At 37.0% G+C, this 288,358-nt stretch overlaps 1 protein-coding gene, 1 long non-coding RNA gene and 1 other non-coding gene across 8 annotated transcripts; 1 reads left to right on the plus strand and 2 right to left on the minus strand.

Annotated features, from left to right (window-relative positions):
• Positions 1 to 883: 883 nt before the first annotated feature.
• Positions 884 to 215,561, minus strand: COP1 (COP1 E3 ubiquitin ligase). 6 transcript variants are annotated; one of them, XM_036918080.2, is made up of 20 exons: positions 214,903 to 215,558; positions 193,688 to 193,747; positions 188,229 to 188,326; positions 181,824 to 181,900; positions 181,028 to 181,147; positions 170,466 to 170,534; positions 160,004 to 160,063; positions 158,524 to 158,600; positions 138,111 to 138,168; positions 124,433 to 124,547; positions 120,699 to 120,834; positions 105,303 to 105,446; positions 102,893 to 103,001; positions 102,430 to 102,511; positions 90,034 to 90,150; positions 54,818 to 54,935; positions 52,088 to 52,212; positions 48,740 to 48,900; positions 3,355 to 3,399; positions 884 to 1,231 (listed from the first exon to the last, which is right to left on the minus strand). In XM_036918080.2, the coding sequence occupies exons 1-20, from the start codon at positions 215,307 to 215,309 to the stop codon at positions 1,214 to 1,216; spliced, it is 2,196 nt and encodes a 731-aa protein (XP_036773975.1). In that variant the 5' UTR covers positions 215,310 to 215,558; the 3' UTR covers positions 884 to 1,213. The 6 variants fall into 6 exon arrangements, with proteins under 6 accessions (XP_036773975.1, XP_036773977.1, XP_036773979.1 ...); XM_036918082.2 differs by lacking the exon at positions 884 to 1,231 and having other exon boundaries at positions 3,362 to 3,497; positions 214,903 to 215,559; XM_036918081.2 differs by lacking the exons at positions 884 to 1,231; positions 3,355 to 3,399 and adding an exon at positions 23,092 to 24,464 and having other exon boundaries at positions 181,836 to 181,900; positions 214,903 to 215,560.
• On the minus strand, positions 29,562 to 29,702 carry LOC118928659 (small Cajal body-specific RNA 3). Its single transcript, XR_005031312.1, has one exon. It is a non-coding gene; the product is annotated as a small Cajal body-specific RNA 3 (non-coding RNA).
• On the plus strand, positions 161,679 to 163,587 carry LOC130684948 (uncharacterized). The gene is made up of 2 exons (XR_008999361.1): positions 161,679 to 162,343; positions 162,512 to 163,587. It is a non-coding gene; the product is annotated as an uncharacterized LOC130684948 (long non-coding RNA).
• Positions 215,562 to 288,358: the final 72,797 nt, after the last annotated feature.

Here is a 288,358-nt window from a genome sequence, read left to right on the forward strand (position 1 = left end):
GTATATTTCTTTTTAATATGTGAGGAGTATAATTCTGTTTATATCTTTTTCTAAAAGATGCTCAAAGTTTTTAAAATAGCTTCAATTTACTTTTACCTGACCCACTACTCTAGTACTAACTTCTTTCTTTTTACAAATTGAAAATGACATATATTAACTAGACAGCTTAAGAGGCTTGGAAATTTGGGTAAATAGGGCCTCAAATTCTTTTCCTCTAAATCAGGGTTTGTCAAGCTCTGGTCTGTGGACAAAATCCAACCCTCCTGTTTCACCCACTTTTTTTCCTGCTACAATGGTAGAGTTGTACAGTTGTAGCAGCGACTGTAAAGACCTGCAAGCCTAAAATATTTACTACCTGGTCCTTTAAAAAAAAGTTTGCTGACCTCCTACTCTAAGTCATTATGTAGCCCAGGGTGATACTAACAGCTATGACTACCTGATAGCTATGATTTTATATACTAAGTTGGTTTGTCTGCATTTAGAAATTACGCTATGTATACTGGCATTTCAAAGGCAAAGACAGATACCTATCATAGACTGACGTTCCCTTTATACTTCAGTGTGAACTCAACAGGTCAAAATTTTAGATGCTCGGCCAGATCCAGAGGGACTGAGGAGTATGGTACTTGCTGACGACACAGATCTGGTCAGAGAATGACGAAAGGAATTCATAAGGTAAAGTTATTAATCTTCCTATCTATGGCAAACATTAACTTCACTGGAAGGAATCCATATAATTTATGTCAATTTGTGTAATTCTAAAGAGGTCGGGAAATACGAACCTTAGACATTACTCGCTGGTATGTAATTCTACAGTTCATGTGTGCTACTTCACAAAAGGAGTGTCTTTTGCCACATCTGACAAAAACTTTCCCGGTTCAACTGTGGCTCAATAAAATTTTATTACTTTTTGTTATTTATTTTTATTCAAAAGAATTTATTTCCCTATCACAAAAATTAGATAGATAACCACACCACCAACAGCAGCAAAGTCCATATAGTTACATTGATGGTGGAGCGTTCACTGGGTATTCCCAATGTCCCAAAGGTCATAAAGGAGAGAAAAAAAAGGAAAAGAAAAAATACTCAAAACAAATCTAAAACCCATGGTGACTCTGGGGAGAGACATCACATGACAGTTTCTGTCTTCTCTCATTGTCAGCTGCAGATGTATTTCAACATGATCAAGTACAATTCAACTTGAGTAAACCCTTCACACCAACTCCAGCACCTAAATGGATAAAAAAAAAAAAAATGAGTTTCATAAAAGTTTTAAAATACAAAAAGAATTTAATGATTTTTTACTATATTGTAAACAGGGGACCCAAATCAAAACTTTTCCCAGCTGCTAAAATGCAAAAGAATTTGAAGGGATTAGACATGAGTCCTTTCTTACTTTTTAGTTCAACAGCTGCATGAAACCTTTTCAGATCAGTTAACTAGGGAGCCTCCAAGGCTACACAAACATGAATAAATGAACTGCCTGATGCATAGCATGGATATAACATTTTGGAGTATATGTTGGTGTCTTTCCACATTCTTAAGAAAAATTTAAGCACTGCTGATCAGGATTTTAATCTATTTACTTCTTCCACTGGTCAACAGTTTAGAGTGATCAAGGTATATAGAACCTAAAATCTTGCCTTTTGCTTCATTCAGTTTCTAGTCTATCATCTGGTGTCAAGACATTTTGTTAGTTGTTAGAGTTCAAACAGTATTGTGTCACACAAGAAAGTTGTAATATTGCTACAACAAAAAATAAGCAGCAACAATGATGAGTTGTAAAAAGAGTAGAAGAAATGGCTAAGAAAGGATATAGAATATAAGAACAATTATGAGACATTGTTAAAAAGGATTATGTTACACGGAGACTGTGATTCTAGGTGGCAAAGAATTAAAGGAGCAACGTCCCTCCTCTTGTTAGGCTAAGGCAAAGACAGATACAGGCTAAGGTGTGACTCATACCTGTGCTTCCATGATGCCTTTTTGTTCTAATATTTGGCCAGTGGGGTACTTAACATAAAAGGTCAGTGTTGTTGACTAAACCTTTAGATTTGTCACTGAGATTTCATAAGTGAGCTTTCTGCAGATACATTAGCAATCCCAACTGCCTCAAAATCCAAACTGGTTGAAGAACAAGTTGTAGCTTTTTCAATACATAAATAAGATAAAGACAGGAGAAACTATAGAGAGCCACTTAAAACAGAGATTCCAAGACCTTCTACCATCTTGCTTGAGGCTTCCGGAACACAACACTAATTAGTTCAAAAGCCTAGCTTTCACTTATTTTGTCCATCTTGAATGAGGCGTTGCAAATAGAGAAATTAGCTGCTTGAAAAGGAGGATACCATATAATTAGTTTGACCATCTAACAGTGCAGTTCTGCTTTGAGTCTGCTCATTTTATCTCTGTAGGACGGTGTGTCAGGCTTGGACTCGTTCCCTTGGTTGCTGGGTCATTCTCCATTCCAGGCAAGTGGAAGGAAGCCATGGCAGAATTAATGCTGAGTGTCATATAGATGCATATTACGCAAAAAAATATTTCCTGATACTTCTGTATCAGAAGAGAGTATGTGGAAAGAATATATACCACAGAATAAGTGCTTAACAAGCCATGTACTAAAAACTTCCTCCAAAATGGTGTTTTAAGAAGTTCACTGTTTAGCTCAGAATTTATTTATCGAACATATTATGCTCAAGTGCTAAATATCCAATGGTATAATTAGATAAAAAATTTTACTTCCTTGAACTTCTAATTACAAAAAAAACTGTGGAAAACTATGCATGAATTTGTGACTGATACTGTGTGCCAAGAGACATTTAAGTTCACAGATTATACTAAAGGCATGGTCACATGATCAGTTTTCAACTGAACACTAAAATACCTTTTATTCCCTTGGCAACTAAGGAAAAATGTTTGTCAGGAAAGAGAAGGAAGAGAAACATGCGGAAGAAGAGAATAGCTAAACAAACGTAAGATATTTTTTAATTGGGTGAATGTCTATTATCTCCTGCTGTGCCCACTGAATACCCCACTGTAGGGGAGGTGCACTGGCAAAATAGAAGCTAAATGGTACACGGTGAATGCTTAATGATCTTTATCTGTTTTTCATTCTGACCACCTATCAATCCACTTGGAATCCATATAACCTCTAACAAGTATTTATTATCTTCTCTCTTTGCAAGCTACCTATTCTTTTCTCTTTAAATTAAAGTCATTTTCCAACAGAAGAGACCCATGATTTGGAATGATCTCTAAGGCTTAGTACAACTCTGTACTTCATGTTACACTTATAGTCTGTTATAGCCTAAAGATGGATCTGAGTTTAAGATGAAGATGTATAAAATAGCTTACCTTAATTGTACCCTGACTGTTAGCAGCAATCAGCACATTGGACTCCTAGAAAAGAACAAGAACTTTTAAAGTATAGAGAAGGACTTCCTGGAGAGCAGTCCAAGACAGTAATTTCCTCTTCATCCTCCTTTCTTCCCTTCACCCTAAGACACCAACAGAATCTAGAGTAAAGAACAGACTTTAACATGTTTTTCACTATGAATTTTAAACGTTCATATTTTGAGGGTTAAATTTTAATAGAAAGAAAGAAAGTTGGAAGCAGACTGGTAAACTTCCAAATGTAAAGAAAATAAAAGATAACTAGATTGCCACTAGAATAAAAAGCCAAGAGAAACAAAGACTGATATAAAAGTTAAGAATAACGAGAAAAAAACAAAGTGCATAATTCACACTTTGTTTCCACAGAAAACTCCCCCTTCACTCCTTTTCTCCCATAAAACACTAGTAATTTATGTAAATGTTGCCAACATCTTCAGCATAAATCTTTATGGATAACTATTTAATATTAGAAAAACAAAAAAATTGTGAATATTCATTTGGGAGAAGGAAGGCTTTCTTTTTAATTATTCTATCACTCAGTATATGCATTTTTAATAATCTTGGTGATTGCTTGAAATAGAATGTATATGGTAACATATCATTTATACTGTAAGCCTCAGAAAAAAACCATTTCTCTGGAAAGTAGGAAGGGTGGGAAAAGGAAGAGAGGAGACTATGTTTATGAGACAGAATCTTATTAAATAGAAGGAGTTAAGGTAAAGCCCCTGTTGGAAAAAGAGTCTAAGAGGGCTCTGGAGCTTGGAAGTGTATACAAGTCTTTTTGCTTTTCAGAATAGGCACCTAAAGGAGGTAAACAGACCCAAACTTCCAAAGGACAGGATATGCCTGGATATCCTATAGGCTTTATGACAAAGTAATGAAGAGAAGAAAGAAAACTCCTGATCTGTATGCTGGGAAAGTAACTTCAGCTGTTCTGAGTTAAAATTTTGGTTTTTTTGATGTAAGGAATCTGTGTTCTACAAACTTATACATTTCTATGTTTAACTTTCCTTTTGATTCCCTAGCAAAGCTACTTTTGAAAAATGCTCATCTTATTGCTACTTGGATTAAGAGGAAGTAATTTCTTCCACCACTCCAAACAGTCCTTGGGTGGAGTTGGTGGTGATAGCATCAATGGTCACACTTTCATCAAGAAGGATTAGACACACGTTTTTCCTGGGGGTGGGCATGGAATTGCTGGTGATGGGGTTAAGGATACACAACTCCCAAATATGGCACCTTGGGCACACTGCATATTTTAAGTGAAAGGAGGGTCACACTGACCTCTTACCCGCCTTGCCCTTTTCCCAGAGGAACAGGTCAGATAACCCTCACGTGAGAGATGTCCTCTCTGGGTATAGTGAAAGGGCATCCTTACCTCCAAAGACAAGTAGAATCTGAACAAACAGACCTTGCTAAGTTTCCCTCAGTTTACAACCGTTACTCTTTACCTATTGCATTTCTACATGACTACCAACCCTTGATCAAACCTAAAAAGCACAAAATACACAGGACTGTTTCTTTGGGTCTTCATTTCCTTATGAAGGTTCCTGTGTCACGTAAAATTTACATTAAATAAATCTGTATGCTTTTCTTCTGTTAATGTCTCTGTCAGTTTAATTTTCAGACCCAGAGAGGGACCCTAAGAAGGTTAAGGAAAACTTTTTCCTTTCCTACACTGATATTTTCCTAGCTGAGGTTTCCCCTAAAATCAGCATATATATTGTTGAAAATAGTAACACATGCAACACAATATTCACTATTAGAATTGGTTTCAGTATCCACTTTGGGGGATTATGGGCTACTTCTGGGACTGAGTATGCATTAAATGAATGCTTCCAAACTAGGGAAGGGGCAGGTTGGGATGAAGGGGCAGGAAGATAAATTTAGGGTTTATCTATTTTTTTTTTTATTGACCTGAGTTGTTCAGTAAGTGGTGAGCTTTGGATGTACATAGGCAATATATACACTCTGAGCTGGTTAGGAGGCACAATTTCTATGCCTGCCTCACAAGACAACAAAAAGAGGCATTGTGTGGTATAATGTGAGTTTCTTTCTAGCAAGAGCTTTCAACAAGCTGTGTGATCTCACCAGTGCCATCAGAGGGCCCAGCAATGATTCTTCCGTGAACACCATAAAGAAATGAAGCTAAAAATAGCACCTATCAATCTAGTTTCTACTTAAGTTACAATTCTAGTCTTCAAGAAAGCAACTGCCACCATTATTAGATGCTGCCACCAAGAATCGCACCCGCTGCTATGGGACACATGATGGCAGGATGGTGAAAAATTTATCATGCCAAGGTCTCTCTCTTTTTGCATTTTGATGCTTTTAAAGTCACCTTTTAATACAAAGAAGGAAGGCTGAGAAACCTGGTGGAGATGAGAATTCACCCTGGGAGTAGGTATAATCTATTTTCACCAGTTACAGAAAGATTATAATAAATTACATAATCCAAACTATTGGTTCTTGGCAGAAGGAAAGCTCCGAAAACTGTGGTATATTACCATACAGTATGAAAGATTAAGCTCAGTATAAAGAAGGAATCTAGTTAAATCACCATGTAAGAGGGGTCTGAAGTCTGTAAAATTACTACACTAAACCCAAGAATGAATACATCTGATAATTATCCAACATAAATAAACAATGTATTTTTGTAACCTCAGGGCTATTGTGGCATTAACAGATGGTATCACATTAGACAGTACCAGAGAGTTAACTCTAAACACCTTTTCCTGTGTAGGTAGATAAGTATCTCACAAATTAGCCAAGACAGAAAGTGATTGCCCAGTTGGAACTGTCCTCTGGGACTAATATATAGGTGACAGGGTATCCTAAGAATTCTTAGAAGCACTCAAAAACTATTCAAATTAACAAACAATGAAAGAAAAATAGTAGCTTCACATATTAGTATGTTCTTCCCTCTAAAGACCATGAACCTAAAAATAAGAGATTTAGGATTAAACTGTCTTTCAGATAACCAGATATTAGTTTAATTAATTCTTACATGCAACAGAACAATAAAACCAGGTATTTTACTTCAGCATTTAGGTATGGAAGTGATAAGTACAAGGTTATTACTGTATGTTTTGAGTGACTCTTGTTTTCATTTTGAATGACTCTTAATTCTTAGCTGTAGCTGTGAGTCTGCCAGAGTCCTAATGTAATTAAGTTCTGGCTCAGTGGATTGTTTTTGCTTGTTAAATAAAATAAAAATGCCAGCTAATAATTCTCATTATTTTCCTCCTTTCTTGGAAACTGGCAGTTCTACTGCAAAACTCTCCTCTAGGTTCAGCTAATAATGCATCAATTATTTTCTTCTTAATATTAAGGAGATTAAGAAGAGACAAAGGAAAAATTGGCACCAAGTCTTTTGTAAAAATAGAAGACACAAACACAAACATACACCAACTTGCTTATAAAGCCAGTGATACTATACTAACTTATACTGAAACAAAACTAGCATTCACTGGGACAGTTTTCTTCTTGCTAGCTTGCCTATAAAGTGCCATTACAGCAAATACATTAAAATTTTTGAGCAAGTTGAGAAAAACAATCCATTCGGTTTGCATTTGGAGAATTTATTTTTAGAGACAGACATAATTGATCTTTAATGTGAATTAATTCTCCTATAGAGATAAATATGTACAAAAAAAACCAACTCCAATTTCTGGCTGTACAGAGTAAATGAAATGGATATGCTCTTGTACTATAAATACTAGGAAACTGAACAAAATATGTAAGACAACACTGGACAATAGGCAGTGAAAGATGTCTATGAGAAGGGAAACAAATGAGGTGAGTCCTATAATAGCCCTGGCTTTCTACTTGGAGGCAGTTTTAGGACCACACAGCAAGGAAGAGGAATCCAAACAGAGCAGAGAGGAATGTGAGTAGGTCACAGTGCTTCACGAAGTGGACGAGTCAGAGATGTTAGGTTCAGAGTATCTGTACAGCTGCTGGAGTCTATAGGGCAAAGTACCACAGGGAAGAAAGCTACTTAAAAGTAGAGCTCTAGGAATCTGCATAGGGGCCCCCTTGACTGTATGTCAGAATAATAAACTGTGCATGCATAAGGTGGAACTACACAAGGCTGGGAAAATAATGAATAACGAAAGTCTAACCACTGAGAATCTGTAACATTATCAAATGCCAGAGCTCACACAAGGTTAGATGTTTTGAGTTTTGACCAGAGTAGAGACCTCACTAAACATTCCAGAGTCCCCAGAAGGTTCATGTCTTAATAGTAGGGCTACATTAGCCTTACAAATGCTAGACAAGAGATCAGCAAATTATAGCCTATGGACTAAATTCAGCCCGCTGTCTGTATTTTGTATTTCAGCTAACTGGAACCCCACCACCATCATTTGTTTATATATTATCTATGGCTGCCTCTGCCCTACAGCACAGAAATGACAAACCCTATGGCCTGTAGGGCCATACTGCAACGTAGTTCTTCAAGAAAAAGTTTGCTGACTGCCACTTTAGAGTCATCCTAATAAAGTTTAAAAACCAGTGTCAAAAGAATAGGTTTATCTCCAAAAACCTAACTTTCTGTCAAAGCAAACTTCAGTACTCTTAAAAGAATTTCAACAAAATTCAGACATTCAAAAATGGTACATTCATGATATACAGTATTCAAGAGGCAAAAACGATAATCAGAAATGACAAAGACAATGGAAGTAGGAAATAAATACTTTTAAAGCAGGTATACTTAATTATGTTCAAGTATTTAAAGTAAACAATGAACTTAATAGGAAAAGAAATGGGAGACATAATTACAAAAATCAAATGGAACTCCTCCCCTGAAAAGTACAGTATCTGAAGTGAAAAATTAATAGGATAGGCATAGTAATAGATGAGACAGTGGAGAATAAAACACCAATAAACTTGACAAGACAGGAAAAAAATAAATCCAAATTGAAGCAGAGGGGGAAAAGGCTGGGGAGAAAAAGATCAACTTAGTAACCAATAGGACAATGTACAATCTAATAAATGTCCAATTGGTATCCCAAACAGAGAGAGGGCAGAAAGAGTATATGAAGATATAAGGCTAAACATCTCCCAAATTTGAAAACTATAAATCCACAAATATAAGAAGCTTAATATCTAATCAGAAAAAAAGTACATCACGTTAAGATGTATCATAAGCTGCTAAAAATGAGTAAGAGAAAAATCTTTAAAATCGCCAGATAAAAAGACACATTACAGAGAAACAAGACCATCAATTTGTCATCAGCAGCAATGCAAGCCACATTATCTTTAAGATGATGAAAGCAAAAAACCAACAACCTAGAAATATTATTCAAAAATAAAGGTATTTTAGACAAACTGAGACAGCAGCAGATCTGCACTGTAAGAAATTAAAGGAAGTTCTTATACCACATAAAAACTCAGATCTAAAAAAAAAGGATGAAACTACTAGAAATGATCAACATGTAGGTAAATATAAAAGATACTTGCTTTCTTGTTTTTAATTTTCTTAACAGATAATTGCCTACTTAAGAGCAAAAATAACTACAATGCATATGGTTATTTTAACACAAACAGAAGTAACATATATGGCAGCAAAAGACACAGGTTAAAGGGGCAAGATGCAAGTATATTGTTATAAGGTTACTCTATAATATAAAAAGTGATATAATCTGAAGACAGACTGATAAGTTAAATATGATTATTATAAACCTTAGAGAAATGACTAGAAAAGTAAAAGAAGTAATATAATGAATATGCTAGTTAAGGAGATAAGGTAAATTATGAAAAAGCAAATAAGGAACATGGGGACATAGAACAGGTAGGAAAAATAGAAAACAAGCAGCGAGATGGTAGACACATACCTAGCCATATCAATAAGTTACTATAAATGGCCTAAATATTGCAATCAAAAGGCAGAGATAATAAGACTGATAAAAGAGCAACAATTCTAAGCTGTCCATAAGAAAAAGACCTTAAATAAAACCATAAAATATAAAGTAAAAGGAGGAAAGAAGATATGCCATGCAAACATTCTCCACTAATATCAGAAAAAGTAGACATCAGGATAAGAAATACAACCAAGGATAAAGGGATATTCAATTTTATCATTAAATAGGGGTCAATTAATTTTTTTAAAAATCCTAAACGTCTAGGCATCTAAAACAGACTTTCAAAATATACAAAGCAAAAACTGAAAACTGAATGGAACACAGAAGTTCATACTTGTGTTTGGAGACTTTACTACTCTTCTGTTAGTAATTCAAAGAATTAGTAGACAAAAAAAATCAATGAAGATATAAAAGACTGAGTAATGCTATCAAAAACAAACTGAGCAAATTAGTATTTACATAACATCTTACTTAAATGGCAAAAATATGTATTCTTTTCAAGTTTATGTGAACTATTCACCAAGATAGTGCATGTGCCATTAAACAAACCTCAATTAACTTAAGAACCCAGAAAAAAAACAAACTATACATAATGTAAGTATAAACATGGTAGTAATAAAGAGCAGAAATCAATAAAATATTAAGACAAAAGTAGAAAAAATTATTAAAACTGAAAGTTCTTGAAATAAAATTGACAAATCTCTACAAAAAAGAGGAAAAAATGTAAGTTAACAATAGCAGGAATGAATGTGTGGATTATCATTAGATATCCTATAGCTACTAAAAAGATAGAGAATATAAACAACTTTAGGCCAAAATTTGCAGCTAATGAAATGAATAAATTTTATGAAACATGCAAATTCCCAAAGATGACAGAAGAAGGAAAGTAGAGGAGGATTACTTCCCAACACAGTTTATGAGTCAATGGCAGAGAAAGACATTACAAAAATCACAGACCAATTGCCTTTATAAACAGATTCAGAAACCCTTAACAAAATACCAGGACACAGAATTCAGCCATATATAAAAAGAATAATACATCATGCCAAAGAGGGGATTACCTAGATATTCCAGTTGGTTTAACATTTAAAAAAGGTCAAAATCATACAATCACAATTGACACAGAATGCGCATTTGACAGGATTCAATACCTATTCATAATAAAAACTCTCAGCAAACTAAGAATATAAAGTAATTTCCTCAAGGTGATAAGGAATACCTATGAAAAACCTCCAGGTAACATCATACTTAATGGTGAAATGCTGTACTTGTTCTCTCTCAGATTGGGAGCAAGGGGAGGAGGCCTGCTTTCACCACTGTGTTAAGAGTTCCTACCCAGTGCAGCAGCCAAGATAAAGAAGGGAAAAAAAGCATACAAATTTGAAATGAGAAGTAAAATAATCTTTATTTCAAAATACAAGATTGCTCATGTAGAAAATCTTAACAAATCTTCAAGAATCTGCTAAAATGAATACATTGACCTTGCAGGGTAGGCAGATAAAAAACCATCAAAATATCAAAATTAGTTTCTATAAACTAGTAATGAATAATTAGCAAATGGAGTTTTTAAAATACCATTTGTAATAGCAACAAAAACATAAACTCCTTAGAGACAAACTTCAAATATACAAAATACCTACATGCTGAAATTATAAAAAACTGAGAGATATTAAATAAAGAACACCTATAATAAGTGGACAGATACATCAGGCTCATAGAAGAGAGAGTCCCCATAAAGTAAGGATGGTTTTATCTGTAAGCTTTGGTACTCATGATGATAAACATTTAAACATTAAAAATATTTTTTTATTTTTAATTATAGTTTACATGTAAACATTTTTTGACCAGAAAAAATAGATATCAATTAAACAAAATCAGAATATACCCCTTCCCTAAGTTTCTTTTTTCAAATGTTAAGCATTATGCTGAACTAACTTCCCATCTTCAGAATGAGAATACAGAACAGTTTTATGGAAAAAAAATGGAAATAAAAGATTTTATCTTAATAAATTTGAGTACTTAAACCAAGTGGATAAATTTCTACAAAAAACTTAAAGTAGATCAAGAACATATAGAAAACATGAATCATCCTACGGGCATTAAAAAATGAATTATCTGTCAAAAATTTTTTCTACCTCAGGCTTATATGACTTTTATTTCCAAGTTCAATGAGATATTCAAGCAAGAAGTAATTCCAACGGTACACAAATTTTCCCACAGAAAAGGAAGGCTCACTCCTTGTCTTATGAAGCTAATATAAGCATGAAATCAAAATGTGACAAGGTTAATGCAAGAAAGGAAAATCACAAACCAAAGTTATTCAGGAAAATAGCTGAAAAAAATCTTAAGCAAAATAGTAGCAAGTCAATTTTAATGACATGTAAGGATGACAATATATCCTAAACAAGTTGGACTTATTCCAATGATGCAAGATTCATTTATTTAGCATTAGAAAAAAAAATTATCACATCACTATTTAAAAAAGAAATACTACATTATCTTCAGTAGGTATGAAAGATAGCAGTAATATACTTCAGCATTAATTTGTAAGAACTCTTAGCAAGCTGAAAAATGAAAGAAATTTCCTTGTGAGTGCATATACAAAAATCCTACAGCAGACATCATACATAATGGTGACATATTCAAAATTTTTCCCTTTGGTGAGTGACCAGATAAAGATGCCAAAAATAATCACTTCTCTTCAACATTATACTAGAGGTCCTGGCCATCAGAATAAGGCAAAATGAATAAAAGATATAAAGTTATAAAAATCAGAAGGCAGAGATTAAACTTTATCTGTGGATATTACAGTGTACCTAAAAAATCTGAAGAATGTAGAAATGGATAAAATTTGTAAGAATTTAGCAAGATTGCTGGATTAAAAAAAGGGACAATAATGCACCATTCTAAAGGAATTGTGACATCTTTCTCTCTCTTTTTAAAAGAAACTTGCTGGTTTACTTGAATAGGTAATATACACTTTGGTAAAAATTTAGAGTGCAACAGAAAAGTATCTCTCACCATCCTGTTCTGAGTCCCTGAAGGAACTACTATGATCAGATGTGAAGTCTTGCCCAATAAACATCATTGCTGCAAACTTTATATAGCAGACCAAGTATACCTTCAGGGCTTTCTCAAGTTGTAAAGAATTGTGAGTTTTCTTTCTGGTATTTCTATTTCCTCCTTATCTCGTTTGCATTTTAGGTAACAAATAACCTTATTTCCAACTTGGGATCTCATCCTCGTTAAAGTGACAAGCTATATTTTATATTCAATTCTAAGCCCCTGATCATCTAAGTGTCTAGGTATCTCTTACAGAAAAAGCAACTCCACAGAATTCACTTCTATATTCCTGGACATGTTAGGAACTGGCCTTCACAGGTGAAATGGGCCTGACCATATAAGATAATCTGTACCCATAAAATCAACAAAATGTGGACAAATCTGCCATATAGCTAGAGTAGCAGAGTGGAACAAACATGTCAATGGAGTCACATACACTTGAGTTCAAAGCTACAACACTTCCAAACTATGTCATCACTGACAAGTTCTTAACCTCTCTGGATCTGTTTCCTCAAGTGTAAAATAAAACTGAGCTAATTGAGCTAATGAAGGGAAGGGAAAGGAATAAAACTTAGCTAGATCAAAATACAAGACATATGTAAGTATACGGCATATAGTGTACATCTTTATAGGTGTTATTAAGTGAGGGAACTACTTCTAGCCAAGGCTAGAATAAGAATTTGAGAGAAGGCAGCTAAAACTGTCAAAATCATGAAAAGATTGCTTAGTCATAATGAGTTATTGGATTTGGGCATTAGAAGGTATTGGTGACCTCAAAAGCCAACTCTGCCCAGTGGTCGGTCAAACCTGCAGCATAAACAGCATCTGCATAAGTCCTTGGAGCTCACTCAGCTTTGACAGGATCTTTTGGACAATGTTTTTCCTTATCTCCAACGTGATAGGTAACTCTCTAAATTGCTTCCACAGAGAGAATAGATGTCCATTACCACAGCACTTTCATGATACAATGGTGACTTCAGCATTAAGTTGACTAATAATTTCATGCCATTTTATTTATCTATTGTCACCCTCCGTGTAACATCATTAGGGTGGATATTACACGACAGCCACTGTGCAGGGAACTAGAGTTCTGAGATGAGTAAGACAAGATGTCTGATCTTGAGTTTACAGACCAGCAGGGTAAACAGACTTTTAAACAGAAAACTACTATATTATTATAAGAAATATAGAGCTCAAAAGGGCCACTGAAGAAGCAAGCAGGCAAGTGATCCTCTGAGAGAAATAAGAACGTCCACAAATGGAATGTGGAAACTTAACAGTTGAAATTTCTTAAGAGAAAATATGGAGAAGTATTTCAGGCTGTGGAGACAAGGTCATGCAAATGCACTGATTTGAGTGGAAAAAATGGTGTTTGGGGATGATGTGAAATTGTGAATTAGCTTGTGTATTAGTTGATGATATATGAGAACAAGAGGTTGGGCAAACATACAAACTAACATTCTCATACCAGAGTTAGGATTTTATTTATGGATAACAAGGAGTCAGTGGCAACAAAAAGATAGGATTAGTTTTCCTAGTCCCTCAGTGATGTTTCACTCCCTCACTTCCACCCCCAAAGCACCTAAAGTCATCTTCTTTAATCTTATCTCTTAGCAAAACTCTTCAATTCACTTGTATTAAGTTAAACAGGTAAAATTCTTGGAAAAAGAAAAAAACAAGTTGCATGTTAGTAGGTGGGAGATAATAGCTATATATCCTTGAACATAGTTTAAACAAATTTTTTTAACTGAGTATATTTAAACATCTTTAAATAAGCATGTTTGTAATGCATGAGGCGAACTTCAACATTTTAAAAAGGAAACAATACAGACATAAATGCTGATTAAATTAATGACCTGTCTAACTGGACTCTCTACTTTCAATCTCCTCTCATTGCACTCTACATGCTACTATGAGAATATCCTCATGTGATAATTTTATCTCCCTGTACAGTGGGCTTTAGGGGCTTACTAGTGCCCAGAAAAACCCACATTTCTTTTATCAGCATGGCATTCAAGCTACCTCTCCAGTCTTATTTCCCAAGAGTTTCTACCCCACCTTCTTACTTAGACCATTCTACTAAAAGTTTCCCTCATCTACACCTGTCCACACTGTTCTCCAGTCTGAAGGCAGTGTAGCAGAAAGTGTGGGTTTTGGAGCCAACCAGACCTGAATTCAAATTCCAATGCTTCTACTCCTTATTTAGTTGTACTATCTTGGGCAAATCAGTTAACCTTTCTGAGCCTCAATTTCACTTGTAAACGGAGGCAAAAGAATATACCTTAAAAGATTTATGGTGATGATTGTGAATTAAGATAGCACTTGTATATAATGCCTGGTTGGTACTAAAAGATGCTAGTTTATGGTCTTCTGTCCAGGCAGAACCTTTTCCTCTATTTTAAGCCTTCTGAAACCCTGTACATTTTTATGAAGCCCAGCACAAAAGCCAGTACCTTCCATAATTCTCCCAAACAAAAGTAATTTTTTCCTTCTTAGGTCAATATTTTCAGGGGTAATTCTCTTAAAAAGATTTTTCTTGGTGGGGCGGAAGATGGCGGCGTGAGTAGAGCAGCGGAAATCTCCTCCCAAAACAACATATATCTATGAAAATATAACAAAGACAACCCTTCCTAGAATAAAGACCAGAGGACACAGGACAATATCCAGACCACATCCACACCTGAGAGAACCCAGCGCCTCGCGAAGGGGGTAAGATACAAGCCCCGGCCCCGCGGGAGCCGAGCGCCCCTCCCCCCAGCTCCCAGCGGGAGAAGAGCAGGCAGAGCGGGAGGGAGACGAAGCCCAGGGCTGCCGAACACCCAGCCCCAGCCATCCGGGCCAGATTGCAGGGCCCTCGATACTGGGAAAACAGGGCAGCAAGAACAGTGAGCAGGCACTGGAGGCTGGGCGACAGAGGACATAAGAAAAGCGCGCGACCATTTTTTTTTTTGCTTTTTTGCTGCTTTGTTTTGGCGAGCGCTTTTTGGAAGTCTTAAAGGGACAGGGACCCCAATATTAGGGAAACAGGGCAGAAAGACCGGTGAGCAGAGGCCTGAGGCTGGCACCGGAGAATAAAGAAAAACGAACGACCACCTTTTTTTTTTTTTAATTAAAAATTTTTTTTTTTTTTTTTAATTAAAAAAATTTTTTTTCTTGTTTTTTTTTTGTGGTCGTTGTTTTGTTTTGGCGGGTGCTTTTTGGAAGTCTTAAAGGGGCATGGCGGGTCACTTAATCCAGAGGCAGGGAATCCGGGATCTCTGGGCACCCTAACCCCTGGGCTGCAGGGAGCAGGGAGGCCCCTTACGGAGATAAATAGCCTCCCAGCAGCTCCTGCTCCAACGCGACTCCACCATTTTGGAGTAGCTGCCCGAGCCAGGCCACGCCCACAGCAACAGCGGAGATTAACTCCATAGCAGCCAGGCAGGAAGTAGAAACCCTGTCTGCGCGCAGCTGCGCAGCACAAGCCACTAGAGGCCGCTGTTCTCCCAGGAGAGGAGGGCCACAAACCAACAAGAAAGGAAGTCCTTCCAGCCGTCACTCGTCCCAGTTCTGCAGACTATTCCTATCACCATGAAAAGGCAAAGCTACAGGCAGACAAAGATCACAGAGACAACACCAGAGAAGGAGACAGACCTAACCAGTCTTCCTGACAAAGAATTCAAAATAAGAATCATAAACATGCTGACAGAGATGCAGAGAAATACGCAAGAAAAATGGGATGAAGTCCGGAAAGAGATCACAGATGCCAGAAAGGAGATCGCAGAAATGAAACAAACTCTGGAAGGGTTTATAAGCAGAATGGATAGAATGCAAGAGGCCATTGATGGAATTGAAATCAGAGAACAGGAACGCATAGAAGCTGACATAGAGAGAGACAAAAGGATCTCCAGGAATGAAACAATATTAAGAGAACTGTGTGACCAATCTAAAAGGAGCAATATCCGTATTATAGGGGTCCCAGAAGAAGAAGAGAGAGGCAAAGAGATGGAAAGTATCTTAGAAGAAATAATTGCTGAAAACTTCCCCACACTGGGGGAGGAAGTAATCAAACAGACCACGGAAATACACAGAACCCCCAACAGAAAGGATCCAAGAAGGGCAACACCAAGACACATAATAATTAAAATGGCAAAGATCAAGGACAAGGAAAGAGTGTTAAAGGCAGCTAGAGAGAAAAAGGTCACCTATAAAGGGAAACCCATCAGGCTAACGTCAGATTTCTCAACAGAAACCCTACAGGCCAGAAGAGAATGGCATGATATATTTAATACAATGAAACAGAAGGGCCTTGAACCAAGGATACTGTATCCAGCACGACTATCATTCAAATATGACGGTGGGATTAAACAATTCCCAGACAAACAAAAGCTGAGGGAATTTGCTTTCCACAAACCACCTCTACAGAACATCTTACAGGGACTGCTCTAGATGGGAGCACTCCTAGAAAGAGCACAGCACAAAACACCCAACATATGAAGAATCGAGGAGGAGGAACAAGAAGGGAGAGAAGAAAAGAATCTCCAGACAGTGTATATAACAGCTCAATAAGTGAGCTAAGTTAGGCAGTAAGATACTAAAGAGGCTAACCTTGAACCTTTGGTAACCACGAATTTAAAGCCTGCAATGGCAATAAGTACATATCTTTCAATAGTCACCCTAAATGTTAATGGACTGAATGCACCAATCAAAAGACACAGAGTAACAGAATGGATAAAAAAGCAAGACCCATCTATATGCTGCTTACAAGAAACTCACCTCAAACCCAAAGACATGTACAGACTAAAAGTCAACGGATGGAAAAACATATTTCAAGCAAACAACAGTGAGAAGAAAGCAGGGGTTGCAGTACTAATATCAGACAAAATAGACTTCAAAACAAAGAAAGTAACAAGAGATAAAGAAGGACACTACATAATGATAAAGGGCTCAGTCCAACAAGAGGATATAACCATTCTAAATATATATGCACCCAACACAGGAGCACCAGCATATGTGAAACAAATACTAACAGAACTAAAGGGGGATATAGACTGCAATGCATTCATTCTAGGAGACTTCAACACACCACTCACCCCAAAGGATAGATCCACTGGGCAGAAAATAAGTAAGGACACGGAAGCACTGAACAACACAGTAGAGCAGATGGACCTAATAGACATCTATAGAACTCTACATCCAAAAGCAGCGGGATATACATTCTTCTCAAGTGCACATGGAACATTCTCCAGAATAGACCACATACTAGGCCACAAAAAGAGCCTCAGAAAATTCCAAAAGATTGAAATCCTACCAACCAACTTTTCAGACCACAAAGGCATAAAACTAGAAATAAACTGTACAAAGAAAGCAAAGAGGCTCACAAACACATGGAGGCTTAACAACACGCTCCTAAATAATCAATGGATCAATGACCAAATCAAAATGGAGATCCAGCAATATATGGAAACAAATGACAACAACAACACTAAGCCCCAACTTCTGTGGGACACAGCAAAAGCAGTCTTAAGAGGAAAGTATATAGTAATCCAAGCATATTTAAAAAAGGAAGAGCAATCCCAAATGAAGGGTCTAATGTCACAATTATCGAAATTGGAAAAAGAAGAACAGATGAGGCCTAAGGTCAGCAGAAGGAGGGACATAATAAAGATCAGAGAAGAAATAAATAAAATTGAGAAGAATAAAACAATAGCAAAAATCAATGAAACCAAGAGCTGGTTCTTCGAGAAAATAAACAAAATAGATAAGCCTCTAGCCAGACTTATTAAGAAGAAAAGAGAGTCAACACAAATCAACAGTATCAGAAACGAGAAAGGAAAAATCACGACGGACCCCACGGAAATGCAAAGAATTATTGGAGAATACTATGAAAACCTATATGCTAACAAGCTGGGAAACCTAGGAGAAATGGACAACTTCCTAGAAAAATATAACCTTCCAAGACTGACCCAGGAAGAAACAGAAAATCTAAACAGACCAATTACCAGCAACGAAATTGAAGAGGTAATCAAAAAACTACCAAAGAACAAAACCCCCGGGCCAGATGGATTTACCTCGGAATTTTATCAGACATACAGGGAAGACATAATACCCATTCTCCTTAAAGTTTTCCAAAAAATAGAGGAGGAGGGGATACTCCCAAACTCATTCTATGAAGCTAACATCACCCTAATACCAAAACCAGGCAAAGACCCCACCAAAAAAGAAAACTACAGACCAATATCCCTGATGAACGTAGATGCAAAAATACTCAACAAAATATTAGCAAACCGAATTCAAAAATACATCAAAAGGATCATACACCATGACCAAGTGGGATTCATCCCAGGGATGCAAGGATGGTACAACATTCTAAAGTCCATCAACATCATCCACCACATCAACAAAAAGAAAGACAAAAACCACATGATCATCTCCATAGATGCTGAAAAAGCATTTGACAAAGTTCAACATCCATTCATGTTAAAAACTCTCAGCAAAATGGGAATAGAGGGCAAGTACCTCAACATAATAAAGGCCATCTATGAAAAACCCACAGCCAACATTATATTGAACAGCGAGAAGCTGAAAGCATTTCCTCTGAGATCGGGAACTAGACAGGGATGCCCACTCTCTCCACTGTTATTTAACATAGTACTGGAGGTCCTAGCCACGGCAATCAGACAAAATAAAGAAATACAAGGAATCCAGATTGGTAAAGAAGAAGTTAAACTGTCACTATTTGCAGATGACATGATACTGTACATAAAAAAACCCTAAAGACTCCACCCCAAAACTACTAGAACTGATATCGGAATACAGCAAAGTTGCAGGATACAAAATCAACACACAGAAATCTGTGGCTTTCCTATATACTAACAATGAACCAACAGAGAGAGAAATCAGGAAAACAACTCCATTCACAATTGCATCAAAAAAAATAAAATACCTAGGAATAAACCTAACCAAAGAAGTGAAAGACTTATACTCTGAAAACTACAAGTCACTCTAAAGAGAAATTAAAGGGGACACTAACAGATGGAAACTCATCCCATGCTCGTGGCTAGGAAGAATTAATATCGTTAAAATGGCCATCCTGCCCAAAGCAATATACAGATTTGATGCAATCCCTATGAAACTACCAGCAACATTCTTCAATGAACTGGAACAAATAATTCAAAAATTCATATGGAAACACCAAAGACCCCGAATAGCCAAAGCAATCCTGAGAAAGAAGAATAAAGTAGGGGGGATCTCACTCCCCAACTTCAAGCTCTACTATAAAGCCATAGTAATCAAGACAATTTGGTACTGGCACAAGAGCAGAGCCACAGACCAATGGAACAGACTAGAGAATCCAGACATTAACCCAGACATATATGGTCAATTAATATTTGATAAAGGAGCCATGGACATACAATGGCGAAATGACAGTCTCTTCAACAGGTGGTGCTGGCAAAACTGGACAGCTACATGTAGGAGAATGAAACTGGACCATTGTCTAACCCCATATACAAAAGTAAACTCAAAATGGATCAAAGACCTGAATGTAAGCCATGAAACCATTAAACTCTTGGAAGAAAACATAGGCGAAAACCTCTTAGACATAAACATGAGTGACCTCTTCTTGAACATATCTCCCGGGCAAGGAAAACAACAGCAAAAATGAGTAAGTGGGACTATATTAAGCTGAAAAGCTTCTGTACAGCAAAAGACACCATCAATAGAACAAGAAGGATCCCTACAGTATGGGAGAATATATTTGAAAATGACACATCCGATAAAGGCTTGACGTCCAGAATATATATAAGGAGCTCTCACGCCTCAACAAACAAAAAACAAATAACCCAATTAAAAAATGGGCAGAGGAACTGAACAGACAGTTCTCCAAAAAAGAAATACAGATGGCCAACAGACACATGAAAAGATGCTCCACATCGCTAATTATCAGAGAAATGCAAATTAAAACTACAATGAGGTATCACCTCACACCAGTAAGGATGGCTGCCATCCAAAAGACAAACAACAACAAATGTTGGCGAGGCTGTGGAGAAAGGGGAACCCTCCTACACTGCTGGTGGGAATGTAAGTTAGTTCAACCATTGTGGAAAGCAGTATGGAGGTACATCAAAATGCTCAAAACAGACTTACCATTTGACCCAGGAATTCCACTCCTAGGAATTTACCCTAAGAACGCAGCAATCAAGTTTGAGAAAGACAGATGCACCCCTATGTTTATCGCAGCACTATTTACAATAGCCAAGAATTGGAAGCAACCTAAATGTCCATCAATAGATGAATGGATAAAGAAGATGTGGTACATATACACAATGGAATACTACTCAGCCATAAGAAAAGGGCAAATCCAATCATTTGCAGCAACATGGATGGAGCTGGAGGGTATTATGCTCAGTGAAACAAGCCAAGCAGAGAAAGAGAAATACCAAATGATTTCACTTATCTGTGGAATATAAGAACAAAGGAAAAACTGAAGGAACAAAACAGCACCAGAATCACAGAACTCAAGAATGGACTAACAGGTACCAAAGGGAAAGGGACTGGGGAGGATGGGTGGGTAGGGAGGGATAAGGGGGGGAGAAGTAGGGGGGTATTAAGATTAACATGCATGGGGGGGTAGGAGAAAAGGGAGGGCTGTACAACACAGAGAAGGCAAGTAGTGATTCTACAACATTTTGCTATGCTGATGGACAGTGACTGTAAAGGGGTTTATAGGGGAGACCTGGTATAGGGGAGAGCCTAGTAAACATAATATTCGTCATGTAAGTGTAGATTAGTGATAGCAAAAAAAAAAAAAAAGGGCAGTTCCTGTGTGGTAACCTCCAACGAGTTCTACACAAGGGTATAAAGGGCATATAAAAGTGTAGGCAAAGGGTCTGTTTGTGTTTATACAGAGGATCAAAGCCTAATTGGGCTACCCCGAAAATGAACTAAGATACGATATGAAAAAGAACTTCCAACATCTGCACTCTCTGGAAGACTCATGCCAGAAGATGATCATCAAAAAACCCCAACAAAGATCCACGCACTGCTACAGCTGTAGATGCACTCATCCCACCAGTTCCTGGACTTGCCATGGGAATGAGGAAGGAGATATCTAAGCTGGCCTGTACATACAGTAAAACAACAAAATTGGACTGGATCTATACTGTTGGAACTCAACCAAGAATTTGGAGAAGTGCAAATTGTAGCGCTCCAAAGTCTTACAACTACAAACTATTTATTGTTAAAAGAACATATGGCATGTGAACAGTCCCCAGGAATGGGTTGTTTTAATTTGTCTGATTTCTCTCAGACTGTTCAAGTTCATTTGGACAATATCCACCATATCATAGATAAGTTTCCACAAATGCCTAAGGTGCCTAACTGGTTTTCTTGGTTTCACTGCAGATGGCTGGTAATTACAGATATGCTTTGGTTATGTAACTATACTCCTATTATGTTAATGTGTGTGTGCAATTTAAGTAGTAGCTTAAAACCTATACATGCTGAAGTTACTCTACAAGAAGATATATCAAAGAAATAATCAATCTTCCCATGTTTTCTTCCGCCTGCTACTTCTATAGCTTTTCTTCTTCCTTCCTTCCTAATTACAACCCTTAAATAGAATTCGTGCCTCATATCAAATTTACCGAGTATCATAATTCTCCCAAGTGGTAAAGATACCTCAAGACAAATGCTGGGCATAGAAGCCACAGGGCATAAATATGCAAAGAAGTAAAAAGCTAACTTTTTCAAACAATAAGGCTTCTCTCTCACTTACCAACTTCACATTTCCCTGTATGGCCCCAGAAGATGACTGGTTAGCCAGAGACGGGTAAGATTCCTCAAGGGAGGAACAACCTAAGACAGGCACAGTCGCAAGGGGGCCATCAGGTGACAAATTGGGGATCAACAGAGGTGAGGCTTAGAACCTCACCCCCCCGTTCTGAGAGAAATCTTCTGCATACGTGGATGTTTTATTGCCCTGGTCTAGCTTGGATTAACACATAGTCTACAGGCACACACCTGATCATCTACATTTGCTCTCTTACAACACTAAACTATGTTTTCTACCTTTATCTTGTATCTACCTACCACTTCAGCATTTTATTAAAAATAATAATAATAAAGAGAGAAATGTGGTATCCACATATAAATCAAGTATAAAAACCAAATGAGTATTCATATTTGAACTGTTTATAGTTCATAATGCATGAGCAAAACCGAAAGTTTCTGTGATGACTGCCCTTGTACTGTTCACTATGTAACTTATTCATTATGTAAGAATTTGTTCTACATGTAAAAACTTGTTTGTTTTGCCTCAGAAGATTGGAGACTGACAAAAATTAGGCTTGGGGTGGAATAATGATTGTGCATTGAGCATTGACTCCCCTATACAGAATTTTATTGTCGTTAACAACCATTTGATCAATAAATATGAGAGATGCCCTCACAAAAAAAAAAAAAAAAAAAAAAAAAAAAAGGACAGACTTCCAATGGTAAAATAAATTAGTAACCGGGATGTAAGGTATAGCATAAGGAATATAGTCAAGATATTGTAACAGCCTGGTAGGGTGATAGCTGGAACCTAGAATTATGTATATAAATGTTCTACCACTGTGTTGTACACTTGAAACTCATGTAATGTAATACTGTGTGTCAACTACCCTTCAATAAAAAATAATAATTAAAAAAAAAAAAAAAAAAAGAATGTTAGTCTGTGTCTTCTAAATAGAGACCTTTTTTAAAAAAAAAAAAAAAAATTTTTCTTTCAGGTTTATACCCAGCTATTTATTTATAAATATTTATGTTTATTAGGTTGTAAATTATCTAAATGCATATTTTGTGTTTGCAATATTAATATTTGATGAATTAAAAATAAGTGCAGCTGTCCAGCTATGTGAATTAGTGTAGTAAATGCTGAAGACGACAGCAACATTAATCATTTATTATCATTTACCTTGAATTTCCCACCTATCTTAATACTTTTATATTTTCTAATTTTATTCCACAATATTATGCAGAAGATGCTATTATTCTGATTTCATAGAAGATAAAACTGAAACACACAGAAAGTTAGTAACTTACTGAACACCTCAGAGCCAATATGTAGTGTCTACAGGAAGCAAAGCTGGCAACCTGATTGCTGTGCTCTTAATCAGAACATTAACTGAAGACAGAAGTTACAAATGACACATGCCTCCCCCACCCCACTTAGACATTTAAAAAATACAACAATCTCAAAAAACTCAGAAACATTTTCTTCCCCAAAACAACTTTATGGTTGTAAAACTAAGGCAGGCAAATTCCTTGAAGATTTTGTTGGAGGGAAAAGAGTCTAGACAAGTGATCTTTAAGACTGAGTCTCCCTTTTGAGTGATACAACACTATTAGGCACATGGCAAATATAAGTTCATGGAAATACTGTTCACATTTGTTTATAAAAGCAAGAATAACAGCTGAGATAGCTAGTAAAAATTAAAGTGGTCAGTATTCAACAGTTTGTCCTACAAGCACTGAATTATCTTCTTAAAGTGTCTGCTAAGTTCTGTGCACCTATTTAAGCCCTTCAGACAAACACATGATATGATGAAAATTGTACTATGTACAATATACAGTATCTGCAAATTCAACTCCCTGGAGAACATAGAACAGTGAGGAAGATGGCTGAATTTAGTATTATTCCTTAAACAATACAAAAAATTGAGGTAGGTAGTCTTCAAACAAGAACAACTCACAGTCTACATTACATCTGTTAATTCTTTAATATTCTCTCCATAGAGCTTCTTGTCTTGACATTCTTTTTTATAAATATAGATACATTGTTTTCTCATTGCCAGAAAAAAGTAATTTGGAGTGATGACTACAGTGTCACTACAAATAAGAAAACATACATATTTTAGGCTCTTTTTATACCATGATTATAAACAAAAGTAGGGGCTTTTGCTTCTTTTCTCTCTCTCTGGGGTGACACAGAAGGGTAATAACATTGCATTCAAACTGCATCCTAAAAATTAGAATGGCTTTTCTTTTATGAAGTTGTTCATGGAGTCTGTGTACAGTTGAATTTGATTTTCACTCAGGATCCTGCAGTCACAGAACTTTCAAATGAACTTGCCCTTTCAGTTTTTCTGCTTCTGCATGAACATCCTCATCTTCTTCCTCTCCCTTAGGATGAGATGCAAATATAATACCCAGAGATTCTTAACAGCTTTCTTCCATCAATGCTCTGTTAGGTGATACTATTCAATTGTCTAGTTTCTCCATTCCTTTTTATTTCCTTCAAACCATCTCAAACCCTTTACAGACGTCCCCATAGTACCCTTTGATTTAAACATAAAAGAAAATACTCAAAGTGCTAACATTTTGTTGCTTCATCTTACTGGAGCCATAGTAGCTTTCCTGTCATGCAGATTATTCTTTTATTAAAACCACTTTATAGTACATCTTCTTTTTTATCATGTTTTTATTGTTTTTAGATCTCAGAATTACATACATTTCACTTTTGTCTGGATTTATCATGAAAGTTCCCCCATTTGGCTACAGTGTTCATTTACCTTAATATAGACATAAATTTATGCTGTACATGGGCAGCATTATGAGAGGCCACACAAAGATATTCAAACACTGGTTCCAAGAATATCTTCAGAAATTTTTGAATAAATGCCATCTGTGAGCCCAACAGTTTCTTCCAACATGTGGCTTTCAAAATTGACTTGGTAAAAATATATGTAAATATGTCTAAGAAAGAAGGAACACAAAACCACAGCCTATCAATAAAAGATCCTGCTCTTAAAACTGAAATATTACAGTCAGCCCTCCCAGCATTTAGGAAGGATCTTAGGCTGAGTGAATTAGTTGTTTAAATTGTGTTTGCAAGACAGAGAGTAAATGAACTCTGTGATCTTGGAAGATAAGATTATTTACTATTGCCTCATTTTATTTTCTTACAGAGATAGTTAAAAATGAAAAATAAAAAAATTCTGTCATAATAATATAACCATTTCTTGAGTACTATAGGCCAGTTATAGTGCTAAAGATTTTATATGAATTATTTCATTTAATCTGTATAGCAATCTATTAAGATACTATGTTGATCTTCAATTTACAAAAAAAAAACTTAGTCTTAAAGAGATTTAAGAACTTGTCCAAAGTTGCACACACAGTTATGGAATAGCAAAGCCACAAATCAAATTGTGAAGATTGATACAATATACAAATTGTTGGTTTGTAGCATATTGATTCAGTAAGCTTATCACATGCCTGGCCTTGATCTGAATTTACAAAATCAGAACATAAGGACAAAGGAATCTAAGTGAGTATTTGATATGTATGAGAAAGTCACAGCACTCATATATTATGTATGGATAATGTATCAAATCTCATATACCTAGATTCCTAAAGCCTTATTAAATGCAGAACTTGGTATTTTATTTATCTCCCTATAAATACAATTTCAAGTGATGTCACTGGAGGAAAGGGCTTGGCCACAGAACTAAGTTGGAAGGGAGCATTCTACAGTCAGCATATGAGGTACACCAGGCCACTACCCACCCCCTGCATCTTAATTTAAGACCTGGGAGACGGATTTCTACAAAAGACCACACTTTCAAGATCATCCAGTTCAACCCAAATCCTCCCTTTCCTCTCCACTGATATCCTTGCTTAGGATGATAGTAGGTCACTTTCTAATCTAAACTATAAAGATTATTATGAGTAGAATGATACAGTTATAATCTATGATTAATAGAATAGTGGGTGATTATTTTAATAAAATACTGTACTCTCTTTATCAGACTTCAGTTTTTTGATTAAGTCAAACAAATATCTGGTTTTATAACTAACTTACCTAATAAGAGGAAATGAACTACACTGCTAATCAAAAGGAGTTCTAGATGTGGGGTTTTTTGTAAACTGATGGTGCTCTAGATGTGAGATGTTCCTACACTTTATGGCTAGATTTAAGTGAGGTAGTAGTAATCACACAAAAGACATGAGTACGTATGAAATTGAAATTTTATCTAAAGGTAAAGGAGACTAATGTGACCTTAAATATAAATACAAAATATCAGCCCACTAAATTTTACCAATGGAATCTGTCTCTACCAAATAAATATGAAACTTAGCATTCATTAAAACTAATTTGGTATAAAGTGCTCTTGTCTCTGGGAAAGTGGCCTTATCTACATATAAAGAATGGACTAATGAATACAATTTCTTTTTAGAGCTTTTTCTAAGATGTTTTACCATTCTGAAAGGCTAGTAACAATACATCAACAACTTAAGAGTTCAAGGTAGTCAAAAGTCATGTCTAAGTGTCAGATTATAAAGATATGTGGATGTAGACAGAAACACACATGCAGACACAAAGGAAAGGTGAAGTTTCACCTCCACCAAGAATCTACCACCACCAAAATTCAGATTGACGTATTTTCTCCCTACACCCAAATTATTTCTACACCTAAATTATTTTTTTCTATTAAGACCTAATTTTTTATTTGCTACCCAAAGGAACTTGTGTTCACAATTAGAACACACATAACAAAAGTTCTTCTCAGGGGTGGTTATTAAAAATATGTAACAACAAATACCAATTTATCATAAAAAACTAGTAGAGTTATACCATTACATATCTGATTGTCTTTGACTTTAGCACAAAAAAGTAGTTTTAGTTCCACTCAATCTTTAAATAAAACAGCATAGACACAGTAAATATCCATCCAGTAATATAATGGGATTTAAAATTTGTATTGTGAGGATCAAAGCCTGAGCTTCTATAAAACCTCAAATGGCAGCAGAAAAGGATGTGGAACTGATGGTACTGGTGCAGTATACAAAATACTTGCTTTTATATTAAAATAAGTCCACCTTTAATTAACATCATCATCTTTGATATGTTATGTATAATGATCACTTGATTCCTATACTTACGTATTTGGTTTGAGCAGAAGCCAGCTGTCATCTATTAGATTTACTGGAAGCTTGTGCAGGAGAAGTTTTAAGGGGCATATATTAGCTGGCAGGAAAGGGTGAGGACACATATGTTGTTATATGGAAGAAGAAATGAAAGAATCCAGTAGCAAGCAGACTCAAAATGATAGGGGCACTCTAAAAGATTTAAGAACACAAAGTGAAATACTACATTTCTTGGCCTTGGTTGAGACATCCTAGAAAGTAATAAAGAATGGCAGGACATCTCTCAATACCATACATCCAGATACACTGAGTCAAAAGGAATTTTTTTTTTCCTATTGAATTTGACCTAAGTAATATTGGAGCTCATGATTGCTAGTCAGAGGTCATTTCAGTGAAGGGTCTTGAATCTAGATTTGAGTTTATCATGAAAGAAACAGAACAAAAATAATTCAAGTGAGTAGAAAATTTTTAAATGGGTCACTAAAACTAAGACCAGAGTGGATAAGGACTTCTACAGAACCTAGAAAAATAAGGTTACTTATTCAACAACTGTCTGATGCAATACCTGCTCAAAGTAAGAAACACGGGGCTTTCACAACTACAAACAAGGATCCTTGCACAACTGGGATAAAAAAGCCCAGCTGTGGTTCACTTAAAGCACACCCTTGTGCTGTAGATCTCATCTAAGTGTATTAAAAATACACTGCCACTGCAGTTCCCTCCTGAGTCATCCTCCCTCCACAACCCCTCAACTTACAGCAGAACACACACCATGAAAAAGTAAGATTTCATATTTAGTACTAAGAAGTTAATACTTAACAGCAGGCTTTTCCCCTGGAAATGGTAATTCCAAATGAAATTTGGTCACAGACTATGAAGATTACATAAACTGTATTTTGGAAAAATCACTTTCTCAATGACAAATCAATTCTAAGTGAGAAAAACTTCATGGAAGCTACCTTTAATTAACTTCTTCAAATCTAAAATACTGATTGATCTTTGACAACAACCCTGAATCAGTTAAGCCAATGTGGTCCCTCAGAAAAATAATATTTCTGGGAAATGGGACAAGGGGCATGCCACTGTAAAATCTACTTAGTCTGTGAAAAAGGCCAAGCTTATTCTTCAATTTAATCTGTATGCTGTTTTTCCTCTTCTTCCAGTCCCTTAATCAATTAAGTAACTTTGTAACCAAGAGGAGAAACAGATTTCCAGTGTAAATGAACCTTACATTGGTAAAAAATGCTGAAATTTGGACCAACACACCACCTTAACAACCCTATTCTTAAGACAAAATTTCAAAGGAATTATAGATCAGTTGTATCTTATGCTGACCCTACCCAGAAGGCCCTATAAAACCCCAAACCTAAAACCCTTAAAAGTACCCTTCTCTCTGAGGCTGTCTGCTTCCCCTTTCTCTGTGTGTGTACTTTGCCTTAAATTAAACCTTCTTGCTGCCCAATTTACTGCATTTTTGTCTCTCTGCTTTCTTCCAAGCCTTTTGGGAGATTGTAAGAGACCCCTTTCCCAGTGTTAAGTGTCTTTGTTATTTCACCACTTCATTCAATCTTCTAGACTTGAGCACCAGTCTTCACCCCCTGTTCTATTTCAGCTAAGTAGAGAAGGACTAAGATCTCTGATTTGGGCTTGCAGGTTCCCACACTGCCTAGTTGACCTGGGCAGGACTGCAGCTGTATGATTATTCTCTTTAGGCAGCATGCCCGAAAATCTCTTGCTTTGGAAGTTCTCAGAACATAACCTCACTTCATCCGGTGCTCTGCAGTTCCCCCAAATTCTGAGGTGGTAGGGACTTAGTTTTCACGCTGTGCAGATTCAAGTGGCTACTGGATGCCAGGTGATTCTTGCTTCAGGATTTGGCAAGGGATCTGCTCTATGCCCAGGAGTTCAATGAACTTCCTTTCCTTTCCTCTCTTCTTCTTTGCCCTCTACTGCCTGGATGGCTGCTGCCATGAACTACTACACTTGCTTTAATGAATTCCTTCCTCACCTACACTTGTTGGGTCCATTCGAGAATTCTTTCTCAAGCAGAGTCAAGAACCCTCTCCCATCTGGGTTGAGGTTTCATCTAGTGCACAGTGAAAGACCTCCCCAGACTCAGCTGCATGGCAACGTTTCTATATATCCATTTCATTTCCTGGCTGTAAGGTCATTAATCAAACAATAAATGATATCAATTTTCAAAAACCAAAAAGTGTATCTCAAAATCCAGTTAAGATAGATGTAGCAGTAACGTCACTTCATTGTTTATTAATAACCCAGGACACTCCATCAGCAGACATATTCAACAAGATGGCAAGGAAAGCAGTATTTGGAGTGCTGGTTTTAAAAGCTGTATGGAGGGGAACGATCAGACTTAGCCAGCTGTCCTAAGCCAGACAGAGACCTCCATGTTTATGTAGGATCACTGCAACTTGTAGACAAAAGCCGTTTTTTCATTTGTCTACATTGTGGGTTCCTGCAGGTTCCATTTTTGGTGTGCTTCATTATTAAGAAGTCTTCCATTATCAAGACTTTTCTATACCAACTTTCTGGCTGCATAACATTCTCACTTAAATAAATACACTTTAATGCCATTCAGATAAGCTATAGAAAAAATAAGATACAGATAATAGAAAGAGAACAATTCAAGGCACACTTAGCATACAAAGTCAGTTATCTCTACTCAGGGGGTTGTAAAGAACAAGTACAAGGGAAGAACTGAGATACATGAAAATATTACATATGTTCACCACCCTTCCTTTGTTACCAATGCTTTCCAAAGCCTTCTACCTTCTTGCCAACCAGCCCTAATTAACTTAATTTTCCTTGCCACACAATACTTACACACTATCTACAGACACCTACAACTTCCATCACGTCAATACTTTTAAGACCCAGAATGCTTTCCTGAATAAATGAGAACAATGTGCTTACAATGGTATCTCATAGGGAAAAAAAGACTCCATATTGCTGATTAATATTGAGGAGGGTCTCTGTGCATCAAACTGTACATTTCTAAGGGTGTTATTTGCAAAATTCCTCCAGAATACTCTGGCAGAGCTGTTTCAAGAGTTTAGTACTATCTTAGGGGTACTATGTAATGCAGTAGAACAATAAAGAATATAAGACAATGGAGACTAGGCCTGCACATTGGTTCTGCGACAGTGTTGCTTACCCCTCTTAGAGATTTCAATTTCTTCAACTATAAAGCAGATAATGTTAGGTACTTCATAGCATTTTAATGAAGACTCAAAGAAAACACAGTAAAATACCTAACAAAAAAGGAACTGGAATATTATAGGGACCAAACAAGTAAGTGGCCGTTATTAAGGTAATATTTATTATGGCAGCTGCTGGTATTGATATTTTTTTGCTCTCAAAGAAGCAGCAATGAATGTAAGTGAAGAGGGGCACACTGATGAAATACAATTGAAGAATATATTTGAATGGCAGCTGGTAGAGTACATTCTATAGGTGCATGAGTAGCTGTGAGAAACGAAACCAAAGAGATAAAATGATTAAGAGAAGCATAGAAAAATAGGGATTGTGTTGCAACAGCATGAGAGGACTTAGGTAAGAGGGGGAGAGAGGACAATACAATACAGACATATGAGAAACAACACAAATACCAGTTTAGAGGCAAGAATAAGAATAGTGTGGGACAATTAAGAAACTCTCTCAATAGATATTCTGTGCTATAAAATAGAAATAAGGTTGGACAAGTAGGATTATTCCAGATTCTTAAAAATCTTGAACAAAGGAATAGTTTAGATAATGATGTCTAAGATTAAACACATCAGGAAAGAGGAATAATTAAGGGAATAGAGTGACATTTAAATCACATCTATGATCGCTATACACTTATTCCTGAATAATTACTACTAAATTTGAAATCTGAGCTACCTTTGAATCAGTTCTTTTATTCTATTTCTATCATTAGAATGGGATCTTCTTAAAGATCATATTTAGTAGAGAGGGTAAACCATAATTTTTAAATTATTAGATAAAGTATGTGAAGTGATCTAGATAAAATAATTGACAAGTTCAGGTAATAAGTTATCAATTTTCCCCCTAATTTTTAATGATGGCCAAACATACAAGTTGGAGTTACATGCAAATATTGAGTTTGAAAAACATTTTCCGAATTAAATGTAATAGGCAATAACTGACCCTCTCTATATCTCTCTGTGTAATGATCAAGGACTTTCTGTAGCAGTGTCCAAAGGCAGACTAAAGGGAATAGGGTGGGGATGAGGCAAGGAACAAAAATGAGGAAATGAAAAGCAAAATGAAGCAAAAGAAAGAGACAAATGGAGGAGATATTTCAAAGAAAGTATTATTGCTGCCTGATGAATTGGAAGGAAAATAAAAAGATGCAACAATAATGATTTGGGAGTTTTAGGCTTAAATGACTTAGAAAAATGATAAACCCAAAAGGAAACAAGGATGTTAATATGTCAACAGTTGAAAGGAAAAATAAAAGAAATGGCATTTCATAGTTTCATAGTAAGTTTCTTTTCCTTGTAGAGAATAAATTCCCGAGGAGCTCACTACCTGATTTAAATTGACCCCACTACTTTTTGTGGTCATTTAGGGTCTTAGAAAATTTAGATAAAAATCTAATTTATTAACTCAACAAATATTTATAATGCAAATATGAAAGAGAAAAATGCTCAAAAACTAGTATTTGTAGCACTTGATTACATTTGAATATCCCATGGGCATGTTAAAAATGGAGGTTCTAAAGCTTCCAGGTTGGTGAACACATGTTGAAGTGACAGCATGATGGCTTGCCCAGACTGCATGGAGGCCCCAGGCCTCACCACCCACACCAACACCTTTTACTTTCCCTATGCTTTTTTCCCATTTGGCTATTCCTGAATTGTATCTTTTATAATAAATTGGTAAACATTTGGTCAAATTTGGCTGATTAAACATCAGGACATGATGCCTTTTGGAGACAGATCTTTGACTCCAGCTTTAAGATCCTGATGTGATACAGGCATTACAAGAATGTTCTAGCCTTTATTTTTGCCATTGAAAAGATCAACAAGAACCCCAGCCTATTAGTCAATGTTTCTCCTGGAATTTGTCTTTACATCTTCAAATGTGAACAACTTCAAAGACACTTCCAAAAATTGGAAAGCCTCCTTATGTGGCTGTTGAAAGGGTTTGAGATGTTACCTAGTTACTCCTGTGAAATGAAGAACAGGTCTGTGGTGTCCATTGCAGGAAACACTATTTTTTTCCCTTCCAGATAGAAATGCTATTGGATCTCTACAGATTTCCACAGGTTGGATCAAGACAGGATGCATCACCAGTGGGAAATTGCTTCTCCCATGTAATTCTAGGCTATTTAATAAAATGAAAGAAGAGAATGAAGCATCCTATGAAGAAAAAACAGTAACAACAAAATGGAGGTTCCTGGATCTTACCCCAAGAAACTAAGTATAGAGTTTAGAAATTTACATTTTAAATTCATATCCCAGGTAATTAGTAATTCTGAAGTAGATCATCAGTAGACCATACTTTGAAAAACATCAGCATAAATACTGGAAATTATCTATAAATGTTGAACTCAGAGGAAGAAGAAATATGTATTTTTCTGCTTTTGGTCAGGGAGCTAATGAGAGGGAAGTAGAAAGAAAAGATTTACCTGTTGATTTTTTTAAATTTCCCGGGTTTTTTTTTTTAACTTATTGAATAAAAAATTTATTTACCAGATCCCATTCAAGGCCAAGAGCTTTTAACCTAAGGAAGCTTTTGAGTTTAGTGAGAATGATTACACATGCAAAGTTTATTTGCAATATTTTTATAAATTTACATAAATTTGGTTTAAAAAGATACATTCAATACTGGAATGTTATGAAGCAAGTGACGCACAGAAATTTAGTAGAAAAGTTAACTCCTCAAACGGAAATTTGTGAGAATTTAAAATAAATGAAATGTTAAAGGAAACTGAGAACTGGGTACCTATACTGTATACTGGTTAATGTCTTTTACATAATGTAAGTTACATTACATATTCTCTTTTCTTTCATCCTCCCATTCCTATATTGTAAACTAGTCCATAACAAAGTAAAATACATGAAATCAGCACAACTTCATAGAATGCAGTTTTGATTCTATGCCTACATTTCCAAGTGACATTATATACCCTAACAACTCAAGTAAAACTGAAGAGTTGGTTAACACGATGAAAACTTAATTCAGAAAATGTTGACTTTTACTGAATGTGGAGGCACAAGTTCTTGAGATTATACATTTTTAAACAGTTATCCTTTATGAGGTGATGGGAAAAAGCAGTAAGAGCTCTTCTTATGGATCAACTTTGTAAGATTTAAAGATATGGAAAAACATAGTGGGCTTCCTTGTGAAGCAGAAGCTCCCTGTCACCAGAAGTATTCAAAGAGTTTGAAGGGTATCCCACTGAAAATATTAATCATTTCTACAATGGGCAAAAGACATGGCTAGATTAATCTAATGAATTCATCTACCCAATGAATACTACTTTTGTGGCTACTAAATTTAGCACACTGTACTTAAAGGGCTTCCAGTCTAATGGAATTACAATATGTAACAAACAGAAGTGCAGAAAAGGGTATCAGGGCACAGAACAGCAAGGTCAAAGGCACAAAGGTAAAGACAACCAAAAAACCCCGAAAAATCCACTATGGGGTGTTTGAGGATCTTTAGGCAGTTTGGTGTTGATGGAGTGAAATGTGCCTAAGCAAGTGGTATCTGACCATGCTGGAGAGGGAGGAGGGCTGATAAGTAGTATGTTAAACGCTACATAAAGAAGCTTAGATATTTATCTGTAACAGGACACTTCTGAAGGTTTTTTGAAAGCACAGATAAATGAGCCTAGGACTATAAAGAAGTAATGGCAGGGGATGATGAAGGCCTGAACTAGCGGCAAGTGGCAGAGTATCAGGGGTAGAAATAGATGATGGATTCGAGATATAGTAAAAGAAAAACGAGATCAGATTTGTGCTTAGATACATATCAAACTTGATTTTACATTTGTAGTAAGACTCCAGTCTTGAAAGGCCAAAACTTTGTATTTAAATTTGATTTTAGATTTATAGAATAACAAAGAATGAGTGTGCCCGATATATATATACTTTAAAAATCCAGTATTACAGTAAATCATAGCAACAGCCTTGATTGTTTGAATTTCTATAGCAATTCCTTTGGTTTATAAGTAGAATGTCGCACTGGCATAAATGTCTTCACACATGCCTGTTGCATGTAAGAAGTCTGACAAATTTTTATAGAAACATTTCCAATTTGAGACTAAATAATTAAAAAGTTAAGACAATGTCACATTACAGCTTCTGCATAGCCTAAATATTTCACCCACACTTCAAAAAATCTTGCTCTTGGCAAAATTTGTATTGAAACTTTCATTAGAAAACAAATTTCAAATAGATGACTTCATTGCTTTTACTAATTCAGGTACAGAATTGTCTTTTGTAACTGAAATTACTTTTTTACTAGATTGAACCACTACATATGGTATGAAGGAGGAGGGATGGCTACAGATGGATATGTGTTATAAACCATATTCTGAAAAAGGTAATCATCCCTAAAATATTATAAAAAATAAAATGTCTATTTAGTAAGGTTGTGAAATATACTGACAATACACAAATTTAAACATCAAGAAGTCAGTCTAAGATAATTAAAAGGGATTATTAAAAATCACTTGTATTTACATATTCAAAAGTGGTAGGCAGAAAAATAGACATGAGATACGTGGAGAAAAAATAAAGCCAGTAAAGCCCACTAAAAGGGACTCAGAGAGTTAACCAGATAATACCAGAGAGCCAGAAAGGACTCAAGTTCCAAAGGCCAGAAGCAACTTGGAATGTCCGGGTATTTCCCAGATAAAGAAAAGTATCTGAGTGCAGCCCATGTCTTCATTGTATCAACTAGATCATGCTATTGTAAAACTTACTTAGCTTGCAAAAAGGCTCAGCTTACATACCAGTGCAGGAGACAGACCTCCAAAATGTGGACAAAGAATGCTGAGATCCAAACAACTCAGTCACCTAAACATCCCTATTCTTAAGACAAAATGTCAAAGGAATTATGAATCACCTGTATACATCTTGCCTTATGCTGATCCTTACCCCAAAAGCCCTAATAAACCCCAGTCCCTAAATCCTTAAGCACGTCTCCTAAGGTTGCCTGCACTCCCCTTCCTTGGAATGTGTTTTTTAAAAGACTTCTTATTGCTCAACTTACTACATTTTGTCTCTGTGCTCTTCCAGTGGTGTCTTTGTTACTTTGCTATTTCATTCTATTCTCCAGACCCAAGTACAAGTCTTCACTCTGTCTCTGTCCTACTTCAGATAAGTAGGGAGGGGCTGCTGAGAGCTCTGATTTGTGTTTGCAAGTTCCTGTCACTGCAGCTATATGATCATGCTCTTTAGTAGCCTGCCTGAAAATCTCCTTTCTTCACCTTTTGGAAGTTCTCAGAACACAATCTCACTCCATCCAGTGTTCTGCGGCTCCCCCAAATCCTGGGGTAGTAGGGGCTTAGTTCCTATGCCATGCAAAATTCAAGTGGACACTGGACACCAGGAGACACTGGCTTTAGGAGTTGGTAAGGGATTATGCCCAATGCTGAGCAGGAGTTCAATAAGCTTCCCTTTTCTCCCTGTTTTTCTTTCCTCTCTGCTTTATTCAAGTAAACCTGCCTTTGTCTACCTTCACTCTGGCCTGCACCTCCCTTAGAGTGAATTCAAATAAAACCTTAACTCTGCTTCACTATTGTGTCTCTGCTCTTCAATTCTTTGCTTTGGTGGGGACAAGAACTGAGGAGAACAAACTCAACCCCTAACAGAAGTAATACAAGTGTTAAAAACTAGAAAGCTGAACTTAGAGATGGAAAAAGCCAGAAAAAGCAATGCTCCTATAGGCTTAAAAGAAAAAAGCCAGGTAATTGCAAACTGGTAACATTTCTTGAACCTATAGAGGACAGAGTCACAGGCAAAAAAACAATAGAAAATCAGGAGAAATTGACGCCTTCAGGAAGAGACAATACCAGATCCTTGCTTACCTGGCACAGAAATAGTTGAAAAAGCCAGTAGGAAGATTAAGTTAATGTTTAACAAAATGCTACAAGGTGGCTAGCATGAGAGTGTGAGGCCCCTGTGGCTGGACATATTGGGAGCGGGGAGCAGCACCTTCTTGCAAACTTCCTCCCCTAATCACACTAGGAAAGACTGGAGAGAATCTTGAGAAGGCTTCTCATGTGGTGTTGGCTGGAGGAAGGGAACAGCAGCCATTTAAAGCCACCAAGATGCACATCTACTATGTCGCCTACAGAATATAAGGATTGGTCTGTAGGGGAAAGGGCGGGGATTAAAAATTATAGCGAAGGGCGGTGGTAGAAACCTACAGCAGTTGGGGGAGGGGAAGAGGAAACAAAAAAGCTATATTCTTGGTAGAGAAGCAGAAACATATGCAAGGCCCAGCGTTACATTTGGAAGAGAAGAAGAAAAAACTGGGAAGTCCACATCCCCAAGACCTAGGTTTGAGATACCTGACTTTGCCTTGGGATTAATCAGAACATCAGAGAACATCCTTCTTCCCTTCACCACCCCCACCACATAAACAAGCACTGAGGTAAAAAAATCCTAAAGGAATATAGTAAAAATTCCTGCAAGAGATAGATTTGTTCTGGGAAAGAGTGTAAAGGTTGGACTGAAAATTCAGCAGAGAAAACACATTGTGAAAAGTCCTCTAGCAAGGTAGGTAACTCTAAACACAAAGTGTTATTAGAGAAAATTGAAGCCTGTGGTGTACTGAGGGTAGTCTTAGCAACAACAGGCTTCAAGATGACCCAAAGCACGACTAAGTTAACACAGTCCCCATGCTGGAAGTCCGGTGGAATGAAAAGCATGCTCATTCCCAAGCATTAAGCTATTTACCTCAGCATATGCTGTCCTATACAATATATCTGGCTTTCAACCAAAAATTTTAAGACATTTAGGGAAAAACACAATCTGAAGAGGCAAAAGCAATCATTAAAACCGACTCAGGTATGGCACAGATGCTGGAACTATCTGAAATAAAATAACTGTGATTATTAATGTGTTAATGAGTCCAATAAAAAAGGTAGAAAATGTGTAACATTAGATAGGTAATTTCAGAAAAGACATTTAAACTTTGAGAAGAAATCAAACAGAAATGTTAGAAATAAAAAACACCATAACAGAGTGAACAATGCCTTCCTTGATGGTATGATCAGCAGACCTCAAAGAGCTAAGGCAAGAACAGATGAACCCAAAGACAGGACAACAAAAATCAGCCAAACAAAAATGCAAAGAGAAATAAGAGTGAAAAAAAGAAAACAAAACAAGATAGATTATCCAAAGGCTGTGGGACAATATCAAATGGGATAACATACAAATAATAATCAGAATTTTAGATGTGAGGGAGAATGAGGCGGAAGAAATATTTGGAGAAATAATGACAAAGAAATGTCCAAAATTAATGACAGAGACCATGCCCAGATCCAAAAAGTCCAGAGAAAATCAACCTTTTATACATGCTGTTCCTTCTACAAGAAATACCTGGAATAGATTTGGTCAACTTATATAAAACACTAAGCAAGATATAATGGCAGGATAGCTGCTCAAATGTTAATTCGTCAATTTTTATATATTAACTCATTACTAGTAGTAGAAACCATTTATTGAAAATTTACTATATGCAAATGTTTTACATGCACAATCTCATTTATTTCTAAATGACATTTGAGACATTTAAATACTCATATTTAACCACCTTCAAAGATGAACTAGACTCAGAGATGATAAGAAATTTTCCTAAGTGATAGAACCAAGGTTGACACCTACAGATCAGAACTCAAAGGCTGAGCTACATGGAAACATAAATATATACACATAAGTTCTCTCTCTTTATCTTATCCCCTCATCTCCCTCTCCCTGACAACAACTGCTGGCATGGTTAAGAGAAAGGAAAGTTTAAAAATGGTCCTTGTTTAGGGACCAAAAAAATAATGGACATAAAAGGCTAAAAAATTTCTGAACCCTCTGATCCACTTTTTTCCCCACAACAGGATTTTGATTACAAATACAATATTGCAAAGTAAAAGAGGAAAAAACAGTAAGTTCCAAAACATACAAACTTGAAATTGAGAAAAATCAGAGCAGCCTAAATGTTTAATAATAACAAAGTTATTGAATATACATTTATAAATGCTTTCTAGTAATATTATGATGTAAGGTGAGAAAATGCTTATATATAGTTAGTGTAAAAAGATAGGTATAAAGTATGTCTGTACTGCAAACCTTTTTTAACAAGGTAGGCTGAAAACTGGAAGGACAAAGATCAAATCATTAACTTTGGTGCTGTTTGGGTGGTAGAATTACAGGTCAATTTTCCCTATTCTCTTTTCTAAAAGTTCATTATTAGTGGAGCAAAATATAATACTCTGAAGCACAGATAATGAAGGAATAAAAAAAACAGCCATTAGGTCTCCTGTATAAGATATAATTGGATGCAGAGGGTCCAAATGCTGAAGATAAGTTTCTGCTTGATCAGGCATTACTTTATAGACTATGAAAGGCTGAGAAGGAAGCTTACAGTTACATCACCTTGTCTTGATTCTTCTGATATATATATAACATGTATATTTTAGCAAGCATAATAAAAGGAAACTGCAGAATAATGCAAATGTTCATGTAAAAACAAAAACCTTATGCTTATCTAATAAGTAATTGACACTGACTACTCAGTAAGGAACATGGCACCTAAACTGGGTAGGAGAATTTATTTACACCTATGCAAAGTCAATAGTTTCACACTTAACAACTCAGGTTGATGAAAATCCTTATACCTAAAAAACACAGGACATACAAAAGCTTAAAAGTAACTTATGTTTTTGAGAAATCTCATCTAACAGAGAGATACACCTTCAAATACTTAACTAATATTACCAAAAAACAAAACAAACCTTTTATCCACATTAGTTATATCAAATGGGTGAGGTTCAAGTTAATATGATATTTAAACAAAGACTAACAACCAAAAGGCAAAAAAACCCATTAAAAAAACCCCCAAGTTATTACCCTGGAGAAGTGACCTTTTTTCTCCATATCCCTAAAATGATTATTTGGAAAGGACAGAATAAAAAGGAAAAATGAGAAATAAGTAAATCACACACTCAATGTATAGAGAACAATCACATAAAATGAAGTGATTTTCTTCATTCTACTTCTTTATTATAGAATGTTTTGAAAACATTCTATAATAAACCTGTTTTTTAAAAATGGTGAGTACTCTGGTGGATAATGTAAAATCTACAGGGTAACCAGGTTTTCCCTATCAATAATACCAGTGAGATCTGTATAAGGGGTCCTAGAATTTCTTTTTCTATCAGTAAAGGGAAACACAGTTGTTAGATCTTAAAAATCCAACGAAATGTAAAATGCTTAGAATTAAAAGGTCTTAACCCTTTACAAAACACAGAACTATTAGGAAAGGAAAATATTCCTTATAAACAGGGATTCCTACTAAACTTTTAAGTTGCAAGGCTAAAACATTAACTGAGAGATACATAAATCCTCTTTTACTTATTATTTCCAGAATACAAAATAAAACTTTTTCAATGTAGATACCTACATCAATTATCCACTCTTATTAATAATTTGGATTAATCTGAACCACTATAGTCTTCCATTAGTAAAAACATCAAGGATTACCACATGATTTGGTTGGTTAATGAAAAACAGTAAGAAAGAGCATCTGCCTATGACTTCTGAAACTTAAATTATTCTTAGTTGCTACAAATAAGGATTATATATATTCGGTTGTATATTTCAAACTAGACGAAGGTACTTAGATAGTTGGGCATGAAACAAAGTATTTCACTTATCACTTATAATACTACCTTGGGATCCATGACTGTTTTTGAGAGAAATCATAATTCTTTGCAATTTTTTAGAAGTAAAAATTCTGGGTCTCCTAAAATAAACCAACACTTGCAATGTTATGAGAAGAAATAAAAACACTAAAAGCAAAGCCAACTACTACCATTTTTCTATCCCAATTTCTGGGAAGCAACTTGAAAAGATAGGCTTGGTAAGTCACAAAGCCACAGCTCTAGATACTTAGGATTTAAAACAGTAAATTAACAAGAAGGAATTGGCTCTTGAAGTCAGATTTACTTTCTATACAATTTATCTGTAAAGCTTCCCACTTCGATCAGAGACTCAAGGTCTGGAAGACAAATATAAGCAACTGCCTATTTAATCTCAACAATCTATGAACACTTCGTCATTTAAACCAAATGATCTAGATTTATTTTCTGCTTTCAACTCCATTTTTTGGTTGCCTATCACAGTTCATATAAAAAAATCTATAGTTTCATCCAAGTTAATTTTCTTTATCTATAGTAAAAAAAAGACTAATAAACAGACACAAAATTAAATGGCTTCTTTATAGCAATCGTGATAGACTGATTTTTCTTTAATCTACATAATCAGATTTTCCCTAGATTCAGCAGTAAAAACTTTTTTACCATCCTGGGAATAGCCAATGCCAACTTCTGATGGCTATTATTTGGAAAAATGCTGCATAAAATGGGCTTTAAGAAATGATGGAGGAAGAGGTGTAAGAGGCACAAACCCTTGTAAGTAAGGGTCACATCAATATAGGACAGTGACATGAGAAGAAAAGGAGTTAATGTGTGACTGTGGAAGTAAAATACTAATATATATTTCTTTTCTCTAGAAAAGAGGCAAATCTGGATTAGCAGGAAACACTTTAAACAGTGTTGTCCTTGGTTAATTCTGCTTTAAAAGTGATTGTTAAATATATTTTTACTCAATGAGAAAACAATAGTCATGTTCTTCCATACATACAGTTCAGCATTTTAAACCAATTCAAGTAGTATTCCTTAAAAACTTTTAAGTCAAGGAAATGATACTCATTATTCACTCTTTCCTCCTACTACTATAGAAATTTGGTAGGAACTATCAAAAGATGAACATTTAGAAACCAAAGTTAAATCCCTTCCTGACTCAAAATATTTTTGACACATTTAAGCATCGTAGGGTAAAAATGAAGATTTATAGGTTAATGGCATAATTCTGAATATACTCTCAAACCAGTGTATTTCATTTTTTCCCTTAAAAAAGTCAAATCAAAAAGAAAAACAAAAACCACGTAGCTTCAAGATTTGTGTCAATTCCAGGCTTCAAAACTGGCATACTTCATAAACACTCCTTTTAAAAAAGTATTTGAGAAAAAATTAAAAGAACCAATCTAATATAGGTTAAATTCCATTATAGCATATATAGAAATGACAATGAAGTATTCAAATATTTAAAACATCAACTATAAGACCCACAAAATCATACGTCTTTGATTTCATTACAATATTTACCATAAAATATCTAATGCAACAGAGATAATGTTTTCACAGATGCTATCCATACAGTAGTAAACATTAAGGTTAAAGTGTATTTACACTTAGTGTAATTTACTCAGAGAAGAAATGAATAACAGGTTTGTTCCAGTTTTCCACAACCTTCTTGTCTCCTCCCTTTTCTACTTCCCCAACCCACTCTAGTCTGGACACTAAGGGAACAGTGGGCACTGAGGAGGAGATGGGAGCCACAGTCTTCCTGGAAGGCAGGGTCCATGCTCAGAATCTTCTTTCTTTCCACGCCCAAACAGACAAGAGTTCATTCAGATTGCCCTCTTCCAGTCAGGAAAATTTTCTAAAGTGTTATAAACCATCCAGCTAGAGGGAAGAAGAAAGGAAAGGAAAGATAAAAGGAAAAAGAGAAACAGAAAGAAGAAAGGAGAGAAGAAAGAAAAAGAAGCTCCTGTGTCATCTTCTCAGTTTTCCCTGAAGAATTTAGGATGAGAAACAGCTTCAAAGTGTGGCATGTCAATATATATTTAAGGTAGCTTTTCTATTAAAGAAAAGAAAAAAGTTCACATCTTATTTTGCCTGTGTTTCTTCCTGAGGGGTATAAAGGAGTAGCAAAATCTAACAGACATTAGGTACTCTTAATCACAAGTATTCCCTCCTTAGCAGATGCTGAGAACCATTTATGCCTCTTGGTTAATCTTTATAACAAACCTCTTTACAGTGGTAACATGAATCATCTGTTCCCATACTTGATTACTCATATAATTTTCCAAAGAGACCCCAGGAGCGTTTCAAATCTCTACTCTCTTCCCTTCCTCCCCCACAATACAGATTCATGGTCCTAATAACAGACCTGTTGTGATATTTATTTATTTTTGGAAATATTGCAAGGTGATTCTGATGATCAGTCAGGTTTGAGAATCACTGGAATAAATTTTATTATAGTGGCATCTGCACTTTAACAGAAGCAGACTTGCTTTTCACATACACTTCAGCTTCCCTAGTTTGGTGCAACCTGATGCTCTATACAGTGTTTACTAGATAGTGATGCCTATCTCTTAGATAAAAACAATATAAATTAGAAAAAAAGATGCATTAAGTCTTTTTGAGAGAAGACTTAACTGTGAAACAGTGCTAATGCAATGGAGAAAGGAGGAACAGGCTAAAAATCTAACAAAGATTAAGCTAACTATAAATACCAATTTCCCTCTAGCTTCAAGCACTTTCAAATTTTCATTGTTTTTTTGAAAGCAAGCAAAAACCTGGAGGTTATATCCCAAGGGGCAAAATAGTAATTATGAAATAATTATATAGGTACCCATGAATGTTCATGCAAAACTGATGTAGTCTTGGTATTACCACTGAGCTTCAAGTGAATCTACTATATATTAGAAGTATTTCCTACCTCTACTGCAGTATTCCACTGGTTTCGAAAATTACTATTTAATTAGTTATGCAACCAAGATAAAAGCCAAGACTGAAGGATTGTGTCATCCATTACAAAAATTATGTATTAATTACAAATTATGTGCAAATAATTTGCTTAGTGCTGGGGATAATTTTTAAATGATGCTAATATCAAACATTTACATAGCTCTTACTATAAGTCAAAAATTATTCTAAAACTTCAATGTACATTAACTTATTTTATCTTTATAATAACCCTAAGAGTTGGGTATCAGCACTTCACATACAGAAACTGAAACACAGTGCAGTTAAGGAACTTGAGCAAGGTCAGATCTAGCAAGCAGGAAATCTGATTTGAACCTAGGTGGCTTGGCTCCACAGTCTGTATTCTTACTCAATACACTTCTCAAGGAGTCTGTAGGTTAGGAGGGGATAGGAGACTTAAACACAAATAATAGTACAAGGCAGTATATTCATTCAGCAAATATTTTTAATGGATAGGAATCATGAGATATTTAGGTAAATAAAACATTTCCTTAAGAACACAAAATTTCAGTTAAACATGCTGTGAATAAGTGTTTCATTAAACATTTGTTAGAAAAAACAGAAAATATATTTAATTATATGACTGAAGAAGATACTCTTGCCTAGTAAGGTTGTAACTTTGTACAGTACAGGTGACTACACAGTTGGTGGATTCCCAAGCCAAGTTGCTGGACTTGGTTTAAGGGAGGGAAATCATTATCCTGACATCCTCCACTTTAGTATACAGAAGCTTAATACGACTCCTGGTGTTTCAAACCATAGCAGAAAATAAGCCATCCTTAATAACTGATGCTTTTCCTGAGAAGAGAGATTATTTTTGTCACTTTTGAAGAGCTAAAGGAGTCTTACATGTCCTTTACAACTATTACCTTTTACTATTGGATATCCATTTATTGGTGACCCCAAACTAGATAGCTAGGTACGATGTGGTTCAGAGCTGATATGATGATACATAAAGGGTACCTACAGCCTTAGCTGGACTCAGGATCAGCCTCTAACAAAAATATGGTGTCTCTTAACACAGCCATGATCACTTAAGAACAGAAATAGTCATCTGCATTCTTAAATCAATTTATATTTCATTCCAATAGTTTCAGATTAGAGTCATACCACAGAAGGATCTACAAACACAATATATATATATAATCTGCTTTACCTAACTCTGAATAAAGCAGTGATGATAAAAAAGATAGGACAGATATAAAGAGTAAAGAGTACTGTACCAAATTTACCTCAGCTTTGTAGCATTACTTTCAAGGTGGATGTGGGGTGTGGGAGATAGTGGAATATATTTGAATTACTAATACCAAATTGCCAAAGGACTGTAATTTGTAAAATTGCACCTTAGCTGCATGGTACTTTCCTTTCAAGCAAGAATTTCTTTAAAAAAAAAAAACAATTAAAGAAGACTGAAGTGCCCTCAAGTAAGGTACTCGTACTACCTCTAATTTCTGCATTCTCTTGGAGAAATCCTATCTAGCTTCTTGGTTTTAAATACCATATGCTGACAGCTTCCAAATTCTTATCTCTGGCTCTACAATCTGCTGTGAATTCCAGATTTAGCATGTCCACTTAGATGGCCAATAACATCTCAAATGTGGTCTAAAAGTCAACTCCTCGGCTTCTCCCCTAAGACAGTTCCTCTGGTAGTCTTTTCCACCTTAGTTAGAGGTACCCTCACTCTTATTATTATTAGGGGAAAAAAACCTCAGCTTTCACTCTCCACATGCAATCTATTGGCAATTCTATTAGTTCCACTTTCAAATGAACAGGGCCTGACTACTTCTCACTGGTTTACCACTATTTTATCTTACCTGGATTACTTCAACAGCCTTCCTGCTTCCACTCTTGATATCTTACAGTTTGTTCTCTATGAAACAGCCTGATTTTTTAAAAATTTAAGTCAGATTATATCATTGCTTTGCTCAAAATTACAAAGACTCCCAACTCCCAGTAAAAGCCACAGTCCTTACAATGGTAAACAGTGCTCTACTGAAAGAAATGGCTCTTCTTCACCACTCTGAAGAGAGTATTACTTTGTATTTAGCTCACTGTAGTGCAGCAAAACTGACCTTCTCTTTGTTCCTTGAACACTAATCATATTCTAAGCTCAAGGCCTCTGAACTGTTTACTCCACTTGGAGTACACTTCAACATTTAAACATAGATTACATCTTTATCTTCTTCTGGTCTTTACTCTAATGAAGCATTCTGTCACCACCAATTGAAAATGACAACTCCCTACTCGGCACTCACTATCCCACTTTCCTGCTTTTTTACCAAAGCACTCATCACCTTCTAATAACAACTTCTTTATTTTCTGTCTGTTCTGGCAAATAAAATTCTAAGTCTCCTAAAAGGGCCAGAACTCTTTTTTTTACCATAAACTGTTCACAGTTTATCTCCAGTTTCTAGAACCCTTTGAGCATACATAAAAATATTTGCTGAATAAATGAACAAGAGTCTCTCATGCCTTCTGGCTCATGTAAATTAAGAAAATATAGTTATTTTTATGACTAATCAAAATGACATATAAAAATTAGATTTAAACTCCAGAATCATTATAAAGTGAGTTACGGAACTTTCTTTAAATCTTTTCATTGTGAAATAATGAAAGTTCCAAGAGACACTGATGTTGCTTGCTGGTCTAGGCAGCACACTTTAAGAACCAACTTCAGAGGTTACTACGCATCCTTTTCAGTCCATATAATTAGTTCTTTTACCTCCTTCATTAGCAAGGCAAGGATTTGAGAACATTTTAATTACATTTATCATTCTGACTTATATTATTACTGTCAATTTTGTGTTTGTGTTTATTCTATGTGTTTATTAAATCCAAGGCATCATTGCTTTATATAGTCAATATGTACTTTAGATTTACTGAATATTTACCATTTCTATTGCTTTCCATTCCTTCTCGCATCTCTGAACTTCATCTTCACTTTCTGCATCTTTTCCTTCTTGACTTAAGATAAGGTTTTCTTTAGTGTAGGTCTGCTGGTAGCAAGCTCTTCATATTTGTTTATCTAAAATATCTTTATTTTACCATTTTCTTGAGAGATTTTCACTGGATATAGAATTTTAGACTGGCAGGTGTTTTTCTACACACTAAGGATCTGGTTCCATGATCTTCCAGTTTCCACTGCTTCACTGAGAAGTTGGCTGTCAGTCTAATCGCTGGTCTTCTGAAGATAGTACTTTTCTCTGCCTTCTTTTAAAAATCCCCTTTATATTTTATTTTCAGCACTTTTACTATGATAGGTCAAAGTGTGACTGTCCTACCACCAGCAGAGGTCACAGGATCAGACACAATTAGCTTTAATCTAGCACTAGGTTAGGCAGCTTTATAGAGGGACACAGGATGGGAAATTCAGCATAAATAGCATCTTCAAACTTATTAGGAAGCCAAACAACTATTTACATGAATAGCTTCTTGGATTTCTCCCCAGCCCACACAAAGAATATGCATACTTGCCACGAATAGTTAAGGTGCGTGTGGTTCACATAGATACAGAGATGTGCTTTGGTTTCCTTGTATCGTTCACTTTGCATAGACATAAGGCCAATATGCCATCTCACAGTTCTTTCAGTCCAGATGCAATACCACAGATGGAATTTCATAGTAGATTTAAGAGATAACTAGCTTCTAGCACATATCATTTCATATTTGTCTTAAGTCAGTATATTTCTACAAGGTGGTACTATGAGAAGGCAGAGCCAAGATTAGATTTTCAGGCAAGCCTAGGTCTGTCCAGAATCCATGTTTGCAATTAAATCTTTGTTCATATTGTAGATTTCAAGTCATTTATTCTGTAGGTTACAAAGGCTTACTTAATCTCTGCTTTGATATCTTTTATCAATTTTGTAAAGTTCTTAACAATAACCCTTGCTAATATTTCCTTCAGCTGCATTCTTTCTCTCCTTTCATGTTTCCTTATGAGTATGTTAAAACTTTCTTCTTTCTCTCATTTCTGTACACTTTTCATCATTTTTGTTTCATGTATATTTTCTTCTAACTTTACCTACAAATACATTAGTTCTCTTTTCAACTGTGTCTTACCTTCCTCAACCATTCACTGAGTTCTTAATTTTGGTAATTGTATTTTCCACTTACAGGATTTTCATTTTTAAGTTTTCAGTTCGTAGTTGAAATCTTTGATCTTCTCTTCCATCTTATCAGCACGGTTATTTCAAGCTATTTCTGATAACTCCAATATCCAGAGCTGCTTCTATTTTGCTTCTATTATCCACTGCTTAGGCTGGACTTATTCATGCTCTCTTGACTATTGTTCTATGTCTATTTTTTATTGTTCCCTAGTATTGTATTTGCAATTTTGAAAAAAATAAATGAAATCTTCAGATGGTCTTCTTTCTAAGATCTTCCTTCACAGAGGATTTAATTTTGTATCCTGTGGACACTAGAAATTTAGGATCATTTCATGTTAATTTCAGGATTGATATGATTTGAAGTTGAGCTGCAGTCACTGTGAGGGCTTATCATCTACTGGTTTACCCAGGACTACATTCCTTTGGGCACCTAAACCAAAGTGCTTTCACCCACACAGCACTGAACACTAGACTCCAATCCTGTGACCCTGTGAGGACACAGTAAGTACTCTTAGTCATTCCATCAAAATTATCAAATATTCCAAGGGGAAAAGTGGACTCAAAAGCCAGGCTCACATTCTAAGCTGGTAATTTTTTTCTATCTTGTTTACTTTCCAGTGCCTTCACACAGGTTTTTTTCTTTTTTTTAATAAATAAATACACTTGGTCCAACTCTTCTAGTTCTGCTTAGAGTGAGGGTTGGTTTAAGTCTGCCATTAGCAAAACTGGAACTTGAGTAACAGAACTTTAAAGAAGACAGCAACAGAATATACCTAATTAAAGTTAAACTGTACCTGAAATTCAGATACTATAAAGTACTCATCAAGTAAGAATTTTGTGTGTCAAAAATAAAAACCAAATGAGCACTTAAACAGCTTTTTTAAAGATGACATTAATGACTCATGTTTACAAAAATCAAGATAAAACTATTTCATTTATAAAACTTAAGAGAAAGTCTATACTTTAAAATGTATGAAAGTAAGTGACCGGTTTGAGGAAACATTTTTTGCAACCTAGAAGTGCAACTTTCTTGTTAGCCAATTAAATGTACTTAAACATTCTATGTAAATGTATTTTGTAGAGAGCAATTCTGCCCTGAAATAATATTTAACAAGATGTACATATAAGCCACTCTCCTCGACCTACATCAAAATTTTTCTTCCTAATACAATCCTAGGTTCAGTTGAATGTTTATTGAGCACATATTGCATGTGGTCATTAAGGAAAATGAGACAGTATGTACTCTGGAGAAACTTCAAGTCTCATAGGAGAGATATGCAGAGATGTGGTAATGCTGTAACAGAGGTATGTACGAGATGCTACAGGTACACAGGAGAGACAGTATGTCAGCATGACACTGTTTCATTCATTACATTTCAATTACTATCTACCATGCCAGCTTCTTTTGGTGATGTAATACTAAGCACAAGAAGAAAAATGCATATCACATATCAATATACATTTGAAACTTAAAAAAGCTCACCTGTGTAAACATAAACATAAGGCATTATATAAGACTTCAGAGTGAAAAAACCAACATGAAAACTTACCCCATCTGGAAGTGCCCTCCAGCACACAGCACTAACAAATTCATTTGTATCATCTTCTTTTCGGTCTTTGTCCAGAACACTTTTGACTGTATCAAACTTAAAAGTTAGTAAAGTCTTAGAAAGTCCTTTATAGTACAGGTAAAGAGAGTTGTTCTCGCTTCCTGAAAAAAATTTAGAATGGGAGAACTCAGAATTAGGACATCACATTCATAAGGTAATTATCACTCAATGTTTAAGCTCAAAGACTTTTATGGTTAAATTTGAAAGACCAGAACACAGGCTTTCTTGGGAATTACTTGCAAATCATGAGAGAAAAGGTTCATAGAGAAAAGATACTTTACTAATCTAAAGAAATAGTTATCGGGGGAGAAGTAGGGGGGTATTAAGATTAACATGCATGGGGGGGGTAGGAGAAAAGGGAGGGCTGTACAACACAGAGAAGGCAAGTAGTGATTCTACAACATTTTGCTAAGCTGATGGACAGTGACTGTAAAGGGGTTTATAGGGGAGACCTGGTATAGGGGAGAGCCTAGTAAACATAATATTCGTCATGTAAGTGTAGATTAGTGATACCAAAAACAAAACAAAACAAAACAAAACAAAAAAAAAGGGCAGTTCCTGTGTGGTAACCTCCAATGAGTTCTACACAAGGGAATAAAGGGCATATAAAGTGTAGGCAAAGGGTCTGTTTGCGTTTATACAGAAGATCAAAGCCTAATTGGGCTACCCCGAAAATGAACTAAGATACGATATGAAAGAGAACTTCCAACATTAGCACTCTCTGGAAGACTCATGCCAGAAGATGATCATCAAAAAACCCCAACAAAGATCCACGCACTGCTACAGCTGTAGATGCACTCATCCCACCAGCTCCTGGACTTGCCATGGGAATGAGGAAGGAGATATCTAAGCTGGCCTGTGCATACAGTAAAACAACAAATTTGACTGGATCTATACTGTTGGAACTCAACCAAGAATTTGGAGAAGTGCAAATTGTAGCGCTCCAAAATCTTACAACTACAGACTATTTACTGTTAAAAGAACATAAGGGATGTGAACATTCCCCAGGAATGGGTTGTTTTAATTTGTCTGATTTCTCTCAGACTGTTCAAGTTCAGTTGGACAATATCCACCATATCATAGATAAGTTTTCACAAATGCCTAAGGTGCCTAACTGGTTTTGTTGGTTTCACTGGAGATGGCTGGTAATTACAGATATGCTTTGGTTATGTAACTATACTCCTATTATGTTAATGTGTGTGCGCAATTTAAGTAGTAGCTTAAAACCTATACATGCTGAAGTTACTCTACAAGAAGATATATCAAAGAAATAATCAATCTTCCCATGTTTTCTTCCGCCTGCTACTTCTATAGCTTTTCTTCTTCCTTCCTTCCTAATTACAACCCTTAAATAGAATTCGTGTCTCATATCAAATTTACCGAGTATCATAATTCTTCCAAGTGGTAAAGATACCTCAAGACAAATGCTGGGCATAGAAGCTACAGGGCATAAATATGCAAAGAAATAAAAAGCTAACCATTTCAAACAATAAGGCTTCTCTCTCACATACCACCTTTACATTTCCCTGTATGGCCCTGGAAGATGACTGGTTAGCCAGAGACGGGTAAGATTCCTCAAGGGAGGAACAACCTAAGATAGGCACAGTCGCAGGGGGGTCATCAGGTGAGAAATTGGGGATCAACAGAGGTGAGGCTTAGAACCTCACCCCCCCGTTCTGAGAGAAATCTTCTGCATACGTGGATGTTTTATTGCCCTGGTCTAGCTTGGATTAACACATAGTCTACAGGCACACACCTGATCATCTACATGTGCTCTCTTACAACACTAAACTCTGTTTTCTACCTTTATCTTGTATCAACCTACCACTTCAGCATTTTATTAAAAATAATAATAATAAAGAGAGAAATGTGGTATCCACATATAAATCAAGTATAAAAACCAAATGAGTATTCATATTTGAACTGTTTATAGTTCATAATGCATGAGAAAAATCAAAAGTTTCTGTGATGACTGCCCTTGTACTGTTCACTATGTAACTTATTCACTATGTAAGAATTTGTTCTCCATGTAAGAACTTGTTCATTATGCTTCAGAAGATTGGAGACTGACGAAAATTAGGCTTGGGGTGGATTAAAGATTGTGCATTGAGCATTGACTCCCCTATACAGAATTTTATTGTCGTTAACCATTTGATCAATGAATATGAGAGATGCCCTCACAAAAAAAAAAAAAAAAAAAAAAAAGGACAGACTTCCAATGGTAAAATAAATAAGTAACCGGGATGTAATGTATAGCATAAGGAATATATTCAAGATATTGTAACAGCTTGGTAGGGTGATAGCTGGAACCTAGAATTATGTATATAAATGTTTTATCACTGTGTTGTACACTTGAAACTAATGTAATGTAATACTGTGCGTCAACTACCCTTCAATAAAAAATAATTATCTAAAAAAGAAATAGTTATCATTAAATGATACTGCCACATAAATATCATTTATAGCAGAGGTCTAGAGGAGAATCAGAAACTTGTTATTATAGCACGATGAATCTTAAATTACATTTAAGAAGAAGATTTCTATTTAGAAAGTAAAAAGAGATAATAACACTTAAAAGGCAAATTTTAATAACCTCAATGACATTTCCCATTCCACAACAAAGGCAGTACTCTTAGATGAGTAGTCCTGAAACCTGTATTTCTGAGCAGTCTATCAAAGTAGGATAATTATGTGAGAGACTTGCTTTGGCAGGGTTTAGGTTAATATATTTATAGGGAAAGTCTACTGAATAAAGTACAAGTCCTTTGAAAATACTAATGAAAGTTCACATATTCAGGCATTAGATATGAACCAAATGTACCAAATTTGACTTTTCTATTTCTGATTTAATTTTTTATAAATTATCAACAATAAAGGACCTAGAATAGTGGATCAAGACTACCCAAATGGGCTGCTTAATGAAGATAAGATTATATAGGGGAAAACGAATATCAAGCTAAAAAATAAAATAATGTCTTCAAAACTAGGATATTAGCAGAAATTAGTATTTTCTGTCTTCTGCATAATATCTACAGAAATTATGTTACAATGCAGAACAATTACAGAACATATTTAACAATCTTAACACTATTTCATGTAGTCAGACCTTGTGCTCAGTAAAGGAGGAGAAGACTAATGCATCTTCCAGTACAATTTGAAGACAATTTAGTATGTTTTCTTCTGGTGTACAGATCCTTTCTTGACATGGTATGTAGTTTATGTCCACTGAATGCAATTTCAGTGATAGATACCTGTTAAATAGTTCCAGGAAAAGATGGCTTCACTTACCACAAGCTATATAATCTCCATTGGAAGCGAGGCCTACAAAGTTTTTTTCATTGATATGACCCTTGAAGGAACGTAGACAGTACGGTTTCCCCACATTCCAAAGCTTTAGCTGACTGTCTGTTGAGCTGAGATAAACACAAAAAGTTAGAAATATTTAAGATTTCATGGAATGAAATTCATCAATACTAATTAGAGGCAATCCAGTTTGGTGGTTTAGAATGCACTCTCTGGAGTCTGTCTGAGTTAGAATTCTCAATATGACATTAATCCGTTTCTGACCATAGCAAATTTATATAACCTCCCTGGCCTCAGCTTCTTTATCAGTTAATTGTGAAATATAATGTTTCTCATCTTACAGATTTAGATGAATCTTATAAAGTAATGTGAAAATTAAATTAATCCATTTAAAACACTTTCAGTAGTCCCTGGAAAAACAGGAAGTCCTCAATAAACATTAGTCATCAATACCACCATTATCAAACAAGATAGCTTAATTGGGAGTTATGCTTAATTTAGAAATATAATTGTTCCACTTGATTTGATTTACTTTTCAACTATTGAACTGTACTGATAGGCTGAATATAAACTATTCTCACAAAGCTTAGCTGTATCTAAAGGGGTAGGATACTCTGAATGGTCTATATAAGTAGTTTATCTTACTGAAATGATATGCAAATCTAGTTATTTACAAAAAAAACAGGTGATTATGAAAATCACTGCAAATCCTTTCATACAGAGATATGACAGTCTTCGGACTTGAATGAAACACCATGTTTTTGTTTTTCTCTGACTTTTTGTTACAAAAATTGGATTATACCATGTATATTACTTTGTAAATTGCTTCTCCTTCATTCACATTTGCTTTACATTTTTTCTATAAAATAAATATTATTCTATATCTTTATTAATGACCCCACAATAAACCATCTTTTCTGTAATTGACCTTGACAGAATAGGGCACCATGCTAAATATTTTACATACAATATTTCACTTAAAGATTGACAACATAAGTACTATTAGCTTCATTTTAAGCATGAAGAAATTGCAATTTAGAAAGCTAAGGATACCTTCAAGCCACCACAGCTAGTAAATAGTACAGCCAAGATTGAAACTTCAAACTCTTATTTCAAAGGCCAAACTCCAAACTATTTAATATTTCTCTAATTGCTTCTCATTATTTCCTCAATGTAACACCTCTATTAGACACTTAAGTTGTTTTAAATTTGTTTGGTCAACAGTGTTGCACTGAATATCCCTTTATGTATGTGTATGTGTGTATGTATGTATGTGTGTGTGTGTGTATATATATATATTTTACTGGCCAAGAAATGTGAATATTTTAATATTACTTTTTAATAATTCTAAATGAATTTGTGATTGAATCAGCTATAAATACTGCTGAACTCTAAATATGTCCAAGAGAATCAAATCATGATTTACAAAAAAAAAACTGGTGAAAATACAAACAACATATCCACACCAATAAGGTCAACTAAGATTTCCAATGTATACAGTTAAATATACATATACTTCAACTAGTTGAAATCAAAACTGATTTAATAGTTTTAAATCTGAAATTGAAGGAAAATATTGTCACCACTTGATCTTTCATCCACATCTGAATCTGGATAACATTTAATTATATATTGCCCATTATTCTTCTTAAAAATGGGGTAATTTTCGACTAGTTAGCATTTAATATATTTGTGAACTCATTACCTATATTACCTCCTCCCCACCCTTAGAAAGCTCAGTTACCACTTTCTTTTTTTTCCCTTTTTGTAACTCAATTCAAATTACCTTGCTAAATCAATTTATTTTACCAAGTTCTTATCTAGAGCAACCAGTGTGGAGGTAGATGTGGTGGGAGATACCAAGAATAAGGCACTGGCATTAATAATCTCCTAAGAGAGATTAGAAACATAGTGAAAAGAAGAAAGCAATGTATCATTAAGCTTGAGAAGAAGTTAATAGACATGAAAAAGAAAGAAATTAAGAATGGGTATTTACTAGGGTAATACAAAATGAAAAGAACTATGAAATGGATAACAAAAAGAAGGGACTACTTCTGTTATAAGAGCTCTGTCAATAATATGTTGACAACTGAGATTTATTTACCTGGTTAACATCTTGTTACCTTCAAACAAAATAAAAGATAGCTAAAAGCTTGTATTGTGATTCTCTAGTTCAGAAGCCTTCTCAAAAGTATTTGTTGGGTATAAGCAGCCATTCTTAGAAAGTTCTTTTGAAAACATATTTAAAACACCATGAAATCTATAAGGAGATCAAGTAACATGGAATCATAAAAGTCAACCAATGTTACTTGAAACCAAAAATAATACTATTGTACTGCAATGTAGATACACATACAATAACATATTAGTTGACTTTAATAAATAAAGTGTTTCTCATTCTATTGCATCTCATTCTATTGCTTCTTTCTCTCTAAGGAGAAGCAGTGGCTAAAATTGAAGTTCAATTGTTTTAAGTTCAAATGTTTTAAGGGGTGACATTAAAAACGAGTACCATCAGGACTTTATTCACAAATAACATATAAAAGTGAGCAATACAGACCAGAACATAAGCGTATTTTAGACAACTTATAAAAATCTACTGTGTAAGAAAAAGAGCATAATCATAGTGTTACTCTTTACAAATACCTACAGTGACATTATAAATGATGGCAGAACTCTATGTTAACCTCAACCTCCAAAGAGAGCAATACTCACGCAGAGACAATTTCCTCACCACTCACAAACTTTGCGTAAGAGACTGCTTTTCGGTGTCCCTTGAATACCATGATTGGCTGTTTAGTGTTACGAAGATCATAGTAGTGGACACAGTGATCTAAAACAAAACAAAATGTAGCAAATGAAGAAATGAAAAGCAAAGCTAATTTTAACTGGCTTTGGTGTTTTTCACCAAATATTTCAGGGACAATGTCAAACCTATAATAGCCAGAAAATTATAATCTTCAAAGATAAGGCAGCTAAAGTGGGTTTTCTGTTCTGAATCTAGATATATATGATTACATAAAAAATGTACACACATTTACCACTGTCAGTCTTAAAGGAACTGATAATTCTGTAATCCTGTCTCTACAAACAGAGTATGAAGGGTTCAAAGTAACTGGGAATTTAAAAATATATCCCTAACTTGTGATGGATTTATAAAAAGGTAATATAAACATTTTTGGCTTCTGGCTAAAAATAAGGCTATATAATTTTACTTCCCACATTTTCTTTTTAAAAACACTCTCATGAGACACATTTTACATATAATAAAGTTCACACTAAGTATACAACTCAATGATTTTTATTGACTTTAACCCATGGTACAACCATTACCATAAATGAGTTTCAGAACATTTTCCTCATCCCAGTAAGATCCCTCACGACCTTTTACCACCCACTGCCCTAGGCAATCACTATATCTAACAACCTCTGTAAGTTTGCCTTTTCTGGACACTTTATAAAAATGAAATCATATAATATGTGGATTCTTACACTTTGAATCATGTCTCTGACGTTTCTATATTTTAACATGTATTCAAGTCTGTGTGAACATGTATTCAGGTCTTGGGCAGACACCTAAGAAGTGTAACTGCAGGGTCAATGTGATAATTTTGTGTTTAGCTCTTAAGAAAATGACAGACTGCTGACTACACCTTTTTAACAATCCTATTAGCAATGACATGATGGTTCCAGTTACTTTACATGAGTTCTTTGAAAATTTAAAATACATGTCCTTTATTGGATATATGTTTTGCAAGTATTTTCAACTGTTCTGTTGCTTGCCTTTTTATTTTCTTAATAGTGTATTTACAATCATGGAAGTTTTAAATTTTTATAAGGCCCAATGGCCCAATTTTTTTTTTTTAATACACCATACGTCTGGTGTTGTAAATAAGAAAACTTTGATTAACCCAAAGTCATAAAGATTTTTCTATTTCTTTCTAAAAGTCTTATTGTTTTAGTTCTTATGTTTAAGTATGTGATTCGTTTTTAGTTAATTTTTGTGCGTGATGTGAAGTAAAGGTCTAGGTTTATCCTTTTGGCATGTAGATAGATGGACATGCATCCAGTGGTGCCAGCATCATTTGAGAACAGAATATTTTTTCCCCAGTAAACTGCTTTGGTGCCCTTGTTGAAAATGAATTGGCTATAAATAAGGATTTTGTTTTGGATTCTTAATTTTAATCCATGAACATTACTTATGTCTGCTCTTCTGGCAATATAACGATGTCTTGATAACAGTAGCTTTATAATTTTGAAATTGAGAAGGAAAAGTCCTCCAACTTTGTTCTTTATCAAAATTGTTTTGGCAAGTCCTGATCTTTTGCATTGCCACAGAAATTTTAGGAATAGCTTATCATTTCCTTCAAAAAAAGCCTGCTGAAATTTTTACAGGGATTGAGTTCTATTTAGATATTCATTTCACTAGATTTACCATCTTAATGATATAGATCTATGAACACAGAATCTGTCTCTGCATTTATTTATCTCTTAATTTCCCTCAGTGAACTTTTGTGATGTTCAGTGTACAAGACTTATACTTAATTTTATTAAATTTATTCCTTAAGCATTTTATTCTTTTTGATTTATTCAGAACAAAATCTTATTTTTTGATTATTCATTGCCCATGTATAAAAGAATATTGGTTTTTTTATATTGATCTTTTATTCTGTGGCCCTAAACATTTTTCTTAGTTATAGTATCTTTGTTTTTAAAGAGTTCTTAAATTTCTTCATATGTATGTCATCTATGACAGTTTAATATTTACTTTCAAATATGGGTTCTTTCATTTCCTCTATTCCTTAGCTGCATTAGTTATACTCTCCAGTACTAAGTTAAAGAGGCAAAGGTGAATACCCTTGTCATGCTCCTAACTGTAAGGGAAAAGCATTGTCTTTCACTATTGTGTATGATGTTCACTGCTGGTTTTTCATAGAAACCCTCTGTTGGGTTGAGGAAGTTCCCTGCTATTTGTTAATTAAGAATTAATCACCAATGAGTGTGAAATTTTGTCAAATGCTTTTTTCTATATCTCTTGAGATGATTGCCTTTTCTATATCATGGAGAATGTTCCATGAAAATAATGTGTATTCTGTTGTTAAGTGGAGATATGAGTGTGGCTTTAGCTTTTTATTTTATTAGTTCTATTAATATGGTGTATATATTACATTGATTTTTGGAAGTTAAGCAAGCAAACCTGACATACCTGGGATAAATCTCACACTGTCATAGAGTATAATTTTTTAAATATGCCATTATTAGGTTTGCTAATATTTTGTTGAGGATAATTATATTCCAGAAGAATACCAGTTGTGTTTTTCTATTAATGGGATAATTTTAGCTTTTGGTTTGGAAATCTTCAGTTAAGAATTTGTCAAGTACTTGTGTTATTTCTTCTTAAACACTTGATAAAATTCACCAGTGAAGCTATCTGGACCTCAGCTATTTTTGTAGGAAGATTATTAGTTACTAACTCAATCTAATTACTGTTCATAGGTCTATTCAACTTTTCTGTTTCTTCTCCATCAGTTTCGGTAATTTAATTTTCCAGGAATTTTTTACTTCATCTAATGTTATTGAGTAAGTTGGCAAACAGTTGCTCATAGTATTTCCCTATAATCCTTTTAATATCTAAAATGTTAGTGGTATGTCCCTTTCATTGTTCATTTTAGTGGTTGTCTTCTTTTTTCTTAGTTGGACTACCTAAAGGTTTGTCAATTTTATTTTTTCAAAGAACCATCTTTTGGTTTTACTTATTTTGTCTATCATTTTTCTGTTTGCTATTTCATTAATTTCCACTATAATCTTTATTTCCTTTGGTTGTCTTATTATTAATAAGCTCTGTTAGGCTTATTATTCCTTTACTAAATTTTTTTATGTGAGGGCTTACATTACTGAGATCTTTCTTTTTTAATAAAGGAACTTAAAGCTATATATTTCTTCTAAGCACTGCTGCAGCTGCTAGCACAGGTTTTGGTACATTTTCATTTTTGCTCACTTCAAAATATTTCCCTTGTACTTTCTTCTTTGACCGATGGGTTATTTAGAAATATGTTGTGTTATTTACAATACATTCAGGGGTTTCCCAAATTAAATATTGTTATTTATTTCTAATTTAATTTCATTTTAGTCAGAAAGCATGATTTTTACGGTTTCAATCCTTTTAGATATGTGACCTAAATATAGGGTCTATGTTGGAGAATGTTCAATTTAAAGAATGTGTATTCTGTTGTGAAGTGCAGATATATATGTCTATTAGATCAAATTGATAATGTATTCAAGTCTTCTATATCCTTGCTGATTTTTTGTCCAGTTGTCCTACCAATTAATAAGAATACTTAAGTCTCCAACTACTTTTGTTAAATATTCTATTTCTCCTTCCAATTCTATAGTTTCATGTTTCAAAATAGTTTGTTTTTAAATGTATATATATTTATACTTGTTATATTTTGCTGATGAATTGACCCTTTTGTCATTATAAAATGGCTTTCTTTGTTTCTAGCACCAATTTTTACTTAAAGTCTATTTTGTTTGATTTACATATAGCCATTCCAGCCTTGTTTACTGTTTGCATGGTGTATCTTTTTACATTCTTTTACTTTTAACCTATTTGTGTCTCTGAATCTAAAGTGTATCTTTTATAGATAGCATTCAGTTGGCTATTAATGAATGGGTCCTGTTTCTTTATCCATTCTACCAATCTCTGCATTATGGAGTGTTTAAGCCATTTACATTTAACATAGTTTTTATGAGATAGGATTTATACCTGCAATTGTGCTATTTGTTTTAATTACATCTTTTTTACTTCTATATTCTTCCCTTACTGCCTTTTTGATGTTAAATAGATATTACCTAAAGTGACACTTTAGTTCCTTTGTTGCTGTTTTTTTACAAATTTTTTTAGAAGTTACTTTCATAGTGGTTTTGTTAGAGTAGCCAGATAGACAGACATGAGCAGGAGGAGAAGAGGAAGACAGCAGACCACCCAGTCTCCACCCTGTCTCACTCAGACCAACTCCTTTTTGGTCCCTTTTGCAGTTTAGCACAGACTGATAAGCAGTTTTGAAGCAAACACTTAAGGGAAACCTTGTCTACTAGTAATCCTGAGGCCATTATAGTATTATTATATCATTTACACTGAGGCTTTGCAGTGCCCCAATGGGTTTCACTTAGGTTCTCATGGGAAGATGACAGATAAAAACATACACAAAAAGGCTGGAGGGGAGGAACCAAGGTGGAGCCAAAGGGAGGTGTATAATGACAAAACAGGAGGGAGGAAACCAAATAAACCCCCATAAAACACAAGGCAAAATTCGAGGGGCTGCTACCCATCCTCAGAGTCAGCCTGCTCCTCTCTCCCTGGAGTGTACATGTTTCCTCCCACTTTGCTAATAAAAAGAAACCCTTTGTGCCTTTAACTCTGTAATAAGTCTCTTGACTGAATTCTTTCTTCCAGAAGACAAGAATGGAGGAATTACACAATCTATAGCCCAGTAACAGTTTTCCTAGGGATTTTAATTGAATTGATCTAAATCAGATTATCACTAAATTAACTTTAAAACTTTGTAGAAATGGTGCTACAATATAGCTCCTTTCCTCTCCACCCTACACTCAGTGCTAATTATGGTGATACATATTATATCTTTTTATATTATAAACCCACAAACACAATATTTTAATTCCTGTTCTATTGTTCTCTCTTAAATCATTAGAATTGTACAAAATAGTACATTTAAACTATCTTTTATTATACCAACATAATTATCTTAACCCAGTGTTCTTTCTTACTTTGTGTGGATTTGCTTTATTATCTAGTATCCTTCTTTTCAGTCTAAAGGACTGCTTTTAGTGTTTTTTGTAAAGCAGGTCTGCTGTAAAAGAACTTCCTCAGCTTATGTTTATTTGGGATGTCTTGGTGACTTCAAGCCTTCATGGTCTGATAAGAGGTAAGCTGCTGATCTTATTGAGGACCCCTTTTATCTGCTGAGTTGCTTTTCTCTTGCTGTTTTCCACGATTCTCTCCCTGTCTTTGGCTTTCCATAGTTTGAGTATGATGCTTAGTTGTCAGTCTCTCTGAATTTAACCTACTCTGAGGTTCACTGAGTTTCCTAGGTGTGTAAATTGATGTTTCTCATCCAATTTGGGAAGATTTTGGCAATTATATCTTCAAATATTTTTCTATCCCCATTCTTTGCCATTATCTTCTGAGAGTCTGTATATGTTAGTATGCCTAATGGTGCCTCACAAGTTTCTGAGACTTAATTCAGTTTTCCTCATTCTTTTTTCTATATCTTACACTGGATAGTCACTCCTGACCTATCTCCAAACTCACTGACTCTTCTGCCAGTTCAAACTTGCCCATGACCCTCTCTAGATAATTCAACTACAAAATTTCTACTCATTTTTTCAAATACTCTCTACCTAGTGAGATATATTTTCTTGTTTCTTTAATCCCATACTTGTGGTCTAATTCACTAAATTGATTTATAATACCTGACTTAAAGTTACTATCTAGTACGTCCAACATATACAATAGTTTCTATTGAATTTTTCCTTCTTTGCATATCTCAAAAAATTTTTGTTGTTGTTAAAAACTAGACATTTTAGATAACAGAGTGTCTCGTGGCATCTCCAGGATCTTCCTGCCCCTATCCCCTGGTTACAGCTAGGCTTTTTGTTGCTGCTGGTGGCATTGATGTTTGTTCAGTGACTTTTCCAGAACAAATTCTGTAGCATCTGTAATCCCTGCTGTATGGAACCACTTGAGTGAGTCTCTGATCAGTTTTTGTTCATTTTTATTTTTTAACCTGAGTAATGGTGTGTGTGTGTGTGTGTGTGTGTTTAAGGGCATGTTTTCAAAGCTCAGGCAACTTATAAAACACTTCTTGCTTGCACAGAGCCTCACCTCAGGGTTGGCCAGAGGTGAGCGACAGGGGCCCTCTCCAGTTTTTTCCTAGATAGGCGCACTGGCCTTGAAGTGCTTGAAATGTTCTATATCCTAGGAACATGTGAGAGATTTTTCAAAGCCTCTGTGGCTATTTTGTTGCCTAGATCATCTTTTTAAATTTTTTACTGGGGTCTTGTTTGCCTCTAGCCTTAGACAGCTGTGATACTTCATCTGACTGTTTTCAACAATATACCCAGGGTACTATTTCCACAGAGACCCTGAATTAGATCAAACAGAAACAACATTCTGTGAATGGGGTTTTTTCCAGTGAACAGTAAGTTATGTCAAACAGTGACAATGATCTGGGGAAATGGGGACTTTTTGAGACATTCCAAGACCAATTTTTTCCCCAGTGGTGGCAATAAGGCTGCTTTTTCTCAAGGCTTCTGTACCACTGAGTTAGTTTGTTTTTACAAATTTGCCAGTATTTTTGCTGCTTATATGGAGGAGTATTCCCACATTTTATCTTATGTTTATTGTAAATGCATTAAGTGATCACCTCAGAGAGCATTCAGCTTGTTGTGGAGGTACAAAATGTACAGCTGCAATTTGTTTGGCATATGTTAAAGTAAAAATGGGAAAAAAATTTATTCTAAGTACTGTGCTCATGTTAAATTTATCAGTTGTAAAGATTAAATTTCTCTTTTGCATTCATAACAAATTTGCAAAACATTTTTGTAAAATAAATCTTTAATTTTCAAGTGATTTTATAAGCTAAAAATAATTTGGTATTATAAAAATAGCATAATATAGTATAATATACTTACTACCCTATTCTTAGTCTAATAAAGACACAAAAGGGTATGAAATATGTAAAAGAGTTTGGAGCCTAAGTATAAAATGGCAGATGTTTCTGTAGACATGGCAACCTCAAAAACCACACTTCAGTCCTCCAAACCAGCTTATAAGGTGCAGTGGATTTATTTTCGGCAAAATATATATTAGTCCAACATATTATTATTATTATTATGTCATCGTGTCATTTTCTTTTTTTGGTGGTGGTGGGGTTCATATTTTACTGTATTTAGTTAGAATCTGATTTGACTTTACAGTTGCTTAAGAGCTAGGAACATACAAAGGTGGACAACATTTTTGTATTTGTATATATACTTTAGTAATATGATAATAATAGTTTACGTCAATGGTGTGTATGTGTCAGGGGAGGTGTCCTGAAACAATTTTCTTTCCCTTATAAAGGTAATGTCTTCCTGAAGTGTCACCACAATTTTTAAAATGTTTTTAATGTTGAGAATTTTATATATGAACCCATTTGTATTTCTTTTCTTGCCCTCCTCACTTTTTTTGAAAAATTTCAAATCTGCAGACAAGTTGAAAGAACAATAGAACAAATACCTTTGTACCTTTAAATCTAGTCTCACAAACTGTAAATATTTTACCATATTTGCTTTATCATCCCCTCTGCAAACACACCTACCTATTGTTTTTCTTTCCCCCTTGAACCATTTGTAAGTAGTTTCAAAAATCAGGATACTTTATCTGAAAAACATCAGCACTACATTCTAAAAACAAGACTCTCCCCAATACTACTATATCGTATTTGTGAAATTAATACTGACATAATTTAATATGTATTTTATATTCAAATATCCCAATCATTTTTAAAATACCCGTAAAGCTTTTTATTTACCTAGCTTTACTCAAGCATCACTCACTGTATTTAGCTTCCATGTTTTTTTGCTGCATTGTATATAATCATTTCAAAATACTGTTTTTTTTGAAGCATCCAGTATAGTTGTCTTACAGAACATCCCACATCTTAATTTGTCAGAATGTTTTCTTTGTAACATATTCATGTTAGATATTCTTGACAAGAATACTATAAAGGTGATGGTCCTTCCTACTGTAACACATCAGGAGTCATAGAATATTTGTTCAAATAGTTATGCTAAATTTGATTGCTTAGTTAAAGGCCCCTCATAGCCTTGTCAATGTAAAAATAAGCTGCTTCTTTTATTTTAACCCCTTAACCAAACCATGCTACGTATACAACCATTAAGAGGAATACCGATATAGAACAATTTCCAGTACAATGAATAATTTTCCTGTAGGGATACTAAAATACACTTTCATTATTAATAAATTAATCATTGTTGATATGCTAAAATGGTAAGGTGAAAATAATTTATTTGGAATAGATGTAGGAAATTTACTGAACTTGTGTTTAATGAAGAATTCCTTATCTTTACTAAAGAATAAAACAACTATAACTGATAAGTCAAAGTTTTTAAATACCTTTTGTAACCCAGGCATTCTAGCCTGTGTTCTAAAAAGCAGGAATACAAAAGAAGCAGACTTATTCCATACATATGGCCAATCACAGATCAAATTAATTTCAGGAATCTTGAATTCTATTTGTAGGCTTCCCAGCTGCTCAGGAGCTTATAAAAGTTCTCAATTTTGTCTTAGCTTTTGGTACCACCATGATGGAAGCGGGTGACAGAGAAAGTTGGAGAAGTCCTTAAAAAGTTTTCCTTATGCAGGAAAAAATTTCTGCGTATTTAAAAATACATAGGTATACTAGTTCCTGATATTTACCTCATACAGCTGTTATTATTGATTGTAAAAACAATAATTACATAACTTTTTACTTCCTTTAAGTCTTTGATGAATCCTCAGATACACCTCAGAGATCTGAAAGAAAGCTAATCTTTGGAAATAATATCAAGCAAGTATAAGTTAAATAATACAAATATATATGGAATACTTTGGAAGCATTTTATTTTAACACTTGCTCTGAATTCAGTTGTTAGATCTTTGTTCACCATTTCACAAGGATATCAGAAATTATTATTGCTCATCGTTTACTGTATACAATCAGCCCTGGATTCCAGACTAAATAAACCTTTAAAAGATATACTAACTTTAGCTCACTATTATATAGCCTTTACTTTATGAATCACCCCCTTAACCTATATCAATTCACAGAAGATACACAAGCAACTATGATATTCCCCTAGTGTCATACAAGTAGCAACTACCTATCATCATCTGTATGTTAGATCAAGTTACCGTCATGAAATCAGCAACAGTTAAAAACAAATGAAAATAACTTCCAGTTCCTCATATAAGGAGCTTGGAAGTCAACACTCCATAAATCCTAACAATTAAATTGTGAACAGACTGAAAAATCAACATATCTTCTAGGATCTGTAAAAGAGGTGAGGGCCCAGGTCAAACTGCTGTCCCAAAGGTTGGAGAGAAGCTGAATACAGGGAGTCACAGTTTATCAAAGCAGAGACTCACATGGAGAAATTGCCACGAGAACCTGTGCCTGGGTATAAAAATCTGAACTGTAACTGAAGAATTCCCAGAGGCTCAGTGTAGACCACTCTGAGAGTTAACTCTAGGGAGACCCAGTCAGGAGTTCGCCACAAACAAATTTTGTCAGATTTATTTCCAGGAGCTTGATCAGGTTCTCAGAGGAGTTTTACAGTCGTGAAAATACTCTATGATACTATAATGATGGATGAATGTCATTTATAAATTTGTACAAATCCACAGGATATACAATACCAAGAGTGAACCTTAAAGTAAATTATGGATTTTAGGTGGTTAGGTATGTTAATGTAGGTTCATCAATTGTAACAAATGTACCACTCTGGAGCGGTATGCTGGTAATGGGGGAGGCTGTGCATGTGTGTGGGCAAGAAGTATATGGAAAATCTGTGTCTTCCTCTCAATATTGCTGTGGACCTAAAATTGCTCTAAATAATTAAAGTCTGAAAAAAAAAAAGAAGTCTCAATTATGTATATTTACTCAAAATTAAAAAAAAAATTCTCCACTAGGAAAAAACAGCAGAAACATTTATAACGAAGTCCTCCTTCAACTAACTTACTTGCAACCCCAGAATATAAAATAGATTAAAGCAGAGCTGGTCTGGTTACAGTCCAGTTAGGCACAGGAGCTCTTTTTAACTAAGCCTCTTTTCTCCCTATCCAATAGGCCTTCCCTTCCACCTGACAACTCTTGAGTTTAGCTCTGTGAGCCAAGCTAAGACAAAGTTTCTGGAAATGTCCTCATGTAGATGATACGTAGTTAGGCAGACAATTACAATATCCTAGGTGGGTATTTCCCAGGTCCACACCACCTTTTCCTTTCCTGCTAACTCATCAATATCTAGGTCCCTGGATTACTGAGGCCAGAAACTTTCCATCACCATCATCTACCAGGCAACACAACTTCAGCTCACATGTATACTTCTCTGTTTTTTATATTCTGCTTTCTTTCTGACCCTTTATGACTTCAATACTTTATAAATTATGCATCTAAAAATATTTTATATTTTATCTAAAGTAATGTGTATCTAGAATAAATGTCAAGATTTTCAGTTTATCTAATCCATCATATTGTTAGAATCAGAACTCCCTATTTTGAGTAACATTACTTTTCTTGGTTATAACCATTTGAATAGTTTCAAAATAAACTGATTAACCCTCAACTCCTAACATGTAAGTAATTTTTTGGTGTATTTCACAACTGTCCTTCCATTTCCAGAGGTTCTTTGATCCAACCTAGGATACAGACCTGTATTTTAACCAGTGTTCCAGAAATAGTAAGTGTCTTTTATAATGGTAATACATTAAGCAGACTTCCACGTAAGAAAATGATTGAAAAACTGACCTGATTCAGAGAATTTAAGAAAAAAGATAATGTAGATTTGGAGCTCATTCTATTTAATGATCTCCTTTATACTATTTTTTAAAAAGCCATAATGAATCCTGTTATCTTAATAATAACAGTTACTAAGATTGATGTGTGCTTCAGATTTAAAAAACTATTCTACTGCTACTTTTCACAATGTATTATAATTTATTTGCTTATCTTTTCTAACTGTGACATCCTTCAGGGGAAGGGTTTTTAAAATTTTTGTATGCATAGTTACAAAGATAAAGTCATTAAAAATATTAGTGTTTATCAAGTTAATAAATGAAATAATTCTAATGGAAAGAATTCCAGGTACCCTTATTAAATATGACAGAGAAAAAAAAAATTTTCTTTTGTTTTTTAGAATGGCACATAGTCAAGCTCCTCTAAGTAATCACCATTTACTTTCTTTATAGGGACTATGAGAAATCTTTATATATATGTATTTCACATTGTATAAGCAGATTTACAGTTGAAGTGGAGAGTACAAAGTTCATTGAGTATATGTGCTTACTGACTGGTATCATAGCATTCTCTTTGTAGATCCACAGTGTACCTTAGTATTTAGTATCAATATTCTAGTTACACAAAATCAGGTGGCTCGGTTTGTTGTTTATTCTCTGTATTTAGATATGGAAAATATCCATCTTTCTGTATCTATTTATTCATCATCCACCCAACCATTATCCATCCATGCAAGTTGAGTAAGCATCTTAAACCCATCACAATTTCCAAGTTAGCTAAAATAGAGCTTTTGGACATTGGATTAAAGATGGCAGCGTGAGAGGAGAGACAGAGGCTTCCTCCAACATAGGCTAAAATCTCTTGGATGTGAACATTAGCGACTTCTTCATGAACATATCTCCCTGGGCAAGGAAAACAAAAGCAAAAATGAACAAGTGGGACTAATCAAGCTGAAAAGCTTCTGTACAGCAAAGGACACCATCAATAGAACAAAAAGGTACCCTACAGTATGGGAGAATATTTTTGTAAATGACAGATCCGATAAAGGATTGACATCCAAAATATATAAAGAGCTCACACGCCTCAACAAACAAAAAGCAAATAATCCAATTAAAAAATGGGCAGAGGAGCTGAACAGACACTTCTCCAAAGAAGAAATTCAGATGGCCAACAGACACATGAAAAGATGCTCCACATCGCTAGTTATCAGAGAAATGCAAATTAAAACCACAATGAGATATCACCTCACACCAGTAAGGATGGCCACCATCCAAAAGACAAACAACAACAAATGTTGGCGAGGTTGCGGAGAAAGGGGAACCCTCCTACACTGCTGGTGGGAATGTAAATTAGTTCAACCATTGTAGAAAGCAATATGGAGGTTCCTCAAAATGCTCAAAATAGACTTACCATTTGACCCAGGAATTCCACTTCAAGGAATTTACCCTAAGAATGCAGCAGCCCAGTTTGAAAAAGACAAATGCACCCCTATGTTTATCGCAGCACTATTTACAATAGCCAAGAAATGGAAGCAACCTAAGTGTCCATCAGTAGATGAATGGATAAAGAAGAGGTGGTACATATACACGATGGAATATTATTCAGCCATAAGAAGAAAACAAATCCTACCATTTGCAACAACATGGATGGAGCTAGAGGGTATTATGCTCAGTGAAATAAGCCAAGCAGAGAAAGACAAATACCAAATGATTTCACTCATCTGTGGAGTATAAGAACAAAAGAAAAACTGAAGGAACAAAACAGCAGCAGAATCACAGAACCCAAGAATGGACTAACAGTTACCGAAGGGAAAGAGACTGGGGAGAATGGGAGGGTAGGGAGGGATAAGGACAGGGAAGAAGAAAGGGGGTATTATGATTAGCATGTATAATGTGGGGGGTGGGGGAAAGGGGAGGGCTTTGCAACACAGAGAACACACGTAGTGATTCTACAACATCTTACTATGCTGATGGACAGTGACTGTAATGCGGTTTGTGGGGGGGACTTGGGGTAGGGGAGAGCCTAGTAAACAATGTTCTTCAAAAAAAAAAAATACACCTTTTGGTTTTTTGAAAAAAACTTTACTTTGTCTTCATTTGTAAAAGACCTCTTGACTATTTTTCAGCACTTCAATTATGTCAGTGGCTCCACTGATTTTTGACCTACAGTTTACGATGATAAATCTGTAAATCTTTTTAAATTAAGGTATCACTGATGTACAATCTTATGAAAGTTTCTTATGCACAACACTGTGGTTTCAACATTCACTCATATTATCAAGCCTCTCCCACCCCACTGCAATCACTGACCATCACTGTAGTAAGATGCTGTAGAGTCAATACTTGTCTTCTCCGTGCTATCCTACCTTCCCCGTGACCTACCTATATTGTGTGCTAATTATAATGTCTGTATAATTTTTATTGCACTGTACATAATATTTCTTTTACTCTGTTTTCAAGACTTAACTTGTTTTCAGTGTTTTAACTATGATATGGCTAGGTATTTTTGGTCTGTTTCTGTTTTTATTCTTCCTGTTTTTGAGATTCTGTGAGCTTCTGGTATCTGGTTTGTTTTATCTTGGAAAATTCTTGGTCTTTATCTCTTTAAACATTTCTTCTGTCCTTTTCTCTCCTACAATTCCAATTTAAAGTGTGTTTGACTATTTGATATTGTCTAGTAACCTTTGGCTACTGTATTTTGCTCTTCCTTTCCAGTTTCTTTGTTTCATTTTGAGTAATTTCTATTGATATAACTTCAAGTTCACTTAGTTTTTCTTAGTTTGTATCCAATCTGCTAATACAATCCATCAAATAATTCATTTTTCATAATGTATTTCTAGCATTTCTATTTCATTTTCTAAAAATAGTTTCCGTCTCTCAGCTGAAATAATTCAAGCATGTCGTATGCCTTTCCCACTACATCCTTTTGCATATAATGTTACTCTAAAATTTCCACCCCATACCTCAACATCTGGGTTAATTTATACATCTGCTGATTCCTTTGAGTCTTGGCAATGGGATGCTTGCTCTTAATTATTTGTACGTCACACACTCTTTCATTAAGTGTAAGAGATCACATATAGAACAGTAGATGCTGAGATAAATGGTATTTTTGCCTAGAAATGAGCACACCTTTTTTCTGTACAGGCCGTTAATGTAAGCAGACCTGTCTAGTTTAGTGGTTGAGCTGTGTCTTGGTTTTGGTTGTTAAGTTCACCATCAAGTACCACAACCTTCAAAGTTTTCCACAATGAGCTATTGTCACCTTGTGCTTAGTGTGGTTCTAGGGTAACAGCATTTTTCTCAAAATTCCTGCTTTACTTTTACCTTCTAGCAATTCCTGCTAGATCTCTTACATTTAATAAAAGAGTCTAAGCCTAAGAAAGGGTCTTTCTCTGTGCTTTTATTCCTCACTCATTGTTAGCTGGCTCCTGCTTTTTTCCCTTTGCTGCTAGGATTCTGTTTGGAACAGGGGTTCTCAGTTCTGGTCCATCATGAGTCAGGCAGGGTCCATATGCCTGAGATTCTGGTAGGAGTCTTCTTAGCATTTCAAAACCTCACCCTCATAGCAGCCCAACTCTACATAGCATCTGAAGAAGTCTTAGGTAAGAAAGAGTTTCATGCTGCTCTGTAAATGGTAGTATATCTCTGCTTTGTATTGATGCAGGATCCTGGGTTCAAGAAGTTTTCCTGTTCTTCTCCCAGTAGCTCAAAACTTCTGCTCCACATGAGTGGAAGGTCCACAGAAAAGGGAGTTGTTTTGTGCTGTCTTTTCAGCAAGAGCTGGTCACTTCATGAATTCCTGCATACTACTGCCCTGTCCCATTCATTCTTGTGAGTAACCAGTGAGGGGCCAAGGAGAAGAGCTTATAGGTTAAGTGTACACTCCTCATGCATTGGGCTTCCAGTTACTCTATAATGATATGCCAGCCTACACTTGACCTTTAAAAACACATTAAAATTTTGGCTAATTTCTTCTTACAAGCTTCTATGGTAGCTACTTCTTCCTCCTGTGGTTTGCAAATGATGAATAGTTCATATGTCCCATCTTTTCTTGGAGAGGTTTACCATTCCTTGATACTCAGTTCCCATGCCTTGTGACCTCAGATCGCTAACAGGAGTCAAGAAAAGTTATAATTTTATAGCTCTATAGCTTTTTCTGTTTTTAAGAGGAGAATAACATTTTCTGGTGGCCTTCTATATCCTAAGCAGAAGTAGAATTCCCAATGTGTCCATCTTTTTTTTTTTTTTAGAGGAAGCCATTTTTGTTTAGTAGACTTATCAAATAGAGAAATACATTTGCGATTTAGTAATCTACGTACTTCTTTACTAACACACTAAATAACAAGAGTCTGTGGTGGGAATAATCACTATTCATAGTTTCAAAGTAGTGATATGCCTGATATTTTGAGATACCTGCAACAACTGGGAAGTGATATGAGGAAACCTGTGATTTTTATCTGTGACAAAAGTCACTGCTAATTCTACTGTGGTTTGTGGCCTACGTTGGAAACACTGAATAACAGTTAGAGGTCAGTGAAAACAAGATGTAATATTTCCTCAGCCAAGTTCACAGAACCCTTAATCCTCTTCACCTTCTTCTGCATTGGAGTTTTGAGACCCCCTCCTTCCTCATTCTTGTTAGCAGCTGTGTAGTAGTTCATAGACTTTCTTACTTCCAATGTGTCCATCTTTTGACAAAATTTTTTCATCATGCCTATGGAACACATGCTCTAAAGCCTTTACATTTACAAGGAGACTACACTGATTCTGCTTAGTATGGTGCTCCTTCTCATCCCTATCAGTCTAGAAGAGTAATAGCTTAGTCATTCCTGCTCACTAAGGGGTACCATCTTTTTATGTACCCTGCCTAGAAAATTTTAGTTTATCTATTGCAACCTTTTTCTCAACAATCAGTTGCCTGTCTCTTTGATATCTGTATCTTTATATAGCCAGTTAGAAATAAAGTTTTCCCCAATAAAATGACTGGGGAAAAGGATAAATACAAGGCAGTCAAATCTAAGCTGATGGTAAACAAAAACCTTAATAGTTTATTAGCAACATCTCAGATGTCTTTATTTGACTGGTAACCTGAAAAGGGCATTTATGCAATTTTTCTGGCATGGCAGAAGAATTGTACAGGGAGAGTTAACAAGAATTGAATAATTCACTGGTGGTAAGGAAAAGAAATCAGGAAATGTATGTATAGGATTGTGGGGAAGAGACCCAAACATGAGTTTGAGAACCACTGGTAAGGGCAGAAGGCCAAGAAGGACTAGGGAAAAATGGAGAGGAAGAGAAAGAAGAGGAGAGAAGAGAGGAAAGAAGGGGAGAAGGAGAAAGAAAGGGAGGTAAGAAAAGACAGAAGAATGTAGAATATAAAAGAAAGAGAAGGGAGGAAGGCTAGAACGGAAAAATGAAAGCTGGAAGAGGAGACACTCCACCATCTACAACTATCCACCCTCATCTGCCCCCAAATTAACTAACCAGGTAGATTCATAGACTTTTAAATTTTGCCTAAAAGAATACTGAAAAACTACACCCTCACCAATTTTAAAATCAGTACTTAAAAATGTTTATCATATATTTAAACATTTGAAAGAGTTGTCATTTGTAAAATATTTGGCTACATGCTAAAATACAAATCAAGTGTATACACTAAATCTAAACACCATAATAATTTGATGTTTTAACATTCTTAAGAGAAATGAACAAGCTTTTTTTAATAAAAGAAAACTTCACATAATCTTTTCCTTGAATTTGTATTTTCCTTCTTGTAAAATCAAATTTATCCAACTGAATTTATGCTGTCTTTTTATACTAAGTCTTACTTGGTATTCTATTCTCTCTTTCCTGAAAAAATATAGATATGCATATCCATACATTAATTTCATTTTCTGTCACTAAAACACTCAAATTATAAAACATTTTTTCCATTTGAGTTACCATTAAAATTATTAAAAAATACAACACATTTTGATAATTATACATATATAGTTATAACTATATATAATTTTGGTAATTACTTTTGATGAACAAAAGTAGTATTTTTGTCCATTTTTATAATATTTTACTGGAAATGTATATCTTCCTAAGATGGTTGTGGCATTCCCCTCTCCCTCTGCCCTTTGTTCTGTTAACTGCAAATAAATATTACATACTCTTAGAATGCCATTCTTATTGTTTGGCATTAATTCCATTCCTTTGTTCACTCCTAGATATTTCTGTATTTATATACAAATATAGTCACAAAAAATAGTCACAGAAATTAAAGTTTTCTTACAGTAATGTCACTCAATTTGTAAAAATTCCAAGTTTATGCCAAAATGACACAGTGATCTACTACCAAAAAATACTTTAAATGATCTGACATCTTGACTAGACCATTCTTCAATTTTATTACATGTAAAGAATTAGAGCCATCTACCTTGTCACCTAGTAAGAGTAATTTAAAGTCACAATTTATGAAAAGTACTAAAATGATTTTACCAATATCACATCAATTGTATAGGACTGTAATTCCTTATCCCAAGCACTTGGGGCAGATGAGTTTCATAATTCTGAATTTTTCAGATTTTTAAAGGACATAAGCTTCACATTGTGCAACATTCCCAGTAAGGTTTGTGTTAGCACCCTGTAATCAAATATGCTAGTATTTCTGCTGGAAAACTTATGAACATTTACACTAAGTGGGATATATAGAAGTAAGCAGCCATGCTCTAGATGTGGCCATGTTATCTAATGAGCAATGAGTTTTTAGTATTCAGTTTTCTGGATTTCAAATTTCAGATAATGGGATAATGGACTATAGACCAGCATTAATTATATCACTAATTAATATAATCTTTAAAAAGGTGCAAAAAAAGTAGTACAATTTTAATAAAACTTAGTAAACAATGTATTTGGATGCACTACTTTGCCTTTTACTTTTGTTACTTTCTACTTTAAAAATATTTTTTGTCACAGTCTTGGCAATGCAGATTTAGCTCAACAAATTATATATACAAAAGAACTAGATTTAATCCTAGATTTAATCTGTCAGACTATCTTTTATAAGTTAAAGTGTTACTATGCATCCCTGAAAACAGCTTATTTCTGAATTCTAAGTCAATGACAGATAAATGAGTAAATAGGGCATAAATTTACTGCTCAACTAAAGTAAGAACATCCTCGCTCGGTATTTGTGTTCCCATGGGACTTGAGAATAAGAAGCAACGCAGACATTTTTTGACAGTATTCAGAAGAAGGAAGAAGCCCTTTAAAAATTTTATTGACTTCCAAGTTTCATTCAACAAGTATCTAAAGTAAAAGCACTATGAAATGGTATAAAATAATACTCTAATGTCACATTTCACTCTTAACAGAAATATGTGTAAGACAAAGAATGACAGGACATTACTTGTAGTAACAACATTTAGAATTATCCCTTTGATAATCCTGAGGTTTTTATATCCTGGAACAATGAACCACTTAAGATTCGTAATGAAAGACAGACTGTTTTGCTTTGTTTTATTTTGTAAAACAGGTAAAAAGTTACTGTAAAAGATGAAGTGGAAAAGAACTGGCGCAACACCTCAAACTTCACTGTCAGGCATATCAAGTTATATATGAAATTCGAGGATCTAAAAACTGATTTTCTACAAATCTACAAATGCTTTCAAACAAGTAAAAGCCAGTGAAGGTGACATAACTGGCTATAAGTACACTGCTACTCTATATGTAATGATTTTTTAGTAACAGAAGATGATTAGTTATTAGCCCTGATAATCATATAGAGAAATGGCCTTTATTAATTTAATATAAAATTTCATAGAGTAGTGTATTAATTAGCTATTGCCACAAAATTGCTGTACAGCAAACTATTCCAAAATTTAGTAGCTTATTAGATCTTTCAAATTTATTCTTACTTATCTGAGAGACAACTTAAGTTGGCTGGTTTCAGTAGAGCTTGTTTATGTGTCTGGAGGTTGAATGATCCAGCTGGGGCTAGGAACAACAGCTGCTCTACATGTCTTTCTTCCTACCTCTGGGAGCAACAGCTAGGCTGAGCATATTCTCTGCATGTGGATGGCAGAAGGGCAAGAGCAAGCAAGCCAAACTATGCAAGCATATTTCAAACTTCTGGTCATTGTCACACCTACCGTCACTTGGGCCCAAACAAGTTGCATCACCAAACCTAGAGTCATGGGTGGGGTTGTTTCCCACAGTCAGAAAGTATTGGTTCATGGCAAAACACAAGGAGGGGGAAAGAAATGAGACCATAAATATAATTTACTTAAATAAACAAATCTTTCAGCTTCTTGCAACAATAGCTTAATACTGATTAGAGACCAATTACATTGCCTCTGTCATTAACGTGAAATTAGTAGAATCTAAAACATGGTTTAATATACCTTAAGATTAATTCAGAACCACTAATAGAGAAAGTGACTCTTACAATATTAAAAGGTTTAATCACTGCATTTATGCATTAGACGGTCATAAAAAGATGAGATAATAATCACTAAACAATCCTTTAGAAAGCTCTTTGTGAACAATAGGAGGGGGAAAAAAGAAAGCTCTTAGTTTGAACTACTGACATGGCAATCTATATGGTCTATCTAAAACTATGATCTTGGTGGGGAAAGAAGAATAGTCATATATGAAATAATTCAATTAAGCCCTTTAAGATAATATTTTAACCATGGTCTCGGTCTAATAAATATCTGTAACTCAGATACTAGTGGCTAAAATTTTTATTTCTGTAGGGACCCTTTGTAATACAGCCTCTTTCTCCAATCCTCATTCTAATTTTCTCACTAAATAACCCATAAGTAATATGATTTTTCACTCTACTGTATTTAGCATATTAACAGAAATCTGACCTTGCAAACACAATGTAAAAAAACATAAAACATTTAAATTCAGAAAGATGATATCAATTACCTAACACAGGTTTTTCAAATTAAAGTAATTCATATGACAGATTTTTACAACAATCTATGAAAGTAAGCCATACTTAGATGTCAATTTTTTAAAACCTCAATAAGGAAAAATACATTTATTGAGGACCCTTGTAATGAGTCACATAAGATCATGAGGTAAAAACTTTATCTTATTGAATGATATTTGAATAAACAATGATAATCTTGCTTTGTCCTGGCATTGGGCTTATTCTACTAATTCCCTTAACACATCCTAGCTCTAAGTGATTGCAAAAAGAAACATAAATGATAAAGCTGACTCTGAAACCTTAGTGACCTACTAGGAATGGGAACAACAAAATTAAATAATTTTGATGAAGTCTCAATCTTTCATTAGAAAAAAAACCAAACACCTTGAGAGAGATTACTGTGTTTGTTCACTTAAACCACTTTCACTTATAAATGCCAACATCAGTCAACTTTAAGAAGTTTCTTTGGTAATAAAAGTCACCAAGGAAAAAAAATAATTTTCTGTGAATGTTTATGTGCTAAACTTCCAGTATTTGTTTAGTTTACTAATTTAGAAAAACCCTTCCATCTTTTTTGAAAAAGCTTTTTAAAAACGTTTCTTTCTGACTTGGAAAAATTACCTGCCTATAGAAGAATCTATAAAATATATGTGAGTAGTTTCAAACCCCCTTTAACTCCAACACCTGGTTACCAATATATTTCTATACCTTAAGAGCCTCCCATACATCACATTTTCTTTCTCTCCACCTGAGAGGTAAGCACTGTACTTGAAGTTACAATAATTATTCCCTGTCTTTTTCTTTATGGTTTGACCATCTATTCCTATAGTCAGTGAATATGTTCCTAAACAACAGTCTTTATGCACGTTCATAAATAGAATTGTAGTGTATGCTCTCTGTGACTTTCATTCAACATTTATGTTTGTTATTCAACCACATGCATTCATAGAGCTGGAGTTCATTCATTTTCACTGCTGAGTATGTTCCACATATTCAATGTGCAAACAATGATATATATACATTACCTAAAAATGTTTCTGTAGCACAAGGCTTCTCAAACTTTAGAGTGGATAAGAATCACCTGGGAAAGCCTACTAGAAAAGAGGTCCCCAGGGACCAACTTCAGAAATCCTGATTCAGGAGGTCTTGGTTAGGGTGTTAGAATTTGCTTTTCTCATAAGCTCCAAAGTGACTACAACACTGTCACTGTGCAGACTAACCTCTGAGCAGCAAGGCTGTAGGGTGTATTTATCCTTTTCTTACATGGTTGAAAGAGTTCTTCATATAATCTGGAAACTTATACTTTGTCATTTATATGTGTTCTAAATATCTTCCCCCAATTAATGACTTTTTAAAAAATTATTTTTTCGGGTATTATTAGATGAATATTAGTTTTTAATTTTATTGTAGCCAAATTTATCATGATTGATTCTTTTTATATCTTAAAGTCTTCCTTTCCATAAGATCATGAAGACATTCTCTCTTATCTTCCAAAACCTTCAGAGTTTTGTTGTTTACACTTAGGTTGTTTGGTTACATGGAATTCATTTTGTATATTACATGAGGCAGAATTATAGTGTCACTTTCCCATTCCAATTATAAGTATGAAAATTCCATATTTTCCAAACTCCTATGTAATATAATCTCTACCAGGTGTCAAACATCTATACTTTTGTGAGTCTTCCTGGTTCTGCTTCACCAATATCTACTCCTGTACCACAATGAAACTGTTTTATTGCCCTTTCTTTATCCTTATTTTAAATACGCCTCTCATAAAAAGTGTGTTATTGCACTTTGAATATTTTAACTAGTCTGCTAGTGCTTGCCTTTTACTTAGAGCCATAGGCCTTTTCCATTTACTATAATTAAATATATTTGAGTTTCTAACTATCAGCTTATTTTCTGTTTCTTAATTATTCCAAATTTTCTATGCTTTTTTTCTTCTTTCCTTTCATGCTTTCTTTTAGATTAGCCAAATATTCTATTCTTTCCTCCCATTCCAATGATAGTTTGGAATTTGTACTTTAGTTCTATTATTTCAATGGTTTCCCTAGAAATTCCATCAGGTATTTCATACTTCCCAAGTATCTATAGTAATTATGCAGTATTAGTTTCAAAAAAATGAACAAGGATAACATGTCTATTACATTAGTAACAGCTGAATAATAGATGTCTGACTTTAAAATATCTCTACATTTAATAAAAATATAAAATACCCTGTGAAGCCCGTATTTTTAGAAGATCTAGACAAAGTGCTACTTACAGGCTGGAAGGTAGACAGATATAAATAGGTGAAAGAATTACCAGGTACTTCAAAGTTGTTTTTAGATTCTAACACTCTCAAAAGTAGATTTTATTTATTATAAAGTAATAGAAAGTTTTGTTTCTTGTCTAATACTGGCTTTATACATGCTACTTCCACTTGAATTTACTCAAACTACTTGGAAACTTGAAAATGAAATATCCTTGATATTCATTTCCCCACATTATCAATGCAGTACAGATAACTGAGACACATGCTCATGAATGCTATGACACTCATCAGGATTTATTAAATAAATATTTAGACATTTAATTTAAATGTGAAGAAAAAGACATCACCCTCACTAGCAACTTCATTATAAAATAAAAGACAAGGCAAATTCATAAACCTGACCAACCTAAAATGTTTCTGATTACTTAAAACGGGAAAACTTTTAAAATAAGTTTTATTATTTTTATTAAAAAAATAATAAAATCAAAATAATACTAATTTTACCTTTGATTTATATCACTAATTTCCGGGGGAAAGAAACTATTATTTTTATTAAAAAATAATAAAAGGTACCCCGAGCACTTACATATCTACCTTAATCAAGCTTCTCCATGTTAACTCTACAAGGTGAACTAAATTAGTTTTCATAGCTCCTTAAGCTAAACACCAGGTTCTTAAGTTAGAGGGAATAAATTATAATTATGTTTTGGTGACTGTGATGTGGGGAGAGTAGTAAATATGTATATATATATATATATATATATATATATATATACACAAACACACATATATAGTATATATAAGGCAGTCCATAAATTGACTTCAGAGAGCTAAAGATATTTTTTAATTGTGTGTTTTAAATAGTATACATGTATCTTTTAGAATCCATCCTGAATCAAAAAAAGAAAAAATACTGTTCCAAGTAAAGAAAAATATCTATTAGACTCCTCAAAAAATACTAACTATATGTCTATATGGAAAGATACCTGCAAAACATTAACAGCAGCACCTTTGAGAAGGTAGATTATTAATGTCCGATTAAGGGGAGCTTAAGCTTTATCTGTAACATTTTGTAATATGTGTTTAACTAAATATAAACAACTTTTAAATGATCACATACATTTTTTAAAGTGGATGATATGTAAGATAGCTTCAGTTAGCTTTACTGAAAATCAAGAAATATTTATGGAAGGAGCTTTATAAAAATTCTTTGGAGCAAATATTTTCAAAGAGTAAACATGAACAAAGAATAAGGAATAGTGAAGCCAATTATAGAGACCTTAGAACAGAGAGCTAAGGAGTCTATATTTATTCTTTAAATGATGAGATGCCACCGAAAATTTTAGAGTAAGAGATATAATATTGGTGTTTAAAAATAAATTAATCAACCAAATAACCAAAAAAGATTATTTTTTCCTTTTGTTTAAGAGTTATCCTATGGCAAATCACAAAAACTACTAAGTATTGAAAATGGGAAAACAAATGGGATGTGTTTATGTATATGAACTGCTTTGTTTACTGAGTAACAAAGAGTTTATACACTAACCAGAGCTAAAAATGTTTACTGATAATAGAGTTAAATAAAGTGTTTCAGAATTCCTGTTGTTCTAGGAACAGTATTCTTTCCCAGTGAATGTTATCAGGATAATTGCCACCCCTGAATCAAAATAATACTAATTTTACCTTTGATTTATATCACTAATTTCAGGGGGAAAAAACTATTATTAATTTAGAAAGAATGTTTTTAAAGTACCCATAAATCCTATCAGTTATACTAGTTACAGTCTAAAAAATTTCAAGATGCTTCAAGTTAGTATGCAAGCAACTCTAATATTCTATTAAAACCACAGATTTCTGGGAATTCTTTTTACTTTAGTCTTACAATGCTCTCCCAAACTGGCTTTACAGTAGATAAACTGAAGAAAAATTGTGTTTCTAATTTTTTTTTCTTACTCAAAAAGAAGACATCATGTAATAATCAAGTAACAGACAATTAATAAACACATTTACACTTATGTTACAAATGTTACAGTATCTTCTGGTAAAAACATGCTTCAGATAATCTCAGGCCTTAAGAATAGATTTTAAATGGCTTAAAAGTTAAAGACTTTTGAAAGATGATGTAAGAGGTTAGACAGGGGTCTTCTCTTAAAACCACATATAATACAAAAATATAACTAATACAACTAATCCTGAAAGAGCAACAGGAAAGAAGGCTGTGCCAGACTGCATACACCTGGAAAAAAGAACTGACCTCACAGAATAGGGTAACATACCAAAGCCGTGATCTTCTGGGACCCAAGCCCTTCCCCCACCCCAGCTCACTGGTGGGAGGAAGAGAAACAGAGCAGGAAGGGAGTGGAGGCCTAGAACTGCTGAACACCCAGGCCTGGAGATCTGCTCTTGGAGCACAAACCTACACTGCATAGTGCTCTGGAGATTAGTGGAGTTGGAAAGCTAAGACAGGGGGAATACCTGGAGAGACTGAGATTCCAGCTGCGTATGGGAACTAGGGATCCACATTGGCTGCTCTGGGACAAAAGAAAGGTGGGCAGTCTGAAAGACTTCCTAACAGCAAGAGGGCTGCTAAAGGGGCAAGGATTGCAGAGCTTATTGCTCAGGAGAAAGGACAGGTGGACAAAATTGTCCAGGTGCACTCTGCCCAGCAGGTTGGGAACTTTCAGGAGGTTCAGGCACTCCATCCCCCTGGATGGATAAACAGCTCCAAGGCCCCCATGATGATATGCAGCCTGGTGCACATGCCTCCTGGCCAGCCCACACTGGCTCCCAAACTGGCAGCCCCTGCCCTGGCATCAGGCCAGCCAGAGAGAAGGACCACCTACGGTAGTTACAAATGCAAAGCATAGAGGCTTACACCTGTGTGCTTAGCCCACTGGTTCTGGCAGTGAAGACAGGCATAGCAGCCAGGAAGCAGGAAACAGCTTTTTTATCCCCACAGGCACCAGAGGTGCTCTCCTGTGACCCCCAAAATCGCTCCAGGGGCTGAGCAGCTCCAGAGAGTAGAGCCTCTGGGGACTAGAGGGTACCACATACAAATATGAAATGTCAAAGGAACCTAGTTCAAACCCAAATCCCACAAACACCAGAAAAAGGGTCAAGTGAAACAGAGATTTCAAAATAAAAATCATAAACATGCTCATGGAGGTACAGAAAAATATTCAAGAACTCAGGGAAGAATTCCAGACAGAGATTCAACCATTACACAATACAATTTCAGAAATGCAACATAAAATGGAGGGATTTAAAAGCAGATTAGATATAGTGGAGGAGACAGTAACTGGAATAGAAATTAGAGAAGAGGAATACAAAGCTGAGGCACAGAGAGAAAAAGGGATCTCTAGGAATGAAAGAATATTGAAAGAACTGTGTGACCAACCCAAATGGAACAATATTTGTGTTATACGGGTACAAGAAGAAGAAAAGAGAGAAAAAGGGATAGAAAGTGTCTTTGAGGAGGTAATTGCTGAAAACTTCCCCAATCTTGGGAAGAAGATAGTCTCTCAAGCCATGAAAATGCACAGATCTCCCAACACAAGGGACCCAAGGAAGATAACACCAAGACATATAATAAAATGACAAAGATCAAGGATAAGGACAGACTATTAAAAGCAGCCAGAGAGAGATGAAAGATCACATACAGAGGAAAGACCTTCAGGCTATCATCAGACTTCTCAACAGAAACATTACAGGGCAGAAGGGAGTGGCATGATACATTTAATGCAATGAAGGAGAAGGGCCTCAAACCAAGAATACTCTCCCAGCAAGATTATCATTTAAATTTGAAGGAGGGATTAAATAATTTCCAGATAAGCAAAAGCTGAGAGAATTTACCACCCACAAACCATCGCTACAGTGTATTTTAGAGGGACTGCTATAGAAAGAAGTGTTCATAAGGCTAAATAGCTATCACCAGAGGAAATAAAACTACAGTAAAGGAAGTAGAACAATTAATTACTAAGCAGATGCAAAATTAAATGAACTAGCCCCAAAGTCAGTCAAGGGATAGACTAGAAGTACAGAATATGACACCTAATATATAACGAATGGAGGAGGAAGAAAAAGAGGGGGAAAAAAAGAACCTTTAGATTCTGTTTGTAAAAGCATACTAAGTGAGTTAAGTTAGACTGTTAGATAATAAGGAAGTTACCCTTGAATCTTTGGTAACCATGAACTTAAAGTCTGCAATGGCAATACGTACATATCTATAGATAATTACCCTAAATGTAAATGGTCTAAATACACCAATCAAGATAGAGAATCACTGAATGGATAAAAAAACATGACCCATCTATATGATGCCTACAAGAGACTCATTTCAAACCCAAAGACATACACAGACTAAAGGTGAAGGGATGGAAAAGATTTTTCATGCAACTAATAGGGAGAAAAAAGCAGGACTTGCAGTACTTGTATCAGATAAAATAGACTTCTTAACAAAGAAAGTCACAAAAGACAAAGAAGGACACTACATAATGATAAAGGCGTCAGTCCAACAAGAGGATATAACCATTATAAATATTTATGCTCCCAACATAGGAGCACCTACATATATGAAACAAATACTAACAGAATTGAAGGGGGAAATACAATGCAATGCACTGATTCTAGGAGACTTCAACACTCCACTCACTCCAAAGGACAGATAAACCAGACAGAAAATAAGTAAGGAGGCAGAGGCACTGAACAACACATTAGAACACATGGACCTAACAGACATCTACAGAACACTCCATCCAAAAGCAGCAGGATACACATTCTTCTCAAGTGCACATGTAACATTTTTAAGAATAGATTATACACTAGGCCACAAGAAGAGCCTCAGTAAATTCAAAAAGAGTGAAATTGTACCAACCAGCTTCTCAGATCACAAAGGTGTGAATCTAGAAATTACACAAAGAAAATGAAAAAGCCCACATACACTTGGAGGCCTAACAACATGCTCCTGAATAACCAAATGGATAGTGACCAAATAAAAACAGAGATCAAGCAATAAATGGAGACAAATGACAATGATTCAACAATGAAAAACCTTTGGGACGCAGCGAAGGCTGTGCTAAGAGGGAAGGAAGTATATTGCAATACAGGCCTACCTCAGGAAAGAAGAATAATCCCATATGAATAGTCAAAACTCATAATTAATGAAAATAGAAAAAGAACAAATGAGGCCCAAAGTCAGTAGAAGGAGGGAAATAATAAAGATTAGAACAGAAATGTATAAAATCGGGAAGACTATAGAAAGAATCAATGAAAGCAGAAGCTGCTTCTTTGAGAGAATAAACAAAATAGATAACACCCTAGCCAGACTTATCAAGAAAAAAAGAGAGTCTACACACATAAACAGAATCAGAAATGAGAAAGGAAAAATCACTATGGACACCACAGAAATACAAAGAATTATTAGAGAATACTACGAAAAATGTTTTGCAACACACTGCATTACCTAGAAGAAATGGACAACTTTCTAGAAAAATACAACCTTCCAAGGCTGACCCAGGAAAGAAACAGAAAATCTGAACAAACTGATTACCAGCAATGAAATTATATTGGTAATCAAAAAACTAACTAAGAACAAAACCCCTGGACAAGATGGCTTCATTGTTGAATTTTATCAAGCATGTAGTGAAGACCTAATACCCAACCTCCTTAAAGTTTTCAAAAAAAGTAGAGGAGGAGGGAATACTGCCAAACTCATTCTGTGAGGCCAGCATCACTTTAATACCAAAACCAGGTAGACAACACAAACGAAGAAAATTACAGACCAATATCCCTGAGGAACATAGATGCAAAAATACTCAACAAAATATTAGCAAACCGAATTCAAAAATACATCAAAAAGATCATCCATCATGATCAAGTAGGATTTATTCCAGGGACGCAAGGATGGTACAATATGAGAAAATCCATCAATATCATACACCACATCAACAAAAAGGACAAAAACCACATGACCACCTCCACAGATGCCCAAAAAGCATTTGACAAAATTCAACATCCATTCATGACAAAAATCTCAACAAAAAGGGTATAGAGGGCAAGTACCTCAACATAATAAAGGCCATATATGACAAATCCACAGCCAACAACATACTTAACAGTGAGAAGCTGAAAGCTCTTCCTTTAAGATCAGGAACAAGACAAGGATGCCCACTCTCCCCACTTTTATTCAACATAGTTCTGGAGGTCCTAGCCACAGCAATCAGACAACACAAAGAAATAAAAGGCATCCAGATTGGTAAAGAAGAAGTTAAAATGTCACTCATGATATTGTACATAAAAAACCCTAAAGAATCCACTCCAAAACTACTAGATCTAATGTCTGAATTCAGCAAAGTAGAGGGATACAAAATTAATATGCAGAAATCTGTTGCATTCCTATACACTAATGATGAACTAGCAGAAAGAGAAATCAGGAAAACAATTACATTCACAATTGCATCAAAAAGAATAAAATACCTAGGAATAAACCTAACTAAGGAAGTGAAAGAGCTATACCTTGAAAACTACAAGACACTCATGAAAGAAATTAAAGAAGATACCAATAAAGAAAATACATCCCATGCTCCTGTATAGGAAGAATATTGTCAAAATGGCCATCCTACCTAAAGCAATCTACAGATTCAATGCAATTCCTATCAAAATACCAACAGCATTCTTCAATGAACTAGAGCAAATCATTCTAAAATTTATATGGAACCACAAAAGACCCTGAATATCCAAAGCAATCCTGAGAAGGAAGAATAAAGCTAGGGGGATTACACTCCCCAACTTCAAGCTCTACTACAAAGCCACAGTAATCAAGATAATTTGGTACTGGCACAACAGAGCCATAGATCAATGAAACAGACTAGAGAGCCCTGATATAAACCCAAGCATATATGGTCGATTAATATATGATAAAGAAGACACAGACATACGATGGGGAAATGACAGCCTCCTCAACAACTAGTATTGGCAAAGTTGGACAACTACATGTAAGAGAATGAAACTGGATTACTGCCTAACCCCATACACAAAAGTAAACTTGAAATGGATCAAAGACCTGAATGTAAGTCATGAAACCATAAAACTCTTAGAAGACCACATGGGCAAAAATCTCCTGAATATAAACATGAACAACTTTTTCCTGAACATATCTCCCTGGGCAAGGGAAACAAAATAAAAAATGAACATATGGGACTACATCAAGCTAAAAAGCTTCTGTACAGCAAAGGACACCATCAGCAGAACAAAAAGGCATCCTACAGTATGGGAGAATGTATTTGTAAATGACATATCTGACAAGGGGTTAACATCCAAAATATATAAAGAACTCACATGCCTCAACTACCAAAAAGCCAATTACCCGATTAAAAAATGGGTTGACGATATGAACAGACAATTCTCCAAAGAAGAAATTCAGATGGCCAACAGGCACATGAAAAGATGCTCCACATCGCTAATCATCAGAGAAATGCAAATTAAAACCATTCTGAGATATCACCTCACACCAGTTAGGATGGCCAGCATCAAAAAGACTAAGAACAACAAATGCAGGCAAGGATGTGGAGAAAGGGGAACCCTCCTACACTGCTGGTGGGAACGTAAACTAGTTCAAACATTGTGGAAAGCAATATGGAGGTTCTTCAAAAAACTAAAAATAGAAATACCATTTGACCTGGGAATTTCACTTCTAGGAATTTACTCAAAGAATACAAGTTCTCAGATTCAAAAAGACATATGCACCCCCTATGTTTACTGCAGCACGTTTTACAATAGCCAAGATATGGAAGCAACCTAAGTGTCCATCAGTAGATGAATGGATAAAGAAGATGTGGTACATATACACAATGGAATACTATTCTGCCATTAGAAAGAAACAAATCTTACCATTTACAAGAACATGGATGGAGCTGGAGGTTATCATGCTCAGTGAAATAAGCCAGGCGGAGAAAGTACCAAATAATTTCTCTCATTTGTAGCGTACAACAAGGAAGCAAAACTGAAGGAACAAAACAGCAGCAGTCTCGCAAACTCCAAGAATGGACTAATGGTTACCAAAGGGGAGGGATGGGGAGAGCAGGTGAGGAGGGAGGGAGAAGGGGATTGAGGGGTGTTATGATTAGTATACATGGTTTGGGGAGTATCATGGGGAAGACAGTGCAGCACAGAGAAGACAAGTAGTGACTCTGTGGCATCTTACTACACTTGGGCAGTGACTGCCATGGGGTATGGGGGGGACTCAATAATATGGGTGAATGCAGTAACCACATTGTTTTTCATGTGAAACCTTCATAAGAGTGTATATCAGTAATACCTTAATAAAAAAAACTGTATAAAAAAAAATCTAAAGAAAAGCTAATAAAAAAAGTTAAAGGCTTTTCTTCAATAACAAAAACAGTAGTTTAAAACTAGGTAACTATTTGCAAGGGACTATGGCTTAAGATTTGATATTTTGAGAAATGCTTGTGAATTATTAAGTGTACTTCAAGAAACTTTTCATGCTGTAAGCTCCAGTTAAAAAAAAAAAGTCCTAGACATCTTTATATATTATGGTAAAAGGTAAAAGAGCAAAATAATGAGTAACAGCACACAGAGAAATGAATTCATTGTACCAGACAGAATATAAGGGATAAACAGAGGTAGGCAGGAAAGCCTAGAATTAGCATGATGCATCACTGTCCAAGTAGAATTCACAGTGCCAGTGCAACAGGAAGTCAAACTGTAATAGATGTCTATTTCTCATAACTCCAAAAGCAAAGTTTAAAATTTACAGCCCATTCCTAATGTCAAATTCATCCCCACAAATGTTATTTAATAAGCCACACTATACATATGATTCTGTACTACTCTCAGTGATAGAATACATGGTGTACAGCTAAAGAGAAAATGATGTTTTACAGTTAAGAGTGCCATTTGATAATAGCCTACATTCTAAGAAATGTTTCAGTTCTAAATGATTCAACATCAGTCATTGTTTCCTAGTAGTAAAGGTATTTCTTCTGATTAAGGGAATGTTTCAATCAGTACAAGGTACAATTAAAAGCAGTGAATAAAGTAAAGACTATTGGCTTCATTAATGCTTTGCTCTAATACTAACCCCTATTTCAAAGCCAGGAAAATTAGTCCTTAATTCATATCACACACCACATTGCTCTGGATAGGGCCAATTTTAGGAGTCACAGTCTATGTAAGATGAAAAATTAAAAACTCTATTGCTCAGATCCCCTCACAGTTATGCTTCTAGATGTGAATTGCATTCCACCAATGGGATGCACTCATGTAAGATCTGAAAGATGGACATTTTGCTGAGGATATTTCTGTTGCCAGCATCATTAAAAAGGAGGTCGTCTGCTGTAGAGTTCCAGTGTCTTCTTTCTAGCCTTCTGGCAGTTACAGTGAAAGCTTTCCGACACCTTCATTAGAGCAATGGCATCATGTTCATGATTTCAATAGATCTTTACCTCAATATTTGTTCTAAAGACCAAGAAAGAAGTAACAGCCTTCTTGGCCTATCTATACAGATCTCCAAACCTTCTGACAAGTAAGTTTGGGTAATAACATTAAGAATAGTGGAAATGTATAGGGTTCTGGTCTGAAACACCTCCCACCCATACCCAGTCCCCATATACACATGCCTTGAAGAAACTGACAAATATTTAGCTAGACCTACCAAGAAGAAAAAGGAGAAGTCACAAATAAACAGTCAGGAATTAAAGAGGGGGCATCACTACCGACACTACAGAAACCAAAAAGATTATAAGAGAATGTTATGAACTGTATAACAACAAATTAAAAAAATTAAATTTAAAAATTCCTAGAAGGACAGTAACTACTATAAATGACTTCAAGAAGAAATATTAAATATGAATAGGGTAAGAAGTAAAGAAACTGACATAGCAATTTTAATCTTCCCACAAAAAAAAGCCCAAATCCAAAGAGCTTCACTGAAAGTTCCATCAAATATTTAAAGAATAAATATTACTAGTCCTTTATAAACTCATTCAGTAAACAAAGGAAGAAGCACTTCCCAACTCATTCCATGAGGCCAAGAGTACTTTCCTATAAAAGTCAGTAAACATCTTAAGAAAAGAAAGCTACAGGCAAATATCCACAAAAATACATAAAATATCAGCAAACCGAATCCAGCAATATATGAAAATGATTTCATACTATGGCCAAAACAAATTTTTCCCAGGAATGGAATATTGGTTTAACATTAAAAACAAAAAAGTAAAAAATAATGAAATAGCCCATATTATTACAATGTAAGACATAAACCCCTAGATTATCTCAATAAAGGCAGAAAAAGAATTTGACAAAATCCAACACTCATTCATAATACTCTTAGCAAACCAGGAATAGTATAAAACTTAATCTGATAAAGGGTATCTACAGAAAACTCACAGCTAATGTCACATTTGTGAAGGACGGAATGCTTTCTTCCTACTCTAAGGTAAGAAAACTCCTTCCATTTCCATTCAACATTGTTTATGAGCTTTTTGCTCATGCAACAAAGCAAGAAGGCATTAACATAGAATAGCAAGAAATACATTGTTTTAATTCATAGATGATATGATCCTCAAAATAGAAAATCCCAAGAAACCCAAAATAAAATTATGAGGAAAAAAATACACAAAAGCAGCAAAACTGCAGACAAGATCCATGCAAAAACTGATTGTATTTCTGTACACTAGCAACAATCTGAAAATCAATTAAGAAAACAAGTTCATTCACAATAGATCTAAAATGAATAAAATATTTATGAATAAATATAACAAGAGAAGTTCACAATTTGTGTACTGAAAACTACAAAATGCTGACATTAAGAAAGGTTAAAAAAGAGACAGAACTATACATCAATTTACAGATATAGATGTCAAAACACCAGACATGAAATGCAGCAATTTATAAAAATAATTCCACATTCTGCTCAAACAAGTTTTATTCTAGAAACAAATTCAGTATTAGAAAATGTATAAGCATAGTTCACTATATCAGCAGATTAAACCACATGATTAGATCAACTGATGCTAAAAAGGCACTTGATAAAATACTAAAGTTACTCTTAAGAAACAGTAAAATAAATGATTTGAATTTAATAAAGACTATCTTCTAAAAATAGATACCATAACCAGTAGAACACCTAAGCCTATTCAACTAAATCAAACAGTTGGGGACAAAGTAACTAATATAAACAATGCCTTGTAAGAAGAGAATAATAAATCATTGGAAAAAGAGAAATACAACCATCACTTTTGGCTACAATGAAGTACAAATACATAATCCAAAAGACTTTACTGAAAAACTACTGAATTTAGTAAGAAGAATTTGTAAGGTGTCCAGATATAACACAGATACCAAAATACCAACGGTTTTTAATCTATCTACTCTTAGTGAACAGTACCAAAAATAAGAAATGAAAAAATATTTTATTTAAAATGGTAAAAAGTAAAACATGCATAGAAAAATATTAACCAGGAAGGCCTAGAACCTAAATGAAGTAAACTATAAAATCTGAAAGAAAATAAAACAAAATAAGATACTTCGTGTAACTTTGTGGAAAGACATACTATCTTAATAATGTCAGTTCCAAAATTAACAAATAAATACAATGCAGTTTAGATGAGAATCCCAAAATAACACTTTTTAGAATTAGGAAAATACAAATATTAAAGCTTACATGGAAAAATAAATGTAAAAATTAAGAAACATATTAAAATTTTAAATGGTGGGGGCAGAATGCTTGTCGGACAGCCAAAGCATTTTTAAAGTAGGTTTCCCTTTTATACAAAGGAGAAACTTTGAAGATGATCATACCTGGCATTTGTACATATTAAATACTGATAGTAAGTTCTATTCATAAATGATGACCAATGGTTAATGAGTGTTTATAAAATAGACTAACATTAAAAATCAATAAACAATTTTAATTAAATGCATGATAAAATATTAATAATTAAAATAAAACTGAACAATTATTGGGCACCACATTATAAGAGCTTTACACATAACATCTTCCTTTCATCTTAAGAGCCCCAAAGGGCTACTCTGTTTTAAAGATAAGGACCTTGGGGAGAGAAGTTAATCAACTTGCCCAAAGCCACATTTCTAGTCAAAACAGGGATTTAACTAAGAGAACAGTAGGTTTGAATTAAAAAGAATACCACTTCATCATGGAAAAAAATTCCATGTTAATGGAAAGAGATTTCTACCCCCATATATATATGTTAGACCATACCCTACTGTAATTTAACTATGAAATTATATCAGTATCAAACTGAAATAAATAATAAATTGAGATAAGAAAAAGAAGTAATGACAAATTAGGGTTTAAATTGTGCTTTTCCTTTTTAAAGGGTGATATATTTATAATATGGTCCTAACTTACAGGAAAAACAGATTCTCGATAAAAAAAAGAAAGAGATTTCACAATGCAGAAGTTAAATTACAGGTGTTCACTGTTGTAGTAAATATTCGACAAGGAAAACAGATATAGAAGACAAAAGGAATTAAGAGTAGGGTGACCATATGATTTATCTTCCAACCCATAACACTTGGAGAATTAAAGAATGCGGTAATAGTGATTGTATGGTACAGTAAGTATAAGGACGGCCCTAGGCAAACCCAGATATTTGGTCACCGTAGCCAATACTTTAACAAAAATTCTTTGCTGTGATAATAATTGCTAACATTTTTTGAGTACTTACTCTATTACCATGCATTCCATGACTTTATTCTGTCCTATTCACTGCCCCTACAGGTGCTTTGTGCCTCACAGTAGGTACTCAATAAACAATTGTTGAAAGAATGAATAGGTTTCTTTAAATAATTAAAAAAAAAAAGGATTCTATACAATATAGTTTAATTCTTTAAACATCATGGTTACCTAAGCTTGTGAATAAGTAAGCATGCTCGTGCATACAAAGACTTCCAGGAACAACAAATTTAATCAACAACCCCATCTCTATGTATTAAATATGGGAGACAGAATACTGAAATTGAGGCACAGCAATAAATGATTAATGATGGCATACTGCATTCTTCTAATTTAGTCTAGTAATGAGAACAAAATTTAAACTAACAAAGAAAGTTACCTGTTTTCAAATGCTCTTCTATTCTAGTCATGATACTCAACCACCAGCAAAGACACACCTGCTTTTATTACTTACCTGCACAGCCGAAAGCCAAATGGTATCTAGAAGAGGGGCTGAATTTAACACAGCACACGTTAGCCTTCGCCTCAATGCTTGCCACTGAGTTGTCTAGGTTGGTAGACCACAGCTTCACTAAGAGTAAAGGACAACAAAAATGAAAAGAAATAAACAATATATTAGCAAATATTTCTGTAACCTAGAAAATCTGCTTATCGCTACAGCTGTCTTCTTGCTCACCTATAGCACTTTGGTATACTAGCATCAAAAATGTTTAAAGTGAATGACTGAGCAATAGAACAGTGTGTAGAAATCAGGAGAGCTTAGTTTCAAAGTCAGAAAACAACACAGGTAATCAACACGTACTGAAAAGTAACATGATCCCACAACTAAGGCATAAAAGAAAGAGGTAAAAAAAGTAATATGGAGATACACATGTATTCACTATAGAATTCTTTAAATTGTGTGTGTGTGTTTATGAATAGGGTGACTATACGATTTATTTTCCAACTCAAGACACTTTTGAGAGTCACAAACACACAATTTCATATGTATATGTATGGTAAATATCAGAATACAAATATCATTTAAAATACCTGGGAGAAGTTATTTTACCTTTCAATTAATAATTCCATACTTTTATAATTTTATGTAGGAACTTAGTTATATAGGTATGTTCAAAGTAATAGATTACAGAATTGTTCAGTTAAACTTTACATTTTTTTTGTTTTAATTCTTGATATTTAGTCCATTCCAATGGTATATATTGAGATCTATCATGATTAGGGAATAGAAAGCTGACTGATTAGAGCAGTTCAGATCTGAAAGCAATAGTAAGGTGAGCTGTTGTCTTATAAGGTACCAAAGCAACTATCATATAATTTTTAAATGAAAATATCTTAGTAGAATATATATTTAAAATAGATTTTCAGGATATGGGTTACAATCCTAGTTGCATATTAGAATCAGAAACTAACATTAACAATAACAACAGTAAAATCTTCCTGTCAAATCTTTCTGCCAAATCTTCAGTGGGTCCCAATGGGTCATTCAGGACAATACCCAGATGGGGTTCAGGGGTTGGTGTTTATTTTTTTTAAAGCTCTCTGGGTAATTAAAAATGTGCATTTGGGTTGAAAACTAATACTAGAATGAAGGTATGGTAAAATTTTATAATCATTTTAGGAATACAACTATAGTAATCTGTAAATAGGAGTGAAGAAGGTAAAAATGGTTCTAACTACCACTTCTATGAAATGGTATTCCATAAGAATAGAGTTTCTCCACATAAATGAGATAATTTATCTTCTGTGAATGGTATTTCAGAAGGGTATAGAATTTATGTGTAATCTCTGAATAAAAATTAATTAAAAGAAGTTATTTAAAACCTGATGAATCAATTAGCCTTACCAGAGAAAAAGACACTCATTAAAATAAAAGAATAAGAGTTTTTCAACAGCAATATTTGATTTATTTCATGTCATTTTCCAAAAGGAATCATGTGCTATTTCAACCAATATATTATTGTTCAGACAAATAAGATATATAATTCTGAGATGAGACAGCTAGCTGTCATTAAAATTATGCATGTCAAACATAGTATAAATTAGAATATCAAGTTGTAGAACTATACCCTAAAAGCCGAGCAAGCTAAAGTTAATCCTCAACAAATATTTATAGAACATTTATTCTTCCTTTAACACCACTACTAATCACTAAGAACATTTACCAACAAGGGTTATGTATCAGTGTTTTATGACAATTTATTATAAGGGAACATAAAAATGAACCAGAACTAATACAGTGACAATTAAATTAGAAGTAGTCCTTTTTTTTAATTGAGTAATTTTCTTAATGGAATAATCATTAACATTTTTAAAGTAAATTACAATGGTAACCACGATGATTATAATTTTCAATATATATTGGAATTCAACATTACTGCCTGAGCTATAAGAGTAACTAAAACTTAGAATACTATAAAGATACTGTGTGTGTGTGTGTGTGTGTGTATATATATATATATGGAAAAAGTAAAAATAAAGAATACAATATACTTGATTAAATTACTGGTTACTACACACAACAGATGCTATGGGTTGTGTTCCCTCCAAAATTATGTTGAAGTCCTAACCCAGATACCTGAGAATGTCATCTTGTTTGGAAATGGGGTCTTTGCAGATGTAAACAAATTAAATGAAGTCATATTGGATTAGGATTGGCTCTAAATCCAGTGACTTATCTTTAAAAGAAGATGGAGACTTGGATTCAGAGGCACAGAACGAACAAGGCCATGTGTCAACAGAAGCAAAAATTGGATGACCTACAAGTCAAGAAATGCCAAGGACTGCAACTAACCACCACGAGCTAGGAATGCAGCAAGAAGAGATGGTTCCCTACAGCCTTCTGGGGTAGCATGGCCCTGCCATCACCAAGATTCTAGGCTCCTACCCTCCAGTATTGTCAGAGAACAGATTTCTGTTGAGGAAGCCAGCCAGCTGTGGTACACTTATGGCAGCCCTAGGAAACTAATAAGATACGATTAAGTAACATTAAAATCAACTCAATATCCTAAGATGGAATCACAGGAAGGTAAAATAGTTTAATCTTTGGAGGAAGTATAGAAGAAATCAACAAAAGATTTGGAAGGAAATGTCTAAAACAAATATAAATGAGATGGTCCTCAAAATGAGACAGCACATAAATCAATAGGAACACCTACTATTACTTTCTCCTTAAAAGGATGACAGTAAGAACTTAACTTCTAAAATTACAATTTCAACATCTATTGCAAAAACTCCCTTTTTTAAGAAAAAGTAAATTTAAAAGAATGTTGAGCCAAGACAACTAAACCAAACAAGACACATTGCACTTATTTATAGATAATTTCCTTGATACTCTAAAAAATCAAAATAATGATGGCTAGAAAAATCATGTTGCAATTTAAGAGGCTAAAAATGAAAACAACTTATACTGAATACTATCTAGCTGGTTTTTGGATATGAATTTGTTACTTAAAACTAAGTGTTTCAAAGAACAACAAATGCTGGCGAGGATGCAGAGAAAGAGGAACCCTCTTACACTGCTGGTGGGAATGTAAGCTAGTTCAACCACTGAGGAAAGCAATACGGAGGTTCCTCAGAAAACTAAAAATAGAAATACCATTTGACTCGGGAATCCCACTCCTTGGAATTCACCCAAAGAATACAACTTCTCAGATTCAAAAAGACATATGCACCCCTATGTTTATCACAGCACTTTTTACAATAGCAAGATATGGAAGCAACCTAAGTGTCCATCAGTAAATGAATGGATAAAGAAGACGTGGTACACATACACAATGGAATACTATTCGGCCATAAGAAACAAATCCTACCATTTGCAACAACATGGATGGAGCTGGAAGACATTATGCTCAGTGAAACAAGCCAGGCAGAGAAAGACAAATGCCAAATGATTTCCCTCATTTGTGGAGTATAACAATGAAGCAAAACTGAAGGAACAAAACAGCAGCAGACTCAGAGACTCCAAGAAGGGACTAGTGGTTACCAAAGGGGAGGGGTGTGGGAGGGTGGGTGGGGAGGGAGGGAGAAGGGGATTGAGGGGTATTATGTTTAGTACATATGGTGTGGGGGATCACATGGAGAACAGTGTATCACAGAGAAGGCACACAGTGGATCTGTGGCATCTTGCTGCACTGATGGACAGTGACTGCATTGGGGTATGGGTGGGGACTTGATAATATGGGTAAATGTAGTAACCACATTGTTTTTTTATGTGAAACCTTCATAAGAGTGTATATCAATAAAAAGTAAAAAATAAAAAAAAACTAAGTGTTTCATTACAAGTTTGATTACTAATAGGTAAAGAAAAGGCTTTTTTTGGAAGTATCATCTGAATCTTAAATCCCATTAAGTAACACTGAATTTTAAAAAATTCAAATACCCTAGAGAATGGGTAAACTTTATCACCTACTAATCTGTAAAATTTGGGTTAAACAGCTTCCAAGTTCCTTTGTTTAAAATTATTTTTTCCAAAACGGGTTGCATATCTATAATAACATTTGCACCAATTCCAACATGCAGTATTTTTGTTTCTGAGCTTCTCAGACAGAGCCACTGCATGTCTATCTATTTGCTCCAAAGCTTCCTAAGAAAGCATTCATTATAAAAGAAAAAGGAAACAGGCACAGGAGTTTGACACAGTTTCTTTAGTAAGAATGTGTAAGTATGAAAATGCTTGATATCTGATACTCGTGGATCCACTTCTGAATTACTGTTTAGATATCACAGAAAACAGAATGAGTAAAAGGGGATGGTGCTGTTTCACCAAAAATTACCATAAACCTAAGGGACAACAGAACTATTTTATTTATCTATAAATAGTATAGATTTAACACAGAGTGGTACACTTTGACAATATTCATTATCAAACATAAGTTCTTCTTTTAAACTTGATCAATAGAGAAAACAGGACTTGAATTAGTTAGCAATTGTACAGTAAATTGCCCCAAAACTTAGCAACCTAGAACAACTAAGTTTTACTATGTTACAGTTTCTGAGGGTCAGGAATCTCCAAACAGGTGGTTTTGGCTTAAAATATCAAGGCTCAGAGGTCATACACAGGTAAGCTGAGCTGGAGGATCCACTTCAAAGCTCTTGACAACAGGGCTCTTGACATGTGGATTCAGTTTCCGACTATTTTAGCTTGTGGCAACAGACAGTTTCTCCCAAACCAAGTGACTGGAAAGAAAATGGTGAAGATAGAGACTGTGATGTTTTTTAGTACCTAATTTCAGAAGTGACAAAACTTCACTTTTGTAGTATTCCACCAGTCACACACAGACTGGAGCAATGGGGAAGAACTAAAAAAGTGTGGGAATACCAGAAGATGAAGATCACTGGGGCTGTCTGGGATGCTGTGCAACATAAACCTTTTCATTTCAATGGAATTCAGGAGATATTATACTTAGTAAAGTTGTAACTTATAGGAAAGGTAACTGCCTAAAATTATAAATTCATAGGAGAGGTAACTGCTATCATAATGCTATTTTTTTTATTACACTGCAGTTGATTTTTTTAGTTGTCTGTTTTAAGATGTGGAAGTATTTCACTCAATATGAGCTAAATAAAATTAATTTTAAAATTTACCAAGATTTAAAGTTCATTACTTTTACACTTTTAATGTATGCAACTATGAAAATTTGGGATTAATAAATACCTTTATCTACTAATGTCCTAAAGCCTAAATTCTTCCAACTCTTATTTAGAGAAAAAAACCTTTAAAGAATGTGCTTATTATTCTAATCCAAAGAAAGAGTATTTATTGCAAATGATTCCTATGTTACGGATTTAAAAAGAAAATACATTTCTCCAAAAGAAGTTATAATTGGCTCATGAAATTCTTCCTAGTTAGCTTGCTACATATCAATGGTTCTTTAACATGCAAATATGTGCATATATATTTGGAAGTAAACTATTTTTAAAATGCACAGTATGAATAGGAAAAATACCATTTGTAAGAATGTAGTACTTAATTATGCAATGAAAAGATAATTTCTATCAACAAATAACTTAAAAATTTACTAAATACAAAATATATATGTTAAATATACTTGTATGAAATACATTAAGCAATTTAAAATATTCTCTTACTATAAAATTATCACAAAGGTAATATTTTCTAAGTCACAAACAGTTAAGAAGCGATGAATACATTTAGGTAACACTAATTAACACTTCTTAGATGAGTTTAAATGCATTTGGAAATTTTAGTACCACCAAAGACTTAGAGGAAGTACACTATAGCTAGTCTCTCTCACTATGGGTTTATTACTCTGTGGATGATGTCAAAAAAACAAAACAACTCTGAGGAATCTGAAAAGTTTGGAAAAACAGCCATTTTGGGAGAGGAAATTCAAAACTTAAAAGGAGTGACCAACACAGGGATGACAGTACCACTTTTCTCCTAGTCTTCTCCATGGCGAGTCAAAGCCAGCACCTATATCAGCAAAAAGTAAGGAAAATCCCTGTGTTTCTGGATGTAGCACTCATATAGAAGGTGACACAGCAAGCCAGAGGGGTGGGAGTAATCTTCATTTTTTTCTTTTGTTTTGTCCTTTTCTCTTTCTCAACTTCCCTATCAGTGGGCTTCAGTCACAGAGCTGCAGTGTTAAGGAAGTTAATACTCCTTGAGAAACTCCATCTCGGCAGTCATGAACAGGAGTAACCCCAAGTTTCTTGATAAAGCCTCAGTGAAAAAGGACCCTGGGTGGTGACAGTGTGGGGGAAACTTGGAAAAGAAAGCACTGGAGAAGGAGATCCCATAATTATGTATATGAACAAACAAATCTTAGTCACTTCTGAGCTGCTCTGTATGTGAAAGATGGACAAAATGGTAGCAGGGCAAGGGCTTTGTGCACTGAACTACATTTGATAAAACTACCCAGATTTTCAGATTAACCCCTTATTGGCATATGCTTTGGACAAACCAGTGCAGTACAGATAAGGCTCTGAAAACTAACCTGATAATAGAAAAATCACCCACAGAATGCAAAACAGAACTTCCAGTCAAAATCTAAACCAATTGATCGGTTGCTTAAAAAAATAAAACAAAAAACATTCTCTAGAAAATCTGAACAGGACCCACAATATTACAAACAATATTCAAAATGCTTAAGATACAACCCAACAATCACTCTACATACCAAAAGTCAGGAAGATGTGAATAATTTTCAAAGGAAGGCACAATCCAGAGACCAATCCTAAAATCTAGATATTGGAACTATGGAACAGAGTTTAAAGCAATTACTGTAGCTATGCTCCATGGGGTAAAAATAAACACATTTAAAATTAATGGAAAGATAGAAGTACTCAGCAGACATATAGGAACTATTAGAAAAGAACCAAATGAAAATTTTAGGGAAAAACACAGTAATTTTCATGAATGATTCACTGGAGTGACTCATCAGCAAAATGGAGATAGACAGTCAATGAACTAGAAGAAAGAACAACAGAAATGACCCAGTTTGAAGAAGAAAAAAATACTGACAGGACAGAAAAGGTCAAGAACCTATAAAACAAAGTGAAAAGACTAACATTCATGCATTTGGAATGCCAGAGGAGAAAACAGAGTATCAGCTTGATGAATATATGTAACAAAATAGTTTCAGAAGAAAGAAAGTGACATTATATATTGATAAAAGGGCCAATTCAAGAAGAAAACCTAACAACTCTAAATGTTTATGATCCTAACAACAGTTTACCAAAATAAAAAAAAGAGGCAAACAACCCCCTCAACAAGAAAACTAAAACAAGAAAATCAGATTTTAACATCCCTGTATCAGAAGAAGAGACAAAAAAAATGTATTAGCAAAGATACAGAAAACCAAAAAAAAAAAATCAACAATTGAACTGACACTTATAGAACACTCCAGCAAACAGCTAAACACAGATTCTTTTCAATGCATATGGAATATTTACCAAGGTAGATCATATTCTGGACCACAAAACAAATCATAGCACATTTCAAAAACAAATTCTTGCAAAGTATGTTCTCTAGCCATAAATGAATTAAGCTATAAATCAATAACAGAAAGATTTCTGAATATTTTAAGGAAAGGAAGACAATGTAAAGACACATTTTTAAGTAATTCTTAGCTGAACAAAAGAATCACCAAAGAAATTAGATGAAATTTTAAGTTGAGTGAGAAAGCAAATGCATTATATGAAATCTGTGGGATCAGCTAAAGTATCACTTAAAGGAAATGTATATCAAAATATTTATATGAGAAACGATAAAAGGCTCATATCAATGACATGAACTTCAACCTTAACAAACCAGAAAAAGAGAAAAGTCAAAAGCAAGAAAAAATTGATGAATAAACAAAACAGAATATAGAGAAAAATCAATCAAGTAAAAGCTATCTGAAAAGAGCAGTAAGACTGATAAATCTGATGCCATAATGACTTTATACATAACTAATAATAAATGAGAGGACACAAAATACCAATTCCTGGAAGATACAAACTACTGAAGTTCACTCAAGAAGGAACAGAATAGTCCTAAATCTACCAAATAAATTAAATTCTTAATTAAAATTTTCAAACAAAAAAACTCTAGACCTAGAAGCCCTCAATGACAAATTCTACCAAACACTTAAGAACAAAACAATAATAATTTTCAACAGTCACTTCCTTCCACACCCTGACCCTGAAAAAAACTATATGAGAGGAAAATCATTTTATGAGGCCAGCATTATCTTGATATGAAAGTCACAAGAAGACAACACAAGAATAAATAAAAGCCAATACCCATCATGAACATAGTCAAATAACCCTCAAAAAAATTAGCAAATCAAATCTATCAATGCAGAAAAATGATAATACATCATGACAAAGATGAGGTTTATACTGGGAATTTAAGGTCAAGATTTGAAAATAAATTATTATAGTTCATGATATTAACAAAGAAAAGAAGAAAAACATATGATCATTTCCATAGATACAGAAAAAGCATGACAAATTTCAATACATGATAAAAATCCTCAGCAAACTAGGAACAGAAGAGAACTTCCTTAACCTAGCAAAAGAAGCCCAATAAAAAACCTTAATCTAACGGTGAAAGATGATAAGTAATCAGTAACAAGTAAGGATGTCTGCTGTCACTACTCCTATACGTCACCATTCTGTAAGTTTTTGCAAGTGCAACAAAGCAAGTAAAAGAAATGAAAAGCATACACATTGGCAGCAAAAAAGTATTAATGCCTCTGTTTGCCAATATGAATTGCCCAAGGAATCTCCAAATATAAGATCTTAAAAGTAAAGGGTGACTTTAGCAAGGCTGTTGATTTATATTTAAAAATCTATTGTTTTCCTATAAGCTAGCAAAAAAAGAATGGATATTAATGTTTTAAATGACATTTCAATTCCACCAAATCTATAAACTATTTAGTTGTAATAATGTGCAAGATCTGTATGCTAAAAAATATATAATTATGATAAATTTTAAAAGGCCTAAATATGGAAAGATAAACCATGTTCATGGAATAGAAGTCCCAAATATTCTAATATATGAATTCTTCCCAAATTCATCTATAGATTCAGTACTATCTCAATCAAAATCCCAGGAAGATTTTCTGTAGGCAGTAGCAACTTGATTCTAAAACGTACATGGAAAAGCAGAGTAAGTAAAAAATTAAATCATCTTCAAGAACAAAGATGAAGGACTCCTAGTACTTGATCTCAAGACTTACTATAAAGCTACAAATCAAGAATATGTAGTATAGTAAAAGAAGAAACATACAGATTGATGGAGAGTCTAAAAAATATACAACCCTCTATCTGAAATAGACAGACCAGGCAGGCAGAAAATCAGTAAGGACATTTTTTAACTCAAAGCACCATCAATCAACTGAATATAATTAATTACAGACTACTTTATACAACAACAGAATACACATTCTTCTCAAACTCACCTGGACAGTCACTGATACAGATCACATCCCGGGCCATAAAACATACTTTAAGAAGTTTAAAAGAAGAAAAATTATATAATGTATCACTCAGACTACAGTGGAATTAAACTAGAATTCAGTAACAGAAAGATAGCTGGAAAATGCCAAAACACCTGGAGATCAAACAACACTCTTCTAAATAATATAAATCAAATAAATCTCAAGAGAAAGTAAAAAATATTTTGAACTAAATGAAAATACAACTTGTCAAAATCTGTGGGATGTAGCACATAAGGGGAAATTTATAGCAATGAATTCATGTATTAGCAAAGAAAAAAGTATCTAAAATCAATAATCTAAGTTTTCAACTCAGAAAACTTGGTGGGGGGAAGAAAATTAAATTCAAACTAAGAAGGAAAGAACTAATAAAATAAAATCCACTCTAAAATTCATATGGAATCTTAGTAGAACCCAAATATTGCCAAATAATCTTGAAAAAGAAGAAAAAAGATGAAGGACTCATACTTCCAGATTGCAAAACAAAGCCATAGTAATTAAAACAGGGAAGTAGTGGCATAAAGACAGACATACAGATCAATGGAAGAGAACAATCTCCAGAAATAAACACTTGCAGATATAATCAAATGATTCTTGACAAGGATGCCAAGACTTTCAGTAGGGAAAGCATTATCTTTTCAACAAGTGGTGCTAGGAAAACTGGATATCCACAAGCAAAAGTGAAGTCAGTCCCTTATTTTACACCAAATATAAAAGTGACTTCAAAATGGGTCAAAGTAAACATAAGAGTTAAAACTATACAAACTCTTAGAAGAAAACACAAGGCAGGGTTCATTACACTGGATTGACAATGGCTTCTTGGATGACACCGTCATCCAATGACACCAAAGGAACAGACAATTAAAAGAAAAAGACAATCTGGACTTTATCAATATGAGAAAACTTTGTGCACCAAAGCACACTATCAACAAATCACATATCTGATAAGGGGTTAACACCCAGAATATATAAAGAACGACAATTCAACAACAAAAAAACAAAACATTCCATCAAAAAAATGGGCATTGGACTTAAATAAACATTCTCCAAGGTATAGAAATGGCCAATAAGCACATGAACAGATGCTCAACATACAGTCATTAGAGATATGAAAAGCAAAAATCACTGTAAGATACCACTTTACACCCATTAAGATCATTATCATTAAAAAAAGAAAAGAAAAGAACAGCTACTGGCAAGGATACAGAAAAATCAGAATAGTCAGGCACTACTTGTGGAAATGTAAAATGGTGTAGCCTCTGTGGAAAAGAGAAGGGCAGTTTAAAAAATTAAACACATAAGTACTGTATGATCCAGCAATTCTATTTCATAGTATATACTAGAATTGAAAGCAGGGACTCTTTTTAAAGAGGTATTTTGTCATTCATGTTCAAAGTAGCAGTATTCACAAAAGCCAAACAATAGGAGCAACCCAAGTGTCTGTCTATCAACAAATGAATGGATAAACAAAAGTGGTATATTCATACAATAGAGAATTATTTTCTATTATATTTATTACAAGAGGAAATTCTTTCTATTCCTTATAAGAAGAAATTCTGACCCATGCTATGACATGGGTATAACTTGAAGACATTATGCTAAGTGAAAAATGCCAATCACAAAAGGTACTCTATGACTCCACTCAAATGAGGTAGTTAAAGAGTAGTTAATTTCATAGAAACAATAAAGGACAAAGGTGACTTCCAAGAACAAGCAAAGGAGAAATGGGGTGTTATGTTTTACTGGTAGAGTTCCAGTTTTGCAATATGAAAAAAGTTCTTTGGATTGACGGTGGTATAGGCTACACAATAATGTGAATATACTTAATGCCACCGAACAATACATTTAAAAATGGTTAATTTTATGTGTACTTCAATACAATTTAAAATGAAAAAATTTTTAAAAAAATCATTCTACTTAAATTGCTTATAATGGCTTCTCTTTTCCTGATGAAAACTTACCAGTTACCACCTTTGAACAAATGTTAGTCTTCAGTGCAAAACTACAAGTATTCAACTCAGTGAAGGCTATCCCCAGTATATTATTATGAAAAGGAACATTTAACATTAATTAGTCAATTGTAACATGACTCTAAATAATTTAGAAACTTAAGGAAAATTTCTTAAAACAATCGAGAAGGAAGGTATTCCAGTCTATATGCACTGCAGTTCAACAACTTGTTACTTTTTTATTCAAAACTTTTGGGAGCAGTCCAGTCATGTTAATTTCCCTAGAGAATAGGTCCTGCTCTATCACTGCGAAGTAGTTCTCAACACTAGAGCTATCCTTGCGTATCTAACCACTAGTATGGAAAAGTTACACATACAAAAGGAGGGAAGGGTGAAGAAATTAAGGCTACTAACTCTAAGATAAAAGAAACCTGTTAATAGGCTTTATAAATCTAATGGTGAGAAGAACTAGGCCAAAACAGGACAGCAAGGATAACAGAAAAGAATGAATACTAAAGATGGTTATACAAGAAAAACTAGAAGATGTCAATTTAATTGCCAGAAAGCAATACAGAATCTTTGTCTTGAAATATGATAAACTTTGTTTGAAGATTTTAGTATACTGTGGAAATTTAATAATTTTAGTACTTTAATATACATTGGAAATTGTATAATTCAGAATAAAGAGATATCTAAATAGTTCAGCAAGAAAAGTTCATTTGATAGGATATATAAAGGAATTGGTTTAAAAAATGTCATCATGTAACATGAATCAGAAAACATTATTAAAATGAAGATGCAGTGTATTCATTTTTCTTTCACTCCAAAAGAGATACAGATTTTTGTGCTTAGATTATTTCTGTAATAGTCATTAATCACAAAGGACTGCTTAGAGTTTCAATAAATATCTGCACCTCTGCCACTGAAAGGAATTGAGGGAGACTCAAGTAGTACCTTTTGCATCATCAGAACCTGAAGCCAAGAGTTTAGGATCCATCAGATTAAAGTCAACACTCCAACACCTCTTCTCATGCTCCTGCATGTAGAAAGAAAACAAAGAAGTCTCAGACAGAGTATATAGAAAGGAAAAAAGAAAAAACACTTGATAATAATTTATTGCTATGATGGGAGGGAGAGAGAACAGGCTGTGAAAACAAATGAGATGCAAAGTAGTCCCTAAACTTTTTAGACATACAGTTACTAAAATTATTGCTTTTGGAAATTGATTTGATACACTCTTCAAATGCAAAAGTCTGAAGAGATGTTTCAGAAAAGCATTATTTGGTATTACATAGGTATAAAAAATGCTGTATATGACTTTAAATTTGTAATTATATAGCACATGAAGTTCTACAATTATTAAGAAGAGAGAATAAAAAAGTGATTCTTAAAACAAATAATCAGTATCTTTATCTACCTGATAGACCTTTGACCTCTGTCCTGTGAATCCATCCCATAGAATGACTGTGCCTTCATAATCACTGCTGGCTAACAGATTCTTATGGTAACTACTCCAACTGATACAGCTGAAAGCAAGAAATACAGTTAAGCCTTGTTTTATGTAAAATATAAATAACAATGGATACAAAGAATTCTGATGTGTTCAGAAAGATTAGTACCCTTTTAAATGATCTACATAAGCTCATAATAATTTACCTTCCCATAACATATCTGGGGAGAAACATATCAGATAACTCCCAAATTTTTCTATTGAAACTACCAAATAACAACTTTTTCACTCTGATCACTAGCTGGAAGACGATTATGAGCCTAAAGCCGCCACTGGTCAACTTCAATATATATGAGGAAAGCATATCTATGAGTGAAGATAACAGGCCAAGGCAATATAAAGCATGCCATGGCAGAATGAGACCTAACTGAATTGTTCAGGCCCCTGGATAAAGTTGTACTGAATCATATAAGCCAATAAACTAATTTGAATTGAGTTTCTGTATTTATATTTTAAAAAAATCTTAATATAAGCTTATGCCTAAAATTCCAATGAAAAGCATTTAATAGAATTTAACACTTAAAATTTATGATTTCAGCTGGTCTCAAGTACTACAAAATTGAGAATGCAACAACTATAAATGTATGTTTTTGGTGTGACAAATGTAAAATCATGCATACAGTAAAGCTTATGAATTGTTAAGAAAGCAATTAACCTAAATGACACAATAGTCTTTTGCTCTCTACTAGTTGCATTCATGCTAAATTTCACAGATTGGAAGACTTTATTTGCATGTTTAAACATACTTAATAGAATTTCTGGGATAAAGTATGGAACGGTTACGAGACAGTTTGGGATTCAGATAAACCTGAGCTCTAATTCAGATCTGCCACTTACTAGTTGTGGCTTTGATTTAGTTCACTCTCACAGTTGGTTCACTCCCAATTAGTTTTAGGCATGCTCACAAACTGATCCTTTCAGTCCCAAACACATACCTTCCAGCTTTAAACAGCTTCTCCTGTTTATTCCAAAGTGCCATAAAGTATTGCCATATTTTTATATATGTCAAGACAGAGAACATAAACTCTCTACTCGACATTCTCATTACAGTAACATTTACTGTGAATTCTTGATATGGGCCAGGTATTATGCTGAGTGCATTATGTAGATTTATTTAAAATACAATCCCTATGAAATAGGTATTATTATTATTATTATTATTCCCTCTATTATATAAGTAAGTACCATGAAATAGTTAAGAGCACAGACTGAGGAATCAAATTACCTGTTTGAATCCTGGCTCCTCTTTACTAGCTGTGTAAACTTAAGCAAGTTAATTATTAACCTTTCTGTGCTTCAGTTTCCTTGATATAAAAATGGGGCAATAATGGTGACTATCTCATAGGTCTGCTATGACAAAGCATGTAGGACAATGCCCACCACAGAAGAATTCAACTCATGTTGTATTCTTTCCACTTAGGACAAAAGAACTGTACCAGATTCTCAATGCTGATGAATGAGCAGGCTCACAAATTATCAGTCTACCATTTTTATGAATGAATTAGGAAACAAAAAGAAAGTTGTAACAAACAAGTCAATTATATATAGACTATTATTTGCTATACTATTAACATTATTAAAATGAGCATTTATACACATATACTATACATGCCATTCATTCAGATAAAAAAGGTAGAAGGATGACTGGAAAATGTTAGAAGTTCAAAATAAATTTATTATCAGATGATTTCCTTATATCACTCCAATTTTTCACTAAGCCAGTGCCTGTGAGAATAACTTAGGAAGTGTATTTTAAAAACGTAGTTTCTGGGTTTTCTCCTGAGATTTTTAAGGGGCATATCATAAGTATGGCCCAGTTCCTGCATTTTTAACAGTATTTCATGTATCAAAAACACTTGTTATGAATTCTAACTCCTAATACATGAAACTCTGAATGAAAAACAGAATGTTCTTGTGAAAAGAACTCTTAAATCTGTTAACAATCTATTACAATATTTAGAGACATATACATGCTACAGGGAAAAATTCCTGACTTTCAGACACTATTCATAGGCTACAGTAATCCTTGTATTCAACACCCTATGAAAGGTCATCTACAACAAAGATTTTACTTGATAAAATGAAAAAAAAAGCTTTCTTCTGGCAAATAGAAAAACAAAACAAAACTACTAACCCTCACAGGGGAAAAGCAACCAGTATCTGTAAGAAAGTCTGACCAGTCCTCTGTTTGCAATTACAGTGTTCATCATGAATGAGTGAAGAGTCTCATGGAAAAGTAAAATAACAAACTCATAGTAATTATACATTCTAATTGTTATATACAGACTGCATTATGCCAAGAAAATAATATAAGTACCTGATTTTGGAATTGCAGGTCATTTCATTTTCAGGGTAATGAATATCCACTGCATCCTGAATGACTGTTCCATATTCATAGACTTTAATCTTCTTTGTAACCCCAGCAATTGCGAAATAGTCACAATCACGGTCAAATTCAATACTAAGGGAAAAGAATATACTTGGTCAGGAAGTCTGTTACAATGACTACATTTCAGAATTCTTTTTTTTTTTTTCTATTTCTAAAGTGATTCTGTCTACAAGCATGAGATCTACTTGAAATGTCCTCAAATTGTACTAGGCTCTATGTCCTAGTATATAATAAAGATTAAGTCATTATTAAGACATAACAAATTGTAAAGGGTGGAGAATTGTGCCTCACTACATAATTCTGCTAACAGATAGTTCTGCTTCTAGAAACTTGACATGTTTTTCAATTCAGCATTAGCAACGATATTATAACTCACCCAACTCTTGGAGCTAACAAGTTATACCATAAAAGTAGAGAAAGGTTTTAAAGGTTTAGTATATTAAATATACATCAAATGAGACTAACCAGTTAATCTTTTCATAAATTCTAGCCATTTCCCTTTTTACCATTCTGGGGATAAAAAATTTCATAATGTTATTTTAATAAATAAATTAGTATACAAGCTAACTGAAACAATTAAGGAAGGGCTGATGACAAAGGGATAAAATATACATAAAACTGAATCATTAAATTATCATTATGTTTCCTCAAATTACCAAATGATCTCTCTGATTTATAGACTGCCAATATAGATTCCTTATATTATTAACAAGCGAAAAGCTAAAATCTCCCCTTTTAGAGTTATTTAGGAAATTCACCCCTCCTACTGACTTTTATACAAATTTCAAAATAAGCTACTTCCAAGCAAAGCAGATTTTATTCACCTTTACAGAACTTAACGTGGAGCCTTAACAAAGTTGTTATATAACCAGCAAGAAATCTAAGTGACCTAAGAAATTAAGAGTGAAATGAATCATCATTGTTTCTCAATGAGTTAAGCATCTTTTCTAGAAGCTTAGCCATAAGAATTTCAACTGATCAACAATTAATTACATAATAATAGTTATTCACTATAACCACTCTATATATTAATTTACTTAATTCTCATAATGACCCTATAAGATTTTTAATCTACATTCTACACGAGGAAACAGTATTTCAGGTAAAGTAATTTGCCTAAAGTTAGCCAGCATGAAGTGTCTAAGGTGATACACTACCACTCTGCATATATTAAGCATTCATTAAATGCATACACATACCTACATGGCATACTGCAGTTTATGGATTACCTGTGATATACTTTTACAGAACAGTTAATGATTTAGTAAGAAGCTTGGTGAGCTAATAATGATGAATAAGGAAAATAAGTACACATAAAAAGTATTTCCCATAAAAACACATTGAGATGCTCCCTTTTCATTATAGCTTTATATCTTCCTTAATTTTATAAACATTTAAAGGAATTTCACTAAGTATAGCACAATTCAGCAAATGTTCCCTCTAATAAAACGTGACTATGTAACACTGCAATGGATTTGTCTGTACAACCTCAACTGAACTACTGTCTCCGCAACTGTTATCTGCCTTGTAGATTCTAATACTGTGTAACTACATCGATGGCAACTATTAATCTATCCCAACTCAACTTATACCCACAGTCTTATGCAACTGAAGGAGAAATAAATATGTGCCTGACAAAGGCCAGAACTGAAGTCCTATCCTTAAGAGGTATTCAGTATGGTGAGACTTCAAGGGAAAACTAGTTAGTTATATTATCCCTAAATACTTTCCTTCGACCTACAACAAAAATAGCTAACAAATTAACAACATTCCAATGTTCCACTGGTAAAAGTTAATATGCCATTTCTAAACTATTAGTTTGAATATCAAAGAAGTTTAAACAGTAACATTAATAATCTAAAGACATTGCAGGAAGAAAACTAATATATAAATAAAAATGCTGTCTGTCTGTCAAAAGAATTGGTTTGATGATATGTCAGTCCATTACCTCTTCTATTTCTACCATTATTCAAGACAGATTTTCCTTTTTTTTTTTTTTTACAACAAAGGTTATTATTTACCTACAATTACTAATTTCTAACTCATACTAAAAAGTAACTTTTTGTTTTGACTTCACTGCCATTATTTTCTCACATTCTGGTTATGTTTTGTTTTAATATATTGGAATATGAAGGATCTGTACAGTATCCTTTTTAAACATTCTGGGATACTGAAATTCTTTAAAAACAATAACATTTTTATAGAAATACTAACCCAAAGTATAAAGTATAAATTATTTCTAGTAAATTCTTATTAGAAGAGAAAGGAAGACAACTTTTTAAAAAATTACAAGTACTTCCACATTATGAAAACTCAGGATTTAAGGATAGTTAACCCTTGAACAATGTGGGGTTTAGGAGCACCAACCCCCACAGCTAAAAATCCATATAAAACTTTTGACTCCCCCCAAACTTAACTACTAACAGCCTACTGATGACCAGAAGCCTTACTGGTAACACATATTTATACGCTGTATGTGTTATACACTAGAGTCTTACAATAAAGCCAGAGGGAAAAAAATGTTTTTTTCAAATTGTTGCAAATCTCCAAAAAATTGTCCAATATACTTATTGAAAAACATCTGTGTATAAGTGGACCCCCACACAGTTCAAACCCCTTATTGTTTAACGGTCAAGTATACTTTTAAACACTGAATCATTTGTTCCCAGTTTTAAACATATCTGCTCCCAAACACAGATGTAATTAGTAATTAGACTCTAGAAACAGATCAAGGAATAACTTAAATGAACAATGTAGTTTTCAGGTACAAAGAGTTTTTCAGAGCTAATCCAAAATGGATTGCCTCTTATTTCATAATACAGTATTTTAGCTGCTTTAACTATGAAATCTGATAACACAAACAAAAATAATAATTCAACAGTAATTAGTTACACTGAGACAAAAATAAAACAAAAGGTAATTGAAACATACCTACTTGTGCAATTAAATTCAAGAGAGTTGTAAGAAGTCTTACTTGTTACACAAAATTTATTTCTGCTATCCACTATCACCAGCAGAAGTGGTTTATGAAAGTCTATTGAAATTATCAACTCAGTTTCTTAAAATTTTTTATTAAAACATATTTTGTTTGAAATATTAATGGTAACTTACGTTAAACATGGAAAAAAAACTGCATTTTTTTTCACCCTGGAATGCTTCAACTGTTTAAAAAAAGGATTAATTTAAATAGTTGTAAAAGAAACTGGCTATATTCTTTGTCGAAGGCCCATCAATCAATTGATTAAGTATCAAGGCAAAAGCCCACACACGACAGCTGATTAATTAATACATATCTCTAGTACAGTGTGGCACAAAGCAATGCAAAGATGTCACTATCCCAAGAAGGGAATTTGTTAGTCTGTCATGTCTTTTTGCAATTACAAAACAAGTATTAACAAACAAGGTGAATTAATATCCCTGAACACTGGAATCCAATTTATCAAGAGAAATGTAAAGTGAGTACAGTTGTTTAAGGTTTAATTCATTACCATGATAGTACACCTCAAGAGATGGAGGCTACTATAACTTGAAAAAAAACAGAACAGTTCAGAAATAGGCCATTTTAATGAAAAGAAATAGGTAGATCTTTAAAGATTACAAACACAGGTAAATAAGAATTGATGTTATTCAACTGACTTTCTTGCAATCAATCAATAATAATAGCTAAAACTTCACTCACTATGTGTCAAGACTGCTTTAAGTACTTTCATGAAATATATTTTAACCTTCAAATCTTCATTGTCTAGATAACAAAAGTGAGCTGTGTTGATGTTAAGTAATTTGCCCAAGGTTCATTAGATAATTCAAATGCCAGCAATCTGGTTCCAGAAACTATGCTCTCAATCACTATGCAAAATTTCCATCTTAAAGAAAACAAAAGAGATGGTTTTCGAAGAACACATAGAAAGGCAAAATAAACAACAGTAATAATATAGAATAATGCTATATACTCTAGTATACATGATAGTAGTAACATAATAATTCATCTTGAACAAGTTAAATACATGGTGATTAAAAACAGAGTACGACAGTCTCACAGGTTCATAATTAGTGGGAAAATTACATACAGTATAAGCAAATGCCAAATGATAAGGACAAAATATGATATAGAATTAAGGAGTTGATGATTACTGAGGTCTACTGGTAGACAATACATGAATACTCTCAGCCATCAAATATAACAGCATGCCTGTTATCTGTCAAACATTGATCTAGTTGATGGAAAACAAGGAAGTTAAAAAACCAAAACACAGTATTTGAGAATTTCACAGAAACACAAATTCAGCCTATGTTAATGCTAACCTGGGCTACTACAAAAACCTCCCTATCATGTCTGCTACTCCTCACTTTCCTCTTTTCTAACCCCTTTGAAGGACTGCTATTAGGGTGAATTTTCAAAACACTGGCTCTGTTCGCATAATTCTCCTGATTTTTACTACCATGTAAAAATTCAAACTCCAACTGTTACCAAAGATCCTTCACAATCTGTCTTGAATCTTTTCTTAAAGCTTTCTTTACTAAAAAATCTATGTATGTAGGCAATGGCTCAAAAGTGTACAGAGAAAAGCAAGTCTCTCTACTAATCTCACCAAATAAGCACTCAGATGTCTTCCCTAGAGGCAACCAATAATTTCAGTTTGTACATCCTACTAGGGTTACCCAATTCACAAATAAGCATGTATGCATGCATATTCTTTTTTAAAAATTAAACGCATGGGATGATATACACACTGATTTGCACCCCTGTCACACCCACACCTATAGGTATCTAAACAATCATTTAACTTTAGTACATATTAAGGCTATTAATTCCAACAGATGGCTATATCAAATTCCGACAGATGGATACATGAAAAATTATTTAACCAGTCTAATGAACATTTCCTCTCTAGTTCTCTACTAAACAATGCTAGCAATAAAATTAACAACCTTTTATGTTTGTCATTTTTCATGCAACATATCCTTAAATACACTTAGAATATATAGTGCTAGGTCAAAAATATATGCATTTTAATATAGTTAAATAAAGCTAAACCTCTCTCCATGTAGATAATGACATTAATAATCTAAATTTCTTCTCTAAATGTTCCATTTACCTTCTTAATCCAACTGAAACCCCACTCTTCCTCTGAAACCTTCTCACAACCCATGTTCAAGTGGTCCGCAGATGAAGTCAGTGTCCTCCTTGCTATATACACAGCTTCTTCCAGCCATGTGCCCTCCCTTCCTCAAAGCCTCCCAGCTCAAAATCTCTGGTAAATTCTATTATTCAGTACTGTTCCTTGTACTCCTTGTACCAACCCATGCGTTCTTGGAAATTTAACTTTCAGCTCATTATCACTCTTTCCAAATCTATTCTTGCCATAATTCTTAATTATTTCAACTATCCTATACATTATTATTCTAACACCCTATCAGGTTAGCAGTTTCTTGACTTTCTATTCTCCAAAGATCTTTCATTCTGCTCACGTCCTCTCCACACAATCACAATCCTATCCTACACTGTCATTACCAACAGGTTAACCTTTCAAAGTCTAAAGTTCACTTTTTGACATAGCACTTTCTGAGAAGCACTTCCAGTCTTGCCAGTTGACTTGCCGTCCAACAATCCTTCAAGACTTCAAGCCCATTGGAGACCTAAAAATTCATTGATCTTATTTCCACTCACTGTTCCTCTACCCTCTTCATATATTCACTTTCTTCTTCACTCATTATAAATTACATTCTCAATAATTAGGATTTCCTCACATACAATGCTGCACTCCTTCACAGTTTTTAATTCTCCTATTTCTTACACCTAACTTCCTCAGCAAAATCTCTGAATCCACACTACACTTAACACAGCTGAATATGGTTAGAGAAGACAATACTCAACCACATTCTTCAGTCTCATTTTAAATTCATGATTACTATCCTCAAGTGGGGCCTTAATACTATCTAGCTTCGTGGTAAATTTCCCTCATCCATATACTCTCCTATTTCTTAAAAGGTACATAATTTCTTCATTCTCAAATTTCCCATTTCCTTCTTCATAATCACTTGCAGCAGATTATTTTGCTCTTTAGTCTACTGAAAATAAAAAAAGAATAATAAGATAAATCCCAAAGGCTCCCACCACTTCCTCCACTGACCAGCAAATAGCCAATACTTTGGTATACCTTGCTGCCTCTTGTCATTCTGAACAATGGATCAGATCACATCTAACTTGTAACAGATCCCACCTTTCTTTGCCTACTCAAGGACTGGGTCCTCACACACTCTCCTCTCTCCTGTATCATTGACTTTTCCATTCTCCTAGACCTTCCCCGTAGCCTTTCAATGTTTTCTTCAATAAGACATTAAAAAAAAACAAAAGATTGTTTATAATCCTAATTCTGTTTTAGCTACCACCCTTTTTCTTTCCTTTCTGATAGCAGAACTTAGGGGAAAAAAAGGTTGTCCACATGCACTGACTCTTAATTCCTCTCCTCCCATTTTCTTTAACACACTGGAATCAAGCTTTCACCTCTACCACTGAAAATAATTTATCAAGCTCAATAATGATCTTTAAGTTGCTAAATCTAATAGTCAACTCCAATTCTTATCTTACTTGAGCATCAACAGCTGACTTAGATGATCACTCCCTCCCCATCAGTGGACTTGCTTTTCTTCAACCACACTGGCAGCTCCATCACCGTACATGGTGTTCACTCCTCCTCCTGTCTCCATTTTCATATTCAAGTATCCCAGAGGAAAGTCCTGCAGCTCCTCTCTTTCTTATCTGCATGGACTTCTTTATAAATCTCAACTACTCTTGTGCCTTTACATCTATACACTAATGACTATCAAATGGTTATTCTGCATACTAGTCCTTTATCTACACTACTGTCTCATGCCTACTTGGCAGCTCCAATTTGAATCGAACAGGCATCTTAATCTGTCGTAAACTGAGTTTCTGAATTCCCCACCAAACCTTCCTCATCTTATTAACTAATCCATCTCTTTTATTAACTTTAACAGCAAATCATTTAGCCCAACCTTCAAAACCTAAAAGAATCTAAGCACTCCTCACTACCTAACTGCCACCATTCTCAATACCTTACCATTATCTCAGGTCTGTATTATTATAATAGATTCCTTACTGAGTCTCCACTTCCCATACTTAAGCCTTATAGTCTGTTTTCATACAAATCAAATCATAATTACTTTGGTCTAAAATCCTTTAATGACTTCTTACCTAACCCCATGAAGAAAGGTGATTACAAAACAGTGTATATGATCTGCCCTGCTTTCCCTTGCTCCAGTTACAATAGCCACATGGTAAACCTAGGAAATTCCAAACCTTTCCCCACCTCATGACCACTACACCTGATAGTCCCTGAACCTGGCATTGTTCTCCAAATATATGCATGATGTACTTCATTTCCCTCAGCTTTGACTCAGATGTTAGCTTCTCACTAGGGCCATTTATCTAATGTTTCAAACTGTAGCTTTCCAATCTTTCCAATCCTCTTTTTCCCTACGTTATCTCCCTCTGCTTAATTTTTTTCTATAGGATTTTAAAAACTTATATCCTGTTTCTAGTACTTATGGCCAGTTTCATTTTATTCCATTTAAATATTCATTACATTTGGAATCTATTTTAAAATATGACAAGAGGTGTGAATTTATAATTGACCCTTGAACAATATGGGTTTGAACGGCATGGGCCCTTATCCCTGGATATTTTTCAATAAATATACTGGAAATTTTTTTGGAGATGTATGATGATTTGAAAACACATTTTTTTCCTCTAGTTTATTTTAACAATACAGTATGTAATATATGTAAGATACAAAATATGTGTTAATCAACTATTCATGTCAGTTAGACTTCCTGTAAACAGTAGGCTACTAGTAATTAAGTCTTTGGGGAGTTTCTCTGATTTTTGACTGCACAGGGATGGGTGCCTCTAAACCCTGCCATTGTTCTAGGCCAACTGTAAATTTCTCCAGGTCATTACCTAATTGTCCCATTTATTAAATAATCTCTTTTTCCCCATTTTTTAGAAATAAAATTTATATGAAATATACTAAATTCTTCCAAGAATCTGGACTATCGACACTGTTTGTATACTTGTACCATAATTTTAATTACTGATTCATCATAATATGTTGTGTATCTTGTAGAAACTTGTACTCTTCCATTAATCGTTTTCTTCAGAGTTTTTCTAGGTATTTTGCAACTATATTTTAAGTTTAGCACCAGCTTATTTCCAAAAGCAAGAAAAACATATTCAGTTTGGTATCTTCATTGCAATCATGTTAAATTTACATATTAACTAAGGGAAAATTTTTATTTTCACGATGCATGTCTTTCCATCTAGGTATATGTTGTGTCTTTAATTAGTTCAAATTTTCTTTGTTTCCTCAGCAGTATTTTAAGATTTTCTTCTTTAAGATCACCCACATTTCCAGTTAGGTTTATTATTTCCCATTTTAAAAATTTCTTCTTTCTCCCATTGTAATTAACCTGTGTGGATTTTTTTGTTCTTCTAGGATCAGCTCGTATCATTTATATTTTCTAAAAAAATAATCTCCATCTAAAATCCCAAGTATACTTACAATCAGAGCATAGTTTATTTTTTTCTTCCAATGTACCTGTAGTTATTTCCCAGTTTCACTTCCTATTTTATGTACTCAGCATTTAGCCTAGCTATACCTATTTAGGTTGCCTTAACAATTTGCATCTTCTGTTTGTTAAGAAGCTCACTGAACCGTTGTTTTTTTATAATTCATTCATTTTTTTCCACCTGAGCCCCACTGACCTCACCCTATTATAGGCCACAGGTCATCATCATGTACTGCCAGGACAATTTCAGTCATCACCTATGTAAGAGCTCTATATTTCTCATCTTGCTTCCCTCAAATCTATTCTCCATACTGCACCCAGTAGACACTTTTACTATACTTGCAATATTTTCTTCTACACCTTGGCTAATCTGTACATCACTCTTATTTATAAGAACTTACAGTATGTGGTATAAATAGGTACAATTAAAAAAATTAAGACAAATATTCTAGACAAATACAGGTGAACATATAACTGATCTCAAGATTGTAGAAAGATTTTCTAGGTAAAAAAGTGAGCTTAGTTTTAAAAAGTCATAAGAGCATATAGCAACTGCCTCCTGATGAAGTCTATTCCACTTCTGCACATTTGCTAACTATGCAGACCTTCCTTATGTTAACCTTAAAACACGGCTTGCAGCCATTAATCTTACTTTCATCACTTGGATACTGAACAGAACCATTCTAATTCCTCATCTACTCTAATTATTAGAAGAGAGTCATTAGGTAAACAAACTACTCTTTGCCAGGTAAATAATTTTGTCCCGAATAAAAGACAACATCCTAATTCTAAACCTTTGTTGCAGACAACTATTTTATGTTCTGATTAGTGACAAACTTTTTATTAGTCTACTAAAATCTCAGTGCTACCAAAATTAACAATTTCTTTGTGGCAATAAGTGTAAAATGATTTGAGTTTATAGTTTCATTCTGTCCTACTGACAAGCCTCAGCCTAAGCAAGGGCAAAGGAAAATAAACCATTAAAAACATGAGGAATTACGATGCGAACAGGACAATTTTAGGGTAGAGGCTATGAGGGACAGAAAGGATGTAGCAACTTCTAAAGCTTAAGCTTCAACTATTTGTTTTTCAGTTTTAATTCATATCTTAAACTGTCATAGAAACAGGAAACTCATCAACACTTGCTGACTATCTTGGACTTCTTCAAGTTGTTAACATTAATTTATTTTTCTATCATGTGTCATTGTGATTTATAAAGTTCTTTTTTAGCCTAGGGATACTTTCCTCAAAGGAATACTTATCAGCTCACGTATACATAGAATCAGGTTAAGGTGGACAACAGATAGAGAGCCCTACTTACTCAACACCTTCCCAGAGCAGGCAAAATAGTTTCTTTCCCATTCATTCAATAAACATTTATTACCAAGCACTTAGCACATGCCAGACATGGGGATGCAGAAGGAAAGGACTTATTATGTCATGTAAAATACTTACAATGGCATCTAAAAAAAGTACTCAAACAAAACTAATGTGGTGATCCAACAGCAATGAATGCCACAATATACTGCCATTTTCTTTACATGAATTTATTAATGCCTGATGTAATTCTATTACAAAAATTTGAGAAAACATGAGCAAAAATGTTAATCTCAAACTACAGATGGAGTGTGTAACAATTTTAACCACAACATCTAGGTATGTATCAACCAAGAACTCAAAAACAGCTATTGTTACTGAATATCAATAAGTTTAAGCAATACAGTTTCAAACCATTCCTCCTCTCTGGTGGCCACTGAATACCTAATTTTAGAAAAATGAAAAATGTGACAGTATTACTATGTGTAAGAGAATTCTCTATCCTTTACAGTACTTGCCATTGTTCACCTAGGCCTATCTGGTATTCATAAGGGCGAACTTCACTGTAAGTCATTAATTTCCATAAGCCCTCATTTCTATACCTTGTCTAATAGTTGAGATGATATCAAAGTAAACAAATGCTGCCACCTTGTGGACTTTAGAGTATGTTATTCAATAACCCAAAATGATCCATAAGCAAAGAAAAAAAATTTTTAAAGCAAAAGTCTCTGGTTCAACTTTATCTCTAAGATTTTCACTGCAACAGTGCAATTTTACAGTAAGGATAATTTCTTCTACAATGTAATAAAATAATGCACCAAATTCAACATCTGTCATCTCTAACATGTTTTTATCCCCAAATAAATTTACTATTTTGAGAGGAATTAAGACTTTAAAATGAATTCATTATCAATGATATGTATGAATGTGAGAAACTAGAAAAAGCAAAAAATTACCAGGGCTGTGAAAGCTCAAAATCCTTTGGATTCTCTGGACACTATTTTCCTACTGGTCTTCATTTGTCCTGCCTAATCAACTTTGAAAATTGGAAAGTTTTCTTTCAGAAATGTTAGTTTAATGTAAACAAGAGAAAGGAATGGATACAAGATGATACCATTTTTTAATTTAATTGAAATATTTCAATATAACTAACCTCACTTGCAGTAAGTAGTATTCCCAAACTTCAATCTTGCTTAAGTCTTCCTAAGACAGTAAATTGCTGCTTTAGAATGCACCAGGCTCTGACATAATGTCTTTGTATGATCAAAGTTTATTAGCATTAAAAAAAAAACAGAATTACAGTGAATCAAGATAAAATGGACTTCAGGAATGATGAAAAAAGAATGGTTCTTACTCTTTTGTGAATACCTACAGAGTATAACCAAACCTACATTTTCTAACTGGAAATGCTGCTTCTGTAATATGAAGGAAATTTTTCTTTTGCTCTTAGTTTTTTGCTCCATTTTTAATGGAGAAAAAAAATACAATACAGGATGAGTCCACAATGCACAGGGACAGTAACTGATATAACAAGGGTTCAGATTTGCATTACATTTTAGTTAAGTAGAGCCATATAATTATAGGCAAATATATGCATATTAGGTCAATATTATAAATAAACTCCCAGTTATTTTTGCTATTTCACATTCAAGCTATGTTTCTGAAGGCTTTACAAAAACATGTATTATATATTCTTACATTAGGTAAGAATTTAATGGTGTTATAGGGACTCTAAGCTAAATTGTTTCAAAAACTTTTCTTGTATTTCTTGTATAAATGCACTAAAATAAGACAAAGAGGTCTCCTGAATCTAAGCATCATCTCTGGTCTATTTATGGTTGTAACTCTTAGCTTAGCTTAGCCCACACTAGTTGGTCAACGAATTGTTAAATAAAGTAACTACCCACTTAATTAGTTAAATGAACCCACAATCTACTACATTCTTAAATTTTTAACCACTCCAGTGTGTGATAAGGAAAACTTACATTGCCAACATACAGATAAATAAATGTATCATTTTTGTCTTACTCATTCCTGAGTTATACATCCAGCTAGAACACAATAAGAGGTTTCCTGAAATGGTCTCTTTAGCCAGTGACTTAAATGTCAAGATCAATATTCATATACATTAATAAAAATCTTACTCATACAAAAAAGCATACATAATTTTAGCAATATTTGACAAGTTTAAACTTGACAAATTCCTGATCTTCATGAAAAAATCTCTTTAAAGTTTCTTCATTCTATCTAGGAAATGTTAAATAGACTAGCAATTTGCTGATAACTACCAATCATTGCTAATTGTGTTGGATATGACACAGTGCTATGGTTTTATAATGTCCACATTTTAAGACACAGAGATCCTTAAGAATGTAGGGGTGAAATGAGATAGTACCTTGGATTTGCTTCAAATTACTTAAGCAAAGAAAAGTAAGAATACAAAGTATAAATGAAGCAAGTATAGCAAAATCTGGATCACTGCTGGATCTGGGAGATGGCTGTATGAGGGATTATTCTTCCATTCCTTGCATTTTTATGTATATTAAACATTTTTATTAAAAATCTTTAAAAAATGGTCAAGATGATGAAGATAAAAATAATATAAATTAATAACAGAAAGCTAACTAGAAAGCCCTAATACTTGAAAACTAGTAAGATATGTCTTAATAACCCATCAATAAAAAACAAAAATATTGAAAGTAAAAAGTTTTTGAATGAAGATGAAAAAAATATCTTTTATACAAAAACAGTCAACAATCTGAAAAGAAAATTATGAAAACAATTCCATTTATAGTAGCATCAAATATTTAGAATTAATCAAGGAAGTTAAAGACTTATACAATAAAACTACAAAACAATGCTTAAAGAAATTTAAGAAGATATAAACAAATGGAAACACAACTCATGTTGATAGACTGTAAGATTGAATATTTTTACAATGTCAATATTACCCAAAGCATTCTACAGATTCAATTCAATCCCTATCTAAATCCCAGTGACCTTTTTTTTACAGAAATAGAAAAACCCATCTAAAATTCACATGGGATTTCAAGGGACCCAAAAAAGCCAAACAATCTTAAAAGGAGAATAGAACTAGAGGACTCAGACTTCCTGACTTCAAAACTTAACTACAAAGCCACAGTAATCAAAATAATGTGGTAGTGACATAAAAACAGACATACAGCCCAAAAGAACAAAGAGAAAACCCTGAAATAAACCCTTGCGTATATGGTCAAATGATTTCTGATAAAGAGTGTCAAGAGCATTCAAAGGGAAAAGTACAGTTTTTTCAGAATGGTGCTGGGAAAACTGGATACAAAAGGATAAAGTCAAACTCTTCCATAAAATCACACACAAAGTTAATTCAAAATGGATCTAAAGCCTAAAACAATAACTCTTTTTCATAACTTCAGAATTGGCAATGATTTCTTGGATATGACACCCAAAGCACAGGCAACAAAAGAGAAAGAGAAATTATATTTCACCAAAATTTAAAAATTGTGTGAATCAACAGACAATACCAACAAAGTACAACGACAACCCAGAGAAAGTATTTACAAATCTGGTAAGGGATTAATATCCAGAATATTTAGAGAACTCCTGAAATGCAACAACAAAAACAACACAAAATTCAAAACTGGGCAAAGGATTTTTAGACATTCTCCAAAAAGGATACACAAATGACCAATAAGCACATGAGAAGATGCTTAAGATCACTAATCATTAAGGAAATGCAACACAAATCTAAGAGACATATATACCACCTCATATTCACTAAGATGGCTATTATCAAGAAAACAGAAAATAGTAAGTGCTAGCAAGTATGTGGTGAACCCTTGTGCACTGCTAGTAGAAATGTAAAAGTATAGCTACTATGGAAAATAGTACCTTAGTTCCACAAAATATTAAAAATAGAATTACCATATGATCCATCAATTCTGTTTCTGGGTACATACCCAAAATAATTGAAAGCAAAGTCTCGAAAAAATATTTTTACACCCACATTCATAGCAGCACTATTCACAATAGCTAACATGCAGAAGCAACCTAAATGTCCATCAATGTACAAATAGATTAAGCAAAATGTGGTATATCCACACAATGGAATGTTATTCAGCCTTAAAAAGGAAGAAAATTCTGACATACACTACAACATGCATGAACACTGACAATATTATGCTAAGTGAAATAAGTCAGTCACAGAAAGACAAATATGGTATGATTCCATTTATAGGAGATCCTTATAGTCAAACTTACAGAAAAAGAAAGAGAATAGTGGTTGCCAGAAATGGTGGGGAGAGAAGAATGAGGAGTTATTGTTAATGGGTACTGAATTTCAGTTTTATGACATATCAAGTATTAAGATGGATGGTGATGACAGCTGCACAATATTATGAATGTATTTAATATCACTGAACAATGCACTTAACGTGTTAATTTTTATATTAGGCGTATTTTGCCACAATAAAAATATAATTTGGGAAAAGATACCACAACAAAATCTGTCTATGCAGTTAATGCAGTGCTTGAAGAGCAATTTATAATACAAATTATCTATATTGGAAAAGAAGAAAGCTTTCTACTTAATCACTTTAGTTTCTACCTTATGAAACAAAAAAGATAAGAGCAAATTAAACCTAAGGAAAGCAGAAGAAAAGAAATATTAAAGAGCAGAAATCAATGAAACAGAGAACAGACAAATATACAATATTGATAAATTAAGAGCTGACTCCTTGGGAAAATAAAATTGATGAACTTGTAAGACAGACTATTAAGAAACAAAATAAAGGGAAACAAATTTCTAGTATCAGGGATGAGAAAGGGAACATCATCACAAAATCAAAAGATATTAAAAAAGGATAGTAAAGGAATATTATGAACACTCATATACCAATAAACTTAACAAGCCTGATGAAATGAACAAATTCCTTGAGGACACAAACTAAAAATAATGCTCAACCAAAAAGAAATGGATGACCTGATTAGCCCTATATCTCTTAAAAATTTAATGTGTTTAAAAATCTTCCCTCAAAGAAAACTCAAGGCAAAGGTGGCTTCACTGGAGAATTCCAAAGCACGTAAGGAAGAAATAACACCCATTCTTTAAAAACTCTTCTAGAAAACTTAAGAGGAAGAAGCACTTAAAACGACAGCATACCCTGTCATCAAAACCAGACAAAGACATTACAAGATAACAAACTGGAACCCTATGAGGTGGATGCTATTAATTATTCCATTTTAGAGATGAAGAAATTGAGAACTAAGGAGATTCAGAAACTTGCCTGAGAAGACAGAACTAAACATTGGCAGGCATCCTGACTTCAGAATACAGGCTCCTAACGGTAACAAATTCCTCTTCTAAAATTCAATTCTAGATACCTTGCAAAAGAAAACAGTAGAATAATTCCCAATACTTACCTAGAGACTATGCTGGAACCATTATAGAGATCGCTAGCATATGACAATGTAGCCAAAGGTCGTACTGAATTATACCGAGTAAACTTGGACAAGCATTCCTGAAATTCATCCAACTGACTTGCAGTTCGACTGTCATCTACATGAAGAAAACAAACGAATAAAATTGTAAATCAGAGAGCAACATCCACAGATTAAAAATTATATTCTAAGTACAAACCAAAATTCTTAGAAAGTATTTAGAGACTAGTATGCACAAGATAATTAACTGATCTTAAGCTTTAATAAAATTTTCTTACTGATTCTTTGAAAGATACTGCCTCTTTCAACACCAATAAGAAAATACTATTCATTCTTTTTTTTGAGCAGTACTTTCTTAGAAAAACAAAAAAAGTATGTCTCATCAAAAGAAGTGAAATCATTCACTAAAATAAAAATCCTTTATCAATGGAGAAAGTGATGGTGGAGAGAGGGGAATATAAACTGGACAGCATATTTGTTAGTTTGAAGGAGTATGTTCGTAGGCATATGTCTTCATGTCCTTTTTAATGTACTGTCAAAATACAATGTATAAGAACATAATTTACAGAAAAAGTAACTGGTTCTTAAGTAAAAAGTGAAATATTTGTTCACATAATACTTTGAAGTGCTTCAAATCCAATTATGGGAAGAAATATAAAAAACTGTAATGTTTAAATTATTCTCAGAAACAACTTAAAGTAGTTTCATTCAAATGTCTTGGTGGAATATATAAAACAACAATTCCATCCACTAGGACACTATACAAATACTCTGAGTTAAGTACAGTTCAGTAAACTATTAATAACTAAATAATGTGTCACTTAAATCACAAAACCAGCTTATGAAGAACCTAAGAATACAATTATAAGAATATAAGTAATCTATTTTCCAATCTAGAAATAGGCCTACAGTGGCATGTATAATGTGTGGGGGTGCATAGGGAGGGCTGTGCAACACAGAGAAGACAAGTAGTGAGCCTACAGCATCTTACTACGCTGATGGACAGTGACTGTAATGGGGTTTGTGGGGGGGACTTGGTGAAGGGGGGGAAGTCTAGTAAACATAATGTTCTTCATGTAATTGTAGATTAACGATAACAAAATGAATGAATGAATAAAAGAAATAGGCCTACAGTGAAAGTATCAATAAAAAAACATTGTCTTTCAAAACTGTTTAAATTTTGGACTTGTATTTTCCTTCACAAAGAAAGAAATAAAACACACAATTACTTTGGGCAAATTCCTAAGATTTGAAATAAGCCTATTACAGTACTGTGTTTTCATACCTTCTTTCTTATTCTTAGTTAATACACATACATGCTCACAACTTGAACTTTAATGTAAACGTTCATGATTTCCCTTCTTAAATATCCTCTGAGATTGATAGTTGGCATAATGAAATTAAAATGTAAGAATCATTAAGTCAAAAAGAGTTACTACACTATTAACACCCACTCATTAACATCTACTTTCAACAAAAGTTATACATAGAAAACACTAAAATTGTTATTTCCATATCTCAAAGTACAGGAATTAGATTTCACTGAACTGGTTAAAAAAAGGTAGGATTTTGTTTGCTTGGTTGGTTCAAGATCAATATATATACATATCTGCTAAATACACCACCTTTCCTAATTACAGATTTGTTTGTAAAAGTATGTATAATGCTGTATAATTTACCTTCTCTTTCAGTTACAATTAAGAGTGCAAGACATTACTTTTCATCTCTCATCTTCATAGTTGAAAATAAATGTTAGGGATGGAGGGAGTAGACTCTCATTTGAAAATATTCAAAAGGACAATCAAACTCTTAGGTACTCCATTACACATAAGTTAAAATTACCTAGTCACAGTCAAGGACACTAGGAGAAACTTCATATTTAGCATTATTGATAGGGGAATCAATGTACAAATTGGTAAGATGACTTATCAAAAACAAGTTAATATAAGTTAGTGTTTAAATCTTCAAAATGTAAAATATGAGGGAGAGAAGCCTAGTTTCCTTAAGTAGTTGTTTTTCTTTATAATAATTATTAAACTTCATGTGAACAATTATCTTCAAGATAACCTAGTATCTCCAGATAAATAAATCCTTAGTATACCATGTAGCATATAGTGTAGTAATTCTTTTGACTTAATGATTCTTATATTTTAATTGGTAACTTGAAATTCCTAAAAACTGAGGACATGTTTTAAGTACAACATAGCCATGCCCACAAAAATAAAAATGTAACCTTTCTCCTGGCTTTAATGTATTATTTTACCTTCCTGTAAAGCTACATCCCCAAAATAAATTAGTTTGTGACTACTTTTACCATCTCTCAGTATGCCTATGCCGCTAGCTTCTTAAAAATTATCAATAACAATAGTCTATCCCAATCCCCCATTTTTATTATCTGCCTGTGATTTTATTTCAACATTATACTGACAAATAACATTTGAAAGCGCTAACATGAACTTTCTGCTAGTCAGAATGTAGGCCTCCAACCACTTGTAATTTACCAGCTTCCTACTGTAGTTTACAGACTATTACTGAGGCTCAATTCCCAGGCAATAAAAAAAAAGCTATCCATCTATAAAAAAACTGTTAATTGTTCATTTCAAACACACTTATAAGCAAAGCCTGGATGCTTACCAGTCCTCATAGGAAAAATATTATGTAAATTTTACATATTATATTTTCATCCATCACCAATTTCTAGATCAATCTGTCCAAAGGTTCTGATTATAATACAAATATACCTATTCAAGAGAAAACCACGACCAAATTTTTAACAACTAATAAAGTATCACACATTTATTTCTTGGTGATCCTCATTTTGAGCAGGTATACTACTAATGATATCAAATTAACTGAGCACCCAACTTATACCAAGCACTGAATTTTATATGCATCACCTATAAATCTTAAAAAAAAAAACACAAAAAAACCCTGTAGGTTTGGTATTAATGTCCCACTGCATTCGTGGGCAAAAAAGCTGAGAAAGGCTAAAGATCAGAGCTAACAAAAAGAGGCAAACTATATCACTTCCCTACAGCAATAAAAATAACCTATAGTATCAGGTCCATGTCTCTGCCTAAGTTATTCCTCACTTTGAACATGTTTCTAATTCCTTTTTTTAGTTAATTTATGCTAACTTGACTAAATATAACTCTTTGAAATTCCTACAGTGATCATTCCTACATTTCCCCATTTTCAACTTAGCCTGGCCTTTCTACTCCCAGCTATTAGTGGATATTCTTCTCTATTCCCATAGCACCCTTTGCATATTTACGTAGAATATAGTATTACATAGAATTATTTACCAGGTGCTTTCCCCACTAGATTTACAATATTCCTTGACAATAAGAATTGTTTTTTTCATCTTTTTATTCTTAGCACAGAGGACAGTGCTTAGAACTCAATGTTGATAGGAGACAACTAAATGGAACTTATTTTTGCAAGCTACCTATCTGTGACTAATTTTTTTTTACTTTATTTACATAGCTCACTATATAAAAATCAAAAATTCACTAACAGAGAAAGAGAACAAATATAGCTATGGGAAACTAAAGTTCTCCAAAATCTCTAGGAATGTCCAGAAGGCTTGGGTGGATTATGTAAAAAAATATGTATTTAGCTTTATAAATAGGACTTTCCCTAAACCCAGCATAAGAAGCTAGATGGATTTGAAATATGAATTGTAGATATTTTAAAAAGAAGTCCCAGATACATACCTGAGATACGAGACATCCTTGTAGAAAAGTAACATTGCTCTAAGTCTTCAAAATGAGCAGTGAGTCGTTTTCGTCTTGATGCTAATGTGCTGTTATACCAAGGCTGTTTCTTTGTCTATGGTGGTGATAACAAGAAAAGACACTTGTGAATCAATAAACCATATTCTTCTTCTGCACAGAATACTCAAATGCCTCAAAAGTTCATCACATTAAGCTAATCACAAATGGTTAAAACCCTGCATTTTTTAGACCATATTTTCCAATTTTACAAGAATAAAATAAGAAGCTTCTTTCACTCTCCAAATTAAATGAGGAATCCACATAACTGCCACTCTAAATTTCAGAATTTTGAGATTTTTAATATGCAGAAATTGTTAGAAAACAATTATCAAAAGAAAACTGTTTCATCATGCCTATATTGCAGCCCTGTACCCTTTGAATAATGGGAAGAGCGCTTAATTGTGCATAATATATATATATATAAATACTGATTATTAGATTAACAGGTGGTAATATGTATGCACCAAATAGTTTGACATATACATTAGATCAGGATAACTAAATCAGATGTATACCAACAAAGACAACGAACCTGAACTGTACTAGCATATAAATACTATAAAAAACAGAAGTCAATGATACTAAATATATAATCTACACCATATTAACTGAAAGGGTAAGACAATTCTTCCACAGATGGGTATTACCTATTATGCTTGAGGCACATAAAGAGATAAAGAGCTAAGACATGTAATGCAATATTGAGATGACACAAGTTCACCAATAAGTATACTACAACTGCAAATGTATTTATTAAGTAAGAAATATGAAGGTACTACTGTAAGTGAAACACTCTAAAGCAAACTCTTCTAAAACTAGATGGTGGGTATTAATATTTTAATGCAGTACTTGGATCACAAGAAACTAAGACAATTACCAAGATAAAACAGATAACCAAACAGGAAGCTGAATTCAGAGAGATGATGATAAGCCAAATACAATAGTGCAGAAGAGGAAGAGGACAATACTTATTTGGGAACAAATACCTGCAAAAGAACACATACAAGATTTGGAGACTAAAAAGAGAATTTGCAAACTGAAGATAAGTCTGAAGGAATTACCCAGAATGAAGGATAAAAGTCAAAACAATAGAATACTTAGAAGATAGGAGACATCAAAGTCAAAATAATAAAAGCTTAAAATATGGGCATGCAGAGACCCAGAGTAACAGACTGAAGAAGAAATATTTGAAGAGTTGTTGTTGACAATTTTCCAGAATTGAAAACAAACATAAATACACACAAAAAATTATTTATATGAAGTAGAATGATTTTTTAAAAAATCCACAATTAGACAAAATAAGGTGAAACTGTGTTTATGTCCAAAACCAAAATGATTTTAAAATTAGGCAGATAACGTACCTAACAGAAACAACAAGTAGACAGGTAAAATACTTCTCAACAGCAATAGAAAAAGCTAGACCATAGTGAACCTTGATTAACTTCAAAAAAGTTAAAAGAAAATAACCCAAAGTTCAAGTCCAACCAAACTATCTTGAGCAAAATATTTCTTAATGTGAATGAAAACAAAGATTAGTACAAAGAACCAATTTCTAAAAAAATTTCTGCAATTATGTGCTTGAAAAGTTCAGTAACACAAACTGGAAGGTCTGAAACACAAAAATGAAAAAGAAGCAAGGAAACTAGTAACCAATTACTAGTGATTTAAAAATATTGTTTGTATACATTAGTGATGATAACTAGTTTATAGGGTTAAGGATAAGACAGAATAAAACAGACCAAATAACAGCATATAAGGCCAAGGAGAATCAAGAGGGCTTTCTGGAGTCCTTATGTTGTTCAGGAAGATAATTAAGATACTAATTAAGTTTAAACTTTGCTGAGGTGTTAATTGTGAATAAATTTCAAGGATAACAACTGAAAAGATAGTAAAAGAATAAGTAACACCTAAAACAGTAGAGGGATGGGAGAAAGGGGTAAAAATATAAGAAAAAAATTCAAAATTCTGCTGTAAGACTAACAGCAGGCATTAAAGAGTGAAACTATACTAATAATCACACTAAATGTAAATGTAATCACTCACAAATGGGTGATAGAATGGATTTTTCAAAATGCAACTGCGTATCTACCCAAGAAACATCTACAACATAAAGAAACAGAAAATTTGAAATAACATAAAAATATAATATATTAGGCAAATATAACCAAAGGAGAAAAAAGACTCAAGATGAAAAGGATTAATGGGGATGGAAACAGCCACTTCATAACACACAGGTTTCAATTAGTATACATAATAGCACAGTCTCAAAAATACATAAAGCAAATTGGTAGAGAAACTGACAAATCCACCAACATAGCACGAGATTAACCTCATCAACTCAACTGAGAGATTATGCCAGGAACACTACTAGAGATACAGTAAAATTTAAAAGATTGCTTTAATAAATAAAAATTTTTAAGTTTAATAAATAATAAGTAAGTATAGAACACTGTACTCCATTAGAAAAATAACATTCTTAAGCATACATATAACATTTACAAAAACTGACCATGTAAGAGATCACTGGCTATAAACATGACCTCAATAGGGCAGTTTCTTAAATGAAACACACACAAAATAACCCAACTAATTATACAAGCTATAAATACCATGACACAGAAATTAGTAACTTATGCTTATCAAAATCCATCAATAAAAAGATGACACAGTAATACACAAACTGTAAGACAATATTTGTAACACATAAGAAACAAATTAATATCATGAATACATTTATTTTATTCCTATAAGTAATTAAGAAAAAGACTGATACAAAAAAAATGGGAAAAGACAAAAGATGCCACTGTTCAAAAGATAAAACAAGAATGCCAATAAATCAAATACTGGCTATACATTGTCAGAAAAATGAAAATTAAAACCACAACAAAATTCTATTTATTATCCATTAAAGTGGCAACCATTTAGAAACTCAACAGTACTAATTGTTGACAAAGATGTAAAGAAACTAGAACTCATATACTAGTGGGAATTTTAAATTAATAAAAAGATTTTGAGAAACTATTCCATATTATCTCAAAATACAAAAAACACTGATGTGTGAGAAAATGACCCTCACTTCCACTCCTATGTGCAACATCCAGGAAACCTCTTGCACCTGTAAATCAGGAGACATATACAAGCATGTCCTTAGTAACAAAAACAAAAATCCTAGAACCACATCAAGTGTACAAAGATTGGACAATTGATAAATTGTGGTATATTAACAAAATGGAATAATATACATTAGTTACGATGAACCAGGGATACCCACAGACATCAGGAATGAATCTCTGAAAAAACAAGTCAGAAAACTACATAATAGGATATCATTTTTATAAAATCCAAATACAGCCAAACTGCATAATACAGGAGTACATATATGTATTGTAAAACTATTTTGAAAGATCAACACATTGACAAACACAAATATCAGAAAAGTGATACCTCTGGGCATGAGGCAGGGTGACAGAATTTGTTAGGACCACATGGGTAACTCAAATGGTGTCATTAATGTTCTAGTAGTTAACATAGGAGCTGAGTTCATAAGAGCTTTTTATTATAATCATGCTTCTAATTTACATATTTATAAAATACATTCCTTTTTATGTCCCAATATTTGTATAAATTCTAAGGGGAAGAGTACAGATTTTTTAAAAAGTGATCTGCTCAATAAAAAGAAGACTTCACAATCTAAAACATAATGATTTTAATGATAAGAATCATGAATATGACATATAAAACAAGTAGTCAAAACACCATTTGACTCAGCTTCCAGTTTTTATAGCAAATTCATCTTCACAATTATACTAATATTTATTTTTAGCTTTTCATGAATATATTTATTCAGTGTTATTCCTTTTTAATCTGCCCAAAACTGGGCTGCTTTGTAACTGTTGGCAAATACATGAGTTATTATCATACACATTTTATTAAATTCTCAAATAACCTTAATATAAATTAATAGAAATATATTAGGCAAATATAACCAAAGGAGAAAAAAATTAAGATTTTTTAATTTTTAAAATTTCTCCTTAATTTAAAAATTAAGGAGAAAAAAATCCATTGTAAGGGGATAAATGATTTTAGAATATAAATTGGTTGCAGATAATCCACAAGGCCAATAATCAGATTGCACATACTCCGGATAAACTCTCTACCTACACATAGAACATAAACATGGCTAGAAATCAAAAGAAAATGTTCATTACTTGTGTTTATTTAGATTAGTTCTAAAGAAAGATAGTCATACTTACCAAACTCAAAGATAATTAAATTTCACCACAGCAAAAAAAGAAGCATATAAATACCTTATTTGGTCATTAAGTGAAAAATTTCTAATATAGTGGAAAAATACTATCAAGATAATAGAGTAAATTAAGCTTGATTATACAAAAAGATCACTTACTGTCAGCCTGTAAATTATGCAAAATCTTTAAAAATTAACAAAAAAATTTGTTTCAGTGAAAGGAATTAAACTGAAAATAGAAAAGCAGCACTCAAAACTGATCATTTCATTTCACATTCTTAATATAAACTAATGATCAAGAATACAAAAGCAATAATCTTCAAAAGATGAATGAAATACATGTTTGTATAATGGAATAAAAAACTGTTATGATAGCAGACTACCAATTCCACTGAAAGCCCTACTCTAAATAAAGCTAGAAGTGTTCTGTATGCTTAATTGAAATTTTCAAGTTTTTCAATAGAAAAATACCCCTCTGTCCCAAACTAATTTCATAAATGAAACAATGCAGAATGAAACTTACTATTTACATAGTAATCTTTATGATCAAGGAGCAAGTACAAGACACTGAAACAGATTAAATGTTAAACACACACACACTCATATTTTCATACAAATAAATATAAAGAATGGCTTTAAAGAATAAACATAATTTAGAACAGTGGTTCGCAAAGTGTGGTCCCCAAAGTATGGTGCTCAGATCCAAGGGTTTCTGAAATCCTTTCAAAATATCTGTAAGGTCAAATCTATGTTACTAAATAAAGTAAGATGTTATATGCTGTTTTCATGTGTTTATGTATGTTCTTGCGAGAGAAATACAATGGTCAGTATAAATGTATTCGCCTCTTAGCACAAATCAAGGCAAAGACACCAGTACCAGTAACAATTATATTCTTCAACATTACTTCTAATTAAGAAATAACTCAAAGATACATTTCATAAAGTCTGTTTCCCTCAAGGATACTTTTTTAAAGTTTCAAAATTTTAAAGTTTTTAAGAACTTCAATTAAAATTGTGGTGTAATTAACAAATAACATTATATTAGTTTAAGGTGTACAACATAACCAGTATTTGTATATATTGCAAAATGATCACAATAACTCTAATTAACACCTGTCACTGTATATAGTTCTACAATTTTTTCTTGTAATCAAAAAGACTTAATCAAGATCTTAGACTTTAAGATCTAAACTCTTTCAAACTTTCATATATGTAACATAGTATTATTAACTGTAGTCACTAGGTTGCATATTATACCCCCATGGCTTATTTTATAACTGGAAGTTTGCACATTTTGACCCTCACCAATCCTCTGGCAACCCACCAATTTGTTCTCTGAAGCTATGAATTGTTTGTTTCCTTGTTTATGTATGTATATGACTCCACATATAAGTGAGATCATAAGGTACAGACAGGCTTACCTTGTTTTATTGTGCTTGGCAAATCCTGAGTTTTACAAGTGGAAGGTTTCTGGCAATCGTGGGTCAATAAAGTCTATTGGCACTATTTTTCCGACGGCATTACTCAGTCTGTGTCCTTGTCACATTTGGGTAATTCTCAAGATACTTCAAACTTTTTCATTATTATTATTGTTTGATATGCTGCTCTGTGATCAGGGATTATTACTCATAAGTACAGATGATCAGGTTAACATTTTTACCAATAAATTATTTTTTAACTAGGTTATGTACTTTTTTTTAGACAACGCCATTAAACACTTAACAGACTGTAGTAGAGTCTAAACATAACTTTTACATATACTGGGAAACTAAAAAATCCATTTGACATGCTTTATTGCGATATGTGCTTTACTTCAGTGGTCTGCATCTGAACCCACAACACCTCTGAAGTATGCCTGTATTTGTCTTTGTCTTTCCAACATTTCAATTAGCATAACAACCTCAACACCCATTCATGTTGAGGCAAATACCATGATTTCCTCCTTCTTTTATGGCTGAATACACCACACACCACATTTCCTTTATCCTTTCATCCATCAATGGACAATTAAGTTTCCATATCTTGACTACCGTAAATAATACTGTGATGACCATGAAGGGGCAGATATCTTCCCTAGCTAGTGTTTTCATTTTCTTTGGATGAATACCCTGAGGTGGAACTGCTGGATTAAATGGCGGTTCAATTTTTAATTTTTTGAGTAGACAACATATTGTTTTCATAGTGGCTACACCAATTTACATTCCTGCCAACAATGCACAAGGGTTCCCTTTTCTCCACATCCTAACACTTGTTAATTTTTGTCTTTTTGATAACCAGCCATTCTAGTAGGTGTGAGGTGATATCTCACTACAGTTTTGATTAGCATTTCCCTGATTAGTTTAGCATCTTTTTGTGAACCTGTCAGCTATCTGTATGTTTCTTTGGGAAAAATGTCTATTCAGATACTATGCCCATTTTTTAATTGGACTGTTTTGGTATTGAATTGTATGAGTTATTTATGTATTGATATTAATCCCTTATCAGATATATGATAAGCAAAAATTCTTATTCAGTAGTGTGCCGTATCATTTTGATGATGGTGTCCTTTACTGTGCAGAAGCTTTTTAGTTTGACATAGTTCACTTGTTCATTTTCATTGACCTTGCTTTCAGTGTCAAATCCAAAAAATCACTGTCAAGACTAGTATCAAGATTACCATCTGTTTTCTTCTAGAAGTTTTATACGGTTTCAGGTCTTTTCAAGTCTTTAATCCATTTTGAGTTAATGTGTATATATGGTGTGATTCATTTACATTATTTTGCATGTGGCTGTCCAGTTCTCCCAGTATCGTTTATTGAATATAGACAATATATTCTTTCCCCATTATATATTCTTGGCTCTACTCTTATGAATTAAGTGACAAAATATGTGTGGGCTTACTTCTGGGCACTCTATTCTGTTTCATTGATCTATGTCTGTTTTTATGCCAATACCATATTGTTTTGATTATACAGCTTTGCAATATAGTTAGAAATCAGGGAACATGATTTCTCTACCTCTGTTCTTTTTCAAGATTGCTTTGGCTATCCAGGGTCTTCTGTGGTTCCTACAAGTTTTAAGATTGTTCTATTTCCATGAAAAATGGCATTGGAATTTTGATAGGGAGTGCACTGATTCGGTAGATAGCTTTGTGTAGCATGTACATTTTAACAATATAATTATTCCAATCCATGAGCATGCAGTATTTTCCATTTATTTGTGTCTTCTTCAGTTTCTTTCATCAATGTCATATAGTTTTCAGTGTATAGTTATTTCACTTCCTTGGTTTTGTTTAATTCTCGATACTTTATTACTTTTACTGCAATTGTAAATAGGATTACCTTCTCTTTCTGATATAATGTATAGAAATGCAACAGATTTTTGCATGAGTTTGTAGCTTGCAAATTTACTGAATTTATTATCTCTAACAGTTTTTTGGCAGAATCATTAGGGTTTTCTACATATAATATCATGTCATCTGCATATAGTGACAGTTTTACTTCTTCCTTTCTAATTTGGATATATATATATTTTTTTGCTTCCCTAACTGCTCTGGCTAGGACTTCCAATACTACTGAATAAAAGTAGTGACAGTGGGCATCCGTCTTGTTCCTGACCTTAGAGAAAAAGCTCTCAGCTTTTCACTTTTGAGTACGATGTTAGCTGTGGGTTTGTCATATAAGGCCTTTATTATGCTGATGTACATTACCTCTATACCCACTTCACTCAGAGTTGTTATCCAAAATGGATGTTGAATTTTATGAAGTTTTTTCTGTATATAGTGATATCACAGGATTTTTATGCTTCATTTTGTTAATGTGGTGTATGACACTGGCTGATTTGCAGATATTTAATCATCCTTTCATTCCTGGGATAAATCCCACTTGATCACGGTGTATGCTCCTTTTACTACACTGTTGAATTCAGTTTGTTACTATTTTGTTGAGGATTTTTACATATATGTTAATCAGGGATATTGGCCTGTAATTTTCTTTTCTTGTGGCATTTTCATCTAGTTTCAGTATAAGGTTACTGCTGCCCTCATAAAAAAGTCTGGAAGTATTCTTCCCTCTTTTATTTTTTGGAAGAGTTTGAGAAGGATTCTGTTATGAAATGGAAAGTATGCATAAAGCAGTTCACTTATATACCAAAACAATGTAGTGTCAAGAAAAAGTACTTGCATAATTGTTTAATTCACCAGCTAAATTAGCTCTGCTTCCTTCATAGGATACTAGAGGAAAATATGGATCTTTAGGAAGGAATAAATAGAAGGGAAATGGCAAGTATCTGAGTAAATATAAAGAACTATTTTGTTATTTTAATGTTTTTAAATATATGACTAATTATACCAAATATATTATCTTCTAGGTTTATAATCTATGCATATATAATACACATAGCATAAAGGATGGAAGGGGTGGGAAGATAAGTAGATCTACAATCCTCAGACATCTAAATTTTTCATGAAGTGATACAAATTTACTCTATGACTGGGACGAGTTACAGATACATAAATCTCATATAAATAATACCGATATATAGTCTTTATATAGTACTTTGAAACATTTCTTACAATAAATTCCTATTTGTAGAACTACCAAATCACACATTTTTATTTAGCATTTGCCAAACAGTATTCCTGGAAGACTACCAACTCTCTCTCCCCCTTCCTTTTCCCTCTTGCTCACCCATAACCAAGACCTCAACACATACACACAAATGGAAACACAAACCATAAGAATATTTCCCATTTTGAAACATCCTATTAGATGACTTCTTCAGTACCTTACATTACTTCATATTTTGCTTTTCTTGTTTGGGAAGTTGAGCAGTATTTAATATGTAAGCTGACCATTTGAATCCTCATCTTTTTTTACCATGTTCTTCATTCTCCCCCAACTTTGGAACTTTCATCAAAAAGATGAAATAAAAGAAATATTTGTCATTTTGAAGAAATAAAACCACTTACCTCTCATACTTATGATACTTTTCCCTGGGTTTAAAATTTTGTTTATGGTGTTTTCTCATATATAAGCTTCTTTATTAATTTCTGTATTTCTATTATTATTTGAATCATTATTTAGCTGATCTGCACTCTTATGGTAAGTGATAAAACAGAAAGCCCAATTTCTTGCAAATGGTTTCCTATCACACCACCATTTACTTTATCTTCCCTTTCATCACTGATCTATATATTCATTTTTACTACAGGCTAAACCACCTTTTAGTTGGACTTTTAACTTTTATTGTGCTCATTTTGTTGCAACAGTCTTAGAATACATTTTAATTAACTTAATGGGTAAATGACCTAATAATTATCATATCTTTGAATCATTCATTCTACCAATGAACTTTAAAGTCAACTGGTCACACTCTCTGTGCACCTTTAAAAATATTCTTGAGTTTTTTAATTGGGATTGCATTAAATTAAGTCATAGCTTTTGGTTTATTCAAACTATCCTACAATTGCTTTAATCTAGTCTATTTTTTAAAATTTTTCTTGAATATTACACATTTCATTAAGGTGGCCATTTTTATTAGCATGTATCAGCACTAACTAAATTATTTTAATGTACTCTTTATTATAATAGCCAGTTTCACCCACAGACTGAAACATTTTATGTGGGCACTTCTTAAACTTTTTTTGTCTTTCTATATTTACCATCTTAATTTTTCCTAGCTTCTTGAGTGAATGTCTGATTAATTTATTTTCATTCTTACCTAAAAATGAATCCATTAAATCATATAAATTTCTTAAGACAATGCTGACCACAATCTCATTAAGTTTTGATATATACTATTACTAGCATTATTTTTGAACTGTTTGTTTCAGTATCAGCATCTGGACCTACTCTGTGACACAAAGGTGTTCAGAGTAGATTTCAGTTTACTCTCTTCAAGATAATCTGTCTCTCTTAATATTTATTTATTTGGGGTTCTGATTCAGAGAATGTAGATGGTACAATTTATCCTGTTGTAGAACCAAACCATTTTCTAAATACCCCAAGACTACTATCAATAATATGCATCCTCTGATGCAAAGTATAACGTGAGACAAGTACCCGTTAAACCAAGTTTAACTGCTCTCACTCAAAGAAAAATCTAAAGTCTTTATAATGGCCTAATAAAGTCAGGCATCAAGTGGCCTCCATTATGTTTTAGCCCATTTCTACTTTGCTCTCTCTTGCTCACTCATCTCCAGTCACACTGGACTTCTACACCATGTCAGGCATGCTTCTCCCTTAGGGCTTATTATCTCTCTGCATAGAATGTCTTCCAGAGATATTCATATGGCTTGTTCTTTCACCTCTTTGTTCAAGATAATCTATTTTTATTACTGTTAGTATTTCTCCAACTAGACTGGAAGCTTGGTTGTGGCAGGGCTTTTTATCTTTTAGTTTTCATTCAGTAATATACCCAGAGCCTGTAACAGTGTCTGAAGTAAAATGTACTCAAAAAAGATCTGCTGGTTGAATAAATGAGTACTTAAAAAGCAAATGCTCTGAAGCTTTAATGCCTGGGTTAAAAATCTCAGCTCCCTCCACCTCGGGCAACCTCTTTAACTTCTCTGTGCCCTAGTTTCCTCCTCAATAAAATAGAAAATAATAGTAAAAGTACTTATCTCATAGGGAAGTTCTGAGAATTAATTAAATAATACATGTAGAGTACTCTGTGCAATGTCCATGAATAGTAAGTGCAAAATAAATGTCATCTACTATTATTACTACCTTAACAACTTTGCGCTATACTTTTAATCTTCCACTATGTTTAAGTTTTAATCAGTTTTTAAAAATTTGTAACAGTTCTTGCTTTACATATATCCCAGGGCTTTATATGTCACAAAAACAATTAGTACTTTGGGGGACTATACCTTTTATTTATTTGAAAAACTGTATTTTTATGCTTTTTACCTTGAGCTCTACTTTTGTCTGCATTTTTATTTTGTTGTTGTGTTTGTTATTGTTTTTGTTATATTCTCTAGCATTCTTAAATTTGCCAAGCTAGTCCTCAACTATTCCTCTATTTTTATCCTTTTAGAGTCAACTTGTTTTAGGTCTGTCTCTTCCAAAGTGTATAGATAGAAATGAACTGTAAGGCTTTCAATGTGCTATGTCATATTTGTCCTATCCCGTAAATACTAGTAGGATTTCCTCCTCAACATCTTTCCTGTCCTCCAGTAGATACTGAAGTTGGAAACTTCTGGGAGACCCAGACTATTTTATCCTTAGACATGCTTTTATTCTGCATGCAGTGATTCACAAGTTAAGCAGGTTTCCTAAGTTTTTTTTTTGATCTTCTATAAATTCTTCTTAATTTTCAGTGTAAGGATAGCAATATATTACTGGGATTTCTTGTAAATGAAGGTTGGATGGATATTAACACATTAGTTCAGTGTATAATCTCAAACCATAAGTCTCTTTTATCTCATGATAATAGAAGTGCTACTCTAAAAACTAAAAGCAAAACAAAATACTATCCTGATTGCTTTTTTTTCACCCAGATTCAATTTCTATTGCTTCTAGCTCATTGAGTTTGCTAGGAATTCCAAACAAATTTATATAAATGGCAATAGTAGAAAGTCTTTTCTTGTTCCTCTGTAATAAGTTTGTCAATGCCCTGCAGCCAGAGACCGACAGCAACAAACCTGTAGTTGAACAAGTTTTACTTATTGCTCATTACAACAAAGAACACATCGCACTACGGGTAAGAGAGAGGTGTCTCAGTAAGATGGTGTTAGAAACAACTTAGAGGACAAAGACTCATGCTAAGTCATTTGAGAGAGAGTTCAAAAAAAGTGAGGCTTTGCTCTGGATTGGATTCTGTCAAGAAGTGGGGATAATTCTGTGATGAGTATCTAATACATCTTACTCTAGGACAGAAGACTACATTGAGACTCGAGTTGTAATTAGTTAGGAAGCAGCAATTGCTTATATTAGCCAGGACAGGAGTGTTTGGCATTTTTTGTGGCTTGCACAGTGACTTTGTTCTTTTATGTGCTTAGAAAAGCTCATGAAGTGATCTTGTTTTTTGTTTCATTTCATCACAGTCAAACAGACTGGCCATGTCTGATGTTCAAATCCTATGAGATTATGTTTAGGAGGAGAACACTGAGGCCTAGCAGTGAATGTCCTATTTCCAAGTTCAGAGACTGCTTGTCCCTCTCAAGATCTTCAAGTAAATTTCAATTTAATACTTTAAATATTCTTCCTACACATTTCAGTATATCATAAAAACACCAGATCTGGTATTTTCATCGCTGTTCAGAAATAAAATACAAAGCAACCTATGAATTTACTATTTTAAAAAATAGACTAAATACATGCATGCATGCAAAGGATATGCAGAGTAGTCACACAAACTAACCATAGAAGTTACAGAGGTAATTATCTAAGTAGTGGGAAAAGAAAAATACAAACATAAACTGATGATCCAAAAGACTTTTCTTTTCACTTTTAATAAAAATAACTGCATTATCATGTAAAATGAGTATACAAATGAACATGCATTAAAAATGCTTCATATCTTTTACTTCATCCCTTTTACTATAAAGGATAACATTAGGACAATCTATAAAATCTGAATTATAATAGTACTGCATCAATGTAAACTTCTTGAATTTTAAAATTACATTGTGATTACATAAGACAATATCCTTGTTTTTAAGGAAATACACACTGAAGTATTCAGAGATAAAGGAACATTAGGTCTTATTCAAACGATTAAGAGAAGAAAACTGTATGTGTATATATGTAAGAGACAGAATGAGAATGATGAAGCAAATGTAATCAGATGTTAACATTTGGACAATCTGGATAAAGGATATAAAGGAATTCTTTTTACCATTCTTATAACTTTTATCTGAGCCTGAAATTATTTCAGTAAGTTAAAAAAAAAGTTTGGCCTCAAAATTAGATTCAAGAAGTACCAGCCTCCCTGAGTTACAGATGAAGAGAATAAAAGTCAAAATAGTCATACAAATAATAAGAAGAGAGGTGAAGCTAGAGTCTATTTTACTCAAGCCTGCAGTTTAAATTCCAGAGAAAAGCTTCATATTTCAACACAACCATGCATCATAAGATTATCAATAGATTATAAGGACCTTATATCCCTGAGAGAAACAATGCCTTGATTATTTATAATTTCCTCTTACAGAATTTTCTTCCTCTTGGAGTATGATGATACCAGTATGTCAATAAAAATTTCTCATCATTGATGAACAAATAAATAGCTGCCTATGCATGAGAACTATCCAAGTCTTGTCTATGCCACAGCATTCAAAACAGCTGCCTTTATGACAGGACACTCCAGTAAACCAATCTATGATTTACAACTCGGGAGATTATATTCATATATATATACCACTAAAACAGGCTGTTAAACGTTGTCATTTACCTGAGAACTGCCACTGAAACCTGGAGGCTGGCTGTATTCTGTGGAATCAATAATACTACTGCAAAATGAAGACAGAAAAATGATTTCAGTGTTTACATTATTTTAGCAAGAGAAAAAGCATATCTAAAATGTATCATATATACATATAAGCAAAGAAATATTTACTGCCAATAATTTAATTAGACATCAAATAAATGCATAGCTCATAAATAAAATATCAGCAAATATTCCAACAATTTACCCCTTTCATGCTACCACCTTAAACATACACAACATGAAAAAATGTCAATAGGGAATAATCACAAAACAGGTGTATACATAGACGTATATTCCTCAATTTCATTTTCAGATAGTTTAACAAGATATTTAGAACTTTATTTAAGGAACAGAGCATTGCGAGAAGAGCACAGGCATGCAATCAAAAGCTATGATTAACAGATCCTGCAATGTCACTAAAGAGCTACATGCCCTTAGAAAAGTACCTTATACTCATTTAGTTTCCTTATATACAGTTAGATGATTGGGGACTAGCTATCTCTAGATTATCTAGAGTCCCTTATAGCTCCAAAATATTATGATAATCAACTCATGTGAAAGAAAACTATCAAAGGAATGGAATAAATAAAATGATAAAATACCAATGATCTTTCCTTCATAACCCAAAACCTATACACTAGTTTTCTCTGCTCTGGTCAAACATAATCTCCTTTCTATATTAGCTCCTTTTATTCTTTTTATTTTATCTGTGCATTCTCTTACATAACCCTAGAAAAACCTGTAGAAGTCCAGACTATCCTTTACTATTAGTTCTACCTTATCATTTCTATTTTATCACTTCATCACACCTATATCTTTTCCATCTTTAAATAAATGAGCCTATGAAGGCTACTGATGCTTGAAAATGACATTAACATATATATATACCATGATAAACCTACAATTTTTACATTTTTAATAATTCTCCATTCCTACTTCTATTATAAAAATGTTTATATTCTTGAGGGCGGAGCCAAGATGGCGGGGTGAGTAGAGCAGCGGAAATCTCCTCCCAAAACCACATATATCTATGAAAATATAACAAAGACAACACTTCCTAGAATAGAGACCAGAGGACACAGGACAACATCCAGACCACATCCGCACCTGAGAGAACCCAGCGCCTCACAAAGGGGGTAAGACACAAGCCCCAGCCCAGCGGGACCCGAGTGCCCCTCCCACCAGCTCCCGGTGGAAGGAGAGGAGTCAGAGAGGGAGGGCGAGGGAGCCCAGGACTGCTGAACAACCAGTCCCAGCCATCCGCACCAGAGCGCAGACACAGTTGCGTGCACGGGGCCCTGGATACTAGGGAAACAGGGCAGCAAGACCGGTGAGCCGGTACTGGAGGCCAGCGCCAGAGAACAAAGAAAAGAGAGAGGGCATTTTTCTTTTTTTTTTTGGCGAGTGCTTTTTGGAAGTCTTAAAGGAACAGGGACCCCAATACTAGGGAAAAGGGGCAGCAAGACCGGTGAGCGGGTGCCTGAGGACAAAGAAAAGCGAGCGTTTTTTTTTTAACTTATTTATTTAATCTTTTGTTGTTGTTGTTATTGTTTTGTTTTGGTGAGTGCTTTTTGGAAGTCTTAAAGGGGCAGGGCGGGACACTTAATCCAGAGGTAGGGAATCCGGGGATCTCTGGGCACCCTAACCCCTGGGCTGCAGGGAGCAGGGAGGCCCCTTACGGAGATAAATAGCCTCCCAGCCGCTCCCCCTCCAACGCGACTCCACCACTTTGGAGCAGTTGCTCGAGGCAGGCCACGCCCACAGCAACAGCAGAGATTAACTCCATAGCAGCCGGGCAGGAAGCAGAAACCCTGTCTGCGCGCAGCTGCACAGCACAAGCCACTAGAGGTCGCTGTTCTCCCAGGAGAGGAGGGCCAAAAACCAACAAGAAGGGAAGTTCTTCCAGCCGTCACTCATCCCAGCTCTGCAAACTATTCCTATCACCATGAAAAGGCAAAGCTACAGGCAGACAAAGATCACAGAGACAACACCAGAGAAGGAGACAGACCTAACCAGTCTTCCTGACAAAGAATTCAAAATAAGAATTATAAACATGCTGACAGAGATGGAGAGAAATACGCAAGAGAAATGGGATGAAGTCCGGAGGGAGATCACAGATGCCAGAAAGGAGATCAGAGAAATGAAACAAACTCTGGAAGGGTTTATAAGCAGAATGGATAGGATGCAAGAAGCCATTGATGGAATAGAAACCAGAGAACAGGAACGCATAGAAGCTGACATAGAGAGAGATAAAAGGATCTACAGGAATGAAACAATATTAAGAGAACTGTGTGACCAATCCAAAAGGAACAATATCCATATTATAGGGGTACCAGAAGAAGAAGAGAGAGGAAAAGGGATAGAAAGTGTCTTTGAAGAAATAATTGCTGAAAACTTCCCCAAACTGAGAGAGGAAATAATCAAACAGACCACGGAAATACACAGAACCCACAACAGAATGGATCCAAGGAGGACAACACCAAGACACATATTAATTAAAATGGCAAAGATCAAGGACAAAGAAAGAGTTTTAAAGGCAGCTAGAGAGAAAAAGGTCACCTATAAAGGAAAACCTATCAGGCTAATATCAGACTTCTCGACAGAAACCCTACAGACCAGAAGAGAACGGCATGATATATTTAATGCAATGAAACAGAAGGGCCTTGAACCAAGGATACTGTATCCAGCACGACTATTATTTAAATATGAAGGAGGGATTAAACAATTCCCAGACAAGCAAAAGCTGAGGGAATTTACTTCCCACAAACCACCTCTACAGGGCATCTTACAGGGACTGCTCTAGATGGGAGCACTCCTAAAAAGAGCACAGAACAAAACACTCAACATATGAAGAATGGAGGAGGAGGAATAAGAAGGGAGAGAAGAAAAGAATCTCCAGACAGTGTATATAACAGCTCAATAAGCGAGCTAAGTTAGGCAGTAGGATACTAAAGAGGCTAACCATGAACCTTTGGTAACCACGAATTTAAAGCCTGCAATGGCAATAAGTACATATCTCTCAATAGTCACCCTATATGTAAATGGACTTAATGTACCATTCAAAAGACACAGAGTAATAGAATGGATAAAAAAGCAAGACCCACCTAAGTGCTGCTTACAAGAAACTCACCTCAAACCTAAAGACATGCACAGACTAAAAGTCAAGGGATGGAAAAACATATTTTAGGCAAACAACAGCGAGAAGAAAGCAGGGGTTGCAGTACTAATATCAGACAAAATAGACTTCAAAACAAAGAAAGTAACAAGAGATAAAGAAGGACACTACACAATGATAAAGGGCTCAGTCCAACAAGAGGATATAACCATTCTAAATATATATGCACCCAACACAGGAGCACCAGCATATGTGAAACAAATACTAACAGAACTAAAGGGGGAAATAGACTGCAATGCATTCATTCTAGGAGACTTCAACACACCACTCACCCCAAAGGATAGATCCACCGGGCAGAAAATAAGTAAGGACACGGAGGCACTGAACAACACAGTAGAACAGATGGACCTAATAGACATCTATAGAACTCTACATCCAAAAGCAACAGGATATACATTCTTCTCAAGTGCACATGGAACATTCTCCAGAATAGACCACATACTAGGCCACAAAAAGAGCCTCAGTAAATTCCAAAATACTGAAATTCTACCAACCAATTTTTCAGACCACAAAGGTGTAAAACTAGAAATAAATTCTACAAAGAAAATAAAAAGGCTCACACACAGGGAGGCTTAATAACATGCTCCTAAATAATCAATAGATCAATGAACAAATTAAAATAGAGATCAAGGAATATACAGAAACAAATGACAACAACACAAAGCCCAAACTTCTGTGGAACGCAGGGAAAGCAGTCTTAAGAGGAAAGTATATAGCGATCCAGGCACACTTGAAGAAGGAAGAACAATCCCAAATGAATAGTCTAACATCACAATTATCCAAACTGGAAAAAGAAGAACAAATGAGGCCTAAAATCAGCAGAAGGAAGGACATAATAAAGATCAGAGAAGAAATTTAAAAAATTGAGAAGAATAAAACAATAGTAAAAATGAACGAAACCAAGAGCTGGTTCTTTGAGAAAATAAACAAAATAGATAAGCCTCTAGCCAAACTTATTAAGAGAAAGAGAGAATCAACACAAATCAACAGAATCACAAATGAGAACGGAAAAATCACGACAGACTCCACAGAAATACAAAGAATTATTAAAGACTACTATGAAAACCTATATGCCAACAAGCTGGAAAACCTAGAAGAAATGGACAACTTCCTAGAAAAATACAACTTTCCAAGACTGACCAAGGAAGAAACACAAAAGTTAAACAAACCAATTACGAGCAAAGAAATTGAAATGGTAATCAAAAGACTACCCAAGAACAAAACCCTCGGGCCAGACAGATTTACCTCGGAATTTTATCAGACACACAGAGAAGACATAATACCCATTCTCCTTAAAGTTTTCCAAAAAATAGAAGAGGAGGGAATACTCCCAAACTCATTCTATGAAGCCAACATCACCCTAATACCAAAACCAGGCAAAGACCCCACCAAAAAAGAAAATTACAGACCAATATCCCTGATGAATGTAGATGTAAAAATACTCAATAAAACATTAGCAAACAGAATTCAAAAGTATATCAAAAGGATCATACACCATGACCAAGTGGGATTCATCCCAAGGATGCAAGGATGTTACAACATTCGAAAATCCATCAACATCATCCACCACATCAACAAAAAGAAAGACAAAAACCACATGATCATCTCCATAGATGCTGAAAAAGCATTTGACAAAATTCAACATCCATTCATGATAAAAACTCCCAGCAAAATGGGAATAGAGGGCAAGTACCTCAACATAATAAAGGCCATTATGATAAACCCACAGCCAACATTATAATGAACAGCGAGAAGCTGAAAGCTTTTCCTCTGAGATTGGGAACTAGACAGGGATGCCCACTCTCCCCACTGTTATTTAACATAGTATTGGAGGTCCTAGCCACAGCAATCAGACAAAACAAAGAAATACAAAGAATCCAGATTGGTAAAGAAGTTAAACTGTCACTATTTGCAGATGACATGATATTGTACATAAAAAACCCTAAAGACTCCACTCCAAAACTACTAGAACTGATATCAGAATACAGCAAAGTTGCAGGATACAAAATTAACACACAGAAATCTGTGGCTTTCCTATACACTAACAATGAACCAATAGCAAGAGAAATCAGGAAAACAATTCCATTCACAATTGCATCAAAAAGAATAAAATACCTAGGAATAAACCTAACCAAAGAAGTGAAAGACCTATACCCTGAAAACTACAAGTCACTCTTAAGAGAAATTAAAGGGGACACTAACAAATGGACACTTATCCCATGCTTGTGGCTAGGAAGAATTAATATTGTCAAAATGGCCATCCTGCCAAAGCAATATACAGATTTGATGCAATCCCTATCAAATTACCAGCAACATTCTTCAATGAACTGGAACAAATAATTCAAAAATTCATATGGAAACACCAAAGACCCCGAATAGCCAAAGCAATCCTGAGAAAGAAGAATAAAGTAGGGGGGATCTCACTCCCCAACTTCAAGCTCTACTACAAAGCCATAGTAATCAAGACAATTTGGTACTGGCACAAGAACAGAGCCACAGACCAGTGGAACAGATTAGAGACCCCAGACATTAACCCAAACATATATGGTCAATTAATATTTGATAAAGGAGCCATGGACATACAATGGCAAAATGACAGTCTCTTCAACAGATGGTGCTGGCAAAACTGGACAGCTACATGTAGGAGAATGAAACTGGACCATTGTCTAACCCCATACACAAAAGTAAATTCAAAATGGATCAAAGACCTGAATGTAAGTCATGAAACCATAAAACTCTTAGGAAAAAACATAGGCAAAAACCTCTTAGACATAAACATGAGTGACCTCTTCTTGAACATACCTCCCCGGGCAAGGAAAACGACTGCAAAAATGAACAAGTGGGACTATATTAGGCTGAAAAGCTTCTGTAGAGCAAAAGACACCATCAATAGAACAAAAAGGAACCCTACAGTATTGGAGAATATATTTGAAAATGACACATCCAATAAAGGCTTGATGTCCAAAATATATTAAGAGCTCACCCACCTCAATAAACAAAAAACAAATAATCCAATTAAAAAATGGGTGGAGGATCTGAATAGACAGTTCTCCAAAAAAGAAATACAGATTGCCAACAGGCACATGAAAGGATGCTCCACGTCGCTAATTATCAGAGAAATGCAAATTAAAACTACAATGAGGTATCACCTCACACCAGTAAGGACAGCTACCATCCAAAAGACAAACGACAACAAATGTTGGTGAGGGTGAGACTGTGGAGAAAGGGGAACCCTCCTACACTGCTGGTGGGAATGTAAATTAGTTCAGCCACTGTGGAAAGCAGTATGGAGGTTCCTCAAAATGCTCGGAACAGACTTACCATTCGACCTAAGAATTCCACTCCTAGGAATTTACCCTAAGAACGCAGCACTCAAGTTTGAAAAAGACAGATGCACCGCTATGTTTATCGCAGCAGTATTTACAATAGCCAAGAATTGGAAGCAACCTAAGTGTCCCTCAGTAGATGAATGGATAAAGAAGATGCGGTACATATACACAATGGAATATTAATTACTCAGCCATAAGAAGAAAACAAATGCTACCATTTGCAACAACATGGATGGAGCTAGAGGGTATTATGCTCAGTGAAATAAGCCAAGTGGAGAAAGAGAGATACCAAATGATTCCACTCATCTGTGGCATATAAGAACAAAGGAAAAACTGAAGGAACAAAACAGCAGCAGAATCACAGAACCCAAGAATGGACTAACAGGTACCAAAGGGAACGGGACTGGGAGGATGGGTGGGTAGGGAGGGGAAAGAAGGGGGGTATTAAGATTAGCATGCATAATGGAGGGAGGAGAAAGGGGAGGGCTATACAACACAGAGAAGACAAGTAGTGATTCTACAACATTTTGCTATGCTGATGGACAGTGACTGTAAAGGGGTTTATAAGGGGGACCTGGTATAGGGGAGAGCCTAGTAAACATAATATTCTTCATGTAATTGTAGATTAATGATAACAAAAAAAAAAAAAGAAAGAAAGAAAAGGGGCATTACTCCCTGATAGGATAAAACTAACTGTAAATCAACAATTAATGCATGCTTTAAATATCCTTAATTTTGATAATTTAAAGGGTGTTAGATTATCAGCTATGGAAGCACATTTTTCTGATAATATTCCTTTCTCTTAAAAAAAAACAAAAAAAACAAAAAAAAACAAAAAAGCAGTTCCTGTGTGGTGACCTCCAATAAGTTCCTCACAATGGTATAAAGGGCATATCAAAGTGTGGGCAAAGGGTCTGTTTGTGTTTATACAGAGGATCAAAGCCTAATTTGGGTACCCAGAAAACGAACTAAGATACGATATGAAGAAGAAATTCCAACATCAACATTTTCTGGTAGAGTCATTCCAGAAGATGATCATCAAAAACCTTCAGCAAAGATCCTGGTGCTGTTGCAGTTGTAGCTGCATTCATCGCACCGGTTCCTGGAATTGCCATTGGAATGAAGAAGGAGATATCTAAGCTGGCCTGTGCATACAGTAAAACAACAAATTTGACTGGATCTATACTGTTCGAACTCAACCAAGAATTAGGAGAAGTGCAAGTTGCAGCGCTCCAAAATCTTGCGACTACAGACTACCTACTGTTAAAACAACATATGGGATGTGAACAGTTCCCAGGAATGGATTGTTTTAATTTGTCTGATTTTTCTCAAACTATTCAAATTCACTTAGACAATATCCATCATATCATAGATAAGTTTTCACAAATGCCTAGGGTGCCTAACTGGTTTTCTTGGTTTCACGGGAGATGGCTGGTAACTGTAGGTCTGCTTTGGTTATGTAACTGTATTCCTATTATGTTAATATGTGTGCGCAATTTAATTAGTAGTTTAAAACCTATACATGCCGAAGTTACTCTACAAGAAGATATGTCAAAGAAATAATCAATCTTCCCATGTTTTCTTACGTCTGATACTTCTATAGCTTCTCTTCTTCCTTCCTAATTACAACCCTTAAATAGAATTTGTGCCTCATATCGAATTTACCGAGTATCATAATTCTTCCAAGTGGTAAAGATACCTCAAGATAAATGCTGGGCATAGAAGCCACAGGGCATAAATCTGCAAATAAGTAAAAAGCTAACCTTTTCAAACAATATTGCTTCTCTCTCACTTACCAACTTTTCATTTCCCTATATGGCCCCGGAAGATGACTGGTTAGCCAGAGACAGTAAGATTCCTCAAGGGAGGAACAACCTAAGACAGGCACAGTTGCAGGGGGGCCATCAGGTGAGAAACTGGGATCAACAGAGGTGAGGCTTAGAACCTCAACCCCCCTGTTTTGAGAGAAATCTTCTGCATTCGTGGATGTCTTGTTGCCCTTGTCTAGCTTAGTGTATAGGCACAGACCTGATCATCTACATTTGCCCTCTTACAGCACTAAATTATGTTTTCTACCTTTACCTTTATCTTGCATCTACCCACCACTTCAGCATTTTATTAAAAAAAATAATAATAAGGGAGAAATGTGGGATTCACATATAAATCATGTATAAAAATCAAACGAACAATCATATCTGACTTGATTGCTTATAATTCATGATGCGTGATCAAAACCGAAAGTTTCTGTGATATGACTGCCCTTGCACTGTTCACCATGTAAGAACTTATTCACTATGTAAGAATTTGTTCACCATGTAAGAACTTGTTCGTTATGCCTCAGAAGATTGGAGACTGATGAGAATTAGGCTTGGGGTGGATTAATGATTGTGCATTGAGTCCCCTATACAGAATTTTATTGTTGTTAACAACCATTTGATCAATAAATATGAGAGATGCCCTCTAAAAAAAAATAAAAAAACAAAAAATGTTTATATTCTTGTCCACTAATTAAATTTAAGCAATCAAATTAAACTGTCTAAAATGGTTCTCTCTCCACAAATACACAAAATCATTATTTACTTTAGTACTCAGCCTCAAAACATGAGAGGCACTCTTAAAAGCAGAGTATGATGCATGTTTGAATTTTATCCATTAGCAGCTAAATGACCCTGGGTAAGTTATTAATCTTATTTGACCCTAGTTTTTCCACCTATTAAATGAAGAAGAGATGTCAGAAAAGTATGAGATTTAAGTAAGTATGTTAAGTTCTCAATACAATGCCTAACTATGGTAAACATAGTATGAATAATATTAGTAACACAGCCTTCATTATTTCAAAATTATAATAAATCAGATGGAACTATCCTCCCAGTAACCTTAAATAAAATGTAACACATATTAATAGATCTTAATTCACTGTGTTCTTAACTGTTTCTATAAGGCGGCTCAATAATACAAGAAAGAGCCTTCAAAGCACTTACACTAAAAATTATAGAATACACAATCTTGTAATGGGTTTCTCTTGATGAAATACAACCAGTGCTCATCTTGCTTGCAGAGTCATACACTGGTATGGCAAAATCACATGCTGTTTTCAATATACTCCATCCAGGGACTACGAGGGCTAAAAATGTCAAGATACCATGCATTCAAATTCTCTTCTGTTCCTTTTACTAATGAAATGAATCCCCTAGGCATTTGTATAGACATTAACAAAATTATGTGGCTGCAAATTTAGAGGTCAACAGAACTGAGCAATGTTTAGATATACTTTATTATGCGGTTATAATCCACATTTCTTTGACTGTAAACCCGAACAGTAATAGTGACAGATCAGTGTATACAGTGAGATAACACCACATTTCAAATATATGTTAAAAAATATTGATCAATATGTTTAAGATACTGGATAAAGGTTTAAACGGTGTTTCATTAACAATGACTGCAGAGTTTGAACTTTCTATTAGATCTCAGTCTTATTCAGTAAGAAAAATTTGTTAATGCATACAGGACTGCAACAGAAGGAATATGAAAAATAAACACCTTTAATTCTGCTTTTTAAGTGTGTGTGTGTGTGTGTGTGTGTGTGTGTGTAAAGTAACATGATTAAAAGAGAATATTAGAGAACACTGACTGGCCTGAGTCCTCTTGACTCTGGTGTTATGCTACTCCTCAGCTCTGACTTAGCCAGTCACCAAATGGTAATAACAATAACACAGTAAACAGCTGTCATTTGTCAAGCATTTACTATGCACTAGGCACTGCCGTTAATAATTTAAACTTCGTAACTCTGAGGTGGATACTATTATCATTCCTATTTCTCAAGTGAGGAAACTCAGGCACTGAGAGACTATATATTTAGCCCAAGGTAATAAAGTTAAGTAGACAGCAGTTAAGACTCAAAAGCATGCAGCCAAGTTCCAGAGTCTACACTGAACTACTGTGCTATACTCTCTAGGCACATCATGTTCTCTAACTAAAGAGTGGGGAAATCCTGCATTAGTCCAACTCAACTCATGGACATAATTTAAGGGAAAAAGTAAAAAAAACAGCAACCTATAAATAGGAAAGAGAATCAGTATTTCAAATAATTGCCAATAAAATTACAGAGTTTAATAATAAAGACTTCAAAAAATGGCAAGAAAAATATTTCAGGGTAGTAACTAAATAACTGAGTTAGGAAAATACATTTTAATCAAGATGGAAAAAATGAGATGATAAAAAATTCATGATGTTCTTGCTGGTGACAATGAGAAACTTAGCTTGAAAACATAAATGAGAACTATGCAGCCATTCATCCAAGTTACTAAGGAAATTCAAAGTTACATATTAGATGTTATACAACTGCTCTCATGTAAATTACCTGCTTCCAAAAGCAAAGATACACTTCATAAATAAAAGACAGACTGTTGAATCCATTTTGCATATAAATTTTATCTACAAGTAAAAGGTAGCTAAGGGAAAACAGTGGTTCATTCTTGGTAAAAAATAACAGGTGATTAGTTTTAGATTGGACTTTTACTTGGAAAAGGATGAGTCACACTTAAATTATCAATAGACACATTAGCTAACTGAATTACAGAGAATTATTTAATCTCTGAGCAAAATAAAGCATATTGAGATTATCTAATGCTGAACATAAAAAAAATGAGGTTTTTAAATAAGGGAATTGAATACACTAAAAAAATGCTATGTACAACATGAAATTAGACTAACTGCTGTCATTGGTTTGTCTTCTCTTATAAAACAGAGAAAAACAAGCTTCTACATTTGATTAAGGTTAAGGAGATAAGCCAAAATGTATTTTTTCCAGTATTCTACATAAAAAGTATTGAACCAGTTCCTCAAAACAAAACATACTAAGCAATATGTAATCTGAAAATCTGACTTACAAATTTTAATGATGATTAATTAAAACCAAATTATTATCTTCTCTTTCAACCTAGGCAGTAATTCCTAGCATTATAAATTAAGGCTAACTCACTTGCTCTTCTCAAAATAATGCTTTTCTGTCAGTTACTTTAATATAAAGCTTTTTCTCTGCTATTTAAAGATATATTGTATTATTATGTCCTTTACATAAGAATTGAAGCACTGAATTTCAAATTAATAGTAAATCCTATTTACTAAATAATCAAAATTCTTTTGGCCCCAATTTTGCAGACACCTCAGAGATAGTAGAAATCAGTCTTTGTGTTTGTTTTTTTCTAACTCCACATACCCTTTAACACTGGACACAGTTATTCAAACAAATTACCCAAAATCAACTTGACTAATGTGTCTACCAACAGTAACAGCAAAAGCTATTGTCCGCTGAGTGCTTACTATTATGTGCCAGACATTATTCTCATTTCTCTAAATGTGTTATCACATTTCTTTTCCAGTCAAGGCAGGTATTGCTGTTCTTATTTCACAAATGAGAAAACTCAGATGCACAGAAGTTGATAAACTTGCCTAAGGTCAAACTGCTAATAAGTTGCAGAGTTGAAATTTGAACCCCAGTAGTATAATTCCAGAATTTTATATTAAGACTGCCACAGGGACATTTTTTCTCTTCTTCAAGAATCACTACCCTGCCATTTTTGAACAGCTAGTTTCTACTTATCTTCTTTTCAATGTTTCATTCTCAACTCTATGTGATGATTTCCAAAACTCTTTCAACTCCCAAGATTTTATAAGCTCTAGAGTAAGGGTGCCTGCATTAGAATACTGGTTATGCCACTAAATGCATGATGCTAGGCAAATTATTGCACCTCTATGATTCAATTTCCTCATCTGTAAAATGAAAAGGACAAAAAAAAAAAACCTATTACACTGCATTTGTTCTGAAGATTGTATGAAATAATGCATATAAATTACAAAGCAGTACCTAATACACAGATGCTATATTACTCTGACAGTTACAACTTTTACAAATAAATGATTCTCTTCTAGGACAGTAATTATTTCCTGATTCTGATACAAAATGAAACTGAAAATTAGCATGAAATCCCTTATACACTGTTTCAAACTCTTTACAGTACTACTCTCATATTGTGGTATTTGAAAGAATTTGTACATGACATTTTACAATAAATTTCATACAAGGAATTTTGTATAATAAACACCAATGACTATAATGGCCTTTTTAGCAATACACAGTTTGGTTTTTAAAATATTAGGCTCAAAAAGATTACATAAGACTTTAATTCCTAAAACCCAAAACTCTTAAAATCTAATACTTTTCAAAACATATTTAAAGTAAAATCTAACCTGAACAGATTTGGTATCATTTAGCTAACAGTGAGCATTCATATTTCAACACTGAAAAATTAATGTGCTTGATTCTGTGGGAACTGCCTCTTACTTCTCCATCAGTATTATATAAACATGTGGTCTGTGTCCTATGCCACCTTTCTAAAATGGGAAGGTGGGGTGCAGGCAGGCAGACAGAACACTATATGGAAACACTTCTGACTCCAAAGATTAGCAAAAAAAGTTATGGGAACCTATACATCAGACAAGCTTGGATTTACCTGAGGAAGGAAAGGTTAGCTCAGTAATAAAAATACCATGGTAAAGAGTACATACCTACGGCCTCTAGGAAAAAGACAGGGATTCAATTTATTCTTCAAAGAATAGAAGTTATCAGAATACTTCAGAACTCCAGAGACTATTTCCCCTAACACCCCTTTGTCCCCTTGTCATTGTGGAAGATTAGAAAAGGTTGTAGTTACATAGTGCATAGGGAGACTGTATGAACCTAGTATTTATACTGCCTTATATAATACCTGTAATTCCATAATATTCCTAAGGCTGAAAAGGAGAAGCAAAAGGGTAACTCACTTTCAAGTTTTCTTTTTAAGAAGAGTTTCCTCAGGGACAAACTGCTGGCAGATGTAAAAATCAAATACGACGGAAAATTTCTGAAAGATGGAACAGGTCTGAATCTATTGCATCACAGCCTTTGGAGGTAAACAACTTGCTTGGTTGAATTTCAAAATCAGAAAACAATATTCTCAAAGGAATATGACTGAGAAGACTGATCTGCCTCCAACAAAACTAGTGTATGTCCCAGTTAATTAGGCTACGTGCTGTATTTGACTACTTAATATTCTACCACTACTTTCCAATGATTGGGAACAGATTACAATTTAGTTACAATCCACTGAGAAGATATTTTTAATTATCAGATGTTATAGTTACTACAAATCCTAGTATTACAACCTCAGAAACAGACTTTAAAAGCAAAGTAAGTACAGGAAACATTCTAAAAACACTAAGAAGAGATTCAAAGGTTGAGGATCTGAAGAATGGGGAAATATACTGGGACTTCTGTAGAAGAGAAACAGGAAATAGCAAAAATGGAAAATGGTAACAACACATGAAATTTTATGCTTGTATTCAGTTATCCTTATATCTAAGCCAGGGTTACTGTGTATTGCTTTGGTTTTCCCAGCTTCTCCCATTCCTTACCTCCCAGAATCAAGATACACTTATAGTAGTAAAAGGGGTGACAAGTTTCCTATTATGACTATAACCTGAATGGGGAAAAGCTGTAAGAGATCCATTCATGGTGTATTAATGGAATCAACAGAGAATATTTGGTAAATACTAATCATTTGCTTCCTTCCCAGAAAGTTTTTTCTAGCTTTCCCAAGCCCAGAACTTAACTGAGGTGTTTTTAAGATATTACAGAAGGATATGCAACCATATAGAGTAGACAGTAAAATAAACAGAAATCTTTACTCTATCCTCCCCAAAGATGAAATAAGCTAAAGAAAGTTATAGAACTTTAGTGTTGAATGTTTGAGCTTTCTTTTATGAAAAAGAAAATAACCATACCTGATTTAGGGATTTAAACATATGTCAGTATTATAGACAAACTGATGATCTACTAAAACAGTGTGTACATATTTTTAAAGTATGATTTAAAATAAAGCATTTCAATTTCTGGGACCCACCTCAGAACTAATGATCAGATTTGGGGACGGGGTTCAAAAATATCTTCATTTTTAAACAAGAATCTTGGTTGATACTCATGCACAGTGAAATCTGGCCTACTTACAACTCAGATTTCAGAATTGGAATGGATTGCTAATGTCCTCATCAAGCAGTGACAATCATAGTTTATAACAAGAACCCAAAGGTGTTTTTTTTTTAATCCTGAAATGCCTACTACTAATCAAATATAATTACCGAAGTTTTACAGTTAAATTCATTTTGATTAAGTCTTGAAATCAAAAAATCTATTTACACCATATTTAAAGCAAAATAATTAATTTGCCAGCATGGGTTATTTTTCATACTAAGGCTATGTAATCATAAGAGCAGGTTTCTAGGCTCTGTCATATTCACAACTGTATCCTCAATGCCTAAAACAGTGTTTTATACGGGGTGATACTCCCCTCAAAACTAGCTGAGAGTCTGAAGAATAAATTCTTCAAATATTCTAAATAAAGGAAATAGCAGTTTCAAAAAAGGTTTAGGTTTTTATAATTTACTATATTTTTATTACCTGTCAATTTAATGAGAAATCACATATGAATGGAGAGTACCCTCAGCATTACTGCCAAGGAAGTTTATTTTCTGCTTCTTTTTTAGTTCAAATTGAAAATTCCTAAGATTTGTCAATGCCATCCATCGCGTATGGCATCACTCATGCTCAAAAGTCCTCAGTACAGGGTGGCAGAGATTTCTTAAGATCTGTTTGTAATCACCTAACCTTGGACATACAGAAAAATGTATCAGCCTGCATATGGAGAATTTCCTATATTGCTGCAATTCCCCTCTTGGATAAGGGAAATAATGGTTATATAAAAACTCTTAGGTGTACGTACGAAGGTTTGCTTAAAACATGTAATAAATTAGGAATAAATCTGTAAGGATTAGAGTTATACTTGACTATAAAAATATATCAATTCCTGTGTTTTAAAAAAGCTATCTTCCCAAGTAAAATAAAGCAGTTGAACCAATAATAATTACCAAAAAGTACCAAGTACTGAAGCATTAATATGTGAAGAAGCAGCCATTAACAGTGTCCCAGTCATGGGCCATAATCTACCTAAGAGCCCTAAGGAAGAGTAGGAAAAAATGGGTGCATTTCCATCCACTATGCCAAAGAGCCTTCCCTAACCAACCCCCATCCCCACACACATACATTGTTTTAATGACTAGGAGTAAGTACAATTGCATAGGATTATGTGGGTTAACTAAAAAAGAATTTATTAATATAGTCCAAGAGTCATTATACAGTATCAATTTTCTTGGATTTCATTAGTTTACCTATAGTTTACCTAATCAAATTATAAAATGTACAAAGTCACAAGGTATTGACTCACCACCCTATGTATATATTCTTAATATTAAAATAATCTAGGATATGTAAAGTCCCCCTTGCTTTTCCCTTTTATTATACCTACATTTTGATTCATCTGGACCTTTGTCAAAAATGAAACACAAATGAAAGGTAAGTCTCAAACATATCTGATTAAACAGTTAATAAAAGCAAAAGTGTCCTATATAAAAGCCTCATCTATACATTTTATTTATAAATCTCTCTCTACAGAAAACTTTAATAAGTAACTCCTAATTCAAACTTTGCATGTCTTTTTAAAAATGAATTAAATTTATAATCAATAGAAAATCTCTTATTGTTAAAAGCTTTTTAAAGATCAGAAGATTCTGGATCAGAAAATTTTTGTTTATTACTTGTATTTATATTGTATTTATTTACTATTTTATCACAGGAAAATAGAGTTATTCTGCAAATTTAACTCCAGTAATTATTTCGTGGTGACACGGAAGTATATTCACCCTAAGCACATAGAGAAGCTTCAACTAATACATTACCTTCAAACTAAGTTCTTTGAAGTTTTAGAAACACAGAACTAAGAAACTAGTAATTGACAATACTAAAATACTTGCTTAAAGACAAAGAATAAAGCAATTATGAGACAATTATTTCTAAGAAATCACATCCATGAGAAGCATTTCAAAACTTACAAGCAAAGTTTACTGGCAATGGGTTTTTTGAAGGAGACTTAAAAATCTAAATTTTGTACTTTTGATTTTTTGGTGTAAGAATGTTTTAATCTAAACAAATCATCACTGTCATTGTCAAGAAGAAAATCTGGCAAAAATGTTTTTGTTTTATTACTTTTACAGTCTGAGTTAAAAAGTTAAAAATGCCTAATATATTAATATTCCTCTAGAGGAATGAATCAGGATATATATACTCGTAATTGTACTCTCAGATAAAAGGACCAATTTCATCTGGCAACAGATAAAAAAAACCATGCTTGCCAACCATTCTCTAATTTACTCGTAACTTGACACATGTAACTTTGCAACAATAAACTATAGTTTACACTGTGAATTGCGGAGACTTTCTTCCACAGAATTAAAGCAGGAAAAAAAAGGCCTCTCAGGGCAGCAATCTTTGGTTTGGACTAATTCTAATATGAAAACTTTGCAATGGACAAAGGTTTAAAAGTGTTTTAAAAAAATGTTTCCCAATGATTCTATCAAGGAAATAATCACACACCTCCAACCCCACCCCAATGATGCCTGGCTGACAAGATTTTGTTTTTAAAGATTAATCAGTTTACTTATTTGTTATACCAAAAGTCATGCTTCAATCTAAATCTCATAAACTATGAAAATTAAATGACTTTCTAGGTTATGTTTATTTATTCAAAAACATTTTAAGTCCTATTATAAGTAAATGCTCATAGAAACATGTGAGAGTGTAAGAAAAACCCAGTATTCACCAGTATTACAGTACAGCATGGGAAATACCGACTAGTACACACACTATAGAAGCAGGAACAAAATTAGTAGGAATCTTAAAAGAAAAAATAGTAGTTATTCTATCTCTCCCTTCTCTTCTCGCTTTCTATTTTTTAGGGAAATGGTGGTTCAAAAAACAATAGGGAAGAATTCACCCTTAGATTCCTGGGACCTGATGAGGGGGCAGAAGAAAAGCTACTTAAGAGATGAATTTAGTAGAAGTTTCTAGGAAAAATTGGCACAGTATAAGCAAAGGTACTGTAACATCTATTTGGGGAGTTATATTCAATTCTAAAGCTCAAAAAAACTGAGTGTATCAGTGATCATGAAAAGCCATGCAAAAGATTTGAATCTAAACCAATTTACATACAATGGAAAGCCACTGAAGGGTCTCAAATACGAAAGAAACATGACTGGATTTCTGGCAACACACTGTAGGAAGATAGTTAAAAAGACCACTGCTAGCCTCCATGTGATATTGAAGGTCTGCACAAAGCAACAGGAAGAGAACAGACAGGATATGACAATTAAAGCTAATCATGGTACATAGAAGACAAAATCCTGGGTAGAGTGGGAGGGTGGAGAATACCCTTACATGTCTTTTGTTTTTCTTTTCATTTAAATACATAATTTCATCATAAACCCAGAATCTATTAAAAGATTCAAAGACCTGACATATAAAGATGAACCTCATTACAGGAAAAAAAATAATGAATCTACAAAAAGGTTTTTTAAAGTAAGCCGTTTAAAGGAGAGACCAAAACACTACCATGAGGAATAAAAACAGCTGACATTTAAATAATGAAGCTGATAATTATGATGGAAAAAATTATTATAATTCTAACTGCATGGTATTTCTTAAAAATAAAGAAAAACCCAATATTGATGGTATAACATAACATTTGTTCCCAGAATATTTAATTTCACATATTAATCTTAACGGTCATTTCCCAAGAGCATTTAAAGGCTACATCATTTTTCCGACATGTCCTCTCAAACTTTGAAAGATATTCAAATAACTTGTTCTAAGAAAATGAAGAAAATACCAAAACAGTCTTTTGAAGAAAATATAACATTTGCCTATTTTCTCTTCTTTAACTGTTAACGAGTCTAACTCTGCCAGAGTCTCTTTCAATAACTTTACATAAGATTTTAGTAGTTTTCCAGCAAAGTTTTCACAGACTTCATGAAACCCTTTATCTTTTATAAGATCTGCTATTTTATTTTACAATACAACCACTTCTCATCTCTTCCACGAATAAAATCCTAATCCAAGCCATCATCTCCTCTCTTCTGGACTGCTGCAATGCTTCCTAAACTTCCCTCCCAACCTCCAATGGCAGGGAGCTGAGAGGGACAGAGACAGCCTCTTTACTACCCTTTATGTGGAGCCCCAGTAAACATTTTAAAATTTAAATCAGATCCTGCTTCAAAACTCTCCCATGACTTTCTATCATTTTTACACTTCACTTCATTCATGTGTCAGCTTAAATGTCACCTCCTTTGAGAAGCCTGACTCTACAAACTAAAACAGAATCCTACTGCAATCCCCTAAAGTGCCTTATTTTTCTTCCTAAGGTATTACTTATATGTCATGTACTACCACTACCACTACTCTATATATTTGCTTATTTAGTCTCTCTTGCAACTTCCACACACACAATCCCCTAAAAGGTAAGCTCCATAAGGGCGGGGACTTTGCCAGCTATATCCAACATCTAAAAGAGTGCCTAACACATCAGAGACATTTAATAAATGCAGCCAGTCAAATGAATATAATACTATATTGTCACATATTAATAAAAGCCATTAGAGATTGATTAACAAAGACCTGAACACGACAGGTAGAAAAAAATGCTACTACCAAACAGAAAGGGATACAACAATGGACACCACCAGTTTATTAGTAAATATTTTGTGATATAACTTTTGCTTGCCTTTAGTACTCACATTATTAATATTCCATTGACAAAGATCTCATTTGTTCAGGAAGTTAATGCTAAACTTAAAGATAATATACCATAGACTGAGTCATTCCCAAGTGTATCAAAGAAAATAAAATATGGAGGAAAACAAGCTGAAAAAGAAGCAAAGTGACCCAAGAATCAATGAGAACTCACAATGATTCTTCGTATGATAAATAGGAAAAATATCAACCATTTCAGGGATGTTCTTTAACTAGAATATCCCCTGTACCCCTTCCCCTACATATCATACCAAACTAGACCCACCATGGTCTTCCTAAAATGACATGGGCTCTGAAGGCTAGCGTAATCTCTTGCACTGGCATTGGACTGCCTATTTATCTGCATGTTATCCTAAAACTGTTTGTCTGAAAAGCTTCTATTGGACCTTATCTTAAATGGTTTAGCACACTAAAACATGTAAAATTGCTATTACTTTAAACATTTCAAGCAAAAAAGTTCAAATAAATTTAGATAGTAATATTTCATCAAATAGAACTTTAGAGTTATAAAGGACCACAGACATTCATTATATTTCACACTTACTCAATGAGCCAGTCACTACTGCTACTCTAAAAACTAGAGAAACAGTCATAAGCAAGACTAATACAATCCCTACTTTAATAGTACAGAGAAGACTTGACTAAATTAATAATGGAGAATTATGAAGAAAATGCCAGGGAGATTGTAGCTAAGAGATCTACCTAATGGTCTCGTTTTAAATCTGGAGAAAGTGATCTGCCCAAGAAAATTCAAAAAGCTAGGGAGAAAGGCTAAGGTTTTATTTTACCAAAATTTTCCTTAATATTACCATTTTATAATCTCAAATTAAAGATTTTTAATGTCATCTGATTTTAATTCACAAGATATTTAAAGCTACCATTACTTCAAGAAATCCACCCAACTTTTAATACAACATTGAATTCACCATATTATATTCTACTCACTAACTGTTCCTGGCATGAAAATTCAAAGCATTAAGGAAACAGATGGGCCATCTGAATCTCATTTCTAGATCATGACCAAAAGTAATTTCTCAGGGGTTTTGTACATTACACGGAAAAAGATCCCAAGAACTTGCACCATATGTGCACTCTGTAGCATAAATCCTAAGCAATTACAAGTTTGAAGCTTTGTACCTGTGTGATGGAGAAGGAGCTTCAAATTGAGGCACTGTGCTATCCTCACTGACAGGAGAGTATAAGCCGCTCATTTCCTGAAAGTACAATTATTTGAGTTATAGCAGACGCTCCAAACAGAAGATGCATAAATCAAAATACGACATGGTATCATGTTCCTTTCCAGTCCCAGATCTATCAGTCCCTTTTCTCTCTCAACATCCAAATTTCTCAAGACTTCTTCACGGAATGCAAAAGCAAAGAAACTAAAAAGTTAAGAGACAAATCTTTTCTATGGTACACATTCTTAAAGAACTGGCAACTCTTTAATAAATACTATTCATCACCAATGAAATCGCCAAAGGAAGAAAAAGACAAATATAAATATTTTAAATGAGATGTATTCTATGTGAACAGTGAACTAGCTGATTAATCCAAGTGAGAACCTATTGATAAATATTAAGATAACATGACAATATGGTAACTAGATCATTAGGTTCAGCTCTCTGAAGTCCAGAAAAAAAGGGTATGTCAGTCTCTAAAAATATCCTCTGCAAACATTAAGTAGCACTCCTCTTGATTTAAATATAATCCTTCTTAAAATAATGAGTTAAATTCTAACTTTGGTCACTAACTCAGAGAAAAAGGCCTTTCAATCAACTATTACTGCATAAATTATGCCTTGGAATCATAACAACCTGCCCTCCTTTTTTAATGTAGTATTTGATTAATGGGAAAACAGCAAATTTTAAAATGCCACCAAAGATGCATATCAGCTAGAATTATTTCTGTCTAATCCAAGTTCAGTTCAATTACACAGTCAAACAAAGGACATACAATAGTAACAAGTTAGGAATGTCACATAGGATGCTGAACTTACACAAAATATTAAACTCAGTATCGTTTAACAAGTCCTACATATCAGCAGAAGAAAATTACAACATGTGAATAATTTTTAAAATACCTTAAATTTAAACATAGCTGTAGAAAATAAACCCACATCGTAATAGTCGATGAGCCTCCCAAAGATCTTCCCATGGATTTCAATTAATAAACTGTATTAGATTATTTGCATTGTGTTGTCTTGTCTCTTTTTTAAATTAACCTTAGCACAACAGATATGTGTAAAAAACTATTTACTTAATAAAGAATGGAATTCTGATATACCATTTTAATGGTAGTAACTGAGGGTTTTGCAGAAGTTGATTTAAGTTAATATGACGACACACCAAGAAAACTGAATGATTTTTTCAATCTACCAGAGAAAAATTATGGAAATAAACACTGTGAAAACAAATTTAGAGTACCTTTTATTATAAAAAAAGTGTTCAAAATGCACTTTCTACAAAAATGCACTTGCCATTAAAATTAAAGTAACATCTGTTACTTTCCATATAATGGAGACTAACTCCATAAATTTAATGCAGCAATTTAAAGGAAAAGTGACAATTTTATGAGACTGAAAAACTTCTAGAGATGTGAGAAATTCCTGATATCTTACTTCCACTCTTTTAATATCCTCTTCCAAAACACTTAGCTCCTTCTGGATCTGTTCCAATTGCTGTAGATAAAAGAGAGGAAAAAAAGCCTAAACGAAACCACATTGGCATCACCATGATCATAAAATAACTTAACATTTGGAAAATGATTTCTGAGAAACTGGACACTGAGGGTAAACTATTGGGATGAAGAACTGCCATCAAAAAGAGCTGCAAGTTCTATGCTAAAAAGTAAATGTAAAGCCTTAATATTTAAGAAAACACATTGTTGTAACTTCTTTTAATACAACAATATGACCTTGTGATAAAAATGTGAAGGATGAATAATGACATGACTTAATAAAAATATAAGATATCAAAGAACTTTCAAATTACTTTGTCAGCAAGTCAGTTTTTAACCCATTTTAAAAATAAGAATTAGATCTCACCACCCAAAAGCAATCACAAGTTAGCATCTTAACATTTCCCTCTTATGTGTTTTTAAAAACATAGTTAAGATAATGTTTTATCTTTGATATCTTCCCTATTGCATCATGGCCTTTTTCCATGCCATTAAAATGCAAATATTTTAATTGTTGTCACATTCAAGATATATTTAACCATTTGTCTCTTACTAGAGCTTTAAGATGTTTGCAAATTACCCTAAGTAAATCTGGAACTTATGCATCTGCATTTCAAATTTAAGACATTATTAAAAATGAAATTATTAGATCAAAAGAAATAGGAAATATTCATTATAAAAAATAGAACTGCATTCCAAAAACACTACACAAAATTTCTATCACCAGTATATTCAAGTGGCTGTCTTAATCTAATCCAAATATTATGTCATACTCATTGTAAGATTAAAATAGGTACTACTACACATAAGGAAAATGAAGTACACAAAGGTTAAATGACTTGTCCAAGATCATTCAGCAAGTGGCTGAACTGGAGCTCAAATCAAGGTAGCCTTTTTGAAGTCTATATGCTTCTTCAAAGCATGATGCTGTACTGCTTCTTGAAAACAGTACTTTATTACTTAACTTTCATTTCCTTAATGACTGGTCAGGTAAACAGACATTTTAAGTTTATTAATATTAGCACTGTCTCTTCTGTGGCAATATATACATAATTGATAATATAAATTGATTGTTAATTCAAATATTCACCAATCCTAATCATTTTGCTAAGCACCAGAAAGAATAGGATTTAGGAAACTATAGACCTTGTCTTCATGGATTTTAGTCTAGGGAAGATGGCAAACAAATAAACCAACAGTTGAAAGATCACAGTAAACATTAAGATGATGGTGTATACACAGTAATTAAAGGAACAAAGACTGCTCCTAACCTAGAGGGAAAACTCAGGGAGAGGGGAAAGACAACTGGAAAAATGAAATTAAGTCTGAAATTAAATAAAAGGCTGAGCCTTAAAGGACTAACAGAATTCTGCTGGGCAGAAAACAGTGGGGAAAGACAGAATAAGCATGATAAATAATAATATATACAAAGGCATAATAGCTATGAGAAAGGAAAGTAATAAATCTGAAGCTATGACAATAAATGAAATCACCCCACATCACCCAGTATAGTTAGAAGAGATGAGAACAGAAACTGGATAGTAGGGAACACTAACATTTAAGAGATGGGCAAAAGGAGGAGGCACAGCCCTGCAAACCATCAAGAAAGCAGTGGCCACAAGACCAGGAGAAAAGACAACATTCTAGGAAAACATATACATAGGAAACCATGAGGGTGCGGGGTGTGATTAACAATGTCAAATGCTTTCAACTCTTCCACTTGCTTTGATAAACTTTCCTCCACCCTAAAATTTTTCACATAATACTCCTACCCTAACTGAAAACTTGGTCTCCCTCAAAAACACTGTCTGTCTTGGGAACCTTTCAAGTAAAAGCTGGCCAACTGATAAATTCTCTCATGCCCCAGGTTTCATAGGACCAGGTGGGGATTGGATTCTACTACATTTCACAGCCACTTGCAATAATTAGTCTTCCACTCTAATATAAAAAAACCACTCTGGTCTGGCTCAGTCTAAGTAGAGCTACTGTGCTTAGACATCTATAAACATCCCAGTTATTTCCCACCGTGATCACTGAAGGCTTTTGCCTTTTTGGCTCACGGGTGTTTTCAACTCTAGTAACCTTAAACTCTAATTTAGCAAAGTTTTCACTTGAGTACCTTGAAATGCTCCCCTCCTGAAATCTTTATTTAAACAAATGCTGAGAGTCTTTAGTATGATGGCTTAAAAAAAAATACATCTAAAAAGGGATGAAAGTAAACATCTATGATATCAACATCCAGAGACAGCCAATATCAACTGGAGTTATTTTTTTTTCCTCAGTAATAGTTTAACTCCTTTTGTGTTCGTGTGTGTGTGTGTGTGTGTGTGTGTGTGTGTGTGTGCGCGCGCGCGCGTGTGTGTGTGTGTGCGCGTGTGTGTGTGTGTGTTGGTTCATTCGTCCGTTCGTTCATTCCTATGCACAGCACCAAGCAATTCTCGAACAGCAGCAGAATATCCAGGAACTCAACTCAATTCTGATACTATCTGCCCAGAGACAGCACCAGATTCCCCAGGTTAAGGGTTCCATCCTACAAGACTGCCTTCCATCCCCCACTCCAGATGCCAGTCGCAAGCCCCAGACAGTTATCTGACCAACCAGCTATAAATTGGAGGTTCCAGGGACTTCCACCTTAGGTCTGAATAATTTGCTAGAGCAGCTCACATAACTCAGAGAAACACTTTCACCAGTTTAATAAAGGATACAGTAAATTATACAAGTTAATAGCCATGTGAAGAGATACATAGGCACTAGGCAGGGTCCCAAATAAAGGAGCTTCTAGCCTCATGAAGCTGGGGGCCTGGCTCGGTGGCATGTACCCTCTAGGGAGGAATGTCCATAATGGGAGAAGCCACACACATGTGAGGGAAGGGGAATTCTCTATACCTTCCTCTCAATTGTGCTGTAAACCTAAAACTGCTCTAAAAAACACAGTCTTTAAAATATATATACACACATGTATACTTACATTTCTTCTAAGAGAGTTACTACTAAAGGCAAATTTTGCCATATGAAATGCAAATTAGTCTTACCATCCATATTACCACCCACAAACAAATACACAATTAATGCCTAGTTCCTGTAATGACAGGCTTAATTATAAGGCTTCATTCAGCCCTTCCACAGCAACTTTATTTTTTTTTACTGAGAAGAAAACAGAACAAGTAAGACCAGATGAAAGGACTATAGGAGGCATATTGAGATGGCTTATTTAAAAGCAAATAGCTTTAGACAGTAGACTGTGGTATATTACAAATATATAATGTTAATATCTAGAGCAACCCCTAAAAAACTATACACAGAAAAGTACTCAAGGACATTATAAATAAGTCAAAATGGAATTCTAAAACACATTCAATAACTCATAAGGAGAGAAATATAAAAGCAACAAAACAGAGAAAAGAAACATAAAATATAATGGCGGGCTTAAGACATAAGATTTACATTAAATGTAAGTGACATAAATGCAAGATTAAATCTCAGTCTGAGTCACAATTAAGACTGAGTCTAGGAGACTGGATAAAATACCTCTGCTGTCTATAAGAAACTCACCTCAAATATAATGATTCAGCAACTGATACAACAAGAAACAAAGACTCAGTAAGAATGCAGAAAATTTCCACTTTACATTCAATAAACTTTACACTGCACTGCACAACTGAAGAAAACACATTTTTTCAAACACAAATTTCAAAATTTAACCAACTACCAGAAGATAGTACAAATATCATTTTCAAATAAATAAAATGCAAAGTAATTTCTGATAATAACAGATGCAATTATAACAGATCTATAATAAAAAGAAAACAAGAGAATCCCCATGTCCAAGTAATAAGTTTATTTCTACATAACCCACAGGCCTAAGAAAAACTATAATGAGAACTGGAAACTATTTTTAATTAAGGAATAACAAACATCAAACCAAAATCTTTAGATGTAGCTACAAGAAAAATTATAGGCCTTCAGTGCCTACATTAAAAAATACAATCTGCATCATAATATGTACATAAATTAAAACAGGAACAAAATAAAACCAAAAAAAGTAGAAGGATGGAAACTATAGAGTATAAACTAACAAAATGGAAAACAAAAATAAAATGGAGAACATAGACAAAGCCAAAAGTTATTTCTTATCTAAGACTCATAAAACTAATACATCCTTGGCAAAAAATGATTTAAGAATAGCACCAATAAGCGAAGTTGGGAATGACTAAACACTAAACACTCTGGGAGCATTAAAATCTTAATATTAAGACCAATCTTCCACAATTCCAGTAATTTGAAAATTTAGATGAAACAGACAACTCCTAGAAAAAGTACAATGCAGTGCTACCTAAAACAAAAACCTTAATAAGCATGTAACTGAATCAATAGACTTTCTGCAAACAACATGTCCAGATAGCTTCTCCAACAAATTCTCTAAACATTTGGCAAAGATATGCTTCCTAGATTACATAAATTCTTCCAGAAAAATAAAGAGGGCATATTCTCTAACTCACTTGATAAAACTAGCAATCTTTACAGCAAAACTGGACAAGATTAGTGTAAAAAAAATTACCAATGTCACTAGACAAAAATCCTAAATAAAATATCAGCAAACCAAACAATATAGAAGAGGATATACATCATAACCACATTCAGTTTAAATAAGGGACGCAAGTAGGGTGAACAACTGTCCTGGTGGCGTATCCTAGAATACAGAATGTACAGTGATAATACTAGGATACTCCTAGGGAAATCAGGATGGTGGGTCACCCCAGGTGCAAAGTTGATTGACTTTTTAATGTTAAACCAATGTAATTATTCACAGAATGAAAAAAAATTCATATTATCTCAGACGCACAAAAATGTTGGTGAATACTCAACTTGCACTCATGATTAAAGGGAAAAAAATCCTCTTAGGAAACTGGGAATAGAAATTTACTTCCTTGAGTGACAAAAGTGCCTACAAAAAACCTACAGAAAACATCATACCTAATGGTGACACGTCGAAAGCTTTCACTTTGAGATCAGGACCAAGACTAGGCTGCCCCGCTATCACCACTTCTATTCATGATTGTACCGGATGTCCTAGCCAGCAGAGTAAGACAAGAAAAATAAATAAAAGATACAAGGATCATAAAGGGAGTAACTAAACTCTTTATTTACAAATGATGATGTGTACACGGAAAACAAAAAAATCTATAAATAAATTATTAGAATTAATGAAAGTTTAAGGTTGCTGGATTTTAAAAAGTCCGTATAAAAAATCAACTGTATTTCTATATATCCGCAACAAATAATAAGAAAAAGAAATTGAAGATACAGACAACACTTACAATAGCATAAAAAAAGACTGAAGACCTAAGAACTAATCTAAAATAACAATGTGAATGAATAATACCCTGAAAAATATCAAAATTTTGAAAGGCATTTAGGGACCTGAATATATAGAGTGAAATAACCATGTTCATGTGTTAGAAGGCTCAATATTGTAAGGATATAGTCTCCCAAACTGATCTGTAGAGTCAAAGTAATCCAAATAAACATCACAGCAGGTTTATGTTTAATCACCATGTAAATGTTCCAGCTGGTTCTAAAATTTAGAAATACAAAGAGCCATATACAGCTGAGACTTTCCTAAAGAAGAAGAATAACTTAAAGTTTTAGTACTTTTAATAAAGTGGTATTGCCAAAAAGACAAATAGATCAGTGTAGCAGAAAAGAGCCTAGAAATAGACTCACACATACAAGGACACATGCTGTAACACAAAGGTGGTTCTTAAGAAAAATGGGGAAAGGATGGACTTTTTAATTACGGATGCATGGACAACTGGATATCCATATGAAAAGTTTCCTATCCTTCATACTATATACAATACATTTCCAAGTATATTACAGATCTAAAAGTGAAAAATGAAAGAATAAAGCTTCAAGTAGGTAATATAGCAAAATGCCTTCCTGACCTCAGGGCAAAAGCCACTAATTTTAACAGGAAAGACTAGTAAATTTGACTGTTAAAGATAAACTTTTGCTCATCAAATGACATCATTAAAACAATGAAAAAAACAGCCCAATTAGAGGGGAAAAATAATTGTTAAAGACAGATAGATAGGACAAAGAATTTCTGTCTAGAATACATAAACAACAAACCATTTAAAAAAATTAACCATATATAGAAAAGATGCAAAAAGCCTTAAACAAGTACTTCACACATACACAAAAAATTCAAACGGCCAATAAATATATAGTTAGCAGGTGCTCAACCTCATTAGTCATCAAGGAAATGCAAATTAAAACCACAAAGAGATAACAATAAATACCCCCAAGATTAGCTAAAGAAGTCTATTAATCCAAATACTGACAAGAATACAGCACAACAGAAAACTCATACAGTGCCTGTAGGAAGAGTAACTAATACAAGTGCTCAGAAAAAGTTTAGCATTATCTATTAAATGTGAAGATATATATATATATACTATGATTCATCACTTTCACCTCTACCATACATGCCATACAGATATATATGCATATATACACCTGAATACATCATAAGATAGTAGCATTTTTTTATGAATAGCCCAAAGCTGAAAACAACTCAAAAGTCCATCAACAACAAAATGGGGTATATTTATATAATAGAATACTACACAGTGACAAAATTAAACCAACTATAGCCTTATACAATAATATCATGAATATTAACACTAAGCCAAAAAGATAAAAACAAAACATTACATACTGCAGAAGTGCATTTATTCAAGTTCAAAGAAAGTCAGACTTGTAAATACTCAGCATCAAAACAATAAAGAAAAACAGGGGGGTGATTACCATAAATATCAGAATATTGACTACCTAACAGGCAAGGAAAAAGGCTATAATCTGGAAAATGTGGGCAGGAAGCTCTGGGGGTTCTAATAATCTACTGTTTAATCAAAATAGTGATCACATGCATGGTCACTCAACTATGAATCTTTAAACTATAAATTTACAGACTCTTCTGTGTTTTATTTCACAAAAAAGCACTGCAAAATTCAATTCATTATAATTCAAACAAAACCAAAAAGAAACAAAGACTTACAAAACTGTCCTATTCTAGTAAATAAAGCAGATAACCACAAATGTCCAAAAGTATATACCCTTGTGTGTGAATACCCTCTCTTTCTGTGGGCTGAATCTAATGATTTACTTCTGACAAACACACACAGTTAGGATATAACTTCTAAGATTAGTTACAAAAAGTATGAGACTGCTATCTTCAAAACCCTCTCTTCCTTTCTCATTTGTTCCCTCTGACAGAAGCCATGGAGTAAGCTATCCTATGAAGAAGTTCATGTGGCAATAAATTGGTATCTCTTTCCAACAACCAGTGAGTACGCTTGTAAGGGTTCCTAATCCCAGTCAAACCTTGAGATAACTGCTGCTCTGGCCAACACCTAGATAGTAGCTTGGTGAGAAACCCTGAGCCAAGGCACTCAGTTACACTGCACCACTATTTCTCACCCAAGACTTTAAATGTTTTAAACAATTTAATTTGAAGGTAACTTGTTATACAGAAGTAGATGACTAATACAAAAGCCTATTATGTGCCCTGCACATTGTTCTCTTAATATTCAAAAGAGAGTCAGTAGGGAAAAATAAATCAAAAATGAAAATTAAATATTGACTTTAATAACCCTAAAATACTAGCAAGATGTGATATTGGAATAAAAAGTATGTTAAAACTGAAAGACCGATTTAACTTCTTAGATTGGTATACATCAATGTCTAAACTAAGACTCCTCATACCCCCAATTAGAAGTAGGAAATCACAAAGTTAGTTTTCAAAGTCTGAATGTTAATCTTAAGAAAGTAAATTCAAAAGTAGCAGCTTGCTTCCTAGTCAGTCCATATTTAACTTGATACTCAAAATCACTCAATGATGGATAAAAAAAAAAATGTATTAAAGACAGTATAATCAGTAAAAAAAGGCAACCAATATCCAGAACTACTTGGAATTAGTATGTTTCTTTGTTAAACTGCTTACCATAGTAAGAAAATATGGTCCAAGTGGAAAAAAGATCATTCACAAGGATCATATTAGATTCAAACTAAAGTCAAGCTGAAAAATTCTACAGCACAATTAACCTAGATGTTTTATAAAGAAAATATAGAAACCCTGATACTAAGAGCTATGTTATCAAAGGCAGTATCACAGAAAGTGCTACTGGAGGCCACAAGCCACCACATCAATGAAAAGACAATTACTTTCAGGAGGAAGACAACTCTCTAGTGGGAAACAATTCTCTGCTGATCTCTCCTGTTCTGCTCATCTTGCGAAAGCTTTTGTTCCAAATTATCTTTTCAAGGATGCTTGCCTAGTAGCGAACACCCTGGCAAGACAGAAATAGTGACTTCTTCTAACACAGAAGGCAGATTTGTTTTCTGATCAATATATAAAAATTGTGTACCTCTGCAGGGCAATACTAGACAGTTTTGCCAGCAGAACCCTTTAGAAGACGAGGGTTTCCTAAACTCAGGGTTCCTTGGTTATAACATAAATCCATTGTACATACAGCACCCACTTGGGATCATCTCTACATAGCCCCTGTGGGATTTGGGGGGGGTCAGTGATATTGATACAAACATGAAACTGATACTTCCAGATGTGCTATGAGTAATAAAGTTCTTTATCTCCAACCCAAAAGTCTCATGTCTTTTGCCAGCATCTATTAAACTGTGGCAGGCTAAATTGTCAGCTTGCTGGTAGGGTAAAAAATCTCAGAACCTTCTCAGAACTTTCACGTGAGACAGTTTTAAATCTAACAATTTGTTACAAGAATTAATAGACCCATAGAGAAGCAGTGAAATACCTCAGGAGCTAATGAAAACCTTAAATAATTAAGGACACAGATAATGACCAGCCATTTCATTTAACCCCCAGATATCCTCATGTTTAGACTATTAATTCATTCATTTACTCATTTCATAATCAGGTAATTTCCTATCTATTTAATTTTACCCTTAATGTATTCAAAGTCTAAGGCAGAAAGAAACATGTAAAACTATGTAAAACAATCTCACATTCTGTTTTAATGGTGAGGGTATGTTAGAATATGAAAATTATCACTTTTCCAAAAGAATTTCTATAGCAAAAAATGTTCAATGCACATAATGAATTAATAATTTTATTTCCACATTATTATAGAGTTTTCAGCTTTGCTGCTCAAAATGTGGTCCAAGGACCAAAAGCATCATCACCTAGCACTTGCCAAAAATGCAGTTTACTAGGCGGCAACATGAACGCCTTAATCAGGACTTGGATTCTAACAAGATCCTTGGGTAACTCTCATGAACACTGAAATTTAACAAGTACCCAACAACAACAATACACCAAGACGAACAAGTCAGTTTTAAATTTAAATGAAGATAATGTTTTTGTTAATAGACATACTAAAGTCACAACTGTTAACTCAGCAAAAGTTAAAGATAAAAATACGGTCATAAATCATATAAAGAATGTTCAGCTATCAACAACAGCATAATACAGAAAAACCCAACCTGAACAAAGTAAGAAAAAGCTAAAAATAGACATCAGGAATAATCAAAAAAAAAGGGGGAAAAACTCAGATAATGTAAGGTTCGGTCAATGTGCACTTGAAAGTACTTCATCAAAATAAAAACATCCCTCATCTTTTTATTTTCAAGAAAAATGAAGACAGTCTAGAACCTAGCACATAATAGAGTTATATGTATTATTTTTTAATGAGTAAGAAATATCCAAATTAGACAGCTCAAGGTAAAAATATAAGATTTGAAGACAGGTAGGAATTTAAATATAAAACAGCTTCCAATGTTAATATTTTAGCATGCTGCCTACAGTACAGGATTTCGCCTCTGATTTTCTCATACTTTGTTCAACTGTGAAATGACAAGAATTTCATAAACATTAAATCTGAACATACTGATTATAAAACTGTTAATAAAAATTATCTTTTAACTGTATAACTTGTATTTTCCAAGTTCTAAATAGGTAGCTATGATTTTTCTTGTTTTACCCCTGGCATGCATTTTTACCATAAAATCATAACCCTCTCTACTTAAGGCTTTATATCTCCATTTTCCTAAGTTTTCTTTTCATGGTAAAGAGTAGGCAGCTGTTTGATAGTTTTATTTTCTATTCTTTATAGCTTTGAGATAAGTCACTATATTTAATCCTATAGAATTTTGACACATCTTCATAAAGAGATTTTTAAAGTGACAAAGTTGTAAAGGTAAAAGAAGTTAAAATATCAAAGCTTAAGAAAAACTCCTGAAAACTCACATGCTTTAAAAATGTTTAAAGAGAACTTTTTAGCCTGAAATGCTTTTACAAAAATGAGGAAAAAGTGGGAATAGTCATAACAGTAAATGAAATATTATGTAAAACACACAAAATAATATACCTCTCTTTTATTTCTTCTTGCAACCTTGAGGAATTCCATTAGGATCTGTAGTTGGGCTGTGTGTGATTCCTATAATAGAAAATCATAATTGTTCTTTTAAAAATATAACTATGAGTTCAAACTTTTCTTTAACACCATAGTACAACAGCATGAAGCAACTTTAAGCACCCATTCAAGTTAGTCTATTACTTCTAATTAATCAGTTTTCAACTTTGTTAACTGGAATTTTTAAAGCAAGCCATTTTTCCCAAAACTAACTAAAACTAATTTTAAAACATAGCTGTTTCAAATTCCACAATTCATCTACCATAGTGAAAAAGCTATTTATTGGGAAATGGGAATTCTGTTCTCTCTCCTAACCTTCTCTTCTCCAACCAAACTAATAAAACAAACAGACAAAAATCATAGTGGAGCCATCATAGTTTCCAGACACTAAAATCATTTTCCATAGAATTTCATTTGCAGGGAGTAAGATGCATAACGACTGGAAAGAAATCTATACCTTTCAGAAGTTAAATTTACTACTTCTGGTTATTACCTACTCACACAGATGTGAAAGATAATACATTTCAATAGAAGAGTTCAGTTAAAATAAAACATTTCAGAAAATTTTTAATATAATCAAGTAGAGGAAGGAGTAAATAACCCAAATTGGTAACTGAAACACTGATGTAACAGATGAATGATTATAAGCTTGGCATTTTCCAGATATCAAAAAATAAGATTACAGATATATATCTTTTTCTGTTAAAATTTACACAAGGAACAAAGAAATTCCAAGTGTACCTGATAAATAAATGTAAAAAGAATACTAAAAGCTAAAAATTGAATAATGAGATAACTTCAAACAAATATAATTCTATTTTTTTAATACATATTTTCAAAGCATAAAGCAGCCCAGGAGAGCACTTCTAAAACAAACCAAATTAAATAAATAAGATTAATAAAACTTTCATCTATCTGGCTGTGTAACAGAATTGTCATAGGCATTTGTTGAAACAGACATTGGAAAAGATTTCATCTGATTCTGTTGCTTCCTAAATCTAGAAAAGATTCCAGGAATCTTTATGTTTAATAAGTCCCGATGATAAGGATAAACCAAGCAAAATTTGAACAATCACTAAGACACTACACATACTACAAATGAGCATGACCACCTCATCCCATACCCACTCCCGGATTCTACTCCGTTTGAGGAGAAGAAAGCAATCTTTGCATTTTAAAGGATGAGAAGCAAAATAGAGCAATGAACTAATTAAGACAGTAAGGACAAGGAAGGACAAATATGAATTGACAATTACGTTAGGATCTTCCAATTAACAAACTGAACTGAATACATTTATATCATGAAGATCTAAAAGTCCATTTTTTTTGCATAGCAAAGTAATATTTATTAGACCTTAGACACTTCCCTGAGAAGTTAAACTACCACACTGAATAAACTCACAGAGGCTCTGTATATCAACAATGATAACCAAGTATCCCAGGATCCTCCATTTCTTTCTTGGGACTCCTTTACACTGATTATCTGTAACTGTATATAGATCATTTGGCTAGAAAGCAAAGACCACATCTTAATACAACAGGAATATACACAACCCAAACTGTTAATATATAACATAGTTCATGTGTAAATGAACTATACAAACTATCTTCAAAGTAGTTAAGTTTAATACTTTGTTTCCACTTATCAAGCAGGAAATGTAAATACAGTAAAAATGCAACTAATCTATAGAAAGAAGGGGAAAAATGTCCCAAAGCTTCAAGGTCAAAGGAAACTTGGGAACAACTACTTACACCAAGAATTCAGTAAGTATCACCTTCTTCTATAGTTTAATCTTCTTTAAAGAAGTAACTTCAAGAAAGAAGATAAATGGCAAATTTAGGAAACTATAATTTCATATGTAAATATGAAACAAAACTATATAAAAGAAATAGTGGAGGAGAAAAGAGAGAATGCTTAAAAATGGAAAGAGCACAGCCAATTATATATATCAAAATGTTTATTCATATAATGTTCTGCTAGAACAGTCTTAGAAATTGAACATGGAAGTAATGCCTAATAGTCATTTGGCCCATAACTAAAAATAGAAGTGCAAGAAGTTAATTCTCTAAACATCTCTTACATTGTCAAAGCTTCCAAAAATGATAATGATTATTTAGCCCAATTATTTAATTTTTAGATGAGGAAACTAGAGTAAGAGAAAGAATGGAAAGAATCACATAGGAAAAAAGAAAAAAACATGGAATCTTATTCTTTTATAGTTCTCTTTCCAATACAGCAAATTTTGTCATATTTGCCTCCCTCTGCTTTGTATTCCACCATTCCAAAAGAGAGAATGTCTGCCATATGAAGTGGAATATGCTTCAAATTCTTATAAAACATTGGTTTTCTATATTTTCCTATTCTTTTCACTTTTAATCTGAAGATCAGGTACGATCATCCCTAATATGAAAATGGAAGCAATTCTTTGATCAGATCCCAATAAAATTAAACATGTGAATTGTATAACTAGTATTTGTTCCAATTCCATGGTTTAGTAAAGATATTTGGCATTCTAGATAACTTTTCCACTGGATGAAAATACACTGGTCAGATCTCTGAAAACATGCAGTCTGACTGATCTTATTTCACTATAAATTAATAATATAACCCTTATGAGTTTAGTTACCATGAGTTCATCTTCCCAAGTGCAACTAACTCTACAATAGTTTCTCAACATAAGGGCAACTGGAATCTTGAGGGAATAACTGTTTCCTTGCATGAGACTTTCCAAGTGGAACAACACAGGTGTGTGACTGAGAAATATAGAAGTAAATAGAAACAAATAAAAGTTGAAAAGATAGTTTCTAGACAGTTAATTTAAGGGACAAGGATAGAATTGAGAACTGCAGGTTTTGGCTATAAACCTTGTAAGATCATATGACTTTGTAAATCAGGATTATTTATTACTTGGATTTGTTTTTTTTTTAAGGGAAGGGAAAGCAACAATGGGGAGAGGATGGGAGAAGAGAAAAGGAGTAGAGCAGAAAAGTAAAGAGAAAGAAGACTTTCCAGGTATGACAGAAAGTCAGAGTTCTAGGATACTAATCTAAAGACCCTGTAGAACTTTTTAAGTGCTTCCCCTACTTGGCTTCAGATTCCTCATCCATATAATAAGCAGGTAACATTTCATAAACAAGAGTCATTTTGCTGTATCTTATGGGTTACTATTATTTAGGTGATAACTTTTCTCTGTATCAATACTTTTCCTTAAATCTAATGTCCAAAAAAAACATTCTAAATGCACCTCTGGTAGTATGACTAACTACTTCGAATTTGGGTACAGTATACCTGAGGGTGCATGTAGATCTTCCAAAGTATATGCAGACAAGGGATTTTAAGGGAATTAATTCCTGAATCCCCAATCTTTGATATTTATCTTTCCTAAAACTAATGGGCTCACCAGGTATCACTCCAGTTCTCAATTCCAACATCTTCTTTAAAAATTTCTCTTTTCATCCTTTAAAGGGGTTAAAAAGATGGAGGGTTGGGTGGGGAATAAGATATACCTTTTACCCAGCCAGAAGTTTACCTTGATACAAGCCCTAGAGTATGAAAGTCTCTGGAACAAAATAAGGCAATAAATAATAATAATATTTTTAAAAGTGAATTACTGTAAGTAAAGACTAGAAAACAAACATTTATAAGTCAGGTAGTTCCCAATTCTTTGCACTGAACACAATGTGAGCTATGAACCAAAAGCTGCAGTACTGGAGGGAAATTTTAAAAATCCATTATCATATTGCTATATTGATATACCTTGTCTTTGCCTGGAACAGAATTTTATATTGAAAAAAAATTTATAGAAAAATTTTAAATAGAAAGAAGATGCAAACACCCAATTTATAAATTAAATAAAAAGAAGGTAAAAGAACCCCTGAAAAATTTCAGAAAACATGCTTCAAATCACAAAGAGCATATCTAAAAAGTGAAAATATTAAGTAGTTCACAGAATGACTAAAATTTAAATTTAAATGGTGTTTAAAAAATCACTACACACTATTAAAAGACACATTTTTAAAATATAAGGATAATCACGGAATGAAAGTAAAAGGATGAAGGATATGCAATAGGCAATTTAATCATAAGTAAGCTACTAAGGCTATATTGACATCAGAAAATATAAAAGCAGACTTCAGAACAAGGAATATTTCCAGTGATAAACAAAATTCATAATGATAAAGCAGACGATTCATCCAGAAGATATAACAATCCTAAACATATAAGTACCTACTAACAGGCTTCAAAATATATAAAGCAAAAATCACAGAAAATAACAAAAAACAGACAACCAAAACTGTACTTTTAACACACCCCTATCAGTAACTGATAGAGCAAGGAGGAAAAAGATACATATTATACTAATAAACTCTACGTAATCAACACTTATAATGCAATACAACAAATAATACACAGTTTTCAAATGCAAGTGAAGATTTAACAAAACAGGTGATATACTGGGCCATAACAAAAACCTCAATAAAATTTCAGTGAACCAAATGTGTACAAACTAAATTTATTATGCATGTGGCTAAAATGCAGTGAGAAGGGTAGAATCCACAACAAAACAACAAAAGAGCAGGTCAGTCATATGAAACAATGGCTTTCAGACAAAGGACGAGAAATACTACATTTCCTCAGGAGTCCTTGAAATACACAGACATCAGGTAAAAGATTCAAAAAGGTTGCCTCATTAGTGGGGCAAAATTAGCCTAGATAAAAATCTGCTCTGGCCTAACAGAACAAAGTTTAAAAACCAGCATCAAGAGATTCTAACTATTTTCAAGTAACTTAACTACATACCAGAATACAACTCAGGAATGTAAAAAGGAATACAAAACTACCCAGCAACTAAACAAGGTAAAATTTACGATTTCTGGCACCCCATCAAAAAATTAATAAGCATGCAAATACAAATACATCCCGTAAGGGGAAAAGTCAATCGATAAAAGCAGATATAGTAATGAGACAAATAATGGAATTAGTAAACAAAGATAATAAAAGAGTTACTATAAATACATATATGTTCTAGATAATACAGTAAAGCATAAACATGTTAGGGAGAGACATGGAAGACAGAAAAGATCAGTGAATTTAACAACAGAAATAGAAATTACCCAGAATGAACTAGATGGAAAGATAAAACTAAATGAACAGAGCCTTTTATCAGTGATATGTGGAAGTAACTTCAACCAGCCTAACAGATGTGTAATTGGAGTTCCCAAAGTAGAAGACAAAAAATACTTGAAAAAATAATGACTGAAAATTTTCCAAATCTGATACACACCGTAAAGCCACAGGTCCCAGAATCTCAAAGAACCCCAGTAACAAGAAAAAGGGGATGAGAATATACCAAGACACATAAAAATCAAAATGCTTGAAATCACAAAAAGAACTTAAACTGGAAGAAACATTTCATTCCCAGAACAAGAGATGAGTGACACTAAGTCTCATCTGAAACAATGCAAGACAGAAGACAATAGGGCAACATCTTTAAAATAATGAAAAAAAAAATCTAGAATTCTATACTTATTTGGAAGTACCCTTCAAATAAATACAAAGGCAAACTAAGACTTCCTCAGACACAAAAGCTGAAAGAATTCATCACCAGATCTGCACTAAGGAAAGGTTTTCCTTCAAGCAGAAGAAAATTACAAATGAAATTCAAAAGAATGAATGGAAAACAAAACAATGAAGGGTATGGGAAATTGTAAATATATGGGCAAATCTAGGTCTTTCTGAAAATCTCCGTAAAATATAATTTGCTGTTGAAACCAAACTTAATAACAATTTATTGTGGTGTTTATAACGTATACAGACATAAAATATGTGCCAAAAAGTAATACAAAGGCCAAGAGAGAGAAAATGGAAGTATACTATTGCAAGGTTCTTAAAATACAGATGAAGTAGAATAACATTACTTGAAGGTACAATGTAATAATAAGTATATTAAAAACCTGAAAGCAACCACTAAAAAAACAAAACAAAGTGTTATAGCTGATAAAGCAACAAAGCAAGTAAAATGGGATCATGAAAAATTACCAATCTAAAACCATATAAACCACATTGTCTGACTATGACGCAATTCACCTAGAATTCAATTACCAAAATACATACTTGGCAAATAAGCAATATCCAAAACATATACACACACAGATCTCTTATCAATCAGTAAGAAAAAAACAACCATTAGGAAAATGGGTATAAGATATGAATAGGTAATTCACCAAATAAGAAACCAAGATAGCCAAACAAATGAAGAAATTCTCTTTTTCACTAGCAATCACAGAAATGCAAAAAAAGATGACAAAATAACACGCACAAAAAAACACACTAGCATGTGACAACTATCAGATTGACAGAAACTAAGATTGAGAAAATACCAAGTGTTGGTATGATACAAACCCACAAAAGAGCAATTTGGCAGTAATTATTAAGGTTAAAATGAGCATGCAAACCCTATGAACAGGAATTCCACTGCTTAAATCACTAAGTATATATATATATATGACCACAAGGAGACACATACAGCAATATTAAATACAGTACTGACCTTCATAGTAGCTAAGAACTGGAAAGAACCTAAACATCTATCATAGAGGAATAGATATGTTCATGAAACGGATTACTATAGAGAAGTTAAAATAAACTAGATCTATATTTATCAACATGAACTTCAAAAAGCAAAGAGCCATATGTCAGTAGGTAACTATTTATGAAACTCTCTACATAAACTTCTAAACTATACAAAATACTTTGTATGGTTGCAGATACAAATACACCAAAGAAAAGCACATACACACTTGAGAAGAATCCTTGCCAACTTCATGTGGTGGTTAGTTTGGGAGAATAGAATGAGATGAGAGGGCTTTAAATACAAAAAAAAATTTAATTCTCAAATGGCAGATTTAAGACATACACAGCAAAGTGTTAATAACTGCTAAAACTGAGATGGGGTATGTCAAGAATTTCATTATATTCAATAATTTTCTGCATCTTGGAAATATTCATCAAGTTAAATAATAATGCAAAGTAAATAGGAAAACAGTAATATAAAAAAGCTATAAAAACCTATCATAGGAAGTTTGCTTCTGAGCTGGCTCCCTCTTCAAAAAAATAAGACAAAAGGATCTGTGATCTAAAAATAAGATACCTGTATTTCTTCAATTCTAAGACAAAAACACAAAAAGCAAGCAAAGATGATATGTCAAAAGATGAGAAGAACGTTAACACATCTCACATTCAGTATGTAAACTTACCTATCTTCTAAGGTACCACATCTTTAAGTGTGCCTGTTGTGCAATATCCCAGAGAGGCCTTTTACCACCAACACAGGGGGGAAAAAAATTCACTAGCAATCACAGAAAAGGTAGAAAAGGGAGAATAATTCTGTGAGTTGTATAGGGAGGGATCAGGATTCCAACTGCTTCTTAATCAGGTTCTCAACCAATCAGCCTGTTTTTAATCTTTATTATATGAGGTAAGTAATGCTCTCTTCCAAGGCCTCTGCTCCACAACATAAATAGGGTTGGTTCTTAGCTATTCCCCTACTGCTGTCTCAGTATTCAACCTTCTTCAATCTAATCTACTAGTTATTACTTTTTGGCCACCTCCTTTATAGCTTATAAACTATTGCTGTCATTGTCTCTTCTCCCATTCTTCTGACTTTTTAAAGCACTTTTACTCTCATTTTCATAGCATTAAGGGAGTAAGGTAACTGCATATGTTCAACCTATCACAGCAAAGTCTCTTTATATCATTTATCACTATGTGAAAATATTTACTTAATTTAGTTTAACTCCCCTCCCCACCCACACACACAGCAGAATCCTGTCTTTTCTACTGCCCTTAACATAACACTTAGCACATACCAGATACTAACAGAAAACCGTATTTAAAACCAAAGGAGAGTCTTGGCAATGATTTTTGGGATATGACACCTAAAACATGAGCAACAAAATAAAAAATAAACAATTAGAATTACAACAAACTTAAATGCTTCTGCACAGCAAAACAATTAAATGAAAAGGCAACCTGTGGGATGGGAAAAACTATTTGCAAACCATGTATTTGATAAGAGGTTAATATTTAAAATATGTAAAGAGTTCATATTAACTCAATAGCAAAAAACCCCAAATAATCCATTTAAAAAAATGGACAAATGACCTGAATAGACATTTTTCCAAAGAAGCTATTAGAATGTCTAACAAGTACATGAAAAGGTGCTCAACATCACAAACCATTAGGGAAATGCAAATCAAAACCACAATGAGATATCACCTCACATATGTTAGAATGGCTATCATCAAAAAGATAAGAGATAATAAATGTTGGTATGCAAACAAAAGAGAATCCTTGTGCACTGTTGGTGGGAATACAAATTGGTAGAACTACTATAGAAAACAGTATGGAAGTTCCTAAAGAAATTAAAAATAGAAACTACACTATGATTCAACAATTCCACTTTTGGGTATACATCCAACTGAAACTAAAAAAAAAAAAAAAAAATCACTGTGCCAAAGAGATATCTGCACCATGTTCATTGCAGTATTATTTACAATAGCCAAGATATGAAAACAACCTACAATCCATCGATGCCTGAACAGATAAAAATGTGGAGTATTCATTTTATATACATACAATGGAATACTACTGAGCCATAAAAAGGAAATACGGCCCTTTGCAACAACAGGGATGGACCCTGACGACATTATGCTAAGTGAAGTAAATCAGACAAGAGAAAGACAAATACTGTATGATCTCACTTATATGTGGAATGTGTGAAATCAAAGCAAAATACCAAACTCATGGAAAAAGAGATCAGATCTGTGGTTATCAGTGGCAGCAGGTAGGGGAACTAGATGAAGGTGATCAAAAGGCACAAACTTCCAGTTATAATATAAGTAAGTACTGAGGATGTAAGGTACAACATGCTGACTATAGTTAACACTACTATATGGTATATTTGAAAGTTGCTGAGAGAGTGAATCCTAAAAGTTCTCATCACAAGGAAAACCATTTTTTCTTTTTTGTCTTCTTTTTCTTGTATCTAGTGAGATGACAGATATTAACTAAATTTATTACAGTAATCATTTCATAATATATGTATGTCAAGTTATTAGGATATATACCTTAAACTCACACAGGCTGTGTATCAATTACATCTCAATAAAACTGAAAGAAAAATAATATAGGATAAAGCCCCCCCAAAAAATACACAGAACAAATTCCCACCAACCCTGCCCCCCAGAAAGATGCAGCATGAGAGACTCATTTTGTTAAGCTCCACCTCATCTACTCCTTTCTCCTACTAAACAACTGCCACTCTATTAGGTGGGATCCAGATTCACCTTTAATCAGAACTTACCCACAGAATTTAAACTGAAGTTGGAAAGCCCCTTTTCTTCCTTATCAAAAAAACAATAAATATAAACGAGGAAGTCCAAGTGTCCACATTATCTACCATGTGATAAAAATCTAAGAAAAGAAAATCAGATCTGTCCCAAAGAAACTGACACAAGAGGACAAAAAAAAGAATTCCAACAACATTCAAGTGCCTGATTTCATTTCCTTAGAATTTCCAGAGAGGCCCTGGTTCCAATCTTCCCAACATTTGGTTGTTAAGCTCTTCCTTTTTATGTGTGTGGCCTACTCACTTCCTTATCCTGCCAAAAAACACCCACTTTTTTGCTTAAGCCAGGTTAGGGTGGGCATTTATGCTAAGCTGTGCATTGCTTATAATGAATCATATTGAATTCATGACTAATACATGCAAATTCATTTTATGCATTGCTTACATTTATTTACATGAAATAAATGCAATTTCACATTTATTTACATTATTCATATGAAACAGGATACATTAAGTTCCAATTTCCATCTTTCTGAATGTCCTTAATTGAACCATAGAAGACTGCTGCTGCCAAGAAGGCAAATAGTGAATCTGTGACATCTTACTACACTGATGGACAGTGACTGCATTGGGGTATGGGTGGGAACTTGCTAATATGGGTAAATGTAGTAACCACATTGTTTTCTCATGTGAAACCTTCATAAGAGTGTATATCAATAATACCTTAATAAAAAATTTAAAAAAAAAAAAAAAAAAGAAGAAGACTGCTGCTGCCAATAGATGCTCAATGGGAAGATTTTATGTAGATAAAAATAATCTCCTCTAAATCTCATATGCGAAGAGATGAAGATATGGCAAGGAAGATTTCATTTGAAGAAAAAAATGGCCAATATAATTATTCCCTATTAAAATGAAACTTTTTCTCATGATCTTCCTTAACACTCAGCATTTGTTAACACACTGGGCCATGGCAATTAAGTTATAAAAAATTTGTTCTTTACTTGAAAAAGAGGAATCTTTTAGAAGTGATACCTTGTAGACATTTCTTGCTGAATACAACTGGATAGACTTAGTAACTACCCTATTATTTTTAAAGATTTCTAGATTTTTCAATGTAATAAAGAATACCATTTAAAATAAAATCTGTGAAGTTCAGCTGCCACTTACTGCTTCTAGTTGTTTCTTCTTCTGCACTAGTAACTCCAACATGAGGTTGACATTGGCCAAATCAAGGTTATCTTGGTCAGTTCCCAACAAATCCTGAAGTATTTGCCACCTGTGACCATTCTAAAAATGAAGAAGAGAATAAACAAAGTAACTTCCCTAAGAAGATCGTTTTAGATAGTCCACAACAAATGTTTAACTGCTACTTGCTAATATGTTTATGACAGATATCAAAACATACCATAATGTTCTAACCTACTCCTTCCCAGCTAGTGGCTTCCCACTGCCTTCTAAGTATAAACACTATTTTTCTCTTAAATGAATTTAGATAGCAGATATATGAAAGGCATATTTAAGACAAATGTCAACTTAGCATTTCTAAAGATGTAATTCCCTTTAAAATAAGTGCCTGGATTTTAATTATTTGTCTGGCCATAGTCTTAACTTTGTATTTGCTAAATTATTAATTTAAGCTCATTTGCCACAATAATTTGAGGGTAATCCTCTTAAATAGAGAATCTTTCAATAGTTTTCCCAAATTACCACCCAGAGTTTCACACTTGCTATGTAATCCTTTATATCTTGTATTTTCAGTCAACTCTGACTCAATGTGATCCCACCACACCTTTTAAGGTGATCACTAGAGACAATGCAGTGAAGAATGTTCTTTACTGAAGAACAATCTTAAATATCCTTTAAGAAAAATCAATAATACGCCAAGCTTTAATATCTCATTAATATTAAGCCAATAAAAACCACAAATTAAAGTTGATAAAAAATAGTAAGAGTTGAAACATACGGTGCTACTCACTGAGTGGTCCAATTTGAACCTCTTTTCCTCAAATCTTTGCTTCTGTTTGAGAATGAGCTCATTCACTGAAAACAGAAACAAAACAAAAAGCACACATAATGTGTATTTTTGTTAAATGCACCATGTAGTTGTTCTGTTAGATTATGTTTTACTTTAAAAAAAAAAAACAATTAAAAAGATGCTAAGCAAAAAATGCTAGCTTTTATTTCAAATTAGAAAGTTTTGTCGCAGCTACTACTATAACTACTACTATAACTATTATTATTATTTCTACTACCATTACTACAGAATTCTTCAGAATATGCACTTCCTTGTACATGTCTCACTGATTACATGACTGGTACTTAGAGAGGCAATTCTTCACTGTATGAGAATGTCCCAGGCTCTGATGTTAATGCTTGATTCTGAGGGAAAAAGCACTAAAGCTTTTTGTTTGTTCTTCTTGTTTGACTTTTTATAGATTTCATCATGACAGACATGGTAAGTTACCTATCCAAAAATAATCCTACCTTTTTTTTTCTTTAATAACGGGATTTTTTTTAGACTCCCACGTACTTTCAGAGAAGCTAGATGACCCCCAGCCCCATGTATGACTCTTGACTAATTTAAGCCAATCTAGTCATTCACACCTTTGCCAGTGACTGGGGTTAATCAGTATGTGGCCTAGTTTTGACCAATGAGGGGTATGCTGTCTTACAGAAAGAGAAGGATAAAAGGAAAACGAGTTTTTTTCCTGCCTGCATTAAGGGATGATATCTGGAAAGCCACAGTGCAATCTTGAAGGGATCTAGCTGAAGAACCAAAGCACATGCTGGGGATAGAAGTAATTTTAATGGGATTTTTCTGTCTTTAACAGCCAACTGATTACAACAATAACAACTTAAAAACTTATAAAGAAAAGGAAAACTAGCACTAGGCACTTTAATTTATAGACATTATCCTACAGGCTTTCAATTTTAGAGATGAGGGGATAATTAGGGCATAAGGAATGTACTCATTGTGACATGTAGCACAAGACAAGAGTTGGGAAATAAATCTAACTATTCAATACTTTCCAGCTATAAATACTTTCAAACAAACCAGAGAGATGCCAAACCCACTCTAGGATCTCCAAGGTATTTAAGACTTGGGATTCAAAGATATGTTAAGACTCAGAGTCTAAGACTCAATCTAAGACTCAAGCAACTCAGAGTAGGAAATATATATATATATATATATATATATATAAATGATCCAGTAGTTGTAATATAACACAATAATCAGTACTATCATCAAAATAGATTTACAAAGAACACAGAACAAGGAGGAATCAAAATGTCAGTAAGCAAGATTCACATAGAAGGTGATATTAGAATAGGGCCATAACAGGTACGCAGAGATTCATTAAAGAGAAAGAGAAATGGAAAAGAATTCAGTTAAGAGTGTATTGCTGTGGGGGTGAGCATACAGTCATAAAGAGAAGGATGATTTAAAATCAATGTGGTTGAAAGATATGAAAGCAACCTAAGTGCCCATGAGTAGCTGAATGACTACAGAAGATGTAGTACATATACACATGGAATACTATTCAGCCATAAGAAGAAAACAAATCCTACCATTTGCAACAACATGGATGGAGCTGGACGCCATTATGCTCAGTGAAATAAGCCAGGCGGAGAAGGGCAAGTACCAAATGATTTCCCTCATTTGTGGAGTATAACAATGAAGCATAACTGAAGGAACAAAACAGCAGCAGACTCACAGACACCAAGAACAGACTAGCAGTTCCCAAAGGGGAGGGGCAGGGGACAGAGGGTGGGGATGGAGGGAGAAGGGGATTGAGGGGTATCATGATTGGTACACATGGTGTGTGGGGGGGTCACGGGAAAGACAGTGTAGCACAGAGAAGACAAGTAGTGACTCTGTGGCATCTTACTACACTGATGGACAATGACTTAAATGGGGTATGGGGGGGACTTGATAATATGGGTGAATGTAATAACCACAATGTTTTTCATGTGAAACCTTCATAAGTGTGTATATCAATGATACCTTAATTAAAACAAAAAATCAATGTGGCTGAAGCACAGGGTCAGAGTGATTTTGTTAATCATTAACAGGGGCTAAGAACTAAGGCTTTTATAAATATAGACAAACTGGAACCTGATTCTGAAGAGCCTGGTATGTTATCTCACAAGCAAAATTATTATTACAATCCACGGAAGACAAAGGAGGGAGTTTGAAATAATGTAGTGGGAATAAAGAAAAGTATGTAAATAATAGTTTAATGTTCCAGTTACAAAATTAATCATTTGAATAAAAACTGTAACTTAAGTAACTGTAGTACTTTACATGTGTATACCTCATCCCATTTACCAAGAAGTCTCATGTACTGCTGAGCTTGAAGGATAGTCTATATCCATAATTATAATTCTCTGGATCAAAACAGCCACAGTACTAAGAACAAACAATGCATTTCTATTGCTAAAGCTTCCATTCTAGCAACTGTCTTTTTAGAGGTAGGAGAGTATAGTAAAAGCAAATACTCTTGAGCCAGACTGAACAGGACCAAATTCCAATGCCACGACTTACTGGCCATGTAACTTTATGCAAGATATTTGACTTCTCTGTGCCAGTTTCCACACATGAGGAAGGAGGATGACAACAACAGTATCTATCTCACAGGACTGAGAATTAAATGAGTTAACTTACATGAAGCACTTAGAACAGTGCCTGGCAATAGTAAGGATGTTAAATGTATAAGGAAAAATTCTGAGATGACCTAAAATTAAGTGACATAAGGAACAGAGAACAGGGGAGAGACAAGAGAAGGTAATCAGTCAATAGCAGTGGGCCATAGCTAACCAGAAACTCCCCCCATTCCTGAATGAAGTCATTTCAGCAACTATACAGAAGGTGCCTGGAACCACTGCATTCCCCCTTGCACATGAACAGTGCCTCATCATCAACCATGCATGACTCTTCTCTAGGGACTAGCCACCTATCCCCAGACCTTCCCCTCTTCACTTTAGCCCACCCACCTTCTTTATCTATAGCTACTATAAATTTAAACAACTTTCTTTCCTTGAGACTCCCTCATAAATGTCCCCTGTGTCTTGAGTAGGGAAGACAAGTTGCTTCTGAGAAACTGGTCTTGCTGCTGGTGAAGCAGAAACTTCTGGCCCAGGATTCAGTCCTGTTTCTGGCTGTATCTGTAAAGGCTCAATAAACTTTTATATTTCAGAGATCTTTCAGTCTGTAGACTTTTTGATTTGTCATGCATTAGCTACTTTTTAAACAAGGACTTTAAACTTTATGCACATGTTCCCCCTTAAAATTAAAGAGTGAGAGGGTCATTCATTAGGGAAATAAGAAAATTCAATTTACCAATTTTATATACAGACAAAGAAAGCTAAAATAAAGGGACTGCTCAAGAGAGAAGGAAAGGAAGGAGGGAAAGAGAGAAGGGCAGGTACCTAGAGAGATCTTGAACAACAGAGGTACAGGAAGAGCAAGGGAGCAAGCCCTGCCAGTAGTAGAGGAGACCAGTTGCAGAGGTGGGGAGTGGAGATGGGACCAAACACCTGCTCACCTTGCATGAGCCTTCCAGAATCAGGAAAAAAAGAGAGCTCTCAACACCAAGGAGAATGGAAAGAAGACTAAGTATGTAGACAGTGGAGAGTAGAGGGGAATAAAATACTGTGGAATGTAGAAGAAGATATAGGGGGAGGCAAGTCAGTAAAAGAAGGACTATAGTACCGTGCTTAGGGCAGGAAAGGAAAAATCAAAATATCTGTCTTGACAAAAAACTGTATTAACTCTAATGACCAGAAAACCAAATCCTTTTTGAATGTTTGACATCCAATTCTTTGCTTTCATTAAAATTGAAAAAAGGACTTGACTTATTATCTAATAGGGCATTAAAAAAAATTTGTTGACAATAGACCAGTAAATGGTTTTTTAAGCACATAATTCAGAAGGAGGTCAAAGAACTGAGTGACACTGCTGTAACAAAATTTCTTGAATACCCATCAACTTATTTATGTAAGCAAAGTTTCTTAAGACCCAGGTGTTTTAAAAATATAAAGGAAAAGTCTTCAATTACACAATGTTATATATCAATTATATCTGAATTTTTTTTAATCTGATGATTCTAAATAAATTATAAAAAGAATACAAATGAAACTGAGTCCTTTTCATACTAATGGCCATCAACAGCTATTACTGGACCTAACTGAGGAGAAGGGCACCATCAAACATTAAGCAGCATATTTGCAATAAGTTTTTTTGTCTAGTACTTTATAAAATTTGTAATTATCTATTTGATTAATTACATGCTGCTAGTAAATCTAATAACCACCCAGAAAAAATATTTGTTTTTAAAATATTAAATAGAAAATTGTTTGAAAGATACTTCTAAGTCTGTAATTGATACTTATATACCTTCTGTTACAGAAAAGTAGTACAGATAGGTCAATAAGAATTTCAAGAATGAAAATACCTTATACAAGGATAAAATTATGTAGGCAATATACAATTTAAGTAGAAATTCAAAGAAAAATAATTTAAGTACTCATTGTTAGGGAAAAGTGCTTTCAAATCACTGATTAGTATGAAATCACTATGATACTTACACTCCATTGGATACATTTTAAAAATACTAAAACTTTTATTTTTAAATAACCATATTTACAACTCTTAAAATCACATCTTTTATAAGTTTACATCCTTTACAAACTAAGTTTACAGCTTAAACTTATAAAGATTTTGGATGCTAATTTAAATGGGTATCAGTTGTGAAGAAATACTTCATTTTTCAGATTTTTATATGGGTGACCAAAGCCAAAAAAAAAGGTTTGAAAACATTTATACAGAAAATGGGTAGTCCAACCCTCTACCCATGACTCAGCTTAAATGTAAAGCAGCATTAAAAGTGAAGAAAACCTATCAATAAAAAAAGTACAAGGCTACCTAGAGTAATTCAGAACTGTGTAGCATATATTTACTTTGTATATGTTCAGAGGAAACCTGTCTTTTAAAAGGCTCAAGGTCTTCTTAATCCAACCAAGAAGTGCAGGCACTGTACAAATTATGTTATTTTAATCTGAAGCAATGGAAATAAGTAAGTTAGAAAATTTTTTTCAGTATAGAAAAAAACAAGTGGTAGTCTACTTTCAGAAACAGACCTGAAATCTCAGTTCATGGGAGACATAGTCCTTTATTAACCTACTGAGGGAACATAAGTATTTGACCATCACTGTACAAAGATAAAGACTGCAAGGCAAAAAAACAAAAATGTGTATCAGGAAGGAATGTTATTTCCATGGATAATATATAATAACATTGGAAGTTGCATTATAATTAAAAGGCTTCAAATACTGGCATAAAATACACTCCCATTACCCAAAAAACAATTTTTTACCCATAAAAAGAGGTTAAAAACTAGATCATACCCAAGATAAATTCTAGCTTAGAAACTGAATAATTGTGACTTCATTGTTCACTGGATATTCCAGAGTGTGTGTGTGTGTGTGTGTGTGTGTGTGTGTGTATGTATATATAAAATGTATGAAGCCACTTTCCAACTAAAACAGCACTATATTTTATATTCTTCATATTAGTATATAGTGTTCTCTATTTAGAAATTCACATAACAGAATTTCTAACTTAAGAACTCATTAAGGAATTTGTCTTAAAATTTTGTTAAGTACCAAAATCTTCAGAACATTAGATTCTATTCTATATTTGACATCCCAAAGAAGATAGTTTTCCAAAATTATGTCGACTGATAGAAAAGTGATTCTAGGGCCCACACAGCAGCATCAGTCTGTGAAGTTCAGGGACAAAGGATTCTGCTTTGCAGGACTCTGATTTCTTTCTACCTAATCTAGCCCATGACGTCCAGCCCTGAAGAATATCATACTTCTTTTTTTCCTAAGATCTTTCAACATGTTCTAACTTTCCAATTCCTCCCCAGGTCACAGACTCTCTTCCCCTATCCAGAAATCCTCATATCCAAGCTTTTTCCCCCTTTTCCCCTCTCCCTTAACTCTTTCCTTCATTGCTTCTCACTTTGGACCCCAGAAGCAGAAACAGCAGGAATGAACAATACTGTATGAAGACACAGGTATTCTGAGCCTCTGGCATTCCTCTTCAGCCTCACATTCTGTTCAGCCATCTATGTAAAAATCTAATAGTTATGTTAGTTTTTTTTAGTGAAATTTAAAAATAACACAATATGGTACTAACAAGAATATGGCACGGAATCCATGTCACAACCCAAGGAAGACTGGGAAAACACTCTGGTGAGTAGGAAATAGAAACCTGCTTACCTCTAAAGCTACGTTTTAAGTGCTAGCACACACTTTTGGGAAACAATATTTAAAGAAATAAAAAATCTTTCCAAAGACTCACCCAAGAAATTAGGATACAGATGGTCAATATTATCCACAACATAGTTACACTTGGGGCATCTATTGTTATCTTCCAAACTCTGATGAATACACTTGTAGCTATTAGCGGAGAAAAAATAAAATAGGTCTGATTAAATCAGATGAATAAACTGGTCATGAAATAACACATATTAATTAATTAGTCTTCTATTTCTCCTTTTCCACATAAGTAATCTAACAGTTATCAAATTTATTTCAACTTGTATTTTTACATAGTAAAGAAGATACACAGGCCATTATTAGATCATAGTATACAAAAGTTATTTAAAAATAAACTTGAAAAAAGTCTACTGTACATAAAATTTTAAAAGATGTACTATAAACTTTAAGTTTATGCAATTTCAATATTATATAACACCACCAGAAAAAAGAAATACCTATGATTTAGTTAAGCAGACTATTTATGTTCTTTGAGTGCTAATATCCTTAACAAAAAAAAAGAACTCATTCACAAATAAAAGAATACAAAAATCAACAGGACAAAAAGCAGTCAATAAGCATGAGAAAATCACCTTCACTAGGATGAAAAATTGATTTACAATTATAGATACTAGTTTTTAACCAATCAGAATGGAAAAATAAAACACTGTTAGAGTTAAGGAGTACATGTGGATATGAACAATCTGATGTTCTGTTACAGGAATTGTAACTGCTACAACTTTTCTAGAAGGCAAGTTGTACAGAAAACCTTAAGGCTGTACATCCCCTTTGATGAAGTGATTTTACTTTTACGCATTTATTCTAAGGAAATAAGCAGATATATATATATGTAGAAAAGTGTTTAATTCAAGGTTGTCGGTAAATCAGAAGCAACCAAAACACTAAGAAATTGTCTCAATACATTTGTAAACATCAATCCAATGCAATGTATACAGCCAAAAAAAAATCATATTGTAATATGTAACCATGCCATAAAAATAATCTAATAACTACTAATAGAACAGGAGACATGATTTATAAGAAATTTCCCCTCATATCATATATTTCTGAAGTTTGACTTTTATAATTGTGTATTATCTTAAACTGTAATAAAGTTTTTAAATATCATTCAACTAAACCACAAATATTAAACTGACATTAGAAAAAGTCACTGTATCACTATATTGAATAAAAATGATTATCTGTAACACCACAGATACAGTATAATCCCATTTGTTAAAAGAAAGTGTGTATTTGTACATTTTAAATAAATTGAAAAAGACTTCACCATAATGCTAACAGTGTATGTCTCTGGGTTGTATAATTTTGGGAAACTTTTCTTAATAAATATCTAAGTTTCTCCAGTAAACATGAATTGTTTCTACCAATCAAGAAATAATTTTTTCTAAGAAATTACAAAGGAGTTTTATAAAGATTCTTAAAAAGACAGCACCTTTTTTATTCTGCATCCAGATTACTGTAAATTTACTTCAGCCTTACCATCTGAAGCTGATTTTCATATCTACCTACTTCCCTTCAACTTATCAAAACAAAAACCTACATCCAAGCAAGTTTCTCCATTCTGCTTATCAACCACTTTTTAATCTCAAATTGCTTACTTTCAAGATAAGTAAAAAGGAATCTGTTATAAAGGATCAATTTAACAGAGGTCTTTGGCACAGGCACAAAGATTAAATGCCTAACATATATATATATTATCTATATATCTTGGGTCTACTTGAGAAATTTTCAAAAGCTACTCACACTAAAACTCTTTTAAAAATTATTCAGTACCACAGTGTGCTGACATAAACGGATGCCTAGGTCCTCTATTAAGTGTATATCAGACAATAAAGAATTACTAGTTCTCTAAAAAAATGACTAGCTCTCTATAGATGAATATGGCTGCTCTGTTGCTTCTATTAAGTATATACCTATCTACAAAATATATTTTTCTATCTGTGTAAATAGGGATGCATAGATGTAAAAACTGTACATAATCAAAAAATTCTTGAAAAAAGAAGGGACTATAAAAACAGCAAGGACAAATCAGTACCAGTGGTCATACACAAAACCAGGTATAAAGAAAAACTAATAATAAGGTGTAAGACGATGGATTAGTCAGAAGTCCCAAAGGGCAATGTGATACCCAGGCCTGATCACAGGTATGCTAGATGACAATGCTGAGGACATCCTGTTAATAATTAATTTGTAATGAAGCAAATAACAAATAAGGACTTGGCAGGTAGACGTGAGGTCTCAGAAGCATGGTGCAGGGGACAAGCTGGAGGCACCAAAGGGGGAAAGAGAAAGAGCAAACCTTTTATCTATACCATATAGAAGTCAGATTTTTTAAAATTATATCACTGAGTCTCAGTTAGACTACAGCTAACAGCAGGTTCACTATCAGGTGGGAATGAATGAAGTGTCTTAACCTGTTACTAGGAAAGACTTAGCATTTGTAAGTGGGACAAGGGATAAACAGTTGATGAGGTCCAATGTGATTTAGTGTTAATTTGGATGGAGACTTGAAATGGTGTTAACTGCTTGGCTACCAATTACCAGCCAGGGTTCAAGTAAGCGAAGAGTTGATACAACAGACTAGTGCTAATAACTGAAGTTCCATGAGCCTCAGAAATTAGGACAGGGTAAATAACTGTGAGCTTTTGCTTTAAAGAGAAGTGCAAAAAATGTCTCACAGTTCAGCAAGCCTTACAGTGGGAATGCCAGCCTCCAGGTTTATTAGCTCCTGCCAACATTATGGCATCTACCCTACCAAAACTTGCTCTCTGGTAGGTATTTTAAAATGCATTCACATCAGATTAAAACATAATAACTTGAATTAAAACACAGTTCAAAGCATCAACTCTTTGTATATGAAGGAAAAAGGATATTTAAGAAACCAATGGAGATTTTCAACAATGATGTAAAGACACACCATGAAGATTATAGGACTCACTAAAAATGCCAGTCCTCTCTAATTAAAAAGTCAATCAGTAATTTATTATACTTCATAACATAGTGAAGCAAGATTACTGATCTGATTGAGAAGACTATTGAATTACTTTTCAAAATGCCACCATGAACATATAAGTTAGAGAAGGGCAGTTAGAAAAAAATTAAAACCTCACTTTACAAGCTCCATCACACTTCAACACCTTTAAATCTGTAAAAGAGGAGGTAAAGGAATAGAAGAGAATGGAAATTACAGAGCAGTAGCAGTCAAGAGAAAAGTTCAGTGACTTGACAAAGGTAAGTTTTAGAGCCAGAACCAGAATCTTGAGCTTCAAGAACTTGTTCTTTTAGCTCTACATCAATAGTTCTCAACTGAGGGCAATTTTGTTCCCTAAGTGATGTGCTGCAATGTCTGGAGACATTTTTGATTAACACACTGTAGGGAGACAGGTTGCTACTAAGTAGAGGCCAAGGATACTGCTAAATACTACAAAACCCAGGATAGGCACCCTTAACAAAGAATTACCAAATCACACAATTTCCAGAATAATCAAAATCTGAAGTCTCTAAGAGAAGTACATGGTTTCCTATGGAATGCTAAGGTGCTGGACCAGTTGGACCAAAAGAACACTACTACTAAACGATCAGCCTGGAAAGAACAAGACTATATATGTGTATATATATATATATATATAAACTTAAAAGCAAGACCCACATGATGGGAATTTCAGTAGCAATATACAGCAGAACATAATTCATGAACCATAATAACGTCAATACAATGATATACCAGGAAATAAAAATTATTTAAGAAAGCCCCCAGATTGCCTTTTTTTTAAAAAACCAGCAGAAAGATTCTGAAAGAACACACAATCACTCCTTACCAGCAATAACCTTTGAAGAGGTGGACAAGGAGAAGGGAGACATTTACATTTCATATTAAATCTTTCTGTACAGTACAAGTTTTTATTGCCAAGAATATATATGGCTCTTATTTTAATAAAGAACATAGACAATGCAAGCTAAGAAAGCTATTTTTATTCTAAACTTCTTTTTAAATGCCTGGTAGATTGGATATATCTGTCAATGAAGTACCACACTCCAGAATAAACCAGAGGATTTATGTACTGGTAATAACACCCAGTACTCTTCTTGCTAATGGATATCAACCTACCAGATACCATATTCAACTTCAGCATAAAATTATGGATCTACCTTCAACATGAATTGGAATAGAAGGACTATTAGAACACAACAGAAGTACTAAGCTGAAAATACGTATTAGCAGTGTAAGTAATTTACGGAGATGATTGACTGCAGGTAGAAAATACCACCCCCAATCAAAAATCAAAGCAAACAAACAAAAGGAATTAAACTATACAAATTACACACCCACTAGGATGACTACTATTTAAAAAAAAAAAACCCAAACATGAAATAAGTGTTGCTGAGGATGTGAAAAACCAGATTCCTTGTGCACTTTTGGTGGGAATGTAAAATACTATAGCTATGGAAAACATTACAGAGGTTCCTCAAAAAATTCGACATTGAATTACCATATGATCCAGTGAATCCATAATTATACACACAAAAGACCTGAAGGATCTCAAGGAATATTTAAACCCCAATCTTCAAAGCAGCATTGTTAATAACAATTAAGAGGTGAAAACAACCCAAGTGTCCATCAACAGATGAATGGACAAACAAAAAATGATATATATATTAAATAGTCACCTGAAAAAAGAAATTGTGACACCTGCTGCAACAGGGATGAAACCCGAGGACATCATGCTAAGTGAAATAACCCAGTCACAAAAAGACAGATACTGTTTGATTCCATCTACATGGGCTACCCAGAGAAGTCAAATTCATAGAAACAGAAAGTAAAATAGGGATTGACAGAGGCTAGGAGAAGGGAGAAATGGGAGTTGTTTTATGGGTATGGAGTTTCATTTTTGCAAGAGAAAAATGTTCTGGGGGCTGATTGCACAACAATGTAAACATAGTATTACTCAACTTAAAAATGGATAAGATGGTAAATTTTGTGTTGATGTGTTATTTTACCACAATGAAAATTTTTTTTAAATACACAGATTAATGTGACGTATAACCTAAAGATACCACTGAGCAAAGTATTAAAGAGAACACAGAACTTGCCAATACTCTATATCCTTTTCCAATGACCATCTAGCCTGCTTTATTGGTCCTCACACCTATCCCCACAAGTGAGAAAGGTGTTTTCATGCTTCAAGCTGACTACCCAGCACCCCCACAGATCAATCAAACCTCCTTAATAATTAATAATCAAACAAGTTTTTAAAATCCATCTGCAGGCCTATGGTAAATCTAAGCATTTCACAGAAATCATGCACCACCCATATGCTACTGCCTTGAGCTGCTGCACCTCTAAAGCTATCTCAGTCAAAGGAAATATGATTACAAGATAACCGAAACTAGTTATCTTGTAGTTAAAAAACAAAACTGGCTATATTTACACACAAGTTAAAAATTGCCAAAAAACAATTTTGCTAAATAAAATAGTCTTACCAAAAGCTGTGGCCACATTTCGTCATGTATGCTTCCTCAATCATATCAAAGCAGATAGGGCTAAAAAGAAAAAAGAAAAATAATTGATACTTTTTTTTTTTTAAGTAGAGTGATTACAAATTGGAAAAGGTCAGTAACAATACCACAAAAAATCATATTTCAATACATAGCTAAGTCTTTGAACATTCTATCAAAGAAAGATGATATTTCTATAGAACTGAAAGAACTTTATAGAGGATTGCTGGTAACAATGACAACTTGTCCAGGATGACCCTAAGGGCCATCAAACTGTACAACGAATTAAATGATTAAATTAAAACGGCCCCAATACTTTGAACTGCCCATAATTTTTAATAGTGCAATGCAATCACGAGAGTTCTTAAGAAAGTTCTACCATCTTCTTCAACTATCCCTCTACTCAAAACGCACGTACCCAGAACTGCTCATCTAAAAGCCCTCTTTATTTCCTATCTCAAAGAAATCTAATTCCCTAAATGATAGGTTTAGAAATACAATTTCAATAATTCTTCTAGGTAATGAACATTAACGAAAGCTAATACTTAGAAGAGCACAAATGATAACCATTTTAAAAATGACTGTATCAGTTCATTTAATCCTTTCAACATTGCAGTGTTAGTAGGTACCTACTACAAGATGCATTTTATAGATGAGGAAATTGAGGCACAAAGAAGTTATAAAGTCACACAGCTAGGAAGTAACAGCCAATTTTCAAACTCAGATCCATGTTTTTAACCACTATGCTATACTAATTCCAGATACTGAGTTAAATATCAAGTCATACCAACTATGACATAGTTCTGGCCAACAAAAGGTAGTAAAAACCTGTGAGAGGGCCACTGTTTCTTCCAAAAAAATGCAACATCTTATAAAGAGATTTCCCTTTATGTTTCTTTTTCCTTCCAAAAACTGATGAAATCTTCAGAGAAACAACCATCTTGTGACCATGAACACAAAAACTTAAGCTAGGAAGACAGAATACAGTTCCCTGATTACATCCTTGAGCAACTGCATCCCATGAACTTCATACTACATGAGAAAAGTAAATCCTGACTTGCTTAAGGCAGTATTTATCAAGTTATCTTTTACTGGCATATGAATCCAACCCTTAACTGATGATGCATGACATTTAAACTGTTAATTAAAAATACCTATTCCTTCAAGAAAAATCTAGGCATAAATATTGTCTGAAGAGTGTGAGGTTATAAAAAGTTATAAGATCTCAACACTACACAAGCTCAGAGTTTGACCACGTGTAGTACATTGACTTACAACTCCACTGGGTTTATTAGCCTTTATTCTGCTAGTCTAAGAAAGAACAGTCTCGTAATGTGGGGATTTGGTAACTTCTCTTTTTAAACAATGTCCATCTTCCTCTTGTTAGCTAAGAATTAAGGAAGCAGGGCTGGGGTCCCTACTGACAGTGTGTGGATGAGCTGAGCAGGATGTTCTGTGACCCGTCTGTGGCTGAAGGGTGCTGAAGAACAGATCTGGGATGGACAGGTTTTATCTGATAGGTACAGTTGCTGCTGAGTGCTCAGGCAGTTACTTAGGGCTCAAAACCCAGAGTGGAAGCAACATTTATCCCCCACACCCTTTTATAAAGACTTTTTTTTTTTTTTTAGAGTTTTAGGTTTACAACAAAATTGAGGGGAAGGTACAGAGTCCCCATATATTCCCTGCCCCTATACATGCATAGCATAAAGATTCCCCATATATCCCCTGCCCACATACATGCATAGCATCCCCTATGATCAGCATCCCTCACCAGAATGTTACTTTTTTTTTCTTGACCAAGGATGAACTACACTAACACATCGCAATCACACGAAGTCCATAATCTACTTTGTGTTATACCTTCTGTGGGTTTGGACAAAAGTATAACAACATATATCCTTTATTATAGCATCACAGACTTAATTTTGACTGCCCTAAAAATCCTGTCTATTCACCTCTTTCCCCTCTCCCACAACTAATGACTTTTAATTGTCTCCATACTTCTGTCCTTTCCAGAATGTTATATACTTGGGATCATACAGTGTGTAGCCTCTTCTGATTGGCTTCTTTCACTTAGTAAAATGAATTTAAGGTTTCCCCATGCCTGTTCATGGCTCAATAGCTCATTTCTTTTTACCTCTAAATAACACTATATTGTCTGGATGTACTATAGTTTATCCATTAACCTACTGAGTGACATCTTGGCTGCTTCCAAGATTCAGCAGTTATGAATAAAGCTGCTACAAGTATCCAGGTACAGGTTTTTGTGTTGGACATAATTTTTCAACTTATTTGGGTAAATACCAATGGAAGTGATTACTGAACTGTAGAGTTAATAGTATGTTTAATTTTATAAGAAACCACCAAATTGTCTTCCAAAGCAGCTGTAACATTTTTCATTCCCAGAAGCAAAGAATGAGAATTCTGTTGCTCCACATCCTCCTCAGTTTTTGGTGGTGCTAGTGCTTGGGATTTTAGCCATACTGACAGGTGTATAATAATGTCTCACTATCATTTTGCTTTTGTATTTCCCTAATGACATGATATGGAGCATCTTTTCATATACTCAATTGCCATCTATATACCTTCTTTGGTGAAGTGTTTATTGAGGTCTTTGGCCCATTTTTTTTTTTTAATTGGGTTGTTGTCTTACTGCTGAGTTTTAAGAGTTCTTTGTATATTTTAGATACAAGTCCTTTATAAAACATGTCTTTTGCAAATATTTTCTCCAAATCTGTAGCTAATCTTTTCATCTTGCAAAGCAGAAATTTTTAATTTTAAAGTTCTGTTTGTTGATCCTTTCTTTCATAGATCATACCTTTAATGTAACTAAGATGTTATCACTAAATTCAAGGTTATATTTCCCTTATGTTATCTTCCAGTTTTATAGTTTTACATTTTATATTTAGATCTGTGATACATTTTAAGTTAATTTTGGCAACTGACATAAGGTCTGTGTCTAGATTTGTTTTTTTGCATGTGGATGTCCAGTTGTTTCTGTACCATTTGTTGAAAACCTTTTCTCCATTGATTGCCTTTGCTCCATTGCCAAAGATTAGCTGACTGTATTTATGTGGGTCTATTTCTGGGCTCTCTATTCTGTTATACTAATCTATCTTTTACCAATACCACACTATCTTAATTACTCCATAGTTGTTTTGATAAAAAAAAAAAAAAGTCCCCTTGGATGAAACTCCTCAGTTTCAATACTGATTAATTCCTAAAACTCAACTGTTAAGTGGACTACAGCGAATATCCAAGTTTTCTATCACAGAGGGTCTAGATATTAATACATTAACCTTTTAAACAGCAGCTTTAATATAGAATTTTAAAGATTCAGGGAAAGAGATTTTTCTGTTCCCAAACTAACCATGTTTATAATTTTAAGTAATAATACCAACATCACTGCTTTATGCTACATTAAATGAAGCTCAGAAGCAAGATGAAAAATGTCATAACAGTCTAATCTCTCAGTCCAGATTTCCAACAGTGTTACCAAAGGACATGTTAGAACTGACCCCAGCACCTAGAATGAACCAACTTTAAATACTTATAAATACTCCCAGAAAATTCCACAATTTTTAAAATATTCACACACTCAACATATTACATATCAGTAACAGACTACATAACCAAACATATAGAAGTGAATAAAACAAACAAAAATCCCTTCATGGTTCTACAATCTAGTGGAAAGATGGACACAAACAAGATAAGTAAGAAAGACCTTATATACTAAGGTTAGATAGTGGTAAGAAAAAAAAATTAAGCAGGAAAGAGGGATAGGAAGTGTTGGGTTGGGAAAGCCTCATGAGAAGTTGACACTGGAATAACTGTTTCAAGGTAGTAGGGAAATGGTCTGCACAGAAATCTGGGGCACAGCAACCCAGTAGCATGTCCTGAGGTAGGAGTATACAGCCATTTCAAAAATTAGCAAGGTGGCCAGTGTAGAGTAGAATAAGCAAGTGGAAAAATAATAAAGATAAGGCCAGAGGGACAATAAAAGGCCATGTCAAAGAACTCTCTGAATCATGTTAAGGACTTTGGCTTTTACAGTAAATTAAAAAGGAATTCACTGGAGAACCTGGAAGAGAGGAGTGACAAGATTTGGCACTGTGATGAACCAGATCAGTCTACCTCTTATGTTTAAAGGAGACTAAAGGGAAGCAATTGTAAAAATAAAAAATTATAAGAATACATGTGAGAAATGGTGCTGGATTAAATTAGGGTGATAGTAGTGGGGTTAGTAAGAAGCAATCAGATCCTAGCTAGATACAGTTTGATGGTAGAGCTTTGTTTGGTTTGCTATGGATTAGATGTTGGGTATGAGAGAAAAATCAATCAAGGAGTTTGACTTGAAAACTAGAAGAACTGACAATAGGTTTATTTCATTCATTATAGTTTATTCTTTTTAAAAAGACAGGCAGGAAAGAAAAAAAGACATTATACGACATGTAATGTATTCCCCCTACTACTAAAACTTGTATGCAAATACCTAAAAATTACTATCAGATCACTTTAAACTAGCAGCCTTTTTTTTTTTTAAATAAAGTGAGAGAATAGAGCTCCTGGCTCATGCCAGGAGGGGACAAGAGAGCCCCAAACTAGCAGCTTTTAAGGAATGGCTTCTGAGTAACTTGTGAACTAAAGAGAAGCCTCCTCAGTTCTTACTTAGAATAAGAGAAGTCTTTATCAACAAAAGCTAGCTTTTTAACCACTTTAAAGGTCAAGAACTCAAGCAAAAATGGAATTCAGCTGAAATTAATCTTATCTATGCCACCCACAGCTTTCCAAATTTGGGCCAGGAGTTTAATCTCTCTAGTCCTATTTCCTCATTTGTATAAATGGCATGATACTTACATCATAAAATCACTGTACTGATTAACAAAATATCTATGAGGTACTCAGTACAATTCCTGATATATGATATGCAAAAATGGCAGAATACAAAGAGAATATGGAAAAATCTGCATCAATGATAGAATTGTGGGAAGAATGGAATCCACCCAAACTAAAAACTTTAAGGAATTCCTATTAGAAACATGCAGAATAGAACAAAGCAAGATAAAGACGGACTAACCATGCCACTTCCCAATAAAGGGATGAATTATCACAGAAATTATAAAAATAAAGAGAAAACCCTAACAAAACACCACTAACTCTTACCAATTTTAAAAGGCAAGAACACACCCAGAGTAGATTCTGGGAAAAACTGCAAACAATCTATTTACAACCTGCCAATCCATAGCATTCAAGGAGGATAAGCTAGATGATCTAAGCACAAGGATAGGCATCATAACAAGTATATGAATTGGCAGCCAGTCAAGCATTACACTGACACTTGAAATTTTATATCACCTCCAGAACTTTATACAGACCCCCCAAAATGTTTACAAACCCCCAAAACTTTATGGACCCCTGACACAATGGCATCATCAGAAAGGGGGAAGAAATCACAAATGGATTAAGCCCATGCTGGTGTGGCTCAATTTGCCTGCAGAACGAAAACACAATCAACTCTTACACATCAACATACAAGACCAAAATTTCAATAGGAAAAAAATGGGAAAGAATGTGAATTCCTAACTCACACAAGGGGAAAACACACTGCCTTTCAAGTATAGAGGAAGATGTTCCAACTCATGAATAATCAAAAAATGCAAACTAGAATAAAATAATACTTTATTACCATTAAATTATCAGAAAAATTGGGATACCAAGTATGTTGGGAGGGTATGGAGAAACAAGAATATTCAGAGATATTCTAGCAAGCAATCTACACTGAGTAATTATATACTTATGACCCCAGTAGTCCCACTCTTGAGATGATATATACCTGTAAATAGGTACAAGTACATATATCTACACATTTGAGTCCCTGAGTATATGTAAATGTGTACACGTGTTTGTGTATATGTGGCTGTGTATACATATATGTGTGCGTGTGTGTATATATATATAGCTAAGGGAAGCGTTCACATCTGTCAACATGGAATATGTATAAGGACACCTGCAACAAGCCAGACACTTGTTGGGAGTAGCAGGGAATTAAGAGGCAGCCTTAATGCTCATAATTACTAAAATAGAGAAATAAAACATGCTTGGATATATACTATAAAATGTCAAGCAACAGTCAGAAGGAATGAACTAAAGTTACATGGAGCAACATGGCTAGATGTTTTGACAAGTAAAAATAGAAATGAAAATGAGATATGTGACACAATACAATTTACATAAATTTAAAACATGTTATGTTCATACCTCACAGTGATATATATATTCAAAAAATATATATAAACCCCAAAAGAATAGGAAACCAAGAGAAGAGGTCAGGGAATAAGAAATGAAGTGGGGCAAGGAATGTAATCATCCTTATGCAATACAATCTAAGAATGTCATCAATAAGATAGATGTACCATTATATACTATGAAAAAGGGAACAACTCTGCCAATTAAGCTATGATAACAGCTTATCAGTTAGGAATTTTATTTTTTGCTTCTCTAAAAAGCTCTTTTAAACTTAAATGTTATCATATATCACTTTTGTGAAAAAAATACACATACACACAAATAAACAGAACTTCCCTAAATTCTTATTCTTCAGCATTTGATTTTTCTGAATCACTTTTTGACTAAGTCACTAATACCCATATTTTTCCACATAATATATTGTCCATTACTTTGTGAGGCAGCAATTATTAAGAGAATTCATAATAGAACTAAATGCTATTGGTACTGGGATGTTACACCAGGTTTAACATATAGCCAGCTAATCCACATCTGATGTCAGCTTTAGGAACATTGCTAACCATTCACCGCATCCCAGAATCTCCTCCACCCCTCACTCCCACATAGAAATATCTAGCAGAGGGAATAAAACAGAAATTCCTAGTTGTCCTAGAGATGTTCTTCCAATCTTCTAGAACCTATATTGAAGTTTTGAAGCAGGCATATTCTGTTTACATATCTGCACAAAATAACTGCCACCTGGCCAACAGGAACTTTTAAAAATTCCATCACCTATAAAACATAACCCAATTTTCATATATGTCAAAGTGTAAAGGAAGAAAAAAAGTTCAACTTAAAATCAAAGAAATATGACAAAACAAAGCAAAAAGAGAAAAGCTTTGGATGGGTCAACGGACAACATGAAACATGGTTTGTTCACTCTGCACTTGAGATCAAAATTTAACTACAAGCAGATTTTCTCTTACTGTATATGGGTAAAAAAATGGGTGGGGGAAGAATTAGGGGGGATAATGAAACAACTGCTTGCCTTCAGACCATGGACAGTGACAGCACAGACTGAGAGCTCTGGGGAGGGGGACCAATGAGCCACCACAGGCCCAGCTTTCTGCCTTCACAAAAACAGTCACAGACTCAAGGAAGAACACAGCAGAGCACCGCAATCTCACTGAGTTTAGGAAGAGTAAAGGGAAAAGAATTAACAGGGCAGGACACCAGAGAGGAGGAGCTACAAGGAAAAGGAATTCTAGAAACCTACACAGGGTTCTCCTCAAGTTTGTGCTGAATACTGGTCATATATGCCCAGGGTAAAATTTCACCAGATCAGTTAAAAACTGACCAGGGAGCTATAAAATACAGGACATTCAAGAGACCCCAGAAGAGTCATTAGTAGTGGAGCTAGTTAAGTCTAGCTCATAATGAAAATGGTGCCTCGTAATTCCCCATTTAAGAAAAAAAATCCTTAAACTTAAAAAAAAAAAATCCTCAAAAGGATCAAACTGATCTGCATGTAACTTAACTTCCTGCCAGAACAAATGCTCTTAAAGGAAGAAAACAAAATCCATCACTCAATAATGGGAAATTTTCAATGTCCACTATCCAATAAAAATATTAAACATATGAAATACCAGGAAAATGTGAACCATAAGCAGGAGAAAAAACAGTAAATATAAACAAAGAGATAGATAATAGAATTTGTAGACAAGGGTTTCAAAACATATCTTACAAATATGTTCAATGATTTAAAGGAACACATGAATAAAATGAGAAGGAAAATGGAAGATATATAAAGAAACAACTGGGACTCTAAAGTTGAAAAATACAGTAAGTATATATATATATATATATATATATATATATATATGTATTGCCTATATAGCAGAAGACATGGAAACCACAAGAGAAAGTAAAATGCAATTGCTAGAAATTTTAAAAACACAACATCAGAGAGAAAGGATTATTTCCATGGGCTCGTCAATACATGAAACACAAGTTAAGGAAAAAAGCAGTGAATCTGAAGATAGGATAGGTCAACAGACATTATCTAAATTAAAACACAAAGGGAAAAAGAAAAAAGAAAACAGACTACCCAAGAGATGCAGGAAATATCAGATGGCCTAACATGTGTAACTCAAGTCATAGAAAGAGACAAAGATAATGGATCAGAAAAAATAAATAGCTGATTTTTTTAAAATAATAAAACACATCATACGACACACCCAAGTAGCTCAGAAAACCCCAAAGAGAATTTTTAAAAATAAAAAGCGCCCTGACACACATACTACATTTAAACTGCTAAAACCAAAGATAAAAAATCTTAAAGGCAGTCATAGAAAAAAGACACATCACATAGAAGAAAGATAAGAATTATAGCACATGTAGTCAAAAAATAACAATAATAATAATAATGGAGTGACTTCTTTAAACTACAGTTGAATATGTGGGCATTAGAGACACCAACCACCAGCAAGTCAAAAATCTGCATGTAACTTCTGACTACCCAAAAATTTAACTACAAATAGCCTACTGTTGATTTTATGGTAGTAAATGATAAATAAACTAGTGTCTACATATATTTTAATGCATTCATGACGTATTTTCTTAATTTTTTTCAATATTTCTAGACCACGTGGTTCATCTATGAATTTTTTCAAATTATTACAGATCTCCAAAATACTTTCCAATATACTCGTTGAAAAAAAAAATCCATGTATGAGTGGACCTGTGCATTTCAAACCCATATTTTTCAAGGGTTAACTGTAGTGAAAGAAAAACTGTAAACTCAGGATTTACAGCCAACAAAAATATCTTTAAAAAATCAAAGTAAAATGATATCATTTTCAAACAAATGAAAAGAAGTCACTGTACACAGACCTTCACTACAAGATATAATAATGTAAGTTCCAGTGGTAGAAGAAATATAAAGCCAGACAGAAAATTTACACAATGAAATAAAGAGCTCTAAAAATGGTAACAATAAACATAAATATAAAATATATTTTCTCTTATGGTTAATCACCTCAAAACAGCAGAACAAACTCACAGTTGACTAAGGAACATAATAACATACCTAGAAACAATGAAAGCAGAACAGGAACACAGCAACAATACAAATGGAAATTATAATCTAATACTTCAAATGGACTGAAAGAAATAAAATGATTAAATCATTGGAAGAAAAAGAAAATGCACAACTAGAAAACCTCAGAAACCAGTTGTTAAGAAGAAAACATTATTTGAAAAGAGGTGAAAGAACTCAGGAAAGTTTAAGAAATAAAGAAAAAGAAGGAACACAGAAGCAAATAAGCATCATGGATAATAATTTAAGAGAAAATAAGATGGCTATAGTAGACATCTGATTTTGCAACCCCTTGTAGAACTTTGATATACTATAAAGCTGACCCCACTAGTTCCATTCAAATCACTATTACTAGTGATTATTTTGAACTTTTATTTTTTATTGTTTTATTAAAATAATGTTCTTCAACTGAATCTTGTGACATCACTTCCATACAACTGCCAAAATTAAGGGCAGATATACTGCATAACCTTAAGCCTGAGGAAAGGTTATCTATGTTATTTAATTGTGTTTAAAAACCAACAATACAGAACAGAAACAGAAAATTATTTTTAAAAATTTATTTTGTATTTATAAGGAAACATCATCTCAGTTAAGAAAGGGTCATATCACAATCAGTTTGACTCACAGGCTTCATTTTTATTCAATGCCCTATTTGTAATCCCCCTAATTTTTGTATTCGTTATCGGCTTCACAGGCAGTATTCAAACTTACAAATGGTACAAAGTATTATCTCAGAACTCTCCAATAAGATAAGCACATTGTATAATCCATGTATATTTTAGTACTGACACTAACTCCATAATGCTTATCAAAGTAGTATTGGTTCTAACTAACCAAATATTCAATCTTTCAAAGATTAAACTTTAAAAATCGTAACATTACCAAATAATTAGAGCCAGGCACAATCTAGATTCATTCAGGAAAACAAAGAGTGGTTACATCTTACCTAAATAATACCAAAGAACCACTTTGATATTTTGGTACCAAATGCCAAACCCTAGCAAATACCACCAGATTCTTTTGGCGATTTTATAGTTTACAGTGTCTTTCTACATGTATTACATGCTCTAAATCTCACAATACTATAATGGAATACTGCTGTATCTCAACTTGAAGAAACAGACTCCAAGTCAATCATTGCCCAAAGTTAAACTCAGGGTTTTTAAATCCAAGTCCAGTGCCCTTTGCCTCATGCTATGTTCTCAGAAGATAAAGGAATCAAATAATATGCATCACTGTGACTGAAAATTAAAATCACTATCAGCATATAGAAGACCTTGGAAAAAATTATTTCGAGTATGTTGAAATGTATATACACCCTTCAACCTTTCAAGAAGAAAGACATCCAGCAAAAGTCAGTAGCCACAGGAAGTTTCTTCTGTCCTCTGAAAATGTCCAAAACTTGGTATTTCTATAGCTTCCTTCCGTCCCTTCATTAGCAGTTGCGTGACCATCCCCAAGCCATCCTCCATTCTCAATTGGCCCTAACTGTATTCTGGACTGAAAGACAAATAAGTGAGTAAAAAGGAAAAAATAAACCTTAAATCCCTCCTGGACTGATAATACTTGATCCCCAGCACCAATCTTCCCAGGAGGCAGTTAAGCTCCAGCCTCTGTCCCATCACCTCACTCCTTTCTAATTTCATTTGATATGATAAAAAGACCTAAAAAACTTAAACGTCCCTTTTTTTCAAAACAAGAAATCAAATTTATTTGGCATTTTGTAAAGAGATTCCTCCCTAACATATCTCCATTATGAAACATTAGCACTGTCTAACACTGTTTAACACTGTCTTATGTCACAGATTCTATGAATAAGGACAGGAAAGGAGGGAAGAAAAGGAATAGAAGGCAAGCTTTTTAGACCCTATAATTTAATAATGCAATCTTAAGAGGTGGGGGGAAGGGTGGGATTCAGGGGCAGAACTTTAAAAAGGATGAGACCACTATGGGCTAGGAAAGAAAGGACACTATAGTAAATATCTCAAGTAATAGGCATGAAAAAATAAGCAGGGGTGTCAGTTTCTGGTATCCACAAAAAAAAAGTAGATTTGGTCAGGGAACCAAATATGACCAAGAAGTGCTACTACTGATTCCTCCCAGCATGAAAATCACCCCAATACATTCTCAGTCTCTTCCTGGACCTTATTCCATTCATGCATTCCCAAGGCTCCTACTCAAATAGAGCATCAGTTCTAACCACTATCAAAGGCTTGGAGTTGGAGAATTTTGTTTAGGCCTGTGTAGTTATAAAATAGCTGAAGCAATTAGAAATATCTCCTATAAACACTAGGACCAGACCTCATAGGAGCTGTAGTGTTGGATTCAGGGTACATCTAGAAACTCAGCACAGGAATATGGAATACAGATCTTCACTAGTGCTCTACCATAACGTAACTAACAGCATTTTCTTCTGCTTCTCAAGGATACCAGCTTGCAATACACAGCCCTTTAATTAAAATAGGCCAACTCAGGTGATTTTTTTTATTTCAAATTCCTAAGACAGAAAATATGATTGGCCCAAAATATGCTTTCAAGCAAACTCCAATGAGATGTAACTGCTGTAAGTCACACTTCAGAAGAAACCCATCACAGACCAATCACCTGGGGAAGAAGACATCAAGTCACAGAGAAGAAAACACAGATGCCTATATAGGAGGGGCTATAGAAACAGAAATTCTGTTATAAGGAGCATAAACAGAGGAGGTACCACATCTGAGAGACAACATCCCCATCATATTATCCAAGGGTGAAAGAAATCTCCTTTGGGAATGATTTCATGGAAGATGTGTCCCTTGTAACCCTATCTAGAGTTTTTAAAGTAACTTTGTAAAGAAATTGTTTCAGTAAGTTTTATTTTAAAAACACAGTAGAAAACAAAATATAATCTAATTAGTCTTCTATTATTGAACTTAAAATCCAAATACCACAAATAACATATACATCTCTACAGAAAATGCACTCAACAAAATGGTTTAAATTGGGACCACAACTTTTCTCTGAACTTTACAAGAAATATACTGTTAACTGCCCCAAGTAAACTACTGATGATCAAAACAGAACCTTTATAAAGTATTACAAAAATGGCCAATAAATCCATAAGAAGATCCTCAACATCACAAGTCAATAGGAAATAAAATCAAAACCAAAATGAGATAACTCTTTATACCCACCACACTGGTTATAAGTAAAAGAAAAATAATGCATGTTGGTGAGAATGTAGAGAAACTGAAAGCCTTGCACAGTGCTCATGGAAGTGTAAAACTGTGTAGCCTCTGTGAAAGTTTGGCAGTTCCTCAAAGTGTTAAACATAGAACTACTATATGATTTTAGCAATTATACTCCTAGGTAAATATGACAGAGCCTGGAAAACATTTTGTTCAAACAAAAACTTCTACACAAATATTTGTGGGAACATTATTCATAATAAATAAAAAATGGAAACAACCCACATGTTCATTAACCAATGAATGGATAAAGGAAATGTGGTCTATTGATTAAAATGGAATATTACTTAACCATAAAAAGGAATACACACTACAACACAGATGAACCTTAGAAACATTATGCTAAGTGAAGCGGGCAGACACAAAATACCACATACTGTGATTCTATTTATATGAAATGTCCAGATAGACAAATCTATAGTAACAAAGTAAATTAGTGGTTGCCAAGGAAAAAGGAAGAGGAGTGTGACTACTTAATGGTTAAACGGTTTCCTTTAGGTATGATGAAAATGTTCTTGAATTAGATAATGGTGATGGCTGCACAACACTGTGAATGTACAATCACTGAATTGTACACTTTAAGTGGTAAAATGGTAAATTTTATGATGCATGAACTTTACCTTATTTTTTAAAAATTGAGAACTTACACGTCTGGTCATGAGGGAGTAATGCAATGGATCCTACAAAATGGAAGCATTCTATTGAGAAATGTTTATATTGGACATGAAATGATGTAACATTATTCGAAGATAGAATGTGAGAAGTTAAAAACGGGAATTGTAAATCCTAGAGCAAGTACTCCTACCCAAACATACACACACCCCACACAACTATCACTAATATGTCAACAGTGGAAATAAAATTGGAATCTTAAAATACCCCATTAATCCAAAAGAAGGCAGGAAAAGAAGGAAAAAAGAGAGGAAAGGAATAAAAGGAACAAACAGAAAACAAAGAGCAAAAAAGATATATACAAAAAACCAAGCATATCATAATTATGGTAAAATGTAAAGTCTAACCAAACTAATTAAAAAGCAAATTGTCATATTAAATAAAAAAGACTCAACCATATGCTATCTATAAGAAAACTACTTTGAATATGAAGACAGATACAGAAGTAGCGAAGGACAAAAAAACAAAAACATGCCATGTAAACACAAAAAAGAAAGCTGGAGAGGCTATTTTAATATCAAACTAACTAGATCTCAGAATAAATACTACCAGGAATAAAGAGGGCCACTTCAAAATGATAAAATCAGTTCACTAACTCTAAATGTGTGCATCCTACTACTAACAGAGCTTCAAAATATGTGAAGCAAAAGCTGACAGAAAAGGAGACATAACCAAATCCACAATTATAGTTGAAATGGTTAAAGATGTTAACACTCTTCTTTCAGTAATTGATAGAACAAGTACACAAAAAAATAAATAGGGGTATACACAACTTAATACATCAACCAACTTGACTATTTGACCTTTATGAAATATACCAGCCTACACAGGGCAGAATGCTCATTTTTTTCAAATGCATATATGAACATTAACCAAGATAAAGCTTATAGTGGACTATGAAACAAGTCTTGATAAATTTAAAAGAACTGAATTCACAGAAATCATACTCTCTGAACAAAAGCTGAATTATATTAGAAATCAGTAACAGAATGATATACAGAAAATTATCATTTAGAAATTAAAACAACATATTTCTAAATAACCCATGGCTCAAATAAGAAATCACAATGGAAATGACAAAATATTTTGAACTGAATAAAAATTAAAAGGTGCAGGGATTGGAAAGGGAAAAGATAGGATTAAATGTTTTTCTTAGAGGAGGTGGCCAAAAATTCAATAATCTAATCTTCCAGAAACCAGAAAAATAAAATGAAACTCAAAATAGAAATAAAAATAAAACCAAAAATCAACAAAATAGAAAAGCCAGTCATTTGAAAAGATTAATGAAATTTATAATCCTCTAGTTACACTGTTCAGGGGGAAAAAAAGAGAAAACACACATTACCAGTATCAGAAATGAAAGGAGGGACATCCCTCCAAATCCTATAAACATTGAAAACATATGGAAATATGAACCTTATACCAGTAAGTTAAATACCTGGGGTGAAATGGACAATTCCCTTAGCAGACATACTACCAAAGTTCATTCAAGAAATAAAGAACCTGAAAAAGTCCTTTATCTGTTAAAGACACTGTAGTAGTAAGAAAACTCCCCAAAAAACCTATGGCTACACTGGTGAATTCTACCAAACACTTAAGAAGAAACATACCAATTCCATACAAACTGTTTCAGAAAATAGAGGAAATGACATTTTTCATCTCCTTTTAGAAGTCCAGCATTACCCTGTGTGATGGGCTGAATTATGCTCTCTTCCAAATTCCATATGTTGAAATCCTAGCTGTTAGCCAATACCTTAGGGTGTGACTATATTTGGAGATTGAGTAAAACCTCCTGAAAGAGGTAAGGTAAAATGAGGTCATATATGTGGGCCCTAATCCAATATGACTGGCGTCCTTATAAGCAGAGATTATGATGCAGACAACACACAGATCAAGGGGCGACCATGTTAAGATAAAACCAAGAAGGGGGCCATCACAGAGAGAAGCCTCAGGAGAACCCAAGCCTGCCAACACTTTGATCTTAGACTTCTAGCCTCTGAAACTAAGAATATCAATTTCTATTGTTTAAGCCACCAATATATTATGTATGGCAGACCTTGCAAACTAACACACCCTGATACCAAAACAAAACAATAAAATCATAGACCAGTGTCACTCATGAACAAAAATGCAAAAATTCACATTTAAAAATTAGTAGATAGGGCATACAGATTGGAAAGAAGTAAAACTGTCTTGATTTGCAGAAATGATTGTCTTCTCAGAAAATCCCACAGATTCTGCCCAAAAAATACCAGAACTAGTAAATTAATTTAATAATTCACCGGATACAAAGTCAACATGCAAAAATAAATTTTATTTCTCTATATTAACAACAATTAGAAAGTGAAATTAAAATATTTACAACATCAAAAACATGAAATAGAAATGTTTTATAGTTTTAATTCATTGTTAAAAGAAATTAAATACCTAAAATAACTGGAGAAATATACAATGTTGATGGTTCAAAGATTCAATACAGTTAAAATGCCAAATTCTCCCAAATTGAGCCACAGACTCAAAGTAACTCAAATTAAAATCCTAGTATGCATTTTAGAAAAAGTGATGAGCTAATTCTAAAATGTATGTAGAAATGTAAAGGACCTAAATAACCAAAATGACTTTGAAAAGGAGGAACAAAATTACACTGATTTCAAAAGTTACTATGATGATATAATTATCAACACTATGTCATATTAGTATAAGGATAAGCATATAGATCAATGGAACAGAATAAAAACTCCAGAAATAAACTTACATGGTTAATTAATCTTTGAGAAAGGTTCCAAGAAAATTAAATGAATATAGATGGTCTTTTCAACAAATGGATACTAGAATATATAATAACTACATATCAAGTAGAGGGGATAAATCTTCAACTCTTACCAAATACAGTACATATAAACTAGCATGAAATGAACATAAACCTAACCACAAGAAAACTTATACTACCAGAAGAAAATATACAAGAAAATCTTTTGTGACTTCGTGTTAGACAACAATTTCTTAGAAGACAAAACTCATAAACCATAAAATGAACAATCGATAAGTTGGATTTAAAACGTAAAACTTTTGCACTCCTAAATATACTTTTAAGAACATAAAAGGGTAAGCAAGAGACTGGGAGAAAATATAACAATACAGAGGACTGACAAAATGCTTGTAACCAGCACATATAAACCTTACAATTCAAGACAAACAAAAGGAAAATGACCTTCATTTCCTTAACTATAAGATAGAAATTATAAAAGTATCTGTATCAAAAAGTTGTGAAGATTGAATAATGTTAAAACCCTAAAACAGTGCCTGGCAAATAATAACCACTTATTATTGGAGCTACGTATTATTTATTATTGTATGTGTACTGAACCAACTGTTAGTACACCACATTCAATCTTCCCTTTAGAGGGGACTTGGCATTTATGAACTTTTGAGTTTCAAGTATTTAAAAGCCCCCTAAATAATTATCTGTAACTGTTACTAAACCCACTTTATCCCATTATCTCTATTTAAGCCAAATGCCCTTCCTTGAACTAATACTGAGTCCAGGGAATTATAATGCACTACATTACTTGAGCCTGGTATCATGTGTTTCAACTCTGAATTTGGGGAAGAGCACCCACCCCAAACCACAGACTAGAAGGATAGGATGGGTTCCTAAAAGTATTATCAGAAATACAATGAACAGAAATCAGACTACCTATTTAAACCTACTTCTCTATATAAAGAAACAAAATCAAACCTTGAAACTTAATTATGCAAAATGAAAGGACAATTAACCTATACTAGGATATGAAAAGTTACTCTCAGTTAAAGTATTATTTGAGATAGTAGAGACCTATACAAAAAGAACCTTGTACATACATATATGAAGAAAGAGGGCAAAGAACAAATAAGACAGAGAGCAAAGATGGGGAAACACCACATGTAAAAACAAGTTAAGAAATTAAGAAGCATTTTATGTTGCATAATATACATTTTAGCAGGAAAGAGAATATTAAATCCAGTCAAAGCTTTTCTTCCCAAGCTGCAGAAACTTTGAGGAAAAGGGTACAGGCTAAAATTATTTAAAACAGAAATAAATCACTATCAAGAATAACATATACATGCATGGTGAAAACATTTGAGCAAGAACACTTAAGATTGTAGTTACTTTAGTCAATAGCAATTCTTAGATGGAGTATGATCAACTAAGTAATGCTGGTGTATTATCAGGAAAGGTCTGTAAAAGGAAAATGTACCTACTAATCAACACGTTATTTAATAATGAACTACTACTGCACATGTACCTCCCTCTCAATTTACACACCCCAATTAATAGTCTTTCGTATCCTGCTTCATTTACTCTACCATTTTATTTACCCAAGTCTTCTGCTGACAATGATGCTGATGACACACCATCTGATTGCCAGGACCCTAAGAACTATTTGACATCTTCTGCAGAGTATCTTTCATTAGCACCATCCAAATGGAAGACGTATTTATTATAAAGCTATAAAGCAAAAAAAATTACTGAATTTGTTTTGCAAATCCAAGGAAGTTCTTGACTGATGTTACTGTAACAATGTAATGAATTCTGAAGTTTATTTCAATAGTTGAATATGCTTTAACAGCACTTGAAACTAAACATTTAGTCCTATTCATAAGCGCACTTCAGTTTAAAAAGTCCACTTAAATCTTCCACTTACTTTCCTATCACAGGGGAAATTATATTCCAGAAGTCAGTGACTTTTAAAACTTTTTCACCCTGATACTCAGTTAAGACATACATTGCGCATATGTTGTACATAAATACATAACCAAGTCTCATGAAACAAACTTTATCATGACAGACTTTTTATCTATTTTATTTCACTTTTTAACAGTTTGAAAAACATAGTTATAGTAAGTAGCAAGAAAGGTCAATAGGTTTCATCTTTAGTGCTTAATGTGATTGACACATAATGGCTGTCTAGACTGCTATGTTGAGGACTGAGAGACTCCGTCTGAAATCAGAAGAGTATTTAACAACACCTGCTATGGTACTAAGAAAAGCAATGATGCCAGGATATGATACTATAATTATGTGATTAAAAGTCTTTCTTCCCATTAAATTGTGAGCTCCTTCAGGATAGAGAGTCTATTATTAATAGTTTGACAGAGAGGCAGTCACCTATTTATTAAGTGGTAGATTTATTTAAGGTAGATCTTTTCTACTTTTTACTAAGCAGATTAGAATTACCCTTCCCACAAGGAGCTTACTATCTACTGCTGCAACTTAGAGAAAAATCTATCCAACTTCAAGCTAAATCTTACTCTCTCCTGTACTAAAGATTCTCCATCTATAAAACACTATTAGAATTATCTGCAACTTGATAGTACTTTGAACACTTTGCATGAAAGAAATAGTAAAACAAAACCTGTTAAGTCCCTAAAATGTCCATCAATTCTGCAATTAAATATAAACTTACTTTCAAATATGACGTTAAGTCGAGAGGCCAGTGTGTTACTGAAAATTAGGGAATCTGACTTTTTAAAAATCAACTCTCCTCAAACGGGAAAGAAGACAAGTCATTAGTACCAGGGGAGCTTCTGCAAACTATACTGCCCACTCTAACCTCTAACTCTGATGTCCTCAGGATGTGGGTAGGCAGACAGGCAGGGAGAGGGTGGAGTTAGGGATAATAAAAGCATTTATCTCACGTGATTATGAAACAGCTGTTACCCTGCAACCTACCACATCTAAAAACAAACAGGCTAACTACATGTACTCAGATTTATAGACCTGAAATTTTCTAAGTCCATGCGAAGAAAACACTAAATTGAGAAATGGAGGATCTGAGTTCTCATTTTGCCTCTTTGCTGTCCATTATGAAACAGTTTCTTAATGTCTCTGTACCTCAATGGGAACACAATTATATTAGTATTCCAATATTAAAATTGGAAGCTCTATAAAATTTCACAGAACTGTTCTAAGTTTAAAATATGAAATATAAATGTATTTTTTAAATGTGATTAGTGAGGGAATTATCATCGGTATTCAAACTTCATCCTCATTTAGGTAGAAGAGCATAGAGTAATTTGGGCTGGTTCACAGTTTGTTCTTGCATATAAAACAAGACCAGTCACCCACAGACAGTAAGAAAAAAAAGGATACCTTGAGCCTTGCCTAATCCATACCTTCCCACCCCAAAAGCTTGGCCAAATCAAATCTGCTTGAGAACAGGGAAAATAAATTCCTATTAATGAATTCTTCAGAATATTCAACCTAACCAGAAAAAGAAATAGTGGACTTGGAAATTGAAAAAATCAGAATTTTTAAATAAAGACTCTCACTGGACATTTTCACATTAGACTAAAGCAGAAAACCACAGAGACTAGTTTGAAGTTTTTAAAAATTAAGTGACTAATATAAATTTTGATAATCTTACTCCAACAAAAAAAATCAGTGCCAGCTGCTTATACACCCCCTCACTTTCCAATTTCCTATAAAATGGCCTAGTAAGTACAAAGAAACTCATATGGTATCTCACAGTGAGTGACAAATAAATATCTACTGAATCAATGACTGATTCCCTTATTTCCCATACATTTTAAACTATGTTAGTGTACCTATATGGATGCTGTTATGTTGTTTTATTTTAGCTCACTGAAAATTGAAATGCAAATGGTGGCTAAAAAGACAAATTCTGCAAACCCTTACTTTGTTTCACTAGCTTCTACTTTATCATATGGCACTCTCTACTGGGTACAAGCACAAACACCTCTTAGACCCAACCATAAGCTGCTTAAATTATTTATAAGTAACAATCATGATTACAGCCCAGTTTCAATGAAAAATGAATTTGTTATGAATGCAGAATAATTTAAGACAAAAGCAAAGATATAAAAGCATTTTTACTGAACTAGAAACTGGAAGTCTAATCAGTAACTTCCTACAGTTACAACTTCTAGCCTATCATATTTGTTGACATGAACTTAAATCACCTTCAACCCTGAAGTGAATCAACTTTCCCTATACTAATAGTGCAAGCCAACTTCCTACATCACTAATAGTGTACGTCTATCAACAATTTCCTCCAGAGGAAAAGCACAAAATCCACCAGTCCTCACTCGGCTAAAAGCAATTCCTTCTCAAAATCCTACCATTTGGATTGGGTTTTTAATCTAATGAAAATCCTAAAACATTTTCAGCCAACACCTCTGTGACAAAAATAATTGTGTACTACTTACTGGGTGTCATTCAAGATGCCAACTATGACAAGATGCCTAATACCTAGCGTTTCTCAAATCAGAAATTCTAAGATACTCTGTGTCTACAAGCTGTAGTACACATCTGAAACACAGATGACATTTTAACAAATGTGGTTCCCTCTTTCATGACGTTCAGTTGAGAAGCGGACTTCTTTGTGACTTTCTTGACGAGTGTCAACAGATTTAAAAGCGGCCTACCTTTTCAAGTGGAAGATTTACAATACACACGATGGAGACTTACATTAAAAACTACCTCCCCTTAAAACACTCATACCCACGTTTAGGGCACCATCTGCCATACTTTCAATAAACAAATTATGACCAGAGCATCCCAGGAAGCTTAATCCTCTACCTTCAGCAAGTTTAATTCACTTCAACAGGAACGACAGAGTGCCTAGTTCCCCAGACAGCCAGAAGAGCCGAGGCCCAATCTACTTACCCAACTTTCTCCTTTTGTGCACAGCCATGTATGTGACCTTCCATCTCGCCCCCTCCCCGCTCATTATCCCCTAAACGCCCTTCACTTCAGCACTTACCTCTTGGGACCCCCACCCCTCCTCGGGCCGCCAGCATTCCCCCGTCCCTCACCATCACCCACCAGCCGGGTGGTCTCCGCAAACGCTCGAATCCCTCTGCAGACCTCGCCTCACCACCAAACAGACCGCCCTTCCGCCAGACCCCACCTGCCCGAACAGCACCAACTCAAAACTGAGCAGGGGGAGGGCGCCGCTCTTCAGACCCACCACACGAAGTCGTTGCTTTTGTCCTCGTAGGAGTTGATGAGCCCGTTGCACAGCGGGGCGAGCAGAGGTCGCTTCCGGCTACCGCCGCCGAGGCTGGAGCTGCCGCCTCCTACGCCAGCGCTGGGCCTGGCCGCGCAGCTGAGCCGAGACAGGCCCGCGGACACCGCCCCGCCGCCGCTGCCAGACACGGCGGCCGCCACCAACACGGGCCGCCCCGGGCCCCCGAGGACGCCCGAGCCCGCCGCCTGGGCCGCCCCGCCGGATCCCAGCGCCGCCGCCGAGGCCGCCACGGAAGGGGGCGACGGCGAAGAGGACAAGGACGACGACGCGGAAGTCACCGAGGAGGCCGCCGAGGATCCAGGGCTGGTCCCGGCTGAGCCCGACCCGGCCTGGCGGCTCCCGGACATCGTGACTCCCTCCCCTCCGGCCGGGCGCTCGGAGGAGAGGGACCGCGACCGCGATCCGCCGCCGCCTCCCCTCCCCTCAGCCTCAGTGCATCCTAAGGACGCGCGCCGAGCCGGGAGGTGGGGCTGAGGAACAATAAAGTTGATTTTTTTAAGGCAGCCACACAACAGCGTCCGACGGGAGGGGGCGGAGAAAACTAATAAAGCTGAGCAGAATCCACTACCGCTCTAGAGGCCGCCGCCGCAGCAGCAGCCAACTGGAGCGCGCCGTGGGTTGGCCGTGCGCGCGCGCGAGCAGCGGAAGGGGCGGGAGCGGCGGGGGATACAACGGAGGCCGCGGCCGGGCGTCGCTCCGACACGCACGGCGCGCCCTAGACGACGGCGGCGGCCTAACAACGACCGCCGTCCTCGTAGAGAGCTGTTAGGCGGGCAGGCAGTCCTAATAAGTAAAAGGGCTGTCGAGAGTGTGATGAATGGTGGGACTGGCGCAATGGTTTGGAGGAGAGTAGGGTAGCGCTCAGAGAGCGGCTGCGCACGCGCGCCTGGACGCCCACCCTCCCGGGTTACCCAAGGTACCCGCTCCCAGGCAAGAGCGGCGCTGCGCTGACTACCGTACTACGCCTGCGCGGTGGCGAGCGGCCTTCCTAAACACGAAGAAGCGCAGTCCCTGTGTCCTAAGAGGCTGGCGGTGACCTAGTGGCGATTATACGACAGGTGCTTCCGAATCGGCCCTTGGAGGCCCTGGAGGCTGGAACACACGGAAAGAACCCGGAAACTCGGAGCAGTTGAGAAGAGCTCTGGACTGAGAGTCGAGGACTCCGGGTGGCCTGTTCTTAAGCTGGCCTACAGTATTGGGAGTAAAGATAAACTCATCAAGTAGTGCTTCGTTAATTTGCTAATATCGTACCAATTTTATGGAGTCGACCATGATCTCACTCATGTATTTTGAAAAGTTATTTGCCAAGTTAAGCAAAACAACGGAAAAACAAACTGCTCAATCAGAACAGCACAGTCATAACCTCGGTTTAATGTGATTCCGATATAATTCTAGCACAAACTAAGGAAACCTATCAGTTAATAGCACCGGAAAACGCAATGTCTGGTAAGCTCTCTGAAATAGTAAAAATTGATTACAGATTTTCATTTTCCATTTTAAGAATGACCAAGCGTCTGGGGTATGTAAATTAAAAACAACTGAACTGAAACTGTCAGTTTCAGTATCTTTTCCAACTCTTATCATTCTGAGACTCTTAGAGGAAATGATCCGAAATTTCTGTCCTGCGTACTGAAGACAATAGGGGCAACTAGAGCCTTCCCTGAGCAGTCGGCCCATGCTGAGGGGATGGGCAGGCCCAGGGAAGGACCTAGATGCAGATCCAGCAACAAAATCGCCGTTCACCTGGGCAGTGAACCGTCATAAGTCTGCCATCTCCCTAACTCTTCCTTAGTCGCTCACCCTGCTGTTCCCAGCTCAGGTTTCTGCTCAGAATAAAAACATAGGAAGGGGCTTATCCGATTTCCAAGAACTATGCCCCTTGTATGACCACTGCTGTAGTTTTGTAAAACTACAGTATTACCAGGCTCTCTCACCTCGCCTTAGGGTATCTCCATATCAATAGGTGTTTCCTAGGGGTGGAGAGAATCGTTCATCTCCATATCAATAGGTAAAGGGGGAGTGAGGACACATCTGGACCAGAGAAGTTGAGTGGGGTTCCTTTTTGCAGCCCGGTCAAGAGACATGGGCAAGCAGAAGTGGAGGACTGCTTGTAAGCAGTATGCAGGTTTCTCCCACTTTATTTCTTCCTTTGACTGATTTTGGTTTCAAAGGTATTTTGCCCCGGGCTGGGAAAATATTTTCCCCTCCGGAGTTAATTGCACTGTCCCATCCCTTGTTTAAATTCACTTTCAAGACCCAAGTGAAGTGTGTAGACTTACTCCTTGGCAGAGATAGTAGCATCTTCATTTGTGCTCCTAGGATATTTTGTAGCATTCATAACATTTGTATTTTTGTATTTTGTTACTGTATAGAACATTTGTAACATTGTGTTAGTTTATATATGATTTTCCTCCAGCAACCTGTCAGCTCCAGCTTTGTATTCCCAGCAAACAGTACCTGGCCTTATTAAATATTTATTTACTGACAAAGGAATAAAGCAATTTATCTCATTTTTATTTTAACTATTTGCTTAAAGTTTGTCTTTCCAACTAAACTGTAAGCTCCATGAAAGGTAGGACTATTTTGGTTCTCAGTGGGCACTCAGTAATTTCTTGAAGGAATGCATAAATAAATGACTGCAAAGAATTTGTTAAATATTTTTGAACATTAATGTAGACCTGGATTAGGCAAGAGAGAGAAAAAAGTATATAAAACATTGCTCCTACGTTCAGGAAGCTTGTGGAATAATAGAAAAATACATAAAAATATAAGTATTGTTACCAAGGAGCACATGCTGAATGCTTAATATGTTAGGCAGGAAAATAGATATGAGCGGGGTGGAAAGAGAACAAAGTCAGTAAAGCCCCCTAGAAAAGACTCAGTTAACCAGTTAAAACTAGAAAGCCAGAAAAGACTCAGAGTTAAAGTTAAATCAGTTAAAGCTCAAAAGGTCAAGAGCAACTTGGCCTTAAGTGTTTGAATATTCCCCAGATAAGGAAAAGTATCTGAGCATGGCCCATGTCTTCATTGTGTCAATTAGATCATTATAAGATTTACTCTATCCTGCTAAAAGGCCCACCTATAAACAGCATAATAAAGACAGGGAGATCCCACCTTAAGGCTGAAATTGCATTTTGAAAAAAAAAAAACCCAGGTATTTTAAGAAGAGATTCTTAACATACTCTTTAGCAAACAAATAACTCTGCCCACTTTGGAGGAAGGACAGGCAGTCTTGATTGATATGCTCCCGAACCAGGAAGCTGCTATCCTGGCAGGGGACCAAAGCAGTAAATTTCTTGTTTTAAGCTAATTTTGCAGAATTACCTATAGGACTGTTAAACTTAATGTCTCATCAGAGATACTTGGGACTACTTAACAAGTCCACACCCTAGCCCTTTGTCACATTCCTGAAAAATCCTTAAAAGGGGGAACCCCCAACCTTTCACTGCACTCTTCTCTCAGAGGTCACCCACACTTTCTAGGTGTGTAACCTTTTAATCTGAAACTCTTTCTCTCCGACCTTTCAGGGTGCTCCTCTCAGGTCGCTATAAGTCTGGGGAAAGGAAATCCTGGGGCAAAATACCTCTAAAAACCAAAATCAGTCAAAGGGAGAAATAAAGTTTAAAATGTGTTTATTGCTCATAAACTTGTCCTACCGGGCAGTCTCTCTTTCCTGCTCCAGCAGAAGCAAAAAACCCCCTCACCCCTCAGATACAGAATAACCCTCCTTGCCCAGGTAATTACCCATTGATATGGAGATAAACTTCTTCTCTCCACCCCTGAGGAATGATGAAAATGCACTAAGGCCAGACTTCTTTCCACCTCTGAATGCCTATTGATATGCAGATGTACTAAAGCCAGGCAAGATATTCTGGAAATGTTACAATTTTACCCACAGTCGCCCACACTTTCTGAGTGTGAAACTTTAACCAACCTTTCAGGGTGCTCCTCTCTCTCTCTGAGGTCACCTGCACTTTCTCTCTAAGTAATTTTAAATAAAACTTTTACTCTGCTTCACTACTGTGTCTCTGCCCTTCAATTCTTTGTCATGGCCGGGACAAAAACTGAGGAAAATGCACATCGCCTCTCCCCCAACATGTATAACAAGGAATCACCATAGGATATGAAGCAAGAGCAAGTGCTCAGGGCCAGTCATGTTGGGGGTGGGGGAGTTAGGCCTGAAAAGTAATGTATGGTTTGGTCAATCAGAAAGTATAATTAAAGTCATGAGCCCAGAAAATAAATAAGCAAAAATGCTTACATCAGGTTTAGATATCTAGCTAATTGGAGTAAAATATTCAGTAAAAATACCTCTGGGGGCCACATTGTAAAGAGCATTGAATCCAATTTGGAAAATAGCCTAAAAGCAGTTGGAAAAAATGAAGACATTAAGTGGGGATAAAATATATTCAGTGCTGTTTTGAAGATTAAGTTTTCATCAGATTAATCTTTTAGAAGAGGTAGAAGATTAGCAGCAAAGAGTCCAGGAAAAAATAGCAGTCTTGGCACTAAATTGTTGATATTCTTGATTAGGATGCTAACAAGGAAAGTAAGGGAATATTCTGAGAAAAACAAAAGAATCTATAGGATTAAGTTGCTCTGTAAAAGAAACTTTACAACCCTTGAAGGCATGACCCATATCTGTCTTGTTCATCTCCATCTTTCCCAGTGCTTGGCAAAAAAGCCAGTAAGTTAAAAATGATGGAACACAAAAAGGAATGACTCCAGGAATAACAGTGAGATGACAAAATTGGAGATGGCTAGTGGATGATGTAGTTTGGGATATGTTGGGTGAGTGGGATGAAAATACATCCAAGTAAGCATATCCAGGCAGTAACTGAAAATTCAGGCTAAGACACAGAAGATTCAGCACCTGAGAGAGAAAAAAACAAATTCTTGAGCTCTATTCCCAGAGATTCTGGCTCTGTAGGCCTCGGGTAGGGCCTATGAATATGATTCTTAACAGCACTGAGAAGATGCATGTGACTAACTCTTTGAGAAACACTGTGATTGATATTGTAGAAAATGTAAGAGAAATATGTAAAATTATTTCTTCCTTCTGGGTACCTTTCTCAGGGGATGGAAACTGATATGACCAGAACTGAGAAATCTCCTAGGAAAAATTCATCGGTGCTTATTATTACCTCTTTGGAGCCTATCTTCAGTAAAATCTGAGTTTGCAAAAGGAAGCTGAGGGTCTGTGATGCAATTTCCCTTTTATACCAGATAAATGTATAAAGACTATTCTGAAAATACATAGTCCTTGTTAGTTTCTACTGGCAAGATCTTCTGGAAAAGCAGAAGAGAAAAAGGAAGCATGGCAAAACACACACACACACACACAAACACTCAAAAGAAGTCAAGACAACTCAGGAGAAGTAGCAAATAAAAGAAGAAAACATTAATAAAAAATGAAAGTAAATAGAATATAAAAGCTAAGTTATGGTAATTAAAAGAATTCTCTCATATTGTCAAATATATTAATTTGTGAATAACAAAATTGAAAAGACAAAATCCAAGCCTTCTACAAAAACACTACTACTGAAGTAAAATCTAACAGAGTTAAGATGGGATGGAATTACCAAGAAGATTGAGCTTCAAGACATATTTCTGAGATGTCTCATCCAAATATATTTTAGACAGATAAGGCTGCTAGTTTCCATCCCCAGCTAGCTCTGTCCTTTAGAAACTAATGTCCCAAGAAGATCCTCTCTAAAAAGCTTTATCTGACTGACTAACCTAAAGGATTTGCTGTCTAACCAAATCTCTGAGTGAATAATAGCTTCCCCGGTTTTTTTCATGTAATATGGTTGTTCTCTTTAAAAAAATAAATAAGGGATGGAAAACAAATATGGTATTAAAAGGCCAAATTCAGGAGAAAAATTCTGTCAGTGTGAATGCACAGAAATAGAAAGGAAAGAAATAGAAAAGTTTCATAACCTAATAGCATAATAATGAATCTAGCAGAAAATATCCATAATCCACTGGTAAAACAAAATACTGCAACTTACACATTAAAATGAGAGGTAGACAGTTACATATAGAGAACTATAAATTCTTGGAGTTATTATTTCAGGACAATCTCTTTCCAAAAAATGTCTATCATACTATTTTCATTGCGAGAATTGAATCATTAGCTTTTATTCCTCTCCCAGTCTTCCTATATAAAATTACAAGCATTTTTTAGGGAACAAAAGCTAATAACAGAAATAATTGAAAAGTCAGTCATCATATTAAAATAAGTAAATTTCCTTTATTAAAGCACTTATTTTGCAAGCTACTACTAGCAACCTTAGTCAAGGTAGTTGTAAAATATGTCCTGGGTCAATCTGAAGTAGGATTATAGGTAGGGCTATATGAACGTGAAAGGAAGTTACTGAATAGGACTAGTCACTTAAAGAGAAAGCCCAAGTTTCAGAAAAAAACATTGACAAGAGAAACATTTACTTGTGTTATACATGGTGAATGTGTACATGTTCTATGAATATATAAATAGGTTTAGAACCACTTGAAGATCATACACAAAATAAAATGAGGCCTAACAAATACTGCAAAAAAAGAACAATTGGTAAAATCACGACAGAGACCATGTATGGGAAGTTGGGTTCCAATGGCCAGGATGCTCACTGAACTTAAACCACCTAATAATGGAACTGGCCTGTTGCTAGGCTACCATTTCCAAACCTTTAGGCAATAAGTGATTATTGTGCTACATACAGAGCTAAGTCCAGTGGTCTCAGCTGAGGGAGACACACTAGTGCTTGAACTAACACCGGAGAACAAGCCAGGTAATAAACTCTTTCACCTCCAAGAACGTTCTGCTGTCAATTTCTTCAGTAACATTGAATCCGTAGCGAAGTTCTCCAGGTCTGAAACTCACTGGCCATAGATGACGAAGCAGATAAAACGGCCAAAATACGTTGGTTAGAAGGAAAGCCTACCTCTATTGTAGCCAGCCCCATGGTTACATCAGCATTTGTTGTATTCGGCGAAAAAGACAATGTGGGGCTTAGCTTTTACCTTTGAAAAAGTTAGTAGAGTGCACAGGGGTTTGTCGTGTGCTCCAAAAGGACTTACACCAAGTTCCACAGTAGCATGGGACAATAGCTAGGGGGCCTATAGACCTCGTCAGTTGGCAGATAGACTGACTATATTGGGCCTCTACCTGGGTCAGAAGGATGTTGGTATGCCATGACTTGGGTGGGCACAGCTACTGGACTATTGGTTGTCTTTCCTATACGTTGGGCAGACAAGCAGACAACCAGAAGAGGCCAGGAGAGTCTCTTTGCCTCCTATGAATGACCACAGATAACTGAGAGTGATCAGGACACCCATTTTACAGGACATACACTGCAAGAATTGGTGTGACAGCTGGGAATCACATGGAAGTTTCATATGCTATAAAATACTACCGCAGCAGGCATGATAGAGGGGCACAATGGCTTGTTAAAGTCCAGACTCAAGTCAGATACCAGTAGTCTGCAGAGATGGCCAGTCTACTTAAGGACTGTGCTACGGCGTTTGAACGAGAGACCCCGAAAGGGAGCCCTGAGCCCCGTAGACATGTTAACACATATGGCTGCCTCCCCTATATAAGTGCAAGTACAAACAAAGGAGGAATCACTGAAGCCAAGGTTCAGCCACCAGAAAAACATCTTACTGCCAGCACCAACTGCACTGAACCCGGGAGACACCATTGAGTGGATGTGACCTTGGACCTTTAGACACCTGGATCAACAATGGCTGGTACTCCTGGCAACCTGGGGACAAGGCCTGGAAGCTGGCCTCCTGTGTATTCCTGGAATAACAGCAGAGTGCCTGCCAAAGATCACAGTAGTATATCCTGAACAGCCAGGAGGTAGGAGCATCTTTCTGGGGAGTTTTGTTTTATCATTATGGCCAGTGCATGCACCTCCACTAGTACTATATGTAGACACTTCAGTAAACCCCATGGGGAAAGAATAAAAAGTATGGGAAACTACACTTGAAAGGGACCCCCTTCCTGCTACAGTCGTATTACAGAACCACTCTCTTGCATGCATTCTACCTCATGGACAAGATTTGCCTATGTTGGTAGCATTAAAACATGTGTGTTATCGGCCCTAAAGTCTTTGTGGATTGGGAACTTCCTCTGGCTTGAGGATTATTATATCTTTTGTTATTAGGAACATCCTCTGGCTTTAGGATTATTATAATTTTTGTTATTAGGAATCTCTTCCGGCTTGAGGATTATTATAATTTTTATTATCCCTAAGTTGTTGTTATCCTCTGTTAGTATTGTGGAATCCAGTTACAGTGCTCCAGCTTTCTCCCACAGGGACCATTGCGAAAGATTGAAAGCATGTAGATTGTAAGGTGAGAATGCTGGAGGGGTGGAGTGTGGGGAAGTTGCGATTCTTATGGCCAGAATTATCACTGAACTTAAACCACATTATGACGTAACTGGCCAGTTGCTATGCTACCGCTTCCACACCTTTAGGAAATAAGCAATTATTGTGCTATATAGAGAGCTCAGCCAAGAGCTCTGAGAAGAGGCAGACATGCTAGTCCTAGACGAACCACTTGAGAATAAGCCAGGTAGTAACCATTTCACCCCAAAAACGTTCTGCTGTCAAATTCTTTGGACATACTGTATCCAAAGGCAACATGCCAGGGTCTGAAACCAATTGACAAGACATGATGAATCACATAAATTGGCCGAGATATGTTGGTTAGAAGGAAGGTCTGCCTCTGATGTAGCCCAATGGTTGCATCAGCATTTGCTGCATGCAGCAATAAAGAGTATGTGGGCAGTTGCCTGTTGGTTGGGCTTACCTTTCACCTTTGAAGAAGTTAGTAGAGCCCACCAGGAGTTTGTTGTGTGCTCTAAAAGGGACTTATACCAAGTTCCACAGCAACATGGGACAATAGCTAGGGGCCTATATCCCTCTTCAGTTGGCAGATAGACTATATTGGGCCTGGACCTGTGTCAGAAGAGCATTGTTATGCCATGAGTTGTGTGGACCCAGCTACTGGACTTCTGTTTGCTTTTCCTACATGTTGGATAGACCAGCAGACAACAAAAAGAGGCCTGAAGCATCTCTTTGCCCAAAAGGGAGCCTTGAGACCCTTAGACATGTTAACACATATGGCTGCTTCCCCTATACAAGTGCAAGTACAAACCAAGAAACAATCACTGAAGCAAAGTTTTGGCCATCAGAATAACATCTTGCTGCCAGCACCAACTGCACTGAACCCTGGAGACTCCATTAAGTGGATGTGGCCTTGGAACTTTCGACACATGAACCAATGATGGATGGCTCTCCTGGCACCTTGGGGACAAGGCATGGAAGCTGGCCTACTGTGTATGCCTGGAATAACAGGAGAGTGCCCCCCAAAGATGAGAGTAGAATATCCTGAACGGCCAGAAGGTAGGAGCGTCTTACTGGGGAGTTTTGGTTGATCATATTGACAGTGCATGCACCTCCAGTAGCACTATACATACACCCTTCAGTAACCCCCATGGGGAAAGAAGAAAAAGTATGAGATACTATACCCGGAAGGGACCCCCTCCTGCTATAGTCCTATCACAGGACCACTGTCTTGCCTGCGTCCTATATGATGGACAAGATTTGCCTATGTTGGTGGCATTAAAACATGTATTTTATTGGAGAGGGGCGGAAGATGGCGGCGTGAGTAGAGCAGCGGAAATCTCCTCCCAAAACAACATATATCTATGAAAATATAACAAAGACAACCCTTCCTAGAATAAAGACCAGAGGACACAGGACAATATCCAGACCACATCCACACCTGAGAGAACCCAGCGCCTCTCGAAGGGGGTAAGATACAAGCCCCGGCCCCGCGGGAGCCGAGCGCCCCTCCCCCCAGCTCCCGGCGGGAGAAGAGCAGGCAGAGCGGGAGGGAGACGGAGCACAGGACTGCCGAACACCCAGCCCCAGCCATCCGGGCCAGAGTGCAGGGCCCTCGATACTGGGAAAACAGGGCAGCAAGAACAGTGAGCAGGCACTGGAGGCTGGGCGACAGAGGACATAAGAAAAGCGCGCGACCATTTTTTTTTTTTTTGCTTTTTTGCTGCTTTGTTTTAGCGAGTGCTTTTTGGAAGTCTTAAAGGGACAGGGACCCCAATACTAGGGAAACAGGGCAGAAAGACCGGTGAGCAGAGGCCTGAGGCTGGCACCGGAGAATAAAGAAAAACGAACGACCACCTTTTTTTTTTAATTAAAAATTTTTTTTTTTTTTAATTAAAAAAATTTTTTTTCTTGTTTTTTTTTGTGGTCGTTGTTTTGTTTTGGCGGGTGCTTTTTGGAAGTCTTAAAGGGGCAGGGCGGGTCACTTAATCCAGAGGTAGGGAATCCGGGATCTCTGGGCACCCTAACCCCTGGGCTGCAGGGAGCAGGGAGGCCCCTTATGGAGATAAATAGCCTCCCAGCAGCTCCTGCTCCAACGCGACTCCACCATTTTGGAGTAGCTGCCCGAGCCAGGCCACGCCCACAGCAACAGCGGAGATTAACTCCATAGCAGCCGGGCAGGAAGCAGAAACCCTGTCTGCGCGCAGCTGCGCAGCACAAGCCACTAGAGGCCGCTGTTCTCCCAGGAGAGGAGGGCCACAAACCAACAAGAAAGGAAGTCCTTCCAGCCGTCACTCGTCCCAGTTCTGCAGACTATTCCTATCACCATGAAAAGGCAAAGCTACAGGCAGACAAAGATCACAGAGACAACACCAGAGAAGGAGACAGACCTAACCAGTCTTCCTGACAAAGAATTCAAAATAAGAATCATAAACATGCTGACAGAGATGCAGAGAAATACGCAAGAGAAATGGGATGAAGTCCGGAAAGAGATCACAGATGCCAGAAAGGAGATCGCAGAAATGAAACAAACTCTGGAAGGGTTTATAAGCAGAATGGATAGAATGCAAGAGGCCATTGATGGAATTGAAATCAGAGAACAGGAACGCATAGAAGCTGACATAGAGAGAGACAAAAGGATCTCCAGGAATGAAACAATATTAAGAGAACTGTGTGACCAATCCAAAAGGAACAATATCCGTATTATAGGGGTCCCAGAAGAAGAAGAGAGAGGCAAAGAGATGGAAAGTATCTTAGAAGAAATAATTGCTGAAAACTTCCCCACACTGGGGGAGGAAGTAATCGAACAGACCACGGAAATACACAGAACCCCCAACAGAAAGGATCCAAGAAGGGCAACACCAAGACACATAATAATTAAAATGGCAAAGATCAAGGACAAGGAAAGAGTGTTAAAGGCAGCTAGAGAGAAAAAGGTCACCTATAAAGGGAAACCCATCAGGCTAACGTCAGATTTCTCAACAGAAACCCTACAGGCCAGAAGAGAATGGCATGATATATTTAATACAATGAAACAGAAGGGCCTTGAACCAAGGATACTGTATCCAGCACGACTATCATTCAAATATGACGGTGGGATTAAACAATTCCCAGACAAACAAAAGCTGAGGGAATTTGCTTTCCACAAACCACCTCTACAGAACATCTTACATGGACTGCTCTAGATGGGAACACTCCTAGAAGGAGTACAGCAGAAAACACCCAACATATGAAGAATCGAGGAGGAGGAACAAGAAGGGAGAGAAGAAAAGAATCTCCAGACAGTGTATATAACAGCTCAATAAGCGAGCTAAGTTAGGCAGTAAGATACTAAAGAGGCTAACCTTGAACCTTTGGTAACCACGAATTTAAAGCCTGCAATGGCAATAAGTACATATCTTTCAATAGTCACCCTAAATGTTAATGGTTTGAATGCACCAATCAAAAGACACAGAGTAACAGAATGGATAAAAAAGCAAGACCCATCTATATGCTGCTTACAAGAAACTCACCTCAAACCCAAAGACATGTACAGACTAAAAGTCAAGGGATGGAAAAACATATTTCAAGCAAACAACAGTGAGAAGAAAGTAGGGGTTGCAGTACTAATATCAGACAAAATAGACTTCAAAACAAAGAAAGTAAAAAGAGATAAAGAAGGACACTACATAATGATAAAGGGCTCAGTCAAACAAGAGGATATAACCATTCTAAATATATATGCACCCAACACAGGAGGACCAGCATATGTGAAACAAATACTAACAGAACTAAAGGGGGATATAGACTGCAATGCATTCATTCTAGGAGACTTCAACACACCACTCACCCCAAAGGATAGATCCACTGGGCAGAAAATAAGTAAGGACACGGAAGCACTGAACAACACAGTAGAGCAGATGGACCTAATAGACATCTATAGAACTCTACATCCAAAAGCAGCGGGATATACATTCTTCTCAAGTGCACATGGAACATTCTCCAGAATAGACCACATACTAGGCCACAAAAAGAGCCTCAGAAAATTCCAAAAGATTGAAATCCTACCAACGAAATTTTCAGACCACAAAGGCATAAAACTAGAAATAAACTGTACAAAGAAAGCAAAGAGGCTCACAAACACATGGAGGCTTAACAACACGCTCCTAAATAATCAATGGATCAATGACCAAATCAAAATGGAGATCCAGCAATATATGGAAACAAATGACAACAACAGCACTAAGCCCCAACTTCTGTGGGACACAGCAAAGGCAGTCTTAAGAGGAAAGTATATAGCAATCCAAGCATATTTAAAAAAGGAAGAGCAATCCCAAATGAATGGTCTAATGTCACAATTATCGAAATTGGAAAAAGAAGAACAGATGAGGCCTAAGGTCAGCAGAAGGAGGGACATAATAAAGATCAGAGAAGAAATAAATAAAATTGAGAAGAATAAAACAATAGCAAAAATCAATGAAACCAAGAGCTGGTTCTTCGAGAAAATAAACAAAATAGATAAGCCTCTAGCCAGACTTATTAAGAAGAAAAGAGAGTCAACACAAATCAACAGTATCAGAAACGAGAAAGGAAAAATCACGACGGACCCCACGGAAATGCAAAGAATTATTGGAGAATACTATGAAAACCTATATGCTAACAAGCTGGGAAACCTAGGAGAAATGGACAACTTCCTAGAAAAATATAACCTTCCAAGATTGACCCAGGAAGAAACAGAAAATCTAAACAGACCAATTACCAGCAACGAAATTGAAGCGGTAATCAAAAAACTACCAAAGAACAAAACCCCCGGGCCAGATGGATTTACCTCGGAATTTTATCAGACATACAGGGAAGACATAATACCCATTCTCTTTAAAGTTTTCCAAAAAATAGAGGAGGAGGGGATACTCCCAAACTCATTCTATGAAGCTAACATCACCCTAATACCAAAACCAGGCAAAGACCCCACCAAAAAAGAAAACTACAGACCAATATCCCTGATGAACGTAGATGCAAAAATACTCAACAAAATATTAGCAAACCGAATTCAAAAATACATCAAAAGGATCATACACCATGACCAAGTGGGATTCATTCCAGGGATGCAAGGATGGTACAACATTCGAAAGTCCATCAACATCATCCACCACATCAACAAAAAGAAAGACAAAAACCACATGATCATCTCCATAGATGCTGAAAAAGCATTCGACAAAGTTCAACATTCATGTTAAAAACTCTCAGCAAAATGGGAATAGAGGGCAAGTACCTCAACATAATAAAGGCCATCTATGATAAACCCACAGCCAACATTATATTGAACAGCGAGAAGCTGAAAGCATTTCCTCTGAGATCGGGAACTAGACAGGGATGCCCACTCTCTCCACTGTTATTTAACATAGTACTGGAGGTCCTAGCCACGGCAATCAGACAAAATAAAGAAATACAAGGAATCCAGATTGGGAAAGAAGAAGTTAAACTGTCACTATTTGCAGATGACATGATACTGTACATAAAAAACCCTAAAGACTCCACCCCAAAATTACTAGAACTGATATCGGAATACAGCAAAGTTGCAGGATACAAAATCAACACACAGAAATCTGTGGCTTTCCTATATACTAACAATGAACCAACAGAAAGAGAAATCAGGAAAACAACTCCATTCACAATTGCATCAAAAAAAAATAAAATACCTAGGAATAAACCTAACCAAAGAAGTGAAAGACTTATACTCTGAAAACTACAAGTCACTCTTAAGAGAAATTAAAGGGGACACTAACAGATGGAAACTCATCCCATGCTCGTGGCTAGGAAGAATTAATATCGTCAAAATGGCCATCCTGCCCAAAGCAATATACAGATTTGATGCAATCCCTATGAAACTACCAGCAACATTCTTCAATGAACTGGAACAAATAATTCAAAAATTCATATGGAAACACCAAAGACCTCGAATAGCCAAAGAAATCCTGAGAAAGAAGAATAAAGTAGGGGGTATCTCACTCCCCAACTTCAAGCTCTACTATAAAGCCATAGTAATCAAGACAATTTGGTACTGGCACAAGAGCAGAGCCACAGACCAATGGAACAGACTAGAGAATCCAGACATTAACCCAGACATATATGGTCAATTAATATTTGATAAAGGAGCCATGGACATACAATGGCGAAATGACAGTCTCTTCAACAGATGGTGCTGGCAAAACTGGACAGCTACATGTAGGAGAATGAAACTGGACCATTGTCTAACCCCATATACAAAAGTAAACTCAAAATGGATCAAAGACCTGAATGTAAGCCATGAAACCATTAAACTCTTGGAAGAAAACATAGGCAAAAACCTCTTAGACATAAAAATGAGTGACCTCTTCTTGAACATATCTCCCCGGGCAAGGAAAACAACAGCAAAAATGAGTAAGTGGGACTATATTAAGCTGAAAAGCTTCTGTACAGCAAAAGACACCATCAATAGAACAAGAAGGATCCCTACAGTATGGGAGAATATATTTGAAAATGACACATCCGATAAAGGCTTGACGTCCAGAATATATAAGGAGCAACAAACAAAAAACAAATAACCCAATTAAAAAATGGGCAGAGGAACTGAAGAGACAGTTCTCCAAAAAAGAAATACAGATGGCCAACAGACACATGAAAAGATGCTCCACATCGCTAATTATCAGAGAAATGCAAATTAAAACTACAATGAGGTATCACCTCACACCAGTAAGGATGGCTGCCATCCAAAAGACAAACAACAACAAATGTTGGCGAGGCTGTGGAGAAAGGGGAACCCTCCTACACTGCTGGTGGGAATGTAAGTTAGTTCAACCATTGTGGAAAGCAGTATGGAGGTACATCAAAATGCTCAAAACAGACTTACCATTTGACCCAGGAATTCCACTCCTAGGAATTTACCCTAAGAACACAGCAATCAAGTTTGAGAAAGACAGATGCACCCCTATGTTTATTGCAGCACTATTTACAATAGCCAAGAATTGGAAGCAACCTAAATGTCCATCAATAGATGAATGGATAAAGAAGAAGTGGTACATATACACAATGGAATACTACTCAGCCATAAGAAAAGGGCAAATCCAATCATTTGCAGCAACATGGATGGAGCTGGAGGGTATTATGCTCAGTGAAACAAGCCAAGCGGAGAAAGAGAAATACCAAATGATTTCACTTATCTGTGGAATATAAGAACAAAGGAAAAACTGAAGGAACAAAACAGCAGCAGAATCACAGAACTCAAGAATGGACTAACAGGTACCAAAGGGAAAGGGACTGTGGAGGATGGGTGGGTAGGGAGGGATAAGGGGGGGAGAAGTAGGGGGGTATTAAGATTAACATGCATGGGGGGGTAGGAGAAAAGGGAGGGCTGTACAACACAGAGAAGACAAGTAGTGATTCTACAACATTTTGCTATGCTGATGGACAGTGACTGTAAAGGGGTTTATAGGGGAGACCTGGTATAGGGGAGAGCCTAGTAAACATAATATTCGTCATGTAAGTGTAGATTAGTGATAGCAAAAAAAAAAAAAAAAAAAAGGCAGTTCCTGTGTGGTAACCTCCAACGAGTTCTACACAAGGGTATAAAGGGCATATAAAAGTGTAGGCAAAGGGTCTGTTTGTGTTTATACAGAGGATCAAAGCCTAATTGGACTACCCCGAAAATGAACTAAGATACGATATGAAAAAGAACTTCCAACATCTGCACTCTCTGGAAGACTCATGCCAGAAGATGATCATCAAAAAACACCAACAAAGATCCACGCACTGCTACAGCTGTAGATGCACTCATCCCACCAGTTCCTGGACTTGCCATGGGAATGAGGAAGGAGATATCTAAGCTGGCCTGTGCATACAGTAAAACAACAAAATTGGACTGGATCTATACTGTTGGAACTCAACCAAGAATTTGGAGAAGTGCAAATTGTAGCACTCCAAAGTCTTACAACTACAAACTATTTACTGTTAAAAGAACATATGGCATGTGAACAGTCCCCAGGAATGGGTTGTTTTAATTTGTCTGATTTCTCTCAGACTGTTCAAGTTCAGTTGGACAATATCCACCATATCATAGATAAGTTTTCACAAATGCCTAAGGTGCCTAACTGGTTTCTTGGTTTCACTGCAGATGGCTGGTAATTACAGATATGCTTTGGTTATGTAACTATACTCCTATTATGTTAATGTGTGTGTGCAATTTAAGTAGTAGCTTAAAACCTATACATGCTGAAGTTACTCTACAAGAAGATATGTCAAAGAAATAATCAATCTTCCCATGTTTTCTTCCGCCTGCTACTTCTATAGCTTTTCTTCTTCCTTCCTAATTACAACCCTTAAATAGAATTCGTGCCTCATATCAAATTTACCGAGTATCATAATTCTTCCAAGTGGTAAAGATACCTCAAGACAAATGCTGGGCATAGAAGCCACAGGGCATAAATATGCAAAGAAGTAAAAAGCTAACTTTTTCAAACAATAAGGCTTCTCTCTCACTTACCAACTTCACATTTCCCTGTATGGCCCCGGAAGATGACTGGTTAGCCAGAGACGGGTAAGATTCCTCAAGGGAGGAACAACCTAAGACAGGCACAGTCGCAGGGGGGCCATCAGGTGAGAAATTGGGGATCAACAGAGGTGAGGCTTAGAACCTCACCCCCCCCGTTCTGAGAGAAATCTTCTGCATACGTGGATGTTTTATTGCCCTGGTCTAGCTTGGATTAACACATAGTCTACAGGCACACACCTGATCATCTACATGTGCTCTCTTACAACACTAAACTATGTTTTCTACCTTTATCTTGTATCTACCTACCACTTCAGCATTTTATTAAAAATAATAATAATAAAGAGAGAAATGTGGTATCCACATATAAATCAAGTATAAAAACCAAATGAGTATTCATATTTGAACTGACTGTTTATAGTTCATAATGCATGAGCAAAACCGAAAGTTTCTGTGATGACTGCCCTTGTACTGTTCACTATGTAACTTATTCATTATGTAAGAATTTGTTCTACATGTAAAAACTTGTTTGTTATGCCTCAGAAGATTGGAGACTGACAAAAATTAGGCTTGGGGTGGAATAATGATTGTGCATTGAGCATTGACTCCCCTATACAGAATTTTATTGTCGTTAACAACCATTTGATCAATAAATATGAGAGATGCCCTCACAAAAAAAAAAAAAAAAAAAAAAGGATAGACTTCCAATGGTAAAATAAATTAGTAACCGGGATGTAATGTATAGCATAAGGAATATAGTCAAGATATTGTAACAGCCTGGTAGGGTGATAGCTGGAACCTTGAATTATGTATATAAATGTTCTACCACTGTGTTGTACACTTGAAACTCATGTAATGTAATACTGTGTGTCAACTACCCTTCAATAAAAAATAATTATTAAAAAAAAAAAACAAACATGTATTTTATTGCCCCGAAAGACTCTGTGGATTGGGAACATCCTCTGGCTTGAGGATTAATATAAATTTTTTTTTTATCTCTAGGTTGTTATCCTATCTTGGTATTGTGGAATCCAGTTATATTGCTCCACCTTTCTCACACACGGACCATTGTGGAAGATTGAAAGTGTGTAAATTGTAAGGCAAGAATCATGGAGGGATGGAGTGTGGGGTAATTGGGGTTCCTATGTCCAGGATCCTCACTGAACTTAAACCACATTATGATGTAAGTGGCCTGTTGCTAGGCTATCGCTTCCACACCTTTAGGCAATAAGCAATTATTTTGCTATACAGAGAGCTGGACCCATTGCACTGAGAAGAGGCAGACACTCTAGTGCTTGACCTACCAGCGGAGAACAAGCCAGGTAATAAACCCTTTATACCCAAAGAACGTTCTGCTGTCAATTTCTTTGGTCACATTGTATCTTGAGGCAAAATGCCCTGGTGTAAAACCCATTGGCAGGACATGATGAAGCAGATAAATTGGCCCACATACTTTGGTTAGAAGAAAAATCTGGCTCTGATGTAGCCCAATGGTTACATCAGCATTTGTTGCATGCAGTGCCAAAGACTATGTGGGCTATATTGCCCATTGGTTGCTCATACCTTTCATCTTTGAACAAGTTAGTAGAGCCCACCAGGAGTTTGTCATGTGCTCCAAAAGGGACTTACACCAAATTCCACAGCAACATGGGACAATGGCTAGGGGCCTATAACCCTGCTCTGGTGACAGATAGACTATACTGGGCCTGGACTGTCTCAGAAGAGTGTTGTTATGCCATGAGTTGTGTGGACCCAGCTACTGGACTTCTGTTTGCTTTTCCTACATGTTGGATAGACAAGCAGACAACAAAAAGAGGCCTGAAGTGTCTCTTTGCGGCATATGGCAAACCAGAGGTACTTGAAAGTGATCAGGGCACCCATTTTACTGGGCATACACTGCAAGAATTGGTGACATGGCTGGGATATAAAATGGAAGTTTCATGGTCCAAGCAATCCTAACGCAGCATACATGATAGACGGGCACAATATCTTGCTTAAGACTGGACTAATGTCAGATATAAATAGTCTAAGGTGATGGTCAGTAAGCTTATGGACTACGTTACGGCATTTGAATGAGAGACCCCGAAAGGGAGGCATGAGCCCCGAAGACATGTTAACACATATGGCTGCCTCCCCTATACAACTGCAAGTACAAACTAAGGAAGAATCACTGAAGCCGAGTTTTGGCCACAAGAAGAGCATGTTGCTGCCATCACCAACTGGAATGAATCGTGGGGACTCCATTGAGTGGAAATGGCCTTGGACCTTTCAACACACACACCAACAATGTCTGGCTTTCCTGGCAAACTGGGAACAAGGCCTGGAAGCTGGCTTCCTGTGTATTCCTGGAGTCACAGCGGGATGGACGCCAAACACCACAGTAGTGTATCCTGAATGGCCAGAAGGTAGGAGCACCTTAACAGGGACTTTTATTTATCCAAATGGCCAGTGCATCCACCTCCTGAAGCACTATTTAGAGAACCATCAGGAACTCTCACAAGGAAAGAAGTAAAAGGATGGTGTCCTAGGCATGGAAGAGAGAGCTTGCCTGCTACCGTCCCAACACAGGACCACTCTCTTGCATGAATCCTACCTGATGGACAGGATTTTCCTATGTTGATGGCGCTAAAACGTGTCTTATCGCTCCTAAAGCTTTTGTGCTTTCAGAAGTTGCAATATCTTGAGGACTATTAGAATGTTTGTTATTAGGAAACACCTGTGGCTTAAGGATAATTATAGTTTTTGTACCCTGTATCAAAATCTTACTGCAAGGGACTGTTACGGAAGATGGGAAGTGCATAGACTGTAAGGCGGGAATACTGGAGTGGGGGAAAGGGGGAAAGGTGGGGTTTCTATGACCAGGATCATCAACGAACTTCAACCACATTATGAATTAAGTGATCTCCTACCAGGCTACAGCTTCAACAGAGGGACCCCAAAAGGTAGACCTGAGCCCAGTGGATATGTTAGCACATACGGCTGCAACCGCATTACAGCTACAAGTAGAAACCGAGGAAGAAACACTGAAGCCGAGGTTTGGCCACCAGAGTAACATCTTGCTGCCATCACCAACTGCACTGAACCCTGGAGACTCCATTGGACAGACATTGGTTGGACCTTCCGAAACATGGAACAATGATGGCTGGCTCTCCTCGAGCCATGGGGACAAGGCCTGGAAGCTGTCTTCCTGTGTATTCAATGAGTAGCTGCTGGGTGGTCGCCAAAGTCCACAGTAGTGTAACCTGAACGGCGAAAAGGTAGGAGCACCTTACTGGGGACTTTTCTTTTAACATAATGGCCAGTGCATGCACGTCCAGTAGCACTGTATAGAGACCCTGCAGTAACGAACACAAGGTAACAAGTAAAAGTATGGTATAGTGGACTTGGAAGGGACAGCCTGCCTCCTACAGTCGTATCACAGGACCACTCTCTTGCATAAATCTTACATGATGGACAATATTTGCCTAAGTTGATGGCACTAAAACATGTATCCTAAGCCCCTCATTTAATGGTGCATGAGGGACTTCCTATGTCTTCAGGAGAATTGTAGCGTTTGTTATTAGGAACCTCCTCTGGCTTGAGGATTATTATAATTTTTGTTCTCTGTTTCAAAATCTTACTGTATTTAAATTTTGATGGTCTCTTAGTTTATGTCATCTTTTCTTGCTATTGTGGAATCTATGATACAGTGCTCCATGTTTCTCGCCCAGGAACCATTGCGGAATATTGAAAGTGTATAGATTGTAAGACGAGAATACAGCTGCCGGGGAGTGTGGGGAGGATGGGGTTCCGAAGGCCAGGGTCCTCACAGAACTTCAACCACTTCATGATGTAATTGGCCAATTGCTAGGAATCGGGTTCAACACAGACACCCAGAGTGGAAGCCCTGAGCCCGAAGGACATGTTAATATATATGGCTGTTTGCCCTATGCAACTGCAAGTATAAAACAAGAAAGAATCACTGAAGCAGACGTTTGGGCAACAGAAGGACACCTTGCAGCCATCACCAAGTGCCCTGAATCCTGGAGACTCCATTGAGTGGACATGGCTTGGACCTTTCGACACATAGACCAATAAAGGCTGGCATTCCTGGCACCATGGGGCCAAGGCCTGGAAGCTGCCAGCCTCCAGTGCATTCATGGAAAGCAGCAGGACGACCTCCAAAGGACAGAGTAGTGTTTCCTGGAAGGCCCGACGGTAGGAGCACCTTTGCAGGGACGTTTGTTTTACCATAATGGCCAGAGAATGCAGCTCCAGGAGACACATATATACACTTCAGTCACCCCAAGTGGGAAAGAAGTAAAGTATGGTACAGTGGACATGAAAGGGACCGCGTGCCTGCTACAGTCCGATCAGAGGACCACTCTCTTGCATGCATCCTACCTGATGGACAGCATTTGCCTATGTCGATGGCATGAAACCATGTGTCCTATTGGCCCAATATCATTGTGCATTGGGAATTTCCCCGGGCTTGAGGATTATTACATTTTTGTTCTTAGGAATATCCTCCTTTTGGAGGATTATTATAATTTTTGTTACTTTGTCAAAATCTTGCTGTATCTTAGTTTTCAATGTCTCTAAATTGTTTTTGTCATCTCTTGCTATTGTGGAATTTTGTTACAGTGCTCCAGTTTTCTCACACAGGGACCATTGCGGAAGATTGGAAGCGCGTAGATTGTAAGGCGGGAATACTGGCGAGGGGGAAGCGGGGAAGGTGGGGTTCCTATGAGCAGGATCTTCAACGAACTTCAACCACATTTTGATGTAAGTGCCCTGCTACCAGGCTACAGCTTCAACAGAGGGACCTGAAAGTTAGCCCTGAGCCCGGTGGACATGTTAGCACATACGGCTGCAACCCCTTTACAGCTGCAAGTAGAAACCGAGGAAGAAACACTGAAGCCGAGGTTTGGCCACCAGAGTAACATCTTGCTGCCATCACCAACTGCACTGAACCCTGGAGACTCCATTGAATGGACATTGCCTAGGACCTTCGGAAACATGGACCAACGACGGCTGGCTCTCCTCGTGCCGTTGGGATAAGGCCTGGAAGCCGCGTTCCTGTTTATTCATTGAGTAGCTGCTCGGTGGCCGCCAAAGTCCACAGTAGTGTAACCTGAACGGCGACAAGGTAGGAGCACCTTACTGGGTACTTTTCTTTTATCATTACGGCCAGTACATACACCTACAGTAGCAATGTATAGAGCCCCTGCAGTAACCCCCACAAGGTAGCAAGTAAAAGTATGGTATAGTGGACTTGGAAGGGACCACCTGCCTGCTGCAGTCCTATCACAGGACCAATCTCTTGCATAAATCTTACATGATGGACAATATTTGTCTACATTGATGGCACTAATACATGTGTCTTAAAGCCCCTCATTTCTTTGTGCATGGAGAACTTCCTATGTCTTCAGAAGTATTGTAGCGTTTGTTATTAGGAACCTCCTCTGGATTGAGGATTATTATAATTTTTGTACCCTGTTTCAAAATCTTACTGTATTTAAATTTTTAGTGTCTCTAAGTTTTTGTCATCTTTTCTTGCTTTTGTGGAATCTCGTTACAGTGCTCCATGTTTATAGCCCAGGGACCATTGCGGAAGATTGAAAGCGTGTAGATTGTAAGGCGAGAATACTGGTGCCGGGGAATGTCGGGAGGATGGGGTTCCTAGGGCCAGGGTCCTCACGGAACTTCAACCACTTCATGATGTAATTGGCCTGTTGCTAGGCTTTGGGTTCAACACAGACACCCAGAGTGGAAGCCTTGAGCCCAGAGGACATGTTAACCTATATGGCTGCTTGCCCTATACAACTGCAAGTATAAAGCAAGGAAGAATCACTGAAGCCGATGTTTGGTCACCAGAAGGACACCTTGCTGCCATCACCAAGTGCACGGAATCCTAGAGACTCTGTTGAGTGTATATGGCCTTGGACCTTTCGACACATAGACCAATAATGGCTGGCTTTCCTGGCACCCTGGGAACCAGGCCTGGAAGCTGGTAGCCTCCAGAGGGACATTCCTGGAAAGCAGCAGTAGGACCTCCAAAGGACAGAGTAGTGTTTCCTGGAAGTCCAGATGTTAGGAGCACCTTCGCGGGGATGTTTGTTTTAAAATAATGGCCAGAGAATGCACCTCCAGGAGACAAATATATACACTTCAGTCACCCCAAGTGGGAAAGAAGTAAAAGTATGTTACAGTGGACCTGGAAGGGACCGCATGCCTGCTACAGTCTGATCAGAGGACCACTCTCTTGCATGTAACCTACCTGATGGACAGGATTTGCGTATGTCGATGGCATGAAAACATGTGTCCTATTGGCCCAATATAATTGTGCATTGGGAATTTCCCCGGGCTTGAGGATTATTACATTTTTGTTCTTAGGAACATCCTCCTTTTGGAGGATTATTATAATTTTTGTTACTTTGTCAAAATCTTGCTGTATCTAAATTTTCAATGTCTGTAAATTGTTTTTGTCTTCTTTTGCTATTGTGGAATTCTGTTACAGTGCTCCAGTTTTCTTACACAGGGACCATTGCGGAAGATTGGAAGCGCGTAGATTGTAAGGCGGGAATACAGGCGAGGGGAAAGCGGGGAAGATGGGTTTCCTATGACCAGGATCTTCAACGAACTTCAACCACATTTTGATGTAAGTGCCCTGCTACCAGGCTACAGCTTCAACAGAGCGACCCCAAAAGGTAGCCCAGAGCCCGGTGAACGTGTTAGCACATACGGCTGCAACCCCTTTACAGCCGCAAGTAGAAACCGAGGAAGAAACACTGAAGCCGAGGTTTGGCCACCAGAGTAACATCTTGCTGCCATCACCAACTGCACTGAACCCTGGAGACTCCATTGAATGGACATTGCCTAGGACCTTCGGAAACATGGACCAACGATGGGTGGCTCTCCTCGTGCCGTGGGGACAAGGCCTGGAAGCCGTCTTCCTGTGTATTCGTTGAGTAGCTGCTGGGTGGCCGCCAAAATCCACAGTAGTGTAACCTGAACGGCGACAAGGTAGGAGCACCTTACTGTGGACTTTTCTTTTATCATTATGGCCAGTACATGCACCTCCAGTAGCAATGTATAGAGCCCCTGCAGTAACCCCCACAACGTAGCATGTAAAAGTATGGTATAGTGGACTTTGAAGGGACTGCCTGCCTGCTACAGTCCTATCACAGGACCACTCTCTTGCATAAATCTTACATGATGGACAATAGTTGCCTACGTTGATGGCACTAAAACATATGTCTTAAATCCCCACATTTCTTTGTGCATGGAGAACTTCCTATGTCTTCAGTAGTATTGTAGCGTTTGTTATTAGGAACCTCCTCTGGATTGAGGATTATTATAATTTTTGTTCCCTGTTTCAAAATCTTACTGTATTTAAATTTTTATTGTCTCTATGTGTTTGTCGTCTTTTCTTGCTATTGTGGAAGCTCGTTACAGTGCTCCATGCTTCTCGCCCAGGGACCATTGCGGAAGATTGAAAGCGTGTAGATTGTAAGGCGAGAATACTGGTGCCGGGGAATGTCGGGAGGATGGGGTTCCTAGGGCCAGGGTCCTCACGGAACTTCAACCACTTCATGATGTAATTGGCCTGTAGCTAGTCTTCGGGTTCAACACAGACACCCAGAGTGGAAGCCTTGAGCCCAGAGGACATGTTAACCTATGTGGCTGCTTGCCCTATACAACTGCAAGTATAAAGCAAGGAAGAATCACTGAAGCCGAGGTTTGGTCACCAGAAGGACACCTTGCTGCCATCACCAAGTGCACGGAATCCTGGAGACTCCGTTGAGTGTATATGGCCTTGGACCTTTCGACACATAGACCAATAATGGCTGGCTTTCCTGGCACCCTGGGAACCAGGCCTGGAAGCTGGTAGCCTCCAGGGGGACATTCCTGGAAAGCAGCAGGACGACCTCCAAAGGACAGAGTAGTGTTTCCCGGAAGGCCAGATGTGAGGAGAACCTTCGCGGGGACGTTTGTTTTAAAATAATGGCCAGAGAATGCACCTCCAGGAGACACATATATACACTTCAGTCACCCCAAGTGGGAAAGAAGTAAAAGTATGGTACAGTGGACCTGGAAGGGACCGCATGCCTACTACAGTCCGATCAGAGGACCACTCTCTTGCATGTATCCTACCTGATGGACAGGATTTGCCTATGTCGATGGCATGAAACCATGTGTCCTATTGGCCCAATATCATTGTGCTTTGGGAATGTCCCCGGGCTTGAGGATTATTACATTTTTGTTCTTAGGAACATCCTCCTTTTGGAGGATTATTATAATTTTTGTTACTTTGTCAAAATCTTGCTGTATCTTAGTTTTCAATGTCTCTAAATTGTTTTTGTCTTCTCTTGCTATTGTGGAATTTTGTTACAGTGCTCCAGTTTTCTCGCACAGGGACCATTGCGGAAGATTGGAAGCGCGTAGATTGTAAGGCGGGAATACTGGCGAGGGGGAAGCGGGGAAGGTGGGGTTCCTATTACCAGGATCTTCAACGAACTTCAACCACATTTTGATGTAAGTGCCCTGCTACCAGGCGACAGCTTCAACAGAGGGACCCCGAAAGGTAGCCCTGAGCCCGGTGGACATGTTAGTACATACGGCTGCAACCCATTTACAGCTGCAAGTAGAAACCGAGGAGGAAACACTGAAGCCGAGGTTTGGCCACCAGAGTAACATCTTGCTGCCATCACCAACTGCACTGAACCCTGGAGACTCCATTGAATGGACATTGCCAAGGACCTTGGGAAACATGGACCAACGATGGGTGGCTCTCCTCGTGCCGTGGGAACAAGGCCTGGAAGCCGTCATTCTGTGTATTCATTGTGTAGCTGCTGGGTGGCCGCCAAAGTCCACAGTAGTGTAACCTGAACAGCGACAAGGTAGGAGCACCTTACCGGGGACTTTTGTTTTATCATTATGGCCAGTGCATGCACCTCCAGTAACACTGCATAGAGACCCAGCAGTAACCCCCACAAGGAAAAAAGTAAAAGTATGGTATAGTGGACTTTGAAGGGACAACGTGCCTGCTGCAGTCCTATCACAGGACCACTCTCTTGCATAAATCTTACATGATGGACAATATTTGTCTACGTTGATGTCACTAAAACATGTGTCTTAAAGCCCCTCATTTCCTTGTGCATGGAGAACTTCCTATGTCTTCAGAAGTATTGTAGCGTTTGTTATTAGGAACCTCCTCTGGATTGAGGATTAGTATAATTTTTGTTCCCTGTTTCAAAATCTTACTGTATTTAAATTTTTATTGTCTCTAAGTTTTTGTCATCTTTTCTTGCTTTTGTGGAATCTCGTTACAGTGCTCCATGTTTATCGCCCAGGGACCATTGCGGAAGATTGAAAGCGTGTAGATTGTAAGGCGATAATACTGGTGCCGGGGAATGTCGGGAGGATGTGGTTCCTAGGGCCAGGGTCCTCACGGAACTTCAACCACTTCATGATGTAATTGGCTTGTTGCTAGGCTTCGGGTTCAACACAGACACCCAGAGTGGAAGCCTTGAGCCCAGAGGACATGTTAACCTATATGGCTGCTTGCCCTATACAACTGCAAGTATAAAGCAAGGAAGAATCACTGAAGCCGAGGTTTGGTCACCAGAAGGACACCTTACTGCCATCACCAAGTGCACGGAATCCTAGAGACTCTGTTGAGTGTATATGGCCTTGGACCTTTCGACACATAGACCAATAATGGCTGGCTTTCCTGGCACCCTGGGAACCAGGCCTGGAAGCTGGTAGCCTCCAGAGGGACATTCCTGGAAAGCAGCAGGACGACCTCCAAAGGACAGAGTAGTGTTTCCTGGAAGTCCAGATGTTAGGAGCACCTTCGCGGGGACGTTTGTTTTAAAATAATGGCCAGAGAATGCACCTCCAAGAGACACATATATACACTTCAGTAACCCCAAGTGGGAAAGAAGTAAAAGTATGGTACAGTGGACCTGGAAGGAACCGCATGCCTGCTACAGTCCGATCAGAGGACCACTCTCTTGCATGTATCCTACCTGATGGACAGGATTTGCGTATGTCGATGGCATGAAACCATGTGTCCTATTGGCCCAATATCATTGTGCATTGGGAATTTCCCCGGGCTTGAGGATTATTACATTTTTGTTCTTAGGAACATCCTCCTTTTGGAGGATTATTATAATTTTTGTTACTTTGTCAAAATCTTGCTGTATCTTAGTTTTCAATGTCTCTAAATTGTTTTTGTCTTCTCTTGCTATTGTGGAATTTTGTTACAGTGCTCCAGTTTTCTCGCACAGGGACCATTGCGGAAGATTGGAAGCGTTTAGATTGTAAGGCGGGAATACTGGCGAGGGGAAAGCGGGGAAGGTGGGTTTCCTATGACCAGGATCTTCAACGAACTTCAACCACATTTTGATGTAAGTGCCCTGCTACCAGGCTACAGCTTCAACGGAGGGACCCCGAAAGTTAGCCCTGAGCCCGGTGGACATGTTAGCACATACGGCTGCAACCCATTTACAGCTGCAAGTAGAAACCGAGGAAGAAACACTGAAACCGAGGTTTGGCCACCAGAGTAACATCTTGCTGCCATCACCAACTGCACCGAACCCTGGAGACTCCATTGAAAGGATATTGCCTAGGTCCTTCGGAAACATGGACCAACGATGGGTGGCTCTCCCCGTGCCGTGGGGACAAGGCCTGGAAGCCGTCTTCCTGTGTATTCGTTGAGTAGCCGCTGGGTGGCCGCCAAAATCCACAGTAGTGTAACCTGAACGGCGACAAGGTAGGAGCACCTTACTGGGTACTTTTCTTTTATCATTACGGCCAGTACATACACCTCCAGTAGCAATGTATAGAGCCCCTGCAGTAACCCCCAGAAGGAAAAAAGTAAAAGTATGGTATAGTGGACTTGGGTGGGACCACCTGCCTGCTGCAGTCCTATCACAGGACCACTCTCTTGCATAAATCTTACATGATGGACAATATTTGTCTACGTTGATGGCACTAATACATGTGTCTTAAAGCCCCTCATTTCTTTGTGCATGGAGAACTTCCTATGTCTTCAGAAGTATTGTAGCGTTTGTTATTAGGAACCTCCTCTGGATTGAGGATTATTATAATTTTTGTACCCTGTTTCAAAATCTTACTGTATTAAAATTTTTATTGTCTCTAAGTTTTTGTCATCTTTTCTTGCTATTGTGGATTCTTGTTACAGTGCTCCATGCTTCTCGCCCAGGGACCATTGCCGAAGATTGAATGCGTGTAGAATTTAAGGCGAGAATACTGGTGCCGGGGAATGTCGGGAGGATGGGGTTCCTAGGGCCAGGGTTCTCACGGAACTTCAACCACTTCATGATGTAATTGGCCTGTTGCTAGGCTTCGGGTTCAACACAGACACCCAGAGTGGAAGCCTTGAGCCCAGAGGACATGTTAACCTATATGGCTGCTTGCCCTATACAACTGCAAGTATAAAGCAAGGAAGAATCACTGAAGCCGAGGTTTGGTCACCAGAAGGACACCTTGCTGCCATCACCAAGTGCACGGAATCCTAGAGACTCTGTTGAGTGTATATGGCCTTGGACCTTTCGACACATAGACCAATAATGGCTGGCTTTCCTGGCACCCTGGGAACCAGGCCTGGAAGCTGGTAGCCTCCAGAGGGACATTCCTGGAAAGTAGCAGTAGGACCTACAAAGGACAGAGTAGTGTTTCCTGGAAGGCCAGATGTTAGGAGCACCTTCGCGGGGATGTTTGTTTTAAAATAATGGCCAGAGAATGCAGCTCAAGGAGACACATATATACACTTCAGTCACCCCAAGTGGGAAAGAAGTAAAAGTATGTTACAGTGGACCTGGAAGGGACCGCATGCCTGCTACAGTCTGATCAGAGGACCACTCTCTTGCATGTAACCTACCTGATGGACAGGATTTGCGTATGTCGATGGCATGAAACCATGTGTCCTATTGGCCCAATATCATTGTGCATTGGGAATTTCCCCGGGCTTGAGGATTATTACATTTTTGTTCTTAGGAACATCCTCCTTTTGGAGGATTATTATAATTTTTGTTACTTTGTCAAAATCTTGCTGTATCTAAATTTTCAATGTCTGTAAATTGTTTTTGTCTTCTCTTGCTATTGTGGAATTCTGTTACAGTGCTCCAGTTTTCTTACACAGGGACCATTGCGGAAGATTGGAAGCGCATAGATTGTAAGGCGGGAATACAGGCGAGGGGAAAGCGGGGAAGATGGGTTTCCTATGACCAGGATCTTCAACGAACTTCAACCACATTTTGATGTAAGTGCCCTGCTACCAGGCTACAGCTTCAACAGAGGGACCCCAAAAGGTAGCCCAGAGCCCGGTGAACGTGTTAGCACATACGGCTGCAACCCCTTTACAGCCGCAAGTAGAAACCGAGGAAGAAACACTGAAGCCGAGGTTTGGCCACCAGAGTAACATCTTGCTGCCATCACCAACTGCACTGAACCCTGGAGACTCCATTGAATGGACATTGCCTAGGACCTTCGGAAACATGGACCAACGATGGGTGGCTCTCCTCGTGCCGTGGGGACAAGGCCTGGAAGCCGTCTTCCTGTGTATTCGTTGAGTAGCCGCTGGGTGGCCGCCAAAATCCACAGTAGTGTAACCTGAACGGCGACAAGGTAGGAGCACCTTACTGGGGACTTTTCTTTTATCATTATGGCCAGTACATGCACCTCCAGTAGCAATGTATAGAGCCCCTGCAGTAACCCCCACAACGTAGCAAGTAAAAGTATGGTATAGTGGACTTTGAAGGGACTGCCTGCCTGCTACAGTCCTATCACAGGACCACTCTCTTGCATAAATCTTACATGATGGACAATAGTTGCCTACGTTGATGGCACTAAAACATATGTCTTAAATCCCCACATTTCTTTGTGCATGGAGAACTTCGTATGTCTTCAGGAGTATTGTAGCGTTTGTTATTAGGAACCACCTCTGGATTGAGGATTATTATAATTTTTGTTCCCTGTTTCAAAATCTGGCTCTATTTAAATTTTGATTGTCTCCTAGTTTATGTCACCTTTTCTTGCTATTGTGGAATCTTGTCACATTGCTCCATGTTTCTCGCCCAGGGAACATTGCGGAAGATTGAAAGCGTATAGATTGTAAGGCGAGAATACTGGTGCCGGGGAGTTTGGGGAGGATGGGGTTCCTAGGTCCAGAGTCCTCATGGAACTTCAACCTCTTCATGATGTAATTGGCCAATTGCTAGGATTCGGGTTCAACACAGACACCCAGTGTGGAAGCCCTGAGCCCGGAGGACATGTTAACACATATGGCTGTTTGCCCTATGCAACTGCAAGTATAAACCAAGGAAGAATCACTGAAGCCAAGGTTTGGGCAACAGAAGGACACCTTGCTGCCATCACCAAGTGCCCTGAATCCTGGAGACTCCATTGAGTGGACATGGCTTGGACCTTTCGACACATAGACCAACAAAGGCTGGCTTTCCTGGCACCCTGGGGACAAGGCCTGGAAGCTGCCAGCCTCCTGTGCATTCCTGGAAAGCAGCAGGATGACCTCCAAATGACAGAGTAGTGTTTCCTGGAAGGCCCGACGGTAGGAGCACCTTTGCAGGGACGTTTGTTTTACCATAATGGCCAGAGAATGCAGCTCCAGGAGACACATATATACACTTCAGTCACCCCAAGTGGGAAAGAAGTAAAGTATGGTACAGTGGACATGAAAGGGACCGCGTGCCTGCTACAGTCCGATCAGAGGACCACTCTCTTGCATGTATCCTACCTGATGGACAGGATTTGCCTATGTCGATGGCATGAAACCATGTGTCCTATTGGCCCAATATCATTGTGCATTGGGAATTTCCCCGGGCTTGAGGATTATTACATTTTCGTTCTTAGGAACATCCTCCTTTTGGAGGATTATTATAATTTTTGTTACTTTGTCAAAATCTTGCTGTATCTTAGTTTTCAATTTCTCTAAATTGTTTTTGTCTTCTCTTGCAATTGTGGAATTTTGTTACAGTGCTCCAGTTTTCTCACACAGGGACCATAGCGGAAGATTGGAAGCGCGTAGATTGTAAGGCGGGAATACAGTCGAGGGGAAAGCGGGGAAGGTGGGTTTCCTATGACCAGGATCTTCAACGAACTTCAACCACATTTTGATGTAAGTGCCCTGCTACCAGGCTACAGCTTCAACAAAGGGACCTGAAAGTTAGCCCTGAGCCCAGTGGACATGTTAGCACATACGGCTGCAACCCCTTTACAGCTGCAAGTAGAAACCGAGGAAGAAACACTGAAGCCGAGGTTTGGCCACCAGAGTAATATCTTGCTGCCATCACCAACTGCACTGAACCCTGGAGACTCCATTGAATGGACATTGCCTAGGACCTTCGGAAACATGGACCAACGACGGCTGGCTCTCCTCGTGCCGTGGGGACAAGGCCTGGAAACTCTCTTCCTGTGTATTCATTGAGTAGCTGTTCGGTGGCCGCCAAAGTCCACAGTAGTGTAACCTGAATGGCGACAAGTTAGGAGCACCTTACCGGGGACTTTACTTTTATCATTATGGCCAGTGCATGCACCTCCTGTAACACTGCATAGAGATCCTGCAGTAACCCCCACAAGGAAAAAAGTAAAAGTATGGTATAGTGGACTTGGGTGGGACCACCTGCCTGCTGCAGTCCTATCACAGGACCACTCTCTTGCATAAATCTTACATGATGGACAATATTTGTCTACGTTGACGGCACTAAAACATGTGTCTTAAAGCCCCTCATTTCTTTGTGCATGGAGAACTTCCTATGTCTTCAGAAGTATTGTAGCGTTTGTTATTAGGAACCTCCTCTGGATTGAGGATTATTATAATTTTTGTTCCCTGTTTCAAAATCTTACTGTATTTAAATTTTTATTGTCTCTAAGTGTTTGTCGTCTTTTCTTGCTATTGTGGAAGCTCGTTACAGTGCTCCATGCTTCTCGCCCAGGGACCATTGCGGAAGATTGAAAGCGTGTAGATTGTAAGGCGAGAATACTGGTGCCGGGGAATGTCGGGAGGATGTGGTTCCTAGGGCCAGGGTCCTCACGGAACTTCAACCACTTCATGATGTAATTGGCCTGTAGCTAGTCTTCGGTTTCAACACAGACACCCAGAGTGGAAGCCTTGAGCCCAGAGGACATGTTAACCTATATGGCTGCTTGCCCTATACACCTGCAAGTATAAAGCAAGGAAGAATCACTGAAGCCGAGGATTGGTCACCAGAAGGACACCTTGCTGCCATCACCAAGTGCACGGAATCCTGGAGACTCCGTTGAGTGTATATGGCCTTGGACCTTTCGACACATAGACCAATAATGGCTGGCTTTCCTGGCACCCTGGGAACCAGGCCTGGAAGCTGGTAGCCTCCAGGGGGACATTCCTGGAAAGCAGCAGGACGACCTCCAAAGGACAGAGTAGTGTTTCCCGGAAGGCCAGATGTGAGGAGAACTTTCGCGGGGACGTTTGTTTTAAAATAATGGCCAGAGAATGCACCTCCAGGAGACACATATATACACTTCAGTCACCCCAAGTGGGAAAGAAGTAAAAGTATGGTACAGTGGACCTGGAAGGGACCGCATGCCTACTACAGTCCGATCAGAGGACCACTCTCTTGCATTTATCCTACCTAATGGACAGGATTTGCCTATGTCGATGGCATGAAACCATGTGTCCTATTGGCACAATATCATTGTGCTTTGGGAATTTCCCGGGGCTTGAGGATTATTACATTTTTGTTCTTAGGAACATCCTCCTTTTGGAGGATTATTTTAATTTTTGTTACTTTGTCAAGATCTTGCTGTATCTTAGTTTTCAATGTCTCTAAATTGATTTTGTCTTCTCTTGCTATTGTGGAATTTTGTTACAGTGCTCCAGTTTTCTCGCACAGGGACCATTGCGGAAGATTGGAAGCACGTAGATTGGAAGGCGGGAATACTGGCGAGGGTGAAGCGGGGAAGGTGGGGTTCCTATGACCAGGATCTTCAACGAACTTCAACCACAGTTTGATGTAAGTGCCCTGCTACCAGGCTACAGCTTCAACAAAGCGACCCCGAAAAGTAGCCCTGAGCCCGGTGAACCTGTTAACACATACGGCTGCAACCCCTTTACAGCCGCAAGTAGAAACCGAGGAAGAAACACTGAAGCCGAGGTATGGACACCAGAGTAACATCTTGCTGCCATCACCAACTGCACTGAACCCTGAAGACTCCATTGAATGGACATTGCCTAGGACCTTCAGAAACATGGACCAACGATGGGTGGCTCTCCTCGTGCCGTGGGGACAAGGCCTTTAAGCCGTCTTCCTGTGTATTCGTTGAGTAGCCGCTGCGTGGCCGCCAAAATGCACAGTAGTGTAACATGAACGGCGACAAGATAGGAGCACCTTACTGGGGACTTTTCTTTTATCATTATGGCCAGTACATGCACCTCCAGTAGCAATGTATAGAGCCCCTGCAGTAACCCCCACAAGGTAGCAAGTAAAAGTATGGTATAGTGGACTTTGAAGGGACTGCCTGCCTGCTACAGTCCTATCACAGGACCACTCTCTTGCATAAATCTTATATGATGGACAATAGTTGTCTACGTTGATGGCACTAAAACATATGTCTTAAATCCCCACATTTCTTTGTGCATGGAGAACTTCGTATGTCTTCAGGAGTATTGTAGCGTTTGTTATTAGGAACCACCTCTGGATTGAGGATTATTATAATTTTTGTTCCCTGTTTCAAAATCTGACTCTATTTAAATTTTGATTGTCTCCTAGATTATGTCACCTTTTCTTGCTATTGTGGAATCTTGTTATATTGCTCCATGTTTCTCGCCCAGGGAACATTGCGGAAGATTGAAAGCGTATAGATTGTAAGGCGAGAATACTGGTGCCGGGGAGTGTGGGGAGGATGGGGTTCCTAGGTCCAGAGTCCTCATGGAACTTCAACCTCTTCATGATGTAATTGGCCAATTGCTAGGATTCGGGTTCAACACAGACACCCAGTGTGGAAGCCCTAAGCCCGGAGGACATGTTAACATATATGGCTGTTTGCCCTATGCAACTGCAAGTATAAACCAAGGAAGAATCACTGAAGCCAAGGTTTGGGCAACAGAAGGACACCTTGCTGCCATCACCAAGTGCCCTGAATCCTGGAGACTCCACTGAGTGGACATGGCTTGGACCTTTCGACACATAGACCAACAAAGGCTGACTTTCCTGGCACCCTGGGAACAAGGCCTGGAAGCTGCCAGCCTCCTGTGCATTCCTGGAAAGCAGCAGGACGACCTCCAAAGGACAGAGTAGAGTTTCCTGGAAGGCCCGACGGTAGGAGCACCCTTGCAGGGACGTTTGTTTTACCATAATGGCCAGAGAATGCAGCTCCAGGAGACACATATATACACTTCAGTCACCCCAAGTGGGAAAGAAGTAAAAGTATTGTACAGTGGACTTGAAAGGGACTGCGTGCCTGCTACAGTCCGATCAGAGGACCACTCTCTTGCATATATCCTACCTGATGGACAGGATTTGCCTATGTCGATGGCATGAAACCATGTGTCCTATTGGCCCAATATCACAGTGCATTGGGAATTTAACCGGGCTTGAGGATTATTACATTTTTGTTGTTAGGAACATCCTCCTCTTGGCGGATTATTATAATTTTTGTTACTTTGTCAAAATCTTGCTGTATCTTAATTTTCAATGTCTATATTGTTTTTGTCTTCTCTTGCTACTGTGGAATTTTGTTACAGTGCTCCAGTTTTCTCACACAGGGACCATTGCGGAAGATTGGAAGCGCGTGATTGTAAGGCGGGAAAAATGGCGAGGGGAAAGCGGGGTAGGTGGGGTTCCTATGACCAGGATCTTCAACGAACTTCAACCACATTTTGATGTAAGTGCCCTGCTACCAGTCTACAGCTTCAACAGAGGGACCTGAAAGTTAGCCCTGAGCCCGGTGGACATGTTAGCACATACGGCTGCAACCCCTTTACAGCTGCAAGTAGAAACCGAGGAAGAAACACTGAAGCCGAGGTTTGGCCACCAGAGTAACATCTTGCTGCCATCACCAACTGCACTGAACCCTGGAGACTCCATTGAATGGACATTGCCTAGGACCTTCGGAAACATGGACCAACGATGGGTGGCTCTCCTCGTGCCGTGGGGACAAGGCCTGGAAGCCGTCTTCCTGTTTATTCATTGAGTAGCTGCTCGGTGTCCGCCAAAGTCCACAGTAGTGTAACCTGAATGGCGACAAGGCAGGAGCACCTTACCGGGGACTTTTGTTTTATCATTATGGCCAGTGCATGCACCTCCAGTAACACTGCATAGAGACCCTGCAGTAACCCCCACAAGGAAAAAAGTAAAAGTATGGTATAGTGGACTTGGAAGGGACCACCTGCCTGCTGCAGTCCTATCACAGGACCACTCTTTTGCATAAATCTTACATGATGGACAATATTTGTCTACGTTGACGGCACTAAAACATGTGTCTTAAAGCCCCTCATTTCTTTGTGCTTGGAGAACTTCCTATGTCTTCAGGAGTATTGTAGCGTTTGTTATTAGGAACCTCCTCTGGATTGAGGATTATTATAATTTTTGTTCCCTGTTTCAAAATCTTACTCTATTTAAATTTTTATTGTCTCTAAATTTTTGTCATCTTTTCTTGCTATTGTGGAATCTCTTTACAGTGCTCCATGTTTCTCGCCCATTGACCATTGCGGAAGATTGAAAGCGTGTAGATTGTAAGGCGAGAATACTGGTGCCGGGGAATGTCGGGAGGATGGGGTTCCTAGGGCCAGGGTCCTCACGGAACTTCAACCACTTCATGATGTAATTGGCCTGTTGCTATGCTTCGGGTTCAACACAGACACCCAGAGTGGAAGCCTTGAGCCCAGAGGACATGTTAACCTATGTGGCTGCTTGCCCTATACAACTGCAAGTATAAAACAAGGAAGAATCACTGAAGCCAAGGTTTGGTCACCAGAAGGACACCTTGCTGCCATCACCAAGTGCACGGAATCCTGGAGACTCCGTTGAGTGTATATGGCCTTGGACCTTTCGACACATAGACCAATAATGGCTGGCTCTCCTGGCACCCTGGGAACCAGGCCTGGAAGCTGGTAGCCTCCAGAGGGACATTCCTGGAAAGCAGCAGGACGACCTCCAAAGGACAGAGTAGTGTTTCCTGGAAGGCCAGATGTGAGGAACACCTTCGCGGGGACGTTTGTTTTAAAATAATGGCCAGAGAATGCACCTCCAGGAGTCACATATATACACTTCAGTCACCCCAAGTGGGAAAGAAGTAAAAGTATGGTACAGTGGACCTGGAAGGGACCGCGTGCCTGCTACAGTCCGATCAGAGGACCACTCTCTTGCATGTATCCTACCTGATATACAGGATTTGCCTATGTCGATGGCATGAAACCATGTGTCCTATTGGCCCAATATCATTGTGCATTGGGAATTTCCCCGGGCTTGAGGATTATGACATTTTTGTTCTTAGGAACATCCTCCTTTTGGAGGATAATTATAATTTTTGTTACTTTGTCAAAATCTTGCTGTATCTTAATTTTCAATGTCTCTAAATTGTTTTTGTCTTCTCTTGCTATTGTGGAATTTTGTTACAGTGCTCCAGTTTTCTCGCACAGGGACCATTGCGGAAGATTGGAAGCACGTAGATTGTAAGGCGGGAATACTGGCGAGGGGAATGCGGGGAAGGTGGGGTTCCTATGACCAGGATCTTCAACGAACTTCAACCACATTTTGATGTAAGTGCCCTGCTACCAGGCTACAGCTTCAACAGAGGGACCCCGAAAGGTAGCCCTGAGCCCGGTGGACATGTTAGCACATACGGCTGCAACCCATTTACAGCTGCAAGTAGAAACCGAGGAAGAAACACTGAAACCGAGGTTTGGCCACCAGAGTAACATCTTGCAGCCATCACCAACTGCACCGAACCCTGGAGACTCCATTGAAAGGACATTGCCTAGGTCCTTCGGAAACATGGACCAACGATGGGTGGCTCTCCCCGTGCCGTGGGGACAAGGCCTGGAAGCCGTCTTCCTGTGTATTCGTTGAGTAGCCGCTGGGTGGCCGCCAAAATCCACAGTAGTGTAACCTGAACGGCGACAAGGTAGGAGCACCTTACTGGGGACTTTTCTTTTATCATTATGGCCAGTACATGCACCTCCAGTAGCAATGTATAGAGCCCCTGCAGTAACCCCCACAACGTAGCAAGTAAAAGTATGGTATAGAGGACTTTGAAGGGACTGCCTGCCTGCTACAGTCCTATCACAGGACCACTCTCTTGCATAAATCTTACATGATGGACAATAGTTGCCTACGTTGATGGCACTAAAACATATGTCTTAAATCCCCACATTTCTTTGTGCATGGAGAACTTCCTATGTCTTCAGAAGTATTGTAGCGTTTGTTATTAGGAACCTCCTCTGGATTGAGGATTATTATAATTTTTGTACCCTGTTTCAAAATCTTACTGTGTTTAAATTTTTATTGTCTCTAAGTTTTTGTCATCTTTTCTTGCTTTTGTGGAATCTCGTTACAGTGCTCCATGTTTATCGCCCAGGGACCATTGCGGAAGATTGAAAGCGTGTAGATTGTAAGGCGAGAATACTGGTGCCGGGGAATGTCAGGAGGATGGGGTTCCTAGGGCCAGGGTCCTCACGGAACTTCAACCACTTCATGATGTAATTGGCCTGCTGCTAGGCTTCGGGTTCAACACAGACACCCAGAGTGGAAGCCTTGAGCCCAGAGGACATGTTAACCTATATGGCTGCTTGCCCTATACAACTGCAAGTATAAAGCAAGGAATAATCACTGAAGCCGAGGTTTGGTCACCAGAAGGACACCTTGCTGCCATCACCAAGTGCACGGAATCCTAGAGACTCTGTTGAGTGTATATGGCCTTGGACCTTTCGACACATAGACCAATAATGGCTGGCTTTCCTGGCACCCTGGGAACCAGGCCTGGAAGCTGGTAGCCTCCAGAGGGACATTCCTGGAAAGCAGCAGTAGGACCTCCAAAGGACAGAGTAGTGTTTCCTGGAAGGCCAGATGTTAGGAGCACCTTCGCGGGGACGTTTGTTTTAAAATAATGGCCAGAGAATGCACCTCTGGGAGACACATATATACACTTCAGTCACCCCAAGTGGGAAAGAAGTAAAAGTATGGTACAGTGGACCTGGAAGGAACCGCATGCCTGCTACAGTCCGATCAGAGGACCACTCTCTTGCATGTATCCTACCTGATGGACAGGATTTGCGTATGTCGATGGCATGAAACCATGTGTCCTATTGGCCCAATATCATTGTGCATTGGGAATTTCCCCGGGCTTGAGGACTATTACATTTTTGTTCTTAGGAACATCCTCCTTTTGGAGGATTATTATAATTTTTGTTACTTTGTCAAAATCTTGCTGTATCTTAGTTTTCAATGTCTCTAAATTGTTTTTGTCTTCTCTTGCTATTGTGGAATTTTGTTACAGTGCTCCAGTTTTCTCGCACAGGGACCATGCGGAAGATTGGAAGCGTTTAGATTGTAAGGCGGGAATACTGGCGAGGGGAAAGCGGGGAAGGTGGGGTTCCTATGACCAGGATCTTCAACGAACTTCAACCACATTTTGATGTAAGTGCCCTGCTACCAGGCTACAGCTTCAACAGAGCGACCCCGAAAGTTAGCCCTGAGCCCGGTGAACACAATAGCACATACGGCTGCAACCCCTTTACAGCCGCAAGTAGAAACCGAGGAAGAAACACTGAAGCCGAGGTATGGACACCAGAGTAACATCTTGCTGCCATCACCAACTGCACTGAACCCTGGAGACTCCATTGAATGGACATTGCCTAGGACCTTCGAAAACATGGACCAACGATGGTTGGCTCTCCTCGTGCCGTGGGGACAAGGCCTGGAAGCCGTCTTCCTGTGTATTCGTTGAGTAGCCGCTGGGTGGCCGCCAAAATCCACAGTAGTGTAACCTGAACGGAGACAAGGCAGGAGCACCTTACTGGGGACTTTTCTTTTATCATTATGGCCAGTACATGCACCTCCAGTAGCAATGTATAGTGCCCCTGCAGTAACCCCCACAAGGAAAAAAGTAAAAGTATGGTATAGTGGACTATGAAGGGACTGCCTGCCTGCTGCAGTCCTATCACAGGACCACTCTCTTGCATAAATTTTACATGATGGACAATATTTGTCTACGTTGATGGCACTAAAACATGTTTCTTAAATCCCCACATTTCTTTGTGCATGGAGAACTTCGTATGTCTTCAGGAGTATTGTAGCGTTTGTTATTAGGAACCACCTCTGGATTGAGGATTATTATAATTTTTGTTCCCTGTTTCAAAATCTGACTCTATTTAAATTTTGATTGTCTCCTAGTTTATGTCACCTTTTCTTGCTATTGTGGAATCTTGTCACATTGCTCCATGTTTCTCGCCCAGGGAACATTGCGGAAGATTGAAAGCGTATAGATTGTAAGGCGAGAATACTGGTGCCGGGGAGTGTGGGGAGGATGGGGTTCCTAGGTCCAGAGTCCTCATGGAACTTCAACCTCTTCATGATGTAATTGGCCAATTGCTAGGATTCGGGTTCAACACAGACACCCAGTGTGGAAGCCCTGAGCCCGGAGGACATGTTAACACATATGGCTGTTTGCCCTATGCAACTGCAAGTATAAACCAAGGAAGAATCACTGAAGCCAAGGTTTGGGCAACAGAAGGACACCTTGCTGCCATCACCAAGTGCCCTGAATCCTGGAGACTCCATTGAGTGGACATGGCTTGGACCTTTCGACACATAGACCAAAAAAGGCTGGCTTTCCTGGCACCCTCGGGACAAGGCCTGGAAGCTGCCAGCCTCCTGTGCATTCCTGGAAAGCAGCAGGATGACCTCCAAAGGACAGAGTAGTGTTTCCTGGAAGGCCCGACGGTAGGAGCACCTTTGCAGGGACGTTTGTTTTACCATAATGGCCAGAGAATGCAGCTCCAGGAGACACATATATACACTTCAGTCACCCCAAGTGGGAAAGATGTAAAGTATGGTACAGTGGACATGAAAGGGACCGCGTGCCTGCTACAGTCCGATCAGAGGACCACTCTCTTGCATGTATCCTACCTGATGGACAGGATTTGCCTATGTCGATGGCATGAAACCATGTGTCCTATTAGCCCAATATCATTGTGCATTGGGAATTTCCCCGGGCTTGAGGATTATTACATTATTGTTCTTAGGAACATCCTCCTCTTGGCGGATTACTATAATTTTTGTTACTTTGTCATAATCTTGCTGTATCTTAATTTTCAATGTCTCTAAATTGTTTTTGTCTTCTCTTGCTATTGTGGAATTTTGTTACAGTGCTCCAGTTTTCTCACACAGGGACCATTGCGGAAGATTGGAAGCGCGTGATTGTAAGGCGGGAAAAATGGCGAGGGGAAAGCGGGGAAGGTGGGGTTCCTATGACCAGGATCTTCAACGAACTTCAACCACATTTTGATGTAAGTGCCCTGCTACCAGGCTACAGCTTCAACAGAGGGACCTGAAAGTTAGCCCTGAGCCCGGTGGACATGTTAGCACATACGGCTGCAACCCCTTTACAGCTGCAAGTAGAAACCGAGGAAGAAACACTGAAGCCGAGGTTTGGCCACCAGAGTAACATCTTGCTGCCATCACCAACTGCACTGAACCCTGGAGACTCCATTGAATGGACATTGCCAAGGACCTTGGGAAACATGGACCAACGATGGGTGGCTCTCCTCGTGCCGTGGGAAAATGGCCTGGAAGCCGTCATCCTGTGTATTCATTGTGTAGCTGCTGGGTGGCCGCCAAAGTCCAGAGTAGTGTAACCTGAACAGCGACAAGGTAGGAGCACCTTACCGGGGACTTTTGTTTTATCATTATGGCCAGTGCATGCACCTCCAGTAACACTGCATAGAGACCCAGCAGTAACCCCCACAAGGAAAAAAGTAAAAGTATGGTATAGTGGACATTGAAGGGACAACGTGCCTGCTGCAGTCCTATCACAGGACCACTCTCTTGCATAAATCTTACATGATGGACAATATTTGTCTACGTTGATGTCCCTAAAACATGTGTCTTAAAGCCCCTCATTTCCTTGTGCATGGAGAACTTCCTATGTCTTCAGAAGTATTGTAGCGTTTGTTATTAGGAACCTCCTCTGGATTGAGGATTATTATAATTTTTGTACCCTGTTTCAAAATCTTACTGTATTTAAATTTTTATTGTCTCTAAGTTTTTGTCATCTTTTCTTGCTTTTGTGGAATCTCGTTACAGTGCTCCATGTTTATCGCCCAGGGACCATTGCGGAAGATTGAAAGCGTGTAGATTGTAAGGCGAGAATACTGGTGCCGGGGAATGTCAGGAGGATGGGGTTCCTAGGGCCAGGGTCCTCACGGAACTTCAACCACTTCATGATGTAATTGGCCTGCTGCTAGGCTTCGGGTTCAACACAGACACCCAGAGTGGAAGCCTTGAGCCCAGAGGACATGTTAACCTATATGGCTGCTTGCCCTATACAACTGCAAGTATAAAGCAAGGAAGAATCACTGAAGCCGAGGTTTGGTCACCAGAAGGACACCTTGCTGCCATCACAAAGTGCACGGAATCCTAGAGACTCTGTTGAGTGTATATGGCCTTGGACCTTTCGACACATAGACCAATAATGGCTGGCTTTCCTGGCACCCTGGGAACCAGGCCTGGAAGCTGGTAGCCTCCAGAGGGACATTCCTGGAAAGCAGCAGTAGGACCTCCAAAGGACAGAGTAGTGTTTCCTGGAAGGCCAGATGTTAGGAGCACCTTCGCGGGGACGTTTGTTTTAAAATAATGGCCAGAGAATGCACCTCTGGGAGACACATATATACACTTCAGTCACCCCAAGTGGGAAAGAAGTAAAAGTATGGTACAGTGGACCTGGAAGGAACCGCATGCCTGCTACAGTCCGATCAGAGGACCACTCTCTTGCATGTATCCTACCTGATGGACAGGATTTGCGTATGTCGATGGCATGAAACCATGTGTCCTATTGGCCCAATATCATTGTGCATTGGGAATTTCCCCGGGCTTGAGGACTATTACATTTTTGTTCTTAGGAACATCCTCCTTTTGGAGGATTATTATAATTTTTGTTACTTTGTCAAAATCTTGCTGTATCTTAGTTTTCAATGTCTCTAAATTGTTTTTGTCTTCTCTTGCTATTGTGGAATTTTGTTACAGTGCTCCAGTTTTCTCGCACAGGGACCATGCGGAAGATTGGAAGCGTTTAGATTGTAAGGCGGGAATACTGGCGAGGGGAAAGCGGGGAAGGTGGGGTTCCTATGACCAGGATCTTCAACGAACTTCAACCACATTTTGATGTAAGTGCCCTGCTACCAGGCTACAGCTTCAACGGAGGGAACCCGAAAGTTAGCCCTGAGCCCGGTGGACATGTTAGCACATACGGCTGCAACCCATTTACAGCTGCAAGTAGAAACCGAGGAAGAAACACTGAAACCGAGGTTTGGCCACCAGAGTAACATCTTGCAGCCATCAGCAACTGCACCGAACCCTGGAGACTCCATTGAAAGGACATTGCCTAGGTCCTTCGGAAACATGGACCAACGATGGGTGGCTCTCCCCGTGCCGTGGGGACAAGGCCTGGAAGCCGTCTTCCTGTGTATTCGTTGAGTAGCCGCTGGGTGGCCGCCAAAATCCACAGTAGTGTAACCTGAACGGCGACAAGGTAGGAGCACCTTACTGGGGACTTTTCTTTTATCATTATGGCCAGTACATGCACCTCCAGTAGCAATGTATAGAGCCCCTGCAGTAACCCCCACAACGTAGCAAGTAAAAGTATGGTATAGTGGACTTTGAAGGGACTGCCTGCCTGCTACAGTCCTATCACAGGACCACTCTCTTGCATAAATCTTACATGATGGACAATAGTTGCCTACGTTGATGGCACTAAAACATATGTCTTAAATCCCCACATTTCTTTGTGCATGGAGAACTTCGTATGTCTTCAGGAGTATTGTAGCGTTTGTTATTAGGAACCACCTCTGGATTGAGGATTATTATAATTTTTGTTCCCTGTTTCAAAATCTGACTCTATTTAAATTTTGATTGTCTCCTAGTTTATGTCACCTTTTCTTGCTATTGTGGAATCTTGTCACATTGCTCCATGTTTCTCGCCCAGGGAACATTGCGGAAGATTGAAAGCGTATAGATTGTAAGGCGAGAATACTGGTGCCGGGGAGTGTGGGGAGGATGGGGTTCCTAGGTCCAGAGTCCTCATGGAACTTCAACCTCTTCATGATGTAATTGGCCAATTGCTAGGATTCGGGTTCAACACAGACACCCAGTGTGGAAGCCCTGAGCCCGGAGGACATGTTAACACATATGGCTGTTTGCCCTATGCAACTGCAAGTATAAACCAAGGAAGAATCACTGAAGCCAAGGTTTGGGCAACAGAAGGACACCTTGCTGCCATCACCAAGTGCCCTGAATCCTGGAGACTCCATTGAGTGGACATGGCTTGGACCTTTCGACACATAGACCAACAAAGGCTGGCTTTCCTGGCACCCTCGGGACAAGGCCTGGAAGCTGCCAGCCTCCTGTGCATTCCTGGAAAGCAGCAGGATGACCTCCAAAGGACAGAGTAGTGTTTCCTGGAAGGCCCGACGGTAGGAGCACCTTTGCAGGGACGTTTGTTTTACCATAATGGCCAGAGAATGCAGCTCCAGGAGACACATATATACACTTCAGTCACCCCAAGTGGGAAAGATGTAAAGTATGGTACAGTGGACATGAAAGGGACCGCGTGCCTGCTACAGTCCGATCAGAGGACCACTCTCTTGCATGTATCCTACCTGATGGACAGGATTTGCCTATGTCGATGGCATGAAACCATGTGTCCTATTAGCCCAATATCATTGTGCATTGGGAATTTCCCCGGGCTTGAGGATTATTACATTATTGTTCTTAGGAACATCCTCCTCTTGGCGGATTACTATAATTTTTGTTACTTTGTCAAAATCTTGCTGTATCTTAATTTTCAATGTCTCTAAATTGTTTTTGTCTTCTCTTGCTATTGTGGAATTTTGTTACAGTGCTCCAGTTTTCTCACACAGGGACCATTGCGGAAGATTGGAAGCGCGTGATTGTAAGGCGGGAAAAATGGCGAGGGGAAAGCGGGGAAGGTGGGGTTCCTATGACCAGGATCTTCAACGAACTTCAACCACATTTTGATGTAAGTGCCCTGCTACCAGGCTACAGCTTCAACAGAGGGACCTGAAAGTTAGCCCTGAGCCCGGTGGACATGTTAGCACATACGGCTGCAACCCCTTTACAGCTGCAAGTAGAAACCGAGGAAGAAACACTGAAGCCGAGGTTTGGCCACCAGAGTAACATCTTGCTGCCATCACCAACTGCACTGAACCCTGGAGACTCCATTGAATGGACATTGCCTAGGACCTTCGGAAACATGGACCAACGAAGGCTGTCTCTCCTCGTGCTGTGGGGACAAGGCCTGGAAGCCGTCTTCCTGTTTATTCATTGAGTAGCTGCTCGGTGTCGGCCAAAGTCCACAGTAGTGTAACCTGAATGGCGACAAGGCAGGAGCACCTTACCGGGGACTTTTGTTTTATCATTATGGCCAGTGCATGCACCTCCAGTAACACTGCATAGAGACCGTGCAGTAACCCCCACAAGGAAAAAAGTAAAAGTATGGTATAGTGGACTTGGAAGGGACCACCTGCCTGCTGCAGTCCTATCACAGGACCACTCTTTTGCATAAATCTTACATGATGGACAATATTTGTCTACGTTGACGGCACTAAAACATGTGTCTTAAAGCCCCTCATTTCTTTGTGCTTGGAGAACTTCCTATGTCTTCAGGAGTATTGTAGCGTTTGTTATTAGGAACCTCTTCTGGATTGAGGATTATTATAATTTTTGTTCCCTGTTTCAAAATCTTACTCTATTTAAATTTTTATTGTCTCTAAATTTTTGTCATCTTTTCTTGCTATTGTGGAATCTCTTTACAGTGCTCCATGCTTCTCGCCCATTGACCATTGCGGAAGATTGAAAGCGTGTAGATTGTAAGGCGAGAATACTGGTGCCGGGGAATGTCGGGTGGATGGGGTTCCTAGGGCCAGGGTCCTCACGGAACTTCAACCACTTCATGATGTAATTGGCCTGTTGCTATGCTTCGGGTTCAACACAGACACCCAGAGTGGAAGCCTTGAGCCCAGAGGACATGTTAACCTATGTGGCTGCTTGCCCTATACAACTGCAAGTATAAAACAAGGAAGAATCACTGAAGCCAAGGTTTGGTCACCAGAAGGACACCTTGCTGCCATCACCAAGTGCACGGAATCCTGGAGACTCCGTTGAGTGTATATGGCCTTGGACCTTTCGACACATAGACCAATAATGGCTGGCTCTCCTGGCACCCTGGGAACCAGGCCTGGAAGCTGGTAGCCTCCAGAGGGACATTCCTGGAAAGCAGCAGGACGACCTCCAAAGGACAGAGTAGTGTTTCCTGGAAGGCCAGATGTGAGGAGCACCTTCGCGGGGACGTTTGTTTTAAAATAATGGCCAGAGAATGCACCTCCAGGAGACACATATATACACTTCAGTCACCCCAAGTGGGAAAGAAGTAAAAGTATGGTACAGTGGACCTGGAAGGGACCGCGTGCCTGCTACAGTCCGATCAGAGGACCACTCTCTTGCATGTATCCTACCTGATATACAGGATTTGCCTATGTCGATGGCATGAAACCATGTGTCCTATTGGCCCAATATCATTGTGCATTGGGAATTTAACCGGGCTTGAGGATTATGACATTTTTGTTCTTAGGAACATCCTCCTTTTGGAGGATAATTATAATTTTTGTTACTTTGTCAAAATCTTGCTGTATCTTAATTTTCAATGTCTCTAAATTGTTTTTGTCTTCTCTTGCTATTGTGGAATTTTGTTACAGTGCTCCAGTTTTCTCGCACAGGGACCATTGCGGAAGATTGGAAGCACGTAGATTGTAAGGCGGGAATACTGGCGAGGGGAAAGCGGGGAAGGTGGGGTTCCTATGACCAGGATCTTCAACGAACTTCAACCACATTTTGATGTAAGTGCCCTGCTACCAGGCTACAGCTTCAACAGAGCGACCCCGAAAGTTAGCCCTGAGCCCGGTGAACACAATAGCACATACGGCTGCAACCCCTTTACAGCCGCAAGTAGAAACCGAGGAAGAAACACTGAAGCCGAGGTATGGACACCAGAGTAACATCTTGCTGCCATCACCAACTGCACTGAACCCTGGAGACTTCATTGAATGGACATTGCCTAGGACCTTCGGAAACATGGACCAACGAAGGTTGGCTCTCCTCGTGCCGTGGGGACAAGGCCTGGAAGCCGTCTTCCTGTGTATTCGTTTAGTAGCCGCTGGGTGGCCGCCAAAATCCACAGCAGTGTAACCTGAACGGAGACAAGGCAGGAGCACCTTACTGGGGACTTTTCTTTTATCATTATGGCCAGTACATGCACCTCCAGTAGCAATGTATAGAGCCCCTGCAGTAACCCCCACAAGGTAGCAAGTAAAAGTATGGTATAGTGGACTTTGAAGGGACTGCCTGCCTGCTGCAGTCCTATCACAGGACCACTCTCTTGCATAAATCTTATATGAAGGACAATATTTGTCTACGTTGATGGCACTAAAACATGTTTCTTAAATCCCCACATTTCTTTGTGCATGGAGAAGTTCGTATGTCTTCAGGAGTATTGTAGCGTTTGTTATTAGGAACCACCTCTGGATTGAGGATTATTATAATTTTTGTTCCCTGTTTCAAAATCTGACTCTATTTAAATTTTGATTGTCTCCTAGTTTATGTCACCTTTTCTTGCTTTTGTGGAATCTTTTCACATTGCTCCATGTTTCTCGCCCAGGGAACATTGCGGAAGATTGAAAGCGTATAGAATGTAAGGCGAGAATACTGGTGCCGGGGAGTGTGGGGAGGATGGGGTTCCTAGGTCCAGAGTCCTCATGGAACTTCAACCTCTTCATGATGTAATTGGCCAATTGCTAGGATTCGGGTTCAACACAGACACCCAGTGTGGAAGCCCTGAGCCCGGAGGACATGTTAACATATATGGCTGTTTGCCCTATGCAACTGCAAGTATAAACCAAGGAAGAATCACTGAAGCCAAGGTTTGGGCAACAGAAGGACACCTTGCTGCCATCACCAAGTGCCCTGAATCCTGGAGACTCCATTGAGTGGACATGGCTTGGACCTTTCGACACATAGACCAAAAAAGGCTGGCTTTCCTGGCACCCTGGGGACAAGGCCTGGAAGCTGCCAGCCTCCTGTGCATTCCTGGAAAGCAGCAGGACGACCTCCAAAGGACAGAGTAGTGTTTCCCGGAAGGCCAGATGTGAGGAGAAACTTCGCGGGGACGTTTGTTTTAAAATAATGGCCAGAGAATGCACCTCCAGGAGACACATATATACACTTCAGTCACCCCAAGTGGGAAAGAAGTAAAAGTATGGTACAGTGGACCTGGAAGGGACCGCATGCCTACTACAGTCCGATCAGAGGACCACTCTCTTGCATGTATCCTACCTGATGGACAGGATTTGCCTATGTCGATGGCATGAAACCATGTGTCCTATTGGCCCAATATCATTGTGCACTGGGAATTTCCCCGGGCTTGAGGATTATTACATTTTTGTTCTTAGGAACATCCTCCTTTGGGAGGATTATTATAATTTTTGTTACTTTGTCAAAATCTTGCTGTATCTTAGTTTTCAATGTCTCTAAATTGTTTTTTTCTTCTCTTGCTATTGTGGAATTTTGTTACAGTGCTCCAGTTTTCTCGCACAGGGACCATTGCGGAAGATTGGAAGCGCGTAGATTGTAAGGCGGGAATACTGGCGAGGGGGAAGCGGGGAAGGTGGGGTTCCTATGACCAGGATCTTCAACGAACTTCAACCACATTTTGATGTAAGTGCCCTGCTACCAGGCTACAGCTTCAACAGAGGGACCCCGAAAGGTAGCCCTGAGCCCGGTGGACATGTTAGTACATACGGCTGCAACCCATTTACAGCTGCAAGTAGAAACCGAGGAGGAAACACTGAAGCCGAGGTTTGGCCACCAGAGTAACATCTTGCTGCCATCACCAACTGCACTGAACCCTGGAGACTCCATTGAATGGACATTGCCAAGGACCTTGGGAAACATGGACCAACGATGGGTGGCTCTCCTCGTGCCGTGGGAACAAGGCCTGGAAGCCGTCATCCTGTGTATTCATTGTGTAGCTGCTGGGTGGCCGCCAAAGTCCAGAGTAGTGTAACCTGAACAGCGACAAGGTAGGAGCACCTTACCGGGGACCTTTGTTTTATCATTATGGCCAGTGCATGCACCTCCAGTAACACTGCATAGAGACCCAGCAGTAACCCCCACAAGGAAAAAAGTAAAAGTATGGTATAGTGGACTTTGAAGGGACAACGTGCCTGCTGCAGTCCTATCACAGGACCACTCTTTTGCATAAATCTAACATGATGGACAATATTTGTCTACGTTGATGTCACTAAAACATGTGTCTTAAAGCCCCTCATTTCCTTGTGCATGGAGAACTTCCTATGTCTTCAGAAGTATTGTAGCGTTTGTTATTAGGAACCTCCTCTGGATTGAGGATTATTATAATTTTTGTACCCTGTTTCAAAATCTTACTGTATTTAAATTTTTATTGTCTCTAAGTTTTTGTCATCTTTTCTTGCTTTTGTGGAATCTCGTTACAGTGCTCCATGTTTATCGCCCAGGGACCATTGCGGAAGATTGAAAGCGTGTAGATTGTAAGGCGAGAATACTGGTGCCGGGGAATGTCGGGAGGATGGGGTTCCTAGGGCCAGGGTCCTCACGGAACTTCAACCACTTCATGATGTAATTGGCCTGCTGCTAGGTTTCGGGTTCAACACAGACACCCAGAGTGGAAGCCTTGAGCCCAGAGGACATGTTAACTTATATGGCTGCTTGCCCTATACAACTGCAAGTATAAAGCAAGGAAGAATCACTGAAGCCGAGGTTTGGTCACCAGAAGGACACCTTGCTGCCATCACCAAGTGCACGGAATTCTAGAGACTCTGTTGAGTGTATATGGCCTTGGACCTTTCGACACATAGACCAATAATGGCTGGCTTTCCTGGCACCCTGGGAACCAGGCCTGGAAGCTGGTAGCCTCCAGAGGGACATTCCTGGAAAGCAGCAGTAGGACCTCCAAAGGACAGAGTAGTGTTTCCTGGAAGGCCAGATGTTAGGAGCACCTTCGCGGGGACGTTTGTTTTAAAATAATGGCCAGAGAATGCACCTCTGGGAGACACATATATACACTTCAGTAACCCCAAGTGGGAAAGAAGTAAAAGTATGGTACAGTGGACCTGGAAGGAACCGCATGCCTGCTACAGTCCGATCAGAGGACCACTCTCTTGCATGTATCCTACCTGATGGACAGGATTTGCGTATGTCGATGGCATGAAACCATGTGTCCTATTGGCCCAATATCATTGTGCATTGGGAATTTCCCCGGGCTTGAGGATTATTACATTTTTGTTCTTAGGAACATCCTCCTTTTGGAGGATTATTATAATTTTTGTTACTTTGTCAAAATCTTGCTGTATCTAAATTTTCAATGTCTGTAAATTGTTTTTGTCTTCTTTTGCTATTGTGGAATTCTGTTACAGTGCTCCAGTTTTCTTACACAGGGACCATTGCGGAAGATTGGAAGCGCGTAGATTGTAAGGCGGGAATACAGGCGAGGGGAAAGCGGGGAAGATGGGTTTCCTATGACCAGGATCTTCAACGAACTTCAACCACATTTTGATGTAAGTGCCCTGCTACCAGTCTACAGCTTCAACAGAGCGACCCCGAAAGGTAGCCCAGAGCCCGGTGAACGTGTTAGCACATACGGCTGCAACCCATTTACAGCTGCAAGTAGAAACCGAGGAAGAAACACTGAAGCCGAAGTTTGGCCACCAGAGTAACATCTTGCTGCCATCACCAACTGCACTGAACCCTGGAGACTCCATTGAATGGACATTGCCTAGGACCTTCGGAAACATGGACCAACGATGGGTGGCTCTCCTCGTGCCGTGGGGACAAGGCCTGGAAGCCGTCTTCCTGTGTATTCGTTGAGTAGCCGCTGGGTGGCCGCCAAAATCCAAAGTAGTGTAACCTGAACGGCGACAAGGTAGGAGCACCTTACTGTGGACTTTTCTTTTATCATTATGGCCAGTACATGCACCTCCAGTAGCAATGTATAGAGCCCCTGCAGTAACCCCCACAACGTAGCATGTAAAAGTATGGTATAGTGGACTTTGAAGGGACTGCCTGCCTGCTACAGTCCTATCACAGGACCACTCTCTTGCATAAATCTTACATGATGGACAATAGTTGCCTACGTTGATGGCACTAAAACATATGTCTTAAATCCCCACATTTCTTTGTGCATGGAGGACTTCCTATGTCTTCAGAAGTATTGTAGCGTTTGTTATTAGGAACCTCCTCTGGATTGAGGATTATTATAATTTTTGTTCCCTGTTTCAAAATCTTACTGTATTTAAATTTTTATTGTCTCTAAGTGTTTGTCGTCTTTTCTTGCTATTGTGGAAGCTCGTTACAGTGCTCCATGCTTCTCTCCCAGGGACCATTGCGGAAGATTGAAAGCGTGTAGATTGTAAGGCGAGAATACTGGTGCCGGGGAATATCGGGAGGATGGGGTTCCTAGGGCCAGGGTCCTCACGGAACTTCAACCACTTCATGATGTAATTGGCCTGTAGCTAGTCTTCGTGTTCAACACAGACACCCAGAGTGGAAGCCTTGAGCCCAGAGGACATGTTAACCTATGTGGCTGCTTGCCCTATACAACTGCAAGTATAAAGCAAGGAAGAATCACTGAAGCCGAGGTTTGGTCACCAGAAGGACACCTTGCTGCCATCACCAAGTGCACGGAATCCTGGAGACTCCGTTGAGTGTATATGGCCTAGGACCTTTCGACACATAGACCAATAATGGCTGGCTTTCCTGGCACCCTGGGAACCAGGCCTGGAAGCTGGTAGCCTCCAGGGGGACATTCCTGGAAAGCAGCAGGACGACCTCCAAAGGACAGAGTAGTGTTTCCCGGAAGGCCAGATGTGAGGAGAACCTTCGCGGGGACGTTTGTTTTAAAATAATGGCCAGAGAATGCACCTCCAGGAGACACATATATACACTTCAGTCACCCCAAGTGGGAAAGAAGTAAAAGTATGTTACAGTGGACCTGGAAGGGACCGCATGCCTACTACAGTCCGATCAGAGGACCACTCTCTTGCATGTATCCTACCTGATGGACAGGATTTGCCTATGTCGATGGCATGAAACCATGTGTCCTATTGGCCCAATATCATTGTGCATTGGGAATTTCCCCGGGCTTGAGGATTATTACATTTTTGTTCTTAGGAACATCCTCCTTTTGGAGGATTATTATAATTTTTGTTACTTTGTCAAAATCTTGCTGTATCTTAGTTTTCAATGTCTCTAAATTGTTTTTGTCTTCTCTTGCTATTGTGGAATTTTGTTACAGTGCTCCAGTTTTCTCGCACAGGGACCATTGCGGAAGATTGGAAGCGCGTAGATTGTAAGGCGGGAATACTGGCGTGGGGGAAGCGGGGAAGGTGGGGTTCCTATGACCAGGATCTTCAACGAACTTCAACCACATTTTGATGTAAGTGCCCTGCTACCAGGCTACAGCTTCAACAGAGGGACCCCGAAAGGTAGCCCTGAGCCTGGTGGACATGTTAGTACATACGGCTGCAACCCATTTACAGCTGCAAGTAGAAACCGAGGAGGAAACACTGAAGCCGAGGTTTGGCCACCAGAGTAACATCTTGCTGCCATCACCAACTGCACTGAACCCTGGAGACTCCATTGAATGGACATTGCCAAGGACCTTGGGAAACATGGACCAACGATGGGTGGCTCTCCTCGTGCCGTGGGAACAAGGCCTGGAAGCCGTCATCCTGTGTATTCATTGTGTAGCTGCTGGGTGGCCGCCAAAGTCCAGAGTAGTGTAACCTGAACAGCGACAAGGTAGGAGCACCTTACCGGGGACTTTTGTTTTATCATTATGGCCAGTGCATGCACCTCCAGTAACACTGCATAGAGACCCAGCAGTAACCCCCACAAGGAAAAAAGTAAAAGTATGGTATAGTGGACTTTGAAGGGACAACGTGCCTGCTGCAGTCCTATCACAGGACCACTCTCTTGCATAAATCTTACATGATGGACAATATTTGTCTACGTTGACGTCACTAAAACATGTGTCTTAAAGCCCCTCATTTCCTTGTGCATGGAGAACTTCCTATGTCTTCAGAAGTATTGTAGCGTTTGTTATTAGGAACCTCCTCTGGATTGAGGATTATTATAATTTTTGTACCCTGTTTCAAAATCTTACTGTATTTAAATTTTTATTGTCTCTAAGTTTTTGTCATCTTTTCTTGCTTTTGTGGAATCTCGTTACAGTGCTCCATGTTTATCGCCCAGGGACCATTGCGGAAGATTGAAAGCGTGTAGATTGTAAGGCGAGAATACTGGTGCCGGGGAATATCGGGAGGATGGGGTTCCTAGGGCCAGGGTCCTCACGGAACTTCAACCACTTCATGATGTAATTGGCCTGCTGCTAGGCTTCGGGTTCAACACAGACACCCAGAGTGGAAGCCTTGAGCCCAGAGGACATGTTAACCTATATGGCTGCTTGCCCTATACAACTGCAAGTATAAAGCAAGGAAGAATCACTGAAGCCGAGGTTTGGTCACCAGAAGGACACCTTGCTGCCATCACCAAGTGCACGGAATCCTAGAGACTCTGTTGAGTGTATATGGCCTTGGACCTTTCGACACATAGACCAATAATGGCTGGCTTTCCTGGCACCCTGGGAACCAGGCCTGGAAGCTGGTAGCCTCCAGAGGGACATTCCTGGAAAGCAGCAGTAGGACCTCCAAAGGACAGAGTAGTGTTTCCTGGAAGGCCAGATGTTAGGAGCACCTTCGCGGGGACGTTTGTTTTAAAATAATGGCCAGAGAATGCACCTCCAAGAGACACATATATACACTTCAGTAACCCCAAGTGGGAAAGAAGTAAAAGTATGGTACAGTGGACCTGGAAGGGACCGCATGCCTGCTACAGTCCGATCAGAGGACCACTCTCTTGCATGTATCCTACCTAATGGACAGGATTTGCGTATGTCGATGGCATGAAACCATGTGTCCTATTGGCCCAATATCATTGTGCATTGGGAATTTCCCCGGGATTGAGGATTATTACATTTTTGTTCTTAGGAACATCCTCCTTTTGGAGGATTATTATAATTTTTGTTACTTTGTCAAAATCTTGCTGTATCTTAGTTTTCAATGTCTCTAAATTGTTTTTGTCTTCTCTTGCTATTGTGGAATTTTGTTACAGTGCTCCAGTTTTCTCGCACAGGGACCATTGCGGAAGATTGGAAGCGTTTAGATTGTAAGGCGGGAATACTGGCGAGGGGAAAGCAGGGAAGGTGGGGTTCCTATGACCAGAATCTTCAACGAACTTCAACCACATTTTGATGTAAGTGCCCTGCTACCAGGCTACAGCTTCAACGGAGGGACCCCGAAAGTTAGCCCTGAGCCCGGTGGACATGTTAGCACATACGGCTGCAACCCATTTACAGCTGCAAGTAGAAACCGAGGAAGAAACACTGAAACCGAGGTTTGGCCACCAGAGTAACATCTTGCAGCCATCACCAACTGCACCGTACCCTGGAGACTCCATTGAAAGGATATTGCCTAGGTCCTTCGGAAACATGGACCAACGATGGGTGGCTCTCAACGTGCCGTGGGGACAAGGCCTGGAAGCCGTCTTCCTGTGTATTCGTTGAGTAGCCGCTGGGTGGCCGCCAAAATCCACAGTAGTGTAACCTGAACGGCGACAAGGTAGGAGCACCTTACTGGGTACTTTTCTTTTATCATTACGGCCAGTACATACACCTCCAGTAGCAATGTATAGAGCCCCTGCAGTAACCCCCAGAAGGAAAAAAGTAAAAGTATGGTATAGTGGACTTGGGTGGGACCACCTGCCTGCTGCAGTCCTATCACAGGACCACTCTCTTGCATAAATCTTACATGATGGACAATATTTGTCTACGTTGATGGCACTAATACATGTGTCTTAAAGCCCCTCATTTCTTTGTGCATGGAGAACTTCCTATGTCTTCAGAAGTATTGTAGCGTTTGTTATTAGGAACCTCCTCTGGATTGAGGATTATTATAATTTTTGTACCCTGTTTCAAAATCTTACTGTATTAAAATTTTTATTGTCTCTAAGTTTTTGTCATCTTTACTTGCTATTGTGGATTCTTGTTACAGTGCTCCATGCTTCTCGCCCAGGGACCATTGCCGAAGATTGAATGCGTGTAGAATTTAAGGCGAGAATACTGGTGCCGGGGAATGTCGGGAGGATGTGTTTCCTAGAGCCAGGGTCCTCACGGAACTTCAACAACTTCATGATGTAATTGGCCTGTTGCTAGGCTTCGGGTTCAACACAGACACCCAGAGTGGAAGCCTTGAGCCCAGAGGACATGTTAACCTATATGGCTGCTTGCCCTATATAACTGCAAGTATAAAGCAAGGAAGAATCACTGAAGCCGAGGTTTGGTCACCAGAAGGACACCTTGCTGCCATCACCAAGTGCACGGAATCCTAGAGACTCTGTTGAGTGTATATGGCCTTGGACCTTTCGACACATAGACCAATAATGGCTGGCTTTCCTGGCACCCTGGGAACCAGGCCTGGAAGCTGGTAGCCTCCAGAGGGACATTCCTGGAAAGCAGCAGTAGGACCTCCAAAGGACAGAGTAGTGTTTCCTGGAAGGCCAGATGTTAGGAGCACCTTCGCGGGGATGTTTGTTTTAAAATAATGGCCAGAGAATGCACCTCCAGGAGACACATATATACACTTCAGTCACCCCAAGTGGGAAAGAAGTAAAAGTATGTTACAGTGGACCTGGAAGGGACCCCATGCCTGCTACAGTCTGATCAGAGGACCACTCTCTTGCATGTAACCTACCTGATGGACAGGATTTGCGTATGTCGATGGCATGAAACCATGTGTCCTATTGGCCCAATATCATTGTGCATTGGGAATTTCCCCGGGCTTGAGGATTATTACATTTTTGTTCTTAGGAACATCCTCCTTTTGGAGGATTATTATAATTTTTGTTACTTTGTCATAATCTTGCTGTATCTAAATTTTCAATGTCTGTAAATTGTTTTTGTCTTCTCTTGCTATTGTGGAATTCTGTTACAGTGCTCCAGTTTTCTTACACAGGGACCATTGCGGAAGATTGGAAGCACGTAGATTGTAAGGCGGGAATACAGGCGAGGGGAAAGCGGGGAAGATGGGTTTCCTATGACCAGGATCTTCAACGAACTTCAACCACATTTTGATGTAAGTGCCCTGCTACCAGGCTACAGCTTCAACAGAGCGACCCCGAAAGGTAGCCCAGAGCCCGGTGAACGTGTTAGCACATACGGCTGCAACCCCTTTACAGCCGCAAGTAGAAACCGAGGAAGAAACACTGAAGCCGAGGTTTGGCCACCAGAGTAACATCTTGCTGCCATCACCAACTGCACTGAACCCTGGAGACTCCATTGAATGGACATTGCCTAGGACCTTCGGAAACATGGACCAACGATGGGTGGCTCTCCTCGTGCCGTGGGGACAAGGCCTGGAAGCCGTCTTCCTGTGTATTCGTTGAGTAGCCGCTGGGTGGCCGCCAAAATCCACAGTAGAGTAACCTGAACGGCGACAAGGTAGGAGCACCTTACTGGGGACTTTTCTTTTATCATTATGGCCAGTACATGCACCTCCAGTAGCAATGTATAGAGCCCCTGCAGTAACCCCCACAAGGTAGCAAGTAAAAGTATGGTATAGTGGACTTTGAAGGGACTGCCTGCCTGCTACAGTCCTATCACAGGACCACTCTCTTGCATAAATCTTACATGATGGACAATAGTTGCCTACGTTGATGGCACTAAAACATATGTCTTAAATCCCCACATTTCTTTGTGCATGGAGAACTTCGTATGTCTTCAGGAGTATTGTAGCGTTTGTTATTAGGAACCACCTCTGGATTGAGGATTATTATAATTTTTGTTCCCTGTTTCAAAGTCTGACTCTATTTAAATTTTGATTGTCTCCTAGTTTATGTCACCTTTTCTTGCTATTGTGGAATCTTGTCACATTGCTCCATGTTTCTCGCCCAGGGAACATTGCGGAAGATTGAAAGCGTATAGATTGTAAGGCGAGAATACTGGTGCCGGGGAGTTTGGGGAGGATGGGGTTCCTAGGTCCAGAGTCCTCATGGAACTTCAACCTCTTCATGATGTAATTGGCCAATTGCTAGGATTCGGGTTCAACACAGACACCCAGTGTGGAAGCCCTGAGCCCGGAGGACATGTTAACACATATGGCTGTTTGCCCTATGCAACTGCAAGTATAAACCAAGGAAGAATCACTGAAGCCAAGGTTTGGGCAACAGAAGGACACCTTGCTGCCATCACCAAGTGCCCTGAATCCTGGAGACTCCATTGAGTGGACATGGCTTGGACCTTTCGACACATAGACCAACAAAGGCTGGCTTTCCTGGCACCCTGGGGACAAGGCCTGGAAGCTGCCAGCCTCCTGTGCATTCCTGGAAAGCAGCAGGATGACCTCCAAAGGACAGAGTAGTGTTTCCTGGAAGGCCCGACGGTAGGAGCACCTTTGCAGGGACGTTTGTTTTACCATAATGGCCAGAGAATGCAGCTCCAGGAGACACATATATACACTTCAGTCACCCCAAGTGGGAAAGAAGTAAAGTATGGTACAGTGGACATGAAAGGGACCGCGTGCCTGCTACAGTCCGATCAGAGGACCACTCTCTTGCATGTATCCTACCTGATGGACAGGATTTGCCTATGTCGATGGCATGAAACCATGTGTCCTATTGGCCCAATATCATTGTGCATTGGGAATTTCCCCGGGCTTGAGGATTATTACATTTTCGTTCTTAGGAACATCATCCTTTTGGAGGATTATTATAATTTTTGTTACTTTGTCAAAATCTTGCTGTATCTTAGTTTTCAATGTCTCTAAATTGTTTTTGTCTTCTCTTGCAATTGTGGAATTTTGTTACAGTGCTCCAGTTTTCTCACACAGGGACCATAGCGGAAGATTGGAAGCGCGTAGATTGTAAGGCGGGAATACAGTCGAGGGGAAAGCGGGGAAGGTGGGTTTCCTATGACAAGGATCTTCAACGAACTTCAACCACATTTTGATGTAAGTGCCCTGCTACCAGGCTACAGCTTCAACAAAGGGACCTGAAAGTTAGCCCTGAGCCCAGTGGACATGTTAGCACATACGGCTGCAACCCCTTTACAGCTGCAAGTAGAAACCGAGGAAGAAACACTGAAGCCGAGGTTTGGCCACCAGAGTAATATCTTGCTGCCATCACCAACTGCACTGAACCCTGGAGACTCCATTGAATGGACATTGACTAGGACCTTCGGAAACATGGACCAACGACGGCTGGCTCTCCTCGTGCCGTGGGGACAAGGCCTGGAAACTCTCTTCCTGTGTATTCATTGAGTAGCTGCTCGGTGGCCGCCAAAGTCCACAGTAGTGTAACCTGAATGGCGACAAGTTAGGAGCACCTTACCGGGGACTTTTGTTTTATCATTATTTCCAGTGCATGCACCTCCTGTAACACTGCATAGAGATCCTGCAGTAACCCCCACAAGGAAAAAAGTAAAAGTATGGTATAGTGGACTTGGGTGGGACCACCTGCCTGCTGCAGTCCTATCACAGGACCACTCTCTTGCATAAATCTTACATGATGGACAATATTTGTCTACGTTGACGGCACTAAAACATGTGTCTTAAAGCCCCTCATTTTTTTGTGCATGGAGAACTTCCTATGTCTTCAGAAGTATTGTAGCGTTTGTTATTAGGAACCTCCTCTGGATTGAGGATTATTATAATTTTTGTTCCCTGTTTCAAAATCTTACTGTATTTAAATTTTTATTGTCTCTAAGTGTTTGTCGTCTTTTCTTGCTATTGTGGAAGCTCGTTACAGTGCTCCATGCTTCTCGCCTAGGGACCATTGCGGAAGATTGAAAGCGTGTAGATTGTAAGGCGAGAATACTGGTGCCGGGGAATGTCGGGAGGATGTGGTTCCTAGGGCCAGGGTCCTCACGGAACTTCAACCACTTCATGATGTAATTGGCCTGTAGCTAGTCTTCGGTTTCAACACAGACACCCAGAGTGGAAGCCTTGAGCCCAGAGGACATGTTAACCTATATGGCTGCTTGCCCTATACAACTGCAAGTATAAAGCAAGGAAGAATCACTGAAGCCGAGGTTTGGTCACCAGAAGGACACCTTGCTGCCATCACCAAGTGCACGGAATCCTGGAGACTCCGTTGAGTGTATATGGCCTTGGACCTTTCGACACATAGACCAATAATGGCTGGCTTTCCTGGCACCCTGGGAACCAGGCCTGGAAGCTGGTAGCCTCCAGGGGGACATTCCTGGAAAGCAGCAGGACGACCTCCAAAGGACAGAGTAGTGTTTCCCGGAAGGCCAGATGTGAGGAGCACCTTCGCGGGGACGTTTGTTTTAAAATAATGGCCAGAGAATGCACCTCCAGGAGACACATATATACACTTCAGTCACCCCAAGTGGGAAAGAAGTAAAAGTATGGTACAGTGGACCTGGAAGGGACCGCGTGCCTGCTACAGTCCGATCAGAGGACCACTCTCTTGCATGTATCCTACCTGATATACAGGATTTGCGTATGTCGATGGCATGAAACCATGTGTCCTATTGGCCCAATATCATTGTGCATTGGGAATTTAACCGGGCTTGAGGATTATGACATTTTTGTTCTTAGGAACATCCTCCTTTTGGAGGATAATTATAATTTTTGTTACTTTGTCAAAATCTTGCTGTATCTTAATTTTCAATGTCTCTAAATTGTTTTTGTCTTCTCTTGCTATTGTGGAATTTTGTTACAGTGCTCCAGTTTTCTCGCACAGGGACCATTGCGGAAGATTGGAAGCACGTAGATTGTAAGGCGGGAATACTGGCGAGGGGAAAGCGGGGAAGGTGGGGTTCCTATGACCAGGATCTTCAACGAACTTCAACCACATTTTGATGTAAGTGCCCTGCTACCAGGCTACAGCTTCAACAGAGCGACCCCGAAAGTTAGCCCTGAGCCCGGTGAACACAATAGCACATACGGCTGCAACCCCTTTACAGCCGCAAGTAGAAACCGAGGAAGAAACACTGAAGCCGAGGTATGGACACCAGAGTAACATCTTGCTGCCATCACCAACTGCACTGAACCCTGGAGACTCCATTGAATGGACATTGCCTAGGACCTTCGGAAACATGGACCAACGAAGGTTGGCTCTCCTCGTGCCGTGGGGACAAGGCCTGGAAGCCGTCTTCCTGTGTATTCGTTTAGTAGCCGCTGGGTGGCCGCCAAAATCCACAGTAGTGTAACCTGAACGGAGACAAGGCAGGAGCACCTTACTGGGGACTTTTCTTTTATCATTATGGCCAGTACATGCACCTCCAGTAGCAATGTATAGAGCCCCTGCAGTAACCCCCACAAGGTAGCAAGTAAAAGTATGGTATAGTGGACTTTGAAGGGACTGCCTGAATGCTACAGTCCTATCACAGGACCACTCTCTTGCATAAATCTTATATGATGGACAATATTTGTCTACGTTGATGGCACTAAAACATGTTTCTTAAATCCCCACATTTCTTTGTGCATGGAGAACTTCGTATGTCTTCAGGAGTATTGTAGCGTTTGTTATTAGGAACCACCTCTGGATTGAGGATTATTATAATTTTTGTTCCCTGTTTCAAAGTCTGACTCTATTTAAATTTTGATTGTCTCCTAGTTTATGTCACCTTTTCTTGCTATTGTGGAATCTTGTCACATTGCTCCATGTTTCTCGCCCAGGGAACATTGCGGAAGATTGAAAGCGTATAGATTGTAAGGCGAGAATACTGGTGCCGGGGAGTTTGGGGAGGATGGGGTTCCTAGGTCCAGAGTCCTCATGGAACTTCAACCTCTTCATGATGTAATTGGCCAATTGCTAGGATTCGGGTTCAACACAGACACCCAGTGTGGAAGCCCTGAGCCCGGAGGACATGTTAACACATATGGCTGTTTGCCCTATGCAACTGCAAGTATAAACCAAGGAAGAATCACTGAAGCCAAGGTTTGGGCAACAGAAGGACACCTTGCTGCCATCACCAAGTGCCCTGAATCCTGGAGACTCCATTGAGTGGACATGGCTTGGACCTTTCGACACATAGACCAACAAAGGCTGGCTTTCCTGGCACCCTGGGGACAAGGCCTGGAAGCTGCCAGCCTCCTGTGCATTCCTGGAAAGCAGCAGGATGACCTCCAAAGGACAGAGTAGTGTTTCCTGGAAGGCCCGACGGTAGGAGCACCTTTGCAGGGACGTTTGTTTTACCATAATGGCCAGAGAATGCAGCTCCAGGAGACACATATATACACTTCAGTCACCCCAAGTGGGAAAGAAGTAAAGTATGGTACAGTGGACATGAAAGGGACCGCGTGCCTGCTACAGTCCGATCAGAGGACCACTCTCTTGCATGTATCCTACCTGATGGACAGGATTTGCCTATGTCGATGGCATGAAACCATGTGTCCTATTGGCCCAATATCATTGTGCATTGGGAATTTCCCCGGGCTTGAGGATTATTACATTTTCGTTCTTAGGAACATCATCCTTTTGGAGGATTATTATAATTTTTGTTACTTTGTCAAAATCTTGCTGTATCTTAGTTTTCAATGTCTCTAAATTGTTTTTGTCTTCTCTTGCAATTGTGGAATTTTGTTACAGTGCTCCAGTTTTCTCACACAGGGACCATAGCGGAAGATTGGAAGCGCGTAGATTGTAAGGCGGGAATACAGTCGAGGGGAAAGCGGGGAAGGTGGGTTTCCTATGACAAGGATCTTCAACGAACTTCAACCACATTTTGATGTAAGTGCCCTGCTACCAGGCTACAGCTTCAACAAAGGGACCTGAAAGTTAGCCCTGAGCCCAGTGGACATGTTAGCACATACGGCTGCAACCCCTTTACAGCTGCAAGTAGAAACCGAGGAAGAAACACTGAAGCCGAGGTTTGGCCACCAGAGTAATATCTTGCTGCCATCACCAACTGCACTGAACCCTGGAGACTCCATTGAATGGACATTGACTAGGACCTTCGGAAACATGGACCAACGACGGCTGGCTCTCCTCGTGCCGTGGGGACAAGGCCTGGAAACTCTCTTCCTGTGTATTCATTGAGTAGCTGCTCGGTGGCCGCCAAAGTCCACAGTAGTGTAACCTGAATGGCGACAAGTTAGGAGCACCTTACCGGGGACTTTTGTTTTATCATTATTTCCAGTGCATGCACCTCCTGTAACACTGCATAGAGATCCTGCAGTAACCCCCACAAGGAAAAAAGTAAAAGTATGGTATAGTGGACTTGGGTGGGACCACCTGCCTGCTGCAGTCCTATCACAGGACCACTCTCTTGCATAAATCTTACATGATGGACAATATTTGTCTACGTTGACGGCACTAAAACATGTGTCTTAAAGCCCCTCATTTTTTTGTGCATGGAGAACTTCCTATGTCTTCAGAAGTATTGTAGCGTTTGTTATTAGGAACCTCCTCTGGATTGAGGATTATTATAATTTTTGTTCCCTGTTTCAAAATCTTACTGTATTTAAATTTTTATTGTCTCTAAGTGTTTGTCGTCTTTTCTTGCTATTGTGGAAGCTCGTTACAGTGCTCCATGCTTCTCGCCTAGGGACCATTGCGGAAGATTGAAAGCGTGTAGATTGTAAGGCGAGAATACTGGTGCCGGGGAATGTCGGGAGGATGTGGTTCCTAGGGCCAGGGTCCTCACGGAACTTCAACCACTTCATGATGTAATTGGCCTGTAGCTAGTCTTCGGTTTCAACACAGACACCCAGAGTGGAAGCCTTGAGCCCAGAGGACATGTTAACCTATATGGCTGCTTGCCCTATACAACTGCAAGTATAAAGCAAGGAAGAATCACTGAAGCCGAGGTTTGGTCACCAGAAGGACACCTTGCTGCCATCACCAAGTGCACGGAATCCTGGAGACTCCGTTGAGTGTATATGGCCTTGGACCTTTCGACACATAGACCAATAATGGCTGGCTTTCCTGGCACCCTGGGAACCAGGCCTGGAAGCTGGTAGCCTCCAGGGGGACATTCCTGGAAAGCAGCAGGACGACCTCCAAAGGACAGAGTAGTGTTTCCCGGAAGGCCAGATGTGAGGAGCACCTTCGCGGGGACGTTTGTTTTAAAATAATGGCCAGAGAATGCACCTCCAGGAGACACATATATACACTTCAGTCACCCCAAGTGGGAAAGAAGTAAAAGTATGGTACAGTGGACCTGGAAGGGACCGCGTGCCTGCTACAGTCCGATCAGAGGACCACTCTCTTGCATGTATCCTACCTGATATACAGGATTTGCGTATGTCGATGGCATGAAACCATGTGTCCTATTGGCCCAATATCATTGTGCATTGGGAATTTAACCGGGCTTGAGGATTATGACATTTTTGTTCTTAGGAACATCCTCCTTTTGGAGGATAATTATAATTTTTGTTACTTTGTCAAAATCTTGCTGTATCTTAATTTTCAATGTCTCTAAATTGTTTTTGTCTTCTCTTGCTATTGTGGAATTTTGTTACAGTGCTCCAGTTTTCTCGCACAGGGACCATTGCGGAAGATTGGAAGCACGTAGATTGTAAGGCGGGAATACTGGCGAGGGGAAAGCGGGGAAGGTGGGGTTCCTATGACCAGGATCTTCAACGAACTTCAACCACATTTTGATGTAAGTGCCCTGCTACCAGGCTACAGCTTCAACAGAGCGACCCCGAAAGTTAGCCCTGAGCCCGGTGAACACAATAGCACATACGGCTGCAACCCCTTTACAGCCGCAAGTAGAAACCGAGGAAGAAACACTGAAGCCGAGGTATGGACACCAGAGTAACATCTTGCTGCCATCACCAACTGCACTGAACCCTGGAGACTCCATTGAATGGACATTGCCTAGGACCTTCGGAAACATGGACCAACGAAGGTTGGCTCTCCTCGTGCCGTGGGGACAAGGCCTGGAAGCCGTCTTCCTGTGTATTCGTTTAGTAGCCGCTGGGTGGCCGCCAAAATCCACAGTAGTGTAACCTGAACGGAGACAAGGCAGGAGCACCTTACTGGGGACTTTTCTTTTATCATTATGGCCAGTACATGCACCTCCAGTAGCAATGTATAGAGCCCCTGCAGTAACCCCCACAAGGTAGCAAGTAAAAGTATGGTATAGTGGACTTTGAAGGGACTGCCTGAATGCTACAGTCCTATCACAGGACCACTCTCTTGCATAAATCTTATATGATGGACAATATTTGTCTACGTTGATGGCACTAAAACATGTTTCTTAAATCCCCACATTTCTTTGTGCATGGAGAACTTCGTATGTCTTCAGGAGTATTGTAGCGTTTGTTATTAGGAACCACCTCTGGATTGAGGATTATTATAATTTTTGTTCCCTGTTTCAAAGTCTGACTCTATTTAAATTTTGATTGTCTCCTAGTTTAAGTCACCTTTTCTTGCTTTTGTTGAATCTTTTCACATTGCTCCATGTTTCTCGCCCAGGGAACATTGCGGAAGATTGAAAGCGTATAGAATGTAAGGCGAGAATACTGGTGCCGGGGAGTGTGGGGAGGATGGGGTTCCTAGGTCCAGAGTCCTCATGGAACTTCAACCTCTTCATGATGTAATTGGCCAATTGCTAGGATTCGGGTTCAACACAGACACCCAGTGTGGAAGCCCTGAGCCCGGAGCACATGTTAACATATATGGCTGTTTGCCCTATGCAACTGCAAGTATAAACCAAGGAAGAATCACTGAAGCCAAGGTTTGGGCAACAGAAGGACACCTTGCTGCCATCACCAAGTGCCCTGAATCCTGGAGACTCCATTGAGTGGACATGGCTTGGACCTTTCGACACATAGACCAAAAAAGGCTGGCTTTCCTGGCACCCTGGGGACAAGGCCTGGAAGCTGCCAGCCTCCTGTGCATTCCTGGAAAGCAGCAGGACGACCTCCAAAGGACAGAGTAGTGTTTCCCGGAAGGCCAGATGTGAGGAGAAACTTCGCGGGGACGTTTGTTTTAAAATAATGGCCAGTTAATGCACCTCCAGGAGACACATATATACACTTCAGTCACCCCAAGTGGGAAAGAAGTAAAAGTATGGTACAGTGGACCTGGAAGGGACCGCATGCCTACTACAGTCCGATCAGAGGACCACTCTCTTGCATGTATCCTACCTGATGGACAGGATTTGCCTATGTCGATGGCATGAAACCATGTGTCCTATTGGCCCAATATCATTGTGCACTGGGAATTTCCCCGGGCTTGAGGATTATTACATTTTTGTTCTTAGGAACATCCTCCTTTTGGAGGATTATTATAATTTTTGTTACTTTGTCAAAATCTTGCTGTATCTTAGTTTTCAATGTCTCTAAATTGTTTTTTTCTTCTCTTGCTATTGTGGAATTTTGTTACAGTGCTCCAGTTTTCTCGCACAGGGACCATTGCGGAAGATTGGAAGCGCGTAGATTGTAAGGCGGGAATACTGGCGAGGGGGAAGCGGGGAAGGTGGGGTTCCTATGACCAGGATCTTCAACGAACTTCAACCACATTTTGATGTAAGTGCCCTGCTACCAGGCTACAGCTTCAACAGAGGGACCCCGAAAGGTAGCCCTGAGCCCGGTGGACATGTTAGTACATACGGCTGCAACCCATTTACAGCTGCAAGTAGAAACCGAGGAGGAAACACTGAAGCCGAGGTTTGGCCACCAGAGTAACATCTTGCTGCCATCACCAACTGCACTGAACCCTGGAGACTCCATTGAATGGACATTGCCAAGGACCTTGGGAAACATGGACCAACGATGGGTGGCTCTCCTCGTGCCGTGGGAACAAGGCCTGGAAGCCGTCATCCTGTGTATTCATTGTGTAGCTGCTGGGTGGCCGCCAAAGTCCACAGTAGTGTAACCTGAACAGCGACAAGGTAGGAGCACCTTACCGGGGACTTTTGTTTTATCATTATGGCCAGTGCATGCACCTCCAGTAACACTGCATAGAGACCCAGCAGTAACCCCCACAAGGAAAAAAGTAAAAGTATGGTATAGTGGACTTTGAAGGGACAACGTGCCTGCTGCAGTCCTATCACAGGACCACTCTTTTGCATAAATCTTACATGATGGACAATATTTGTCTACGTTGATGTCACTAAAACATGTGTCTTAAAGCCCCTCATTTCCTTGTGCATGGAGAACTTCCTATGTCTTCAGAAGTATTGTAGCGTTTGTTATTAGGAACCTCCTCTGGATTGAGGATTATTATAATTTTTGTACCCTGTTTCAAAATCTTACTGTATTTAAATTTTTATTGTCTCTAAGTTTTTGTCATCTTTTCTTGCTTTTGTGGAATCTCGTTACAGTGCTCCATGTTTATCGCCCAGGGACCATTGCGGAAGATTGAAAGCGTGTAGATTGTAAGGCGAGAATACTGGTGCCGGGGAATGTCGGGAGGATGGGGTTCCTAGGGCCAGGGTCCTCACGGAACTTCAACCACTTCATGATGTAATTGGCCTGCTGCTAGGCTTCGGGTTCAACACAGACACCCAGAGTGGAAGCCTTGAGCCCAGAGGACATGTTAACCTATATGGCTGCTTGCCCTATACAACTGCAAGTATAAAGCAAGGAAGAATCACTGAAGCCGAGGTTTGGTCACCAGAAGGACACCTTGCTGCCATCACCAAGTGCACGGAATCCTAGAGACTCTGTTGAGTGTATATGGCCTTGGACCTTTCGACACATAGACCAATAATGGCTGGCTTTCCTGGCACCCTGGGAACCAGGCCTGGAAGCTGGTAGCCTCCAGAGGGACATTCCTGGAAAGCAGCAGTAGGACCTCCAAAGGACAGAGTAGTGTTTCCTGGAAGGCCAGATGTTAGGAGCACCTTCGCGGGGACGTTTGTTTTAAAATAATGGCCAGAGAATGCACCTCCAAGAGACACATATATACACTTCAGTAACCCCAAGTGGGAAAGAAGTAAAAGTATGTTACAGTGGACCTGGAAGGGACCGCATGCCTGCTACAGTCCGATCAGAGGACCACTCTCTTGCATGTATCCTACCTGATGGACAGGATTTGCGTATGTCGATGGCATGAAACCATGTGTCCTATTGGCCCAATATCATTGTGCATTGGGAATTTCCCCGGGATTGAGGATTATTACATTTTTGTTCTTAGGAACATCCTCCTTTTGGAGGATTATTATAATTTTTGTTACTTTGTCAAAATCTTGCTGTATCTTAGTTTTCAATGTCTCTAAATTGTTTTTGTCTTCTCTTGCTATTGTGGAATTTTGTTACAGTGCTCCAGTTTTCTCGCACAGGGACCATTGCGGAAGATTGGAAGCGTTTAGATTGTAAGGCGGGAATACTGGCGAGGGGAAAGCAGGGAAGGTGGGGTTCCTATGACCAGAATCTTCAACGAACTTCAACCACATTTTGATGTAAGTGCCCTGCTACCAGGCTACAGCTTCAACGGAGGGACCCCGAAAGTTAGCCCTGAGCCCGGTGGACATGTTAGCACATACGGCTGCAACCCATTTACAGCTGCAAGTAGAAACCGAGGAAGAAACACTGAAACCGAGGTTTGGCCACCAGAGTAACATCTTGCAGCCATCACCAACTGCACCGTACCCTGGAGACTCCATTGAAAGGATATTGCCTAGGTCCTTCGGAAACATGGACCAACGATGGGTGGCTCTCCCCGTGCCGTGGGGACAAGGCCTGGAAGCCGTCTTCCTGTGTATTCGTTGAGTAGCCGCTGGGTGGCCGCCAAAATCCACAGTAGTGTAACCTGAACGGCGACAAGGTAGGAGCACCTTACTGGGTACTTTTCTTTTATCATTACGGCCAGTACATACACCTCCAGTAGCAATGTATAGAGCCCCTGCAGTAACCCCCAGAAGGAAAAAAGTAAAAGTATGGTATAGTGGACTTGGGTGGGACCACCTGCCTGCTGCAGTCCTATCACAGGACCACTCTCTTGCATAAATCTTACATGATGGACAATATTTGTCTACGTTGATGGCACTAATACATGTGTCTTAAAGCCCCTCATTTCTTTGTGCATGGAGAAACTTCCTATGTCTTCAGAAGTATTGTAGCGTTTGTTATTAGGAACCTCCTCTGGATTGAGGATTATTATAATTTTTGTACCCTGTTTCAAAATCTTACTGTATTAAAATTTTTATTGTCTCTAAGTTTTTGTCATCTTTTCTTGCTATTGTGGATTCTTGTTACAGTGCTCCATGCTTCTCGCCCAGGGACCATTGCCGAAGATTGAATGCGTGTAGAATTTAAGGCGAGAATACTGGTGCCGGGGAATGTCGGGAGGATGTGTTTCCTAGAGCCAGGGTCCTCACGGAACTTCAACAACTTCATGATGTAATTGGCCTGTTGCTAGGCTTCGGGTTCAACACAGACACCCAGAGTGGAAGCCTTGAGCAAAGAGGACATGTTAACCTATATGGCTGCTTGCCCTATATAACTGCAAGTATAAAGCAAGGAAGAATCACTGAAGCCGAGGTTTGGTCACCAGAAGGACACCTTGCTGCCATCACCAAGTGCACGGAATCCTAGAGACTCTGTTGAGTGTATATGGCCTTGGACCTTTCGACACATAGACCAATAATGGCTGGCTTTCCTGGCACCCTGGGAACCAGGCCTGGAAGCTGGTAGCCTCCAGAGGGACATTCCTGGAAAGCAGCAGTAGGACCTCCAAAGGACAGAGTAGTGTTTCCTGGAAGGCCAGATGTTAGGAGCACCTTCGCGGGGATGTTTGTTTTAAAATAATGGCCAGAGAATGCACCTCCAGGAGACACATATATACACTTCAGTCACCCCAAGTGGGAAAGAAGTAAAAGTATGTTACAGTGGACCTGGAAGGGACCCCATGCCTGCTACAGTCTGATCAGAGGACCACTCTCTTGCATGTAACCTACCTGATGGACAGGATTTGCGTATGTCGATGGCATGAAACCATGTGTCCTATTGGCCCAATATCATTGTGCATTGGGAATTTCCCCGGGCTTGAGGATTATTACATTTTTGTTCTTAGGAACATCCTCCTTTTGGAGGATTATTATAATTTTTGTTACTTTGTCATAATCTTGCTGTATCTAAATTTTCAATGTCTGTAAATTGTTTTTGTCTTCTCTTGCTATTGTGGAATTCTGTTACAGTGCTCCAGTTTTCTTACACAGGGACCATTGCGGAAGATTGGAAGCACGTAGATTGTAAGGCGGGAATACAGGCGAGGGGAAAGCGGGGAAGATGGGTTTCCTATGACCAGGATCTTCAACGAACTTCAACCACATTTTGATGTAAGTGCCCTGCTACCAGGCTACAGCTTCAACAGAGCGACCCCGAAAGGTAGCCCAGAGCCCGGTGAACGTGTTAGCACATACGGCTGCAACCCCTTTACAGCCGCAAGTAGAAACCGAGGAAGAAACACTGAAGCCGAGGTTTGGCCACCAGAGTAACATCTTGCTGCCATCACCAACTGCACTGAACCCTGGAGACTCCATTGAATGGACATTGCCTAGGACCTTCGGAAACATGGACGAACGATGGGTGGCTCTCCTCGTGCCGTGGGGACAAGGCCTGGAAGCCGTCTTCCTGTGTATTCGTTGAGTAGCCGCTGGGTGGCCGCCAAAATCCACAGTAGAGTAACCTGAACGGCGACAAGGTAGGAGCACCTTACTGGGGACTTTTCTTTTATCATTATGGCCAGTACATGCACCTCCAGTAGCAATGTATAGAGCCCCTGCAGTAACCCCCACAAGGTAGCAAGTAAAAGTATGGTATAGTGGACTTTGAAGGGACTGCCTGCCTGCTACAGTCCTATCACAGGACCACTCTCTTGCATAAATCTTACATGATGGACAATAGTTGCCTACGTTGATGGCACTAAAACATATGTCTTAAATCCCCACATTTCTTTGTGCATGGAGAACTTCGTATGTCTTCAGGAGTATTGTAGCGTTTGTTATTAGGAACCACCTCTGGATTGAGGATTATTATAATTTTTGTTCCCTGTTTCAAAATCTGACTCTATTTAAATTTTGATTGTCTCCTAGTTTATGTCACCTTTTCTTGCTATTGTGGAATCTTGTCACATTGCTCCATGTTTCTCGCCCAGGGAACATTGCGGAAGATTGAAAGCGTATAGATTGTAAGGCGAGAATACTGGTGCCGGGGAGTTTGGGGAGGATGGGGTTCCTAGGTCCAGAGTCCTCATGGAACTTCAACCTCTTCATGATGTAATTGGCCAATTGCTAGGATTCGGGTTCAACACAGACACCCAGTGTGGAAGCCCTGAGCCCGGAGGACATGTTAACACATATGGCTGTTTGCCCTATGCAACTGCAAGTATAAACCAAGGAAGAATCACTGAAGCCAAGGTTTGGGCAACAGAAGGACACCTTGCTGCCATCACCAAGTGCCCTGAATCCTGGAGACTCCATTGAGTGGACATGGCTTGGACCTTTCGACACATAGACCAACAAAGGCTGGCTTTCCTGGCACCCTGGGGACAAGGCCTGGAAGCTGCCAGCCTCCTGTGCATTCCTGGAAAGCAGCAGGATGACCTCCAAAGGACAGAGTAGTGTTTCCTGGAAGGCCCGACGGTAGGAGCACCTTTGCAGGGACGTTTGTTTTACCATAATGGCCAGAGAATGCAGCTCCAGGAGACACATATATACACTTCAGTCACCCCAAGTGGGAAAGAAGTAAAGTATGGTACAGTGGACATGAAAGGGACCGCGTGCCTGCTACAGTCCGATCAGAGGACCACTCTCTTGCATGTATCCTACCTGATGGACAGGATTTGCCTATGTCGATGGCATGAAACCATGTGTCCTATTGGCCCAATATCATTGTGCATTGGGAATTTCCCCGGGCTTGAGGATTATTACATTTTCGTTCTTAGGAACATCATCCTTTTGGAGGATTATTATAATTTTTGTTACTTTGTCAAAATCTTGCTGTATCTTAGTTTTCAATGTCTCTAAATTGTTTTTGTCTTCTCTTGCAATTGTGGAATTTTGTTACAGTGCTCCAGTTTTCTCACACAGGGACCATAGCGGAAGATTGGAAGCGCGTAGATTGTAAGGCGGGAATACAGTCGAGGGGAAAGCGGGGAAGGTGGGTTTCCTATGACAAGGATCTTCAACGAACTTCAACCACATTTTGATGTAAGTGCCCTGCTACCAGGCTACAGCTTCAACAAAGGGACCTGAAAGTTAGCCCTGAGCCCAGTGGACATGTTAGCACATACGGCTGCAACCCCTTTACAGCTGCAAGTAGAAACCAAGGAAGAAACACTGAAGCCGAGGTTTGGCCACCAGAGTAATATCTTGCTGCCATCACCAACTGCACTGAACCCTGGAGACTCCATTGAATGGACATTGACTAGGACCTTCGGAAACATGGACCAACGACGGCTGGCTCTCCTCGTGCCGTGGGGACAAGGCCTGGAAACTCTCTTCCTGTGTATTCATTGAGTAGCTGCTCGGTGGCCGCCAAAGTCCACAGTAGTGTAACCTGAATGGCGACAAGTTAGGAGCACCTTACCGGGGACTTTTGTTTTATCATTATGGCCAGTGCATGCACCTCCTGTAACACTGCATAGAGATCCTGCAGTAACCCCCACAAGGAAAAAAGTAAAAGTATGGTATAGTGGACTTGGGTGGGACCACCTGCCTGCTGCAGTCCTATCACAGGACCACTCTCTTGCATAAATCTTACATGATGGACAATATTTGTCTACGTTGACGGCACTAAAACATGTGTCTTAAAGCCCCTCATTTTTTTGTGCATGGAGAACTTCCTATGTCTTCAGAAGTATTGTAGCGTTTGTTATTAGGAACCTCCTCTGGATTGAGGATTATTATAATTTTTGTTCCCTGTTTCAAAATCTTACTGTATTTAAATTTTTATTGTCTCTAAGTGTTTGTCGTCTTTTCTTGCTATTGTGGAAGCTCGTTACAGTGCTCCATGCTTCTCGCCTAGGGACCATTGCGGAAGATTGAAAGCGTGTAGATTGTAAGGCGAGAATACTGGTGCCGGGGAATGTCGGGAGGATGTGGTTCCTAGGGCCAGGGTCCTCACGGAACTTCAACCACTTCATGATGTAATTGGCCTGTAGCTAGTCTTCGGTTTCAACACAGACACCCAGAGTGGAAGCCTTGAGCCCAGAGGACATGTTAACCTATATGGCTGCTTGCCCTATACAACTGCAAGTATAAAGCAAGGAAGAATCACTGAAGCCGAGGTTTGGTCACCAGAAGGACACCTTGCTGCCATCACCAAGTGCACGGAATCCTGGAGACTCCGTTGAGTGTATATGGCCTTGGACCTTTCGACACATAGACCAATAATGGCTGGCTTTCCTGGCACCCTGGGAACCAGGCCTGGAAGCTGGTAGCCTCCAGGGGGACATTCCTGGAAAGCAGCAGGACGACCTCCAAAGGACAGAGTAGTGTTTCCCGGAAGGCCAGATGTGAGGAGCACCTTCGCGGGGACGTTTGTTTTAAAATAATGGCCAGAGAATGCACCTCCAGGAGACACATATATACACTTCAGTCACCCCAAGTGGGAAAGAAGTAAAAGTATGGTACAGTGGACCTGGAAGGGACCGCGTGCCTGCTACAGTCCGATCAGAGGACCACTCTCTTGCATGTATCCTACCTGATATACAGGATTTGCGTATGTCGATGGCATGAAACCATGTGTCCTATTGGCCCAATATCATTGTGCATTGGGAATTTAACCGGGCTTGAGGATTATGACATTTTTGTTCTTAGGAACATCCTCCTTTTGGAGGATAATTATAATTTTTGTTACTTTGTCAAAATCTTGCTGTATCTTAATTTTCAATGTCTCTAAATTGTTTTTGTCTTCTCTTGCTATTGTGGAATTTTGTTACAGTGCTCCAGTTTTCTCGCACAGGGACCATTGCGGAAGATTGGAAGCACGTAGATTGTAAGGCGGGAATACTGGCGAGGGGAAAGCGGGGAAGGTGGGGTTCCTATGACCAGGATCTTCAACGAACTTCAACCACATTTTGATGTAAGTGCCCTGCTACCAGGCTACAGCTTCAACAGAGCGACCCCGAAAGTTAGCCCTGAGCCCGGTGAACACAATAGCACATACGGCTGCAACCCCTTTACAGCCGCAAGTAGAAACCGAGGAAGAAACACTGAAGCCGAGGTATGGACACCAGAGTAACATCTTGCTGCCATCACCAACTGCACTGAACCCTGGAGACTCCATTGAATGGACATTGCCTAGGACCTTCGGAAACATGGACCAACGAAGGTTGGCTCTCCTCGTGCCGTGGGGACAAGGCCTGGAAGCCGTCTTCCTGTGTATTCGTTTAGTAGCCGCTGGGTGGCCGCCAAAATCCACAGTAGTGTAACCTGAACGGAGACAAGGCAGGAGCACCTTACTGGGGACTTTTCTTTTATCATTATGGCCAGTACATGCACCTCCAGTAGCAATGTATAGAGCCCCTGCAGTAACCCCCACAAGGTAGCAAGTAAAAGTATGGTATAGTGGACTTTGAAGGGACTGCCTGAATGCTACAGTCCTATCACAGGACCACTCTCTTGCATAAATCTTATATGATGGACAATATTTGTCTACGTTGATGGCACTAAAACATGTTTCTTAAATCCCCACATTTCTTTGTGCATGGAGAACTTCGTATGTCTTCAGGAGTATTGTAGCGTTTGTTATTAGGAACCACCTCTGGATTGAGGATTATTATAATTTTTGTTCCCTGTTTCAAAGTCTGACTCTATTTAAATTTTGATTGTCTCCTAGTTTATGTCACCTTTTCTTGCTTTTGTTGAATCTTTTCACATTGCTCCATGTTTCTCGCCCAGGGAACATTGCGGAAGATTGAAAGCGTATAGAATGTAAGGCGAGAATACTGGTGCCGGGGAGTGTGGGGAGGATGGGGTTCCTAGGTCCAGAGTCCTCATGGAACTTCAACCTCTTCATGATGTAATTGGCCAATTGCTAGGATTCGGGTTCAACACAGACACCCAGTGTGGAAGCCCTGAGCCCGGAGCACATGTTAACATATATGGCTGTTTGCCCTATGCAACTGCAAGTATAAACCAAGGAAGAATCACTGAAGCCAAGGTTTGGGCAACAGAAGGACACCTTGCTGCCATCACCAAGTGCCCTGAATCCTGGAGACTCCATTGAGTGGACATG

Source organism: Manis pentadactyla, chromosome 9 (assembly GCF_030020395.1).
Source record: "Manis pentadactyla isolate mManPen7 chromosome 9, mManPen7.hap1, whole genome shotgun sequence".
Lineage (NCBI taxonomy): Eukaryota > Metazoa > Chordata > Mammalia > Pholidota > Manidae > Manis > Manis pentadactyla.

What these genes read in the sequence shown, in the direction of transcription:
- COP1 (XM_036918079.2), bottom strand. Translation starts at nt 215,309, where the DNA reads ATGTCCGGGAGCCGCCAGGCCGGGTCGGGCTCAGCCGGGACCAGCCCT. An exon ending in GCTCCTTCTCCATCACACAG is followed by an intron (nt 138,169 to 158,523) that starts GTACAAAGCTTC and finishes TTCATTTTGCAG; the next exon opens with TAGTATTATTGATTCCACAG. An exon ending in AGAGGTCAAAGGTCTATCAG is followed by an intron (nt 102,512 to 102,892) that starts GTAGATAAAGAT and finishes TTCTACATGCAG; the next exon opens with GAGCATGAGAAGAGGTGTTG.